Raw genomic sequence first — 264,636 nt, forward strand, 5'->3', positions numbered from 1 at the left:
CGGCCGCCTCGTAGCTTACTACGGTCACATTCTGATTCAGATCCCCACTGTTTCCGAGATGCACAAGTTTGACGGGCTGAATAAGCGGGACTGCGGTTTTCTGTGGCTTCCGAGATTGCGAAAAAAAAAAAAAAACATTGCGATTTGGGGGCACTGCAATTAGGCAACTGAATGGATTCACCGCTATGAAAATTGAGTCAGTCATATTTTAGCAGATTTAAATGTCGTTCTGCTTGTTTTATTGCGATAGCAATTATATGGACACTCAAAAGCAGATTTCTGCCGTCGGCGTCGCCGTCGCCGTGAGGTTCCGTATGACGTCAATGGAGATGAAATCGTCGCCGCGCGCCGAACGCTGTATGTGCGAGTGAAAGGGCGCGAGGGGCGCGCGCTTTCACGGGGAGTGAACGCACGGCGGAGAACAAACGCGCGTTCTGCGCCGTGCTCCTTTAAGGGCTGCAGAAGTAGGCGTCTCTTTCCTCCTTTACAATCACCAAACGCGCCTTCTTCCGACGCGCGAGAGACCGTGGGGGAGGGGGAGGGAAGGGAGGCGACGTTTAGCTGCGCCACCAAGTGCCCTATTTATATCAGAGGCTCCGGCAACAGTCACCAACGCCGCACGCATTTTGAGCGAACGCGGGCGAAACGCCGACGGCGTCGACAACAGTTCTGCGTGTTGCCGGTGCTGCTGCATGTCCAAGTTTATACAGCTGATAAGGCTACTATCATTACTCCGTATAGCTCTCTACAAATTTGCTAACGCAATTGATGCTTCGCCTTTCAGGTGAAACTGCGACAACTTTTTTAAGTGGTATAGACGTGCTTATTCGTTTTGCTGCTGTGTTCCAAGACGGCCTATTACTATATATATATATATATATATATATATATATATATATATATATATATATACACCAAAAACACCGCATATCCACGGGGTGAATGATGATGAGTGGGCGAAGCTCCGGAGGGAATCATCGGTAAACCGTGAATCTTTCGTGTAATTCGCCCAGTCTCGCCGCACTAAATCGAACGATTGACTTCCAGCAATGACACGCGCCATATGTGACGTCATTCCTATTTTATAACAGCGCCCTTCATTATAATTGCACCATCTCCCGCTTAAGGGGACGCTAGCACAAACGCGTTAGAAACGGGCAGTACTCTCTAGTAAGCGGGAGAGGCCACAGCGTCTTACGCAGCCGTTTACACATGCCGGAACGTGCACCGCGTTTGCAGACGCCATCACATGACTGCTGAGAGAGTATAACCCCCGTATTCATAAACGCTCCTCGACTTGAACTTGACTTGCCACCGCCTTCAACGCGTTTCGAACGCGCTGCCCAAGGCGGTGGCAAGTCAAGTTCATGTCGAGGAGCGTTTATGAATACGGGGGTAAGGCGGAGAGGCCACAGCGTCTTACACCAGCTTTTTACACGGGCCGTAACGCGCTAGCACAAACGCGTTAGAAACTTTCGTTAATGTTGGGTATTTATTGTCATCGTGGTGCGTGTCCATGTGCGCGTCGTGGCGTAGTGGTTAGCGTCGCGCGTTCGGAAGCGAGGGGTACCTGGTTCGATTCCGCGCTACGGACACAACCTTCGGATTTTTTTTTTTCATAAAAGTAGACGTGGCTACCTACTACGACGACTACTACTACTACTACTACATACTACAGAGGAGGGACAGACCCAGACCCTAAGGAGCTTCGCCCCTAAAAGAATGTCGTACATTCAGCAGTTTTGTCATAACTGAATCTGCCCCATCGAGTTCGTTACTTTTATTGCGATAGCAATTATATGGACACTCAAAAGCAGATTTCTGCCGTCGCCGTCGCCGTCGCCGTGAGGTTCCGTATGACGTCAATGGAGATGAAATCGTCGCCGCGCGCCGCCGAACGCTGTAAGTGCGAGTGAAAGGGCGCGAGGGACGCGCTCTCTCACGGGGAGTGAACGCACGGCGGAGAACAAACGCGCGTTCTGCGCCGTGCTTCCTTAAGGGCTGCAGAAGTAGGCGTCTCTTTCCTCCTTTACAATCACCATATATGTAGAGCAAACGCGCCTTCTTCTCACGCACGAAAGGCCGCGGGGGGGGGGGGGGAGAGGGAAGGGAGGCGACGTTTAGCTGCGGCACCAAGTGCCTATTTATATCAGAGGCTCCGGCAACAGTCACCAACGCCGCAGGCATTTTGAGCGAACGCGGGCAAAACGCCGACGGCGTCGACAACAGTTCTGCGCGTTGACAGTGCTGCTGCATGTCCAAGTTTATACAGCTGATAAAGCTAATATCATTACTCCGTATAGCTCTCTACAAATTTGCTATCGCAATTGATGCTTCGCCTTTCAGGTGAAACTGCGACAACATTTTTTCTAACCAGACAGAGTGGCTTGGGGATTGTCATCTAGAGGACCGCACAAATAGTCTGAATATTACAGATCACTCCGAGAATAAAATATTATACATAGCATAAATGAAAACCGGAACACAGATAATTTGTTGAACGTAGTCGCGCAGGATACATGAAAATTAGCAAAAGTAAAAGGTGAAGTCGGCTGGGACAGTAACTGCAAATAGCAGTTCGGTGCATAAAAAAATGTGAGTCACATGAAGTTTGTAGGACTTCGACAAGGAGTGATGCCACTGATTTATCGTGCACAAAAAAAAAAGAATTTTGATAAAGAGACGTTCATGCAACTATTGCCTTTATATTTAGTGGGTGGCCACGGTGTCGTGAAACATATGGTGGAGGGTGAAGGTAATCTGCATTGTTTATGTATAGTCGTAAAGCGGACTGCACGGCTCGGTGTTGCTTCAATTGGCTTTCTTTCTTTTAATGATCCTCATATGCGGGTCCCAAATTATGCACGATTATTCATGTATCGGTCGAATGTTGCTTTTTACAGCGAAAGCTGTATATGGCTAGGCGAAACGAAAAACCGTTCGTCCCATGTTTCTCTAAACGTCTCCATTGGCTGCGCCGTCAGTTACGTCGTTCTCTACGTCGCACCCAAGCGCGCGCGCCATTGGCAGCGCCGTTAGTGACGTCGTTCTCTGCGTCGTATACCTGCTCTGCCCGCAACGCCGGCTCCTCGGCTCGCCGTTGTCGCATGCGTTCGATATCTCGAGTTAGCTCGGCGTCGTGGTTAGCAGCATCCGCCCGCCATTGGCGCTTGCGTTCCACTTCGCGATTTCAACGTGGACGTTTCGTCGCAGCCGAAGCCAAAGTGCTGCTCGAGAAACTCCCGCCGAAAGCGGGCGTTGGCCCCGACGAACGCGTTCCCGCCATTGCCACGTTGACGCTGCTCTGCCCGCAATGCCTTCTCCTCGGCTCGCCGTTGTCGCATGCGTTCGATATCTTGAGTTAACTCGGCGTCGTGGTTAGCAGCATCCGCCCGCCATTGGTGCTTGCGTTCCACCAGAAACACAAACATGTAACCAATAATTGAGAAACGCTTCAATACAGCGTCAGGATTAACCCACTGCTAAACTCCGGGGCCGCACGTTTCAGCTTCGCTGGTTAACCATCTGTACGGAGTGCTTGGCGGTGTTTTTTTAAATGAAGATCCTTTACTGCTTGAGGGATTGTTACTGCTTGAGAGGAAATTTTATTTTATAAAAGTCAGTGCGGGGCCGGCTTTTAAAGTTATAGCGTCTATGTTAGCATTCTATGTTAGGTACGAAGAGAACGTTACTACCAAAATATGTCGCCTGGTTTTCTACCGAAATATTTTCAATATCTGGATAGTAGACGGAGATTAATGGTTAATCTCCGTCGAAAAACGAATATGTTTATATTTTGACATATTAAAGCGACAGCTTTAAGGGCCCCGTTATGCAGGAAGCACGGCGTCCTCGGCGTTGACCGTGAGCGAAAAATTATCTACCAATCACAGCGCGGCGCACGCCGCGTGTACTGCTTGGTAGCTTGCAGCACCACCAGATGGCGCTCGCCTCCACGCATCCGCAGCGGTGGCGCCGGCTGTGCGGAGGAAAGAAAAGAAAGTACCAGAAAGTTCGCCTTCGTGCATAGCGTTCGCCGCAAGCGTTTCTCGCTAAAGATTAGGGTTGCATAATCTGCAGTTACCGGGATCATGAGAAGCGGTCAAGGACCATTTAAAGCTACGGCGTTCTACTCTTAAAGGCGACGCTTAAGCGACTCCCAAGTTTTTTACACAAACAACAAGTAAACTCAATAAAAATTCGGCAGAGGCACTTCAGACTGCCTACGAGCGGGAATGCGAAAGCATTATAGTCCCTTTTGTGAAATGTTTTTTCCTTGTCTGCCCAAGCTCTTGCCTGCGTTCTAACTGCGCCTCAGTAAGGTCAAATCAAAACGCGTCAAGCGTCTCAACGAGGTTACTTGCTCGCGAGGAGTTCATTAACTCGAAGGACCTCTCAGCGGCGTTCAATTGGAAATTCATACTCTTTTTAACGCAAAAGTATTATATGTCCCATGAGGCAGGAAAGCCGGCGTTGTCCGCCGTGAGTGGCAGGAAAAATAATCATCAGCGTCTTGTATATTTGTATGTCAAGGCTAAAGTTAGAACAAGTTAGAGTAAGGTGACTTAAGGTGGAGTAAAGTCAATTGAGGTGAAGTGAAGTTAATGAAGGTGAATTATAGTGGATTAAAGTGGACTAAAGTGGATGAAGGTATATAAAAGTGAATTAAGGTGGATTAAAGTAGATTAAGGTGGTTTAAGGTAGATTAAGGTGGCTCTCGCATTCAAAGCACTTAAGGATACTTAAGTGTCTGTCAATTATTTATTTTATACTCATCTTATGCACTCATGACGTGGCGCCACTTCTTCCCTATTGGCTGTGCCGTTACGTGCCCTACTACGTACGCACTAGGCCACACGTTCAGTCAGCCTGATGGCTGCGACGTGACGTGTGCAATGACGCACGCACTAGGCACACCTTTTGACTACCAGAGCCGTGGAGCCGCTGTGCGTCGGGGAAGCGTGCTAGCCTCGCACCCGGGAGGGCCAGGGTCGATTACCACCCAGACCGAAATTTATCAAGTTTTCTTTTCAAAGGCATTGATTTACTTTGTTTGTTTGTTTGTAACCGGAACCTCCCTGAGAAATTTCACGTCAATCCGAGCATTTTTTTGACGTGTTTTTACTGTTCGCGCCGTCAGACATTTTTGGTACCAACATTCGGTCACGCCACCGACTACGACGGATTTTCGTGTAATGAGGCATGTAATGTTTTAAAATTAAATAAATTTTCTTCGCCGCGTTGCAAAAACGACGTGGGGAGTGACCGGTCAGTTTCATCCCTACTAAAAGTACATAATGCACTTATAAATCAAAATATAGACAATATTATATATTATATAATATTATATAGACCAATACAATATTAGCACTGGTTCTGCATGGAATCTACCGTTAATCTGAAGAGCGACTTCAACGATTAATAGCTAGGAGGCTGATAGTATGCTTAGGCCTTCCTCGAACAGCCTCGAGTTCCTTAGAAATTGCAGAGGCTCATCAGTGTAGCACAAAAGGCAGCCTCTAGCAATTTCACGTATTGAGAGAGAGAGAGAGAGAGAGAGAGAGAGAGAGAGAGAGAGAGAGAGAGAGAGAGAGAGGGCTTACATACGGTGATTCAGGTGCACAAAAACGTACTATGACAACTCAAATTTTGGATCTCAGATGTCTCCTACCTCCCACGGTGACTCGTCGCCCGCAAAGTGAACTTTCATTGAAAGAATTATTTGCAAAGGAGGCATATTTATGCTGGCAGCACAAGTAGCGTTCTACCAGATATGTAGTACTTTCCATACCCTGGTTATATTCAAGCGTGCGCAGATGCTTCTTGTCAAACAGATTCTCCTACAGCCGCCTTTGTTATTCCTGAATAGAACCGAGTACAGACGTTTAAGCTGCCTCACACGACCTAATCAATTGCAGCAGAGCTTTTTGCAATATTGTCTTTGCTACGATACATACATTTAGTGCAAAAGGGGAGACAATAGGTCCTCATTTGTGGCTCGCAGGCAGCTTTGCCGTCACTTCGTGGTGACATCAGATATTTTCAAAACATGGCCTTAGTTTATGAGACTCTAAAGGAAATCACAAAAGCAACTGAAGAGAATCGCACAATAACGTTCCAATGGATACCTGGCCACTGCAATATATACCGGGAATGTTGCAGCGGACGAGACAGGTGGACTAGCACAGATTCTGGACTTCCTCTAACATATGGTGGATTGCGGCACATACTAAGACAAATCGCAGACTGCATTTCTTTGTTTCTCTCTTTTAAATAGTGCAGCAGTGCACTGGGGGTTTTCTGTGCCGCTGATGGTGATAAAGGTAAATAAATAAAAGCTCGAGAAGGGGCGCTCAACAAGTGTCAGCGTGAGTGGTGGACTCATGTGCGCCGCTAGCGAACCGCCCCCTGAGTGCTCCTTTGTTTCTTTTTATTGTGATAACAATTATATGGACACTCCAAGCGGATTCCTGCCGTCGCCGTCGCCGTGACGTTCTGTATAAAGTCCAATGGCAATAAAATCGTCGCCGCGTGCCGTATGCTGTATGTGCGAGTGAAAGCGCGCGAGCGACGCGCGCTTTCACGGGGAGCGAACGCACGGCAGAGAGCAAACGCGACTTCTTCGGTCGCGCGGTAGGCCGGGGGGGGGTGGGAGGGAGGGAGGGAGGGGAGGCGACGTTTAGCTGCGGCACCAAATGCGTATTTTGCTACCGGGAGCAAGGGGAACTAGCGAATCAATGACTCAATCTCGTGCGGGAGTATGACTGTCCATCGTGAATCACAACACAGAACTTGTGAACGCGCAGTAATTAATCTCTAACGCGATGTCTTGCGCCATGCTTTCGGCTTCTGAAGATGCCACAATTGGGCTCGCGAGAGGCCGTGGGGGGATGGGAGGGAGGCAGGGGAGGTGACGTTTAGCTGCGGCACCAAATGCGTATCTTGCGACCGGGAGCAAGGGGAACTGGCGAATCAATGACTCAATCTCCCACGTGAAAGGAGGAAAGTGGGAAGGCAGCGCGGGAGGGAGGGAGCGCGGTTTTTGCTTTGCGAGCAACTGTGCACTTGTACTTTGCGCGGCGACGGCCGGTCGCGCGCACCGTATCTTGAAAGCGATCTGCAACACGGCTCCTACCTTTGTATGCGCTGTGCTTCGCCGCTCAGTTTCTGTTGAAGCGATAGACCGCATGAACCTTCGCTCGCTGCTGCTGGCGCGTTTGCTCACGCCAGCGTTTTGAGAGCGGTTGTGTGCGGTCATCGAGTGTGATATACTCATGTTTGCTTGTGCGCGCTGACACAATGCTTGTTAATTCAGTTAGTAAGCGAATGTGTCCAAGTTTATACAGCCGATAAATCTTCTATCCTTACTCCGTATAGCTCTCTACTAATTTGCTATCGCAATTGAGACTTGGCCTTTCGGCCGAAACTGCGATTTTTTAAAAGTTTTTTTTCTCTCTCCTTTTCCCTTTGATATTATTTTCCTTTTTTATCCTCCGGCCTGAGCATATTAAAATATATTAGAATACAAAGGGTATGGCCACAAATGAAGTTCAGTTGAGTGTGTGCGCATGGCATCGCCTCAGCTGCCTCTGCCACAAAATCTGTCAAACCGCGACTCCGGAGTATAGCGATACCTTGTGTTGTCTATATAGGAGATGCATCAGGGTCATTGGGGCACGCTCTCTCGCACGCGCTCCCGCCGCAGACGTTGAGGCGCGGCATCCGGCCCGTCTGCAAGTGCCACGGCGTGTCCGGTTCGTGCTCGCTCAAGACCTGCTGGCGGGAGCTGGCGCCCTTTCCCGAGGTGGCTCGACGGCTGAAGCGCAAGTACATCCGCGCCGTGCCGGCCGAGATCGAGAACAAGCCGGAGTTCGCCGCCACGGACGTCGTGGCCAAGCCGCGCAAGGTGCCGGCCGCCACGGCGGGCACCACGCAGAGGCCCAAGTGGCTGGCCGCGGTCACGGCTCGGCTGCGGAGGCTGGGCAGGGACCGGCTCGTCTACCTGGAGAAGTCGCCGTCCTTCTGCGAGCCGAACCCGCTGACCGGCAGCGGCATGACGGGCCGCCGCTGCCGCGACCCGGACCACTGTAACAAGGTGTGCTGCGGCAGCGAACACCGCAGCTTCAACGAGGTCGTCTACGAGACCTGCCAGTGCCGCATGGTGTGGTGCTGCAAGCTGGAGTGCAAGACTTGCGAGAACGTCACCACGGCGTACGCCTGCTTGTGAAACGCGTCGTGCGGGTTCCCCGTTTGTGTGTGTGTCAATTAGTCGGAGACGCGCTTGCGTCAAAATGGTCCGAGTTGCCGGACGATGCGCCAGAAACGTGATTAATCCGAGTGTTGGAAGCTATTGGAATCTTGTTGGATGCGGCAGATGTTGGCACTATATTCGCATACGTCGGATAGGATGGTTTTCACGCAGGTGTGTCTCGCGTTTCGGCCGAGCGCTCGATAAGTGGCGAGGTCGTTCTCTTATATGCTGCAATTCCGCAGCGAAACTTAGTGGGTTGCACTCACTGAAGCTTTTGAAATGCGCTTCTTTATTTCTATTTTTATTTTTAGAGCAGAGCGCGAGTATGATTGACCATCGTGAATCACAACACAGAACTTGTCACCGCGCAGTAATTAATCTGTAACGCGATGTCTTGCGGCATGCTTTCGGCTTCGGAAGAGGCCACAATTGGGACGATCGGCTGCAGAATGACGCCAGTACACATGTAGTTGCAGAAATTTCCTGGCCCACGGAAAGTTACAGGTGCGAATACGCGAAAATCGACGCGATGTTACTCTAATGCGAAATTCGCATTGACCTTGGCGCGTATTGAAGGTGTAAGATTGCGCTAAAGCATCAAGTTAAAAATTCATGGTGGGGGCCTGTATTTATTGAACCGAACACACTTATTAGAAAAAGAAAGCTTGAAGACACAAAATATGAATTCTTGGAACTAAGTGCTTCTCTAATGGCGACTTCGACAAGTGGTTCAGTGGCATATAAGGAAATATCACTGGCGATGCAGATATGGTTACGGAAGACCCCATAATATTTTAGCGTAACATTACCGCTTTACCACTAACCGCTTCCGCTTATAGACGCGTCATCCGCGCATGCGCAATGCGACACGCGCTGCGCTAAAACGTTTCACTTTCTGCACGTGTGTAAGCATTGAGTAAGGTCGCCAGTATATGAACGTATGCAGATGTACTACGTCGCGCGATACAACACAATATTGTTTTTCAAGCGAAGCTTGTATTGCCTCTCAAGTGTCGGTGCCGTTGTAGGTGTCACCGCAAAAAACCCGTCTCGTGCAAGTGAAGGAAAACGGCGGGAAAGGCTAAGAATAGACCGCTGGCGAAACACGTGAGGTGCGCACCCGTAACACGTGAGGTGCGCACCCGTAACACGTGACGGGAGCACCCAATCAGGAGTGGGCGCGCGCCGGGGTAAGGACAAGGGGGGGGGGGGGGGGGGGGAGGGCCTCGCACGCGTTGCGTCGGGTCTCTTATCAGTGCCCGCTCGGCAAACGGATGGGAAGGTTTCCCGTTGTTCGGTCGGCAGCGGAACAGGCCGCTTTCGACGAGACACGCCGTCAACGTCGCCGGGAGCAGGCTCGCGCTCGCGGTGCGGATCTTTCGTTCAAGGCAGCCCAGGCTGGGTTACAGCGGCAGGCAGCGGATCCCACGTCAAAAGTCCGTCTTATCGAAGCCCAGCGTCAAAGAAGGGCAGCGAACCCCGAGGCCAGGGAACGCGACACCGAATTTTGATGGTACGACAAGCTTTGCGTGCCCCCCTGTTCCCGGTAGGGGAAGGGCCGACGAATTTTTTTTTAGTGTTCGTAATATATTCTGGCGCTAAACTTTACTTGCGCCTTGAGTAACGTCGTAAAACTTATACCCCTGTCACATGGGCACTCGAAAGCCTTTTGAACAAAAAGACTTCTTCCAAAAAAGAGTTTCGCCCGCAGACACACGACAGGGAGCGATCCCTTTTTCAGAAATGGTCTTTTCTGGAAGAGGAGTTCACCGATCTCCTTTACGGCCGAAAATGAGTAGCCTCAAAACCAGTGGGCGCCAGCAATTATCATATATTAAAGAAAATAAGTAAATGCGTAATTTTCTGTTGCCTTGGCTCATCATACAAATAGTTTTATGTCTCGCAGAAGGTCTAGTAAACCCAGTATAATGCTGGAAACAGAAGCCCAATGTTGTCAGACAAGCATGTGCACTTCGCTAGTTCTGCAAACGCTCTTGAAACTACTACAATAAATCTTAAAATTATTGTTTCCTAATCTGGCGTTGTTAAATTTATTTGAAAAACGTGTAATACAATAAGTTTTCACTTTATATTTCGAGATACATCAGTGTATATTGGTCGATTTTGTTGCGAACGCTAATGCCACGATTTTGGTAGTGTGTCCAGAAGGAAACACTAAAATGAGATCGTCGGTGCCGTGTGTCTGCTGCGCAACACCTCTTCATTAAAAAGTCTTTCAACTTGGTCAAAGACCGCTTGCGTAAAAGAGTTTTTGCGTGCTCGTGTGACAGAGGTATAAAATGATTGCAAAATTTGCATAAACGATGCACCACACGCTCTTTGCAACCGTTCCTATAATCCTCAAAATTTGATAAAGGGGACTTATTTATGGATTCGCGTTCCAGAACGCACACATTCTCCTTCTCTAGGCAATTCGTTGTATCGAATCGTGCTCTACTAAACATCCTAATCACCATTGCTGTGCGTCATATCTTTATATATATCACTTGCGAACTGTTTTTACTTGTATACGCTTTGTGCACCCTCCAGGGCTGTGTTTGAGAATTTATGCTCACGAAGATGCACGTGACTTTGCCTTTTTGTATAGCTTTATCATTCCTGCGAGCAGCGTACTGAGCTGGACTCCGTTGCAGCTGGAATTTGTTTCGATGTTTCGGCGCATATTTTTAAATCTTAGCTACCTCTTTCCTTGAAGTACAGTGACAGCGGTCAGATTTGACGTAAGCTCTCTGGATTCGAGCTGGCAAAACTCGCAGATTGAACCCTGGCGCTAACGTTTCTTAGACTGAGCAGAACGAGGCGTCGGGGGCTTGATAATATTTGGCACGTGTGCTCCTATACGAGGGACCTGTGAACGCACGCACTGTGAAAAAAAAAAAGCATAATTATGGACTAGTCCTCTTATCTTTGAGTTTTATATGGCGAGTAATTCAAGATATTCATGCTAAAGATAAAATTTTATGCTCCTGAGTGCACTGGTTTTCTTATCTTCAGGCTACACACTGTTTTATGTTTAAAAAAATATTTGAATGAATGACTGTTAGGCCTACTATTGAGTCATAGCTTGGCATTGTTGGCATAGATACTTGCGTTCTTCGGGGAAAAATTAGAATGCCTCCCTCCCGCCTGTTGGGGCATTCACGTTATTCGTTAGCTTAGTTAGCTTGTTGATAACAGCAAACTAGCTTAGCACCTTCATAAATACGAGAACACCGCGACGCAAATTATTCGTAGCAACATAGGGATAAGAACGCCGACCTCTAAGAAAACACTTCACATATAAAGCTGAGATGGTTCAAGTGCAGATACATAAATGATTAAGTAGTCGCCGCTCATGGCACTGCAATATAAGTAAAACGGTATTTAAGTTAGAGATAATCATGTATTGTTCACCTATAGTCGTTCTCTATCGAGATTTTCTTACCTGTTCGTTTCGCGAATGTTCGTTTTTAATTACATGGCTTTAAATGCCACATTTCATTGGAATTTCGTATTGTTTGTTCAGTGGAAGAAGACGATCCCTTGACGAAGAGAAAGCCACGACTGAAGGCCCAACTTTCTTTTCACGCCAGAACATTCGCGCCACATAATGACGTCACCGATTGAAGTTTCTTTGTCAGCTTATCAGGTTGTCGAGTTTAATTTGCTTGCATTCTCTAACGCAATATATAAGTTTTTGTTGTCTTGATTTTTAATATTCATAACTTAATTAGACGTTCCCAATAGTTTTTACAATTGGTGACGTTGCACAGTGTTGCTATGAAAATTTGCGAGTCGAGTGCTCGTCCTTCGCTTTTGCGACGTATTTTCATGCAACGAGCTTGTGCGGTCGCTAAACAGTGAGTTATTCTGAACTGTAAATTACCTATCGACAGTCAGTAAATACAAGGAGAAGAAGAGAAGGGGATGCTTCTGTTTGGTATACGCATATTTTTTTTTCTAAAATGACTTGTCATTGCCCCATAATTTATGTACAGGTTTTCAGCTTCAGAGTACCACTACCTTAGCTGCCTACAGTCAGTTACAAGTCATAAATGCAACGAAAATGGCCCTCAACGGGTACACGCAGGCATTCGCCAGCGACTCACAGTGTATCGTGCCTGACTCTTCTCCTTGATATTCATGTCTCCGCATTTGCATGTCTCCGCGTGCTCCGTGGCCCCGCAGTCATACTTACGCCAGTCAGACCATATAGGGTGTCCCAGCTAACGTCAGCCAAGCTCTTCAACAACAACAACAAATTATTTAGAAAACATGGTGCAAGCTACAGTTTTAAGACCCACAGTGTTCGGTCGTCAGACTTCTTACCACCAAACACTATATTATAATCTTGTTTTTTTTTAACGCGATAGCGTTAAGAGCCCCGAGAAACCGGCGTCGGCGTGCGATGTCGGCTCGGTGGCGGAAAAAATCATCTGCAACCACTCCGACCGCGCAGGCCCTCCACGTGGTGTAAGATTTTGGTGAAAAAAAATTGAATTTCTCACAGTGAAATCCGTCAGAAAAATGGTACCGTACGACTTTACCACTCGGCGTCGGATTCGCCGTCGGATTGTTTACCAATCGGCGTCGGATTGTAATCTGAATATACGAGAAAACCCAATTCTGCTACGAGGAAACTCAAACTTCCAGCATTCCTACCAGACCTACAGCCGCGCGTTCGGGTAGTTGCGAAAATGATATCCAGATGGCGCTCGCATCCTAGGCAGATCAAATTGGGACTTCGCCTGCTAATTCGTTTTGGACAGGCGCGCGCGTCGGGGTAATAGCAAACAAGTAATAAAATAATAAAAAAGGTGCTAGGGCCTTCACATTTTAATATATGACCACTTATATTGCCCCGGGAAAAACGTCTTTCCAGCAATGCTGTTTAAGCAAAGCCGACTTTAAGGGAATCGATGTAAGCTTGGTATTTGTAAGCTGGCTTTCCCACGTTCAGTGTTGCAGTGAATGAAGCCTACTTGCCGTATTCGAATGATGCGATGCGAACGGGTCCGGATAACGCTATCGCGTTTTACTCTTAAAGGCGAAGCTTAAGCGTCCTCCAACTTTTTTTTTACAGCGGAGCTGTTTCGTCCGCAGCGTCGCCGAGCTGGAGGAGGGAGAGCTGAGAGGCAGTGAAAGCAGAGTATAAAAATAGCATCGCGCAGCATAGTGGATGCGAGGTGGAGAGGAGGAGTGAGGCAGGTGGTATAGTGGGACGCGTAGAGCTGCTGCCGATGCCGACCGCGTTTCTCCGCGTTCGTGCCGAACACGCCCGGTGTCCGTGACTGCAGCCGATGTCTCTGGCAGTTGCCCGGCAGGTTTCGACCAGAGAACTGGACACTCGTCGCTTCCGAAAGACTGAAGCGAAAGATTGCTAATCTTAACATTCTCAATCTGCACTGGCATGTCAGAAAAATTATGCGCGGCTCTGCTATCTCAAACGCCAGAGACCAGCGGAGATGGGGGAAGCCCAGCAAAAGTTAGACTAAGTGTTTGGTTTGCCACTACTTTACTAGGCTTTCTCCAGCTCCGCTGGTCTTTGGTGTTTGCGATAGCAGAGCCACGCATATTTTTTTGAACAGCTTGGCTAACGTTAGTTGGGACACACAGTATGAACGTTCTTTGGCCTTTTTCCACTCATATGGGATTGGTCTGTTTGTTTATTTGTAGTTTATTAGTACTTTATTGTAGGCCCTTTGCGTTCTAATGTACGCCCGGTGGTTTGCGCTCCAATGCTTGGGCACCCTAATATAAAACTCTCCATTAACTCGGTCTTTCGTGGTGCTTTTCTAGTGCGACTTGCGCCTTTCTGCTTGCGCTGTTGGGGGAAGGCAAGGAAGCTCTTTGGATGCCCGATGTTAGGATAATACTTCCTCGAATCCTTCCTTATTCATGTACCTCCGTGTTCCCTTAGTGATTTTATACTTAAAGACGCTGGCATTACTTTACGTTTGTTTGCGCTGTGAGCTGTCTTCTTCGTCCCGACACTCGTCGATCTTGGCTGTTTGTGGGTGCGGTGCAGTGTCGAGGCGGCTTCGTTGTTGCTCAAACAATAGGTGGTGTCAAAAAGTAAAGTCTATGACGTGTTTCCGGCTTCCGCAATCGCTTCCGCCGCATGCAGCCGTCAAAAGCATAACCTTTGAGATCTGCATCTGTTATTCAGACAGCGCTGTCGCTGGGGCGTCACTTTGGACACCACCAAATCCATGCCCCAGCGACGACTCTCTCTCTCTCTAGGTGGCAGAAGCTGATCTCGAAGGCCATGTTTTTGCTAACTGCATGCGCCAGAAATGATTGCAGAGCTGGAACAAGTCATCGACGCCATGTTTCGGACATCACCTATGTGGCGGGCGTCTCTCCTCGTGGCCGGACAATCTGTAAGAAAACTATATATTCTGGAAGCGGTGGAGGCATGGAGAGGAGGCACAACATACTTTTGTGTGGGAAGGACTTCTCCCGCATTTTTACTATGTTGCTGGTTACAGCTCTACGGCTCTACGGCTTATACTCCAAACAGCAGTTATGAATTAGGAAATAGGCTAAAGGTGTCAATTTGTTTGGTTCTTCGTTCGTTCGCGACGAGCATCATATGTGCCATCACATGGATACTTGTGACGTCAGAGGCGCACTGTACTTGAAGCCAGCTGGGGATACCTCGTGCTGTGGAGAACAATGCTCCGTAGCCGAAGGGGGGTAGTAGCTGTGGCGCGCTGGATGTGAGGCAGTGAGGGGAAGCAGGGGCGCAGGCGCTTTCTCTTGTAAAGCTATGCACAAGTTTGTGCAGTCGTATAAACTACCAAAGAGACAATTATAAGCTTGTAAGTAAGCTTAATGCTCTAAACAGAAAAAAAATTATCTGAGCTGTATAAGCAAATAACATTTGTACAAAAAAAATAATAACAGCGGGTGGCGACGTCACAATTCGAGCTCTCGCACCAGCTCGCTCTGACGTGATGCCATGGATTTTGACTGCTTGAGCCCAGTTATTGTTTTATCAGTAAACAAGAATTACATTGTATTCTAAAGGAGCCAAAGTAGGAATTTAGCAAGCTTCGGCAACTTTCACTGAGCTAGCCACAACCGGCTCAAGTACGCGAAAATAATTTATAATCCTTGAAATCACAATGCCGTATACAGCCTGAGGTATTAAGGCGAAATTAAAATAAATGAAGTTTGAGATTAATTTTCTTTCTTGATAATCAACCCATCACCACTAAATCAACGAAAATAGAGTTTTGAAATAATATTTTATCAATGTGAACTTATTTAGTGTCTCCATTTAGTGTCCCTTTAAAGCGTCCGGAGGTCTTTCTGAAAGATAGCAGGAGTTTCTCAGCGGCTTGGGGAGTTGAGGGTTTTGAAGTTCGGGCAGGCTATACGATTATAGTCTGCAAACCTATTCCAAACTTCAGACTGATGTTCTCAGTAAGTGAATTAAGTAAAGGGATCAAAGGGCCACAAAAATTGGGGGTAGAAGCACTTTTCCTACAGAGTCCCTTTGTATGGAGCCACCGTGCGGAAAGCTAAGCACGTACTTTTTTTTTTTGAGAGTCAGGCACATGCAAGAAATCGAGAAACATCAGCCACTCACTCTTGTCCAAGAATTTTTGTACTTCGCCTAGTCGTTTGTGAACTACTGAATGAATGAATGTGTTGTATATATAGGAAAAGTGTTCACCATACGTAACCACTCAAGCAGTCTTCCAGAAACTTTTGTTAGATGTTTAACTTCATTGAATTGTATATTTAGACGTATTTGATTGCTTCTTATGGGGGTTCGAATTTATGAAACTGTGTGAATTGTATTTTGGAGGAGTTGAAATAAAGTGAACTTCTATTTTGAATTTCTTTTTTATTCTTAATATGCTGGAAGCTCAAATACTGAGTGTACATTTTCTCTCCCTGTGTTATTTCTCTCCGCACACACACACACACACACACCATTTGCCACGAAAGTTTATGTAGCGAATCTCTGCACACCGAATGGATCCGTCGGAGTTATTGTACTTTTTTGTAAATGCGGCATTAATCCTCTCTGTGCCCATGGAACAAGATAAACGTGCCTTTTTGTTCACCAGAAGGTTAGCTTGTATTCTTTAGGATGTGTGATATTCAAGGGCGCCCATAAGGCCCACGGTTTTGAATATCGGATGCGCCAGAATTTTGGGGGAACCCCATGCAAAGAACGCCTCTGTGCTATATATATATATATAAAAGGTAGTAGAAGTTCATACTTCTCAGCACTGCGTTTTGCGTTCTTGGTAGTAATTGGTGGTTTCACGCTTTCACGTTGTCATGGTTTCGACAGCTTTAACAGCAGCAACAAGTAACAAGCAAGATCTGTTATAGCTTGGGCGCGTTCCTGTCGGCACATGCAGGTGCGCATGCGCGCAACGTAATTAATTATAGATATTACCCAGTGTGAGTTATTGTACATAGTTGTTACACGGAAAACATTTACAAATGATATACTGCACTTGAGAACCCCGACAAACTTCCCAAGATGTCTGCACGTAAGCAGCAGACACCTGTAAAGCTGGCTTCTCTACAAGAAGTATCTTTCTGGGGAAAAGCCCACTCTTCTCATTCCCATAGTTGCACAGGTGATAGCAAATCTATTTATTGCAGCACGCAACCCATCAGCGCGTGCAGGGGGCAATCCCTAAGCATTTACTGTAATCGCGTCTGGATAATTTAATTATAGTAACGTGAAAGGTACACGTATAGGTACACTATAAGGTGCAGCGCTCATCAGTGGTTGCCGTTATCGAGCTGGCATGCACAAATAAACCGACCTGAAACCTATTATGGTATTACGCGCATTATGGTGTGAATCACATGCAGAACCGCTCCGTTTTAATTATAAGAAAGTATGTGTATTACGACATGAAACGATGACACCCAACCTCTCAAAGCTAGTTAAGAGCTCGTAACAGCAATCACTTTCAGTGTGTACATAGTGGTATAGTTTTAGAGAATTTGGGTTCCGGCTCCACATTCTCAATTCTAACGTGCGCTCTAGAGTGAACATTCGGAAAGTTCGATATCTATTCGATATAAAATATAAAAATACATTAAATAGGCGGTAATCGGCCTTTGGCGGCAATAGCCGGTAATAAATAAATAATAATAAAAAAAAACGTTTGCATCCTTTCTTGCTTTACTCTATATATATATATATATATATATATATATATATATATATATATATATATATATCTTGTTAAGTATTTAGTTACGCCTAATAAAGCTTAGTAGTCTTACTTCGAAGAATAATTTTTTAGTTACCTTTCGTCTCGAGCCAACGATAGAACACGACCCGCAGCAAACAGTCTCAGCGTTTTCGATAACACGGTGTGTCTAGTCGTGATGACAGTATGCCTGGTCTTAGCTTGTAGTACCAAATGTGCGTAATTACGTGCTTGGGGAGGATTTCTTCCGCTTGTTTGTTAATAACTTGAAGCTATTGCCAGCAATACCAGCAACGTGGCTAACGCATGCATCATTCAAAGCATATCTCTGAGTAACCCCTGCCATCATTTTCGGGATTTATCGGGCACTTGCTCATGATCCGAAAGCGCTAATTAGCAGCGTACACATGGCAGCACCGCTGCCACGTCAGTCTTCTCCGAGCGACCAGAGAATTCATTCTGCGTGTACGACACAGCCGTCCTGCATAGGACGGATCACGTTCGGGCAAGCCCTGCTCTTACACCACGTCAAAGACGCCTCGCTCTTCGCAAAGCTTTACGTCGAAAGACGAGCCCCTTTTTCTCCCCACAGGTGAGAGAATCCATTCGCACCGCGGGGCGCGAAAGAGTGCCCCCTGCGCCCTTTCTCTCTTTTCCGGCAGAGAACGTGCGTATGCGGGCAGACAATTCACTCTTTAATGAGGGCCGCGCGCGTGTGGGGGTGACCGGGCATCCCGCGTCCGGACCGCGGCCGAGCCATTTATCTGTCTGCGAGGCGCGATCGCCGTTGGGGCCACGGGGGAGGTGAGGAGGACAAAGAGAACGTAAAGAAAGAATGGGAGAGAAAGAAGCCCCCGAGGAGGGCGTTCGTGCACTGCGACGACGCCGCGGCAAGCAGCCGGGGCGACCGACGAGACAGCTTCATAGGCGACCGCTGGCGCCGACGATGGTGCCAAGTGGGCGTTCCCGAAAGGCAAGGCCTCTGGCAGGTATAACTGATGGCTCCGTGCCCCCTTGCGGGGTGGGGTCGCCTCATAAGGGAGAGGAGGCGGACCGCCCTTGTAATCAGGCGCCCCCCCCCCTCTCCCCTTTCCTCCTCCTCGCCCACCACCCACCTTCCCGCCGCTAACGCCCTTCGCAAATTAATGACCCTCTTCCCCTCTCGCCTTGCCGCTGTCCTCTCGCTTGTTCCCTCCTCCCCTCAATTCAGGAGTGTGCAAGCGGGGAGAGGGGGATGCACTGCGGCGATTACCCCCGGCGTCGTCGTGCACGCAGAAGCACGCCGCGGAGACGAGAGAACGCGGCGGCAGCCGGCGGCGGCCGCTAATCCCGGTCTAACGCGCGCGCCGACTTGTTTCCAAGTGCCTCGGCGGACCACACACGCACGCGTGTGAGCCTTACCAAGCAGCAGGGTTCCGGGGAGGAGGCGAAGGAAGAGAGAGGAAAAAGAGCGCCAAAAGAAAGAAAGAGGGGAGGGGGAGTGGAATGAATTGGCTGATTAGGTTCTCGTTTTGTTTCATTCTTGGGTGCCGATGGCTCTTTCCCCGCCCGGCGGATCTCGCCGCTCTCCCCCGTCTTCAAATTCTGCCGCAGTTCTGCTCTACGCTCGCTGACCCCCCCTTCTTCGTGTCTGCCCCTGTCTTGTTGTTGTTGTCGTTGTCTCTATTCACACGGCGCAACACCCTCAACTGCCCCCCCCCCCCCCTCCCCACCCCCTTCTCGCTTGCGCCCCCCGCAGCCCCTGTATCCCTGCGTGTCCGACATGGCTGCGAGCAGCTGGCGTGCGAGAGGATGTTCGCAGCGATCTTTACGACCCGCTTTCGATTACGCCGGCCCAGCGAGAGGCAGCCAGGGGAAATATGGACTAACCTTCGCCTTCGAGCGCGCTGCGGGATGATTGATTGATGAGTCGGTGTCCGATGAATTCACCGGCGGAAATGAAGAAACCCTCGAGAGTTGAAAAGGAAGCGGGCTCGAATGCCGGCGGCAAGGCTATAGAGTTCACTTTTCGGGTCTGAACGATTTGGATGTGGCATGCGATCGGCGGCGGTCGTCAGCCGGTGATCGCCCACAAGCACGAGAGAAGACCAGCATAAACGCATTCTACCAGGTTTCGCGAGGCGCGTATGCCCAGCTGTATACACTCATATACATACATATACTTACCCCTGGATGGCGTGTGACTGGAAATTGCGATTTATGACCTAATGACGAATCTATCTTGGCTCTACGGTGGTGAACGTCACCGGGCCTTTATGTTCATCACTGCATTCTCACAAATGGGCCGTACTTTCCATCGTTCGAATCTATCAAAAGCTTCTAAAAACATCGGGCCGTTTTCTGGAACACACACACATCTGTAGTGATATGGCCAGATTGAAACGCGAACCCAGTTAGCTATAGCTATACGGGTGCCCTTTATGGCAACGTTGCTTAACGGTGCAGCTGTTTATCAGCTTCTACACGACTCAAGAATTTTTCGCACCGAAAGAAAAATTGTGCCGAACCATCATCAGCATGAAGCATAGTAACGCGAAGAACGATGTGTCCTTGTTCTGGTTCATACGCATGAGTGGCTCGCGTTTCATTCTGGCTTGGTGGTATATAACACAATACGCATTTACAAGGCATGCGTATAGTGTAATGGCGACCGCTTCCACTGCTACTGGCCGCCAGCTTCAGCAGCCTGTCGTCCTAGTCAGTGGAACTCACTTTCGTCGAGACTGAATTCAGTCTATAATATGGATGTCCACGAAATATGGCGGCAAACATGCAATGCGCCCCAGTGCTAAAGGGAACGCCAACTTCATATCTGAGCAGTGATAACTGCTTATGTTTGTTTGGAAGAAACGCTTGCTGACAGTTTCTTCATAATTGAATGTCTACATAACACTTCACATCATCCAATTTCCTTTTTTTTTTCCATTGAGGTTGGATAAACATTGGCGTTATGTTGACTTGAATATTACTTTGGTGTTCCCTTCAGTGTGGAGAGGCGACAGCTTTGCGACGCGACTCAGCAGGCAAAGCGTCACTGGTTTCGCGGCTGCGAAACTGAAGCAACACAGATACAATGGTAGTTTACGAAACAACATCTTTATAGTGCACGTAAGATTGAAGGCAAAAAAAAAAAAATGTTTCTGATGGCACTGAAGGCACGCTGGTGGTAAACAAATCGTCGCATGGTGCCCGTGGCGAGAGAAAAACAAAATGCTCGTGTCGCCGAATAAAATAAGTTAGGTTTTGCAAATAAGCTCAAAACAAAGAAGACGCAGCTGCCGCTGTTCTTGGAAATTAAAACTTCTTGCTCTGTTATCCCATTTGGCCGATGCAGATATCTAAACTCATGCAATGCAAAACGCGAAGAGGACGCGACATTACGACGACACCGCGGGGGTGATAGCGTATTATAGCGTATTTTGCTTTAATTTGCAAATTTTTCGTTCTATGACGTCATCAGGCGCTTCTGTCAATGAGCAGCAGCGAATAGGAGTTCGTTGCGATTGTTACGCGTGGAGCTAACCGTCTCGATAACGTAACTGCTTCTGTTTTTTGACTTCATAAATCCTTTCAGTACAATGACAATATGCTAATTAGGTTGCGACGTCATTTATATGCTAATTATATTAGTTGCAGTCTGAGCTTAGCCTTACTCCAGATATTGCAAAATGAGCAACAAAAGAAATTTAACGTTGAAAAGGAGCACGCACTTGTTTCGTCCCCCCAGAAGACAAAGTTTAGAAAATTATGCGACAAATTTAACTGAGACACTATGAAATTTCCCACACGTCCCGATGACGATTCCCACAATATTTCTCATTTCTCTTTCAATTATGTACTTACACGAACAGCGTTATAGCTCCCGAGTTTTCAGTTCGACATCGAACTAAGGTTTTTGAAGGCATTGTTTCTGTTCACTTTTGCCATGCGAAAATTGTCGTAACCACATACATTAATGCTATAAATGCTTTGTAAAACACAATAAATAAGGACGCAAACACCAGTATAGCCGCAATACGCGCTCTTTAGCTGCCACTATAAGCAGCCTCTCATAGCACAGCGTCTTGTTAACCATTACTGTAGAGTTGTAATTCATTATTAAGAGTCTATCATCCTGACTGTGCTCTGTAAAGAGCTAGTCATTTCCCGACAAGAAAAAAAAAAAGACAGAAAAGAAGCACGTCAGAAGAAGCGGCAAAGTGCACTCCCCTACTGACGTTCATTAAAACCTTCCAAATGTACGCATTCAGCTCATTACCTCGCATTATCATCTTTGGCACAACGCTTCGGTGCTTTTTTTTTCTATTTTCTTGATATGGAGATGCAGCTAACTAACTAAACTGACTGTTCACATTGACTTAACCGGGTGTTAAAATTACGCGGTCTATAGGCTGTTTTGTTCCAAAACGGCACACTGTCATGAAGTGAAAAAGTTAGCCATCAAAAAGCAGTTTACGACGAAAAATGCTTGGATGCGAACACCTACCATTCAAAGCGGTATTTACATAGCGTCGATCACTGTTGCCTAGAACGTAGTCTTTCTCAGAGGAATATTTTCATGCAGTGAAAAAGAACACGAAATACTGCTGTGAGTTGAATCGCGGTTTAAATGAGTTGAATGAGTTGCTACTGCACCCTCCCTCTCCCCGTAAAAGGAAAAAAAAAAAAAAAAGAAGGGATGCTTCGTTGCTGTTTTTGTTTTTGTTTTGTTTTTTTGTTTTTGCCAGGAAAACAACTGACGGAAAGCTCTTCGTGCTAGGCAAGCGTGATCAGCGCTGTATAACAGCCACGAGAAAGTCACCAGCGTCTCACCAAAAACATGTCGCTAACAACACTGCACCACATAATAACACGACGAGAAAAGCCGACATATAAACTGCACTGACACGAGCACGTTAGTGAAATGCCTTAAACTATGCATCAGAATGACATACATACTAACAAATTTTCACATAGCCTGCACATCTCCCATGCGTGGCCCTGGGAGCTCCACAATACTATAAACAACCATTTCATCTTTCGATCCTGACTGGAAGAAAAAAAAAAAAGCCACAGGGAGAACACAAAAGCGTGGAAACTTGACTATACCAGGTCTTAAATGCCATCAGCCGGGGGAGGCAAGGAGCAGCAAACAACTGTCCTCTTCAAATCGCCAAAAGTAGCAACAACTACGTCGAAAAAAAAAAATGCCACCGACACTTGTTTTTTTCCCGCCAGCACGCAAGTCGCGCGTTCAGTCTGCAAGATTGTCCGCATTCTAAGCGCGCGCACGCGTACAGGTGCCTGGCTTCGAAAGCCACCGGTGGATGCTATGCAATGACAACGGCACACCTTCCGAATACCGGCTTCCAGTCCACATATGTACACGCAAGCACGATAAACACACACACGCACAAACACACACAGGCCGCCGGTCGTTCGAAGCACGAGCTCACGGAGCCCACTGTTCACTATATCACAGACCTTGTCGAAAACGAAGAAGCACTCTCGTTCTTTTTGTTGTTTGTTTGTTTAAAGTCTGGCGAGCCCGCGCCACTGACGTGTCTCGGCGGAAGGCAGCCCTGTGGACCTTCTGTCTAAGCGCTGTTTCATACCATGGCTAGAAACACTTGCACACGGTGCTTCGAATCTTCGTAACCGGCGTTTTTGAATGCGCGAACGTAGGCACAAGAGAGCAACTAATAGAAGAAAAGTCACATTCTAAGTAACTATAGCGGTCGAATGAAGATGAAAGCAGTTTTCTGTCATTCGTGTGTACGACGTTTCAAAAACAACGGCGATATCCCTAACTCTTCAGGCAATCGAAGAAGGCTCGCAGTCTCACCATTCGTCTCTCTCACTAAGCCAAACATAAACGGCTCGCAGGTCCTCGCAGCGTTCGAAGAAGTAAAGCTAAGGTGCGGCGGCGGCACAACACAACGGCACACTTTCCAGAAGAGCAGTCTTTGGTCCACAAACAGCCGGCCCGGAGGACCACGCCCCTATAGACACGTGGTCTCGTGCAGAGTCTCGAGGCACGTCTGGCACGTGACGTTGCAGCAGTACTGGAAGGTGCAGTTGCACGCCACGCTCACCACCGTCTGCCGGTTGCGAACCTTGCGGCCGCAGCACAGGGTGCGGCAGTCGTCGGGACCCTGCGAGCCCAGCTTGCAGAGTCGCCCCCTCGTGCCCAGCGATCCGGTGCGCCGGTCCGGGTCGCAGTAGTCGGGCGACTCCTCGGAGAAGACGATGTCCTCGCGTCCCGGCGGTCTCGCCGACTCCGGCACGAATCCCTTGCCCGAGTTGCCGGCCGTGACGCGCACCGCGCCTTGGAAGCGCTGCTTGAGCCGCAGTCCCACTTTGCTGAAGGTGGGCAGCTTGCGCCAGCACGTCTTCAGAGAGCACGTGCCGGACATGCCGTGACAGCGGCACACGCGCTCCAGGTGCAGTCGCACGGCCTGCGTGACACGCGATGAAAGAAAACGAAATGTGACCCGACGTCGTTTGACACACGAGGCGGTATTATATACGCATAGTAATGTAAGCCTTTCTTCAGCTCGATCCTCTTCCTTTCCCTTCACCGTTCACGATCGGCATATATCCTGGTGATAAAATACAGAAGGAGAGCCTCTCGGACCACTGCACGGTGGAGCGCGAAAAGTAAGACGTTGTGACAGACAAGTTACATTATGCCTACCATAGTGTTTCGGCAATATATTAGCTAGCCTGAAAGACACACTGGATCCAACATGGAATAGGAAAGCTATGCCACGGAGCTTTGACAGGAATTGCGACTGGCGTGTGTTATACAGATACGCTTTGCGTGGGATGCACTTGCCCGTGTGAGCTGTTTGAAGCGGCGGTGAGGGTCTAAATTTGTACATTTATAGCGCCCATAAATCTTGTTGCGATAACCGACTATACTATACGTTCCCCTTATCTGCTTGCGTAAACGTGAAAGCATAGACGCAATCTTCATGAATGTGTTTACGGCCTCTTTTCTGTTCCTGAGCCGAGAAACACAGAAGTTGTAAAGGAATCGTCGTTGAAGCACTATATACGTTAAAAGATATCATCACCACTGTATACGCTTCAGGTACCATCTATGATGATATACCATGCGTGGTGATATATATCATGCTAACGGTAACGAGCAGTGCTGGAGAATTGTCCGAGGTTGCGCGGTCGGTGCATGAATGTACCCACCTGTCGCCCGGCTTCGTAGTTGTGCGATAGGATGGTGGCGCGCAGGTCACCGACTCGCTTGCGGTTCATGAAGTCTCGTGACTTGTGGTATCCGAAGTCGACGTAGTGGTCGCAGCCCGTGCGCCCCTGCAGGTGGTTGGCGGCGTTGTGCCGCCGCCTGCACTGGCAATCGAGCAGGCGGCCCTGGGCGCACGCCTCCGTCAGCGCGTACACCACTCCCGCCGCCACGATGGCGTCCACGAAGGCCGCCTCGCGAGTGTCTGCGCAAATACACACGGTGCATGGTCAGACCGAGCGGAAGATGCATGCATGCATCGCTGTTGGGTCTCGGGGCCTCGATGCTCTTATCAAGAAATCTCGTGACTGTGGTATCGAGGTCCGTCTGTAAAGTCATGCTCGACATCTGCTGTGCCAATCAATCAATCAATCAATCAATCAATCAATCAATCAATCAATCAATCAATCAATCAATCAATCAATCAATCATATATTTTTTTAAAATATGCACTATAAATATTCTCTTGGGCTAAAAGCGGCCGTAAACAGCATGACTGACCAAAGGCGTTGTACATGACAGCGCGAGAATAATTTGTGCTCTTGAAAGGCACACGACAAGGAACTAAGGACACACGAGAGAAGCATACTTAGAGCTGGTGGGATACGGACAGAACAGCCTACAGATGACGAGCGGCTAATTATGGACGATAAGTTCAACAGGCAAGTAGCTCCTTTACGAAGAAGGCCCGTGCGCATTCATTTAAATACAATATGACATGTGGCAAGTTGTGCAAAAACAACAACAACACCAACAACAACAACAACAACAACAACAACAACAACAACAACAACAACAACACAACAACAACAACACAACAACAACAACAACAACAACAACAACAACAACAACAACAACAACAACAACAACAACAACAACAACAACAACAACAACAACAACAACAACAACAACAACAACAACAACAACAACAACAACAACAACAGCTGTATAGTACACTTCTTTACGCCTTTTGTATCCTCATCTTCGCCCCTCGTAACAATCTTTCTATTTCCTTTCCTTTACAATACAACATCAGAATGGCCTCAGGTATATCTGAGGCCATTTCCTAAATAACGTTTCTCTCTCCGTTTGCTTGACATCCAACGGAGAAGGACAAGGAATAAGGCTCACTAATTTATCCCAAATCCGACGCTACTTTTTGATAAAGTGTGTTCGATCTAATGCAAAATTAACACGACAGAACATAAGTACAGAGTAAAAAAAAAAGTCTTAAGGGTAAGGTCGTCTTATATAGCTCTGCGTTCTCCTTACAACGATCTACTCTCTCGTATAATAAAAAAAAATTATTGAGTTCACTTTTAGTTTGAGCTAGGAAAACGTACCTTGCGACAAAGTACACCAGCAAACTGAAGTATGCTTTCTGTATCGGTCAGATAGTGCACAAAGGGCAGCAAACTGCCTATTGATATAGACAGGTCATTTTCGCGGGAGAACCTTGCACGTCAAACTGTCTATGCCCACCTAACGATTTCTTTAGAAAAATGCCGCCCAGACGATGAACGGTTGGAAAACTAGCGGGTCTCATGCCTCTGCACGACACAAGGGCTCGGTCTTACTGCTGCGCATAATAGTGCACGTGGCCGTATTTGCATTTGCTTGGGATTCACATCAAAGTCGGATTCGCGATCAACGCGTGCACGTCTGATGAGGTATATACAATCGAACCCGGTTATAACGAACAGGATTATAGGACAAAGAAATAGTTCGGCATATCAGGTAATTTGATATACTCAAACTAGCCTGTAAGAAAGTTTTGTGATGCATTCGTTATTATAAGGGTTTGTTATCGCTGGTGTAAAAGAGAACCAAGGAGAGAACCCATTTATTAAACCAAAACTACACTTATTTAGGCAGACATTTTTGTCTGTGCCTCGATTGGTTTCTCAGCTTCACTCTCGGAATGTCGTTCTCGATGCCGCGTCTGATATCTTTCACCAGCACTCGACGCGGCCAATACTGTTGACCTTCTTTGAAAACGAGAAGTGGATGCTCCGAGTTGGATATACCAGATGTCCAGTTTGTTACGTTATTTTTCCTCAGTATCGACCGGTAAGATTTGCGTGCATTCGTTATAGAAGATAGTTTGCTTTATCCAGGTTTCGTTATATAAGGGTTCAACTGTACGATAGGTGTGCATGCACGTTGGACGCACCTTTCATGAGCACCTTCTTCATGGACGACCGAAGCGTGGAACAATTCCATCGGTGGAAGCGGAACTGGTTCTGGCACTCGCGAATGCCCAGGTCGACGCCGCGCGCGATCTCGCGCACCACCTTGGGCTCCTTCCGACAGATGCGCGCCTTTCGGCCGCGCAGCAGCCGCTTCTTCTTGCAGACGCGCGCCGGCTCCATGATGAGCTGCCACCGCATAGCCCTGCGACGAGATAACTCCGCTCGTTATAGACTGCACGTATATGCATACAGTGCGGGCGCGGCACGCACACACGAACACGACGCATCCACGCGACGTTCTAAGAGAACACAGTATAAAAACGCACCAAACACTTCATTCATTTCCACTTAGACTCATTCATCAATGTGACGCAGGGCCACTGAGAGACGCGGTAAGTAATTACGTATCTACGCACACTCCTGCCAAGGCTTGATAGACAACCCATGTGTCTACAAACAATGGTGTGCTTACGTGTAGCTCCAAATGCATGGTAGAAAGAACAAGAAGAAGAAAAAAAAAGCAATAGTATGCGAGTTCAGTTTTCACAGCTTCTCAATGATAATTATCGGCGAAAATTTTCCGAAGTGTTGCCCCTAAGTTAAACGACATGTTGGCATGTTTACCGCGAGAAAGGCGAACTCAGATGCGTATAAACACGAAGGACAATCCGTCCTTCAGCAAATGCCTAACATTGGCCGATGAGAAATTGTTCTGTGGCCACTATGTATAAATATTGCTTTTTGACAAAGCTCAGGGTGGTGCCGTTTGTGGCGATTGTGCTATTTGCGCGCGCATGCTCATTCGCTCAAGCCACTTATTGTGGGCGGTGGTCACCGAAACTAATAGCTGCACCGCCGCATCGGCATGACGTCACGCTCTGGGGTCTCCTGTCCTGTCTGTAACATAACTCTTGAAAAGACAATATCGGTCGTTAAAAGCACAGGCCCGTCGCCCTGCGCACGGGGTCCTTTCTTTTCTGTTTCCAAGCTGCACCCGCGGGACCGTAGAAAACCTCGCTGACGTAGTCTTCCAAGTACCGGAGTTAAAACGCCGCTGGATACGGGGTCACGACATCTGTGACCGTCCTTCCGCGAGCGCAACATGGCTCGCACAGTACAAAGGGGGGAGGAGAAAATAAAAGGGGGGGGGGGGGTTGGTGGCGGCGACGAGCGGCGCAGCGTTTTTTACAGGGGCAGCTGTGTGGCGCAAGGACCGTTTACACGCGATGACGTTTGCGGCGAACACGGCGCTCTCTTCGGCGTCCTTTTTTTCTCCCTCCCTCTCCTCCCCAAGCCCTCTAGCAGCATCATTTCCCTCTTCTTTCTTTCTTTTTCAGAGGTTCAGCGGACCCCTCGGCCCTGTGCCAAGTCTGTCTGTTTACGCCGCAAGGCATAAAGGAGGCCATAACGTTCCCATCCACACGATGCCGCCGTGTACGTTGCTCGCCTGTACACACACAGACACACGCAGCCCTTGCGGGGCCCGCTGGGTTATGAGCCGACCGCGAGGCGCGTTCATGACGGCGCCGCGAAGGGAGCGGAAGTATGAGTGTTCGGGTGAAGCCTGCAGCGTGAAGCTCGGGTTGACAGCGAGAGCTCTCTGTAGAGCGCGCACGCGTAACCCTGCGCACTCATTTGTGAGACACACTGTGCTTGTGCATGTAAATTTACCGACGTCTCTTACAGTGTCACGCATAAGAGTGCTATTTGTATGTGCGCGTGTGCGAGTGCGCACGTGTTTTCGTATATGGTGCTTGTGCGTGCATGTGTTTGTCCGTCGGCGCCACCTTGGTAGTGCGTGGTTGCTACGAGCACCAGATCGGCAAACGGCCGTGCCAGCAGACGTCTGAACTGCTTCGCTGTGAGTCCTGCATATACGTATAGCTAGAAACGAGAGACGTACGCGAATGATTAGCATTCCCAACGCAATCTCATTATCGCACTATGTTTCGTTATCGCTGACGATGGGAGCCCAAACCGCTGACCTATCAGCTGGCGTACGCCAAGTCGCAGCTACAGCTATATTAGCTAGAGAGGAAAACTGATACTGCAGCCCACCGTCAAGTGCAATGCGGGGCCCGTAGACTGTACGTGCGCGTGACTTACAATCGATCACAGTCGTTAGGGTGTGGACACGCGTTCTGTCTGTATGAAATATGCACTCGCGATGTTCAAACAAAACCAGACTTCCTTCATTTACCTTAAGAAACCAGGGAATGGGCACGGGGGCATTATCATGTGGCAGTAATTTTTGTAGTATAGACTTAATTAATTTGCTACATATACATAAACTTCTTGCGTGAGTTAGGCCCCTCATTCGTGATAGTCGTTTGACAGCTATCTGCCGCGTGGTCGGGACGTTATAACCGCGGCAGATAGCTTAATTTTACTTGTGGTTTCAATATCAATGTATTACTTTTTTCTTTTCAGGTATGGGTCATAATGTAATTTCTTTCCGCATTCCTTGCAATAGCAAATGAGAAAGATTTTCTGTCGTACGTACGTAACTTCAAGCACCTGAAGTATGAGTACAACCGTCCAACGGGGTAGAACGGCCACATTTGAATACTCATTTCAATACAGGACAGTATTAAAGGTGTGGACGCAGAACGAAGTCTCGTACTTTGTGTATGTGCTTTTTCTATATATGCCCGCGGCTTTCGCGAAGTTCTGTTTTAATATTCGCGCAGCCGTACGGCCGAATACCGACTATTTAATAGGAAACAAGAACAATAATAATAGCCTGAAAGCTAAAGGAAGTACTCGTTTCAGGTGGTGTTGATTTTAGGTGGCATCCTGAAGAGATCGTGAACACTTCTCCCCCTCCTGACACACAAACGTAAACACGTATGAAAACACATCACCAAGAAATCGTCGCCGTCATGAGCACCATTACAGTGATTCCGCATTGAGTACAGCGTCGCTTATATCACCAGTACGAGAGAGATAGAGATGTGGTGGGAAAGGCAGGAAGGTTACCCCGAATAGATTCTCGTTTGCTACCCTGCACTGGGGAAAGGAGAAATGAAAGACGGAAAGAATAGCGGATAGATAAAGCAAAAGCACGGAAATAAAATAGAGGAGGTGGGGAACGGTCCGTGAGAACTGTAGTGTCTCTAATAGGCCACTCGAATGCAAAGTCTTCAAGAGTGCCTTGACCGACTTATAGTGGGACGACTGTACAGGCCGGCGTTCCAAGACTGTCTGCTCCGAAAGCAGCCGGTCGTCAAGACTGAGCAGCGCGGTCGCGAGTGACTGCTAGTGTGCGCTGTATTGGTGACAACGGGAAAGAACGCGTTCAATAGCCTCCACCAAGATGTCGCCAGGACGTATAGACCACCAGCACCGCGCGTATGTTGTCAAAAAAAAAAAATTAAAAAAAAAACGAAGACGGCATAATAAGTAACTGAAGCCAGAAAAATGTGGTCCTCGACGAAAGATGTGTTGGAGTGGATACAAGTTACCCTCTTGTCAACCGTGGAAACAATGAGAAACAGTTGGGCAGCAAACCATCGGAAGACATAGAGACAAGTAAGACGGCCAGAGGAGTAACCTATTGGTCTTATTCGCTTTTTTATTTGTTCAGAATCGACCTTGGAAATACGAATTCTGGCCTACCCTTTTCTGCAGCTGCCATTTCACCAAGTGAATGCGTGATTACAGCCCAGCTATAGCCGCAGTTATCGCTACGTTGTGTATTATAGCTAAGAAAATCGCCAGTCCCAATTCTCTGTGGGCCCTCTGTCGAGAACAGTAAAGTTTTTCCATCCATCCATCCTCTGTCGAGATATTTTAGTTTTTCTATGCAACAGGTAATTATTACGGAGCTGCTGGAGCAGCTCCTTTAGCATAAAGACAGTTTCTTTACTTTCTGCATTGCAGAATAATAAAATGAAGAAAATGTCTACAGGTTTTACGTCGTGATTTATTGTTCCATTAATGCATAACAAAGATACGCTCACTGACACTGCATTGTCGGTCGCGGACAGTGGCTTGCATATCAGGTGAGAAGCCAAAAAACGACAAACCGCACCGAACCCCGGGGAGGTTGGCAAAGAAAGGTTCACTTAAAAAAAAAAAGTTAAAGAAAGAAAAGAAGAACCTCAACAGTGTTAAGGAAAATCTTGTGTCACTTCGGCTACTCAATGGGAAGGATTACCCTACCGCAAAAACCCACATGCTTCATAATATCCAATAATCCCACGTGAACATATGGGGATCCCATTCATAATATGGGACTTGCCCCCCATACGATGTATGGGAACATAAGGGTTCTCTCCGCTTGATAAATGAGAGAGACGGAGAGAAAGAGAGGAAAGACAGGGAGGTTAACCAGATGCGAGTTTTTGGTTTGCTACCCTGCACTGCCGTGGGGGAAATAGGGGTTGGAAAGAGGGCAGAGAGAGAGGCCTGTGTGGTAAATGGGAACGTACCATTCATCATAGCGGGCTTGCCCCGTGTGATGTATGAGAACATAAGGCCTTTATAAAAGGGAACATGCGGGTTTCTATATCGGATCCCCATGTGTTCAGGTAATCATATGGGACGTGTCCCATATGATATATGGGAACATAAGAGTCTTTATGTTATCCCCGTATGTGCATATGGGATTATTAGATGCGGAGCATTTTTTTTTCGACACGCAAAACAAGACGTTTATCGGCTTCGATGTACGTTCAAATGAATACGATAGCTAGTTATTATTTTTTTTTTTGGCTGGACAGCCGCTCCGTAGCGGATAAAACTACGCCCAGCTCCTCCGAGATTCAGCCTTCGTTATACACAGGGGGGCTCGATCACCCCCCCCCCCCCCTCTCCCCTCTCCCTCGTTCTTCGGCTGCTGTCGAACGGCGTCGGCCGCCGTGAAGGACGTTGATGTAAACGGGGATATGGCTTCGGCGTCACGTCTCTTGACGGGAGCCACAGACAAATGACGTCGGGCACATCATTAACCCGCGCGTCCGTGAGCGTTCTATTATGGCGGCCGCCTGCATCCATTCACGAATCACGCGGCCTGTCCTGTAAATAACATTCCCCCGCGGTGCGTGCGTGCGTGTGTGTGTTTGTGTGCCGTGCTGCGTCGAATTAAGGGTGCGGCGTGTAGGGTTTCTTTCAAAATATTACTACTGAGAGACCTCTGGCGCTGTGGTGTCTATGTGAGCTGCAACTATGGCGCTTTTGCCAGCTTGGCGACGATGGTACAGTGTACACTTTACATCGTTGTACAAAGTACCATCGTAGTACTGTCGATGTACCGCCGTAGTTAGTGTAGTAAACTGTAACGATGGGAAATATCCGTAGATTTGCCTAAACTTCGTTCTTTATGGCTTCAAACGGCTCTGCGACTTTGCAAATTTGTCATTTTTTTGACACGTTATTTCGTGATGGATGCAACAATTCGCAATGGTTACGCGTGTGCGCGAGACTTCTTAGGTTCCTGCGTTTTTAGAGAAATATTTTTAGAAAAGAAATTTAGAAAGACAAAGCGTAATAAGCAACGTCGCAAGAACGCCTGAAACCACAAGCACGAAAATGTGAGACAAATCCTTGCACACCAAACAACATTCCCATGCCAGTTGAACGATCGCAGTGCCAGACTTTCCCATAACAATTTTTGTAGGAAACTCGTGGTGCCCGTTTTTGGGAATTGGGCAGTTAAGCTAACGAAAATTGAATATAAAAAAAAAAAACAAAAACAAAGTAATGAAAATATCTCCTTCAGGCGTCGATTAATTTTGTTCAATAAAAATTTAGTTTCATCACATTTTCTGTATCTTCAGAATCATGAAAAACGTACTGACGCAGAACGGATTAAGACTTTTCAATTCGGCATGTATTTTTCAAGTTTACAAAATGTGGACAGCCAGCACAGTCCCAGAGAACAGCACTGCCCCAATCAGAAGCGTTTCAAGTTCTACGCGACACATTTTATTTAAAATTTAAGTATCATTCTTTTCATCAGTGTTCTTGATTTTATGCGCTATTTTGGCGTACACAGTGATACGCAAAGCGCCTGAACGGGATAATGTGGACCCTTCAATTATTGTAAAAGGTGACATACTTCTGTGACAACGTTGGTTCCCATGGAAAAGCACCATGCCAAACTTTTGATTGGAACGGCACCTTTGAGTTATTCCTCGTTTACCCAACAATGTTAACTTCGTTAGATTGTGCATGATAGTCAGTATAGCTTGCAGCGTGCCCAAGCCAACTCACATGGATTCTCGGTACGCCTCCATCTTAGGGTCGATGAGCCGCCGCCTGTTGAAGTGGCTGATGCCGTTCACGCCTTCAGACACCTTCACAGTCCTGCGCCGAGGAGACGGGAAAGAAAGCAAATAGAGGCAAACTTAATAATAGTGCATTGGAACAGCGTGAAGGTGAACTCCGCAAAATCAGCTATAGCCAGCTGGAGAAAAAAACAAAAACAAAAGGCGTATCAATGAACAATTCACAAACGTATAGTTTTTGCAGAGATAATCGAAGCCACTCTTCGAGTGACGGCATCTGTCGCCGGAACGTGTTGCATGGCTTCCGCTGTACTATATTCGCGGTTGGGAAGTGACTGGGCAGTGAGCAGCATTGTCCTTTCCAACTTGTGTGGCTTTGGAGCCACGAAGGTTGCTCGGCTTCGCTTAGTGATGCTTTGGTGACTTATGTTATAGCAGCAAATGTACAATGTACTTTGTGTGTTTGTGTGTGCACGCGCATGCATGCATGCATGTATGTATGTATGTATGTATGTATGTATGTATGTATGTATGTATGTATGTATGTATGTATGTATGTATGTATGTATGTATGTATGTATGTATGTATGTATGTATGTATGTATGTATGTATGTATGTATGTATGTATGTATGTATGTATGTATGTATGTATGTATGTATGTATGTATGTATGTATGTATGTATGTATGTATGTATGTATGTATGTATGTATGTATGTATGTATGTATGTATGTACGTATGTATGTATGTACGTACGTGCGTGCGTGCGTGCTTTTCTGTGGGTGTGTGTTTCTCAACGGATTTGAATAAAGTGTCATTTGTGGCATTGTGACATTGCGACAGTCTGTATAGCCACCGGGAAGCCTTCCACTATGGCGTAGAATTGAGGATAGTCGTAGAATTCCGCACCCGCAGCAAATTACTTGAACTATTGAGCGGGCACGTGAGCTCTTTTGTTGTAAATCAGCACACACGTTCCTGACGCCCTCTTATCGCTGAAGGAGGCTCGTGAAGCATTTCAGGACCCGAAGAAAAAAAAGAATAACGGAAGAGAAATGTGGTCTGCAGTCCGTAATCTCCGGCGCGAAGTCGAGGGTCTTTGGAGGAATCTCATTAAGCGGAGCATTGTACACGGCGCTGGACGCACATAGCGACGCGCCTCCTTTGAGTGCAAGGAACACTGACGCTCGCCGGAGCTCGCGATTAGCATTACCACGCCCCGAACTGTGCGTGCCTGAAATTTATGAAGAAGCTCACTCGCTTCCGCATGCACTGCAGTGTACGGAGAGAGAGAGAGAGAAAGAAATAAGGGAGGGAGACGGTGTTAATTAGAGCTGAGAACATCAGCCTATAGAGCTGCAGGGTTAGTGGCAGATCCAGAGGAGCGAGAAGCGAAATTATACCGATGAGCGTGCAAGCGCGGACAAATGTGCTTGCACGAAGAACACACACACGCTCACAGCTGCCAGCGGTGTATAAGAGACAGACGATGGCACGCAAGTGTCGTCTAGTATATATGAAGTGGCGGGGATAAGCCGCCTCTTGTTGTCAGGGGAAGAGGGCCATCGGGTAGGGCGGGTCACGTCGATTGATTCCGGACCCGACCCCTGCGAGCACGCGAGCTGCTCGTTTATCTCGCGCATATGCGAACAGATGTGTTGACGAAAACGGTGCGCGCACGCGCGCGCGCGAGAGAGAGATATGAAGGCTGCCGCGCGACGGTTACCGTGGTGACTACATACAGCTGCAGTTTTGACAGTCACTTATTTTCTGCGCGCCTGCTTCTTTTGATCCTTGTGGGGGGGGGGGGGGGGGGGTACTTACGGGCAAACGCGACAAGTATATATATACACACATATATATACGGGGACGCCCGTGGTCGCACGCCGCGCGCTAATGCCGGCCATGCGCCGTGTTGGACCCCGTACTGCGCGGCGACCGGTCACCCCCCCGCCCCTCCGCACATTTCTCTCCTCCCCGCTAAAAGGCAAGCAGCTTCGGCGCGCGATGCTTGAAAAGGGCGCCGCCGAAGAATGCGGCCCTCGGTGTCTGCGGGCAGCCGGATGCACGGCTGTTTTATCCGACGCACGTGACGTGGGCGCCACGCAGCCTCCACCAAGTTCTTTCGCCGCGCGGCTTGAAGGTCCGCGGATTTTATGATTTTTGTTTTCTTTCCCGGCGTCGCCTCCCTGCCCTTCGGTGACTCCCCGGTGTCGACTATTCGGGATTACGTACGACCCGAGTGAAAGCGGAGTAAATGGGCGCGGTGTGACGAAGCAAAAACGAGAACGAGATGAAGAAACCCGAGAAATGAGATTTGCGTAACCTGGAGAACGCACGGACAAGTGTTGACGATCGGAACCCACCTGGACAAGACATTCAGTGTGTGTCGGCAGCGAAATGGGTTGCATCGACACTTGCCGGAAAAAAAAGAGCAAAAGGAACGCGTCCGGTGGATGTATACGCTCTCCAGCCGACTAATGAGATTGCAATACGGGCTTAGGACGTGTACGTGGATGCCTAATCGTCACTTCTCTGCTGATTGACTATATAGTAGGTGTACGGAAGCATGAAAGTGAACCAGCGGGCATGTGCGGAACTTGGCTGAGGGATCACTTGAAAGGGGCAAAAAATTACAACGTTACTAAAAGCATGGTCACAACGGGCTCTCTAGCTTACCATTGTGTACCCCTCAAATTTCGGTGTAAACCAACACTCTTTGCAGTGTGCAGCCAAATGCCCTTCCAGGCCGCGCTTTAGGTTATCCTGAGTTATCATTTGAGGGGTTCACAGTTTTAGGCAAGAGTAGCGATAGAATAACGAGGGAAATAATCGAAGTATCCAAGATGACAGCGTTGCCGCACCATATGTGTAACCGTACCCTTTATTGCTCTATCCGAGAAAGAATTGAAGTTTTTATATTTTAAACGGGGAAGTGCGATAACCTATAGCATGTTATCACATTGAATTTTAGGTGCCTTTCGTGCATATTTTGTTCGTATCGCTTTCATATTTCCTTTATAATGCGTAGTTTTCCTTTCAATTGTTACGCGTGCTTTGTATTTTTTCCTGTGAATTGCATAAAGAAACACCTGTTTCGAAAATAATAAACCAGTTGAAAGTCAGCGCCGTGTTTGTCCGTTCTCTTCTCTGGCGTCCAAGTTTTACGCTCGCTCTGTTGGTCTATTTTAAATAAAGTCTGCAGCGTTTCTTCGCAGGAGTACCGTGGAATCTCGTTGATACTATTCTGCATAATGCGTTTCTCGGGATAATACGTTTTCTTGTTATTTTCCCCAGCCAATGCCTTACAGGAGCAATGTATTTCGGATAATACGATATTCGGATGATACGTTTTATGTTCCGGTTACCGTGAAGATCGCATCAACGAGATTTCACTGTAGATAAAAGAAATCCGTCGTCAAGCCATCACCATCGACATCTTACTGCCATCGCCACACGTGCGCTCGCGTCACACACACAGCGCTGCTCGCGTTGCACAAACAGGTTGATTCTGCAGGTAACGCTTTGTGGCTTTTATTTTATTTTTTATATTATAACGCAGAGATTACATCCGGCAGCGCATGATTGCCCGTGCGGTGAAAGTGCACTGCCAGTAAACGAAACGTTCAGCAGAATACACAAACGAGATAAACAGAAATCAGCAAGCGCACCTCTTCTCTGGCAGCCTTTAAATATACAGCGACACTGGCTGGGCGAACTTTCGTGAGTAAGACGAGCGCTGTGAGTAGATATGACTGTGACGCGCCCTGTAGTTAAACGTAACTATTTATGTGCGCTGAGCTTGAAAATAAACGAGGCTCGGACAGTTGACCTCAATAAGCGTGCCATCTGTTGCTCTATCCGAGAAAGAATTGAAATTCTTGAATTTGAAGCGTGAAAGGGGTCCCAGTATACTGTAGCGGTAGCGACAAGTCTCCCTATGCTCTCTGTATTATTTTCTCTCTCTCTCTCTCTCTCTCTATATATATATATATATATATATATATATATATATATATATGAAGGAGAAGAAAGAAATTCGAGGGGACCGAATTTTATTAGACATATCATAAGAAGCCAACAAACATTGACACCAAGGACACAGGCACACCATAAGCCAGATCATCTGCAGTTCTTAACTGATCAGTTAAAGAAAAGATAAAAATCTGTCAATGATAAATGATTAAAGAATCAGATTTTTTTTTCTGACGTGTGCGCGCGCATGCGCGTTTTCTGTGGAATCGCTTAGAACTGCTTTCAAGAAGGAGCATTGCACACCTAAAGGAATCGAACAAGCAGCTCCAATGTGGCGAGATCACTACGTCCTTGCCGCGAACGGGGTCCAACCGAAAGTCAACCGAAAGCTATGGTGGCTAGAACTTCTAGCCACCATACGAAAGCCAACGCCCTAGAACAATGACCGCAGGCCATAATCCAATAATGTAACGACAGAACCGAGTCCGGCGGCGCGCAGGAAGGAAGGGAGGGGGGGGGGGGGGGGGCGGTGAAGAACAAAAATAAAGGAAACGAAATGAGCCGCGGTGCCCGGGGTTTCGGCGATTCCCGGAACCGGCGCGAGATTCTTTTCGCCTTAAAAGGCGCGAACCATTAGCAGCGCGGCGCGTCTCAAGTCTCGACCGCCGTTTCTCCGGGCGCTTCTTCTCTCTCCATCTTTCTCATCCAGCGCGTGTATAGTTTACCGCGTTCTCCTTTGGTGGCGTCCGCTCGCGCGCATTGTGTCCGCGCAGCGTATACTCGACAGTACGGACGCAGAATGGAGGCATGGAGAGACGGACGATGCGTGCGGCGTTGGTTCCGAAGTCCACTGCGGGTTCTGCGCTGCAAGCGCGCGCGGGTCGAAGAGAGGGTAGCCTAGGCAAGAGAGTGAGAAGAAGCGGCGTCTTGCCAGAAAAGTGAGCGCTCGTCTTCGTTCGGCGCGCAGGCAAGCTTCCCGAGCAAGTGCCAATGGCTCGCTCATCATTCGGCTCCTCCTCGCGCGCGCGCTCGCTCGGGGGGCGCAATTTTAGGGAAACAAAGACGCCATTTTTCACACCCCAAATTATAGCCTGCCAGGAGTCCTGGACGCAGATATTCTCCGCCGACCGTTCTTTGCCTCGACGTGCGAGCACACCTCGCGTCGTCCTCCGCGTGCGCCACGTCCAGCGAGCGCTGCTAGACACTCGCCTTCCGAATTCCTCAGTCGTTCCTCGGCTGGCTCGAAGAAGGCAGGCAGGAGGAGGACGACGAAGAAGAGGAAGAGGACGTGCGAGCGTGGCTGCCAACCGGAGTATAGGGGTTGGGGGCGCCGGGATCTTTCTCTCTCCTTCGAGATTCGATTAAGCGCGTCGCGCCACCGGAGTTGTGGCGGTTGCATATGCCGTGAAAGTTGTCCTGTCAATTGTCCTGTCACTTGGTCCCTCTCCTCCCTCTCGAGTGCCTCCCCCCTCCTTACCACCTCGCTCTGGCAATCGTCCGGCAGGCAGAGTGGGGGCTGTCGAGGGTGGTGTGCATGAGATATGACGTGATTGACTTTCTTTTTTTTTCCCTTCTTGGATATGAAGATTCTAGCGCCTTTGAGACTGGGTAGGGTCGGAAGGGGAGGTTCGAGTTTACTTCGGTATAAATACTACTATATAAACAACGTACGCTAGCAGCAGTAGCTCACCAAACGCTCAAAGACGCAGGAGTATGTCCCGTGACCGATTAAATTTCCTCTCTCTCTCTTCCTCTTTCTTAATCTTTCATCGAAAGCCTTTTGCGCAGGTATAATGCAAACCGTGGACTTAATATTGAATCATCATATTTTTATCCACAGGTGCAGCAGAACCGTATGTCTAAGTGTGTTCTTCAGTCTCCGTCGGGTTCGAGCTGGAGTGAGTTCCTGTGCTGAGCTGCACCGTTTCTAATGGTTTTCCCAATCTCGCCTGCGGCGCACCTTATTGTGCTTGGATTCCCTCCTTTGTTTATGAGCTTGTGGAGCAGATTCTGTTCGAACACTGTTTACTTCCGTTGATTCCTTGTATACTCTAATGCTATGTCCCACTAATGTGTCACTCTCACAGCAGCATGCAGGGAGCCGTGGCTTGACCATACAACTACACACTCTATACTTTCATAGACGCCATCCCCCACTTACGCCTGCGTGCAAAGAACAAGAAGGCATCCCCATTTCTGTATTCCTCGCTCTATCTCTCTCTTAATCGGAAATAAAATCTGCACCAAATGCTATCAGTGATCGGTGGCTCTTCGGACGTCTGCGCGTGCCAGAATAGCTATCTGAGACCGAACGTTCTGTTCTCTTCTGTGGTAAATAGGTCGGCGCGTGGAGGTTGGGATAAAAAATGCCTTGGATACTGCATTTTCTCTGTTTTGCAGAGAAAATACAGTGAGAAAAAAAAAAGAATAAAGATATGGCTGCCAGAACGCAGATCTCAATAGACAAGGAGGACTGAGCAAACATTTGTTTACTGTAAACAATATATTTATAGGTGGTGCTCGACAAGTGAACAATAACAAAAAGCTAAGATCCTCTTAGAATGTTTGTTAGTTGATACAGAGTATAGTTACACAAGTCTTTGTGATAATCGGAGTAGAAAAGAATGTACAATGTAGACACGTGTTCGAAACAGCATGTGCGTTTGAAGCTTTCGTCCATGTTAGTGCAAAGAGGACTCCTGCACCAAACGTCAAAGACGGCAAAGTCGTATCGGGTTTTCTTACTTGGTTCACAGCGTTGACCACTGTTGGTTATATTTCGCGATCGCTGACCGATCTCGGATGCCAAAGAGTAGGTGGCAAAGTGCAGAGCGGGTAACGTCCACTCCTTTCGGCCGTGCCTTACACGACACCACACATCTCTCGCTGGCCCATCTCTGCATGTCCTTCGGCGAGAACGGCGCGACGACTTCTGTGGTTAGCGTGTCCCCACGGGATGCCTCCTGCTCCCCCCCCCCCCCCCCCCCCTTCCCCTACGCTCTTCCCATCCATCCTCCTTGCTCTGACTGCAGGCGCCTATTTTCGCTTACCCGGCATGCCGACGGCTTGTGACTCCGGCGTAAATACGTGCGCGCCCCCGATTCCTATCTGCGCGCCCCGCCATTACAATAACCGCTGTTACGCCGTGTCGCTCGGCAGGGAGATTGATGCGGGTCCCTTCCAAATGAAGCGCTGGCAAGTGCCACACACGCACACACACGCACGCGTCCGCCAGTTTCGCTCTCTGGAACGTCCGACTCGTGCTGTCTTTAACATGCCGTCGCCGATGTCTTTCCGCCGATGCTTATCGCCATCTCTAGCTGTTGGCTATGGCGCACGGTCAGGAGGAGTGTCTGACTTTTCCTTTTTCTTTTTTTTTTTTTTCGAGAACAGAGCTGCAAACACAGGGGCAGTCAAGGATGCTGGTTTGTTTTCAGTCGGCTTGTTCAATGCACCGTGAGTGTTCTATAGGCTGAAGTCGATGTGTTATTGTACCGATCGAAGGTCGCCGGTCTGAACTTCAAACATAGCGGAGAGCTATCGTTAGGGCGAGCATTAGGAAACGTAACTTCTTTGAGTTTCTGTGCGTTATAAGCAGGCCACTTTATGTGGTCTGAATAGATTTACAAGCCTCCGCTGCTAGCTGCATATGCATTCTTTGTGAAAAATTTTTGAAGCTGCTTCTCAAGAGACAACATGTAACGCCGAGCAATGCCCCGAAGATCAGGACACTGAAATCACTACCGATCTCATTCTCTCTGGCTTCGTAGGAATGAAAGCACCTGCAGGGACCTCAGCGTACCTCGTCGACAGGTCACGTGGTGCATGCACTGTATTCGAACCTTTTGGCACGCTCTTTTGGTTGAAAGCAAACGCGCGAACAATTGCCCGTGTTTAGTGGCGTCATTGCTCTGCGCGCGCGTATTCATACAGTGTACGTATGTGTATATGCGTGATGGTTATACGTGTTTACGGCATGCGTAACGCCTCTAAATTCACCGCGCAGAATAAACGATGACGAAAGCGTGGCGTGGGTTTTTCGCTGGTTGACTCATCAAGTGTATGCATATACATCTAGTATAACAGCATGCCTTATACGTGTGCACCTTTCTGCAGAACTTGTGGGGCTGAGGAAAAAAAGAACTTGTTTGAAAAACAGAAACGTTTGGCTAGTTAGTATGCTGACCTCCTTCGACATTTGACAACGAGTCACCTTTGATAGTTTAGTGTAGTATAGGTTGTATGCGAAGCAACGTCAGCGACGCGGTGTTTTTCAACACTCCGCATGGTTACTTTTCATTTCTCAAGTCTGCGAGTCGATATTGCACAAGCTAGATTTTGGCGGCCTTCGTAAGGCATGACAGACAGGTATAACGGCACCGGCTAACCCGAAGGCTTTATCGATACACTTTCGTTTCCGGATATAACTATACACGAGTATATACACACACTATGCGACTCATCACAAAGTAGCGTAACCAGTGTATATACACGAAGGTCCTCAGTCAACACCAGTATCTCTTCACACTCCGAAGATATACAAACTATAACCCGGAACTCACCACTGTTTTCTCAGAGTTTCTATGAAACGATCACGTCGAAGGTGATGATAAGGGCCTGACGGAAGACACCTAACTCACATGTCTGTCTCGAACAACCTTTTTTTTTTTTTTGCGTCCTTCATGAAGCTTTCCTCACGTTTCCGAAACATGAAGAGTTTGCGAGCATGCGTGCGGGGGGTATACCCCCGAGGAAATGGCTCACGTATTCTTAACGCAACACTCGCCTTATTCTGTCTATATCGTCCCGTGCGTGGCTGATTTATAACCGAGGCGCGCCGCGCAGCCTATATATACTGTTTGTGTATACCTCGGGAAACGTCTCGAACATGGCAATCGCTTTATACAATCCCGTCGATTGAGCGCGAGAGTCTCTATAGCGAAGGCCGCGGCCGGCAGCACAGCCATTAAGATTCAGAACGGGCCCGTCCACGGCATGCTTACTTCTCATATCCCGTATGGCGTCTTTGTTTATCTCTCTCCACACCGGCGCGCCGTGTAGATTTTTCCTCGGGCGCTGCGTATATGAAATATCGATATATACGACGCTATATGGGTTCTTCCTCGGCCAAACGCATTACCCTGTTTCAATGTGAAAAGGCAGTCGCCGTGAGATTAAAGGGAAAACGAAAAACGATCAAAAGCGGGCGTCAACACGCGAACGTAGACGAGAAAAAGAATAAGTAGGCAACGAAGGTGGGAGAGGAGTTGAGGAGGGTATAAAAGAGCGTACCAGTGGGAACGGGGACTTGAAGTTTGTCCACGTTTTGTTAATCTCTGACCCCTCCCCACTAAAAAAGAAGAGGAAGAGCAACAAGACGAAGAGAACGGTTATCGGTGCACGCAGTGGGAAATAACAAGAGGAAGACGAAGGGAAGTGGAGGACCCGCGCGAGGAATCTGGAACGTTCGGCAGCACGCGCGCCCGTACACGACGTCTCGAAGAACGTAATATCGAACGGTTTGTTTGTTTGTTCCGCGTGTCTCTATGGAGAACACGTTTTCTCCTGACCGCGCGGAGTGTGTTACATACGAAGCGGTGACTCCGTTGCTACGTCTTATTCTCACGCCCTGACGGGGCTCGGGCAGAGAATTATAAATATATAAGAAGAGGAACAGTGACAATAAAAGAAAAACGAAACCTGAGCGAAAACGTTTGCTTCGAGAGCGTGATCTGTTACTGCTGCTGTTGCTTCTGGTAAAAGAGCAAGGCGGAGACAAGAGGAAGAAGAAGAAACACAGCGGGAAGAAAGAAGAATAGAAAGAAGAAGAAGAAGAAGAAGAAGAAGAAGAAGAGAGGGGGAAGGTTATCGAAGGCGGAACAAAAACGGGTCGCATTTTCCCGCGGTGTCTCGGCGCGCCCGTATCTCGTCGAAGCGTCGTCGCTGTATGGAATGCGGAGTGTATGATTCGCGTGTGGTCGTCATATAGTACGCGATAGGAGAGGACGTCGAGAGAGCTCGTGGGAACCGCGAAGCGGGGATATTGAGAAGGGACTTCCTGCTATTTAACTGCTAGAGAGTTTTAGCCACACTGCTACAGCTTCTACTTTTACAGCTTCTCGCCACCCACCAGCATTCAGTGATTAAGATGGTTAAGCTGTATCAGGTGCACGCGCGGTTCGGATTCGCTAACAAGCGTGAAGATGGTGGGTGTGGGGCGAACCGGTAGCTGTAATACAATTTTGAAAATTAACTGCGGATGATTTTAGAGATAGATATATAAAGTCAGCTGGAAATGTGTCTCAGAAGTTGGAAGCACGTGCCTCCTGTTACCCCAGTTCACTTACTACACGTAAGGTGCTATGAGTGATGAAAATGACTCAAACAGTACTGATTAACATAGAAAAATGCAAAATAATCAAAAGGCGGATTATGCGATTTCACACTTAAGCGCGAGATGGAAAATCACTTATTCAGATTCAAACAAGACGAATATGCAGAGGAAGATGGAAACTTGCATTGCTCAACACTGCATGGTCGGACGCGTCCCTTGTTCGACCCTTGTTGATCAGTATGTATGTAAAACGCGTTCCTTTAATTGAATGCTCAACTGTCCCCGTACTCTGCCTCGCCAGCTCCCTTGAGTGTGAGGAAAGACAGGGGTCGCGCCAGCCGACCAGCAGCGAGAACGGGCATGCGTGTTTCGGCCATTGTTCGCCGCTAATCCTCGGCACCGGTTGAATGTAAGGATAGTCGGAGGATTAGCAGCAAACAATGGAAGCGCCGTTTTTTCCCGAATGGCTGACGTGGCCCGTAGTTTTTGCTGCACTGAGCTGGTGAGAAGGCCCTGCATGCAGCGGCCATCTGCGTCCACGAACGGTTCTGTTTGCGTGGGTGTCTTGAAGAAGATATAGAAGTACATAGAACTAAACAGGATTCATCAGCGAGTGGCGTTCCTTCGTTTTAAGGACGGCCAAGGGCGGAGGATTTTCCTTCTATCATGCCCGAAGAGTATTCGACGGCAAATCGCTTGATGTGCGCTATAGTATCTTGCAATACAGTTTATCTTTCTTGTCCTCGATCGCAATAGCGAAATTGAAGGCGTTCTAAAAAAAAGAAAACGGTTTGCAATGGACCTCGATATCGAATAGTAAAAACCAGTCAAAAGACGAAGGACAGAGAAGGGACGCGTCGGACCATATGCAGTGTTGAGCAATTAAAGTTTCCATCTTCCTCTGCATCTCCGCCTTGTTTGAATCTGAATAAGTGACTTGGCACACACGACGACTGGACTAACAACTGTGCTTTATTGAAAAACCCCGTCTCCCAGGAAAACCCGGCGAGCATGCGCAGCTCAAAAGCCGACACCCCCACACAAACAAAGTTGATTGCAAAACGCCACGCAGCTAACGCCAGTGCGATAGGAAACTAAGTTCCTTCTGCATCAGTGAGAGAGAGGTAGAACTGATGCAATTATCCCTTTGCACATTGATATGGTAAGCTTCGAGTCGCTTATGACTCCTACGTGCACTGACAGTTTTCGCGTATACTACGCTTGTGACTATGACGAAACAAAACTATCCAGTGTGCCTATATTTAAATATTCCTACCACGGAGATATCTTCCGATGTATATCCGCTCCGTCTTGCCCTTGCCCCTACCAAGGATTTTAACATTGGAAAAACTTCGATATGGAAGTTACGGCCGGGAAAGGTTGAGAATAATGCCAAAGCTGATATCGAAGCGGGATTCTCCAGCGAAGACATACGGTGCTATATATATAGTTCCCGTCAACTCATATTTTATTTTTATCTGTGGTCAAGAGACCTCTTCGCTCGTAAGGTGCCTAACTATCAAATGTCGAGATGCATAGATCAAGTTCGCGGCGTATATTCAGGATGAAAGACAGCACAAAAACGTGAGCACTCAGTATAAAAAAGTTATTTATATAAAGATAATTTGGGGGAAGCTGAAGAGCAGAGGCTCTCATTGTGTTAATGCTCCGCGAGAGGTAGTTGACCTTTTCCTGTTTCTTCTTATTTATTTGCTTGAGTCGCTTATGACTCTTACGTGCACTGACAGTTTTCGCGTATACTACGCTTGTGACTATGACGAAACAAAACTATCCAGTGTGCCTATAATTAAATATTCCTACCACGGAGATATCTTCCGATGTATATAAGTGCCCAGCATCACAGCAGGGGTGATGTCGCATTTCCGACGCCGCACAAATGATGTTCATACATACTTTGTGCAAATCGGCCTAGAACGTATATACGTACCACGTGTTTCCAGAGTGTAAACGTGGTACGCGGACAGATCATCGTGCTGCGACAGCTTCAAGACATATTTACGGTCAGAAGATCTGCTTGTCGCACTCGGCACCATCATGCCCGCTGTTCTTGTGTCAGAGCGCTTAGCATTTTTACCGAGAATAAACTGGTGCAAAAAGCAACCCAGCCTCACCCCTAGGCGGTCAGCTATGGGCCACCGTAAAGCAGCAAAGGTATGATAAAAGATACGTGATACTGAAAACGGCTTGCCTTCTATGGTGGTTGAGCGAGCGGTAATTTATTGACGTAATCAAAACAAAATGCGGCTTTGGCTATCTGGCCTTACTGGGGAGCGGATTAGTATAGTGTTGCTGAAGATAGGTGAATGTGGGAACTGAAAGTTACGCCGATCGCTCTTTATCTATATATGTACGCGTCCTAGCATGCAAATCCTGCAGCCGCACTAACGCGTTCACTTTCAGCCATGGTGTATACATTTCTGTACGCCATTTGTTTTTGCCAGGAAAACAACAACAAAAAAACATGGACATTGATGTGCAGGTTAATTGAACCCTTTGCTAAACTGGAGTCATATGACTCCAGTTTACTGTTTAATGCAGAGCATTGCTATGCACAACTTTACTAAAGGTGCTACCATGTTTATGACCGGGATGTTCGACGGATATATATATATATATATATATATATATATATATATATATATATATATATATATATATATAAACTGCATGTCTGACTGCGCACTAAAAGGAAAGTTAATTACCTTTGATTACGACGACTCACTAGAAAATGCACGAGTGATGATGCTACGCTCTTTATTTCGTTTCTCTATGGTGTTGGGCTGCTGAGCACGAGGTCGCGGGATCGAATCCCAGCCACGGCGGCCGCATTTCGACGGGTGCTAAATGCGAAAACACCCGTGTACTTAGATTTAGGCATTTAAGTGCACGTTAAAGAACCCCAGGTGATCCAAATTTTCCGGAGTCCCCCACTACGGCGTGCCTCATAATCAAATCGTGGTTTTGGCACGTAAAACCCCATAATTTATTTCTTTTTAAATTTCGTTTCAGTGCATAGCCTCCTGCACGTTGCAGTAAAATTACGTAACTCTAACACATCTACTGACAGTGCAACCGAAACTGTGGGGAGGGGGTTAAATCCAACATCTATATCTCTATACTCACTTCCTACATAGACGCTCGCCGATACAGTGTTGTGCGATCATTCGGCCACGTCGAGGGGTCGCCTCGACCGCTACGAGCAAGCCAGACGGTGCGGAATTCAGGAACCAAAGGAGGCCGAGTGTAAACAAGGGGGGATGCCACCAGTCTTACTCGGATAAGGCGAAAGTCAATGGCAACAAGGGGAGGATCAGCGCTTAGGCAATCGCCGCTGATACCACGAGAAAGCAGGCAGCAGCACGCGTGCGAACAATACGGGCCCATTATTCCCTCTCCCGCGTCGCTCTCTCCGCAAACAGCGACATGTTCGGCACACGCTCGCGCCACGCGTTAAAGAACAACGAAGTTTTTTCTTTCTTTCTGTTGCCATGGGTTTCGAGGCTGTTTACGAAAGCTTGGGAAACACGTCGATGCAAGTGATGCGGAATTGAGCACATGGGCCAAGATCGGCTCGGATGGCCGCGCCTGTTCTTTAACGAAAGTTTCGAAGCCAATACGCGCTTCACATTAAAGGGACACTAAATAGAAACGCCAGATTAGTTCACACAGATAAGGTAAGATATTTATTACTGAAAGAGATAACACAGGTGCCCAGCGTCATACGTCATGTGATGTGCATACGTGTGACATACGTCATGTACATGCGCCAGTGTGACATCATGTATTTCAAAGTATGCTTTTGTATTTCGGAGGTCATGGGCGCAGTAAAAAAATTTTGAAACGTGCTAAGTTCATTCTTTGGCTCCTTTAGCATACAACGTAGCTAATTATTACAGATAAAAAAACTACCTAGTTCCGAACAGACAGGCCGTTGCAGGAGCTTAAGGGTGTCGTCGCCGTCCGGCTTTTGTTTCTGCGTCTTTTCACGATGGTTTCTCTCCACGGCAATTAAGAGGGGTATTTTTCGTATTGTACGAGGGTAAGGTAAAAGTACAGCTCGAATTATTTTACTCTTCAGTCCCGTAAACGGAGATTACCAAGCGTAAACACGGGACCCGTCGTTTGCCCACTCGTACCATATGGCCTCCGTAAAGATTTCGTTGTTTCAGAGTCGCATAAATTGAGTGGGACAGCGCTGTGTACACTCACTCCAGGCGCCCCGTCCCGCAAGAGCTGCGCAAAAGGGCCTATAGTGACAGATCGATCGCTCGGAGAGTGGCTCTTACCCGTACTGTGAAGAGAGGAACAGGGAGATAATTTCATTACGCGTTGGCCCGAGCGTTCTGAATAATTGCATGTGCGTCGGTTTCACGCGCGCCTGCAGGTAATGCAAAGCACGTGCTCCGCAGTTTCCAGCACCTGCAGTCCCGCTCGCCGTATTTCGCAGTCGGTTCGCGCGACCGATGTGGGTTGGGTAACGTCGCGTGAAAGCGATGCCATGCATGATAAATTAGGAGCGACGAGCTTGCTAGGAAAGGGGCTGAACGTGATGAATACGCGCGTTATATAATAGGGTGTCCCAGCTGATGTGGTTCAAAAAAAGAAAAGATTTAAGAAGCACGGTGCAAGTTACAAATTTAAAACCTACGGTGTTCGGTCGTGGGACCTTGTTCGGTCGTCGTACCTCTCACGGCCGAACACCGTAGGATTTATAACAAGTTTACGTTTTATAAGTAAGTATACATGCGTTTGTTTAATGAACGGGCTTGCGGCTTCAGACGTTCTTGTCCTGTTACTTTTTACGCTTTATCTTTCCAAGCTTCCAAGAAATCATGTATATCGTAAACACGGTCGCCAATAGGCAATTAAGTCTGCGCACATCCGCAATCTTTGCGAGTTCCACTTTTAACGATATAGTTTCTCGAAGGTTATCAATTTTCAAGGGCGTACAAAGTCGTTTGGAACCAGAAGGACGATTTTTAGACAAATCCGTGCATCATACTGGCCATAATTCTTCCCATGCTTGAAGAACAGCCATATTTGGAGCTCCAGTATAATGCACGCGCCCGAGTTTCTTTTAGTAATCGTTTTGTAGGAAACTTTATCACCTGCGCGGTGCTTGGCATAATCTATGTCGCGCTGTGGGCGCGCGGTTGCCTTTATTGCTAATTTATATGACATCCCCTCTCTCAAGCAGATGTACACGCTTTCGTTTGGCGCACATCACCGGCTCTATAGACGTCGGTACATGAGCGAGTCTAATCAGGTAACGCCAAAATAAACCGATAGACACTCCTCGAGCGGTCAGTAAACCTCTCTCGCGCCAGATACGTGGTACAATGAATATTAAACAGGCGTAGGGAAAAAAAAAAACATTAAACAATAAGAGGGAGACCCTCTCAATGCTCGCGACGAAACCGCTGCGCCAGCTGATCTGCGGCAGCAATCTATCTGATGAGCTGCGCGTTTCTCGTGGAGGGCAGCAGCCGATAGCAGACGTGCCATGGCTCGGACAATTAAAGCAGGGTGCGCCTCGCCACACACTCGGCAACCGTTCGAACGCCCGAGAGGTGAGGGCCGCGGAGAAGGAGGTTTGGGTGAATTGGGGGAGGGGGGTGGACGCACTCGGGTAGGCGGCTGGAAACGTGAGGGCCGTTTAGTAGCGCACGACCATAATTGTCGACTCCCTGAGGCGTCTGATAAACGCAGCGGGAAATCTGAGCTCATGAATTTTACTTTAAAGGGGCAGTGCAAGATGCCCTTCTTGTTAAGCTATATCCAAGTTAAACTATAAAACGTACACATACGATTCCCGAGCAGCTGGAGATAGGCTTATACCAAAAACACGTACGAATTATGGTCGATAAATGATTTCTTATCGACTACCCTATTTATTAAATTAATGCAATGACTTTGCCCTATAGGAGAGCGATTTTTGTGTGTTTTCGCGCGTGCAATCAACCTTAGAGAGCAAGTTGTAAGGTGCTTTTTAAAATTTTTGTTCTTTGTTGTTGCTGTAAAAATTTCCGCTTTGTAGTTATTATGCATGTTCGTATAAGCCAAGTTTTTTTGTAGGGGGCGTAGACCCTCGTCAAGCCTGTGAAAGGCTTTCTGTCTACGTCCCCATCATCATCTTAATGATGTAAATAAAAGTTTCTGTCTGTCTGTCTTAGTATAAGGAACACTATTAAAGAGACAGTAAAGACACACACACACACAAACCAAAGGAGCGAAAAAAGGTGAACACTATGCAGAAAAAGAAACACGAGCACTTAAAAGTGTTTATCATCAGGCGAGAGCACTGCAATCTATACTCGTTTCCACGCATGCGCAAAGGTATACAGTACAGCCACGTGCTATCAGTTAAGAAGCACAGGCAAGCGCACGTCACGCACACGCGTTGAAGAAAGAGGAGAAACAATCTAAAATACCCGTGGCCGAGATAGACAGCGAGCAGTTCTTACGCTGCACTTATGACACACCGCTGATTACGGCGACGTCAAAACGTCCTACGCTGTCTGGAAAAAATTAAATCAAGTGGTTTTACGTTCCAAAAAAAGGATCAGAATGTGGGGCACACCGCATGGCAGCCTGCTCCTGATTAACCTTGTCCGCCTAGGGTTATTTAATTCACTTTACAGTGAATCAAGATTTCATAAATAGAAAACTACAAGAACTCACTTGAAAATGCGCATGTGTTATTTTATTACCTTGAATTTCTTTCAATACAGTCTTCAGTGCCTTGTGCTTTATGTAAACACTGATGAAGACCGGTACGCCGGCCGAAAGTGTTTAAATTAATCACTTGTGCTGTTTAGCTATAGTAGCATCGCTCAAGTCAGACATTAGTACGTCCATGCTTTGTAACGTCAAGGGGAGAAGGTGCTCGAGTTTCAAGGCCGCGTTCTTCTTCTCTCGCTCTTCTTTTCCTTTTTGGAGCTTCTGGTAAGGGCAAAAATAACGCGTTTGTTGCTCCCGAAGTGTGATCTCATGTTATAGCTCAGCTTGATCCTCTGAGCCCCAAACTACCAGTGCAGGGCTACAATAAGTTCATTCTTCGAATATGATCTTGTCCTTAGTGAAACACATGAGAAATACCAAATCAAATGTTGCACACTAATATGGGCGAAATCTTGCATGCAAAATTGCAATTGTGATTATGTTAACCTCAGACGTTCCCACAAGACCAAGGCAGTATCTTTGATTCTAACATACATCACGCGCGACTGTTTTTCAGGCTCGATTAATATTAATATTCGCGAAAGTATCAGCAATTCTAAAAGTGTTTTCCTTAGCTGAAATTTCTAAAGAGCGCGGGGTGGTGCAAGCAAGGAAGGAAGGAAGGAAAACAAGAGGTGAAAGGCAGATAGGTTAACCAGGTTGAGTGTGCGGTTGGCTACTCTGCACAGGGGAGGAGGTACGAGCGTGTGCGAAAACCCGCCAGAGTCTTGCGCTGTTACGTACACACATGGCAACACTTGACTTCGGTGTGTTCGACGTCGTCAACGTACGCAAATAAAAGCCTCGTAGCAGTTTTGATAGCAGTTATATTTACTTCAACAGTGTTCTTACTCAAATTATATACTATATTTAAAACTATTAAGTTTTAACTCATCACCGATCAAGCTTAATTGCCACACTCGAGACTGCAGCTGAAATTTACCTCACAGACTCCGTTCTAATTACGTGCCAATAAAATTTTACGTCTATATCGAACGACTGAAGATTGTTCGATCAACGCGAGGACATCACGATTGTGTCTAACGATGCTGCGCTTACGGTACTATGGCGGGAACCCCTTGACGCCTATAGCCAGAACAATATACTGCCCGACAAGTCATGCGCGCTCTCGAGAAATTGCTGTGCTCGCGAAAAAAGAAAAAGCTTGTGAGACATCTCGCGCATTTTTATTTTTATTTTTTTATCTCTCAGTAACGCGCGCGGATAGCGAAGAGCACTCGAAAATATCGTCCGTCGCGATGTGATCAAGTCATGAGCACTAGTAGCCTAATCTGTACGGTTATTGTTTATCTTTTCGTTCTAGATGACGCAATCTGAACGAAAGGTGATGGAAATATATCGGTGGTTCTCTGCGTTAGGCGTTGCGTGTATAGACATGCGGAGTAATGCGATTTGCATTTTTTCCTTGTCTCGTCTTCGCTAGTCGAAGTTAAGTGCGCCGGCAGATTACAGGGTTTAATTTGCAGCTGTTACTACCACAGAGTTGATGCTCAACATTCTTTATGACTTGTACGGGTATTATTGGCACATGCGTGGACTCGGTGGCCGGATGAGCGCAAGAAAGTCGGAATGTTAATTCTATACTCTTATATAAAACTCGTACAAAAAGGGTACATGCAAAAGAACGCTGCAGTTCGGACAAAGTACGAAGTTAGCTACACATTTATAAAAGGCTATATATAATGAGCGTGCACCTTGCATATATAGAACCTCTTCTCAACATTTTTTTCCCGGAATGCAGTAGCATTTACTGCGAACAGTGTACTAATTATTAATCTCGTGTTCGCAAGATTTACGCGCGGCATCTGCAAGATCGTTTCCAGAACTTGCGAGAAAGGATCGATGCATCCCGATCGATACCAAATGCTGTGAAACCCGCTGTCCATTGTTGTTTTTCTCTGCGCCTGTACTACGTTATGTATGCATTTTCTTCGTCAATACGCCTGTTCATCTTGAACCGCATCGTGAACTCATGTACGTGTTCGAAACCCAGCATACGTGTAATGGTGGTGTAATGTGCGGCGCAACATGCCCTCATGTTTTGCGTGTGTATGTTCCGGTGTGTCTAAAACTTTATGTGAACTTTGTTTACTCGCATATATAACTCCGCTCCGGATGCACCGAACCTACGCCGTTTCTTCCTGTTTTGCAATATTCTTTTTTTTTTTTATTGTACGCGTATATATACTATTACGCGAACTCGAGCAGCCATCACCATTACAGGTTGACTAAATCTCCTTCTTTTATTTTCATTTCAATAATAAACTAAATATGCTATCGCATAGTGCATCCCTTGGGCCAGGAGAAACTCAAGGAGGCCCGTATACGATATTCTTTTGAGCCGTGTACGCTATACGACGAGCCCTAAACGTTCTACTGCTTTATTTATTTATTTATTTACTTATTTATGTTGAGAAGCCGCTGATGAGCCAGGCTGTAAGTAGATAAAATGTGTCTTAATTTGTAAACGTAGACGCTTAAAAACCCCAAGAGCTGTCTTGAGGAACACTTTAAACGCGCCTCACGACAAGCAATTTCACCTGCGGCACGTTCTTGTATGCCGAGGCTACGTCCTGGATCTGAACTGCACCCCACTAAAGTGCTTGTAGCATTCCTGCGGGATACGGGGCTCCAATGAGACTGTAAATAACCTTAGCGCAAGTGCTTTTTGCGCGGGTGTATGTGCTATAGTGCGCGCGCTTTGCTGTTTGTTCCTATGGCACTCCCTTTCTTTCATTTCTCGCCATCTAACCTGCATGGAGTAGCATTCCGAGCCTGCTTCTTGGCTAACCTCTCCAGGTGCCATTTTACCTACTCTCTCTCTCTCTATATATATATATATCCCAATGTTGCAAATGTAGAGAAGCATTGCATCTAGTAGATACAGATCGCTTTTCAATGCTGAAGTGTTCGTTCACAGGTAGCCAGACTGAGAGCGATAAACACGGTCAAGGACTCGCGCATCGAAGCGGTGCCTCTGGTGCCACATGTGCCGGCGTAACACAAGACCGAGCACTGCATGCGCGCATCGCCCCTCGCGCCAGCTCAGTTTTCAAGCGGTGGCGGCGGCGAAATTGACAATGGATGCAGGCAGGAGCCGGCATAACACTACACTATATATATGGCTCCGGCTTCTCTTCTTGTTGTGTTGGCTTAATCCGAGTCCACGGCGGCGTAAACGTTAGCGCTATACGGACCGATCGGTATGCGATGCAAAATTCATAGCAACAGTCCACGTGGACTGAGAGAGAAAAATAAATATGTATCTGTTGTGGTGCTTTGTCAGCATCGCCGTTCTATCTACGCATAAACTGTAACAGGTGATCACGAAGACAACGGAAACGAGCAGTAAGATAGTTCGCAAACATGAAAATTGCCGGCCAGCTGACTATAGCGTGGAATGCTATGGATGTAGCAATGTCCTCAGCATAGAGATTTGGGCGAGTTTGTCGAAGTTTGTGACGTAAAAGCATCGCAAAGCTCCGAAGTGTGAGAAGAAATAGGAGTGCGGTTGGAGGAAATAACTTTTAAGGACACGAGCCCTGCGTCACCGCTTTTGTCTGGATTTCTGTCCTCTAACCGCACGCTCATATATTCTTACCTCCCTTCGGTGCCATGCGTGGCCTTTGCATCCCGAACAATGTGTTCTAAAGTAAACTTCGCAGCTGAAGAAAAAATTCGAAAAAAGGTCTGCGAAGGTCGAACTCGGCTTTGGCGCTTTTCCGGGACCGCCGCTACGCATATGGGTGTTAACTATATACGAGTCCTGAAGGAGGGGGGGGGGGGGGGGGGGGGCAGCGTCAAGGCGTGAGTACTCGAATGAAATGAATGAATTCGGTGTAAGAGAGAGAGAGGCTCTTGAAGAGGTTTGCCTGGCGACATGCCTAGCATGCAACTCCAGATGGGTATGATGAAGAATGAAACGATATACACAGTGCCCAACACAGATACACAACTTACACAACGTACACAAAACACACCACAACACTTAACAAACTAAAGTATCTCTGAGGAAGTTTATAAGTGCCTTCGTCGCGCGAGACGCACAGGCAGCGTTAATTCGGCGTAAGCTAATTAATGCCTCGTTATGCTGGAATTCAGTCACCGCTATGACATCAGAAGGACCACAGATGAACCTTAATTGCGATGTCGTTATTGTTATTTAGTTTAACATGGATCAGTATAAGCCTTGCAGGTCATTATAGGTTTAGCAAGCGTCAGTTTGTGCGAGTTCCAAAAAATGCGGATTTTCGCTGTACCCAGCTGCGTCAACATGTAAATTAGCAATTATGCCGCTTGTTGTTTGGGTTTATACGTAAACGCGAAATTGTCGAAAAGCACAGAACCTTGACATCAAATGCCAGACAAACTACTAAGAAGAAAGAAAGAAAGAAAACAACGATCAAATAAACTAGCATTTATGATCTTTATTTATTCACACTGTATTGTTAAGATGTGGCGCCAGTGAGTGGCGTCAGTTACTCCTTATCGCAAGACATAAGCGAAGATTTGCAACATAAAAAAAAAAAATCAAGAAGCACCATGCACACAAATGCCTCTGGATTTTCCACACCAGTTGAAACAGGAGTGTTGTAAGGTACAAAAAATAAAAATATAAATGGAGCACACAACACAGCAAAATAGTAGAAATAGTCCAACGAAAAAAAAAAAGTATATCATTCAAAAGCCAGTGACATTTCAATAGATTTCCAGTATCATCTAAGTAAATGTATCAATACATGCAACACATAAATTCATAAATATACATTTGAACTTATTCACGTGTTGTAATTAGTCGTGTAATTATTTTGACGAAATTGAAAATGTCGCAACTTCTACACCAGTTGAAACAGAACTGTTGTAATATATGAAAAAAAAAGCAACGGTAGATTAGTCTGACGAAAATATATAGCGTGGTTTGTAACCTCCTTATAATCATAACTCCTTCAAACACAGCAGCATAAAACTAATGCAGTAGATATGCGGAAAAATGCACCACGGGGCGAACAAGCAATGTCATTTTTGTCGAGCAATTCACACGCCCTTGATTTTCTGCGTCGCCCACAAACCCTTCTCAGCACAATTTTTGTGTCAATTGACGACTTGTTTCTGTAACACCGCATCACGAGCGACGCCAAAGGCTAAATAACGTGCGCTATCATGGTGAAAAAAAAAATCATAAGCGCGCTAGCATCTTGAGGAAACACAGCCATAACAAACGGGCTACGCATGGCGCAGACAAAAGCAATGTGCAAATGAGTCAAAGTTGGAAGTGCTATGACCCACAACGCTCGTTAAACATTTCCTCGTTTTCCTTTATACGTTTGCTTCACCGGTCTTTGTTGTTCTCCTAATCCCGGGTCGTCGGCACGCGTTAAGACGAGGATGTTGGCCAATAATACACCGGTCGTCAAAACATTCCCGCTTTCCACGCACGTTTCGCAAAGCGAAGTACTATAGCGACGCTCTTCGAGGAAATATCGCGTATTTACAAGCACTGCCGCTTTCCTGAGCAGTCGCACGTGTATATACGTATATGTAGTAAATATAGTTCATAGAAGAGACGCGTGATGAATATATATTTGTAGATGCAGTGAAAACGATCAGTGTTAAACTATCCTTCTTTTCGGCCGAGCGCCGGTGTATTTGTGCACGTTGGCTGCGGCCGAGAATTCGTCTGGAGCACGCGATTAGATTAATGCGGCTCGCGACGCGCACGCGAGCAGGGTTTACACTATAGCGTACACGTGCGGGAGTTTTCGCGCGCCCATAGCGCTATACATCGCAAGCATGTGGCGGCTTGTTTACACGTATTCCACCAATGTAAAAGTACTTCTCTTCGTGGTGGCTTATAGAAACGCAATGGCTTATAGAAACGCAATTTCCGACCGTCGACAAAGCTATCACTTTTACGGGCATTTTTCTCCTTGTGTACGTCGATCGCATCTAATAAGAAAGAGCGCCTTAAATAATTTGGCGATGGGCGCGCGCGCGAACACATAATTTAGCCCAACGGTTTATGCACAGGTATATATTAACATGCGGTAACGTGCTCCAAACGGCAAATCGATGGACGAAAGGAAGCTGTTTTGGTACGTGTTAACGTGCTCCTTTGAGAAAAATTAGCTTGCACGCAGCCAAAGCGCGCGCTGCATGCATGCTGCAGGCATTGCAGAGTTCTTTGCTGATTGCTGTCTATATTACGCGCCCGGAAGCCGTAATAAGCACTGGGAATGTATACATACTAATTGGTGCGTGCGACGCTCGACGGCCAAATGCCTGAAGCCTGAATAACTGAAGCCGGGAACGTTTAATCTTGCAATTCAACGGACAAAAATTTTGTTTATTCTGACAGAATTGGAGCGCTATAGTTCCAACATGACAGCGCGACGCCGGCCGGCCGTTGTCCGTGAGATGTGCTGCCGCATCAACTGCATGCGACCAGGACGATGCCGAAATCGGGCACGTTGGAAGGAGATTGAGAGGAGGTCTGGAAGGGGGGAAAGGAGGGACGACCCGTGTATTAACCCCTGTAGACTTCTACCGGTGCGGAGCACAATGGCCCCCGGAATTCCTCCGCCGGCGAGATATTTGGAGGCAAAATGGAAGGAAGCACAAGAAGCCATATAGCGCAACAGGGCCCAAAAAGACGGGCCAGGGGGGAGGTTAGTCCCCGCGGGTACAAGAAGGGAGGCCATTCTCCCCTGAAAGAGCCGAAACCTGACGTTTACGGCCATATCCGTCTCGGGGAGCAGTATTTCATCTCTCCCGTTAGTCAAGGCAGAAATTGCCTCTGTTTCAAAGGGATCGTTACTACACCGCGCCAGCGCCTTCCCGAGCCGGGAGTGCTTTGACCCTCCGCGAGATTCGGTCACGAGAGGTTAGCGTGCGCATAACATCGTTATTGTTCTCGCTTTTTATTTGTCTATTCTTTATTTGTTACCAACGACAAGGAGAGCAAGAACCGGCGAACCGCCAGCGATTGCGAGGGCTTTTTGAGGTAATCGCGCTATCTGCATGCAGGGCGACGAGGGCATTGTTTTTGTATTTTGTTTGTTTGCTAGTCAACTGCTGATGGCGCGAGAATCGCTTTTAGAAATGCTGCGTCCGGACACTCCGTCGTGGAGTGCAACGTCGCTTGACACACGCACATGCATCGTGGTACTGCGGTGGAGCCGATGGGGAATTTCTCTCGAGATGAAAATTTCGCAGCTCTCGGAACAGTCCCATGTTCATCGTTCATGACGTTACCAAAATAGGTATCAACTTTTTGTTCTCTTATTACCAGTAAATAATAATGGTGTGTTAGCTGGGAACCAGTCACTTCTTGTTACACGAATTTCATTCACTTCACCCCCTTGCCGTTATTTGAACGGATCGCCGTGGCGAAGGCGCCGGCGCATTGCGGTGATTCGAGCAGTTGCGGCGGACTCTCGCTCGTACTTCGCGAACGCCGCGCACTGACATTCGATCGAACACGACGCTCGTGCGAGGCAGTGCAGTCGCGGAAAAGAAACGAATGGAGAATGTGAGGAAGGCATAGCTAGAAAAAAATTATGAAAAAAAAAAGAAAAGAAACGCAGTTGCATCAAAGAGGTAGAAGCGAAGAGACTGATTATTCCAAACATGCGCTTAGACCAAACAACTCCACTTCCCGGCGCTTAAGCTGCCCTCGTTTCCGCGAGAAATAATTCCTCGACGACCACCATCGAGCCGGTCCGTTCTGTATAGGCGGTCAGCTTTTCAAAGAGAAAGAGCGCCGCCCGACGCGGAGCCGCAATTGTAACAACAACGCGCAAGAAACGGAGGCGAACACGAGAAGACAAGGCGTTGCGTGTGCGGTGGTACTCACGTTGCCGTGCGCAGGAGCAAGGCGAGGAAGAGCACGGCCCAGGCAGCGGCGAACCAGCGCACCGCGTAATCCATGGGTCTCTCGGCGGGGCTAACTGCAACGGCGCTGCCCGCTCCGCGCGGAGGCCGGCGGCATGGCTAGTGCTCGTTCGGCGCGCCGCCGCTCTCCGCTACCGCAGCCGCGGGGACACCCTCTCTCGCGGCCTCCGCCGACGCCGCAGATGCTGCTGCTGCTGGACCCTCCGCTCCTGCTGCTTGCTGCCGGAGGGCGGAGTCGCCAGGCGCCTCCTCTCTCCTACGCTGCTGCTGCTCCCGTGGCGGAGGAGACCGGGGGGGATCTCCCTCCTTCGTCTTCTTCTTCTTCTACCTTTCGGCTACGGCACCAAAAGGCGCCGCCGACGACGATGCAGGGACAGCTATGCGACAGGACCGCGACCGAAGAAGACCGGCCGGCCGACGGAGCTGATGCTCTGCTCTCGGAGTGCTCGCCACGCGGCCCCGATTCCCTCCCGTCCCTGAGCCGCGTAAATTTCTCGCCTGTGCGCGAGGCGGTGACTCCCGGCGCCTCTGCGTGTGACGTCCAGTGGTGTTGCTTCTTCACAGGGAGGGCCCCGGGGTGGTTTCGCGAAGGAAAGTCAGTCGTGCGCCTGTCTCGCGTTCCTTGCCGGCTTAATGACATCAGCTGTGGCGCTTTAGTTGGGCTTTTGAGTGCACTGCGCAAAGAATTGGCTCACCGATGGTATCCTACGTTCAGCTTCACGTCTTGCTCCGAGCAGCGGCCAGATTACCTTCGCGTTTTTTTTTTGTTTTTTTTTTCCTCTGGTAGATTTGATTGGTAGGCTGGCGATGTTTAGCAGTGTCACGCTGTCACTCCTCGAAAACCAGTCGTGAGAATTTTGTTCATCGTAGCTCTCGAAATTAGCTAAAGTCTGGAGCTCTTCGTCGTCGTGTTTATGAGTAGGGATGCCTCAATGAATCCCACGTAGTTTAGTCAATAGAATTAGCTTATTTACTCGTATATATAAAAATAAGTTTCAGGTATCTTCTACCTGTCTCACTGTTAACTGGTGTTGGGGTCTTTAAAGGCACAATGTTCTCATTTGCCGCTGGAATTTCTCCTTGTTCTTGTTGGAAGAACGCTGGCTAGTGACTTGTGATTATGTTCTCAGTTTTGCCTAAGTGTCTCGATGTGAATAGGACGTCTTGGCGTCCCCGTGAAGCCGTCGATACATCCGCGCACGCTAGTAGCTTCGGCACTGTTCCCAAAACAGCCGACTGACACCGAAATCTGAAACAAACAGACACAAAAGGAAAGTACGTCAAAACAATGAGGACGTTATATCCAAATGTGCACTTTCGCTCCCGTAATGACATCACACAACAACAAAATATATTATAAATAAAGCGCGAGTGTGTCAGTTTGGTGCAAGGTCGACAGGAGGTTGTCTCCTACCTGCTTCTCGCAGAAGTGGTATTGTAAAAGTCTGAAAAACTACACTTAAGATTATTGCGTATTTTGGGTGTACTTAAAGAATGCGTTACCCCTAGTATACGGGGACAACCGTTGTCTCCTTCTAGCCCCCATGACACACAAGTTTAGACATTGTAACTGATTCCACCGCAGCGCACTGGAGTTGCACAGTCATGGTTATTCGGTCAACAGCTTTCGAAGCTATAGCTTCCCCGCTATTATAGGAGATTCGCCAGGGTACATTAAAACACTTGTGCGATCCCAGACGATATCTGCCACAAAGAATTCCAGATGTGCGCCCTCAGAAGGACAGTATATCAGTTTTTTATACGCCTTACCTCGGGAGAGGAGGGGAGGTGAGGGCGTGATAGATCAATAATGCTTCGACAGTCGTCGTGATAGATAAAAGGTTGCCCTTCCGGGTGCATAAATCCATCGGCCATTATGATTGCAATGTGTCAACATTATACGGGGTGCATTTTTTAGACTATATATAATTTTCAAAAATCGCCTGCGGCAGATAGCATAATTGTAGTTCTTGAGCTCGATTACTCGAAGCGGCGGACCTTACTTGCACGAGAAATCGAGATGTATACTCGACTAATTCACAAAAGGTCACTAATTAAGTTTTAACTAATTACTTTAGGCACATATTACAATTTACGAATTGTAGCCAGTGAGGTTGCAAGGCATATCCACTTAGAACAACTTCTGAGAACGGCACGGGTTTCGAGATATGTGCCATCAAACTTACGGTAAAAATGCATGTTGTTCCACCTACATTTTGAATAACACGTCACTTTATGCATTGAAAGGAAGCACGAAAGTAACTGGAACATCCACTGCATTTCGTCGCACACTTTGACACAGGAGGAGGAAAAACTTCATTTTCGTCAGATATTAGAGTCTTTGAATTACTGGGTTCCTTCTTCTGCCAGGCAGGCGTGAGGTGGCCGTATAAGCCCTTGACTTTCGGCGCACACTTTGGGAATGAATATCTCGCAAACTGGTGTCCATGCTGAAAATTCGTTCCCAGTGGATACGCCTTGCGAACTCCCCGAGTACAATTCGTAAATTTCAATATATGCCAGTAAAGTAAAAAAAATGAAAAGTTAATTACCCATCCTTGTTAATTTGTTAATTATGCATTTTGATTTCTCGCACAAGTAATGCCCGCCTTTTTGCGTAATCTAGCTCAAGGACTAGGATTGTGCTATCTGCTACAGGTGATTTAAATTCTGTATAATCTCAAAAAAAAAAAAAAAAACATAAGACACCCGGTAGTTTACTCGCCTTGTTATTGCGACTAAATCTTCGTTTCTGTGCCGAACCGCTTCAATCAAATACATTTGTGACAATAGACGGAGCATTTCGTTGATCTTTAGTTTATTGTCCCTCTCTCTTCCCTCGCAAGTGAATCAAAACAATAAGCTTACACTATCCGCGCACACGCAACAGCGGAGGTATTGTTTCTTCTGTGACAAGAGCACTTTAACGGTTCAACATGGTTGACTTACGTGGATGCACTACATGTACTATACTGTGAAGCTACCGTGAACTTTCATGAATGAATATGCCCTCGTGCTCTGTCTCCAGGTCTAACAACAGACGCTGCTAAATATCTAAATATTTCTATGCCTTTCATTTCTTTCTTCACGCATTGGATGCGTAATACTGTTAGAAACAACAGAACATCAAGTGCACCAGAAGCACCAATACCACAAACAAATCTATAGGACAACTGCAAAATGTAGTCAATGCGATTGCTAAAGTGCTCACTGAAAATATTCACTTCAATTTTCGATTCCTCCGAGGCAGAACTGCAAGTGCAAATGCATGTTGGAATAGTACTTAGCCCATGGAATTTGTTGTGTTCATACATATTACCACGAACCTTGGGCTACTCCAAGGCAACGGCGTCAAAAATTCCCAAGCACACGCTATGAAGGTGAGTTTTAAAGAGTTGAGTCACACCCTTTCAAGCACACCTGTCTTCTGGCTGTTAGTGCATGCACGTAGCAGATATTCTGATGCACATATAGCTGCAGTTCCGCCTCCTTTTCAACCAGGTACTACGTGTCACGCTAAGAACGTCAGTTTGCATCATACATCCTGTTCTTGTGCCCGACGGGTTTTCACAGCGTCATCGGGTGAGTTCCTTTATTTTTATTTCCTTCTTTTTATTGTCAGATGCCTGCCTAATGGTGCAACGCCAGTGAGTCAGCGCATTGCAGACGCCGCACGCAATATCATGCATAACGCCCTCGCGGGCCAGGAAGCAACTTTTTCCACTTGGTAGCCTGCCTAGAGATCACAATCAATCAATCAATCAATCAATCAATCAACCAATCAATCAATTTCAAGCCTCCCTAATGAGCGTAAACGGCTCTGACGGCCACATAACCTTACAATCAATAAAAAAATTTCAGGGAAATTGATTTATCTGCTAACAAATGATTGAAAAGACAGGGGTAATTAGAGATTGCAGGGAGACGCCTTCGTCCTGCAGTGGACCTAAATATAGGCTGCTGCTGCTGCTGCTGCTGATGATGATGATGAAATGATTGGTTGAAGTGTGATTCGCGCATGTAGTATTCCAAAAAGGGGCGTGATGGAGTGATCAATTGACCGATTGATTGACTGATTGATTGATTGATTGATCGTATCATTTAGCCAATCAAGTATTCCCAGCTGTGATGGGCTTCTCCGCAAGCACTCCCCGGAACAGGTTGCCCCCACCGTCTGCGCGGCCCAGCATTGTGTGTCAGTCTCAGTACCCTCTCGGCCGCGGTCCCATTGTTCTGATCTTATCGCGACCGGCTCGCATTAGCGACGCCGTGCCTCCGTGGCGCCCCCCGTCCCCTGTTATGCCTGCGGAGGGAATAAGGGCGACGGCGTGCACGTGTCTCGCACCGCTTTCTGTGCGGCCTCTCCTCCATAACAGCTCCGCTGCACAGCGTTTTACGATATGCAAAACCTTCAAGTGCGCTTCTCCACGCGCTCAATTGGACACTACTAGCCAAGACGGTGCAACTCTGGATGGAATCGTAATTAAGGTGTCAACATTAAGACTAATCACATAATTATTGCCAGCTTCCGTTAGTCTCACTGTCCAAGCTTTCAAAACAACGCGTGTCTCGATGAGCTTTAACAGTGCATGCTACTATAGCGGGGATTGCGGCAGGTTTGATCTGTGGGAAAGCTTGCTTACAGAAATTTGCATGCAGCCAGGCTGAAGTCGCGTATCGCAACACGACGTATTTGCTGCTTCGTACAAACCATCCCTTTGTAGATGTGCACACTTCTACTGAAAACTGCTGCGAATTATGCGAATAAAATTAAAGCTCTGCCGACGACCTACTTTCCCGTGGACACTTGAAAACACGTGTAAAAGAGCTCACAGGTTTTGCGCTGTATGTCAACCTACAATTGAGTGCCCTGCCATTGTATTTTCGCATATAATAAAGAAATCGAGTTTATTTATACTCGCACTCAAATTTAAGCTGGTGAACTGTGAGTGAAGTATTGCTAATGTCATCCTGGTATCAGTTCTTGTCTATATTGGGCTTTTTCGTTCTTCCCTTCATTTTGATCCCTCCTATAGTCGTATACATACAATCAGCCCTTTCCCCTGCGTCCACCGTTGAAGTTAGGCTTATGCATGATCACTAAAAGCCAACGAAACAATGTGAACAATTTTCTCACCTTATTTTCTAAGCTGTGTGTGCTTTGGGGTCACGTTACCGCTGCTAAGCGAACCCTAGATATCTGCAATGTTTGAGGAGGGAAGAGAAAGGGCCAGTTCAAAAATGATGCAACGTGATCCATGTAGCGCACGTTAACGGGAGTTCAACAACCTTGTACCGCAAACCAATTTTTGATGCGAAAACGAGTAGCATAGTCAGGTGTGTACTGGCAACTGGTGATTCTAATTTCTGTCCCACTCCTCATACCAAAGCAGCTTAGCGCCACCACATCGGACATTCCACGATGTCGGGACGTGGATGTTTCAGAACCAAAACATCGCACGCGCGTACTCACCAGCATAGCTTTTTGCACAGTTTCAGTCACAGCGAGCGTCGACGTCAGTTCCGGTTGGTCGACATGCCGTGGACCCCGTAAGGGAAGAAATTCTGTCGTAGGCACCTGACAATTTGTCTCCTCGTAGCAAGCTTCTACAAACACGGCGCTCGCTGCCACAGTGCCGTTCCCCTTGCAGCCGCAGTCCAACGTATACTGCAGAGGAACCGTAGCCGTTCACATCAATGGCGTACTCCGTTCAGCACACGGTGACACGCTGCAGTGACTGTACTTGAGTCAAAAACTTGCGATCGTCAGAAACACCACAAGAGCAACACGATGCACGCAGACTTTGCACACAGCCGGTATAGTCCAAAACCTCGATCGGGGGCGTCTTCGTGTACGGACGACGAGCGTCCGGCGTCGATGGCTCGACTAAGGGGGACAAAAGGCACCTCAAGAACGGTACTCGTAAAGAAGGAGGGGAGCAGAAACGAAAGAAAGAAAGCAAAAAGAAACAAAAGAAAGAATCCCCTCGAGGAGGCCCTCGATGGCGATCGCTGACGCGAAGAATCAGCTTTTCCTCGCCGTTCTTGAAGACGGAGCTCGGCGAGAATGCTATCATATCGCGCGTCGAGTGGCCGAACAAAAGAACGGTTCTTGGGGGCTGCCAGATAGAGTTGTCTTTTATCAAGGTAAACAGGTCGAAAGACACTGGCGCAGGTGTACAGAAAGACAATGGAAGCTTCCAGTCATTGGGGCTCCTCTCCCAACTCGGTGGGCCTCCACGGACGCGGATACACAACGTCTCGGCTGCTTGCGCGAACATGCACGCTTTTCTTGGCCCAGATTCTCCGTTCGAGACGAGCCTCTTGAAAGACATCGTGCATATACGCCCGGCAGATACGCGAGCTCCCTATGTGCGTCGCGTGCAAAGGGCGGAAGCAATGCGCTGTCGATTGACCATTGCGAAAATGGCGCATGGGAACACCGCAACGGTGAATTCGTTTATTATTACATCTGCTCTTGCGTCTTGAGGTTGCAACATGGGGTAGTTCAGACATCACTAGGTTAACGATTCGTAAGACACGCGCAATCGTATTCCCATACATATCTTCGCGTGTGCTGAAGTGAGATTGGAATGTTAGACGGTGTGACGTAAATGTGGACTTGCTCAACGCGTTCATACTCTGCGGTGTTATACACTGCGTCGCTTCACTGTGCTACATCTTTGCACATTTTGCTTCGTGTTCTCGAGTTGCAAATTTCGAGCTAAGTGCAAGTAAAGTGACTCGCTTAAAGTCCGGTCACCTCTTTTGCATTCTTGTGCGCGCAGAATGCATGCTATATTTTTTGTGTGTGCTTGTGTCAATGGGGCGCCGCTACGATTTTCTACGCACGAACGTATCTTGAGGATTCAGGCACGTCGCATGTGTTCGTAGCTATACAGCTGTTCTCCTGCTCGCCATCGTCTCTAACAACTACCAATACACTCGCTTTCTTTCTTTCTTTCTTTCTTTCTTTATTTAATTTCAAAGCAAGAACTATTTTTATTACATGGTATCAAGTACTTATTATAGCAACATTGTGGGAAAGTGCATTGACATAGATGTATTACGTCTATACACTTCATTGTCTACAAGTTAGTAATGTAAAGCTGCAAGTCAATAAACTGTACTTCTTAAGCTATACGAGTTCAGTTTGTGCTCTGCAACAACAACAACAACAACAACAACAACAACAACACAACAACAACAACAACAACAACAACAACAACAACAACAACAACAACAACAACAACAACACAACAACAACAACAACGACGACGACGACGACGACGACGACGACGACGACGACGACGACGACCGAATTACCATTTAGAGCAGCATCGCTTTAGAAATATGCATATCGTGGCTCAAGAAAGACACAGTAACAATAATATTCTAAAACGGAATCTAAAATTTGCTAAGTTTTCAGATAAAATATTCACGTATCCAGAAATAAATTTTGGTTTCTCTATATTATCGACGAAACGCCAAGTCCACTAATTTTAAGACGTGAAGAAAACTTGGGCATTATGATATCTTCACGCGCAGACGTTCGCGTACTTTAGTCTTACATCTTCTAAAAAGTTTAGATATTTTGCTATATGAGTAGTACATTCAAGCCGAGCGAACACTTGGCGAACACAACAGTTTATCTCAAAGAAACGCGGTGGCTTCCGTGTTTGCATGTGCGTGGCGTTCAGAACAATAGAGACGGAGGGATGCAGAGCACCAATTTGAATCTGAGAGGTGGTGGTGTCCTATGCATGGTGAGATAGTGCATACGCGTTGCGAGTAAGGAAGCGGCCCCTGAAATTTTACCGGCAGTTTAAAAGGATGATGTCTCGTTGTTACTGCTATGTATGTATGTATGTATGTATGTATGTATGTATGTATGTATGTATGTATGTATGTATGTATGTATGTATGTATGTATGTATGTATGTGTGTGTGTGTGTGTGTGTGTGTGTGTGTGTGTGTGTATGTATGTATGTATGTATGTATGTATGTATGTATGTATGTATGTATGTATGTATGTATGTATGTATGTATGTATGCATGCATGCATGCATGCATGCATGCATGCATGTATGTATGTATGTATGTATGTATGTATGTATGTATGTATGTATGTATGTATGTATGTATGTATGTATGTATGTAGGGCAACATTCGACTTCAGGGCAACAGTTGACCAGTGTTGCCTCTAATCAGGGCAACACTTCAATCAACCAAGAGAACAGGCTGGCTTCAGGTACAGATATTCTGATCACATCCATGTCATCAATCAGGTAATCGAGAAAGCTGCAGAGTACAATAAACCTCTCTATATGGTTTTCATAGATTATGAAAAGGCATTTGATTCAGTAGAAATACCAGCAGTCGTAGAGGCATTGCGTAATCAAGGAGCACAGGAGGCATACGTGATTACCTTGGGAAATATCTACAAAGATTCCACCGCTACATTGGGTCTCCACAAGAAAAGTAGAAAGTTACCCATCAAGAAAGGGGTCAGCCAAGGAGACACAATCTGTCAAATGCTATTCAGTGCATGCTTAGTACAAGTATTCAAGCTCTTAGACTGGGAAGGCTTAGGAGTGAGGATCAACGGCGAATCTCTCCAACCTTCGGTTTGGAGATGACATCGACCTATTCAGCAACAATGGGGACGAATTACAACAAATGATTGAGGACCTTAACTGAGAAAGTGTCAAAGCGGGGTTGAAGATTAATATGCAGAAGACAATGTTCAATAATCTAGCAAGGAAACAAGAATTCAGGATCGCCAGTCAGCCTCTAGAGTCTGTAAGGAGTACGTTTATCTAGGTCAATTACTCACAGGGGACGCTGATCATGAGAAGGAAACTTACAGAAGAATAAAATTGGGTTGGAGTGCATACGGCAGGCATTGCCAAGTACTGACTGGGAGCTTAATACTGGGGTTGAAAAGAAAAGTTTACAATCATTGCATTCTACCGGTGCTAACATATGGGGCAGAAACTTGGAGGTTAAGAATTTGCTCGAGAACAAGCTATGGACCGCACAAAGAGCGATGGAACGAAATATGTTAGGTCTAACGTTAAGAGACAGGAAGAGAGAGGTGTGGATCAGAGAACAAACGGGGATAGCCGATATTCTAGTGGACATTAAGAGGAAAAAATGGAGCTGTGCAGGCCATGTAATGCGTAGGATGGATAACCAGTTGATCATTAGAGTTACAGAATGAATACCAATGGAAGGGAAGCGCAGTCGAGGATGGCAGAAAACTAGGTGGGGTGACGAAGTTAGGAAATTTGCAGGTGCAAGTTGGAATCAGCTATAGCACAAGGCAGGGGTAGTTGGCGATCGCAGGGAGATGACATAAATATAGGCTGATGATGATTTCTGTATGTATCAATAAGTTTGTGTATGTGTGCACGTGTATTAGTCACTGTGTATGCGCGCGGGAATGTTGGTGCGTGCGTATCTCTTTGGCCATCCTTCATCAGAGTAGCATACAAGGCCTGTCGCCAGGATAACAACCCTAGTTCTCGATAAAGTCAGCGTATGTATACATTTCTATTGAAAGCGAGGCTCTACTATACATTCCAGCTGCCTGGGCCATACTGTACTATACAGGTGCTCGAGAAAATGAAATATGACATTCATTATAAAGCTTCATAAAAAAAGGGATGGCTCATAGGCCTGTTAAGAGTAATGGGGTTTGGGAATCGGGAGATGATGACAGGGCCAGCTACCGAGGAATCAAGTATAAAGCGGCGTCTCGGGCAGTTCTGGGCAGTTCAGCACGAGTCCAAAACAAAAGTCTTAATAAGTACAGCACGACGCATGTACGGTCGCAGATTTGTAGAGCATTCATGCAAATCAGCGCTTGCGTAAGTGTAGGCCCCCTTTACACATCCAGAGTTACCACAGAGCGACGATGAAAAAAATCTGCTTGTCGCATGCAGAACCGTCGTAGTTGGTCAAATCGGCCTGCGTTTCTCGACAGAATATTTCATGAGAGTATCTCAGAAACGCAAAGAATATGCAGATATAAACTACTTCCATACAGAATACACCTTTTAGCCAATTTTTGCTTACATATATGAAATCAGAAACTATAGAAAAGGCAGAATTATGTCACGTAGTTACAGAATCCTTAAATTGGTGACGCCGCGAATGCAGGTGAAAGATGTACATTACATACAGCTTCACACAAACTGAAATGCGCCCTGATGTCTCAGTATCTACCCAAATCACTACACACGCGGTGACGCCACGTTTTCGATGTTTACACTCGGTCCACAAGCTAGGATTTTTGCGTTTAGACTTCGTGTGGTTTGTGTTTCCGGCTCTCAAGGCAACCGTGTACCACTTGCCTTACCCCAACGTTCTCCTCTGCCTCCACACTCCTCACATCCTTTTTTTTTCTCTCTTCAAACACTATACCTGTCATATTGCGCCCTTTCCTCAACACTTTCATCGCCTTAAGATGCATCTTCGCCAAAGATGGCCGGTCGCGCGTGCTCGAGTTTCTTTTTTTTTTCTTCTTTTACCGTTCCTCGTCCACAAGCAAGTCCACGTTCCCAGACCATAATTCACAGCGCGAGCTCCGCGGCATGCATCCGTCCAGCAGCAGCAGTAGGCAACGCACATGTATGTATGCACGCATATATATACCTCTTCGCGAGATGTGTACGAAGCAGCGTCGGCGGCTCGCCAAAGCCGCACCGCCTCCTTTTTTACGAGCTAAAACGACAGCGCCTAACAACTGCGCCGGAGAAGCGCACGTCCCTTTCTTTGTCAAAGCGCGGGACCCGCTGCCGTCGCCGTCGTTGTCGCTGTGGTCGCCAGGCGCAAGAGCGAGCCTGCTCTGTTGACGCGAGCGCTTGTCGCCAACGCCCTTTGTTTGAGAACGCGCAGCGCAGCACAGTGTGTGCCTCTTTTTCCTCCTTTATTCCTCGTTGACCCGATGATGGTAAAGAAAGATGGACGCGTGCGCCTAAGTGTCAAAACGAGTTGGGGAGGCTGAGCGTACATCCACTAGTGGAATGCAAAAAACGCTCGTGTACCCTGCATTGGGTGCTCGTTAAATGGTCAAAATTATGCCGGAACTCCCAACCACGGCAGGTCTCATAATAAGATCGGGGTTCTGGCAATTGAATCCCCAGAATTTATTTTTAATTTTTAGAGTGCAGCTCTTAGGCGCCCGTTCCTGCGGCGAGCGTCGGCGTCGTTCCCGGGGATGAAAGACGGCGATAGGAAAGAGAGCGCGAGGGGGAAAGCGGAGGAGGAGGGTATGGCGAAAGCGTGACAAGAAAAGCGTAGTGTCGAAAAAGACGGACTCTGCGGCGCCGACGGCGACGAGATATCGCCAGAGTAGCGCGCGTCATCTGTTCACCAAAGCGCTGCATGAGCGGAGGTCTGTTTGCGGCGGCTGCTGTGAATCGCGCCCGCGCGTCACCCAAGCGCTGCCGCTCGCGATATTCCGATTAGCGAGGCAGTCTCGCCACACTTCGCTCCGTTTAGAACGTGCCGCATGAGACAGATGGTCCGCGCCAGCCAATATATCGCGAAATGAAAACATGTATAGAGCTGTACTCAAATTTCGCATTAGGGAGTATCGTAATCATCGGCGAATTTTTATTGCGATAGCAATTGTATAGACACTCAAAGCGGATTTCTGCCGTCGGCGTCGCCGTCGCCGTGAGGTTCCGTATGACGTCAAACGGCGATGAAATCATCGCCGCGCGCCGTATGCTTTATGTGCTTGTGAAAGCGCGCGAGGGACGCGTGCTATCACGGGGAGTGAACGCTCGGCGGAGAGCAAACGCGCGTTCTGCGCCGTGCTCCCTGAAAGGCTGCAGAATTCTTCTTCACGATCACCATATTTATACATATATATAGAGCAAACGCGACTTCTTCCGTCACGCGAAAGGCCGGGGGGGGGGATGGGAGGGAGGGAGGGAGGGAGGGAGGGGAAGCGCCGTTTAGCTGCGGCACCAAATGCGTATTTATATAAAAACGTTGCGAGGCGAGAAGGTGGCAAAGACTTCGGACGCTGCTCGATGAGTGTCCCGTTATGATGTCGTCGAAAACCTCCGAGCCGCCCCCACAGGCACCGGCAACAGTCACTAACGCGGACAAAACGCTGACGGCGTCGACAACAGTTCTGCGCGTTGCTGGTGCTGCTGCATGTCCAAGTTTATACAGCTGACAAAGCTACTATCCTTACTCCGCATAGCTCTCTACTAATTTGCTATCGCAAGTTGATGCTTCGCCTTTCGGGTGAAACTGCGACATTTTTTTAGTACATACACTTCAATATCTATCTATCTATCTATCTATCTATCTATCTATCTATCTATCTATCTATCTATCTATCTATCTATCTATCTATCTATCTATCTATCTATCTATCTATCTATCTATCTATCTATCTATCTATCTATCTATCTATCTATCTATCTATTTATCTATCTATCTATCTATCTATCTATCTATCTATCTATCTATCTATCTATCTATCTATCTATCTATCTATCTATCTATCTATCTATCTATCTATCTATCTATCTATCTATCTATCTATCTATCTCAACTGCCGAATTGAATGCTTGTAACAAAATACACCACTATATAGCAAAGTCAAAATGAGGTATTGCTCTCAAGTTTTGCCAGTAAGAAGTAAAAAAGATAAGTTCTATAGTGTCAATTTTGATTTATATATTAAACCCGGAAGATGCGTGTTGTTCACTTGCGCTTTCTTTGACTTCACAGCGGCTGTTCCTTTATCTCGCACTAATGTTGTTGCAAAATTAATTTGCTTTCATTCTTTTTTTCGTGGAAGCTAGAACACAAGTACGTGTTCTGACTCGGGCAGTGGTTGGACGAACTCAAGAATATTTAGTTTTGGTATTCATGCAGTATTGTGTTGATTTAATCATAAAACACTAATCACTAAATCGAAACGCACAGCTGACTCGTTCGTAAACACTGCCAACCAGTGAATGCTGCGTTCTTTGTTTAGACGTGGGTGCGTAGACGAAGCGAAGAATACTTAGTTATGACATGTCATGGCAGCAATGCCGTCAAATAATCATAAATCATTCATCACTCAAGCGAGACTCATGGCTGATTTCGTTTTAAGCGTTGGAAACGATATCACCTGAATGCCTTGTCCATGCAGGCAACTTCATAAATAGCGGCCGCAACTCGTCTATCGCGCACACCGATCCGGTCCAGCTTGCATTGAGGGAGGATCCGTATTTTCCCTCGTGAGACTCACGAATGTTTTTCTGCGCAGAACGTCAATGAAGCGAGCCGCCGTGAAGCGGCATTAAATATTGACGCACCTCTTCGTGGGCGGCTGTTGAAAGAGACGTCAGTGCCCTCCATGAGAGCAGAGTTTAAAACAAACACCCACGAAAGAAAAACATGAAAAAAATGTGGTTGATCCCTCTTATATAGGAATCGGTATAGAACACGAAAGTGAAACGTGTCTTCACAGAAGTAGTGTAATGTTTATTGCACATTGATATATAATGTCTATTGCTGTTTTGTGGCTAAAGCGCCCTTAGGCGTTGATGCACCCACGCTGACGCCTGGTGGCACGTCTCCTCCATCACGACTACCAACGTCGATGACCATGAGCAACCGTCGTGCATATGGAAGCTGCACTACGCTGCACACGCTAGCACAACGCGAAAGACGAAGCACGTAACTGACACACTAATACAACGCGCAAGACAAAGCACGTAACTGAATCGTCACCGAGTCAAATCAGCGCGTACAGCGCGTCGTAATTGCAGCCTCCGCGATCAACTTCAGAAACATTTTCAGAGCTAATTGCGGAGGCCACGCTCCGCTGTGCTGAGTACGGTGAACGCCACCTAGGTGGCGTTGGTAGTGCTTCTTGATGCCAGCGTCCCTTCGAATGCTGGCATCGAGGCGTCGTAGTGCTGAGACCACCGAAGCGTTCACTGTCGGTGCGCGTTAAGGCCGGAATACATGAGCGAATAACCGGCGTCCGAGCGAAGAACTTCGTCGGGCGGCGAACGTCCGACGGCCGGCGTCAAGAAATTTGCCGTCCGCAGCCGATCTGCCTGTCCAAACATTTTCGTCGGGTGAACGCCGCCGCCGGAAGCGTCTAGCGCGCAGCGGTGGACGACAGCCAATCAGGAGGCACTAGTTCCGGTCGCAATGCATGCTGGTGTTTCGCGCGCGCGCGCCTTTTCGCGTCGTCTGCAATCGCGTTGGTGTTGCCGTGTCTGCATGTCTCTGCACCGATTGAGTAGTTCCTAGTATGATCTCTCAGGAATCGCGTTGTATTTGTACATCCCATATCCGCTGATCTGCGAGGAAACAGACAAGCAGTGCAAGCTCTCTACAACAACCTTCAACAGAAATCTTCTGATCTCAGAGGCCACATGCTGTCGTCATGCCTATCTCCCGACTTCCCCGATAGATGGCGCTGGCATCGGATATTTCTTTCGCTAGGCTTAGACGCGTTCGAAACGAGAAGCGATCTCGAAAACTACTCAAGGTTATCCATAATACTCTGTCGTCGAAGCGGCCTGAGACTAAGCGAAAGCCGTTTACGCAGTCATTTGCTTCCAACTAAGTGAATTCTACAAGGACAACGCCAAATTCAGTTCGAAGCGGGCGGCCGGGACCGCCGCCAACACGGCGGCCAACGCGCGGCGGCGTTCGCCGCATGTATTGCAACACAGCAAACATCCTGCGTCGTGTCGCCGCGTCGTTACTTGACGCGTGAAGTTCGTCGAGAAAGTTCGCTCCATGTATCCCGGGCTTTAGTGTCATAATGCAGTACTTCTCTTTTCTGCTCGTAGGCGGCGGCACCGCCCCGAGCAAGAGCGCGGGTACACGGAGGAGTGTTAGATATATAAGGCGCGTCTGTGTAGCTCTCTGCAAATGCGTTTGTGGCGCAATCATTCTGCTTCTGGTCACCGACGCGTGCGGACGCAGGATGGAAGGCTCTCTCCGAGCTGTGACAGCGGCCGACGCCGGCCGTGGTAACTCGTGCTTCTCCGTACCCAAGGACTACCGTATTGTTCTGCCTCCTCTGCCCACCGGTGACGGACTGAAAACCACTGTCGTCCTGCACTGCGACATTGCAGGACGGCCTTACAGGATCGACGATTTTCGCAAGCCCTTAAAGGACGCCAACTTAATACAGCAGGTGAGCGGAATCGGTGCTTACCAGATGTCACATGTCTGGTTGATAAATTTCCGGACCGAAGACGCTAAGAAGACGCTACTTCGTGCAGGCCATATCACTGTTAAGGATCGTGTGTGCCTAGTGATTGATCCTGAAAAACAGGAGGTGCGCGTGAAGATTCACTGGCTGGCGTTCAACGTCACAAACGACGCTATACGCCGCGCCTTCATGGAATTCGGAGAAGTCAAGGAAGTGACCAACGACAAGTGGAAGACTGCTGATTTTGAATCCGCCGATTCGACAAGCAGGGTTGTGCGTCTTGTCCTCCGAGATGGAGTAAGCCTCGAGCGCATTCCCCATCAGATGCGAGTTGGAGGAGGAACGGTGCTGGTTGTTGTTCCGGGTCGTGCGCCCATATGCCTGAGATGCCACACCACAGGACATATTCGCCGTGACTGCAGAGTTCCACGCTGCGCGGAATGCAAGGCCTTCGGCCACGAACAAGCTGACTGCTCAAGATCCTATGCTCGCATCGCTAGTCGCAGCGCCGCTTGCGACAGCGGTGAACTTTTAATGGACGAGGAAGACGCAGAGCGGGTTGCAGCGTCTGCAGGAACGCAGGCCGGGTCTGACGGCGAAAACGCCGGAGCGTCCTCCGAAGTAGAAAGCAGCGTCCAGGAACAGTCGCTTGCTGTTGAGACCACCGTGGTGGACGAGGCCTCGCGCGGCGCGGGAGACGGTACACAGGCGAACGCTGCGGAATCCGACAAGAGCGACGCGGGAGACGCGACGCAGGCGGACACTGCGGGGTTCGACAAGAGCGGCGCGTCTCAGGACAACGGGGGAGACGCGGCGTCGACGCAAGCCGTGAAATGCAGTTCTGCGAACATGGATGTGGACGTTCCTGCTATAAAGCGTCGCCTCGAAGACAGCGTCGATCCTGTGCGCGAGCAACGACAGCGTCAACAGGCGAAGGAAGGAAACTACGTCACCGGCAAAAAGAAATGCGTCGCGAACACGCGGCGTTCGTCGTCGCTTCAGCGCGACGACAAAGCCAAGCTATAGCAACGCCGCTTTGGCGCCACTCTGCAAGACGTCGCATGGCTAAGGTAAGCACTATGCTGTCGGCCTGATCCATCAACATTATAATGGCTATCAGCAATAACATTCGAGTAGCAACGCTAAATATACGCGGGCTTTCCTCCAACAGGAAGCAGAATCAACTTTACAGATTGATAACAGAGCACGAGCTGGATGTACTTGCCGTGCAGGAAACTAAAATAGAATCACAGGATCAGACAGACAGCATGGTGCGGAGGTTTACCAGAACTTATAATGTTTGTGTAAGCCATGCAAGAGGTTTGTCGGGAGGAAGTCTCTTGCTAATACGCCGGTGTTTGGGAGGTAGTGTTGACTCTGTTACAACTGATGATGCTGGTCGCCTAATAGTTTGCGATTTTACTCTACTTGATTGCAAATTGCGGTTTCTGTGCATTTACGCCCCATCAAATTCGAATGAACGGGATTTATTTTTTCGAAGTCTTGAACAACACCTTAAAACAGATAGATTTATAATAGCACTTGGCGACTTTAACTGCGTACTGTCAGCAAGTGACAAAACCAGTCCTACACCCTACAGAGACAGCAGTACAGACATTCTTGATCAAATCATTGAAGAACACCTCTTGGAGGATGTGGGAGAGTGTTTCGGATTAAATGCATGCGTGCGATTCACGCACTTCAAGGAATTAGCCATGCGCGGCTAGACCGTGCGTATGTATCAGCAGAGTTGTTAGCTTTCTGCCGCGAGTATCGAGTAACACACGTTTCTTTTACTGACCACAGTCTAGTTAAATTCGATATTGGTAAATTGAAAGAAAGAAGCAAATTCAAATGGGAAAATTGGAAGTTTAACGACAAACTACTGCATGATGACGATTTTGCAGCGCACATCAATGAAGCTGTTCAAAAATTACTCACCATCGACGAGACTACTCTGAGGGAACAGTGGGACCTGTTCAAACAAGGGGTAAAATTAAAAGCACTCGAATCTGCGAGTAGAATACAGCACGAAAAAAGGAAACAAGAAAAATCTCTTCATGAGTGTTTGGGCATTCTAATAGCTGAAGAATGCCAACAACCAGGAATGTTTAAAGACGACATCCTAGCCGTGAAGCAAAAGCTAGAGGCAATTGACGAGGACCGTTACCGTGGAGCAATATTGAGATCAAGGGCTGAACGAATGGTGGCCGGTGAGACACCCACCAAACGATCTTTTGGCATAGAGAAAAAACGTGCCCATATAAACCACATTTCGCAAATTGAATGGCAAGAAGTAATCTGCGTAGAAAAGGGTGACATTCAACGAGCTTTTTACGATTATTATAGTAACGTCTTTGCTCATAGCTCGGGCAATATTGAAGCGTTTAAAAATGAATTTTTGCATTCAATGCCAAGCATAGATGATGACGCTAAAGAGCTATTGGAAATGCCTATCTCGATTGAAGAAGTGAAAATGGCAATTGACGAGCTCAACCCTAACAAATCACCTGGTCCCGATGGGCTGACAGCAGCGTTTTATAAATCAATCAAACATAGCGTTGCTACTGTGTTGACTTCATTATTTAATAACGCTTATGACGTAGGTCTCCTCCCGCCGTCATTCCTAACTTCACATACTGTCTTGATTCCTAAAACAAAAGATGCCAGGCTCCTGAGACAGGTTTCTTCATACAGACCAATAGCGCTTACAAATGTGGATTACAAAATTTATATGAAGGTATTGGCTAAAAGATTGCAAATGGTCATAAACGAATTGGTTGGAGAACATCAAACGTGTGGAATTAAACGTCGCACAATACTAACGAATATTCACAAGGCCAGGTGCGTGCTCGAATGTTGTGATACTACAGGCGAAGGAATCGCAATGATACAACTTGATTTAGAAAAAGCTTTTGATAGAGTGCCTCACGACGTACTCCTGTGTATTTTGCAGCATGTAAACGTTGGTTCGGTTATAAGAGACGGTGTTGCCATGGCGTACAGAGGTTGCACAACACGAATTATTGTCAATAAAACAGTGGGAGAGCGCATCAAAGTGCACCGTTCTGTACGTCAGGGATGTCCCCTCTCCTCTCTACTGTTTTGCTTGTACATTGAGCCATTTTGTCTAAGCGTTATCAATAGCACCAACATTCGAGGTTTCCGTCTTCATGCAACTGAAGTACGGCTTCTTGCATACGCTGACGATATAGCTGTATTCTGTTCGAACCAAGAAAGCGTGCTTAGAGTTGTGAACATTGCAAAACATTTTTGTAGAGTCAGCGGCAGCGCTATAAACTGGGGAAAGAGCTTGGGGTTCTGGCATGGCTATTGGCTATCAACCCCAAGTATTTTCGCAAACATGTCTTGGGTGACTACGCCAGTTAAATACTTAGGTGTACCCTTGCAGCATTATAGAGACAGTGAACACTATTGGCGTGGAGAAGTTGCCGCAATACGGGAAAGCTCCGAGCGTTTTAAAGGCTTCAACCTATCTATATTTGCACGCGCCACAATTTGCAACTTGTTCCTTATTAGCAAGCTCTGGTACGTGCTGCAAGTATTACATTGCTCACGCGTTAACATTCAGAAATTGCATCGTGTTTTTGCTGTTTTTGTCTGGGGTTCCACGTGGGAAAGAACTAAACGAACAAGTATTTTTAGACGTGTCCGCCTAGGAGGACTTGGCCTGTCACATCTGTATCTTAGACAGCTGGTGAATCGTTTTATGTTTTTTCGCAATGCTACTGACCCCTTTTTACGAACTGTGTGCCAAGTGAGGTTAGGTAAACACCTGCCAAACTTAATTGTGTGGTCAGAAAATATGCCAGGTAGCATTTCTGGGTATATGAGAGAAGTGTACCTTTCGTGTCGTATCTTACAAAATCATTTCTCCCTCGAATACCTCTATGGCGTATCGCGGAAAAAACTATACAAAGACCTATGTAATGTATTTCTTCCCGCTCCCCTGTATAGAACCCAATACAATGATGGTCCAGGTCAAGACATCTTAAAAAGGGTAAAAAACATGCCTGTAAGGGGAGGTGTCAAAACCTTCTTCTTTAAACTGCATACTAATACGCTAGAAGTAAAGACATATATGGAAGAAAAAGGAATGTTCGTACCTTGGGGCACTCACTGTTTTATATGTAGGAAACCAGAGACAATTGAACACGTTTTTCTAGATTGTTCCGGAGGTTACTTCTTTTGGGACATACTTCAAAGAACTTTAAAAAAAGACTTACCTATAGATAGCTACGGCATTAGATTTTTACCGGTCAATAACGACGAAGGCATCCCATTCGACATGATAATGCTCCTGGGCCTACATAGTATTTGGTTGTCAAGAATGGCCTATCGTCATGCAGATATTGACGCGCGGCCAATAAGGAGTTACTTTCGCGAATCTGTTAGCAGAATGGTTCAAGTGTATAAACTTCATGAACCCGAACCAGACTGGCTTCCTAGGTTAGAAGGGCTGATGTACATGCCCGAGTTTTGATTGTTCCTCTTTTCAGCCCTTGATGTGCTGATATGATTGTACACTGTATTTCTGTGTGAATTTAATAAAGGCAATAAAGAAAGAAAAAGCGTTTGTGGCGCAATGGGTTAAACGCTCGGCGATCTATCGTCGCGGACCGAGAGGTCGTGGGTTCGATTCCTAAATTTTGCATGTTTGTGGAACTTTTTCTTCTGGTTTCTTTCTTTGTATTATGTTCTATGACGTATTTCCGTGACGGAAATACGTCAGTGAAGTCTTGGTGGACCCCGGAATAAAACACTTTCGTGTTAAAAAGAGATGGAGAGAAAGATGAAAGCCGCAGGGTTACACCGAGCGGTAAAACTAAGCGGTGACGCCCGTTTCCTGCCTCTTGGCTCGTGGCAAACTTTATTCGCGTAAGTGTATGGGTGACACAGCACACGTAATTGACGTCTGCAAAGTACTGGGTTACGCCCGGTGCGAGGACGGCTTGTCGACTCATACTTCGAGCACCCGGGATCAGGTGCTAGATGGGGACGAATTGTTCCTGTAGTTTTTTTTTTTGTTTTATTTTGTCTGACAATTTCTGCCAAGATGATGATGATGATACCAGCGACAGAGGCCACGAAATCTGGAGGAGGTACCCTCAGCAACTGTAACTTCGCTATCGAAAAAAACCGGTATATCACATGTACAAAAATGTCACAGTTTCGCCCTAAGGGCGAAGCAATGAATGCGATAGCAACACAGCAATGTCATACGAAGTAAGGTGAGCGGCTTTGGTAGCAATATGAATTGTAGTAAACATGAGCTGATTAAGTAAGCAGGTGTACTGCGGCGTAAGTAGACCGACATGAAGAGAGACTCGATGACCACGAGATGGTGCGTGTGAAATGGTGGTGTTGATGAGAAGCGCTTCCCGTGGGCAGCGTGTGCGAAGGGACACACCTGTAGCGCTGCACTGCCGATCCGGGCAGCATTGCATGTGTAGCGTGCGTTGGAAAATGTGGCCAGACTAACTGAATGAACAAGCGTGGTGTGAGCGCGCACAAACAAACATGAATAGATCACACTGAATGACTGCAGACAACGACTGTCAAAACGCTGGCAGCAAGCGCATACGCCGCACCGGGCGAAGGTACGTGCGGTCTATCGCTTCAACGGAAACTGAGCGGCGAATGCACGGCGCATAAAGGTCAGAGCCGTGTGGAGATAAGAGACGGTGCGGGCGAGCGACGAGCGCGGTTGTTGGTAGAGTAGAAGTGCCCCCCCCCCCCCCCCTTCGCGCTCCCTCCGGCGCTGGCTTCCCGCTTCCTTGCTTGCGCGTGGGAGATTGAGTGCGTTCGCTCTCCGTGATAGCGCGCGTCCCCGCACGCTTCCGCTCGGGCATACGGCGCGCGGCGAAGATTTTATCTATAGGGAACCTCACGGCGACGGCAGAAATCCAGTTGAAGTGTCCATATAATTGCTGTAGCAATAATAATGACACCGTGTGGTATTTGAACACACGGCGATACAATGTTCCCGTATATTCCCGCGTATCATATATACAGCATGCTCCATATTATATATCGTAAGAGGTAGGTTCCTTATGATAGATGTGAATATACGGGTTTTCATATGAGTTCTTCATACGTTTGTAAAGTGTTTGTGGGAGTTTTCGGGCGTATGGTTCTTCTTCTTCTTTTTTCTTTGATCGGGGACCCAATATGATTGATTGAGACCTACTGGTTTATATGTGTGATTCTCCATATGTGTATATGGAATTTTTCGCTAGCGGGCGTATGTGTACTTTTGATATAGGGTGTAAAAACAAAAGTAGAGAGGCCATGCAGTTAAAGTAGCAACAACCTCGTTCAAGAGCCCCCTTGCTTTTATCTTCTGAAAAACTCAACTCAGTTGTCTTCCCCTTAGATTGAAGAAACATACTTACGTACAAGACATATTTAAGGCATCGAATGTGTCACCGTGTCAAAAATAAAAATAAAATAAAATGTTAGCGAGGAGGTACGCCTAGCAAAGTATAGCAATTGACATGCCGTTAGAACAGTGATACTGGTGGTGGTGGTGGTAAAACTTTATTTCCCAAAGAAGGGGTCCTGAAGGACACTCGGCTAGGCGCCAGGAACAGTGATACTAAAACGGCTACATTCCGACCCGGTGGAATTTCGGCACACTATGGATTTCAACAGTGACATTGAAACAATGTTTTAATGTGAAACACTATTTTAATAGCAATAATACAAGTAAGTGGAAAAATAACTTGGAATGCCGGTAAATAAAGTGCCGTCGTGTTCAGGCAAAGCACAACGTGGGACGTGAAACCGAGTGAATGGAAATTGAGAAGCCTACTGCATAAGTGGGGCAACCCCAAAAGGATCATTCCCTACGCTCTTTATCCCGCGTTCATTTAACCTGACCTTACTTTACGCAGTGATATTAAACGGGGGTTGGGGCAAAGACGGTAATCAGTGATCAATTTAATTTAAGCCGGGCGTGTTTTGACACACCTCTTGCTCACTTCCGCACTTGGCGAAGTCATACTTATAAGGTCGACGCAAGTGTTTTGGCGAGTCTGCGCAGAGCATATATAACGACACTCCACGTGGTTGCTTAGTGGCTATGGTGTTGGGCTGCTAAGTACGAGATCGCGGAATCGAATCCCGGCCACGGCGTTCGCATTTCGATTGGGGCGAAATGCGAAAACACCCGTGTGCTTAGATTCAGGTGCACGTTAAAGAACCCCAACTGGTTCATATTATTCCGGAGTCCTACGGCGTGCCTCATAATCAGGTCGTGGTTTTGGCACGCAAAATCCGATAATTAAATTTTTTATCATATAATGACGGTTGCAACGCGAAGTTCGCACAACGCGTTCTACTGCAAGCTCCGGTTCGGGCAACTTTTTTATGGAGTTATGCGAGCGACCTCGCCCACCGCACGCCTTTCGAATCTATCGTTTCCTTTCCGTATTAACCAGCGCCCAAATCATTCCCGCATGGATATCACGACCCGCCCAGTGCTGATGGGAAGAAAGGAAATGGAATCAGCCGAAGTCGATGCCCCGCGTGACCTTGACCCTGACCCCGGCGAAGTAACGCAGTGCGTTGGACGTGCTTTGGGAGCGCGTGCGACCGACATGCAGTGGCAGTTGTGTTTTCACTTTGTTTCAGGGATCATTCGTCCCGGCAGTCGAGGCCAGAATGGTTCGCCGCGCCTCGCGCTCGTTTGCTTACTTCCGAATACCAAAAAAAAAAGAAAAAGAATGGGAAAACATTTTAGAAAACACACCCATATGTGACGCTCCCTTCAGCAGCCGTGTCACGGAGCAGTGACTGCTTCTTATGCTATTTCATTTTGCTTTCTGTCGCATGCACTTTTATAGTCCATACAGTTTTTTTCTTGTTGCTTCCACGATTCACGCTTCCAGTGGCTGAGCTACACACTTGCAACTTGCAGCCGCTGCTGGCCGATCTCTCTTCTGCGGCGTATATTTGCGCAGTGCCCGTATACGGGCTGTGGCTTTACAAGCTCTTTAATTAAAACCTCCCCCTGTGAAGCAGACGGGATGGCTTAACTGGGGCGACCACTTTCAAATCAGTGGTTTTCTTATAAGCCCGAAAACAGAAAGGAAGACGCTTATACGGAGCTGCATGATGCGTTCCCTTTGGAGATAGCAATCAGTCTGAACCAATTGCCACTTCGACCTTTTCGTTAGGTCTTCATTTATCTACGTCCTCCCAGTTGTTTCTTTTGAGAATTCAGTCGTAATTAGCACGACTTCGCGTGCGGCGAATATCGAGAATACAGAACTGCAGGCACGTGACGCTCGCCCCCACGCCATACGAAACTAAATTTCACTGAAGTTTGTCCGGTGAAATTCTCTCCACACTCATTCTACGATATCAGAATTTCACTAAAGCGCTGTCGTGGATGCGCATAGTGGGCTTGACTTCTGGATCGACCGGCTCTCGTCTATGCAGTTCATGTAACGACGCTTTCGTGACTGCTCCTTGCTACAGTTAGGGGAACGAATCGTGGGATATTATTAGTCCACATCGATGTCGGCCAAGAGGATTTTAAACGCGTTGATACGCTTCCTGTGGACATTCGGATAGCGTTGCAGGCTGCAAGAGTTGTTGCCCCTTGCTTCGCCTTATGCACGCATTCTTTTCCATGTCCATTATCTCTTACCTTTCAACCCTACGCTATCCCTATCCCGCAACTCACGCTTGTTATTCGGGTCTTAAGCTGTCTAATCTCCCTACCTTTCTCTTTAACTTTTGTTTCCCTCCTGCCTTATATAGTGTTGCTTAAACCTTTTACTTATTCTGGAAGGAGTCAGGTGTCAGTTGCATCAAGCCTCTGGTCATGTCCGACACGGATGCTGCAAATAGCGGAGTGGTCAGGTTGTCTCCGTTGTTCATAGCAACCGTATGAGGGTAAAACGAAACAAAGGACTGATGCGTACGTACTACAAGGGGATTACGAGTTCCTCTAATGTAAAGACAATTTTCATTGTTGTAGGCGGTCACCTTTGCTCGGATTGATTCGTGAGGAGAAAAGAGGACGCCACAGCCCCGATTCTTTCACCTACATATATTGCCGAAGATTGTAAGATTTATGCACGTCTTATGGCGCATAACGTGGTGTTGCGGAGCCATGTAAGCACGACTTGTGATGTAAAACTTCCTTGTGTCACCCTTCTGTGAACTGAGCATACGGTTCGTAGTACGCGATAAGATTATAGAATGAGGAAGTAAAATTGTGTCGGGCGAGAGACAGAACCAGCAGGCTTATTTCAGGGTAAATAAGATAGCGGTAGTATATCGACAAGGGACGGGTATATAAAAAGGAGTCATAACAATGTCTGCAATGAACGTAAGGAACCGCGCCATGCTATTTGCGCTTGGCAGAGCTTAGCAATCTCTGCTTTGCGTACGCTTACGAAAAATGCCGTCTACTTACCTCTGATGGAACAAACGTGAAAGCCAGGCCTTGTGTGCTGCATGGAGGTGCCACGTATGTGCTTTTAGCGTGCTCTCATGTCTGTGCGTGTTCGCGTGTGCATGTGCGTGTGAGTATTATGCCAATGCATACACGTCCCGGCTAACCAGTTCACCCCCTCTCTGTGTGAAGGAGAACGTTAGGTCAGTAGACTGATAACTAATGAAGTAAGACATTGGAGTATACTATCAACGAGATAAGAAAAAATCATTGCGGCGACTGCTCGGTACTCAATGCATGCTCCTGCATTCACAATCACAAGTGCGTGAATAGTATAATAAGTTGACGTGGTGTGTGTGTGTGTGTGTGTGTGTGTGTGTGTGTGTGTGTGTGTGTGTGTGTGTGTGTGTGTGTGTGTGTGTGTGTGTGTGTGTGTGTGTGTGTGTGTGTGTGTGTGTGTGTGCGTGCGTGCGTGCGTGCGTGCGTGCGTGCGTGCGTGCGTTTATGTCTCTCTGTTTGTACCCGTGAATCACATAGTGCGCGTAACAGAATGAACACTTAAAGCGTTGAGACAAACAAATCTAGCTTTATGTGCTGTCACTTTGGAAACATGTACTCGTAAATCTGACATCCTCTGAACAATAAGAAAAACGAAAACGAAAGAAAGGAAACTGATCAGAAAAGAATAGATGACGTGAAGTTCCTCGGCGCATAATGAATTGCTCTCAATCCCTGCTGTTTTCTTTCAATTGCTTAAATTCCTTGCGTAATACTATCCTAATTATTGCCAGTAACTACCATTAGTCACCAAGGCTTGTAATCTCATGAGATTATGAACTGTGCCATTGCGAATAAGTTTCGACATTTCTCGTTCCACATGCGTCATTGATGCCTACCACGTTCAGATGTACTACAAATTGTTTATACCCTTTGAAGCCTAAAGTATTCTCATCAACTTCACAACCCCTAAGACGTCCTCTTTTCTTTCATCTGATAGGGCTCATCGACCAAAGTGCACGTTCCTCTAGCTATTGTTTTCCAGGCTAAGCCTTTTTTTTTGTGCTCGCAGAAACTGCAGGAGAAAGAAGAAACGCGCGCTGAAGTTTGGCCACCGAATGGCCGACTAGCTCGATCTCTCACACAGTTAAGCTATATTTCCGCACTATAGACTGCTTGAAGCATCTTATGCGCGTACCCGGACCCGTTCATCTCGTTGGAAACTAAAGAACCAAGAAGTCGAAGAAAAAAACACGTGGCGAGAGGTATATACGTGCGTCTCGAGAAACGAGACAAAACAAGCGGATTGCGCAACCCGTATATACTGCAGGCGGTCGTTATCGTCTCTCTATACACACAAAAATTATTCACCGCGCCGCTCATATACAACGCGTACAATCTGAGGAATCTGCGGCCTTTGACATTCCTCCCCGCGTGTAATATATATATATATATATATATATATATATATATATATATATATATATATATATATATATAATACGCGCAAATGCGAAAGCTGACGCAAACCCGGCGTGGCCGCGCCGCTCTCCGACTCCAGCCGCCCACCCAAGCGTATAGCGCGCACGAAAAAGAACACGAAGCAAGAAGCCGCGTAGATGCCTGGACGGGGGTGAGTATCGCGCACGGTCGCCGATTCATACCGACGGGAGCTCTCTCTCTCTCTCTGCCAGCTCGGTAGTCCGTGCTCCATAAGCAGATTAAAGGAGGAGATACACCCGTATATACCGGGAGCCCCTCTTACGCACCCGCAGGTCGCCCCCGGCGCCCTCTGAATGATAATGCGCTCGCCGCCACCGCAGGGTTGCTGCTGCACGAGTGCGCGTCTTGTTACGACGCGGACACTACGACGCTAAAGGACGACTTCCGTTGTGGCGAAGTCGCGCGGGACCGCGGCCACCGCGTCGGCGGTGGTGGGGCTCCCTCTCTTTGCCGGCGGCGGCGGCGAGCACGGTAGTCAGCCTGGCCTTCCTCGCGGTGGTATAGGATTATCCGGCGCGTGTGGGACGACGGGGCTTGCCGCGTCGCCGCCGACCACCGTGCGCCTGGCTTCCGTGGGCGAGTAGAGAGAGTTTTGGGAAAATAAGCGGACGCAAAAAGCAGCAGCTTGCGTATACGTGAAAGGCAAGAGAGAGACAGAAGAAAGGGGAAAGGCAGGGAGGTTAACATGAGGGGAATGTCCGGTTTGCTACCCTACGCTGGGGAGAGTGGGTAGCACTCTGTACATTAACCCTGCACATTAACCCTGTAGCATGTTAACCTTGTAATGGGCCCAAACATAGTTGCACACCAAGGAAAAATTAAAATAAAATGTTCACTTTTATTTCTGGCAGTGGAGAGTACATTTGTACGAAGAGCAAGGAAACGTCATTTAATCACTAAATTAGTACATTAATTAATCAGTAATTTGTTTTATAAGCTATCCACTACTGAAACGTCGTTCCAGAGTATCAAGAATGCCGCTATTGACAATGCGTAAAGTTTATCCATGCTTAAACCTGAATTTCGAGGTATCGAGCTCTTCGTAGCATAAATGATAATAAGTTGGGCATTACAGAGTTGAAGACTCGGAAGTACTCTCACAGATATGTTTGAAATTGTAGAGGCTCTGCCAAACATTTCTCGCACGTAATTATTGACACTTAGCAAGGTTACAAAGGTTGGGTTAAATTATTTAGGTCGCTATGACGCTTTCCAGTGTGTTTTCTAGGATTGGGAAAGGTTTGGACCTTCCTTTAACGCAGGAGCCGGAAACGTCGTGTCAGTGCTCCTTTAACCTACGTCACTTGGTCAAGGGCGACCGAGTGACGTAGTGACTATACCATGTGCGACGTGAAGCGTGCCCAAAATATACAAAGAAGCAAATCTTCCATACCTTGCAGCTCTAAAAAACGAACTGAAGCGTGTTCTCAACAGCCGAAAAACTTACGGGCGCACTCTGCCACCGGAACTATAATGACGTTCGCGAGTTTAGTTTCAACCGCAACAAATTAGCGTGTCCCATGGTACCCTGTTCTGTGGTCAACCCCCCCCCCCCCCCTCTTCCCTATAGAAAAAAAAGAAAGAAAAAAAAAGAAGAAAAAAAAGGAGGTAAGCAGACTTCAGCGAGTCATCTGACTTCGAACTTCCTTACTGCTACGGAAAGAGTGTGTGAGAGAGAGGATACCATATTGAAGAAAAGCATAGTAATATGTCGGCTCTCACTGAAGTCACACGACTTCTTCGTGATGCACAGAACGCCGCCTTCGTCCGAAGCAGTGATACCTCTTGTTGACTCCGAAAGATCAATGATGCACAGATCCCGCCACTCTCAAGCCTGCGTTGCCCGCGAAACCCCGCACAAATTTCTTATCCATCAAGGTACGTGATAGCGCTGTGGTTAACGTGTCCAGCTCCCAAATACCCATAGCTACACAGACTACAGTTCGATCTACACAGACTACAGCTACAGTTCGATCTGTAGTGGCGGTGGTGGGTATAGTTTCGTTTTTCTTCGCCATTTGGGTGAGTGATGAAGCTGAGGTGGCCTGACGATCTCAAAAATGACGACGACCACGTCCGTCGTTTCCGTTTCGAGCTTTTAACGACTTATCAAAGTAACTGCTTGTTTAGTCATCTCTTTATACTATTGTACACATCCGCCATACACCACCGCACTCCCTGAAAGCAAGTCACCCCTACTCCGGGAGGTTTAACGCCTGGCCTCAGATGCTTCACGATATATCTCAAAATCGTTCGGTCAGTGTGTGCTTGGGGGGAGGGGGGGGGGGGCATACGTAAGACTAAAAAAAAAAAAAAAACACTGTCAACCATGCTTGTTGTAAAGCTTAAGATGTCTAGAGGAATCACCATTGGCAAATGGCCCAATTCCGCCTCCTCAGAAAGATTAGATACTTGATGAGGCATACATTAAGGTAATAGCGAATCACAACGACAATACGTTTCCTATGATAAACAGTGGAACTGGTGGCTATAGTAGCAATGAAGTTGAAAGGTTTATTAATCAGCAATTATGAGACGAACACCATGTTCGAGATATCTGTCTGCAAAATGGGATACGTAACGGGCCCGCCATTAAGACGCAAAACTAAAGGCCAGCTTTCAGCAGACGACAGTCGCCAGCATAAATCTGCTACACAGAGAAAAGAAAGCGTGCGATTGGCCGCCGTGACGTTGCGCCGCCATTTTCTTCACATTAGACGCCGCGCCATGCCATCCGACACGGCCTTCGTTCCTTCGTTTTTCTTGCGAAGCGGGGATGGACTATCTGGCTATAGCTGATCTACAGGGGTACGAAACGCAAGGATTCAATCAATCTCGTCGGGGAGACGTAAGTGGCTGACATCGCCGATCGCTCACAACACGTTCCGCGGCGCTTTCTCGACTGGTCCCTTTTCGGCGGTGCAGGCCATCACGCACGAGGCACGCGCTTCGCAGGGACTCGCTCCCCTCAGCGGGGCGTAAACACGAGCCGTACAACGGGGCAGCGGACGCGCGGGCGCTTTCAATTACGCACGCGCCCACGCGCCATGCCTGCTGCTGCCTTGCGCCACTGACCGCGGCCGGAAGAGCAAGCGCATGCGTGTGTATGTGTCTGGAACGGCGCCTTCTCAGCACAGCTTTCTCCATGCGGGCGGCGGCCACCGTTTAACGAGCTGTCCTTTATCCCTCCTCCACGAAGGCCCTGAACGGGCGCCTGGTGCTGGTTCCGCTGAGTCAGCTCTTTTTTTCTGAATCCGTCCCGACGGCGCGCCACGTCGTAAACGCCGCCGGCGCAGCAGCATCGGAGCACCGGCCAGTGGCCCCCCCTTCGGGAAAAATCTCTTGCACGTCGCGGTCGTCGCCTACGAGAGCTCGGCAACTCGCGAGCTTGCTTGTAGTAGCAGCGCTCTTTCATCACAGCTTGTAAACGTCGCGTATACACCGTGTGTGCAGGGGCAATCCTTGCGTCGGCCTGGTACGTGGCGCCGAAGGTAGAGAGATGTCTGGTGGTCCTGTTTAAGACCGGGCTAAAAGGCGCCGGAGGAGCAATTACGGCGAAGAGATTTGTAAACTCTTCGCCGAGTGGAAGAGCCCGTTTGTGTGTGCGCGCGAAGTGACGTGGAATATATAGGAGAGTGCGTTTAGGCGGGGCTCTTGAGGGCTCTGACAAAGCGGGTAGCTTGTTTTGCTACAGCAAAAAAAAAAAAAAAAGGAAAGTCTTTTATGCCATGGCTTTGTTATTATTTGTTTATTAGCCGTTGAATATAGCGCCCTCACCACGTGCTTGTGGAGGAGCAGGTAAAGACTCAGGGCACCGTCGTGCGCTGGCTCCCGTAGAAGCGAGTAATCGAAGCGAGTAACTCTTTATGGAGAAGCTACGCAGACCTCATTACTTTTTATAAAGAAACGCCTTGTTGCCGAAGGACTCCGTTACTCAATTACTGCCACCTCTGACAGCCGCCCATAAATTGATTTTTGGTTCGGAGTTGTTGAACCTTTCACCGAAACATTTACCTCGGCTGTGTACTGTGTCTTTAACCCATTACTGACGTTAGGAAGGTATGTAAATGCCGGAAATATTGCACAATTCGTAGAAAAGTTTAGCTTACGTGTCATGCTTCCTTGTTAGATTACTGACACGGGGAGTAAATATGTAAATGAATATGATTAACTTTTCATGGAACGATTTACCCTTCATGTACGGCTATAGTGAAAAGGGTAAAAAAGAAAGGAAGGAAGGAAGGAAGGAAGGAAGGAAGGAAGGAAGGAAGGAAGGAAGGAAGGAAGGAAGGAAGGAAGGAAGGAAGGAAGGAAGGAAGGAAGGAAGGAAGGAAGGAAGGAAGGAAGGAAGGAAGAAGGAAGGAAAGATAGAAAGAAAGTGAGAGGAAGGGAAATGGAAAGGATAGACAGCGTGAAAGGCGCGTCTTCGCTGCCTTAATTAAACTGTAGCGGCCACAGACAAGGCGCTGTGCTTCACAGAGCTGGATAAAACGCACAACGCTGTCTATTCTAGAACGTCCTTTCGATCGAAGCTCAAGAAAGTGCATTCAAGTGACTCAAGAAAGGGCACCACAACAGCATAGCGTCTTTTCTAGAGAAATCACAATTTTGAGATCCGATACGGTTTTAGGAAATCGTGAGTTAATTGTTTTTTTTTCCTTCTCAGATTCTGATGCTTGACACTTAACACCACAGGAGGTAATTTATAGCTGTAGTTTAGTAGTTTAATAGTCGCCGGTCCGATCCTTTGAACATTGTGCCAATCCGGTCTTTTCTCAATTGTCATCAATATTCCTTTTTTGCGTGCACAGTTGACACTTGGAGTAAACTTGATAGTTCTTTGCGACGACTTCCACATGCACAGTTTGTAAAGCAAATGTCTAATTCTGTCTTTTGATGTTTCTTTTTTCTTGTTTTATATAACCACTCTTGCAATGTCTCAAACCCGAGACAGCGGTATCTGTAAATAAACAAAATATATATTAAGAACTATGTCTAGGAACAATTACAACGTATACAAGACAAAATTCTGGGCAAGTCCTACTCCTCCTTCTCCGTTATCATCATCATTATCAGCATCATATCATCAGAAACAAAACCACCACCACTACCATGCATCATCATCATTACTTGGAAACATTTTGCTAAAGGTGCAGTGTTTTTGGCAGCGATAAGGTGACCTTGCAAATAAAATGTACCGACACTGCGCTCAACGTCAATGTTCAAACGCACTCGCAAGTCGATATGGTGAAGGCATCGTTTCTGAAGCAACTCTTCCGCGTAGCAATGGCCGATGAGCGTTATTGAAAGCCTGGGTCTTCTTCACTGCCATGGGTGGGTGGCGCTGTGCTCCACTCTGAGGAGACAACGAAGAGCTTCGCGTCGAAACCATTTTGTGAATGGAGAAGTTATCTCCTTATTCATAAATGGGTCTCGACTCGATGCATTTCCTCGACTCCGCCGAGAGGAGCATGGCGCCGCCCCTCGACTTAAGGGGGCACTGGTTCTAACGACGAGGAGCGGCTGGAGAAACACAGCTTCGCTCCTGTGCGTTTGAGTAGACGCCGACAGCACCTCGTTCCGAAATGTTTGCTCGAGAATCGCCTTGGAGTGCCATCGAAGCACAGTGATCGTCTTCAGCCGAGGGGCAGCACTGCATTTCAAGAGCAAGGTGTGAGTGTCGCGTGAAGGGACGTTCTATATAACATGCGATGGTAAGTATCTCAGACAACCCTATAGCCTATAGTGCCATTTACCAAGCTTATTGACCCTTTTCGCGGAGCAGTTTGTTTTAGAGAAATGAGATGGCGCTTACGGCGGCGCGCCATACGTCTCCTCAGCGACCGCGCACGAATACGAAGCCATTACCGCTTTTACCTAGCATCTGTGCGATCAGCTGTCGGAAATGCAACTGCGTTTTCGCTAACACACTGTGCTTTAATCATGCTAGATTGAATCATGTGGGTTGAAGACGTGTGCAGTAGCTGGCTGCAAAAATAGTGACTGGCATGTCAAGGAATAGAATGAATCTGTGTGGCCAAGTTCGCGGACCGCTGCTGCAACTGTCCGAACGTGTTACCGGCACTTCGAGATGTACGGCTTTCCTCGAGGATGCAGAAATTTGCTCAACCGCCAGCATTGTATCGCTAACCTTCAAAGAAAGGGCTTCAGCAACAGAACGTCGGCAAGAGTGAGTAACACTCGTTAAAGAATAACAAAGGGAGTAGCGGCGCTTCCTGTCATAGTAAGGTTCGCGCACGTTATTTATACGCATCTATCCCAAATGGCAGGAAAACTTACGCCCACTCTATCGCCGACGTATCAAGAATTAGTGAATGGGCGCACACTTGAATATAGGCGCACTATATACGCACAATAAATGACGGACTACACCGATGGCGCACGAATGCTCGAAGCTGAATGTTTCGTGACGGTTCACAAGAGTAAGCGAGTTACTAGCGGTAATATATATTTGCTGCAAGGTATTACAATGTACAAAACAGCTTAGCTCCAAGCCTTGCGCGCAGCAAGAACAAATCTATAGGAACTGAGCAACCCGCGAGCGATTAGGCAGAAAATAATCAGGTAGTGGCTGCACCGAAGAACTTCACTGAGTCAGAAACTGACAAGCCGCTGCTTCAAAATATTAGCCAAATAAAGAACAAAGACTAATCACACACGCACACTTAATTCACTATATGTCCGTAGCAACCAAGGTATACGCACGAGGTATCTCCGGTGCTACACATGTATGTATGTAGCAGCTCATCTGCCAGGGCTAACAGGAAGTCCTCCGCGTCTCGAAATTCGATTGGAGCACGATGCTATTTTTGATTACGTTCTACCAACTATATATATATAAAGGGCGAGTGGCAAGCATCTGCTCAAAGTTCTTGTAGACCGTCGGCCTCACAGAGATTGGTCCGAGGGCCTCAAGACTTGGGTTTGGCGTGCCACCTTTCGGAACGGCCATCACTGTACGGGATGTTTACACTCATGCGGAATGATATCCTCGGCCCATACCTCATTCATCACATGCAGCGATACGACGATAGCGGCTCCTTGAAGCTTCCTGAACAGCTGATGTGGAGTATTGTCGTAACCAGAAGTCCCCTCATTTCTTCAATGTCGGCGTAAACGGACCACTGAGGTCCGACGTATTTGCTACATCGCTGGCAGGATGAGCGGTAGTAATTGGTTGTTTATTAAAAGAAATCCGACAAATAAGGGAAGGAAATTACTGCTCACAGCACTGTAACTGTCTAGCTCAGTCTGCTGACACTTCAACGATGGCCAGCAGGAGGGGGGGTGATAGAGGTAGGGGAGTAAAAGGACAGGGAGAGAAGATAGCGCAAAGAGGGGAACTATTTGCATACATGCAACAGAGAGACTATAGGTAAAACTTATTCATAGTTCGCTTGTGGAGTGACTCCTAAAGAGAGCTTGTAACCCTGTAAAACTTATTCATAGTTCGCTTGTGGAGTGACTTCCTAAAGAGAGCTTGTAACCCTGCCGCGCACACCACACTGTATAGGTTCGAAGGAGTCGGAGTCGGAGGTTGTAAGAGTTATTGGAAAGAAGTTCATAGCCGCTTGGTTTGCAGATTCCTCCAGAGTGATGTTAAGCGCATGCAGAATGCTTGCCGACAGAATCAGTTTGACGGCTTCGTCTCCCCATGGCGTCTAACCGAGGCATCATACAGTCTTGCACGCGAAGCAACGCGGTTTTGCGACTCGCGAGCGTCGTAATCTATGGATCTAAGGTGCTCGTGCAAAACAGCATGGCGATCCCGTGTCTAAAGCTTGAAAAGCGGCATATCGGGTGTCGGCTGTTATTCATTCCTGTTGTAGATATCATGCAGTATTGATACAGATATCTATACAGTATGATACAGATACAGTATCGTACAGTCGTGTAGTCAGTCTATCATGCATATATATTGTACAGTTTATACCAGGTTGCTGGAGTTTAAAGACGAAAATCGGTCATACAAGCACATCGCTTGTAACTTTGCGCAGGAACTTTATGAATTCAGTCGGGTGGTGCTTCCCGCCATGTGGGCCTGCTTTGGTTGCCCGAGAAGGGACTGCGGGACTGAGCCACCAAGTGATATCCGCGGCATGAGATTGGGTCACAGGCTGGATATAAGGACGGTGTAGCCAAGGAACGTGAAATTCGTACTGTTGAATATCTATATCAGAAACTTGTGTCAGCTATTCCAGTGTATAACGATCGTAGCTACGCGTGGTATGTGGAATGTTAAGATCGCTTCCTACCATGATTGGAGTTCCTGGGTGCGTATACTTGATGTGGTGAAGGCAGCTTGAGTCGCTTATATCGACGCCTTCTGTATACAATGAAAGCATTAGCGAGATCGTTTAGACCGGGCGCATTAAGAGCGCAACCGTGCACTTTTTTACTGTTGGTTACATCACTGATTGATGGATAATGGCGTTTGTAGCACGTTCTTCGTTCAACCACTGTTGAACAGTTCAGGCCTTCATCTTCCTGTGAACTCCTGTCTTTGTCTTAAATGACGTTTGAGACAGTCTTACTAACTATTGCCTGGCTTGACTGTTTCCGAGCCTCCCTTCCGATCCAGAATGGAATGACTGGGGTAGCTCATAAAGCGGTGGAATCGTACAAAGGCTATGCATGTTTTACTGCCGGTCTGACAAGTTCCTCAGGCTCGTCAAGAGTGTTTGGTACCGCACTAAACGGACCAGTCTGCGACTTTAAGCTATTGGGATCCTTCTAAGGTCCGATAAACCACATAGGCGTGTGACAACGCATCCCGGGTAGTTCGATGAAGCGATGACAGTGCAACAAAGGGGGATATGACGGTGGAGGGAAAGTTAGAAGAGACTAAAAAAAAGTATCTTAAAGTGGACCAAGCATAACAAGAAAAAAGAAGGGAAGGGGGTGGGAGGACATTTACGCAACGAGTCGTCCCGTTACTTTAACGCAACGGAATGAAACCAAGTAAAGTAAAAAAAAAAAGATAAAGAAAGAAAAACGAAAGAAACAAAATAAGTAAACGGGTTGTGGCTTCGCATTCACATCGGCCGAGTATGTGTAGTGAACAGGACGACAACAGAGGGGAAAAAAAAAAAGGAGTGAAGAAGAAAATAAGAAAAATGTGAGCCTGTAATCTCGGGCAATCAGAGCGACGAGAGCCATTCGTTCCCCGTCAGGAGCTCTCAGCGGGTCCTCCCACCGATCGCACCACCGCCACCACAAAGCCCAGCTCTGAAGCCACAACGCAACGCCGCTCCAACCGGCTCGCGGTCGCTTCACTTTCTATATAGGCGCGCGCCCGCCCGCCCGCCCAGCTTTTCTTGCCCATAACAGCGGCAGCGAGTGGAGATGATGTTTGGGACTCTGTCGAAACGGAATCGTTCCCGCACTGCCTCTGTGTGCGGAATGGAACTGCGAGTGAAAGGGAAGACGGTTAAAGAGAAATAACAAACGTGAATGTGGAAGCAGCGGAGAGAGAGAGAGATAGAAGCCCGCTTGGTTACATTGAATTCGGCCGAGGCGACGCCGGTATGGGAGAGTCGTCATCATCGTCGTGTTTTACTTCGCTTTTTGCCGTCGGATAAGAGCGCCTCGAGAGAGGGCGACAGAGAGCGGGGAGAAAGCCGATTACGACAAGAGGAGGCAGCAGCAACCCGAGTACCGCGAACTTGTATTCCTGTCTCAATAAATGCTTCGTGATAGCACTCGCCGCAGCAGCAGCAGCAAGCAAAAGCAGGGGGCTGCAGCGGCAGCTCCAGTCCCATTCAACGTGCTCCTGCCCGACGGAGCGTTTAGACCGAAAGCCCGTGGCGGCCGCCGAACGCCACAAAACGCGCGAGCCACGGCGCGGCTGCGTGGAGGGCACAGGCGTAGCCAGGTGTGTGTGTATGTATGTATGGGTGTATGTGCGTGTGTGCATGTACCTGCCTGTTTCCTCCTTTTCCTTCTTTCCGTTTGAAACAGTCATGTACACAAGAAGCGAGCGAGGGGGCAGAAAAGAGCGAGGAAGGAAGAAAGAACAAGCAAGTGTAGTCGGCGGCAGATCCGGAACCAAAAAACACGAGCGACGGCGTCGGCAGGAGAGCGCATCGGCTAAGCTCGCTCTTGTGCAAATCCCCCGTGGGAACCGACTCCTCTCCCGGCCAAGCTCGCTTGGCTGGCTGGCTGACTTGCCGCCGCTGGTAGAGCTGGCGGGATGCCGCCCGTAGTGCGGGGATCGGCTGCAAGATGTCGCCACACTCTCGCCTTTGATGTCTACCGCGATGAGAACCGGACGAATTCTTCTTTTGGCGGCCTTTGGCTGCCGCGCGCAATGCCCGTGCCAACCACACCACCACCTCGCGCGAGCCCTCGCTACACCTTCGCCCTCCTTCCATTGGAGTCGAGGGAGAGTGTCCTCTGGTGGTCGCGGGTGCATTCTCGCGTCGAATTCCACTCGCTACTCGCCCTTTCACTTTATTTATTCATCGCTTTGCTTGTTTCTATTCTCCATCCCGGAGTTCGAGTATTGTTCGCTGTGCCGTACATGTGTTGGGATGACCCTCAGCGGATAAGATTGGGCTTTATGTTCCCAAATTCGGCAGCGTCATTATTCGTGGAATTTGTTAGCATTGAGGGTAAGAAAGAAATTAAATGGCGCAGTCGCAACCGCAGTCATCGCATTGGCCCGCGCGAGGCTTCACCAGGAAGGAGCGGACACTCCTGCTGAGGACGCTAGTCGGATGCTGCTGAACCGCTGCCCGCAAGCACTGTCTAGACGGGACCTCCCCCCCCATGCTTGCAGAGACGGAACGCAACGAGCAAAACTCGCTGCTACCCTCCGCCAGCAGAGCCTCCGCGCCTCCACCATCACGGATCTGATTTTTTTCCCACCCGCCACCAAAGCCATGTCTTCAAGACAGCCCTAGACTTCCTGGAGGGCACTGCGCTGTCCAGCAGACTCTAGAGATCTGCTGCCACCCATTCATTGCCAGTCCCGCCATGGGATGCCACCTTCCCCTTCTAACCCTTCCCTCGTTCTTCTATCCTCTTCCCACTTCCCTCACTCCGAGACACTGAGCCTTGCTCCCATTAGGCTTCAGAAGTGTGTCTTCTTCACGTCAACCTGAAGCTCAACCCCCCCCTCTCCCCGTCCATTGGCTACGCGCAAGCTCCACAAACATATGCAAAGGTTGTACAGGTCGAGAGGAAGATTTTCTCAGGCTCACAATCCGTCTTAGTTCTTTCCGTCCCGCAAACGTCATACTCGTTCGGCAGTTATCCTATAGCGGCTTGAAAAATATGATTTATTTATTTCTTATTTATCACAATACCGACCAGCGCCCGCAGGTGCTGTCGGTAACGCGGGGGCAACGAGCAAAACGCAAATATGATTTGATTGCACGCATCAAACATTTTCCTCGCTATAAAATAAAAAAAAAGTTATGTAACCATTTGCGTTCATTCCGTATACGTCTAGTATCTGATGAGAGAGAGAAAAAAAAAGCAATATAGTTACAGTTCTTGGAACGCAATTTGTGTGAACAAGCAAGACGCAATAATATATGAGACGGGTCTTGTATTGTCACTTCGTTGATGCACCCACGCCGATGGAATGCCGGGAGTAGTGTGCGTTGCAGACGGATAGAGTTCATATATGACAACACACTATAGACCAACATTTAGCAAATGCGAAAACTGGGCTTCTTCACAAGATTTACCCCGAAATTCAGGCAACAAATGCATGTGCACTATGCAATGACTTAGCGAACTTACCTCACATGCTCTGGTGGTGTCCCGCGTTACGCGACGATGAAAGCAACACTTCTTCACGCTGGGATGCGGTTCTACGCAGCCCCAACCTCGAAGAACAGTTATGGGCTGTCCAACGGGCCCGCGACGTGGCGAAGAGGCTCGGCCTCTCTGTCCCAACGTGGGAGCGGCCCGCTGCGCGCTAGCACGCGCCCTAGAGGACCCTAATAAAGTTTTACATCCATCCATCCATCCATCCATCCATCCATCCAGTGTTTAGATGACGTTCTCGATTCCTTACGACCGTTCCAGCCACGTCTCAAATCGTCAGAGACTTGGCCACAGCGACTCGCGTGTTTTTGCGGGCAGACGTCGTTCGGAAGTCGCTTGAGTCAGCCTAATTACTTGAGCCCGCATTTGGTCGTATCAGCAGATCAAGCATATTATCATTCGCGTGGGCTCAAGGGAGCAAGCAGTTTTATCGGCCAGGCTCAAGACCGCGCACTTGGAGAAGCCTGCGCTCTTCACATTCGCTGAATTTGCCACGACAGCCGTAGTTTCGCCTCAGCCCCGTTCATACCCGTGCAGATGCATACAGTGGGAAACAGACTCCGTATTTACAGCGGGGTTTGATGATGATGATCCTTCTGCAATGTCACAAACCTACTGTGGTACAAACCCACAAACCCACTGTCGACGGAATGAATGCAAATAGTTACATAAATTTTAATTTTATAGCGGGGATACTTTTTAGTGTGTTGTCAACGTCGTCGTCGACGTCATCGTTGTTGCTGTTGCTGTCCAGCGAGCACGTGACTCATACCCATGTTGAGAGATTGACCAAGTGATGAGTATGAGGGATCAGAACATCAGTACGTGTAACCAGTCAATCTAAAAATATTAATCTAGGCAAGAGCGTCTTGACAATTATTCTGGCTAATCGCGGTGGCCTCGATAAGGGCAACTTGTGAAATGAATCAAGATAAGGCGGCGATAGTACGAAACTGAAAGGCAAGGAAGGATCACAATGGTCCCGGGTGGATTATATTTCGTACATTCTCTTAGAGTTTCCGTAAAGGCGAGAACGAGGTGCCTGACATCACGTTTATTGACAGGGGTTGTTAGTCATTATGATGATTTTGATGACACAGATCTACAGAAGGCGATGCGGAGACAAAGGCGAGCAAGAAGTACAGATAGTTCAAAGAAAGAAGAAAGCATACAGTAAGAGAAAAGAACTAGAAGAAAAGAATAAGCAGAAGAAAAGGAAGGACCATTCTTCGAGAGACGCGACCGAGAGGAAGAGAACAACTGCAGTTGCAAAAAAAAAAAAAAAAAATCATACTAGGGCGCGGTTACACGAATTGCGCTTGCGTAGCTTCCGTGTAATTACGCTACAGCTTGGGCGTCAGGAATCGGAAAGAAGGAAGACCTATCAAGGTATAAGGTGCGAGGAGCGTGCGAGGAAAAAAAATAATAAAGCGCACTCGGCAAGACACGGTCCCGCCACGCGGTGTGCGGTTGGGCGGCATGAAACACCACCGCACACACAGGCATGCATGCAACAACAGCAGTAGCGCCACCACAGCCACATAGCCACACCAGCGCTTCGAGGATCGTAGTCGTCGTCACTGCGGAGGGCCAACAGCGGCGGGAAACAGCGGGAGCTCCGGCGTTGCGGGCGCCGCAAGACAGATCATCATTTCATACGCTTTAACGACACTGCTAAATTGAGCTTAAGAGGCGCCTCCTCGGTCGCTTCGCCCCCTCCCCCTGTTCCCTTTCTCCTTGCCTCCTGTTCGTCCGTAAAGTGAAGAAGCGTCGCTTGGCTTGGCTAAAGAAAGACCGCCACTGCCGCCGAAGCCGGCTTGGGCCAGTGATCCTCTGCAGCGCAGAAGGTGCAAAAGCGGTCCCGCGTATACAACGCGTGTAGCGTGTTTTCGCAAGTATTACGAGCAGCGAAAGTGAGGGGTGTAAGTTGCTCGCGCGCGCGATGGGGGTGTATTACGAGCAAATTTTGGTGGTGGCACGTGTGTTGCGCAATGCACACAGGGGCATGACCGCGTATATGAAACACACGGTTGTGCCATTTTGACTCAGAACTGGACTGAAGACTGTGATTCAAGTATGCTGCGGTGTTGACCAGCATTCTTCGCACCGCCATTCTTGTCTTCATCATCCTCCACCCCTCTTTCGTTTCTTTTTTGTCCTTCCCCAGCGCAGAGCAGCAGGTTAGAGCACATAAGCTCATGCCGACCCCTCTGCCTTTCTGCAAATAAAATTCATCCTCCATCCTGTGTAGCTATAATGGGGGTGTATTATACCGCATGTGGACTTAAATGTAGAACGTATCCGCGAGTATTTTCGTCAAATGAATTACATAGATTACGGGTCAGATTAAAGTCACAGAGTCAGCATCGAATGTCTCGAGAGATTCGAGTCACCGATATATTAACAGAGGGGTCACACAAGGATATATAACTTGAGGTGACCTTGTGGTATAAGTAAACGAGGGAAGCGTCACGCCTTGGGCCAACTTTCGGCAAAGGACCTTTTGTCTTGCCACAATGACGAGGACAAGTCCCCTTGTCGAAGCGTTCACCCCAGGCTGTCGAAGTGTTGCTTGTTCGCCCACTGTTGGTCACGTGTATATTAAGGACGTTTAACATTGGGCCAGCCTATAACACCAATCATGACCGATAAATACGACCGATCAATATCTCTATACCAGAAAATGCGTGCGCGCGGGCCTGTGTTCGGCAAAGAAAAGGCCGATAGCGGTATATATGTATTAAGCTTGTAGATATTGGATTTCAAGGTCAGTGCCTCCGTATAAGATTCTTCTTCTTCTTCCTGGGGTTTTACGTGCCAAAACCAGTTCTGATTATGAGGCACGCTGTAGTGGAAGGCTCCGGATTAATTTTGACCACCTGGGGTTCGTTAACGTGCACTACAACGCAAGCACACGGGCGTTTTTGCATTTCGCCTCCATCGAAATGCGGCCGCCGGGGCCGGGATTCGATCCCGCGACCTCGTGCTCAGCAGCGCAACGCCTTAGCTGACTGAGCCACCCCGGCGGGTCCCGTATAAGATTGTTGGCACCAAATATTCGTGGCACATGACATATATGGCACCGCCTTTGCTTGTCGGAGGTCTGTTTGGGTATTGATGTAACTGCATCGCCCATAGCGACACACACACACACACAAATTTGGCCACTGGGTATGTGCAACCATTTGCGTAAATATTGCACTGCATGCGTCATTAGCGTACACTTGCGTAAAGTTGTATTGCATTCGCGTCATGTTACGCTTACCCTAAAACTGGCTTTAGAATTTCCCTAACCATCAGAGAAAGCATCGTTTGTCACAGATTCCCACATATGCGTGGGAACAGCCACCATTTTCTTTTCTTTTCTTTTTTGTTTCTTTGGTCAGAAGGCCCGTTACTTCCTGCGCGGTTCTTATGTAAGTGCGACTTATACGCTCGAAAGTACGGTACACGCGGGCGTAGTCGTCGGCATGTGTGTGTGTTGAAGAGAAAAAAAGTGAGGGCATGGTAGAGGACCACGTGAGCAACAAGGAGAGAAGGAGCGTGCAAACAGAGAAGACGCCCAGCCACATCACCAGCGGTGGTCGCGCATGCTTGCAGCAACGTAAGTCGGGTTACCGGCTAACCCATAGTGATATTGGAGGCAGGGTATTATAGATGGAGGGGGGGGGGGGGAGGGGGGAGCGGCAATCCCGTCAGAAGCCTCGTATACTCTCGCCGCGCCGTATTTTACGCAGATTCCAGTCTCACTGCAGAATTCGCTATCCAGCGCGGTGCGGCCCCTTTCAGGTGGGCTTTATGTAGACGTAAACGCAACACCCATTCTGGCTGCGCCACTTGCATGGTCGAAAGATCCGTGTATATGGCCTCCGCGTCCACAGCATCACCTTTTGACATGGTAACTCGTAAAAGTGAGTTTCTTAGCTCCTGTAAGTGTCACAGGCGTGATAGGGGTAATCTCGTTTTAAGCGCAAAGTCCCTAATAGGCGGTGCCAAGCTGGTTTTCGCAAAGTGTTTGTGTCAGCTATATAAACGCGCGGTTACTTTTATGAAGGTGGACATTTTCGCATATTCATGGGTAATCGGCCGGCCCTTTTTGCCATCAGTTGCGGAACTTTGTCCTAAATAATACTAATCTGATGCGCAAAGTAACGGGCCTAAGGTTGAGCTGGAGTTGAATTTGCTGGAGCCATAAATATCTAAATGTGGCGCCAAACGTCATGTTACAGCAAGTATGAAGTGACGCCTAGCGCTTAAGTGAAGCCTACATCGCCCCTGCATACTTTGCTAACATCGATGCAACATTCAGACGTAACGAAACATAATCAAAACATCCAAGCAAATGCGCTCTTGCCTTCATTTACGGTAAAGAGCACCGCTTATGCTATAAAAATGTGAAAATTCATGGCTTTATATTGTTACCTTGTTTAGAATGTATGTACAGCAAGATTGGTAGTTGGCTGACGTTCATCATGTGCACTTAAGAGGTGGTGGAATCACAATAGGAGCTCACTCGCAACTGAAAAACTTGTTTTTATGTTGCTCTAAAGAAGCACGCATGATGAATGTACATGCACTTTGGTAAATACTCTCCATAAGCCTTTTACAAAGTCTCGTAGATTTTTCTGACCTTACTCATCCGCGAGACTGGCGAGCTTATAATGCTAATTGTGCGGCGTCATCAACGGCTTCGTTTTATTTCATTTTATTTCTCTCAGGACCACTAATGCGTTACAGAGAGGAGTGGAGTAACATAAAAAGCGATAGTTTATATAAGCAGTTGCTACACAATGTGATCAATTAACGCAGACTTAAAAGTTGGGGAATCGATGCTGGAGGCGATGGCTGCAGGCACGTGGTTCCAGTCACGATTCGACAAAGGATGCGAATTAAGCGCTGGTCGGTCCTGAAGTGTGGTACTCCAACTTTTAAATGATGATAAGCATACGTGAGAACACATGGGCCGCGGGGCTGGAAATAGGATATGTTTTAAACTGTCGTTGGTGCAGTATACGCTATGAAAGATACACAAGGCCTGCAGCGATATGGCGTCTAATGGAAATATCAGGAATGCTTAGCGTTTCTTTCATGAATGAAACACTGGCTAGGCGGTAGAAGTTACAAAGCATGACACACGCGGAATCGTTATGAATCGATTCGAATGTCAGTGCAAGAAAGTCGTCGTTAGTATCCCTATCAGAAGAGGCATATTTGAGTTTTGGGCGAACAAGAGTTTTGTGCGGAAGTAGTTTTAACGATGCGCGATCGAGAGAAAAATTGTGGCGGAGAAGACTAAGCGTGCGGTTAGCATTATTAGCAACGCATTCCACATGTGCATTCCCGAATAGATTACTTGGTATATGAACACCGATATACTTATATGGGTTAACATATGCTAGCAGGGATCAATTAAGTATATAATTCTATACACTGGAGTGCTTGGTATTCCGTGTTGTTCTCACTGATTTACATTTATCGACATTACATTTATTGACATTGAGATTATTGAGACATGCGCTACACCTATACCAGCGATGTTATCGAGATCAAAGTGAAGGTCATGCCAGTCAGAAGGGTTAATTATTTCCCTGTGTATGACGCAATCGTCAGCGAAAAGCTTCCTTTGAGATTTTGTTATGTCAGGAAGATTGTTAATATAAATAAGGGAATAGAAGGGGTCCCAGGACGGATCCTTGTGGTACACCAGTGTTATTGCCGTGATGTGAATCGTGGTTGTTTGCAGTTACGTAAAGGGAGTGGTTTCTCAGGAAGCACTCTTATCAATTTTAACACATTATTGTCGATGTTATGATTACTGAGTTTACAAGAGTAATTGTACACGCGAAACAGTGTCAGAAACCTTTGCAAAATCAATAAAAACGATGGAAGAGCGACCCAATATAAAAAAAAAAACAAGACATTAGTAAGGTTATTAATTGGGTTTGACACAAGTACTTCTCCAGAAACCATGTTTCAGTGTACAAAAAACAGGCTTGACTCCAAGTAGCATATATTATGTCCTTAAGTGATTTTCAAGGAATTGAAATTAATGAAATAGGCGGTAGTTGAAAGGACTGAGAACGTCATCGGACTTGTACGCTGCCCGCCTTGCCCACCTCTCAGTTGTCAGGGAGTGTGCCAAACTGTAATGACTGCGTGAAATATAATTCAAAATGATGGACGATGGATGAGTAAGCGTCAGCGTTTTTCAAGGTCTTATGATTGACTCCACCGACAACTGCACAAGAATAAACCTTGGAAATTTCGATAAGTTTCAACATACCATCGGAATCAATGAAAATGTCATCCACCGGGAAAATTAAATCTTCTACCAATAGTGGGCAAAATATGTGCAGAAGAATTACTAAAATGTGATGCAAATGATTCATTAAGCATGGCACAGCGCTCGTCGCGTAGTACACGAACGCCGTCAATTTCCCTTTAATCTTATATCATTCACGGGCATGTCTTGATCAGCATTCCAGAATTTACTAGAGCTATACAACTCGACATGAACTCGATGCGATTAGGTCGAATCAGAAGTCGAGCTGACCCAGTACGACCCGGCTGCGTTTACCTTGCCAAGCGGGTTCGGTGAGTAAGTCCACCCGTTGCAGTCGGATTGGCCTGAACTCGCCTCGACGCTCGCTTGTCCCGAACTGCTAACGCTTATTATGAACCCGACGACTGGTTTTCAGCGCAACAAGCCGACTCGACGGGCCTTTGTTGCGTTTATGTTAACGCAGCTGATGTCTCAATTGTAGTTTGCCATCCTTCGCTATCACAAAGTTAATTTGCTAGCGTGTTTCTTGCTCACGGTCTTTGTGCCGTCACGGCACGTGTATTTCTGTACTCTTTGTTTTATTGGCATGGTGTTTCAGTGCTGCCAGTACCAGGCCCACGGGGTGTCACTTGCGCATGCGCAGCGTGCTGTGTCATCTTCCCGGAGGGATGACGGCGGCAACAGGCGCTAAGGCTTGGTTCAAACTCCATTGCAGCTGTGCAACTCTCGATGGTAAAGAGGCAGCCATTGTGAAGACTCATACATGTTCCTTTTTCATGCTATGGACATGTCCTGGCCTGTCCTCACTGCGAAGGATCTGCCTTGCTGGGCTACAGAGTTCAGTCGTCACACTAGACGGCTGGATCCTTCCGAGAGGGGCCCCTCAACACCGAAAAGCTATATATGACAGCTTGCAGATCTACCTAATAAGGAGCGAAACAATTGACCTTAATCTAGGCACCTCGCCGGAAAAACTACTGAGATTGCCTTTTAATATATGTACATATATATTTTTTGATTTAATAAACGACTTTCTCTCTCTGTCTCTCTCACATGCTGGATTTGCTGCGGTCAGCTTTAATACATAAGGTAATCTGCCTGAATTTCTTTTTTCTTGCATTGCCATGCCGATTGATGTGCGCCAACGTATTTTCCCCAACGTTTTAGTTTTGTTTGGTTTCCTGTACTGTCGTGTGTCGCCATTCAAAAGGAAGCCAGGACCTTTAGTCAAGCCACTATACGGATATTAGCCCTGGCACCTCCTGTCAAAGGAAATACAAATTCGATTTCATTTGGCACCCAATGAGAAAAAAAAAACGAGAAAATTGTGCCACGTTTTCATAACTCGTCAAGCAAGAGGGCGAACCTTGCACCTCTCCATAGCATGGCCGACGCTCTTCCTGGTTGACTATATATGATTTCTCTATGCAACTCTATGTAAAACCAGTAACGCTCTGATTACACCATTACTGAACCCGTTTGAAGGAAATGCGTTGCATGTACGAAAAATTGTAACTTCTAAAGATTACTGTATGTAGAATTTTGCTTTGTTTAAGGGCTGTAATGGCTCTGTTCTTTCGTTTTTGCGGGAAATGTTTTATTAATAGCAAACTTCAAAAAGTAAGTTGAAAAGTTAAGTACACAACCCCGTAAGTGCGCACTGAAGATGGATATCGAAATTCTGTAAACCACACCTAAATTTAGACCTAACAAATCTTTTAGTTTACATCTTACGTGAAATCGTTACATTGCATGCCTGAGCTCTGCAGAAGTTTTTGTTCACAAAGTATCAATATGTAATAGATAGTTTTATATTGGTAAATTTTGTCTAAGTTCTTATGAATTGCCTGTGGGAGATACCACAATTCTAGTCATTGAGCTAGATTACTGGAATAAGTGGACAATTGCAGTTTTGTTCGCGTACAACATTGACAGCTTCAGCTACACATGGTCTCCACCCCGTCTACATGCATACATACATACATACATACATACATACATACATACATACATACATACATACATACATACATACATACATACATACATACATACATACATACATACATACATACATACATACATACATACACACACACGCACACACACGCACACACAACACATAGACACACGCATACATTTTATTACATGAAAATACAAAGTAGTATTCGTGCCCGCAGAAGCGTAAATCGCTTGTGGGCAGGACACGGCAGTCGCTGCAGTGTCTACTCAGTGTCCACTCCTGCACAAACATTTCATTACAAAGCGCGGTGGACGTGTTTTAGATTAATACTCTAAATAAGGCACGCATAATGATGTCATAAGCAGCTCTTAGTGTGTACATATATATCAAGGCATGGCGTAGATGGCCGGTGTCGGTGGCTTCTGCCTATACGTATAATCCACCTATAGTATACAGACATCACGCATGTTTGCGTGCAACACGCGAGCGCCTTGCAGGCACGCGCCCATTGAAGAAGCTCGCATTAGGAGACTCGAACAAGCGAGGTACTTAAGCTTGCACCCACTAGAAATATAAGTCTGTAGAACTGTCGCATTGCTTTTTTTAATGTTTAATTACTAGCAAGCTCCCGAAGTATTATTTCATATGATCACTCAGCCGATTGCAAAAGTCAACACTTCGTACTTCTCTGTTCGTCTCATGATACCACTACCGGAAGTTCTCCCACTAAACAATAGGCGAGTTCTCCCTTCCCCAGATTTCACAAGTTTACAGAACAAGAATCCATGACCATGTTCATTAAGTGTATTCACCCAGAGAATAATGCACGAGTTGTATTTTTGTTTTCTATCGTGTCTAAGGGTCGCCTTCGTGCATCGCATTATCCATATGTGTATATTTTGCTTGCCATGCAACAGACATTGCCAAGCCTTTGTCGCGTCTTGTCTGCGTCCAACTTTGTGCCTCTGATACTGAAATAAACTTGAAACATGAAAACATTCCGGCTCTTTCCTCCTTATCACTTGTGATCGTTGCTAAAAAAAAAAAAATCGGGTTGAACACTAGACAGCAGATGCACGGGAGTCATGCTTCGTTTCGTGCGAGAGCCAACTACTCAAGGATAAGAGCTCTTCCTTTTAGACCTCCCAGCCCAGGCTTCTGCGGATAATAGAGACCCCTCGTCACAGAGTTAGGGCGAGCTTATCTCGTACACAGGAGGCGTTTGGGGAGGGCTTAAAAACTAACTACCTACTCGAGGATAAGAGCTACTCCTCCGGATACCAGGCTTCGCGCGGGTCATAATAGAGACCCCGCGTCACGGAGTTAGGTGTCCATCTCAATCGTTCAGATGAGGGCGGCGCGCGGGCTGGGAACAGCTCGGACGTGTAACACCGACACGGGACAAGTGGCGAGGAGCAAGGGTGAACACGCGGCGGAGGCTCGCCACGCACGCCGTGTGTGGGCATCGCGGGGAACACGCGAGAGAAAGGGTGCGAGCAGCAGAGAAAGAAAAGGCGGAGAGCGCGCGCATGCAGAGAAGCAAAGCGCGTCGCCCAGGCGTGTTCGTTCGCGCCTCACCCTCCCCCTTCCCATTTTTGCATTGAGACGTCACGGCGCGCCGAGCGAGGTTTCCCGCTGGGCGCCCGCCACGGGAACCAAGTGCGCCTCGCTCTGTTGCCAAACTCCTCACAACAACACCTATGCAGGCAGCGCGGGACACGCTGGACGCTGCCCCCGTACACGGCCGCTGCCAAGCGGCTTCACAGAAGTGGACAAGCGGCAGGAGGAAAAAAAAAAAAAAAAGGATAAAGAAGAGCGCGAGGCAATGGATTCCGACCTCACACCGATCCATGGCCCCGCTGAGGCGGACAAGAAAAGAAGAGTGCGCATGCTTGCGCAGCACAGCTTGCTTTGCTCCCGCCCGTCTGCTGCTGGTGCCCTCTCTCTGGCCAGCAGCCGCTCCGGACACTGCGCGTATAATGACCGCGATGATCGTCCGTGGACAACGCGTCCCCTGCGGCGCCGCGACGAGCTGCTTGCTGCAGCGAGACCTTCGGTGGTCGCACCGTGTGGGACTGGCGGGGCGCTCTGTATACCTGGCAACCACGCTCTCCTCCGCAGCCGCAGAGGAAGAACAGATTTCTTCCTCCCTGTTCTTCGGCTGTGGGTATACAGTTAGGCCCTCGTGGCGCGGTTCCGTTGTGAGCCGCTGGGCATCCTTATTATTATTACCGCCCTTTCTTCGGCCGTTTTGTCCGCGCGGCGCTTTCTGCGGGCGACACGTATCTTTTTTTGTTGTTGTTGTCGTCGACGTCGTTGTTAGGAGTCGGTTTAGTTGTCCTTCTCCCTGGTCCGCTCGCGCACAGAGCGAGAAAGAGCTCTTTACCCCCTTTGTACACCTCGCCGTTTGTCGTGTTACCCAAGAAAAAAAAAAGTCCGGAATGTGTGGCCGTGCGGTTTTTGAAAGCGAAACCCCCTCGTCGGTTCTCTAATGGGCTTTTCTTCGCGCATTCCGGGCTTCGTGGCGGCGTTCCCGAAACGGTCCGCTAGGTGCGTGGTCGCCAGGCTAAACTCGTCGTGGCGTTGACAACTGCTTACATACACTTTTCGGCGTTTGTGCGCGTGACCGATAGATTTTTTCTGTCAATCACCGTCGCGGGGAGCAGTTGTCAGATCCTTAGGTGATAAGGAACCGACTGAACACGTGTGATGAAAGGCGTTGAGTACTGCGCGATGTAGATTTGCACAAATTGACTCATAGCGCGAGACGCGAGCATCGTTTCCACCTGACACTTGGCAAAATTTTTAACACTCGTGCTTATTCGAATGTCCATCTTCGTTGATAAATAGCAGCGGCATTTCCACTGCACAGAACATCAGGTTGCTGGTTCGATTCCTGACCTCGGCGGCGGCGGCATAGCCATGAATGCATAAACACTCGTGTACATACAATTTCAATCGCACCTTGCGACCAAACGTAATCCGGAGCGCTCCATTGCGACGTGTCTCATACGTCGGAGGCTTTGCTTTGGAACGTGATGCTTATTTAGCCTGCCTTCCCTTTAAGATAGATTAAGATTTTACGATCTCGCCAAACGCCTTCTCCGAAATACGTAGAAGACCTTTCAAGTCCTCCACTCGAACTTATCGTAAAATGCCGTTCGTATACATTTCAATACACTTTCCTTTTGCCGCGAATAACTGACCACTCGAATCACTTACCTATATGGCGCAACTGGTTTCTTTTGTGTTGATGGCTTCCTTTCCACGTTCGCGGCCCATCTCTCCCGCACGGATTTTTTGTTAAAGCGAAACTTCATTTGTCCCCAAGCTGGGCCGATCCAAGAGATAACGTAATAAGGAACTGAGCCGATCCCGGAGATGGTGTCATCAAAACTGGGTCGGTTCCAGAGAGTGCCTAATCAGAGGTTGTTGCTTGGTGGACCGATCATTACACGAGCCCAGTATAGTGTGTGTCTTTACTAGAGCTTTAACACGGTTTGTATCATGATAATGCTAGCGCATTACAGTCGCTCTGGTGTAGCTTGTGCACCTAGCTTCTTTGCTTTTTTTTTTTTTTCCTCCGGGTTTGACGTTCAGTTTCCCGCTGGTTAAATGTAGCGGGTGGGTCTCCCACGTAGCTCTGGTGCGGACAGGGAAAGCACAAAGAACATTTACAGGGCAAAGGACTTCTCACCGGATAAACTCAGCGGGATGTCTCCGCGGTCCCACGATGTTTGATCGATCGCATGTTCGTCGGAGGTGTTGAAGCGTTAAATATACATCGCTATGTTTTATACTTCGGCGTACGTACTCACAACGCTTCGTTCACCGCTCTCAATCTCAAAGCATCGCTTAACGCGTGGGGGTTGGATCTGCCGTAATTTTTCTTCATTATTAGTGAATTTCATTCTGTTTCATTGAAGTAGTTCATATATTGTTACGTTTATAAGTTGCGATGTTTAACTGGAAATGAAGTGGCCATTTACTAAAACTCGCCACAGTGCATTCGACACGCTCCAGCAAGGTGGTTGGTGCCGGGCCTATACCGATGCCAGTGAGTAATCAAAATGCATGGCGTCCAGACGACGGTGAGCAATGGGAATTCCTCGAATCATCCGTGGGAAGGGCAGCCCCACCGTTTCCAGCCAAAAGAGTTACTCACGCCTACCCCACAAATCAAAAGCTCATCTGCCTTCGTTTCTTCGCTCCCTGAAAGGGCATGCTGGATTATAAGATGATTCGAGGAGACTGCTCTCTCTCTCTCGGTGATGACTACTCCCCACCACCAAAGTGCATTCCCGCTGAACCTCTCACACCCTTAGCTGACACGAAGGCCTCGCCATGCTCGTGCTGCTCAGTGCCACGCCTCGGGCCTACGATACGAAATCCGTAAGGACGCGACACACCTTTCTTATTTCTTTTGCGGTTGTGAAACGCACATACTACACGGGAACGAGCTGAGAGCTCAGCGGCGGAATCCGACGACGTAATCGACTGGCTCCGTCCCGGCTCATTAGTTGCCAAGCCCACACGATGGTGCACGCGTATACGCGGCAACGTGGGAGAGCCTTCCGATAATCGTGATTCTGATTAGCAGCTCTCGGTAATTGACTGCTATATGCCGAAAGGAAGGACATCCGCAGAGCTGGGAACGGTGTTGCGTGCACGCTGCTGCCAATTTCTTTCGAGTGCAACGGCGTTGCCCTTCTTAATTAGGCCTTTAGCAGCACCAGACAAATCACACGAAGGAAAGAAATAAGGGCAACGAAGCCGACGGGACGAGTGCTTCCTAAAATATATAGATACATGTGGTGATGCTACGGCGCGAGCAGTGTAATTTGGGGCAATCATGGTGTTATACAAAGCGTCTTGACGAACAATTTTATCGCGATAGGAATTGTACGGGCATTCGCATTCGTCGCCACTGGCACCGACGTGCTGTCAAATTATTGACGCGCGTGCGTGGCCTGGGCGTAGAAGGTTAGAAGGTCTCTCCAGAGACGCGTGAGACGCGCACTGCGTTTTGGCTGTGAAAACGAGGAAGCACAGTGAACGCAGCATCCGCTCAATCGACTCTGCAGAGGTACAGTGTACTAGAATTGCTGTAGCAGAGGAGCCGATGCAGCGTTCTGCATGCCTCCCACTGCTGGTGTGAGCGTTGTGCGTGCAAACACTATAGCGTTCCAGCTGAACAGCTGTAAACCACACCGTGGTGCATAACAGTGGTCCGAGTGGAACGGACAGTACCAATTCGAGCTAAAAACGCTGACTGGTACGTTCCTCATCGTGCCAGAGTTGTGAGGTACCTGTAATAGCGGCCAGGGCGCTGTTTCTTCCGGCGCATCAGCAGTTGTCTCGCGTGCTGTATCGCGCGTCATATCGCTATCGCACATCCTCATAACACCGTCTAAGGAGCTTCGGCGCAACGCTATAAAAAAGCCTTGCTATCACTCTCAATGCTTCGGGTGAAACTGCCCAATGTTTTTCGGCAAGAACTGAAATTTCGGCGAGTTTGTAATATCTCGATAAGTCTGGCATAGCTCGATAAGGCGTTCTTCGCCCAAAATCCTCAATGTTATCAGTGCCCACATGATAAAGGCCGGAGCAGTGGCGCACCGACCCGGGGGGGGGGGGGGGGGGCTAAGTTCGAGGTTCCTACCCCTCCTCTGAAACCGAGTTAATCCCCCCCCCCCCCCACCCCACCCCCTTACTCGGCCAGCCCCCCAGTCCAACGTGTACCTTCAGTGCTCTAGCTGTCCACATTGTCATTACAATTCAGGAGGTGGCTTGATGTCGAATTTTCCCGATTAATAAGAACAATCTATAATTGTCTTGTATTTATTCATTGGCTCTTAACTTACTTTTAAAACGCTGAAGACGTAAACATCGTCACCATCCCTGGTGTCATTATTATTATAATTATTAGGCATTTTATTTGCTGTCGGATTCCTCTGGCTAAAGCAAGGAGATTGCGTATTATGTAAAGTGCTTGCTCCCCCCCCCCCCCTCCCCCCCTCTTGGCAGAGATCCTGGCTGCGCTACTGAGCCGGAGTCAAAGCTTGTTTCTATAAGTCTTACGCTTTCGGAGCTGTTTTCTTTCTTTTTTTAATGAGCATAACCGTATCACGATGAACTTTTACAACTTTCTTAAACGTTTTGGGGGTTTTGACGCGCGCTTGCGCAATGACGTATTTTGCTTTTGATTTGTGTCGACTGATAAAAAGGCGTGTTTTTCCGAGAATTCGCTTTAGTTTCAAGTAGCGCTCGTCCTGTCTTGTCTTCCTTCTTGTGTACTCGTTTCTTGCGCTTCAAGTCAGCTACGAATCTTTTACAGCGAAGCTGTATAGCTCTACCTCCCAATGGGTCTGTCGTCTCCGTAGGCAAACACTCAGGAGGCGTGCGCCACTGGGTTCCTTGCAGCACCAGCAGATGGCGCTCGCCTCCGCGCATCCGCTTACGCATGCGCGGCAGCGGTGTCGCCGGCCGTGCGGGGGAAAGAAATCGAAAGAACCAGAAAGCCCACCTTCGCGCATAGCGTTCGCCGCACGCGTTTCCCGGTAAATGTTACGGTTGCATACGCTGCAGTTGATAACAAGTGGCAACTGTAGCATACGAAGCAGGGAGCGACTTATGTAAAAGAAGAACTCGCCTAACAACTGATTTGTGTTTTGACAGTGCTATGGGAAGGCCACGTGTACAGTGAAGACTTCTGAAGAGCAGCGTGCATACGAGGCGTGGCGAAAGTGTGGTTAAGTGCATTTCTCATATCTTTGGTCCCCTTCTTGTAGGTGCACGAAGTATAGCAGCGCAAGCCCAGTCGCAGGCCGTTGAAACGTCTTAGGCTAATAATTAGGTAAAGTGCATGTGAATGTTGTCATGCGAATAATTTCAGTATACGTTCTCTCTTTCCTTCTTTTCCTCCTTTTGTTTATTTTCCTTTTTTTTTGACACGGGCTCAGCTAGACCGACTTTCCTCTGCCTAGATGTTGACTAGGCAGCTTCCAGAATCGTTTACACGTTTAGGTGGATATTGTGAGAGGCAGTAATTTGCCGGGTCTTGCACTAACCAGTCGTTGTAACGCCACGATGAGTGCGACGTGAATAGTAAACAAACAAAAAAAAGAGAGAGAGAAATACGAGCATGTTTAAGACGCACGCTATAGATGTGCGCCAGGCGCCACACATTTCGATGTCTACCGCGAAAGCTCTTTTTCGCACGTAGAACTGAAACTTTAGGTACTTTGCCCCGTGAAGATCGTGCACTAACTGGCACTTTCTCGTTTAAGGAGCAAAATTTACGGGACAGCTTCGCTTTCACTGCAGGCAAACGTTAGAGAAGCTATACTGGCATGGAATACGACCTCTCACAGCACTTCAAAGGCAAACTGATTGATTGAAAACGCATTGCTGCATAAGATAGACACCTATACAATTTCAGCATTATACTTACGTATGATACTTAACGCGCAGCCTAGTGCAAATTCTGAAGTGCATTAGTGGTTGTAGCTGTTCATGTATTGTTCTGTTCATGTATTGTTCATATGTACTGTTATGCTCACTTGTTTGCGAGCATAACTTGCTAAATTGTTTACGCGTTATTAGACATTATGTTTTTGAACTCCGTGTGTACCTGTTCCGGCCATTTTTATTACGTTATATAAGTGGTAATTGCTACTACTGGGGCGCTTACGTGGTGGTAGTTGATATTGCTACAGTATTATATAACTGTTTTGATATGTGTATCATTCGGGCTTTCATTCTATAGGATTAATACTTTTTTTTTTACTGCAGTAAGATCAGCTCTACATTTCACTTTGTGTCTTTTCACTTCTGTATTTTCTGTGTCGTGTTATTTCCAATGTATAGCTCACCCCTGCCTAAAGTCTGGCATTCAGACTGGCAGTATTTTCTTAAATAAATAAAAAAATAAGCGTCAGATGCGTCGTACTCGGGCAGCTGCTCTCGTAATATTCTTCGCAAAGTGTTTCGATGGCGAAAACCTTGTTCTTATGCACTTACCTGCACACCGGCGTATACACAGTTATAACGTCGGTGTTCTATAAAGCAACTCGCACTTGGTTCTCTGGTGGCTTTCCTCGCTTCACGGCGTGAGTACGAGTCTATCGCGTTCCACGAGGCTTAATATTTCGGCTGCTCTGATCCATTTTTTACGATGTATTACCCCTTAGCACAAGAAAGCGTGCCCTCTAGAAGCCCTCTCGAAGGGGGTTAAGTAATCGCACCTGCTGCCTTTCTTTGTCGGCAGACGGCATGGCTCACATTTCGTGTCCACGCTTTTCGTCTACACGAGGTCACTTACTCGAGTCGAGGGTCCCCTGCAGCAGATAAGAAGAAGCGCTTGTTTAGCGCAGTCTCCAATTCGACAAATTGGACAGCTATAAAGGCGAGCAGAAACACTCCTCACTGTGAGTGATTCGCCTGCACTACCTATTTTCCAATCAAGTTCGTCGAGCTCTCCTCGTCGTGGTACATACAGAACAAAGTGACCCCCCCCCCTCCCCCTCCTTTCTTGCGTGTGCGTGCCGTTCACGGCTTCGCCTTCGTGCGCGACGAGCGCGGGAACCGAGCACAGTGACGAAAACACAGCGGTAAACAGGCGGAGGGAGAGCGGGGGAGGGGGGGGGGGCACAGACGGCAAAGACGACAACGCGTAGAACAGCTACAGCGCGGCGAGAAGTCAACGGGCGCTGAAGGTCGACAAGAGGAGCTCGAGCGAAAGAAAGAAAGAGGGGGGAGAGAAAAGAAAGGAAATGTCGATGAAAGCCGACCACTTTGGAAGGCGCTCATTCCTGCGTTAGGGAATCCAAAGAAGAACCTGTGCTCAACCGGCGGTCATCGCTGGATGACACAAAACCCCCTCGGGCGAGGGAGGCCCGCAAGCAACATCGACCCCCTCATCGGTTTCTTTCTCTTTCAGCTGCACTGCTACCACACGGCGGCGGCTATAGCATGAGGGGGGCCGAAGGCGCCACAAAGAAAAAAACAACAAGTCAACTAGAAAACGAAGGCAGGCAGGTATAGGTATATATAGTGGGAGGGGGGGGGGGGGGCGTCTAGCAATTGGGGGGAGATAAACAGCACTTCTTCTCGCGTCGGCCGGCGTTATCGGTAATTTCCGACGCCTTCAACGGGGGTCCGACACCTCGCGCGGCGGGCAAGCCGGTTCACGCGCGCCTCATGCCGCCCTGTGTGGCCCGCCGGAGGCCTCCCCCCCTCCCCATCCCCGCTCTCTGCGGCGGTCACGCCTCTCGCGAGGCAATCGCCTCCGCTTCTTCTACCTGGGCACAGTCGTCGTCCGTGTGCGCGAGCGCGCGCGCAGTTCCTGTTGTGTTGGCCGCCGCCGCCGCCGTCGGTGGTGGTAGTGGTGGTGCCCGGACACCACTCGAAGTGGTAGGAGGGGGGGGGGGGGGAGAGACTAATAAATTTTCCCGCCCGCTCTCGGCCCCCGGGCAAGGGCGGTTATTAGGCAGCGGGCTTCCCTAAGCGCCCTCCGAAATGGACGGGGCGGGCGGCGTCGTGTGCAGAGAAGACGAAGAAGCGCGCCTGCGTGTCGTGTGTGTGTGTGCGTTGCGCTTCTGTTGCTGCTGCTGCAGCCGCTGCGTGTGCGGACGTTGTAGGGGCGCATGCATTGCTCGCCGCGTTGCGCCTGCCTGCCTGCCTTGCTGGCTGGCTGGCTGCCTGCCCCGGGCTCGAAAATCGCTGATGTGTCAATTCTGCGGCTGACAGGAGCGAGACCCGGCTGGCCGGCCAGATCGGAATGCCGTCTTGCCTGCGAGGTCGCCTCTCTTCCTCCCTTCTCACACTGTGCGCTTCCCTGCAGTGCTGTCCAAGTGAGGCGGCGGAGAGAGCGAGAGGCGATGCTCAAAAGCGCAACTTGTCGTCGTCGCTTGTTATTATGTGCCCTTCGCATGTGTATGTATATGGAGAGACGGGCTGGCGGAGAAGCCGATCTATGGCGAGGCCTGACGTCTGCGCAACGACTTCGTACCATTTCAAGTTGCGCAGGTGTCACGGCGATATCGCGCTGAACATGGCGCCGAGGCCGGACCTTCAAGTCAGTCACGCGACACGACGCTCTGGTTGTGTCCCCGAGAGAGAGAGAGAGAGAGAGAGTAAAACTTTATTGGGTAAAGGCAAAAAAATAAAGAAGGAAAATTTGTGTGTCTCCGAAGGTGTCCCAAATTTTCGCTGACTTTCAGGCTCAATCTTCAGCAGCCCATACGTGTCTGACACTGAAGAGCGTGCTCGTCAGGTTTGTTTATCATGAAGATTCTCGAGCCGAGATTCTCGGCCAGGCACCGCCTGACCATCATCCCTCCGTGAAATTTATTGTCACTTTAGCAAAGTTGTTTCTCTCTCTCTCTCTCTCGAACTTCATGTTTGGGCGCGTATCGCAATGCGTCAAAAGCACGAGTGCTGCCAAATTTATGGATCTCCTAAGTTGCACGAAAAAAAAAATTAAATCCGGAGATTGAACAAACTGGATAGATAAGAACCCAGCGTTCCGTTTCTTTAACTGAACGTGCTGTACAGCCGCTAGAGTAGAGAAAGTATGGAATGAGGGACAGTGAAGCCTTATGTGAAATGATATAGCGGCAGTATCATTCAAGTACTTCGAATTCAAAATGCATCAGTAGTGCTTTTTTAGCTATTTTATTGTCCATAAAAATCCACGCTTTCAGGATATTCGCTTTCGTAGAAGACGTCTCGCGTCCAGCAGGCTCAATCTGTAAAAAATGCAATTCAAAGTAAAATAATCTATAGTTTATGCAGTACAGGATATATATATATATATATATATATATATATATATATATATATATATATATATATATATATAAAGAAAATGCAGCTAGGTTAACCAAGAAACTTAACCAGAATCAGTAATTTCAACGCAGTATCAGCCCTGATTTATGAAACCTTGCACCCGATACAAAGCAGTGTTGTATTTCGGAGGCAGAAGCCAGGCTGCCTGGCAGCCTAGCCCCGGGCACCAACAGCCATAACCGTTGGAAAAATAAAGTTTATTCCTATCCTAACCTAAGCCAGGTGGAAACCGAATTGCCGTTAGATGCCGCTTACATGCATTCGGATATTGCTGCCGACCCTTCATGAACAACAGACCACATTCAAGCAGCCCATCCCGCTTTCTATTATTGGTCATACCTGTGTCTGTATTGGGCAAACGTTAAGGAGAGGCCAATGTTAAGGGAGAGTGAGAGAGAGAGGTCAAAAATCGAAGAAGTGAACGGAATCTTAGTGAGGAAGAATGTCATTGCCCAATGTCATATTCGGGTGGTCGTTTCAATCGAGCGCTCTGGCAGTGCTGCAAAGTTCATGTAAAACAGCAACTATAGACGTTACCGCTAGCATAAGTGGGTTACACTGATAATTCCCTAATTAACTGAGACGAATAAAGCCCTCATTCATGTTCATGTTCACAAGGAAGTAGTATCATCACCTCCATACTCGGCTATTCTTGCAATCCAGCTTTAAAGATGTTTTTCCCCACCTTCATATATATATATGTAGCACGGCCGGAGCGCTCTCAAACGGCCGCATGAACATGCCTTAAGTGCTTGACTCAGTCTTAACGTCTCAAAGTAACATACGAACTATGAGAGACGTTGAAGCGGAAGCCTCTGCAGGAATTTTGACCACCTGGGAGTCCTTAACAAGCACGTAGGTACAAGTACACGATCGCCTCTCCATTGCCCTTTCGTGATGAGGACGCTCTGGATCTCCATTGTGCAGAAAGAAATTAACTGCTTTGGCCAAATTACTGGATCTAAAATTCGCCTCTGTGGTAGGAAGAAGAAGCTAACCCGATAAGGATCACATTGTGGTATACAAGAGAATGTTTCAGCATAGCATATATAGCAGACAAACTGGCCTAAATGTAGAGCTGCAGCGCAAAAAGAGTAGCACAAGGGGCCGATGACCGGAGCAGAGAAATTGCGGTACGCGGCGCTCTTGTTCCCGTGCACACTGGTATCTAAAGTGCTACATGATTCACGTTTCAAAGAGGGGGGGTGCCTGGCACACTCGTTTTCGGCGTGATAGGGCATGACAGCGTCGCGTGCCGCAATTTATCTGATCGGGTGATCGGTCACTTGTGCTAACGTTTTTACGCTGCAGCTGTACACCAGCTCCAAATGACGGCATCGTGTGACAGTGTGTTTAGCCATATACTGCTTTGAAAATATTTTTGTCCCTTGCCGCAATTCGACAAGGAGCCCCAAAAATGTATTTGATATGTCACTGCCGAGACTATGCACCAGTATATATATATATATATATATATATATATATATATATATATATATATATATATATATATATATATAGGTTAGTAGAACATAATAGTTCAGTGCCAGTAACATTTCTGCGCGCTCTAGTTGAAACCAACGCGTTATGACGGAGCAACCAAGCTGTTGTTAGCATATGCATTATCCAGTTTTCAAATACGCGTGTACTTACGCGTGATTTGTCTAAATAGTGCTCAAACACAGCGTCGACTTATCCTACACCTACAGCGTCGACTTATCCTTCTTATTTTTTCTGTCTTTTTTTTTAATATATGCGTGTCTACGAGAGGTTGGAATAAGGGGTGGTGCCCGCTACACCTCTGCTTTTAGTCAAGCAGTAAAGAGAGAGAGAGAGAGACAAAGTAGAGAGAGTGGTTGTAAAGATATCAAAGATAGGCCGGCTTCAAAAAAAAAAAAGATTACAGAAAATGGAGACAGCAGATAACAAAGAGAAGCCTTATTGCACTTTCCTCTTCGGTGTATATTCTTCGCTGAGCAGGCACTAGCCATAACGGGTTATTCCTCCGGACAGCTTTCCATACCGGCGTTTTATGTTATTTGATAATTAGTTATTCAATTCATTTTTTAATTTATTGACTGATTAATTGATTGATAGACTCATTGATTGGTTTAGTGATATTGAAAGCAACAAGTATATGCCGATGTCTGGATGCAGGTCAATAGGCAGGACCTGGAAGAAGGGTGCGTAGCCACATATACAAGCGTTTAAAAAATAGCTCGCGGGCGTTCATTCTTGCACGTAAACTTTTTGGTGCTCGATATAGTACTGTGTGTTTATTGAACTGCAGATTTTATCTACAGTATGTGTGGTGCCAGCATGATTCCATATTTATATTGGACGGCACATTATAGGAAAGGGGGGGAGGGGTCTTCCTAAGTATCATTATCTTGGGCCTCCTGCCAGGTTATTTTTACCTTTGTGCTATATTTTTTTTTCTTGGAAACGTGCTGTAATTTTACGTGCTTAATTTAGATTCAGGACTCATAATTTTCAGCAGCAAAAGTTTATTCTATTAGAGCTAGAAAGTAAAATTGTGCGTGGCCCTCGGTGTCGACGGACATATTAAGAAGGCTTTCGATAATAACCAACAATCGCCGTTGCTTCAAAAATTGGAATGTTTGGAACTCGTGGTCTTTTCCTAGAGAGAATTGGTTTTTATCACTGTAAGCAATTTGTGCAAATAGTTGTAGGACCGCTAAAATTTTAATAACCCTGTCTCTAAAGCAGTTCCCCAGTACAGTATTCTGGGAACCCTTCTGTTTAACTCTCTAACATAACAACCATGGATAAGCACAGGTTATAGCCATTAACATGGTCTAAAGCCTGTGCTTATCCTAATGCGAAATACGTTGTGGACTTGTTGACGTAAGCAAATGCCGTCTTGACCCTGGATAGCTCAATAATACAGGATATAAATTTAACATAATCCTGTTGAAGCTAAGAGAACGGTCACTTCTTATTATACATTGTAAAGCAAAGACTTTACTATTTCGGTTTACAAATAGTAAAGACTTTTGCTTGACACAGTGAAAGTCAAGACTGAGCACGTATGGAGGAAGCAAAACATGAGATGCGAAAATCCACAGCACGGAGCCACTGCAGAGCGCCTAACACCATTCCCCCCCCCCCCCCCCCCCCCAATTTGCAAGGGCGCTTCTCTGCATTGCACACTTTCCCACCTAATGATGACATCGGTGGTTTTAAGGAAGACGCCGTTCTAGCTGAAAATGCTGGGGCTTGTTTTGTGCATGGTTTCACCATGAAACTCACGTGTTCGTTTTTTATGTCATAGGACAAGCTAACTGCATTCGTATGCGCAGAGTGTAAAAATAACTACGCCGTAATTGGCTTGGCAAACTGCTTCGCGGGAAAAACAGCTTTACAATTACGAAAAGAGTCCAATTGCTCTGGAATGGTGCTACTACATTGCTGCCCAGTTAACTTTCAGCAAACTTATCTGCCTTCAAATACATTCATTCGTGAATTGAACAGCGGAATAAAGAACAGGTGTAACGAACAGTTCTAGGATAATTTATTTCAAAGTGGGTGCAAGGGCTGTAAAGAAAAAAAAATAATAAAAACAAACAAACATGAGGCAAGTTTCACTATATAGACAATGCTGACAGTGATTCACCAATCAGTTACATCTTCGTATTCGGCTTTTTAGAAGAACAAGCAGAACAGGGTGCCGTCTAAAAATATATACATATACAGGGTGGTTCAGCGAACCCTTTCACAATTTTTTTTTAAGTTGCCTGTGGCAAATAGCACAGTTATAGTCCATGAGCTGGTATTCTCGAAGAGGCAGTCATTACTTGCGCAAAAAGTTGAAATGCATAATAGTCTAATTAAAAAAATCTGTAGTTAACTTTTAAGCTAATTAGCTTATGGTACATATTGCAATTTACCAATTTTAGCCGGGGAGTTCCCAAGGCGGATCCACTTGGTACGAATTCTCAGGATGAACACTAGCTTTGAGATATTCATTCCTGAATTGTACGGAGAAATGCATTGGCGTTCCAGTTACTTTTATGCTTCAATGCATAAAACGACGTTTTGTTAAGAAAGTAAGTGGAATGACAGTGAATTTTTACCGCATGTTTCGTAAATGGTGTTATCCATGCAATTTTTTTCAAGTGGATATGCCTTGCAGTCTCACCCACTAGAATTTGTAAATTGAAATATGTGCCATAAGGTAATTAGTTAAAAACGTTATTAGTAAATTTTTGGTAATTAGTCGATCACGCATTTCAATTTTTTTTTGCAAATAATGTCCGCCTTTTCGAGTAGAGAAGCTCATGGACTAGAATGGTGCTGCCTGCCACAGGCAATTTTTAAAAATATCTGAAAGTGTTCGCTGAAACACCATGTATATACTGATGCCTGCATCACCTTATGACATAAAAGTTGATAAGGCGGACGTCGTTTTGATAAGAGGAACATTGTGCACGCAGAAATATTTGGTAGTGCACGTAATTCGCCTGAGAAAAGCGCGTGAAGTTAGACAGAGTAGCTTTGTCTGTCTGAAGAAACATTCAGCAAGACATACAGTGCAAGAGAAGAACAATCAACGATCGAATGCTAGGTGATACATTCACATGTCACTGATGGCACGTTTCGGGTTTGCGACACGATTCACAAAACAAGAATAAGTTAGGTGAACTGGTGACCACGCAGGGCCCCGTTTCCATAGCAAAGGGGCTACAATGAATGCAATTTGATATACACTACGACTGCTCGGCGTAAACAGACATATATAGCAGCTTTGGTTTTCAGCAGCTGGCGTAGCTGCATTCACGCATTACATGACCCAAACATTAACTGGCCTTCGCGTACATCTCCTAAAACTCCCCAAACACTTTTGTTCATTCACCAGGCGTCGCTTATTGCACGGGCGAAAAACGCATTGTTCAAAACAAATAAATCTGTCGCAACAGAAGAAATTGATTGAATGTAACTGATTGATTGATTCATCCTTTCGCCGATCGATTGAATGAGTGAAGTATGCGTCTCTGAAGGACATATTCCTAACAATAAGAAAGAAAGAAAAAAAAGAGAGAGAGAAGAAGGAACGCACAGCGTGCTGACTATGTTGAACAGAATCAATTTTCTGCAGTGACAAAGTAACACGTAATTTTGTCACACGTTCGCTGCTGATGGAACACTTATAGATAACCAGGCCTCTCGCGTGGCGCTTTTATGGCGTACCTGACGTCGCCTCTTATGCGGAATTCGTATCATTCGGTACTGTATCTAGCTTCGCCTCTATTGTTATCGCCTAAACTAAGGATGAAGTATCACCTCAACTTAAACTTGTCACATTGTCACTTGATCAGCGCATCATCAGAACTGACCCTTGATGTGTTCGTGACTTATCAATGCCAGTCTTAAAGGTTATTATGGGTCGATCCTGCATGGGCATGGTAACTGAACACTATTACGCTCCCTAGTATGAGGCAAACAGTACTTGCTTCAGACATTTGAGGAGTGTACTGTTATCATAACCCAATACTCTGCGCCCTCTTCTTTATCGGGAAAAGTGTAGGCGAGCACACAATTATGAAGTCCATGCTGATAAAAAAAAAAAGATGAGTGAGGACGACTACATAGCGTTCTGAAAGCATGTAAAGAAAAAAAAAAGAGAGAGAGAGAGAGCTGAATGACCATATTGAGTATGTACATAGTATATTCATAATAATAATAATAATAAGTTAACGCGCATGCATCCGAGTAATGATATACTGCACCGCTTGAATGGGTCTGTCGAACTGCACCAGTCAGTTCGCGCCCATCAGCCCGTCTTTAAACATTTTCCACATCGTGCGATAACCGCTATAGCTGATAGCTGCGGTTTAATCTAAACAGAAAATAGCAACGAGCCATCGAACAGCTCAGACGTAGACGATTTGATTCCATCGCGCGAACAGTGTGTGCTACGCAGCGAAGTTTCTGGTAAAGCACGCTTCGCTGGTGAGCACGCTCAAATAGGAAAGACACTTCACAGGAAGGTTAGGGGGTGGCGCGCTTCTCAGGGATGCACGCAGGAAATGCTCACAACAATAAATCACCACTGACCAACCTACTAGCACCTCGTTAGAGCTCGTCGTACGCTGTTTTTCGTGTTCAATATTTTGTTTCTTTGTATACGTAGAGCACTAAGACGTCATTTGCCAACGTCGCCGATAAATATCTCTAAGAGGATGAAAAAAAAAAAAAAAGAGTACGGGCCCAGATAACGTGAAACATTGTCACGGGGAGGTCGGTACAAATCCACGCACGCACGATAATATCTGTCTACAAGTGTGCTATATCCTGAGATGTTGCATGTGGGTCGCTCAATTAGGTGCTCGAAAAGAGAAAAAGAGAGAGGGAGAGAGAGAAAAAAATCAACTTCTCTTTCAGTGTTTTGGTTTGCGCAAGCTCTGGTACGGCATGCTTTAAACACGCACTCAAGAGGAACATTTAAAGCAGTTCACATGGACAGAGTAACCTTTCAGAACACTTAATTTTTGTTTCTTTGGCGGGGAAAGGTTGTTTACTAGGGCACAAAATGACTTTCTTTTTTTAAAACTTCGCGTTTAAATTGCGGTGCCGGTGACGTTAGCCTAACGTCACAAACAGCAGTTCCACGAATTTTGGCCTTATTTGTGCAGAAAAAGTTTCCAAAGGTTAGCACGTATATTATATGTTTACTGTTGGATGCAGTCTACGCTTTATTTTTTATTCGCTAGACAGGCGGCCGCCAAATTCATGTCGGCTTTTGTACGTAAATGTTGTTTGCTATTGGCCGGCCACCTCCGACAATAATGTTTACGATATCCCGATTAGCCGGCATTTACTCATAGGAACAGTCCTAGCATAAATACTTCTTTAATGAATACTGCTCAATTTTCTATCCGGCAGCAACTGCAATCGAAATTCGCGACATCATTCGGTGCTGGTGCATAAATATCAAGGAGGCGTTGCCATACGTCTGTCCTTTTTTGTTGTTTTTTGTGTGTTCTTTCCGGCATTGTCCAGATCCTGTTCCCGATGAGGTTGACCGATTTGCTGTGCCTGAAACTTTATCTGCCAATATATCGAAACTCATCCTCAGTGCCCCTGTAAGCAGTTTTCTTTCCCAGTTTCGTGTACATTGAAAGTGGTTCGATGAAGTACCACGAGTCACGTCGCGCGCGTTCTGAACATTCCAACTGGCTGTGTGCTCGCAAAACAAGTTATCTTTCAGTGGAAGTAGGTCCTCCTATATAGGTGTAAACGAATGGCACATTATCCCTCGCTTCACAATTTGTTACACGAGTGCTTACGCGTGTCGAGCAGGAAGGAAGAAGAAAGCACTTTCCAAACTCTTACCAAGTGCCCCTATATAGGAAGCACCTTATTCACAATTTACCTCACTCGGTCCATTATAAACACAGGCTGTCACCGAATGCTCGTCTCGCACTTTCGATCGGGACAGCCACATTTCACCACAGCTCACCGGCAAGGTCCGTCGACAAACGCTGCGCGAGGACGCGTGTTCACTCGTCGTACAATTGGCGAGCCCTATTGACGAGAAGAGTCTGAGAGCGCTCGAAACTTCAAGCGCCTGTGCATGTAAGCGAAGGAGCGAAGGGGTGCCTCCCACTTTCCAGCAGTTCCCGGCGCACTACGAGACCGTCACCTCCAGCGATAGAGATCCACCAAGTTCAGAACACATCGCCGCAAAGTCACACGGGGTCATTTCGTTCGTCGATGTACGATGCACTGTAGTTTCCCGTGCGAAGGTCCACGGATGCACGCGGGAGGACGCGGTGACACGCAGACCAGAAGATCGAGGTGAGAAGTCTGTCACGTGCGTGTCTGTTTTGCAACGTGCTGTCTCGACGCGGCCTTCAAACGTAGAAACCAGCCAAGGTAAGCCTTGTACCCTGCAGTTCATGTACCGACCAGTCCGCACGAACTCAGTAGAGTGATTTAGAAAACAGCTACAGGCTCAGCTTCACTGCCACCAGTTCGGTCATCTATCAGCTTTGCACAGGCTAGCTAAGCCCCACCGAACGTGCTCCTGGCGGGGCTCAGCTTGCACGTGTAAAGTGCCCCGGACAGTAGCGCTAACTGTAGAGCGGTAACGTTACGCCAAATCACTCCGATGACTCAGCAAGTCAGTCGCGCACGCTTGTGTCCGGTGTTCCGGCAGCGGCGGGTCGTTCACAGGCACGTGTGGACGGTTCGACGAACCTTGCACACCTTGCACTTGACCTGGCAGCACCAGTGGAACGTGCAGGCGCAACGCTCCAGGTCCTCGCGGACCTCGGTGCGGTGGCCGCGACCGCAGCACATGAGCTCGCAGCCGTCCACCCCTGCCGACGACTCATTGCAGTGGCGGCCGCGGGTGCCGTGCACGCCGAGCCGCGCGTTGGGCACGCAGAAGTCGGGCGAGTTCTCAAAGTACACGAGGTCCTTGCGCGACGGCGGCCTGTGGTCCGGGTAGAATGGCTTCAGGTGGAACGAGCGCGGCTGCCCCTTGCGCCGGCGGCCCCGGAAGCCCCGGATGTTGCCCTGGTTGCTGAGCAGCACCCGAGAGGCGCCGTCGAAGCGCTCCTTGAGCTGGTTGCCCACGTCGCGGAACGAAGGAAGCCGCATCCAGCACGTCTTCACCGTGCAGCTGCCGGACATGCCGTGACACTTGCACTCGCGCCGCGTCTCGGTCGTCACCTGCTGCAAAGGGAGAGAAGACAGATCGACAGTCAGCCCCTTTTTCGAATGAGCACAAGTGTGCCTTCCGAGCCTCTTTACGCTATGTGCACGATGCAGGCCTCGCTACAGTTATACAGCGCATGATTTCACAGGGACCAGGTACAGTAAGTTTCCTGTAACTCACATCAAGCATGAAACTCACATTGCATCATACGCAGTCCCATTCAGACCGCACTATATTGTGTTCGTGGGCAGAAGCAGCTGACCATATAGTTTAAGCCACATCAAGAATGATGCGGTGGAATGCTCAGCATGACCACGCCGTCCACATGTATACGAGAGCTGGACAGGTCGCAGTGGGTCAACACCACCTGGACATGTTTTCTCTTGGTGGTGTTGAGTTGGCCCGGAGGCAGCATGTTTGAGAACCCTGATGCACAGTAACATGCAGTCCTAACGCATAACCTTCGAGATTGACCAACGCGCGCGCCGTCCTATCTTGGAGGCCATGTCTCATGGTAAGAGCTTGTGCGACAGTGACATGGCACTCCCATGTATTTGTCACCGTTAAAGCTATGTTACAGTGTCGTATTTAAATATTATTTTTTTCTCCTTTACGTTAACCCGTTCCAGCTGTTTCAGCCACTGGAAGTCAAAGCCAAATACGCTTCCCTCAGCGCACTGATAAAAATAAAATTTTGTCGTTTACCGTTTCATAGTAATTATGGGGTCATTGTATTTGCTTAACCATCCATCAAAGTCATACCGTGCCTTTCAACCTCAAAGCAATCTTTTTTTTTTTTTGCATTGAGCAACCTCACCGTGTCCTAAGTAGGCAAGGTAACCTTAATACCGATGGACAAGGTTAATTAAGTCATTGATTACTTTAAATGTCAAGTAACTATCCTAGTTCTTTCTTTCTCTTTTCTTAGGAAAGGGCTGGGGCTGGGTACCTTGTCATCATCCGGCTGAAAATCTGGAAATAAACAGGCTTAATGAAATACACGTGTCTCAATTCGTAACATTTCTTCATGTTAAGAAAGAGGAACAACCCCACTGCATGCTTAATTAAACAAGTCATTCGCGTCCTCCGTAGATGCCCCGGAGGATGCCCACCTTGTGCCTTTCTCCAAACATTCTACACGCTTCGACATGCGCGGAATGCCAAACCGGCAGCGCATATATATGCTCCTATTGCGATAAGGTAAAAGAGACGATGTTCGCTGCAGGCGGCAGCCTTGTCTTCCCCATCAAACATAGAACACCACAACGCGTCCGGACTACGAACAGTCGAGGAGAGCCATTCTCAAAGCGCGTTACGACGCAATCCGGTGCACCTGACGCAGACCGAGGCATAAAAAAAAAGCGAAGATAGAGAGAAAAATAGCGCATAGGCGTCGCGTGCATCCGTTTCTCGTGCATCGCATCAATCACGACAGGGACGGGAGGAGGGCCACCCCATGGCCGGTGCTACGCCACTATCAGTCATACGGCCGGCCATTAACGAAGCTCAGGTCGCGAGGTAACGCTTCGCCGATAAAAGAAAACGCGAATGGGACAAACGCTGACACAGGCTCGACACAACCGAAGAGCTGTTTTGTCAAGTTAGCCGTATAAGGGGGTCTCGGAGACCCATAAGGTCCCCCACGAAGACCACAGCTCCGCCACTTAGTTATCTGCAGGTCTCCTTCCAGAGTCCCTCTACCGTGAGCCCGCCGCTCCGAAAGATTCCAAGGTTCGAAATGAAGCTAAAGAAAAAAAAAAGAAAAGTACGAAAAACGATAGGCTAGAAACAGAGGGGAGAACGGAAAGCAAAGGAGGGGAAAAAACCCAGCGACAACACGTCGCAGCGGAGGAAGACGCATTACTCCCACCCACACAACCACTTACGCAACGCTTGTCATCGACTACAAGATGACCACAGAGAGGTAGTGGGATGGAGGGATACGGCTACAAGTGCTCGGGACAAGGAAAGGTCAGCGACAGCTCCTCCCCGGAATGGAAGATAAAAGAAAGAGCAAAGGTGGCGGCGAGGAGAAGACAAAAATGAAAGTCTCCGTATCGCATTCCTTTCGCTTGCCTCCCCCCTGCTACACCCCCGTCGCCCTTCGCATCCTGTGCACTCCGCCCCGAAGCGTTCCTCGCGCGTCTTACCGTCCATCGCGAAAGCAGGAAAGGTGGCCTCCTCTGCCTCGGTCCAAGGTGCGCGCTCTCTCTCCCTCTCTCTCGCGATGGCGTAGCGATGTGCGCCCGCATATGCACGCCAAAATACAGCGCCGAGAACCCAATACCGCAGAGTCCAGCAGCCGCCCCGTTCTCTTCTTCTCTGCGTTCCCTTCCACCTCCTCCAGTCCATTTCTATAGCCTGCACTGTCTCCCTTCTTCCTCACCACATCGCGGCCAGCCGCCGCGTCGATAGAGTCTCTTCAATTTAGCGACTCCGTGTCGTGCGAGGGAGAGTAGCAACCTGGTGAACGACGACGAAGGACCGAGCCCGGGGAGTCAGCAAAACAAGACCGAGTGTTTCTTCCCGCTGCGTCTTCGTTCAGAAAGAAAAAAAGAAAAGAGGAAGAAAGCTGTCATGGACGTATAAGAGAACTAGAAAGACGCAATATTAAAGAGCGCACAAAGTCTTGAGTGAAGAGAAAGAAGAAGAAGTGAGCACGTGGGGGAGAGAGTCCGAAGACGGCCGCGCCGCGAGTGGGCAAGAGCCACCCGGGAGCAGGATTTCGGTGACACATTGAGTTATGGCCGCCGCTGGCCCTCGGCGGTCGGCAAGTCCGCGGGGGGTTCGCCAGTCTGCGCTTTTCGACGGGGCCTCGCTTCCGAAACCCAATCCGCGATTCTTCATGGCCTCGTGGCGCGAGAGGGGGGCGCCTAAAGAGCCCCCATTTGGAGTCACCCTGCCGCGCAGCCGCCACCGCGGTCGGGACGTGCGTTGCGTTGTACTGCCCCGGCCGCGCGCTCACGGCGAGTGTGAAGAAGGCACACCGGGGCACGGAAACCTGTCCACTGGTTGCGCATAACGCAGTCGCTGCGCAGGGCGAGCGCTGCCGACGACGGCGCCCAGCGTGGCAGCGCGCAGGCCTGGCCCGATTCCGGAGGAGTTTCGCCGTCACAACGGCGCTAATGAAGATTGGATAGCGTCGTTAGAAGGGCTGCCCTGGGACACATTTCGTCGAAGTTTGGTGACTGTCGGAGCGGAACTATATCCTTCTCTGACTCTCTCGCTGTGCACCGCAGGTGCAGTGGACGGTATCGCAGGGACGTACGTGATATGCCTTCGGGGTCTAGCCTGCTCTGTCCCATTTCTTTTTTCACCGATGTATTCAGGAATGCGCCCTATTTACCCCACACGCGAAAGCCGGTTGATGATGGCACGTGGTCTTTAGTGTGGCAACTTCGGCCACCTGTATCTCCCGCTTCTTACCCCGATCAGTCATTCGCTCCTTCGTGAGCTTTTTGCCGTTGCTCAATATTGCCCTCCGGGTTATTTTGAGGATGGCATCATTTTCCTTGCCCAATAAACACAATCTCCATTGCCTTCAGTCCAATTTAGTTTTTTTTAATATTTTCTCATCGTGTAGACAAACCATCTGTCTTATCTCTCAAGCATTTCCAGTAATGTCCCCGACTCCGCGAACATGCCCGTTCGATATTGCAGTCATACTGAGCACCACCTCTCCTTGTCATTGCGCGAATTCTTTTCGCCACGCTTACTTCGGCAAATTTCATCGCATGAACGTTATGATTTTTTCATAGAGCAAGTTCGATTTCGCAAATCATTGCTGTCTTTATCATCGTTTTGTCAACCTGTCTTCTTGAATGGTCCGGGATCTGACTGAAAGTTGCAAGACATAATTTTTGGGACATCCTTCCAAGTCCTTCATGCTACCTATACTCCGCTGCTCACTCCTATTTCTATATATATATGTATCATACTCACCAGTCGCGTTTTGCGTACGAAGGCAATATGGTGGACGCTAATCTCTCTTCATATTTCCTTCACCTCGTGATCTCACCGATACTTCTTCCGTCACTTCCTGTTTTCTCTGCTGCTCGTTCTGTGAGCAGCTGATTGGCAGGCGCGAAGCCCATAGAATCTCGTTAACGGGCTTCATTTCAACCGTAATTGGCGAGTCGATATCGCAGTGGCCATGCATGACATGTTCTCATTAAACACGTGCCTTAAGAACCTCTGATGCTCGTATAAGTTTTGTGAACACCACACAGTTACCGAAAGAGACGAACCTTTTGGACGGTTACTCACGTAGGTTAATAATCTGGACGCAATCTATATACTTCTGTGCGCGGTCTATACGCAGTGCATAGTATATTGGCACAAAACCGTTCATATATCCGTGTGTCCCAGCTAACGTTAACCGACCTGTTAAAGCAAACAATTAAGAAAAAAATACGATGTAAGCGACAATTATAAAACCAACACTGTTCATTCGTTAAACGTCAGACGACCGAACACTATAGGTTTTATAACTGTATCTCGCGCTGTCTTTTTTTTTTCTTTCTTATAACAGCTTGGCTAACATCAGCCGGGACACCCACCCTATATATATTTGCTTTGTGACACAGAAGACGTTTTTCTCGCAAAACCACCGATGACGTGTGCTACGCGCCCGCTGTGTCTGTCACTTCGCCATGTTTAGTACCGCTTCTGTCCTGAAAGCTAGTACTCTGTAAATATTCATTATTTCAACCTCCAGCACAAACCGTACATGGATGCTTATTGGAACCACGGCGGGCTTGACACAGAGCCCTGACAATACTTGTACTGCAATTTCGCGTGTGCGCCCAGGCCGCCGCATAGACTCTTTTATCTTTATTATTTCCCTTCTCTGACACATATGTCCTCAAACCTTCAGCGAGAACTTTCTCACATTTAGCGAGTCGAACGCCAAATTCTCATTGCTGCTGTAGCAGTAACTGCGCGCACAATGCGAATGTCAAGTTTCTAAAGAAGTCTTTGTGACTAGCAGTGCTTCCGCTATCATTCCTCACCAAAAGCGACTGCGGCTCGTGGAATGCATGCAATATGGAAGGTCACTTGTGGTGATTTCTCAGCCGTGTAAGTTCGCGTCTTTTGAAGTTACACGCAATGCCATTTAGGAACTTATAGAGCGACACCGCGCACGGAGGCATTACTATGTTGCCGCTCCTGATGATAGTCTTCCCTGCAAGGCAAGCGTGCCGCAGCGAAGAGCAGCTGGTCTTTGAATCAGAAGAACTAATATTCAACGCCGCAATTTCGTACACATTGTATATATGCATGCAGTAAATACAAAAAAAAGACATACTTACACGATACTGAAACTCAGTAAACTTTGCCTGTCCTTAGTGGGCAAATGTGCATATATGCAAACGCCGATAAAGTAAAACTGTAGACGCAGTTCGACCACATTCCTTTGCAGAAATTTAATGCCTGAACGCTTCACGGCCATTCTCTCGCGCTTTCTGTGAACCGCGATGAAAGCAAAACCTAGAGTTTAATTAGAGGTGTACACTGGATCAGACACGTGAAGTCCCAACCTGCTTAAGCTTTATTTGTTAATTTTAGGCTTAGGAAACGCAAAACTGCAATCTGCATTTTTTTTTCTGGCGGAACTTTCTATTGGTAGGAGTTAAAGATGGGGGTAGACTAAATGTGCGGATCCTGCACTATCGTGTTCGATTTAATCATTCAATATTGAAAACTAATAAAGCTTGGTTTACGCAGACGAGTTTACGCCGGGTCGAAATCTACCCAGGAGAATCAAGGGACAAAATATCATATCGTCTCGAGAGGTCGAGAGGTATACATTGTACCAAAATTAACTGAATTGTACCAAATTGACATGCTCGCCTTTCATATGACTACAGCTTTTTCAGCTTGTTTTTATGAGTGATGTTACCAGAACAAATGATGTCCTTGTTTGTACAATATATATAAATATATAGTCCACCTCATATCGATTAGCTCTTACAAGCTATTGCAAGGGTAACCATTTTGTCCGAACGATTGTGTCTGTAACCGGTACAATAATAGCTTTAGACTAAAACCCCAAGCTTAATTGCTGCCTATTCGCTGAGTATACTCGTTCAATTCCCGGCATTCAGACAGATATAAGACCGGGTTAGTTGCTGCTCAATCTTGTTACGCAGCGCGGAACCAGACAAAGCACGCAAAAGAGAGACGAAGACGAGCGCTGATTTCAAACTTTCAGAAGGGGGTGGAATGCAGAACACCCTTGTACTGAAATTTCAGTGCAGGCTGACGCAATTTATAATTGGTCAAAATTGACTATTCTAAGACACCGGGACATTTATCGATTGGTATGGCCAGCTACTAATCTTGAGCAGCTTTTGTGGAACAGTTATACATCAAGCAAATCTCAAAAAGAGACACTTAGGCTTAGCAGTAGGCTTAACTAAGCCTAACTGTCAAGATTCACTAACTTTTAGCGCCAAGTATTCTTTTACGCAACTTGAAATAGCTTACATTTCTGTTAGATACATGATAGGCGCTAAGTTAGGTCGGTCAGTCGAGCGGCACTCTCCAGCATGCGACTAATTCGCGCGGTCACCGAAGCTTAGTTCTAGTATAACCGTGCTTCAATATACTATATATAAAACAACTACCCCAAAATATCAATGGAAAAGTTCGTCCGCTGAGATTTATCTCAACATTGCATCGCCTGTATATATAGCTTTATTCCAGCATATTTACTTCAGTTGAAGCAACGAATTTGAGGGCATCACGGACTTTGTCACGTACAATATGGTAAATGTTGCACGGGCGACAAACCCGCCGTGGTTGCTCAGTGGCTATGGTGTTGGGCTGCTGAGCACGAGGTCGCGCGATCGAATCCCGGCCACGGCAGCCGCATTTCGATGGGGGCGAAATGCGAAAACACCCGTGTACTTAGATTTAGGTGCACGTTAAAGAACCCCAGGTGGTCCAAATTTCCGGAGTCTACGGCATGCCTCATAATCAGATCATGGTTTCGGCACGTGAACCCCCCCCCCCCCCTTTTTTTTTTTTTGCACGGGCGATAAAATCACTACATCATCGGCGCCAGGTCAGGTTTTACCTTTGCCCCTCGGTCGGCCCTCACGACCTGACCTTTAATGACAAGGGTCTTACATTTTTGAATAATTGAACATCAAAGATGACTGCAAACGTAGCTTTGCTACTGTGGCATCACTTGGGAAAAAAAACGAAAAAAAAAAAGAGGACACGACATGCGTTCTGCACAATCGATGCCTGCATGCATGGTCACGCGGCAGTGAAACGTACCAGCCTCCCGGCCTCGTTGTTATGCAGGTTGATGACGAATCGCAGGTCCCGTCCCCTCTCGGCGGCGTCGACGAAGGCTCGCGCGAACTTGTAGCCGAAATGGACGTTGTCCGAGCAGCCGCCCCACTGCCAGTCGAGACCCGAGGGGGGACCCCGCTGTCGGTAGTCGCAGGTGCAGGTGTCGATGGCGCCTTCGCTGCAGGCCCGCGATACAGCGTGCGCCACGCCCGCGCTCGTCACGGCGTACACGAACGCCGTCTCGCGGCAGCCTGAACGAAGACAAAAGAGATCATTGGTCTCCCCACATAACAGTTGTGAACACTTCGCAGCTGCAAACATAGAGTACTGCATAATAATCATCATCGTCATGCTATCGTAGCTGTACACTAGCTGTTCTACTATTGCATTCTGTGTTTCACTTCGTGTCGCGGTTTCGTTTAACTTCACTGACCATTGGTGCATGCTTTGTCCCGTACACAACAGGTACAAGGTCGCTGCTGTGTCTTGGTGCGCTGCTTCTATATAGCGACCTTGTTTTACCTATACGACACAAGGGAATCTGTGTACTTGAAGTGGTACTGTCGATAACGTACAAGCTATTATAGTTATGTCATAACAGAGAATAAATAAAAAAAATAACAGGATGTCCTGGTGGTGCATCTCGTTGGGGAGAGAGAGAGAGAGAGAGAGAGAGAGAGAGAGAGAGAGAAAGCACTTTATTTGCACCCGTCAGAGAGTATGGGTGATCGGGGTGAGACTCAGCTCCCCCTTTCACCGTCTACCTCCCCCCTAGACGTCGGCCGGAATCAGTTGGCTTCCGGCGGCGGCCTGGGCTTGACAGATGGCTTGTTTTTGGTCATGTTCTTCCTGGCTATGAAGGGAGGATTCCCATAACTCTTTGTTCCCATGTAGACCGTTTAGCGCTGGGCAAGCCCAGAGCATGTGATTTAGGGTCGCTATGCCTTCACAGTTTTTGCATTTCGAAGAGTGCACCTCAGGATGCCATTTGTGTAGGATATATGGGGAGACAGATTTCAGAACGCTGTGCTCCCCGTTGTAACGGCTGAATCGCCTTCCTTTGTGTAATTTTTTTATACATTTGTGGTCAACGATGATCAACGACGACTGGCGATGATCATTGCCGAGGTGCTATTATATACGGCACCATGACAGTTGTACCACGAATGCAGTTCGAAAGTCCCTATATCAGCAGCCGCTGCGTACAAATATACCTACAGCATTAATTCCGCTTGGTCTGTTCAAGCTTAGGGTCCAATACTGGGCTTACGTGAAGCTCTTCTTCCTTTATTTTTTCATCCCCCCCCCCCCCCCCCCTGTCTTTGGACCATTTCCCTGGCTTTTGATCAATGACGCTCTTTGGCCACATCTGGCCCTTGCGCCAATAAACTCAAATCATCATCATCATCATTTCAGATGTTCTGCCAGGGGCAGAAATAGACATCTGGGCCGCATCAGCTACCCACAGCATTCATAAATGACGCCACACCGTAACACCATCGATGTTGCTCGTCGCGAACTGCGGAGTAAAACCAACACGTCTGGCACAAATACATAAATGGTAACCTGGAGCGCCAAGGCTATAGCTCGCATGCACACCCGCTGCGCAAGACCACGATTCACATCCTGCTCGCCGGCGAAAAACGAAATAAAACGGGGAACAGAGTAAACGCTCAAGAACGCGGAGGCACGACCTGCGAGCGTGAGTAAACGTGTGTACACGTATAGCACGTGCAGGCACACAGCCTCACGCAACTGTCCTCGGAAAGCGCACAAGTGAGCTCAGACAAAAGAGGAATCGAGAGGGGGGAGGAGTGCGCGCTAACGGGCAGAAGCCGATGTGCGCCCACCGTCGCCGCCTCGACCAGGCTTTCGGCACGAACGGGATCTCGCAAAAAAGCAAAAACACAAGAAAGAAAAAGGAGAGGGTCCGTGTCTGGCAAGCGAGCAAGACCCACGGTGTGCGCGCAGGAAGCGGCGAGTTTGCGCTGTGGGCGGGGTGACCCCCCCGTGCGCGCACTGGTGTGTGTGTGCTTTTGGGGCGGACCGTGCGAGTGCGGTGTGCTTCGCGACTGGTGGGCTGTCCGTACTTCCAACACCCCCCCCCCCCCCCCCCCCTCCCCGAACTTCGTCTAACCACCCTTCGGAGGCACAAACACCGTGCGTAGTACGGCCGAGCAGCGCCATGCTCTGACGCCGACTCGAGGACGGAAAAAGCGCGCTCCGGTGCACGGGCCTGCCTGTACTCTCGCGACACGCCGCAGTCATCCGGTCGAGGCGCCGCCGCTGTTAAAGCCTGGGGGCAATAAAATGCCCGTGTTGTCACCCGGGGGCACCTCTGTGCGCGCACACAGTGGGCAAGCTCTTCACTCTCCCCCACACACGGTCCGCGCATGCGTGGGAGAGGGGCATGTACGGTAGCCTGTGCAACGTACGCGTTATGCCAGGTCTGGTCGTATATATACCTGTACGCGAGCGGATAGGAAAAGTCTGCTGCCATATTTCCAGCGGGCATATGAAAGAGCTACACAAGGAATAAGGAATAATGCAACATAGGTACCTAATTTCTGGCTGCTTCTTGTAGAACGCACCCCCTTCTTTATTTCTTGTTCCACCTCTTCCATCTTAATGTATTGATGGACATAAAATTGTATTGTATTGTATTGTATTGTATTGTATTGTATTGTATTGTATTGTATTGTATTGTAAGTGCTGTCCTACTAACCTTGCGACGCGAGTGGTAGTTCTTGTTGATGAGGTCAACAGCTCGAGATCTTGTAACGCTGTTGGCAGACTTGCCTCTGTTGATGTATTTGCTAGTTTGTTTAGTGATTTTAAGTTATCATTGAAATAATCACTCTGGTGCTGTTTATGGAAACAAATAAGAATAAACTATTTTATCGTATTCATGATATTGTAATACAGCGTTGTGGCTAGAATAAGGGACACATATTCACATAATAATAATAACAACCGATAGCGACAAGCGGCACAGCACACACGAACTTCGCCAGACGTCCTAGATAAGAGCGCACCCGTGGCAATCGTCGGAGCGGTCGTGATTGCATGAGTGCTTTGCATAAATGTGTGTTTATCTACGCCACATCTTCCAATATAGTATTGATTGCTCCTATGTGTGCTTGTATACAACATTAAACTTTTCCTAGAAAGGACAATAAAGAAAAAGAATAAATCAGTCTAAAAATGCAACACATTCCCTAAAAACTATATTTTCGTTGATTTCGCGCCATAATATGGATTATTATGGAATAGAAAGTGAAGGTCAGAATTTTTACAGCGTAAGCTGTTATGGGTTCATTCTAATAGCCGTTTCGGTTCGCGTTGTTGTACGCCGCCGCCGCGTAACCGCTATCGCTTGAAATGCGAAAAAAGAACCCAGGCTCCGCCGGGATCGAACCCGGCCTAGGCCCGCTGCGTGGCAGCCGGATACTTTACCACTGAGCCACGCAAGCGCTTGCTGTCTGCGTCAGAAAAAGACCCTATAAACGCGCCCTAGGCAGGCGCGCAGGCGCAGACGACCCGAGTCTCCGGCAGTATGGTGGCGCCATCTAATTAAGGCACCTGCAAAAGCCGCGTGCACAGGCGCAGACGACGAGATGCAATTCAGACGAGGTTCGCAATAAACGCGATCTCGATGTGAGATGTGCGACACGTATTCTCGGTAAGTCTTCGGTACACGTTATGGCGTCTCCTCGCAAGGTACGAACCGCTGCTGAAGAAGCGGATCGTAGAGCTACGTGCGCGGCTACATCCAAGCATCATCGGGTTCAGCAGACTGCTGTGCAGAGAGCATTACAAACTGCAGCTCGCCGTCGACGCCGGGCGGACAGTTGAGATCGCTCTCGTCAAATCGAGGCGAAAAGACTTTGCCGCGAAGACCCTGTTGTGCGTGGTGCCGAAATTGCTACTCTTAAGCAGCTCCACCAGCTTACGCTGTGACTGTGCTGCATGTGCCGCGCAGGCCTGTGACTTTTTTTATTCTTTCTTTTTTATATTTTGCGCAGGAACGTCAGCGCCGGTACGTCGGTGTTACGTCACGGATTTCAAAGTATTTTTTTTGTATTTGGGCCGCGTTTGCCCAGTTAAGGGTTCCCAAAACTTGCCATGCTTAACATCTGAATCTTTTAGAACACAATGTATACAGTCTATTTTTCTGTCAATAAACAATTAACCATAGGCCCTAGAAGACGCCCTCAAAATCCATGACGTCACTGCGCACTAGTGCGGAAACTTCAAGGTGGCGTCGCCACCGGTCTCTCGTTATTGCGTATTTTCTGGCGTATACCAAGCCTGTTGTCAGGGCAAGAGTGGCTTTTTTTGGTATTGTGGCAGGGTATATGTTAACACAGCCCAAATAATTTCTTTCTTTAGTTTCCCCTTTACCGTAACACGAAAAAAAAAAAAGCTGGTGTACAGAACGAGTGCAGTAAAACTGCTATCACTGTTGCTGCGCCACCAAGAGTTCGCCCATACATGCTACCACGTTTGCAAGGCACAATTTGTGCAAATGTGCCCTTCGGACACCCATGAACAATTTAAGTGTTCAGCGTGTTTTTGTCGTAGATAGGCCTATTGGAAGAAAAAAAAATAGAAAAAAATACCGCCAATGTTAGGGGTGTGTCAAGTGAGTTTTCGACATAATTTCTATCCTTAATAGAGCATTTTTTTACAATGTATATTCTCGCCATGATTACTACTTGATTTTCAAGGTGTACTCTTAAATTTATCTTCGGGCAGCCACCGTATACGTACCAACCCTGGCTACGCCTCTGTATTAAAAAAAAAAAAACGGCACCGATTGCAGGGCTTTCTTGTCGCCCCGTTCTCTAAGCGTCAGCAGCAGAAGAGGAGGAGAAGAAGCAGAAGAAGAAACTAAACGTTACGAGGGTAGTGCGCACGGTCTTTACCAAAATTACACTGCCCATTCAGCGTGTGATCAAGCCGACCGCGAGCAGCCTTACATGCATGCTACTGCATCACTGATATTCCGAAACTCTGCAGATTGATGATAACTTTCGTCCTCTGCACGTACAGCTTCGTTCGGACTGATGGATATGCAATAGGAGACCCATTATACGCACCTGAGCTACCTTTAACCGCACGGTTTAGTTTGTCTCATACTTTCGTTATAGCGTGCACAGGAGAGCCATAAATACTTAAGTACCAGTACACCGCGCCTACGAGCGCGGAAATTTATGGCACTCCAGCTCTTCCACGCAGCAGTTTCGTAACAGAAGGTCATCATCATCATCATCAGCATCGCCTCCGTAATTATCTTCTTCATCACCGTCGTCCGCGCCGGCTCGTTAGAGCGTCTCACGCGCAGTTTAACGTCCGAGGTGAGGTGAGATACCACGAGAAAGGCTGAACGAACGTGCGCAGCGTATATCGCCACGTGCTGTTAGTTCACGGTATACCGCCACGTGGTGTCGTCGTCCCGGAAACACCTCTACACGAAGCGCCCTCTGGCGGAGAGTTCGTGCGTAACATTAACGAGGCCCGGCCAGCGGCAGTGCCACCACGCTTGCTCGCGTGAGGATGAAGAGGCGCGAGAGCAAAAGAAGAGAGTGGTGCCCGCGCTGGTCTAAACAGACTGCCCCCCCCCCCCTTCTCCTCCCCCCCTCCCCCCTCCCGTACACCCGCGCCCACTTCTCAGCACACAAGTCTGACCGCTTAATTACACAGCGCATCGGTGCCTGCGATGCGTGCGAGGAACGCGCGCGCCGGGAGCGCCGTATATTATCCGCATCGTGCGCGAGAAGTGAGCCCGCCCCGAAGTGGCGCCCTCTCCGAGGTGTCGTCCCCGAACACCACTCCGTCCACCTGGGGGGCCGCTCGGCAATTAAGCTGTAGCGGCGGCGATCGGCCGCTCTTTAAACCGGTCCACGTCCGAGCAGCGCCACCTGGGAGAAGAGCGCCGTTTCCGAGCGCTTTTAGGCCTAAACTCGCGCAGCCGCCGCAACACCGCGCTATTTGTGTCCGAGTGGCGGGAAGGGTCGTCACGCTCTCCTGCCTTCTTCCCTATTCATTCATATCGTCTGTGCGCAACAGGGGAAAAGAGAGGGCATGCAGTGTCCAAAGGTGCGTACAAATTGTACAACGCGGAAAGCGTAGATGTGCAGGAAAAGCACAGTCACGTGCCGCTTAGTGAGGATGCTTGAAAGATCTCTCCTCTTGCACATAACTCGAAGACATTGATTCGTTCGAAGTTGTGTACAGCAAGCGGGATACTGTACAGCAAGCGGGATCTCAGCTTGGAGAGAGAGATGTGGAGATGTATGCCACGTACAATAAAGGCAAAGGTGCCTACTGCAGGGAAAGCGAGAAGTTACTCGAAGGGAAGAGATGGGAAATTAAATCACACACACACACACACACACACACACACACACACACACACACACACACACACACACACACACACACACACACACACACACACACACACACACACACACACACACACACACACACACACACACACACACACACACACACACACACACACACACACACACACACACACCCACACACACACACACACACACACACACACACACACACACACACACACACACACACCACACACACACACACACACACACACACACACACACACACACACACGCACGCACGCACGCACGCACGCACACACACACACACACACACACACACACACACACACACACACACGCGCGCGCGCGCGCGCATGCACGCACTGCTTGTCTACTGATTACCCCACAAGTATGTGTTTCATACTGTGTTGCCTTGCATTCAGAAGGAGATTAGTGTGTTAGGTTTGTACAAAGCCGAAGCATGAGAAATTCTTGGGCTTTAATTCCAGAGTTGATGTTCTCAGTGATATTGCCCTATTGGATAAGACCATTCTATTTTGGGTTCATGGGCGCCACCATCTTGGGCTGTTACACGCAGAGTTTCTCAATGTTGTACCCAGTGACGTCAAATTAACATGGCCGTGAAGCATTGCACGCGTTGGTACAACCATTTTCATGCATACGAATCGACCACATAGATAGCACCCCGAAAAAGTTACCTTTAGAAAACGACAGCGTTTACAGACAGAGAGGACGGCTCTCAAATTCTTCCGCAAGGTAGTGTATAATTGGGAAGGCATTGCGTGCCGCAGGTCCATTGTAGCATACGGGCAACGGAGGCAAGTCAATTTACCTTGGTGGCTCTGCACGTGCTCGCATGGGAAAGCTTGGGGATAAAGTCGTGCGCCAGTACAGCGAATAGTGAGCATACTAATAGACATACATACATTGAAGGACGTATTGCCTCTTATGACGCTGTTGCGCATTCAATGCCACGTGTTGTTTCCTTTGATGAGCACTGCTGAGTTTTGCATATAATTAGGTGATCACTCCTGTCGTTGTCGAACTCTACGTTCTGGGAGCACGAGTTCGTTATAACGAGTACAATGCAGTTGTACTGTTTTAGTCCTGCCTCTAATTTCCTCCATCAATATGTATTTGAGAACAGAGAAAAAAGCGTTTTTTATGCCTGCTTGCTATGTTTGAAGGCATTGCTTTAAAGAATATAATGGGTTTTGGAGCATCTGCACAGCTTTTGCACTGTCCGACCAGGCCATATTGTTGTCGACTCCTGCAAAATGACTCGTCCAAAAAGGCCGGCGTACTAAATGTTGGGTAGCATGAGCATTTCTTTAAGGCGAGAGGGTGAAGGTATCGCCACCAGTTATCGGTCCGCAACACGGGCTCAGACACTGAGCAATATAACGACAGAAACACCGCAAGAAAAACGCGAAATACAGCTGGTAAATGCTTCGCCGAAGTGCGAGGCGTCATCCTCTCATTCCGATGAGGCTGCGTTGAAGGAAACAATGCATCAGGAAGCAACAAGCCAGCTCTATTGACGGCAGCTGACATCCCACGGCGCTTCAGAGAGTGAATAGGCCCTCTGTTTTCTACGGGACAGAGGCAGCTGTCTCCCTAAACAGTACTGAAAGTCGACTTGCAAGGTACTCTACGCCTCTTCCTCTTTTTTTCGGCCGTAACCTAAAGGGCTTCGCAATCAACGCGCACTAGCTGACAAGCAGCCTATAGAACGCTGGGGAAACTGCGTACGTGCCAGACCAACAATGAATGCCGTGGCGAAAAGCCCGCAACCCTCCTGTACACTAGCGTATATGGAGGTAGGTGTATATTGACAGGAAGGGTTCCTCATTCCTGAGGCACCGACCTTCCTCACCGTACCGGTCATAGACCATCGCTCGTCTGCATGCAGAGTTCATAGAACCCCGCGGACCGACTATGCGAGATATGTGTCGACTGTACGCACGTGCTGGCGCTAGTTGCGCAAAAGTGGAGCGAGATTCGAACCCTCGGAGTTAACTCCAGCGCTTGTGGTGAAATCATTAATCAGGAGGCCCACAGAAGACCGGAGATCATACAAAAAAAGTCTCAGCACACGAATCTGCACACAGCACACGGAAAGCCTCAGGTTTTGTTTTTATTTTCTCTCCGTCTCTTCACGATCCAGAAGAAAGAAAAGAAAGGACCGGACAGGCCACAGAAGAGAGAAAAAGCGAAAACACCAGGCCCCGTCTCGCGGACTCTCTTCCAACCTTGGCGCGCGGCGCAGTCAACAACGGCCACAGTCGTGGTCCACCCGCCCGCAGTGCGTCGCGTTAGCGCTCGGCAGGGAAGAGGCTCCTCTCTCTCGAGCGCGCGCGCTGACGGCCGTATGGGCCCCCCCTCAGAGCGGTCCAGGTGCCTTTTTAATGGCCCTAATAATGACAACTCCCCCCTAGTTTTACGATCAGCCGCAAACTTCTCTGTTCTTTCGTCTTCTCGCCCCCGCGCTCGAAGAAGAAGCTTCTATCCTCGCTTCTTGGTGTTGTATCCGGCCTGCGGAACATTCGCGTGTGCCCGAGCTCTCCGGAGGAGCGCCACCCCGCTGACCGGGAACCGCGTGGGCGCTGTGTGTGTGTGTTGGTTCCGCGGAGCAACGGGGTCGTTCCGTTTGGAGGGGCGCGCGTGTGCGTACGAAGTCCTTTTGCGTGGTCAGCGCGTGGCTGGCTGTGGTTGTTTGGACGCGGAACTGCTGCTTTCTCACCTCCGGCAGCCAACGAGCGCGCGGTGGCCTCGGGACCTCCGGACGGGACATAAACCAAACTTTTACTCACCGCAACTTCTAGTACTTCTTCTTCTTCTTCTTTTTTTGCGCTAGTTTACGTTCCCTGGATGTTTCTTCATTGCTTTTTCTTTAATGCAAGAAGGTCACCTGCTGGTATAACTTAACTTTTGAGCAGTAAAATGAGACGACTTGGTAAACTCGATAACCATTGTCTTAGAATACGTCAAATTCGGACGTATCATATCAGCTGATGTGCTCAGCTAGCCTGTTTCACGTACCTAATTACACCATCGGTCAATTCAGCGGCGAATTATCGAATGACTTCTTGTGATGCATGGCAGCTATATTTCAACACCCGCAATTTTCTCAGGTAGATAACTAAGGGAAGAACACAAATATTTTGATGGGCCCCATGCGCGAGTCGTACTGCATAATGACCCGTGTATGCTTTGTGCGCATAATATATTTACTTACGTTTGATCGACAGTGGCCTTTGATACATTTTGATGTGAGGAGCACTGCCCGATTGTTCTTCTAAGAATTTCCCCCATTACGTCCTCACAAATAGAAAACTCTCGCTTCCGTTTAGCTACGTTTTTTTTAAAACTAGATTTAGTATGTTCTGCAATGTCTGTCCAAACCAGCCTGCATGTGGCAAACAGTTTACAAGGTCTTCTTTCTGCGCGCTTATGCTATCCGGCCAAGAAAAGCATTATGCCAAACACTCCGATGAGTCATTGCATCACTGCCATCGATGTTGCGACTTGTTCGTGTGTTGACCTGTGGGTTTTGTAAGACATTAATGAGAGGCCCAATTCTGCTAAATCACTAACTACTTCTCCTGTATAGTGTCTAGCATACTCTCATCTCCCGCTCGCACACGTCTATTACTTTTCTTGTGTGTTTTTTCTTCTCACTCTTGTGTTCGAGAGTTGGTATGCAGCCTTCAAACGGAGTCCCCTTTCGACGACCCTAAATTGCTTTTTCCCCACCGCTTGTTGATTGCTTCACCACACTACACAAATGCCTGCTGATGAAGCTCGCTGTAAAGAGAAGACGAACCTCTACTCATTACGTGCATTACTGACGCCACACTAAAGTACACTTTCAAGTGGCTATGATACATCGGAGAGATAAAAATAAAGAAACACGGCTTTCAGGGCTGTGATACGAAAAAAAAAAGTCGGCAGATCCCACACCCTGTGGGAATCGATGTTATGCGAAGCAGTATGCGAAGCAGTATGCGAGGAGCCTACCAAGTTAACGAAATGACTATAAGAGCACCAAGACTTTGGCGGTTGTTTCATGATCGACATGACACGCATGTCATGAGTCCTGAGAAGTCCCTTTAGCTAGACCTAAGAGACCTTAAGGCGAAATTCTTACTCATGCTCATGACTATGACTTCGACCATCAATGTTTAGCCTTTTCCTTCACTTAGTACCACATCCGAACCCATTACATTGGTTTTTGAGTGTTAATCTTCTTCCGCTGAGTCAGTCATTTTTGCTGAGTCATGGTCATGACTATGGCTTCTAACACCATCCTTTAGTGTTTCCCTCACTTAGTAGCCACGTGCGAACCCATTTAAGTGGTTTTTGAGTGTTAATCTTTTTTCGCTGAGTCATTGACAATTTTTCCTCAGTCATGGTCATGACTATGACATCTACCATTATTCTTTAGTGTTTCCCTCACTTAGTACCCACATCAGAGCTCATTTGAGTGGTTTTTGAGTGTTAATCTTTTTTCGCTGAGTCATTGACAATTTTTCCTCAGTCATGGTCATGACTATGACATCTACCATTATTCTTTAGTGTTTCCCTCACTTAGTACCCACATCAGAGCTCATTTGAGTGGTTTTTGAGTGTTAATCTTTTTTTCGCTGGGTCATTGTCATTTAAGCGGCTGTTTTATGACCTACATGACACGCATGTCATGACATTCATGTCATGACCTATTATTTATTTTTGTCATACACTGTTGTCATAGTATGCCAATTTTGGTAAATACCAAGTTAACGATACGACCATGAGAGCACCAAGACGTAGGCGGCTACATAGATAGATTGATAGATAGATAGATAGATGGTTAGATAGATAGATAGATAGATAGATAGATAGATAGATAGATAGATAGATAGATAGATAGATAGATAGATAGATAGATAGACAGATACTGTCAAAGTGGCAAATGTTCGCCAAGAAATGCTTCGCATTTAATTACGTGGATCTTACGTACTGTGAGAATCAATGTCATACGATGAATTTTGCAGGTAGATGACTATGTAGCATCATTCGGGCTTCCGCAAAGCGTTACCAGGTGGGCAGACGTGTTTTTGTAAGGTGAGCTGTTTTTCTGGTGTCACGAGCCTAATGCGTGACGCCGGCAGCAAGATGACGACGAAGGTGACAACGATAGTTTGACTGCGACGCCGGGATTTGAGCTCTGACCGTTCTACGCGAGTTTACGACATGCCGACTGTTGGATTCTGCACAGGTACTGGACGGGGGCACAAGCAAAAGAAACACGGATTGTGACGTAATCTGCGACCAAGTGTTATGAAATCGTACGTACCTATGTCTATGTCATGTGATCTAACCTACCTAATTATTTACCGCAAAGTGCCAGGAATGAGCGAAATATTGCTTGCGCAATAAAAGTGAAGAAAATCAGCGCGCTGCGTGTGATTAATAGGTTCTGAAGTGCTGTCAGAGGCAAATCGTACTAAACAGCAAATGTTCGTCTATATTTTCTTAACTCGTTCGTTTTATATGAGCCTGTTCTATATAAAGCGCATACATTCATTTAGGCCGTTGGACATAAGAGTATAAATCCCCCTCGTCCTCACCAACACCCCCCTCTCTCTTTTACTTCCCTCTCCCTTGCCCAATGCTGAGTCATGGTCATGACTATGGCTTCTACCACCATCCTTTAGTCAGCACTTTTATTTAGGCCGACCTTTCAGCTTTTCTACAATAAATCTCTCTCTCTCTCTCTCTCTCTCATTGCGTCAAGCCAAATGACACAAAAAGAAGACACCAATGCGACGACACCTACACTCGTCTGATTGTGCAAACGTGTTCTGTTAATACGACCGTGCGAGGCCTAGTTAAGCGCGCGTTGGTCCGCGCAGCGTGGCGCTGCCAGCGTCACCGCAGTTTCGCCCCTCTCCTTCGTCGCCGAGGGTGGAAGACGTTTTAGGCAGCGATTTGACCTCTCGTGGTTGCGACGACTGTGCGCATGCATATTTCAACGCACAACGCTGCGGCAAGAAACCCGTGGGGGCGGGGGGAGGGGGGGGGTTTGCAGTGAAAAGCTGTTCGTTAATGGCCGTGGGTTCACGATGCCCCGGTGTGCCCAGCCCCGCACTCACGATATGCAGGGGTATAGTAGTCAATGCTCAAAACGACGGGGAGGTTAGAAGCGGGGGGGATTTAATGTCGGGCGTAGACCAGGCGTGTAGAACCATTTCCCTGCGCACTGTTTTCTTTCTTTTTCCGAACGCTCCCCCTCTCGTCTACTCTCCTCCTTCTTCACCCAACGTTTCGGCCGTTCAGCGATGCTTTAGTGACCTCCCATCTGGGCACGTACTGCAGTCGTCGGTTGTGGCCCAACACAAAGGTTGCCCCCTTGTGCGGCGCGCGATGACCGTTGGCGAGTCGCCCCTCGGCCGAGTGGACGGATAGGCGTTTGGGAGCGAAGTCCCACTTGATGATGGCTGGAGCGGAGCCGACGTTTGACCTCTGACCTCTTTTGCCGCCTCTTTCCATCTTTCACTTAAAGATTTCGCACTGTCGTCCTTCGACTTTTATTGTGCCGGATATTTCAGTTTTATTTTGCTCTGATCAGTGGGCTACTTCGCCGGCGCTGTAGGAAAGGAAAAAAAAATTGTTGGGACGAATTTTTTTACAACTTAGTCACGGAACAAAGTGTCGTGATTCCAGGAACGCTTCACGACGATCCGACCGCAGTCGTCTCCACTCCCTTCTAATCCTTTCTGAGTGGTTCAAGATGATTTCTCCTTATTATTTATGCTCTGCAAGTGATGCAATGAACTACAGTGTTTCGTCAACACCTAACAACTTGATAAAAGCGTTGCATTCATATCATGGTATTTTAGCCTTTGACTTTGCTTTTGCTGCGATCTAGTTTCATTCATTTTTGTTTTTGTTCACATTTGGATCCACCCAAGATAATACTGTTGGTAAATTGAAAAAAAAAATGATCCGCAAGCCTTTCTTTCGAACAAAACTACGCTGTAATTATTGTGCTCCACACCCCCTGTTTTTCTTCATTTGTTCCTCGTTTTCTTGTTTTTTTTTCTTACTTGAAATATAGCGTTCAACTGCGCAGCTTACTGATATAAAGATTGACTGCTACCGCGGTAAATATCAGCCCCTCAAGATCACCCTCTTATGTTCACAGCAGCTGCGGTGCATGTAACTGCTGTCTTAAAGAAATGAATAAACAGTATAGGAAATTTGCGACCATGTATGCGTTTATACGTATGTGCTTTTATTCGAAAAGAATTCTGAGTTTTTATGTGCCAAAACCGCGATATAATTATGCATATATGAGCCTTTATACTTTGTCCTCTTCTTTGTTCCACGCCGTTTACGCATGTATTAGAGCAATGAACCAATTATCTCAGAGAACATTTCATGCATACATTAAACACTTGATAGCTGTACAGTATGCTCGAGAAGCAAACCTACACAACGAAACCTCGAAGAATTAATAACGGAAGACTGAATGTGCGCTTTGAACAACGCGTGGTAGCGAAGTTAAAGAAAGCTTTATGTACATGACCCCGATTCGTCCTGCATGGTCGAACGACTGCAGGGTCGGACAGGGTTCTGTTAGCATGAGCACTGCTGAGCACAAGGTCGCGACATCGAATCCCGGCCGCGGGGGCCGCATTTCGATGGAGGCGAAATGCAAAAACGCCAGTGTGCTTGCGTTATAGTGCACATTAAAGAATCCCAGGTGGTCAACATTAATCCGGAGCCCTACGGCGTGCCTCATAATCAGAACTGGTTTTGGAACGTAAAACCCCAGAAAGAATAAGTACAGCATGAAACTCTGTGCACGCAAAGTGCAGCGCGAGAGCTGTGACATTTGGCCTCGAAATTCTGCGCACTCTAAGAGGGGGCGAGAGGTAGAGAGAGAAAACGAGAAAGCGCGAGAAGTGAGAAATCTTTCTTCCACTCTCCTGGATGACATTTATGAAGAATTAAACGAGTAGTCTTGCCGCCGGTTTCCGTGGGAGCGCGCTCGTGTCGTTCTCACTGTTTTGAAGAAGTTTGCTTTCGATTCGGGTCCGTCAGCTATGCCATTTCGAAAGCGTGACGTTTTTGTGAGAACTCGCGTCGTCTTCTCTGTTCGCACTTTAACGCGGGAAGCTTATGTGGACGCTAAGATGCCGCGACGATGTTCGTCCACAACCTCTGACCGCGACCTCTGGAGTTCCGTAGCGGGGGCTGTTATTTTCGCATGATCGTATGCGAAGAGAGAGAGAGAAGGAGAGAGAGAGTGCTAATGCTGGTTTTTATTGTCCCGAGGAGATCGCGCGCACTTCCCAGAATCGTGAGCGGCCTGTATTCCCTTATACACCTCTTGAACATGAAAAAAAGAATTATATATATAGAAGAAGAAGCACAAGAAAAAAAAAAAACTAGAAAATATAGGAGGAGCTAGTATCACGACTCTCACTTCGCGAATGTTTGTGTGGAAATTACGTGCGCGTTGTACTCTTTTTCCGTTTGTTTTCAAGACTCCCCGGAATGCACGAGAAAGGAGGCACTGGAGGAAGCGTCTCCACGCTCAACTGCACTATACGCTAGGTTCTGAAGATTTTCGGGACGGCAGTGAATTAAATTTTGAACACGTTTGAAGTAAACTTGCACACAGCGATGCCTGGACATAAAGAACTTGCATAGTAATTTGATTACCTTACCTCTTCAAGCACCCTGAAGTTTTCTGTACTTATTTCGCTCTGTTGCTTTCGGAATCACACATGGCAGTCTGGAAGTACCGTCAGACCGGCCCCGTGTACGAAGCAGCAGAACGTCCACAGAAGAAATTAACATCTTATTTAGAAAAAAATAGAAAAAGTCAAGGCTGAAGAAGATGCGGTTGCACATGAAGTGACTTCCGTGGTCAGTTTAGTCGAGGACACTGTATACACTGTCTGAAGTCCGTTTTCAGATTTTGTATAAGTTTAGTCTGACTGTCGCACAGCCAGACTGTGACCGAGAAGTTATACCGCGCAACTGAAATATCTAATTAGTCTCAGACCTCCTGGTTTGGTGTAATAGGCGTCTTTGAAAACGCTGACGTTAACGGGCCAACATGTGTAAGTGTATAACCTGCGGATAGCCTGTCCAGTCGCTTGTTAAGGAACACGCGAGAACGTCGTTTAACGGAACCCCACGCCACATCTGCTGCACCGTCCGAACAAGCCGTGCACGGGGGCAGGCTGGACTTTCTCCACGGGAGCGCGAGGAAACGGGAGCGCGAGGCGTGCTGCGGGGAAGACCACGCGCAGTGCGCCGCCGCGGAAGCGAGAGAGGCGCAGGGCGGCTTGGCGCGTGCGCTCTGCGATCGGTCATTAAGATAGACGGCGGCCGTATCGGGAGCCGTCGCAGCCGACAGAGGAGAGGGCCTGTTTCCTCCTGAAGGGCTGCTGTTGTTACTGGCGGCTGTTGCGACTACCTGATTTACACCGTGTCCCTAAGAGCTTTCTTCCCGCGCCGCCATGCGCGCACGGCGCGTGCGAGCATGCACGCACGAGCGCCTCTTGCTGTCGCTGCCCTGTCTGCGTCGTCTCTCATATACGCGAGGAGTGCTGCAGGCGCTGCTCCCATTTCGACGGCATCGACCTTTCTTTTTTTATTCTGTGTGTGTGTGTGAGCGCGCGTTCGTTCGTGTGTGCGCACGTGCGTGTGAGCGTGCGGGTGTGCATGTATGGGTACGCATCACGTGAGCTTTCTTCGTTTTGCTGGTCCCATCCTTCTCTTCAATATATGCCACTTACTGACACTCATTGTTTCCGTTTCGGTATCGCAATTATACCATGTTAACATACCTATTAGAAAACGGCGATAATTCGTCCAGTGCTTAAATTGCGACTTGGGGGCGAAATGCGAAAACACTCGTGAACGCCGATTTGGTGCACATTGAAGAAGTCCATGTGCGTGCGGCGTAGCCAAGGGGTGAGTAACCGGGCACGTTTCTGTGCCCTCTTGAAGTTTCAGTGTTAGTATGCGGCCTTCTTTCTTTTCGTTTTGTTTTGCACACCTTACATTTTGCGTTCAGCTTTCAGTGCCTATAATTATGCAGACTATATTGTACGCACACTTATTTGAGTGCACATGGCGCGTGCGTTGAACTGTCATATTTCATATTACTTATATGAAGTTACCATTGTGTTTTTTAATCTTTCTTTTATCGTTTGTCAGTGGTGTCGACCATATAGTGAGCAATGTTGCAAATAATCCTGAGCACACGTCGTGTCGAGAAATTCTTCGAGCGTTACCTGAACTTCATGAGCAAACTCTTGTCGCCCTTATATACAAGTTGATCATTTTTACGTTTTCCGAAATTTTTAAAAATCGCCTGTGGCACATAGTATAATTCTTGTAAATGAGCTGGATTATTCGAAGAGGCGGACATTACTAGCATGGGAAATCGGAACACATAATCAACTAATTAACAAAAATTCACGAATCAACTTCCTAATTAATTTTCTTACGACACATATTGCAGTTTACGAATTGTAGTCGGTGAGGTTGCAAGACGTATCCACTTGAAATGAATCTCCAGGATGACACCAGTTTCGAGATACTGTTTCCGAAAGTGTGGGGCAAAATGCATGGGCGTTCCAGTAATTTTTATGCTTCAATGCATAAAAGAGCGTTTTGTTAAAAAAGTAAATGGAACACTTTACAGCGAGTTCAGTTTTACAGCGAGTTTGATGGCGCATATCTCCAAACTGGTGTCATTTTGCAAATTCATTTAAGTGTTGCACTATGTGCCGTAAAGTAGGCAATTACGAAGTTAATTAGTGAATGTTTTACTTAGTGGAATATGTGCTTCAATTTCTCGTGCAAGTAATGTCCGCCTCTCTAAATAATCCAGCTCAAGGACTAGAATTAAGTTATCTGCAACAGACGATCTTTAAAAATTCTGGTAAAATTAAAAATGATCACCCCAATTGTGGCATCCATATGTTGCTCAGGAGCAACATATTTTATATTGTACTCATTTCCGCCCGAGGAATGAGTGTTTTTTTTCGTCCGGCCAAAAGGACGTTTACTCATTTTAGTCAACAAGCCCACACTGAAACCCTGGTGTGTAGGCACCGTCGCTTGAGAACAAAAGAAGGCGTATGCAGTACTCACCCCTCTGGACGATCTTTCCGAAGAGCGACTTGCCACGCATGTACTCGGGCGTGGGGCAGTTCCAGCGCCGATTTCTGAACTGGTGCTTGCACTCGGCGATGGCCAGGCGCATGCCGCGCGCGATGGCCTGCAGGGAACCGGGGTTGGCTCGCACCAGTCCGCGCTGCTTCCGTCGCAGCGGCACGCTCAGCTGGAGCTGCGTGCCGCTCATCACGGCGCTGCCCAGCGCCGTCGCCACCACCGCGTTGTTGGGCTCCTCGGGGCCTCCCGACGCCAGGCCCCTGCGCACGGAGCGCGTGGCAACACGGCAAGTCGTTACGTAGGCTTGGCACGCCGTCACCGCCTATAGCATCTGGGACGGGCACTAGACATTTTCGTTCTTTATCTGACAACCCTATAGAAAAAGTCATAAGCCCCATCTCCAATAATACTTTATGAACATATGGGGTTCCCATGTAAAACCCCGTATGTTCTCATATATCCCACGGGGCGACACCTCCATATGATATATGGTAACGTACGGGATATTACATGGTATCCCCACGTCAAATCAAATCTACTGTGTCAGCAAGTGCTGTTATGTTATCAGATGGAACGTGACAGACTCGAGAGCGTATCCGCGCTTGATAAGTGGCGCTCAGGCGGAGCAATTGCCGGCAGCTTTTGCAAGGCTAGGTTCGCCTGCAGCTAGCACCACTCCTCCTCCTCCTCCTACCTACTCCTTGTCATTCGTTCCTTTAATCATACAGAACGTTCCCCGTACGACATATGGGGACATGTTTTTTTATATAGGAGCCCCATATGTTGATATAGGATTTTTGGATATGGCCCATATGTTTTATTTTGCTTTCCTTAAAGAGACAAGTCACGTTTACATGAATGCGAAAGTTGCTCATCGCATCGCATTTCTATCGCATCGCATCCATATAAATAGTGGTAAGGTGCTAGGAAGGTGAATCGCATTAATGCGCCAGGAGAGAGAGGGTAGATTAAGACGGGGAAGTCTTCTCACGCCATGCGCACAAACACTGGCATGTTGCATTGAGTGAGAGATGAAACGTGAGGCGAATGCTGAAGAGTGTGCTATCCTCCACTCACTAGCGAAGCGCACTCAGCGGAAACTTGTTCCGGATTGTTTCGAACGAAAGGGATATGCTCCATGTGTAAACGCTATTGCATTGCATTACCGTGGTGCGCTAAGAAACGCGATACGCTACTGTCGCATTCGTGTGAACGTAGCTTATGTGCATCATTCGAAACCGAGAGAAGTGCCATGGAATCAGCCCAAAACACATGATTACCATGACGCACTGTTCACGGATTCAGATACATAGCTTTCATTTGCGAAATATGGGAGTCAAAGTATCCCCATCACTGACTTCACACACACATACACACACACAAAAATGAGAAAATTAAAGGCTTGTACACGACTTTGCACATGTACTCTCACGTACGTGTGCGTGAAAAGAAAAATTCAGTGGCAATTTAGCTGGTAAATTAGACAGAAATGCGTTTAGCATTACGTAGCACATCGTTGAGGTACCGGATCCATGATTAAACCGCGTTCACCACATTGCTAAGTGTTGCTCAGGAGCTCACTATATATACCTCTGCTACGTGACCGGCTTCCCACAATTCACAAACATACACACTTTTTTCACTTCGGCACTCCTAATACTAACGCATTAAAATAAAATAAAAGGAAGAGCTCGAGTCAAAGCTTCAATCGCCTCCGTGAATGCTTGGCACGTCCTTCGAGAACAGGAAACAGAGCAGAGAAAATGCAAACGGCGTTCCGTTCCTTGTCTCACCCCTCAGCGGGACGCTTTACTCGGAGACCTTGTCCGCGGGGCCCAGCGACACGTGTTTTCGCGAAGGGTTCCGTGCACTCAGCATACATGCGAGCCCTCCGGGTCACGGGAAAGGCGCGCCCCGAGCGAAGTAAGCGCGTGAACTCGGTTCGCTCAACGAAGGGCAGCGGGCGCGCAAGACAACGCTCGTGTCGGAGATGTTATCGGCACCTCGGCTTGTCACTACCGGACAAGCGTCATCGAACGCCTCCATCCCCGCGGGAAACACTCGGAGCAGGCATCTCCGTACACGGCAAGTTTGCGCTAAACTCACGTCAAGCCGTCACATAGTTGCGAGCCTATACAGGCTGGCCGGCCGCGCGTTGAAGTGACTTCCGAATCCCCGAGACCTTGGTGCTTTTACTCGCCTGCCTATCCGCTCCTTGCATATCTTCGTGCTTCCTATATACGAAATGCCTTTAGTCTGTTTGAGTGGCCATTACGGGAGAAGAGACGCATGCTTCGATCGGCAGCCCACAGCTCCACCTCTTCCATCAACGACGTGCAACTGCCTCGCTTCCTGTCGACCCCCCCCCCCCCCCCCCCCCCCCCCCCCCCCCCCCCCGCCTCTCCCGGCCCTCGTCCAGCCTCTCGCTTTGTCTAAGGAGAAGTCTAGTTCTTCACATACGCGCGTCTACCCTCTGCAGCGTTCCCGTCCGAGGCGACTCGAAGAGCGATCACAGAGCTAACGTTACGGAAAACTTCAAGCACCATCGTCCATAGGTTCACCGCGTGAGCGAGAAACAAAAGCAAACTGGTCGATGAGAAGAAGTAGCCGCCGCGTAAACCCCGAAGAACGGGAGACAGGTTATATAAGGTGTCCCCGCTGCTGAACTCAGTGCGCCATGCACCGAGGGCCTTCGCTTCCCTGATGGACGGTTCTTCCCTCCTCGGAACCGCGCGAGTCTGAGAGTTTTCTCTGCGGCCAGCGCTTATCGTGAACGCGCATCGGAGAGGCTCGCGTCTGGTGGCTCTGCATGCCTGCGCAAACACGGGGCGCGATGTCGCGCTTTGGTTTCGTTGTCTTTTGGAGGATTGCGAAGCCCGACGGCTCCCAGCTTGCGTGGCGGCTTCATCCGGCCGAGATGCGCGCGCTTCAGCCGCTCACTCTCTGCGTCCGCAGCCGTGCACTTGCCCCATACAGAGCGAGCGCGCTAGTTCCTGCGTATACCTATGTCTCTCTCTCGTGACTTGGGATGCGCGGCCCGGGCAACGCTGTGCTGTCTGATTTTATCGCACGCAGTCCAAAGAGCTTTCGAAGTTGTATACCAGTGCGAGCACATTCCGGTGATCACAATCCAAATAACGAACGAGGAAGTAAAAAGAGAAAGGAACCAACAAAAAAATCTTGAGTGTAATGCCGCTGGTGGGTCTTCCTCTCGAATGTGCTTGTGTGTTGTACATACGGATGAAGTGACGTTTGGATAGGCGCGATTTCTATCGCGCCCGTATAACAAATTAGCAGCCTTTTAATTCCACCTCGATGCGAACTGATGCTCCCATAACGAGCAAGCGGATGCTGTAGACCGCGATAGTGATCCTGGCTTTCCGTCGTATCTAGATCCTCGCTGGCTGCTGTGCCTTTCCGAGCGATCTGCGTGCTCTTTCTCAATCTCCAACGACAGTCCAAAGCAAGTGCAATCCACTTGAGCACGGCAGCGATCCGTCTTGTTGAACGAGATAAGGGTCGGTCGTGTCTGCTATACCATTCTGCGTCATTTTAAATTAGGTAGGAGAGAAGGCTTTCCCACAATCGAATGATCGAATCTAAAAGAGCTCCGAGTTAAGCTTGAAATGCTCCCTCTGTCGCCGGGCTGACTGATAATCGCGCACAGTGCACCTCGTGAATATGTTGTATATACGCAGCCTTGATCAATGTTGAGCGGTGGAAAGAAGCACATACCGCACACAACCGCTTCCACGTCCAACAGCCGAAGAGTAAAGAAACAGTAATTACTTATCAAGAAAACTCGAACAGCTGGTTCGAAAAGTGATAGAGAGAGGAATGCAAACTATATAAGGACCTCGTGGAATACACGAGGAATGCGTAGAAGATCAGTATAGAGTTTCCTAATTATCTTTCACACTGACGAAGATATGCAGTCCTCGCCGAAATTCCGGTGTCACAGCATGAGCATGAGCACGAGAACGAAACTATCGTGGGGCTATACGTGCTTCGTCCCCCTGTGGTAATTTTGGTGTTTGAAGACTTCAGAGAGCGAAAAGCATTTGTTAACCTCGGAGAACCAGAAATGGTAAAAGAGCCAGACATGCTGCACGCGGGACAGAGGTAGCTTCGCGTTCGTTAAGTGAGTACGCCCTTCACCCCTGCCCCCTCCTCGCCCATCCCCTCCCCCCTCCCCCCCAAAAAAAAAGAAATAAAAGAATAGCGTAGTATAAGCACTGGTTATTCCAAACGTCATCAAAAAGTAAACGGCGAAGAACAAAGATGATAGGAAAAAAAAAGAGGCTGATTAAAAAAAAGGGGGCCAATAGAATTTAAATACCAGGGAGTTCATGCCCAGCATGTCATCTCAGGTTAAAAGTGGGTAACACAGGTTTTACAGGCCGTCGGAACGCACGGTACAACTTCTGTGTACAAATTTCAAACCACGTGGAAAACACAGAATACAGTACAGTATAGTAGTATAGTACAGCATACGACCAGACGCATTTCTGGTTAACATCCCTGCCTTCTCTTTCTCTCCTCCTGCTCCTCCTCCTTTGTACTATAGTACAGTACAGAGGACACACAGTATTCTGTGTTGAAGTACGGCACACTGTAGTACAGCCAAGTAAGGGCAAGTCAGCATCAGTACAGGAGTGGAAAAAGAAAATTATAGCAGAACTCATCTTGCAATGACTGTCGACGGTAATGGCGAATAGCAATCGAGCAATGTAGCGACAGACCATATCCCCCCCTGACGTCCCGTTTATTTAACACAAGTAGTGGTAATTCTGATAATTTCGTTGCTTCGGCTATATGCCACGTACTCCGATATTGTCCCACCTTGCCATGGCGCTCGCTTGCCAAGTTCGCCCATGAGCGTGAAGGCATGGCGACGGCTGCATTCGTGACACCAACTCACTGAAGATAGAATGAGGAAGAAGGAACGATATCGATGGAACGACACAGGCGTATACAACGACGAACCGTATGGCGACTATGGCTTGCAAGACGATGACACGCGAGAGTCGGATGACGTAGCTGGAGTGACAATGGTGGCAGGACCACGCGTAGGCATCGCGACGGTCTGGCAATGGAGGCATGATAGCGACAGACGATGGCGGCATGACCAGGGCGCCATAATCACGATTGAATGACGACGATGGGATGACGGTGTATATTGAAGGTTTTGTGGTGTAGCGCGAAGCCGCACGAGGGACACAGAGAAACGAGGACAAGCGCTATACTAGATAGATAGATAGATAGATAGATAGATAGATAGATAGATAGATAGATAGATAGATAGATAGATAGATAGATAGATAGATAGATAGATAGATAGATAGATAGATAGATAGATAGATAGATAGATAGATAGATAGATAGATAGATAGATAGATAGATAGAAGGGCAGGCTCAAAACGGCTGAAGTAGGCAAATATCGTAAAATCCCGAGAGATAGCCACATAAAATCGAGAGAAAATCGAGTAACTTTCAGTGTGCAGTAAAAGGTGTACAGTAAAAAGGTGCGCAGTGAAAGGTCAGCAGGTGGGTTATCTTTCGGGGGGCTCTGGATTTTACGGTAATGCTATTCGAATTAAAAGAACACGAATTGGGCCAGTTAGTATGAAATACATGTAGGCATCCATGATACTCGAACACCACTCAGAAAAGAAATATTAGTGACGATAGCTTCCATCACTCATTTTCCTCAAGGGAATAATAGATGCTTGGAAACGTGACAAAAACTTAATATTATAATTATTAGTGCTGCTTCAATCTGTCTGATCGAACTCGGTAAATTTAGCGGCAGTCTTAGCTAATGTACGGGGTGATAATTTTTTAGCTTTCCGTAATTTTAAAACATCGCCTGTGGCAGATAGCATAATTCTTGTTCTTGAGCTGGATTGTTCGAAGAGGCGGACATTACTATATAGGGCGAGGAATCGAAGCACATATTAAACTAATTCTAAAAAAGCACCAATTGACTTCGTAATTAGTTACTTTACTATGGCACATATTGTAATTAACGAAATGTAGCCGGGGAGTTTTCAAGATGTGTCCACTTTCAATGAACCACACGCACGCACGCACGCACGCACGCACGCACGCACGCACGCACGCACGCACGCACACACACACACACACACACACACACACACACACACACACACACGCACACGCACACGCACACACCACCGTCAATGCCACCGTCATTGCCGTCATGCTGTATACACGCATACAGTATGCGTATAAGTGATGCACTGCCATTGTGAGATAACACTGTGAGGTAATGTGTTGATCGTTCTGACAGATAACACTCAAATTTACATTCAAGAGGCAATAACTGCTCCTAACCTGCGCCCAAAATAATGTGGCCTCTCGTATAAGACGAAATACGCACGAGTCAACTTTCGAGTAGTTGCTTGAAAACGAACTCCGTGTTCTTTCTTATAATGCTCACGCTTGTGCTTATCATGAGCTATATTAGTTGTATATATACGATGTCTGGACACGGGGCTTCCGTTCCGCCGCACGCAGGACGGGGGGAAGCCGCAAGCCCGACTTTGCATGACCGCACGACATGGCGCGTGACGCATTCGTTCTCAGACTTACTCCAGCTCAGACGTGCGTCACGGGGCCAGCGCTCTTCCTCTGTCTCACTCTCACCGTACACGCAGCCATATAGGTGTACACACACGAAAACTTTATGACCGGTGCGCGAGACACCGTGAAAGGTATATACGCGGATGCGGCGCCTGAATTTCTATAGCCGCATTTTGGGGACGAACGGGGTTGGACTGCTGCGCGCGGCACGCTCTACCGAGCGTCTGATGTACTGGACGGTTATAGAGGGTCGACCGAAAAAGGAGCAAAGGCTGCGGAGTGTATAGGAAAGACGGACGCGCAACGGGCGTTCCATGTCACAAGCTGTTTGCATAGATGCTTAGCGGCTCAAGTACACACAGTCTTTTGGTTGAGCCTGCGTATGTATGTATGTGTGCACAGATGCGGGTCTTTGTTTCTCGGAAGTGGGAGACACCAGAATGCGCTCTTTTTTCCCACGGTGCACGGACCGTGGCGCCCCCTGGAGGGTATAGGCCATTGGTGCGAGACACTCGAGTCACGTTTCGCGAGAGACTGCATGCGTGCGATCATCGAAGATATAGTCTGCTCTACAGAGTTGGACAAACGACTTCTTTTCGTGTTTTTTTTTTTTTTTTTTTGCTTGTGTGTACAAGCGGCGTCGTATAGTTCACCCCAGGAGAATACGAATTCAATTTTTATTACAGGTTTCTGGAAATTTGCTCTGAGGGTGGCGGAAAGTTGATGTACCTCTTGCGACGTGTTCAACTGGATGGTGCCCTTTTCATTTCAAGCAACTCGAAGTGAAACGAAGCTACCGTGAAGATTAGCTCCAGTACGGATATGTCCCCGTCACTTTTCGTGTGATCATTTCTCAGAGGGAAATTGAAAACGCCTTATATGCCTTGCTTTGTGGTCTCACAAATATCATGTGTATGTGTGTGTGTGTGTGTGTGTGTTTCGTCTATGCTCTGTGCCCAATTCCAAGTGCACTGACATAGAACCTTGTACTTTCGTTTAGCGTTTCTTATGTGAATTTCGTTTCATTTTCTGTAGCCTCTTGCCCAACGCCTTTGGTGTAATTGCATTTTTAGTATGAATTAATTCTATGTAAAAAGTCAACTATGTATGACAGTCAACGCCATGACAAAGGCGCTGACATCTCCTGAACAACGTGTGTAAAAAAAGTGTAAAAAAAAATAAATAAAAAAAAGAAGTTGCATGCACAGTTGGCAAGTTGGTGAATAATGTTTGCAGAGAGTTCTCTCTCTCTCTCTCTCTCTTTTTTTTATCTTGGCGATATAAAATAGGTCAATCCACGAGTTCCTTCTCTGAAAAGTTCGACGCGGTCGGAATTCTAGAAGATACTGCGCACGGTAAACATAAAAATTTCTGTAGAACGCGATTGCATAAACGATTTATTGCGCGTGTTACATTCTGCGTAAATGCTCAAAAATCCCCTTCTTTCTTTTTTTCCTTGTTTCTGTCATTACATTTCTATCATCCCCGACATAAGTATCAAATCCTGCAAATAGTCTTCAAATTTTCAATTTCCATCGCGGTGTATCTTTTGGCAGTCTTGCTGAAGCATCTTACTATGTGCAGAGTATGGTAAGAGGTTTCAGCAAGATACACGAAAATACTTCTTACGAAGTGTCTACGCCTCTCTCGTAGCTTTTGCACAGAAATAAGGAGTTTGCGCTCATTCCGCGCACACCCGTGTCTATAGCATTTAGTTAACTGTGCCGGGCCTTACATTAACGTCCATCCCGTGCATTTTTTCCAGCTTCATGCATCTTTAAGCCATATCTTTAAACGAGGACCACTCGAACGAGAGATAATTCGATAAAGCTGCCAAGATCAGGCAGACAGTTGCACGCGTTTGCTCATGTACGACAAGTTCGCTAAGTCACAACTGCAATTTCTGCATGAGGAGGGCCTATACGCACTTTTGTTTAAAAACGCCTATCTGCCATATAGGGCAAGCCACTCTAAACAAACCTAAAGAAAACAAAAGTAACGCGTGATGATGTTGTCTTAGCACCTACAAGTACCGCCGCATTTCAGTTATTGTAGCACGTTTTCCCGCCTTACATTCTTCAAAACCCACTTAACTAAATCGACATTTATCCGCTGCCGCGTGATAGAGACGCAAGAAAAAGAAAAAAGTCCCGCGAAAGCTTTCCGACACGCCGATAAGCGCGGGTCGGCTTCTTAAAATTGGAAGTCATTTACACTTGCTTATCAGCTACCGCCTCTTCATCCCTCACTCTCAGAGTTGTTAAAAATGCGTTCTACATTTCTCTCCTCCAGCCGCGCCATCTTCCTTACTTTTCTCTTCTTTTTTTTTTTTTCGTTTCAGGGGCAAACAAGAACCAGTTTTCTTCCTCCGAGGCTCAGGCTTGCTCGCGGCTCAGTTTGTCACGGCCAATGCGCGCCGTAAATCATTCACGAGTGGCGGGGCGCAGATAACGGGCGCATAAATTGATACATACACGCCACCGGAGGGAAGGCGCGTATAATCTGTCTCTATCGCTCGCCGCGACAGCGACTCGCCATGCCGTACAGTGCACGAGTCTTCGAGCTTTGCGGGGAAGTCCATGTGGAAACTCGCCGTGGCTTGTACGACACGCGCATAAACAAGGCCCCGGCGATACCGGGCGGATAATCCGTCTCGTCCTGCAGTGTCCGGCAGCGGACTGGGTGACCGTGGAAACGCGCACCGAGTTATTACAGGAATGCGCCCTACATCTTCGTCATCAGTGACGCACAGATTAGCGGAGGGGAAATAGAACGGCTGCATAAGAATGCGGCCCTCCTTTTGACGAATATATATGCGATCGCCCAATTACGTGAGCTCCCCTTTTTTCTGTATTGAAAATAGAATCTAAATCTTTACAACGTTGTCCACGTCAATGCAGCGGGAAAACTTCTTGAGTGCCGAGTCGCTGCTTACTTGGAGGGGACTTAAAGAGGAACCTTAATATGAGCAGTATTAGTGGACTGTACGCTTCTGTACTGTACTGTACGTGAGAGTGCAGACGTGCATATAAGCCAGAAAATATGCAACAACAGACGACACACGACACTGCCCTGAAGTTGTCGGACCAGATCAGCGTGACGTCATGCGCACTGAAAGCGTCCAGTTGAGTTTGCTTAAAATTTTATCGAGAGAGGAAAAAAAAAAGGACCACATGTACATTGCGTTCTAAATGAACCTCAGACTCAACCTATCAAGTTCTGACGAACTTCTAGCTTGATGAAACGGTCGGAACTCGAGAAACACATTTTTTTGAGTGAAAAGTAATTTAGTGATGTCACAGTTTACACACATACACACACGCACACACTCACACACACTCACACACACTCACACACGCACGCACACACGCACACAGACACACACAAACACACACAAACACACACAAACACACACACACACACACACACACACACACACACACACACACACACACACACACACACACACACACACACGCACACACTCACACACACTCACACACGCACGCACACACGCACACAGACACACACAAACACACACAAACACACACACACACACACACACACACACACACACACACACACACGCACACACACACACGCACGCACGCACGCACGCACGCAGGCAGGCACGCACGCGTACACACAAATCAAATCACATCAAATCAAATGGTATTGTGCCGCGTCTAATAATTCTTGGAGCCTTCGCGGTTTCTCTTTTCTTTAGCAGATAGTTATATAGCGGCCAAACGTCGTAACCAATTCAAAATTATGGGGACAGGACGGGCAAGTGAAGGTGCGCGTCTACCACTCGCGATATCTGTGACTGAAAACTGTTCTTGGGGTATAAGGAGGTCAGCGAAGCAGTGTGTGCATACAGTATTAAGTAAACGAGGGTTAGGGAAACTTGAGCCACTGGTTGTATGTTCAAACTGGTTCTCTCAGTCTCCTGTTTCATTGTTATGTCTGTCCGCTTCTCCCACATCATAACTGTTTTCCATTGCGTCTTTATCGTTTCGGTTTCTTTCTGCAAGCAGCGCACGTAATAAATCTGCGCAAGTCTGTAAACTAAGCCATTCAACGTGCAATTTGTAAAGCTAAAGGTCCTTCATCGCCATCTTTATTATTATTATTATTATTATTATTATTATTATTATTATTATTATTATTATTATTATTATTATTATTATTATTTTGCGCGTTGGACGTAACTTCTTGTTGACCCATGTTAATACAAATGGCGCATCGCACGTTTATTTTCATGTATTTGTTACTAATGCACGATCACTTCGAAACCTTCGATTTAAAACACAGACGAATATTCTAAAGACTCTGATACCGGGTATACTGTACGGAAAACCGACGATCTTGCTGGTTCTGAAATGTGTAAAATGAAGTAACAAAAAAAAAAAAAGCATGCAGGAGTGACGTGCATGCCAAGAATTTTCGCGTTCGGCTGTTGTCGACCGCCGGATATGAAGTGATTTGCCTTTCTTTTCTTTCTCTCTTCATTTACCCCCTCTCACACCCAGGCCATAATACCATCTGTTTCAATGAATAGACTCAATCAATCAATCTTTCACAGCATGCGACACTCACTGCAAGTGTAGGCAGATGAAATGCGCTGAAGTTTAACGCTAAACCGGACAATGATGATATTTAGGGTGTCGCTAAATGAAGAATAATTAAGCGTGACGGAACTGAAATAACAATTATGAGATACTGTAAAACAATGAGTACTAGTGCGCATGGGCTGCATTCTCCTATACCACGTCCTACCCCGTACGTAATAGGTATGTTTTCAGGTCAACGCAAGCTATCGTTCAAAAAAGTCATGCGAATCCCACGTGCTGGGGGAAACGGTTAAAACGAAGCTTTCTTTGGCCATCAAGGTGTTTGTTTTGGTGAGTCGGCACTGCACTTTTTAATGAATATTAGCACGGAACAGAACTGGACGCGACCATAGGCGGTGTACTTCCAGCTGACTTCTAGTGCACGTTTAAGTGATTTTTTAATCCATACATTAAAAATCCCTAAAGTAACGCTGTTATTGTTTAGCGCCCGTTTGCGAGTATATATAGACCTCACGACGAAGTTGGGCACGTTTATTTTTACCGGAAGAGAAAGCGTCACTTTAAAGAGGAATTGATGATATTGACTGTTTATTGATTGTTACTGGACCTGCTCCAGAAACCAATCAACTTTCGTTATACTACAACAACTATACTACTGCTGAAAGCTGGGTGAGTTGGTTAGTGCGGTCAGTGAGTTTCACATCGCCTCCAAAGGCAGCTTTTATTTCGAAAAAGGGTTGCAGGAATAGCTAGACACCGAGTTCGCGGGTGCTAGAAACAGCGCCACCGGACGGCCGCGTTTGCAAGCGGTGGTCGGCCTATAGCTATAGCACGCCAGCACATACACCCGACAGTAAATGGATTTTCGGAAAAGAAATAAAAATGAGGAACATCCGTGAAGCCGTTGCCTTATTGTGTGTCAGACATTATTAAACAACACATAAATACGAATTTAAGCAGGTGTTCTTTTTTTATTGTCGTATTTTAGGAGAAAATAATACGTTATGCTGTGTCTGCTATACAACACTTACATTCCAGGAACACTCCGCACAATAGTCAGTGTGACGATTCTTGTTAAATTTTTACACAAATATCCATAACATTGCGTAAACATGAACCTGACGATTGTCGAATAGTGTACAATTTTTCTAGTCGCCTTTTTAATGTCAAATGAAACTACAAGACATTTATTCCATGTGTTGAACTGGCTGTGGTGATTGACTGGTCATGGCGTTCTGCTTCTGAGCACGATGTCGGGGGTTCGTCTCCCGGAGCAGCCGCAATACGACGGGGTCGGAATGCATGAGCATTCGTGTACCGCGTGCTTTGTGCCCATATGCACGTTGTAAACAACTCCAGGGAGTCAAAGTTAATCCGAAGCCTCCCGTATGGAGTCACTCATAGATCACTGTGCCGCTTAGCGGCGTTAAACAGCATATTTTAATTTTAACATAGTTATCTGTATTTAAAAAAATCATAGCTTTTAATCCGTCACTGTGCCGTCAGTGCACCATCGGTTGCACTTCCGGAGACGGAGCTGAGAATTTGTATCGTTATTCGTATTGTACAAGCGTCTTATTTTGCGTTTTACTGGTTCTTGGTTTGTTCTTTTCCAGTTTCCATGTTTGTTTTCCTCACGGTAGGTTGTCATTTTTTGTTCGTCTGCCTGTTTGCATATAACAGCTGGGCCTCTTACAAATAGTTAAATCTTTCGTTGGAAATGAGCGCTGTGTTCGTCTCGTCTCTGTCCTTTGTCTCACGTTCCTCTGTGCTATGCGTGAGATGGACACAGAGAACTATAGCATACATGTTGACTATGAGAATATCAGTTTTGATATGCTTGACGTTGGGAAAAAAAGGAACGGAACTTAGAAGAGAAATGAGAAATGAAGATGACACCATCGTGTGCGTACATGTGCATCGTATATAACGTGCCCCATACTGCATTAACGCGGATTCTTAGAAGCCCTAAATACCGAAACGGTGCCAACAATTTTTTGGCCTCGTGATTTGAGTTTACGCTGACTCACTTATTTATAAAGTGACAACAACAACAACAACAACAACAACAACAACAACAACAACAACAACAACAACAACAACAACAACAACAACAACAACAACAACAACAACAACAACAACAACAACAACAACAACAACAACAACAACAACAACAACAACAACAACAACAACAACAACAACAACAACAGCAGCAGCAGCAGCAGCGTATTTGTAAAATGTGAGAGGGAGGATCCTGTAAAGAACTTATTGGTGATCGACGCTTCACGCAGAGTCTGTAGCTTCATAATGCCGTCACAGCGCATACTAAATTGTATAAAAGGCACAATAGACGGCACACAAACATTTCGCACGCCATCCTAATACCCTGCTCATCTCCTAAACGCACATGCACCGTGCGAGAGATACATGCCTAATCACGAATTGAGCGCGCCGCGGGGCCCCAGCGGTGTACCTTCGCGCCACCCATATTGCGCTCGCTTCCTCGTGTAGGTTTAAGAGATTTATTGGGCGGACCTTGCGGGCGCACACTCGCACACAAATACAAACACGCGGCCGGCGCGCCTCGAAAGCGGGGCAGCAGCCGCCTTCTCTATAACGGGTCCCTTCTCAGAGAGCGGAAATTGGCTAAGATTGACTGCAAGCCGCCGCTCGCGGTGTACACACACGCGCCGCCGCTTCCTAGATCACGCCCGCACACGCACGGCAGCGTGATCTCGCGCGAAAAGAAAAGGGCGCGGTTATTCAACAGCGCCTGAACTTGAATTGCGTCGTCGGCAAGGGCGCGAGCGTAATAAGCTACGGGGAGGAACAGGCGGGGGTTCGAAGTCATGATCGCGGGGCATGCGCGGAGGGAGGTGGTAGATGCTATATGTAGTATATATATATATATACATAGTCGTGTGTGTAGGATGAAATCGCCGGTCATGAGGGAAACAGCTACGCTGCCACCGCAGCCTCCACGCAACGCAGCACTCGTATGCGTGCAAGGCCTGCAGCAGCGGCAAGAGAACCCCTGTGGGATTCGACGAGAAGGGCATATGAGCGCGTGGGCGCGCGCACCTGCGTCCAGCTCCGCCACTTCCGCGCTCGACCCCTACAGTCGCCGCCGTGCGTTCGACGCGGTCGCTAAGCCCATGCGGCTTTCCAGCGACGGCGGCAGGCAGCATCCCCACACCCTCCTCCCGAGGCAGCTGCAGTACTACACACCGCTTCTCGATCCCTTCCGCAAAAAAAGCAAACCGCTATTATCCCCCCGCTGGTTCGAGTCACTTCTCTCTCGCGAACCTCGAGCATCGACGGAAGGACAGCCGGGTTCGTGCGCTGAAAGCACGACATGCATGCAGTCAGCTGAGCCCCCCGCGTTTCCGATCATGAGCTGTGAGGATACCGGATAGCTTGCTTGCTTGCTTTGTTCAAACAGTCGACTGCTTGTGCTTGACGGTAAGTATATGCCGTCGCGAGCAGTGACTTAGATCGCTCAATGCGGCGTGTAAACCCTTTGAGCTCGCTTCTCTGACACAGAGGTCGTGGAGTGAGTTACCTGTTTCCCTGGGGGACGTTGTGGGGACGGAGAAAGCGAAAGGTGGAAAGTAGTAGTCAAGTGTTTAGGTGCGGGAGGTCTGGCAAATAAGAAAGAGGCTCGTCAGCTCGGTTCCCCCTGGAAATTCGCTCTCGGGTGGAGATGGAATGCACGAAAACGAAGAGCGAGTAAAATGAGGCTGTGAAAGAAAGAAGAAAAGAGACGGACGTAAGCTGCTGTAAAGTTTTCTTTTCTGGCACGCTTCTGGACTGCACTGACCTTTGAAGAGCTCAGCTGCGCATCTTCGTGTTTTCGACACAGAAAATATTGACTTCCCGAGACACGAAGATCCTTACTATACGGGAAGTATTCTTAGTGGAAAGAGATCGAAGTACACGCAGAAGAATATTTCTTCTTTAAAATATAAAACACACCGTGATTGAAAAGCCTCTCTCTTTTTCTTCCAATCTACGTGCGGACCTTTTTGTCATCAAGAGCCTATACAATGGCGTTTCTGCAGGTTTCTGCAGCCTTATGTGTGCCTTCCAATTGGTTTATGTCATTCACGAGGACGCCACGTAGTTTTATTATATAGTTCCGGAGTGTACCGCTTAAAACTATTGCACTTTTGATTTTTTACTTTGTATACCAGCCTTCACCACAAATTGGTGGCACATGCACATAATGTGCTACGTACATCAGCATTTTTAGATTGAAAATACATCATATTATTGCTGGTTTACAAGAGATCCGCGTTATAATTGTCGTTTCGTGTGTCTAGTAACTGTAAATTAACAAACGCGAAACGTTTCGGCGCGAAATAATAAGTACAACGCCAAAGTAAACATTTCTTAGAAAGGAAATGCTTCGGTGTGCGTATATCTTGTAAACTTTATATATGTCGAAGATTGTGGTCAGTTTGTTTATCTGTTTCAAATGAAAAATTACTTTTTTTTCAAATGAATCAGCATTTCCGCCCTATAATACGGAATATATCGAAGAATGAATTGTTAAATACATTTTATTACTGTGCAAGCACAGGCTTTGACAACCCAATGCTATAGACGGTAGGCGAAATGCTTCAATTTAATTTGTTGATTTAGAATGCACTGGTGCATCGATCCTCCCACAAATTTTGAATGGCGATTAAAATGTGGACCAGCCAGCAATGAACCATAAAGGACCTTTCTGTGAGAGTTGCTGACGGGTGATGGTGATTGCACATGACTAGCTTATTTTATATCTGAAATAAAATTTTAAAAATGTGCCGACGTTATCGGCGACAAATTCAGGTTTTTCAGTCAGTCTCAACGCAGTCTTTCGCAATGCGGTTTATTTCTACACATCTGAAGAACTGTCTACCCGCAATTTCTTTCTTTCTTTCTTTCTTTCTTTCTTTCTTTCTTTCTTTCTTTCTTTCTTTCTTTCTTTCTTTCTTTCTTTCTTTCTTTCTTTCTTTCTTTCTTTCTTTCTTTCTTTTCAGGTTCATCAGAAATCATAATGGAAAATATTGTAAATTAAGGAAGATATCCTGTACAAAATATTATTACTGCTGGCCCGTATGTTAGTATATGACATTGCGCCTCGTTAGCTGAACAAATGTGCGTGCGATAAATATCCAACAAAAACTTCTAGAGCGCATATGTTGGAGACGGCCATGAATCTAGTCGACCAGAGTGATGTTGATGGCGCTTTACTTTTGCTTTAAAAATGCGACTAGCAACTACGACGCTATTTGGGGCGCTCCCTGCGTGAGCCTTTACTGGAATAGCATAGTTGAACCGCCTAAAGAACGAACTAGACAAGAAGACGCGTATAGTGACGAAGGAATATTTGTTACGTCATGAATGTCAGAGTAGGTCGTGAGTGGTGCCTTATACACACGCGTAACTTGTGAATAGGGATTACCATAATGGCACAGCTGAAATAGTGTGCCATTTTAAAATCGTCGTATCTCTTTGCGACAAGCTTCTTGGTATAACCGCCACCACGACAGAACCAATATCGTATCGCCCATCTCGAAAAAATCGCGTAGCATTTGAGACCAATGCTGGCACACGACATCATTTTTTGTGCCGTGGAACCAATTCCTGATTACATTATCTCATTTTAGCTCTCTTTTTCAGCTCTCTCTAAATCTCTGAATCACTCTTTTCTTTTTTTGTAGAAAAAATGTAAAATTTAGTTTTTAGCTTAACATCCCTAATTACAACTCACGAATATTCTAAACTAGGGGTGCACGAATATTCTAAACTTTAGAATAACGAATCTAGTGGTCAATATTCGTAAATGCGAATATTTTTAGAATACGTTCGTATATTTCAAAACGTCAACTACACCCAAATAAACATAAAATTGGAGCCAAGGTACGGTAAGTTTTCAACCCCGTAGGAATATAGTATAAACATAAACATGAGAACTTGCGTAGTGAGCAGGCTACGTCACTTAGGTAGCCATACTTTACAGACTGTACAGCGATCATTCGCACTCTCTGAGGAGCCTTGTGCATGCTAAAAAATACTTGTTTTCTACTAATGTTCAATTTGTGCTTTTAATAAACAACGCTTCATAGACAGACACTTGCTAACTTTAAGAATATTGGGTTGCGAATATTGTTTTATATTAATTGTCATAACGGCTGTTCGTTATTAGAAAACTGTTCGAAAGGTATTTGATATTCTATTCGATTAGTTGCTGGCACTATTCGATTCGTATTCCATTCGGTCTCAACATTCACTATTCGGACACCCCTACCATTTACAGTAATATAGAAAACGTGGAAGCTAGTTCTTTCTTCTCTATTTCATTGCAAACACTTCCTAAATCTCCGTGAACGTGCTTTTAACATCTTGAGCCGTATACGGATGCAGTTGTTGTAAGTGGCACACTTTCAAGTTGACGATAAATTATTATGCTGCAAGCACTTGTTTAAAACATTCATACGGCACCGAAACTGATCACCTTCACTAATAGACCGGCGTCCCACAGAGTTGCAACCATGACGCCAGATGAATGAATGAATGAATGAATGAATGAATGAATGAATTTTCTGACACATTAGCATACACACAAAGAGTGCATGTCATCGTTTGAAGAACCGCGTAGCTGAGTGCACGGGCGCTTCATATATTTACTTGCCGTCACGTGGCGTCCCATTTCCGCTGAGTGTTCTTGTCATAATTAGGTATAATCGGGTCACATTTCTAACGCCTTTTTGCGCACTGTGCTCGTATGCAGATAGTAATAACGAGTAAGACGCAGACACGCCAAGTTTTATTATTACATGAAGTCACGCGTTTATGCTCGAACTGATAAACAGAACGTTAAAAAAAAAGAGAGAATAAAAGCGCTTTTTCTGGTAAGCCGAGGTAACAACGTATTAGAGGCCCGATAGAGGGGAATTGCTCGTTTTGTATCAGAGAACTTACGTGACAGACTAGAGAGTAGCGAACAAGATGATCACTCTAACCAGACCAGAAAAAAAAAAAAAAAACGATTTGTTCGCGTCCGCGAAAATCCTTTAATGGGCACATGGTAAAGGCCAGCCCGATATGAAACTTTCCTTACACGTGCGGAGAACTTTCATTCAGCCGTCTCCGCCCTCGGGGTTTGATCTCAGCGATTTCAGGTTTCGGCAATCGCCTCTCTCTTTTACCCTTAGCGCGCCGTGGTTATGTGAGGCACGCCGTGGTTATTCTCCTCCAATTCCCACGTCCATTCACAATGTTGTCATCTATCACGGCGCGCTTACAAATCGTCACCAGCAAAGAATGCGCGCACTTGCTGTTCTGACAGAACGCGTCGTCTCTCCCCTGGGAGGTATATACGTATATGTATATACACGCTCGCGCCCTGCACTTATCCACAGTCCGAGGTGCTCCATCACCATCAGAGCTGACAAGTGGGCCCCGCCACAGCACCCGCGGCCTGATTTTTCTTTTTCTTTTTCACTTCTTTTGTCTCCCTCTATCTGTACAGCTGATGATAGCCGCCTGAATAGGCAGCTTTTCACCTTACGTGGCAGATAGGGTCTCTTTCATTCGGGGCAGTTAAGCATTCTTCCTGCGTTTAAGAACACGTGGCAGGGAATAGGTTTTTTTTTTTTTTTTTTTTGCCGGAAAGTAAGAAATTATCTAGTCTGAAGTTAGAACACTTTGCCTCCTTGTGTCTTCGACAGCCATGAACGAGAAAGAAAGAAAGACAGACAGATCGACCTGAAGTGTTCGGCTGTGACCTCCTTTATAGCAGCCTATTTGTAGCTTTCTTGGAAAGCATCAGAACTATCCTGATTAATTCAACTGAGCCGGATATGTGTCTTTTCTAAATGGTCCCAAGGGAAAAACTTAAAATAAAGATGAAATAATTCTTGTATTGAGCAACTCTATTCAGCCTCTTCATTTTAACGTTTCGGTGGAACCTCATGACTTACAAGGCAGTAGACAAGTGTGCTCATGATCGTGGAACCCAAATCACTTGTACAGCTTGGTATACAAGCACTGAAAGATAGGCGGTTACAAACAACAAACTATCGCGCTGAATTACAGCCTTTGATACCTTGCAGTGGAGCACTTCCAGAATGTGCGAATGACAGACTGTATACTGTGCTTTCGCTGCTGGTGCCAGAGACAGTCTTTGTGTGCTTGTGACGTGCTAGTATGTATATAGTACTTGTTGATATTTTCTTCTTGGTTTTTCTTTTTATTGTTGCTTTAGTAACGAATTCTGAAATTAACGTGGTCATTAATGTTTCTGTATACGTGGAGCATGTTATTTCAACCAGCAATTTTTGCACCATCATGAACTGTGCTTGCTAAAGTCAGGTCTTTTTCAATGTACTTTTCAAGTTCTGGCGGGAACAATCGTTTAGCAAGATGACAAAAATACAAAAAAAAAATAAGTCGTACGTACTCTTCTTGTCTAGCATCGACATATACAACTATTGAACAAGGGTACAGGATCGCTAGAGTTCTGAGCGCCTAACGCCAAAATATGTGTAATATTTCCACCCTCTTTCAGCTATTAAGGTCCAATACATAGATATACAACTAAGCCCATCGATATAGAGCTAGAACTGCCGATACAGGGAGAGAGAAAGAGCAAGATACTTGGTCATCCAAAAAATCAGTCTTGAGTCCACCGCAGAATGTTCTGCACTCTACAGTGCAGCACATTCTGCACTCAAGTGTGGCACATTCCTGGTGCTGCACCAAGTGCTGCATTTGGTGCAGCACTTCACTCCTCGAGCATTCAGTATACTCGAGGAGTGAAATACCTAAGCTATCTCGCAGTTTCCACATTCCGAAAACTTTTGTGGGCAGATTTATGACATCTCCACATTACATCCCCACATTTCGTATATATATATATATAATTCAAGAAATGATACATTAATGAAAATGAAAATGGATGAAAAAAACAACTGTCCGCAGGTGGGGAACAAACTCACGTCTTCGCATTACGCGTGCGATGCTCTCACCATTGAGCTACCGCGGAACCGTTTTCCCAGCCACTTTCTGGGGCATTTATGTTTTACAACTAGAACTAACCCTGGGAGTGTTAGCCAGTGCCACCACTCACAAACCATAGGGCGGATGTGGAACATCCTTTCTGCCGCAGGCGTCACGAGCACGTGATGAAAAAACAGTTGTTTTTTCATCCATCTTCATTGTCATTAATTTATTATTTCTTGAATTCAATTATTAAGTACAAGTAATTTTCCCCTATGTTGTACTTGGTGTTAATGTTTGTTGGCTCATTATGATATATATATATATATATATTTGTCAATACAACTATAGCTCAAAAGAGGTTGATACCCCTGCGTTATGCACTTCAAATTGTTGCTGTATCTTGAAACAGCTCTGTCGTTTTGTGTGGCTTCCTCTCTGCGGGTTCTATCGCCGGTAATACGTAGGCACCCATTAGATAATGGTGGATGGATAGTGCGCATGCTTTGAGAAATGTGCAGTGCTCATAAATTGTAACGCGAACAGATTTAGGGGCACGCCAATGACCCCCACGTGGTAAAAATTAATCCGGAGTCCCCCACTACGGCGCGCCTCAATATGAGATCATGGTTATGGCACGTAAAACCCCATAATTAAGTTAATGTGAAACGGGAACAGCAACTCACACCTTTTACGCGTTTTGCGATGCGCAATCGCTCGGTGTGGCCGGTTGATAAGTGTGGACTAATCTTAAGTGTCTACATTTTGGAGTCTGAATTCCATCCAAATGCAGGTGAAACTAGACGCGAAATAATACTTTGAAGTAGTTTCAAAATTTTTCGCGTTCTAATTTATGAGCACCGTCCGTGAACGTTATTCAATGACTACTTTTTGCTTCGGCTAATATATTTTCATGTTATTAAACCTACTTTTACCTGCCGAGGGAAATGTTGAAATTTCAAGGGCCTAGAAGAAAAGCATTCCCACAATACTGGAACCCACGATCAGTCGTTTCAGTCTCCTGCAGTCTCACGCATAGTATGGGCTGTTTTCAAGTTGTGCTCAAACGAATTTGATAGAAGTAGTTTGAGTTTTTATTGTTTAATAATATGGTAGCGTGGTCAATGATGGTTATCCTACTTCATCGCTCCCACACGTCTCCTTGTCACTTTCACACCCATCTTTAAAAATATTTAAAAAATATAATTTTGAAGCACTATTATGTGATGAATGGGCCACTAGTTTTGGCTAGCGAACACACAAAAATTGAACACTCGCATGTAAATAGGAATATTCTAATAGCTTTCCCGTTCATCATGCTTCAGTTTAAAGAACTTTCAACTATGATAAAGTAATCAAACGTAATAAACTATCTGCTTTTGCTAACATACGGATGTTGCGAGAGGATGCGCTTAGGCTAAACAATGGCGGTATACCAGCTATAGGCGCGAGATCAAACAAAACTCTACCATGCGCCTCGTGAGAAACTGAGTCAGCTATTACTTCAAAGATGCTGCATCTCTTCAAAAATGATGCGGTGTTGACCTCGCGTTGCATTTCTCATATGCGTTTGAAGAAATAATAATCATAACATAAAACCCGCTACACCGGCTAACCAAGAATTCATTCTTGTGGACGTTTCCAGCCTGCGATTCATTTCGGGGACATGACAAGGTGCTCGTGAGCGTTCTGTCAATCACCTCGTGGTGATCATTAAAATTTAGGGTGATGTTTCGACGCCCAGACACAAAGATTGGCCCCGCCATCCGGTGAACCAGCTTCAACTTTCTCAACGTTCACGCAAGCCTGACGCACTTTAGGTTAGAAAAAAGTAACGAAAACAACGAAGGCGCCGACAACAATGCACGTGTTGGAGATCACAACTAAAAACGTGAGCCTCTTGACGGACACCACACCTGAAGAAAGGCACTGAGCTGCGTGTAACCTTGAGGAGGCGGTGCGAAGAAACGGCACAAGTTCCAGCTGAAACGTCGTTTTCCTGCTGCTTTTTTTTTTTTTTTTTTCACTGCGTCTAGAACGTATACATACTGTGGCCACTCCGGCCGGAAACTGAGACTGCGCGCGGTTATGTGGTCACCAGCAAAATGCTACTTGAAACCATTATGTGCCGCTGCGAAGAAAACTCTCTGCACACATTGCGTGCGCGCTTGCGAGCGAATTCCCACTGCGCACGCGTCAAACGTCTTCACTGATGCGTGTTTGTGTATATGCGTATAGCGCATACGCACGGATCCTGCACGCGTGCGTATAGGGCACGCAGCTCGATGCCAAAATGGCAGGTTCCGTTCGAAAGCAGGGGCGGCGGCAGCGACGGGCCGAGTCGCTTCGCGAAGCGGGTGTCTTTCGTGGAATCCGTGTGGGCACCTATTATCCGAGGCGACGGTGCGAAACATTAGTTCGTGTACATTCGCGCCTCCATGGCTACGTATACGTGCGTCTGTGAGTGGCGTTACACGTGTCTCACAATGTATGTGTGCGGTCCGCCCGTTCAAGCTGGAGGGGGCGAAAGACCAGCTTTTTCTGACGCTTTGTCCCTGCGCCGACGCGTCATTGCCAGGTGGGTTTCGACTGGACGCGACCATTGCATTTTGCAGGCTTCGCTCCATACATATAGGTGTCTGCGCGCGAGATGTGTGGCAAATAATTTTCTTTCAGCGTCGTTATATACGGGATATTTAAAGGACTACTCATTTTAATTAAACTTTAAAAAGGCCGCATATCATTCCTTGTCGCTGCACCAAAGAAAGAAATAGCAATCTCCAGTTGAACCTATACACAAGGTCACCTTGCCTGTACAGCCGCAGCAGAAAAAGATTAGCACAAGTGACCGATGACCGGAGCAGGGAAATTGCGGTACGCGGCGCTCTTGTTCCCGTGCACACTGGTATCTAAAGTGCCACATGATTCATGTTTCAAAGAGGGAGTGTCTGGCACTCTCGTTTTAGGTGTGCTACGGAACAACAGAGTCGCGTACCGCAATTTATATGCTCAGGTGATCGGCACTTGTGCTAATATTTTTCCACTGCAGCTGTACATATTAAGGTATGTGTGCACACCAAATGTTTTCATCTTTTTTGGTTGAGATTCCTTTCCATGGGAAGGGACTAGAAGAAACGCGGTGCACTGGATAGGCGTCATGCCAGGTGATATTATATGTTCGATGGAGAAACGTGTTTAACGCAATGTACCAGGTGGGACATTTTCTCAAGGCCACGTCGTGTTGTTCTTGGCGTCGAAAAGCGGCGACTGCTTTAAGGCCGCGAAGTTTCGTGGAACACGCTTACATTGTATAGCTATTAACAGAACCAGAGGAAGCCCTAGCTGTGACCACATACGGCACCGCGCGATACAAGGCTTCCGAAAGTGAGTGTCCCTGCGACGTCTTCGTTCCTTGGCGCGCTCGAGCAGGTTTGTTTGCTTGCCTGACAAAATATTACCCCACTTGGATTATGAACTGTTTCGAAGGACGGGGAACCTATATATAAGAAAGACAAACTTGGAACGCGTTCAAGTGAAAAGGCGGGTGACCCGCGAGTTCATTGAATCTGGTGTTAGCTCTCGTATTATTGGCGCGCTGCCATCGATCGTCCCAGCCGATAAGGCGTCGGAGGCCGACGCCACGGAGCTGATTTACAATGCAAAGCTGAAGGAGTATGTTTCCTCCGTCCGCGAACTGGTGGGGGAATATCATTCCGCGGGAGAGAAACGCCGGAGAAGGATGAACGGACGCCGGCGCGGCGGCATCGGAGTGCACGATACCGATCAGAGGAGCATAATTAGGCGGTCCGGATTATGCAGAGTCGTGACCTGAGAAGGGAGGACTTCGGAAGAAGAAACTACGCAACAACCCGTTAGCGAGGGAAAGAGACATTGACGACGACGCCCTTGTCCGCGGCGCTGAGCGCGCGCGCATTTGGTTTCTCAATGGCTAAAAAGCGCTCGCGCAAAAGCGGTGATCCCGAGTGGAACGGTCACTCACCACCATCTAGATCCTCGGCCTCGGCCCGGTTTGCGTTTGGCCACGTTGTCGGAGCCCACTGCCTCTGATCCCGGAGGCAGACAGCAGAAGCACAAGAGGATGAAGACCATCACGAGCACGACGGTAGACCACCAAGTTGACGACGACGTTGTTGCCCAGCGTTGTCGGTGCGGCGGCGCGGTGGAAGACCGTCGCGGCGCCATGGCGGAGCCGCTCAGCGTCGTACCCTGGCCCGAACCACACCTCGACGCGCGGCTGTCGTCCGGGGCGAGCGCATGTCGGCCGTACCTGTCCTGGACCCTTCTGGATCCGGGCCGTCTCCACGTTCGCGCGGATGCCCTTTTTTTTTTCTCTCCCTCGCGCCCTCTCTCCGCGCCGTGTCGTCTTTCTCTTGTTCTTCCTCTGCCTCTCTTGGCTTCACCCCCCCCCCCCCCCCCCTCCCAGCCCCCGCAACACCCCCCACCTGGTCTCTGGCTTTTCTCTTTTTTTCTTTCTTTTCTCTTGCGCCTCCGATCGCGCGCCGCCGCTGCTGCCGACGGCGACGACGACGAGACGGCGAACTCGAAAAAGATTCATCGATTCCCCCTCCCTCCCTCCCTTACACCCCCCACCTCCGGAGTGCTTCGGCCAATAGGAAGCGAGGCGCACCGCCGTAGCCTGCTTATGGGTGGCCCGACGAGGACCCCCCAGGATACCGGCCCCTTCACTGTTCCCTCCAATGAGAGCTGAGGTGGAACAGCCGACAACAAAAAGCCAGCGCCGTATACGCTTAACCTTTCCTCATACCGTTACCTTCCCCTTTGCTCGCGAACGTGTGTGTGTGTGCGTGTGTCCCGGGCAACTGCTGCTGCCGCTGCCAGCGAGGCGCTGCCCAGGGTTGTCCTGCACGTGATGCGGCGCGCATGATACTATAAGCAGCAGCGGGGCCTTCAATTATGGAAACTGCTCGAGGAGGGGGGACACACAGCACCACTCGTTCCTCCAAGACAATCGCTTCCCTCCGTCCCCCCTCCCCCCGCAACCGACGCGGAATGCGCGACAAAAAGATGGGGGAGGGACACGCTCGCCAGCCCGCGATTTGGCGGGCGAGGGTAAAAAATCGCGAAAGCCATTCGCAGACGTCGAAAGACGACGTCGTTGAGCGGCGGCGGCGTCGACCGGCGGTGGAGAAGGCTTCGGGACTTCCGACCGACAGCACCGGGGAAGGGAGCCCACTCACTTGATTCACTTATTCATCGCGGACCGCGCGTTTCCGGTCCTTCGGCTGCCGCCCGAGTGAGCGCCGTATGTACGCCTGCTCGGCGGATAAATCTGGTGTGAGAAAGAAGAAGAGGATGAAACGAGCACTTGTGTGGATACGCAGTATCCTCTCGGCCACTGATGCGGGGCTTGCGTCACCGGCGTTGGTCAACGCATGGCGCCGCTCAGACAGCGGAGTCACAAGCCAGAAATGTTGATTGTAAAAGGTTCGCGGAAACCTAGACGGAGCATGCGCAGACACGCGCCCGCGTGTGTCTCTCTTTCACACACACATTGAGCGGAACCATCCTGCATATGGCGCCTTTTTTGTCCAAGCAGTGGAGGTTCAACAACCGCCGTTTTAATTACGGGTTTTTTTCCCCGCTTTGGTTCCTGACTACTTGTGAAAACTTTCCCGGCAGTCAGTAAGAAACGGGAGTTCACGACCATGGTTTGTCCGAACTGTGGGCTTCCTTCTTCTCATTACTATAGGCATCGTTGTCTTCAGCGTGAAACTGCCGAGTTCGATACAGCTTCCTGTCGGGGACATGAATGGCCAGTAAATTGATATTTAGTATCAAGAGCTGTAGCTGCACGAAGTCACTCTGCGAATCATGAAGCACTATAATATTTCTCTAACTGATGATTGTTAGTCATATTTTCACGAATAACTGCCAGTTTGTTCCACATATATAAGTGAAAGTACATAAACATCAAATGCTTCTCGATTTAACCGGGGGCAGCACGGTTTCATATTCACATCGCCTTCCCTACTGGCGCGCATCACGTAAGGCTTCACGTCAACGAACTCAAAAGGACCCGAAGAAATAAAAAGTGTATCTTCATGCAAGTGAATTCAACCGAGACACGAACATGTATATGGGCTGTGTATATCGACGTGAGGATTTTGAAGTTGCATCTTAAACTGCAAGGTTTGTTCAATAAGTGGTATTCGATATGGTTGCACACACGTCCAAAACTATGGTCATTGCATCCATCACAAGCCCTCGTCGATAATAAGGTGACAATGTCTCAGTTCCGTGCGCTGTTTTATCAACGTAACAGCTCGGTCTTGGAAACAGAACGCATCTGCTATATAAATATTCATGCTTCCAAGTCGATTGCAGTGCTGTGCACTCGGTTGCTACAGATTAAAAAAAAAAAAAAAGAAGAAGAACAGCGTATAATTATCCCGAGATGGCGACGGTCAAATGCTTCTGCAAGATAGTCTATATGCACTGCCAGGTCTTACCGCTGACCTTGTATTTGTAACGAACCACAGCTCTGACTGTTGCCCGCCTCGACTTCACGGCTGGGCGCATTTTATTTATTTATTTATTTATTTATTTATTTATTTATTTATTTATTTATTTATTTATTTATTTATTTATTTATTTATTTATTTATTTATTTATTATTTATTTATTTATTTATTTATTTATTTATTTTTGCCTCAAAGGCCCCGGTGTGCGGTATTACATGAGGGAATTGCTATTGAATACCTTATAATTCTAAAATTTTACTGCATTATTTTATTATTTCACTTTTTTACCTTGACCTGGGTGGAGCCACCGGATCGATTGGCGGGGCCTCCGGCCCCGCTTTAATTCTTTCTCCTCAGGACCTCAATAAAGTTCGTACTCACTCACTCACTTACCTTGATCATCAAGGTGAAAGTCAGGTATGTACTTCGCCAGGCTAGCAACTCCAGTTCTCATAAAATCTTTTCTCGATCTCATGCTAAACATTGTCACCGGTATGCTGTCTTCATCTTGATTCAGACAAAAATACGCACTGTATATATGCTACAACTTACCTTAAATCCTGGCTGTAACCTCAAAAAAAGAAGGGAGAAAAAAAGAGGGATGGTAAAAAATAATAAAAAGTGAGAACGCTCCCCAAATGTACGCCAAACGGTAAACAAATGCAAAGAAAAGCAAACTTTTCAGTCTCTCCTTTCTGTGCACTTTAATAAGTTACACCTTTAAAAGTGAATAAAAGTGCAAATTGATCTATAACTCACGCCCGTACACCCTTTTTGGGTGTACGGTTGTGAGTTATAGATTGATTTACACTCGTATATTCACTTTCAAGGGTGTAAATTATTTTACAGTTTACACTCTATAGTCTAGATTTTCGCACAGTTTCGTGGTGCATCGAGCACTCATGTGTCAACGTCAAGTGTCAGAGTCTCATGTGGCAACGGCACGTACGCACTCTAGGGGGAGGATTGGACCAGAATTCGGTAGCCCAAAAATTCAGCAAAACCTCGCAATAAAGAAGTTGAAGGGGAAGAGGGCGCACTTGCTTCGTTATATCCATTACTTCGTTATAATGATCGTCCGCCTTCACGGGCGACATTAGCCTCCAGGAGATGCGGGGGAGTGCTGTTAGTACTGCAGGGTAAGCCGACGCAAAGACTCGCTGCGCATCGCTGAAGGGTCGCGAAAGATTGTTTTCTGCCGATCGCTTCGGTAAGTGCATGAGATGAAGGCCTAACTCTAACGCCGCTATGAACGCCAGTCCATCTTCGCTGTTGTCGTGCGTGCTCAAGCAGCGGCCTAACAGGTAGCGGTGTTTCGTACACGTATACGGCCAAGTGCTGCAAGCCTCCAGTTTTCTACAGCGCTCGTCAGAGTACGCGACCAGACGCTTATAAACAACAAAAGTATCTCTTTACGTCGGCAGTTCCAGCCACGGTCGTTTCACTGACACGGATGCTCGGCAGCCCGCATGTCCAAAAAACGCTGATAAGCTGAAATATCGCTGTAGACACGAGCATGCAGTCGTAATTTGTAACATTTTAACTAATTTACTATTCTTTATCCGTCGTCACGCGGAGTCCCCAATCCCGATGACAACGGCGGCCCGGCTTTGTCACTAAGCCGATGACGAAGGTCGAAAAGAATGGGACATTAAGTGTATTCTTACAAAACATGATCTCTTTGCTACGCATGCCGCGTATAATCACTGCCGAAGTTAAAAGGTGCAGCATGCACCGCATCTATATATACCTTAAATATATTAAATGCTGCGGTTTTACATTCCAACACTCTATATCGGATTACGAAGCACGCCGTATAGATGGGGGACTCTGGATTTATTTAGACCACCCAGGGTTCTTTAACGCGCACCCAATGCCCGATGGGGCTATTTCGACGGAAGCATTTCGTCCCCATGTAAATGCGGTCACCACGGCCGGGTTCGAACCCGCGACCTCGAGCTCAACAGCGAGGCGCTACCGCAGCGGGCACGCACACACACACACACACACACACACACACACACACACACACACACACACACACACACACACACACACACACACACACACACACACACACACACACACATATATATATATATATATATATATATATATATATATATATATATATATATATATGAAAGAAATCCCGTGAAATTTAGAATCCCGCGAATACCCGCAAAGTGCCTCGACCGGCCAGTCGCGCGGCAATTCTGCGTGTATTTGCGGGCTTCTTTCACACTCGGAAAAACACATTTATATAGCACAAATTGAGCAACAGAAAGCTGTATAGGGAGTTTTTCATTTTGTCTACAAGTTTCTCATTGACACTTTGATAATTAGGACAGTACTTCTCGAGTTAGATAATTAATTAAAATTAATTATTTAAATATCAGTATCGAAAAAATTACTGGCGGCTACTACACTACTGGAAACAATACGCACTAGGTTTGCTTCACGTAACGCCGTTGCTCTCTTTTTAAAATCCTGCTGCGTGACAGCTGGGACACCCTGTATATATACAGGGTGTCCCAGCTGCAGGGGAGCTGGAATTACTTAGTGATTTCCATTGTTTTCTTTACAACTCCGTTTCATTATAACAAGTTTTGACTAATAGAATGGAATATATAAAATACAAAACTAGTGAGCCACTAGTTGATAATATGAAAGTTAGTTAAAAAAAAAAGCAAGAATGAAAGCCATTCACAAAGCACTTCGTTTGTAAGTGTTTTGTGCCATTGGCTGATCGCTCTCGCTAATTACATTTCGATCACCGCGATTGGCTAAAACGAACAGCTCTTGCGCAAACACGTTTTCCTTTTCTTTAATTTTTAATACGGGTTCAGAACTTGGCGAGTATATATGAATAAAATGAAAGAGAAAAATCAGAACATAAATAAATATGTACCACAAATCCTAACCAAATTTGAGGAAAAAAACAATACATATACTAACTTCATCCGCCTCTTCATCAACTTCTTTTTTTTTTTTCATCATGCCATTTTACCGCGCACCAGCTCTTTCGAGAACATTTGAGATGCGTTACTTTGCGCACTTATAGCGATGCTCGGTTGATGCTATCTGTCGGTGTTTAAGGGGATTAGCCCTGCCTTAGTCAGTCAGCTGGGGTATATATAGTGTCACCATATGCAGCCTGTTCTTTACAGATAACTGTTAATGGCGACGGCCTCCCGAATCTTTCATTTTCAGGCGCAAGTCCTACACATATTATATTGAGAAAGGAGGGATCATGGCGGATGCGTATATATATCATATATATGATATATATCATGTATATGATATATATATATATATATATATATATATGTTATATATATATATATATATATATATATATATATATATATATATATGACGCTTATACGCGCGCCGAGTCCTATATAGTACCAGTAAAGGAGTTCATATAACCCCTGTATGTTGACCGACCAAGCAGTGTGAATAACCGCACCGTCTGTTAAGCAAAAAGAAAAAAAAATATCCTACATAAAGCCTTAAACATATAATGTTTGCTCATATAGGTATCTCCAAAGCACTCTGACTTCCAAATGGAATCGCGTATTATATTCAACGGATTATTTGATCAGCCATTCGGTATATATGCCGCTGGGTCATGCGTGTGCAATTCTTGCCCAATCCTTCATAATGGGTATATGCCACTGTGGCACAGTATGTAGAGAATCCTTAAATGTCGCTAGATATGTGTCGTACTGCTTTGTGCGTACATGCCAAGCGGTAATACGCTATAGGAATTGAACGCATCGCTGACGCCTGTTTGCATTGCGAATAACTATGACGTCGAAATAACGTTTATTCAACTATTTTACGTACAAGAAAGGGTGGTCGGTTCGACTATACTTGACCCGCTGCGGTGGCCTAGCGGCTATGGTGTTGGGCTGCTAAGCACGAGGTCACGGGATCGAATCCCGGCCGCGGCGGCCACATTTCGATGGGGGCAAAATGCAAAAACGCCCTTGTCCCGTGCATTGGTGGCACGTTAAAGATACCCTGGTGATGAAAATTAATCAGGAGACCCCACTACGGCGTGCCTCGTAATAAAATCGTGGTTTTAACACGTAAAACACCAGAATTCATTCGTTACTTCGGCTAGTTGGTTTTCGATTAAGTTTGTTTCAAGAACGTATGCCGGGAACAATTGATTAACAATATTTTGTTAATTAATATTTTTTCAGATTAGCTTAAGCAGCGGCAAAGTATTTACGCTTCGCCGTAGAACTCGTATGCCGAGATGACAGGTGTCTCACGGTCATAGCATTTTTAAAATAAAATATATGTATTGTCTAAAAGTAAAAGTAAAACGCCCTGTATCTAGGATACTCATATCGATATCAGAAGGGGAAAAAATCTCCAGCCCTTCCCCTGTCGACAAAATGGGGGTAAGTGAAGCTTGTCGTGTGTGTACCTGACCTACTACTTTCCCGTAGTTACGAGGCGTGCACCACCGTTGTCGAGTTCCTGGAGGGCAAGACGACGCTGTCACAGGCGTTCCGCTTCGTTTGCCCTAAACTCAGGGTCAACGGCTCTTCGCTGACGCTTGGCCTAAACATCGTGCAGGTAACAAGGCTAGCTTTTGTGGGATTCCCTGTACACATTATTGGCGGAGCGGTTGAAAACGTAATTAAGACAGTAAAGGGTGTACAACCCACAGATTCAAGGAATAGGCATAGCACGAAGAGGAAGCGCCTTGCGGTTGAGCCGCGAACCCCGCAACTCGGGGTCCGCGGCTCTTCGCTGACGTTTCGCCTGGGCTTCGCTCGGGAGCCTTCACTCTAGAATCGGCGCATCGACGACGAGCCTTTTTCCCGAGCGAGTTCGCGGTGCCGTTGCTCAAACGCAGCCTGCTCCTCGGCGGAACGCATCACGCGGGGCTTTCCCATCCGGTCGCCGAAACTGATCTGAGCAGAGGGAAGCCCAGCGAGCACGCGACAATCCCCTTTCCTTCCCTTTCCCTCCCCGCGACACACCAAACGACCCTTCGCGCTCGTCACGTGACCCGGCGCCGGCACAGCGTTCCCCGCACCTGCTCTACTCTGGGAGCAGCCGGGTTTTTTAGCGTGACACCACCACCACCACCACCACCGCCGGCACTTGTACGGCAATACAAGCTTCGCTTGAAAAGTGAGGTTGGATACACTATGCATATAGTAGTCGTATAGGCGATGTAATTATGTAAGCATTAGTGTTTTACGCATATAATAGTCGTATAGGCGATGTAATTATGTAAGCATTAGTGTTTTACGCATATAATAGTCGTATAGGCGATGTAATTATGTAAGCACTAGTGTTTTACGCAGTCAATAAGAATTTGCGAAGGTATACAGGTGCTGCGTATACTGTACATAGTATGTGTGCAAGTGCTGCGAAGACGCTTAAAATTTTCGCCACTTTGGTGCGCAATCATATGAACTGCAGCATATCTGATAGTTGGGCGAGTTGGTACGAATTCATAGTGAAATATTTGGCGCGCACGATAGACAAGGACACTGTGAAGGTGGATACACGAGCGCTTACTCACAACTGTTTCTTTTTTGGAAAGAGACAGAACATAAATGCACCAGCTATCTGCACAGAGCATGTGCAAAAGAGTCATTGGTATATACATAAACAGATTACAAAGGTTCAACCGGTATTCAAGAAGGCAAATTGATAGGGATGAGCATGGCTGCAATGTGGTTAACGTACTAAAAGTGTTTCGTGAATGTGGCCTATATAGGCCTTAAGTTTAGCCATGAGATTGCCAAAGAAAACGAGCTACAGTTTCTAGATATGTCTTTGCCATTGCTACCCGACCACATATGCTGGTCTAGATCAGAAAAGCCCATATTACAGTACAAATCGGGACATTCAAAGATTGAGAAAAGCGGAATTGCAGTGTCCTGCCTTCGGGCGGCTTTGGTTAAATCTTGTTGCCACCGAATAAAAGAAAGCTTTGCCAATCAGGTAACAAGGCTAGCTTTAGTGGGATTCGCGGTACACATTATTGGCAGAGCGGTTGAAAAGTAATTAAGATAGTAAAGGGTGTACAACCCACAGATTCAAGGAACAGGAATAGCAAGAAGAGGAAGCGCCTTGCGGTTTTGCCTTACGTCCATTATTTTTCTCATGGGCTAACAAATGTTACCAGCCGGTATGGCGTTGGAGTGGTTTTCAGCGCTCCTAACAAGGTGCAAAAACTGTGCCAAGCTATTTCAAAAAAGTTTGACAATAGGGTAAGAAAATGCAGCTAACCCGCCGTGGTTGCTTAGTGGACATATGGTGTTGGGCTGCTAAGCACGAGGTCGCGGGATCGAATCCCGGCCACGGCGGCCGAATTTCGATGGGGGCGAAATGCGAAAACACCCGTGCACTTAGATTTAGGTGCACGTTAAAGAACCCCAGGTGGTAGAAATTTTCCGGAGTCCCCAACTACGGCGTGCCTAATAATAAAACCGTGGTTTTGGCGCGTAAAACCCCATAATTTAAGAAAATGCAGCTGCGGTCTAAAAGAAGATAAAAAATTCACAAAATGCAGAATACGTGTCGTGTACCGGCTTCCGTTAACCGGTCGGTGCATAAACACCCGCCTAAAAGAACATCAGTATTCTCTCGATAAAGAAAATCATTCGCACTTGTCTAACCACTGCAATCTATGTATTTGTGAAACGGTATTCTTTGACACTGATATTTTGTTTTCAGATAAAAAAAACTAACACGTGGAATAACAGAAGCGTTTTATATCAAAAGGCGTGCTGAAAATGCATCAGTCAACCATCGGTTGAAATCACTGACAAAGAATTTGCATTCTTGAATACCGGTTGAACCTTTGTAATCTGTTTCTGTATATACCAATGACTCTTTTTGGACTTGCTCAGTGCAGATAGCTGGTGCATTTATGTTCTGTCTCTTTCCAAAAAAGTAAACAGTTGTGAATAAGCGCTCGTGTGTCCGCCTTCCCTGTGTCCTTGTCTATTGTGCGCGCTAAATATTTCACTATGAATTCACAATCATATGCTGGCATGGGCTGGGAGGGCTTACAGGCGAAAATTCAGGACATGTTGGTCAATTTCATGTTGCGTGTTCACATCGCGACCATTTTTTTTCTCTTGGCAACCATGATGCACATGACTTTTCCTGACTGCGCGTGGCTTAATTTAAGATCAGCGTCACAGCTTAGGACACACATAATTTAACGGATCTTTAACAATCTGTGTCTACGATTGCACATTATAGCATGCATTTTGTTCCCCCAAAATAATGGTTTTGTAGCGAAGGATACGAACGCCATAGTGGGTCATGCTCTCCAGCCCTTTATGGAGGGTCGATCCCTCCTGCGCTCTTCTCGAGAAACGCCGCTCGTGCTCGGGCCTTGAACTAACGGTCGGTCCAAAAGGCTGGTGCCTAATAAACGCCTTTACAAGTGGTGGAGAGTGCTTCTGCCTTCAGCGTGTATCCTGGAGCTTCGATCCCGTACCCTTCGCTCAACCATGCCAGAAGACGCGTCCCAGCAAGTTTTTTTTAATTTACCAACGGGAATGCCTGCGCACAATTACTTACGCGCACGTGTATACGCACTTGTGGCCTGAGCACCTTGATGGTTGATGCCTTTTTTTTTGTTTTTTTCTCGTATGGGCATAATGTAGAAATGAAATGAGATACGAACATATAAGCCCGTTTCATGCAGACATTGTAAGCACCTTGCGAAATGCGTTATTCGTTAGCCCTCGCTCGCATATCGGTCAATTCTTAACAACGCTTATGCGAATGACTAGTGGAATGTCTCAAATGCCGTCCTTGATCTTGGGCTGCCAGTCATCACCGTCGTACGAGGAATATACCAGCGCCGGCGCAAGCGGGACAGGCGCATATTTCGATCGCCGCTCTTGAATGGCAATCGCTAACCTGCAATGTGGGCACCCGTGTTGCCGAGTCCCCGGGAATATCGTTGCATATATAAACGTATTGCCGGTGCACACTGTTGCCAACCTCTTAAATGCATTGTTTTTCTTGGGTTTCAAATATTGTACGTAGCAAGTACCACAGTTCCTTTTGTAGGCATGGCACATTCCCATTCTGGATTATTTGGCCATGGACTCGGGTAGCAAGTATAAGAAAATACGGTATATTCAAACGGAACACAGGTGAGAGATCCGCCGTTAATCAGTTCAAGCGGCGTGGCATCTTCTTTAACATCGCCGCATGGTAACGGATTCATCAATGATAAAAAAATAGATCAGTATTGAAAAATACAGACTGAAAGAACAACCAAACATAAGAGATAAGATAATTGCGTCAATCGTAATCTTTCTGGTTATTTTCGTCGGACTTCCTCTTCTTTCACGAAGTGGCTGCCTTACACACACGCGCCACGCGCACGGTGCCCCGGCGTGCTTTCCGTAGAACGCCAGCGCGTGGTTAGCGCAGTGATCAAAATTTTTACATCGCCCTCTCTTTGGCACTGAACCCGAACCGAAGCGGCGCTCGAAGCCGTCGCGAGAGCCGTACAGAAGACCGAGGTTAACTCGATCAGCAGGAAGCGTTTTTTCAACATGGCGGAGATGGGCGACCCTCGGGCCGCTGTGTGCACCGAGTTCTTGCAGCGCCTCGCGGCCCTTGAACCGACGCGAGACGCGCCCACGCTGGACGAGAATGACCGGTACGTGCCTAGCCCTCGCGAAGCCGAGCTGACAACGAGAGTCGTTGCCGAAGACTGCGTGGTAGCCCTCGGGCCACCGGAGCTGAGGCGACAGCTGTGCCTGACCGTAATACGAGAAAAGATGTCCTCAGTCGCCGTCATTGTAGGCCAGCGAATCGCCGAGGACGACTACTTCCTGGACTACCTGCGCATACTGCTTGCAGCCGACGTCCGCGTCGTGTCTTCCGCATCGTCTTGGCCTCGTGAAGCCGATAAGTGCGTGTGTCTGCTGGAGCCCGACGTGCTGTGGTCCCTCGTGGCGAATAGCGTCGTCAGCGCGGCCGAGATCAGCGTTCTAGTCCTGCGCGACTTCGAGCACTACTTGGATCCCGGCCACGCTTACCGCAAGATCGTGCCATGCTTCCAGACAGTTTCTGGACGTAACAGGAATTCCTCCGCTTCAACGTGGCTGTTAGCGCTCGCCGACGAGCTGCAGGTCTGCAGTCTAGATGGCCTGGAAAGTGACCTCGAACGTCTGAGGACACCGCTGAAGCTGACATGTTGCCTGGCGACGCCCGTGAGGCCGCACTCAAAGGAGGCTACCCTCGAAGTCTGCTTTCTCGACATGGACTGGTCGGCTCAAGTCGGCAGCATTGTATCCAGCTCTGACGACCCGGAAGTGCAGGAAGTGGGCACGACGCTACGTGAGCGTGGCATCGTGGCTGCTTGCTGCTTAGCCAAGAAGATGGACGTGGCCAATCCTCGGGCGGAGCTGCAAGAATTTTTGGCACAGTGCCAGAAACTCATGACAAAGCTGAAGGGCGACGCTCTTCTGGACAACGCTCAGGGCAAGACCCTGGCCCTCACGTCCACCATGGCTTCTCAACGGGATCTGAGGCGGTGGCTCCTAAGCCGGCAATCGGTGGAGGTTGCCCAAGAGCTCGAAGACGTGGAGACCATGCCAATGTTTGTCTTCGTGGCGACAACGGCAGACATACCGACGTTGCGACACTACAACTGGGACGTCGTAGTTTTTTGCGACCTGCCTTTCGGAGTCTACTGCGATGGCTTGCTGGAAAAAGCAAACCGTACGGTCGCCTTGGCTACAGAGCCCCACTGGAAGAAATGGAAGGAAGCCTTGGACTTGCACGACGACTTGGACAGGCTTGTTCTGCGCGTGAACCAGTCATAAAGTAAGCGGTTCTCAAGAAAAAAGAAGTTCACATTGTCTAAGCTGTGTGTCGCATCTTTAATTTTATTTTATTTAGTTATTTTTTTAAATGCGCTTGCCACCATGCCATCTGTTCACCCAGCCGATGAATATTCAGTCCTTCGCCATTTGCTTTTATTATTCATCTCGCAGTGCACTGTGACACGCATATTTAGGCAGAAGCCAAGATATCTGAATTTGGACTTTGAAAAAAGATGTTTGAGATAATATCGGTCTACTCTTGATTCACGAAGGCAGGATACCATTTATTTGAAATATAACAATTGGATCGTGTAATTTTCCGGACACGAGAAAATAAACGAATTGGGTATCTCAAAAGCAGCCCGTGCCGTATTGTTGCAGTGGACAAAGGTCGCAACAACTGCATCACTTATTTCCGAGTACCCTGTACATTCAGTTGTCATCACATGATTGATCACACTCGGAGAGAACCGAAGCTGCTCCCTCCCTCTTCGAGCCACGCTTAACATAGAGCTGCAAAGCGCTTTAGTATCGTGACGAGGTGGCCGAGAGGTTAAGGCGATGGACTGCTAATCCATTGGGCTCTGCCCGCGTGGGTTCGAATCCCATCCTCGTCGTAATTTTTTTTCCTCCGTGTGTCGCCATTTTTTTTTTTTTTTTTGCTAGCACTTGCAGAGGTCAGAACGGAAGTTGTATGCGACAACGAATTGGTCATTGGTATTTTTTTTTTTGGAAGGTTGGGTGAACATTCGAAGTTTCCAATGCGAATAGAGTACCACGCGCAAATTTACGCATTCGTCCACGAAAAGGTATTATTCGGTATTTTCGAATATTCGAAACTAACAAAATAATTCGCAGCAACTAAATCCTACACTGGTTACTGTTCTCCCTCTGCTAAACAAGTATGCAAAATAATCAGAATTGGGACAATGACAAAAATTTTTCGAAGCAATGCAGGAACAAAATTAGTAATGCAAGCTTTAATGCGCTTGTCCCGCGTCTACCCTTTTCTTTCATGCCGCGTCTTTTTCTCTTGTCTTCTTTTTTCTTCTTTTTTTTTGTTGAGATTTTTCATCATATTCTTTTACGGCGCAGAAGTCCCTCAGAAGCATTTTTTTTTTCTCTTCAGCAACTTTCGACCTTTTTTGGCAACCATTTATTTATCGTTTTCGGAACGCTAGTCATACAGCAGCCATGTGAAGGTTGTTTGCAAGCAAGCAAGGTGAGAGGCTATTCATGCAGCTTTTAATGCGAAAGCATTATATGCCCCATGAAGCGGAAAATCCGGCGTCCGGCGGTACCAAAACCGATGGTACCGATGGTACCAATGGTACCAAAACCCACGTGACCAAGTGATGATGTCACGCTTCCCATGTCGATGAAAATCGACCTGGCCCACACCCAAAAATTGACTTTGCCCAATTCGAAAATTCAGTTGACCCACGTTAAAAACCGACCTTGCCCACTCTCAAAATTGACTTAGCCCAGCCCCAAAATTTGGGCAGCCCACCCCAAAATTGACTTTGCCCAATTCGAAAATTGAGTTGACCCACGTTCAAAACGGACCTGGCCCACTCTCAAAATTGACTCGGCCCACCCCCAAATTTGACTTTGCCCCATTCTAAAATTGAGTTGGCCCAACCCAAAATTTAGGTGGCCCACTCCCAAAATTGACTTCGAACAATTAAAAAATTGAGTTGACCCACGTTCAAAACCGACCTGACCCACTACCAAAATTGACTTGGGCCACCACCGTCCCCCAAAATTGACTTCGCCCAATTCGCAAATTAAGTTGACCCACGATCAAAACGGACCTGGCCCACTTTCAAAATTGACTCGGCCCATCCCCAAATTTGACTTTGCCCCATTCGAAAAGTGAGTTGACCCACCCCCAAAATTTGGATGGCCCACCCCCAAAATTGACTTTGCGCAATTCGAAAATTGAGTTGACCCACGTTCAAAACTGACCTGACCCACTTACACAATTGATTTGGCCCACCACCAAAGTTTGGGTGGCCCACCCTGAAAATTGACTGCCAAATTCGAGCACATGACCAAGTGATCACGTCATATGACATAGTCACGTGACCAAGTGATGACGTCATGTGACAATGTCACGTGACATTGACGTCGACATAGTATGAACGTCGATTCAGTAAACCAAAAGAACAGGCTGGCTTCATGAAGGGATATTCTACGATGGATCATATCCATTTCATCAATCAGGTAATCGAGAAATCTGCAGCGTACAATCAACCTCTCTATATGGCTTTCATTGATTATGAAAAGGCATTTGATTCAGTAGAAATACCAGCAGTCATACAGGATTTGCGTAATCAGGGAGTACAGAAGGCATACGTGAATATCTTGGTAAATGTCTACAAAGATTACACAGTTACCTTGGTTCTCCACAAGAAAAGTAGAAAGTTACCTATCAAGAAAGGGGTCAGGCAAAGAGACACAATCTCTCCAATGCTATTCACTGCATGCTTAGAAGAAGTATTCAATCTCTTAGACTGGGAAGGCTTAGGAGTGAGGTTCAACGGCGAATATCTCAGCAACATTCGGTTTGCAGATGATATTGTCCTATTCAGCAACAATAGGGACGAATTACAACAAATTATTGAGGACCTTAACCGAGAAATTGTAAGAGTGGGATTGAAGTCTGAATATGCAGAAGGCAAAGATTATGTTCAATAGCCTGGCAAGGGAACAAAAATTCAGAATCTGAATAGAATTCAATACAAGAATACAGCCTCTAGAGCTTGTAAAAGAGTGCGCTTATCTAGGTCAATTACTCAAAGGGGACCCTGATCATGAGAAGGAAATTAACAGAAGAATAAAATTAGGTTGGAGTGCATACGGCAGGCATTACCAAATCCTGACTGGGAGCTTACCACTGTCGTTGAAAAGAAAAGTGCACAATCATTGCATTCTACCGGTGCTAACATATGGGGCAGAAACTTGGAGGTCAACAAAGAAGCTCGAGAACAAGGACCGCAGAAAGAGCGATGGAACGAACAATGCTAGGCCTAACGTTAAGAGACAGGAAGAGAGCGGTGTGGATCAGAGAGCAAACGGGGATAGCCGATATTCTAGTTGACATTAAGCGGAAGAAATGGAGCTGGGCAGGCCATGTAATGCGCAGGATGAATAACCAGTGCACCATTAGAGTTAGAGAATGAAATCCAATAGAAGGGAAGCGCACTCGAGGACGGCAAAAAAACTAGGTGGGGTGAAGTTAGCAAATTTGCAGGCGCAAGTTGGAATCAGGTAGAGCAAGACAGGTGTAATTGGAGATGGCAGGGAGAGGCGTTCGTCCTGCAGTAGACATAAATATAGGCTGATGATGACGACTGATGATGATGTTCGACATGCCCAGAATGCTTTCGCATTCAATGCATATAAGGAGACATAACTGCTTCTGTAACTTTTTTTAATAACAATTCGTGATCTTGTGTTTAAAAACAATCATTTGTCCCTGATGGTTAGCTTTCTGATTTGTACTAGTCAGTACAGGCGTGATAATTAATTATACAGAAATAAATATTTCTGCTGTAAATATATACGTCTACATGCGACTATTTGATATTCCATACGTGTAAGAAAAACCTGATATTCGCCCACTCCTATTCGAAACCACTTGCCAGATGCCAGCACTGGGTATAAATAACGTAAACTGTTAATCATATCTTAAATACGAATGAAGATACGGTCAAAAAATGTCCTGCAGATGCAGGTAGAAGATACAAGCGCATTAACTGCCTCCGATGCAATTACGCCTTGCTGTCTTCTGGGTACTTCGATACATTCTTTCAAATCCCATTGTATAGTTATACTGTTGACAAGTCAGTACTTTTAAGGGCAGCACTTAGAACCTGCTTGCAAATTTGTTTACTACTTAACTTCGTACTCCATTGCGTTTGACTTTTCTTCTGTGTTTCCTCCACGTTACGCTTGGGTTATTTAATCTGGCAATATATTTGATTGTTACAAATATAAACGAAAACATCGCAATTCTCCAGCAAATCATAGGCAGCGCAAGTTTCTTATGCTTTGCTTGGATAAAATGTACGGCTGGCTGCTTCGGTAGTGTATTTTCCGGTAAAAGTATTCAGTAACTTCGGATCCAGGGTACAAAAGATGCGGTTGCCGATAAACATCTGACGTGTCCACTTCAACTCAGACAGAGGGTAGCAGAAAATTAACTTGATAATCATCTCAAATGAGCGAGCCTACGATACTGTTCCAGCTTTGCCAGGAGCTGGTGTGTTGAAGTGCACGGCATCAGACATTCTCATTATTTTTTTCGTTTCGATTCCTTTTCGTGTTCTATTCTGGCCCGTGTCATTATTTAAAATTTTTATGACCTGCACATGGCGTATCGTATAGGCACTATTATCCTGTCTGTCTAAACATACTTTGGTGCTGAACGTAGTCACAGTGTGGTTTTAACGCGATAGGCGTAAAGGGCCCCGTGTCGCAGAAAGTCCAGCGTCGGCGTCGGCGTCGGTGTCGGTATCGGCGTCTGGCGGAAATAATCATGCCGAACCCCACCACCCCGAACCACCCCGACCACACAGACCCTTCGCGTAGCGCAAGGCGTGAGTTGAACAAAAACTGAATTTCTCAAAGTAAAATCCATCAGAAAAATCGTAAAGTACGACTTAAACACAACCTACAGACGCAATAGCATCGGATTGTAATTTGAATATACGAGAACAAAAAAGCCTGATAAGCAGCCAGGGATCTTTGAATGCTACCGCGTTCAACTCTTAAAGGCGAAGCTTAAGCGTCCTCCAGTTCTGATGGTGTTTCGCTGTACTTTGGTTCTAGGCAACATTGAGGGGAATGTTGAAAACCGAGCCTTTCTAAATTTTGATCGGGCCCCATGTCGCAGAAAATACGGTGTCGGCGTCGGCGTCAACGGCGTCCAATAACGCTATCGCATTCCACTCTTACAAACGAAGCTTAAGCGTACTCCAAGTTTTTCTTCTCCAGTTTCTCCAACCCACCTGCAGCATCTCTAGGAAGTTTTATCTGCACCTGACTACGTCCTGGAGACTCTTGAAATTATCTGAGCAATAACATCTCCACTGGTTCAGATGCCTCTCGTAATGGCCACATTGCAAAGCGAGTCCAATGAAAGAAGTACGTTTTATGGCTAAAGTTGAGAAACTGCCTCTGTGAATATCAAGTGTAAGGGAGTCATTTTGATAATTACTGACCGTTATGCGCTTTCAATAGAACGTTAGTGTACTCGCAGGTTCCTCGATGGACTGCACACGACCCCTTCAGGTCTTACGACAGTCTTCTGATCACTCAAGCACATTCATCAGTTCGCCGAAGAAAAGAGGTTGGCCTATAGTTGGAAGGTCATGCTGACTGTTCGGTGCGTTGTTTGGTTCTCTTCTCGATAGATACTTGAAAAACAATGCATTTAACTGCGCACTGCACAGTGCACTAAGCTGGGAAAAAAATAAACTCATAGTGATCATTGTTTCGGATTACTCTCCGAGTTGAGTGCAGAACGTTTAATATAAGTGTATATATAGCGTGAAAAGAGTTATGAGACCATCATAGCTTTTGCAGCAGCGGTCGCACATGTAATTGAGTTATTGCACTTCTATAGCTGCGTCTCGGGGGTTTTCATGTGCTCTTGATATTATGATACTAAGCTTCCAGATTCCTATTCGCCCTCAGCGGAGCTTTAGGGGTCGGGAAAATGTTGGACGAGGGGTTGTCGTCCTTGGCCAGTGAAATTAGACCATGCATCAAAGACTCTAGGAGCTTGATTAGTAAAATGGCACTGGCCTGATAATTTGCAATATTTGCAGTCTACCCGAGCAACTAAAGAGCGCAGAAGAGTATATTGTACAGCAGTAAGGAAATTGTCTGTGCCTCTGGTTTCGACATCTGACATCGAAGCTGAGGGATCGCGGGCTTGTTGATCAGTATATCTAGAAAGCTGTAGTAGCTAAAGCTTTTCGAGGGTACAACAAGCACAAAGAGCTCCAGCGAGATAGCGGGTGGCCGATAGCGGTCACATTCTTAAATAGCGTTGTAAGCATATAAACTACCACAAAGTATTAAAGCGTTGCAACACATCTGGCAAATTACTTTATAGGAAAAGAAACATTTGTTGATGTTTAATTGCTCAAGGAGAGGGGAACTGGTTCACGGTCAATGCATTAAAAAATTGAAGTTCGCCTACAGTCACACGGCTCCTGAAATGTAGCTTTCTTACCATGGGTTGTTATTCTTCGGGGCCATCCCGAAGAGAGGGCATCAACCAAGGGCCCACAGACGTCTTCGTATGTAAAGACGCAAAAATAGACAGAAGTAAAGAGATACTGTATTTAAGTGATTCGAGTAATCACCAATAAGAAAGGTTTCCGGCGGCTTCACCCTTTCTGTACCATGTAGCAGAATGATTTAATATGAGCAAACAGCCGTCCTAATAACTTGGTGCGACGTGCCGCAGCGCTGCCTTGTTGTCATTTTATTATTTATTAAAAGCGGCGCTGAGAGGAGGTATTGATAACTCCCTCACTTGCGTGAAACATAAATTAAGGCAAAAACACAAAAGTGGGCTTCTTCTCACAAGGACCCACGATGCGGAGAAGCAGGCCTTCCAACATGTCCACTATATACGTGCAGACACCGTTTCTTAATGCCCGCGTTACAGGACGAAGCCTGTAAATAAAATAAAGAACTATGGTGAAAGGCTTAAGATATATCGAAAATTTGGAAACAGAATGAATCAAAATACGTCGAGCGTTTTAGAACATCAAATACCGTACTCATTGTTTTTCTTTTCTTCTGCCAACAACCGCGCTCGTCGCTCGCCGCACCGTCTCTTATCTCCACACGGCTCTGACCTTTATGAGCCGTGCATTCGCGGCTCAGTTCCTGTTGAAGCGATAGACCGCACGTACCTTCGCCCGCAGCGGCGTATGCTTGCTGCCAGCGTTTTGACAGTCGTTGTCTGCAGTCATTCAGTGTGATCTCTTCATGTTTGTTTGTGCGCGCTCACACCACGCTTGTTCATTCAGTTAGTAATAGTCGGGTCACATTTTCCAACGCACGCTACACATGTAATGCTGCCCGGATCGGCAGTGCAGCGCTACAGGTGTGTCCCTTCGCACGCGCGCTGCCCACGGGAAGCGCTTCTCATCAACACCACCGTTTCACACGCGCCTTCTCGTGGTCATCGAGTCTCTCTTCATGTCGGTCTACTTACGCCGCAGCACACCTGCTTACTTAATCAGCTGATGTGTACTACAATTCATATTGTTACCAAAGCCGCTCACCTTACTTCGTATGACATTGCTGTGTTGCTATCGCATTCATTGCTTCGCCCTTAGGGCGAAACTGTGACATTTTTTGTTGTTTGTCGTCGTCGTCGTCGTTGTTATTTTCGTGCTTTCGTACAAAATCGTCACGAAGGGCGAGTGTACTACGTGTTTCTCGAAGCAAATGTTTTCGTCTATTTCGTCTGCAGCGAGACGAAATAGTAAGCTATTCTCAAATTTACTCATGCCACTTAGCTTTGCTTCCAGCAAGAAATTACCAGGCGTCATTCGCCAGTGTTATATAACAGCTACCATTCATTCCGTTTAAACACTTTAAGGCTGTAGCACAATGATCGTTACCTTTGTGGTGACATTGGCAACCAAAAGTGCGCCAACCTGCTCTTTCTAGAAACTCTAGAGGCTGACTCCATTTCATTTCATTTTCATTTCATTTCCCATCTTACAGTACAGATGGAGGGGTTGTAGAAAAAAGCTGCGCCAGGACAGCTTGACGCGTCTACAAACTTAATGTTCAGCAGGGGGGCAGTACTGGAACTTGTACAATTTTAAAACATAAATAAGTACACCAAGGAATCACCAAAGAATACACAAAATAGCAATATGTACACGCGAACCTAAGCTATCTTATTTAAATACATACTATGAAGTTCCTTCGCACGAACAGAAAAACAAATCAAAATTAATGACAGCATAGCCATTGAGAAGAGACGGAAGAGCATAGTGAAGGCGTTCTTTTACAAGATTAAGTCGAGGTGTCGGTACTATCCATTCCTCGCCATTCCTTTTTGGATAGCCTAATACCTTTTTCCTTAGTTCTGCTAATTTCCTGAGGTTGGTTATATTAGTTCTAATTTCCGATTTAAAGATGACACTAAGGCGATATTTATAAAGGTTATGTACTTTAATCACTCTAGAGTGACTAAATAAAGCTGCGCTCGAATGTCTGTATGACGAATTATACACATGTGGAAGATACCTTTTTTGGATTAAGTGAATACGCTCAAGGTTAGTAAACGTTCTGCAAGTATTTCTACATAATCCCACACGAATTAACGAATGCTTGGTCCGACCAGTTGCACCAGTAAATTGTTATTACGTAAACAAGCAGACAACACGTCCAGCTTCGTGCTTGTAAGCAAACAGGCATAGTATACAGGCTAATTTAGCGGGCGACTTTGTTACACTGCTCCTCTTCGCAGTTTGCCGCTTTGAACAATATTATTTGCCAAGTACACAAGAAAAGCAGAAAATTACCTATCAAGAAAGGGGGCACGGAAGGAGATACTATCTCTCCATTGCTATTCACTGCATGCTTAGAAGAAGTATTCAAAGGTATTAGACTGGGAAGGCTGAGGTGTGAGAATCAACTGCGAATATCTCAACAACCTTCGGTTTGCAGATGACATTGTCCTGTTCAGCAACGCTGGAGATGAATTGCAACAAATGATTGAGGACCTTAACTGAGGAAGTGTAAGAGTGGGGTTGAAGATTAATATGCAGAAGACAAACGTAATGTTCAACAGCCTGGCAAGAGAACAAGAATATAGGATCGCCAATCAGCCTCTGGAGTCCGTACAAGAGTGCGTTTATCTAGGTCAGTTACTCACAGGGGACCCTGATCATGCGAATGAAATTTACAGAAGAATAAAAATGGGTTTGAGTGCATACGGCAGGCATTACCAAATCCTTACTGGGAGCTTACCACTGCCGTTGAAAAGAAAAGTGTACAATCATTGTATTCTACCGGTGCTAACGTATGGGGCAGAAACTTCGAGGTTAACAAAGAGGGAGGAGGAGGAGAAGAGGAAGAGAAGGCAGGGATGTTAACCAGAAATGCGTCTGGTTGGCTACCCTACTCTGGGGGACGGGAAAGAGGGAATAGAAAGATGAGGTAGAGAGAGGAGGGGGGGGAGGAAGCAGCTCGAGAACAAGTTAAGGACCTCACAAAGAGCGATGGAACGAAAAAAAAATGTTAGGCGTAACGTTAAGAGACAGGGAGATAGCGCTGTGGATCAGAGAACAAACGAGGATAGCTGATATTCTAATTTACATTAAGAGGGAAAAATGGAGCTGGGCAGGCCATGTAATGCGTAGGGTCGATAACCGGTGGACCATTAGGGCTACAGAATGGATACCAAGAGAAGGGAAGAGCAGTCGAGGACGGCAGAAAACCAGGTGGGATGATGAAATGAGTTAATTTGGAAGCTCAAGTTGGGAATCAGCTAGCGCAAGACACGGGTAATTGGAGATCACTGGGAGAGGCCCTCGTCCTGCAGTGGACATAAAAATATGACGATGATGATGATGGTGGTGGTGATGATTATTTGCCAAGCAACTTTTGTAATCTCGGTCATGCGTGGTAATCTCGCCTTTGTAGGTAATGTATGCCATTAGAATCACTTTTTTTCTGTCTCTCTCTCTTTCTCTTTTTACTGCATTTATTCTTACTACAGCGTCTCCGCATCATCATGATTACATGCCCTGCAGCTTGTCTATATAATGTAAGTTCATCATCATCATCATCATCATCATCATCATCATCATCATCATCATCATATTTGTACCATCATCACCAGCCTTACTGTAACTTAGGGGGACCTAAAATGAATCTTATAATGCATATATATGCTTCCCAGGTACCACGAACGACTCGTGTTCGAGAAAGAAGAATCACACTCGTGTCACGTGATTTACAAATGACAATGAATGTTTTAGCATGCTAGATTACCTGCTATTCCCGCGTGCACGTGCTCTCGTTCCTGTCTTCTTCTTGTGCTTTGCTTCCCTTTACTCCCCATCAATCTAAAGCAAGTAAACTGGTTCAGTCCTGGTTAGCTTTTTTTTTTCCTTTTCTTTCCCATATCTCACTCTTGTATATCTTGTCTATAGCATGAAAATATCTGTTGGACAAGGGCAACTTCGCTTGAGCTTTAACGCTGACAAAGTCGTACTTACGCCAACCGCGCGTATTCTGCAAGGTATACTGAAGTCTGCGGAAGCTTATTCATTCCTTACAGCTGCTTGACTGAGAGAGCAGCGCACAACTCATTTGATTGTGACAAAATTATGAACAAAACCTTCACCGCCGAGCTCACGTGTGCGAATGTCGTAAGACAACTGCTGAGCTTCTTCAAAAGCAAACTGAACTTGCGACAGATTCTAAGCGCGCATACAGAAGTTATTTGCATGTGCCAAGCGCATTCACTGTGATCCTCACTCCCTCTTATATTTCTTCCCCTTACCCACCATAGAGTAATCAACCAGGCGTGAACCTGGTTAACCCCTCTGCGTTTTTTTTTTTTTTGTAGTATATGTGTAGCTGTAGTTTTGGGTATCGTAAAAATTGCTTCGGCACCGGCGCACTTCGGCAAGTCTATATATGTACAAGGAACGTCCTATATAGTTTGCTACCCGAGACAAGCCTCAGCCGTCGTAAAAAAAGAAACAAAGGAGGCGAAGGATGAGTTAACTGACGACGGCGCTGATATAGGTCCGAGATGAATTCGCGCAGTCAAAGTTCTATTGGTTCCCTCGGACGGCCGCTAGGCCCTTCGCGTCGATGTCGAACGACGCTTTCCTGCATGCGAGATCGCGAGTTCGCATACACAAGAGGGCGCCATTCGCAGACGCCCACGACTCAATCTAATTAAGGGGCGCCCGGTGCGTGAAAAATCTGTAGCGACGCGCCGCGACGAAGACATGCTCGCGGAGCGAGGCACACAGGAACGAGCCGCCGAGCACGCATTCCGTCTCTGACATGCACGTCATAGGACGATCTGTTGTTTCTTTATATGCGTTAACAGAGGCCTGCTTGCGTGCGACGTGTTTGCAGAAAGGAGGGGGAGGAGAGAGGGGAAGGAGGGAATACATAGGTTGCAGCATCAGCTTTTGAATTTGCAGAGGCCTCTCGCGCATTTGCAGTCTAAACACAAACGTCTCCGCTGACAAGATGTCAAAGACTTGCGACTTTGCACTGGCACTGATGCTTTGTGGAGCTTCCTCTTTTCTTTTTTTTTATTTCGTCTTTAAAGTGTGTTGTACGACCTGTTGAGACGTCACAACTGCTTTTCTGACCCCCAAGCTCCTACCTTTAAAACAAACTCCCATCTTCTGACGCCACTGAACATAGAAGAGTCTCGCGCCCTGTGCAGCATGAACGTAAACGTTTTGAATAGCTCTTGTCGTGGCGTATATGTAGCCAAGTGTCTCCGAGGTGTACAACCATGAAGTTCCGTCGCCTGTCTGTTTACTCTTACACAACGACGCCTTGCGCCCTGTTGGGCGGTGTGTTAGTGAGGAGCGCATCTATCATTCATCCCATCGGCAAGTACAAAGCCTACAGCCGCAAGCTCAAGGACGAAGTAAAATTACCGTAAAATAAGGCACGCATACACGGTTTACTATAGTACGAGGCAATACGAGAACTTCATTCATCCTTCCGACGTCGTTGCTATACGGTGGAACAAAGTGAGCCGTTGTAAGGTAAACTTCAATGGCTCGGTGGTGTAATAACAACTCTTGTACGCCGAACACACTGGGTCTGATGTTTCCGTCCGCCTCTCCTTTCTGTTTCGCTGTCCTCAAGCAAACCCGCTCATCTCCAGCTTCACGATCACCGTTAGGAAAAGGAAAATGGCTGATCCAACTTACATCTCGTAGCTGAAACATCGCGAAAGAACGGGACAAGGCAAGAAGTCAGACGGCGTTTGTACTTCTTCCAACGTGCTTGTTGGAATCTACGTTAAACGAAGCTTTGTTGAAGCGTTTTAATGAAATGCTATGCAAAGAAGCACATGACTCGTGCAAAGTCTTTTTTTCAACTACGAACAAGGAGCTGTTCACGTTCTTCTTCCATAGCATACGTTACAAGCCGAACGCGTGAACCACACAACTATCGTGGATCATTTGCGCTTTGTAATTTCGCGAGTTTTGTGCGACACACAGACTCTGACAGTTGTGGCGTCTGCGTACATAGTTTGGAGAGAGAGAGAGAGAAAACATTATTTCGATGGGGCATGGAGAGGCGTGGATCCCCGTTGAGGGTGGAGCCTTCAGTGCATGGCCCTAGCGGCGGTCATATTTTGGACGCTTGGACAAGGAGTATACGTTGTGAGCATCGCAAGGAAGAAGTTGTTCTTGAAAAGACGGTATTGTCTGCTTTGACATCCTACTGCAGTCACAGTAAATAATTTAGGAGCCAGAGAAATGGCTGAAATTTGGTGATTCTTTTTCTTTTTTTACTACGAAGGAATGTCAAGGAAAGATTTTGCTTTGCACGTAAGTTGGATTCCGCCGTTTCAGGTGAATTATTTGTATTGGCGTCCGTTATTCGCACATCAAATAATCTAATCTAATTAGTAGAGTAACCACCTTTTTAGTTAATTACTTTGGAGAAATGTTGTTACAGTGCAGTAGTCACAGAACAATGAAGTCGTCCCCATTGACCAGTAATACCAAGACCAGCTGTAGTTTCCACTTTCAAGAAAACCCTTCCTTAAGCTGTGATACATCGCATCTTTTGATCGAGGGAACTGCGTGTAACTTTTTCTGTTTGCCCTTCAATTAATTCTGATGGTCCAGCCCCGAAACGCCTCAACATTCCGCTTATGCAATCACATGGCTCACGTCCCATTGCTTCCTTAACTATATCACCTTCAGCAGCCTGAATACTGTTTGTCTCAAAACAACATTCTATAATAAATAAATATAATTTTAGGCTGTCAATCTGGTCGCTTTCGCACCTTTTCTTTCTTCTCACATTGTTTTCAACTTCTTCCTTTCTTTTTTCTCAAAATGCTGATCAACACCAGCATGTTACCTTCACTGCATACATTGTCATACTGCAGTGAAGCCGACAAAATGTATCCAGGGCACTCCGCGCAGTATACAGGAAGGGAAGGGCACAATACAATACTGCACGTTTGTTTAACACGAACAAAAGAGCAAATTTACGATTATGCTCTTCTCGCGTGTATAAACGAGTTAATTTATTATGTAACGGATTTGTCTTTACAAAACATTTTCTCACTTCTTCCGCCGTCGCCGCTAGAGAAGAAATCTCGATTGCACTGCTTCGAGAACAACGCAAGCAATAAATGGGAAGGTATAACACACCTTGACGCCGGTCACAGTATGGTATGCAGCAGGAGTGAGGCGTTATTACGCATGCGCATGAGCACGAGAGCTGGAGTCAAGTGAACGCACGTGCCTACGCACCGTTTTAGTGACGGTCAATATTGTGAGTCACGTTACGGTTTTCTTCAGGAAAATGTGACGCACTCCGATGATGTTAGCAACCTGCAAAGTTTCTTCTGTTCAAGACAGTTCTTTTCTAGTGTATAAGCAAGACGCAAAAGGTGGGAGCGAAAGTACGCAACAGGTAGGGTGGGAGCACACTATAGTTACCACAGGTAATGACAGGGTTGTGATTGTCGCAGAAGAACACGACTGAGCTCAAACTCCAAGTGTGGTATAACAGAACTCCTTTTTCTTTGAGCTTGTTTGACACATATCTTTATATATTTTGTTCCCGTCGTTTGTGCCACACTGACGGATTCAGCACGTCAGGTGTCTCTGTTCGTCTCTGTACCTGTAGGTGTCTCTGTACCTGACCGTTCGTCTCTGTACTACCTGGAGAACATTACACATGAGAACGCCTTAACACTCTTGAGGCAGCAGTGAGACAGAGGCTCGATGTCGTCTTGTCAGACAAGAGCTACCAGAGATGGCGAATGACAGCTCTGTCGTGCATATTTCTCCAGCTTATCTAAAATCCAGTCGGGTTGCGCTCTAACTTCGTAGGTTGGTTGGCAACATTAACGCGGCTCTCGCACTCTTGCGTAAGATGAGTTGCGTTTGTCCTCACTCTCTGCTTGTGTCCTTAAAAGCCTATGGTTTGCTCTTGAGTGTCGTTTGTCGTCGCCCACTGCATAACAGTGTAAATAGGTGTACCTGCGCTGCAGTCTGTACTATATAGTTGGAAAACATTTTTATGATAGCTCAATCGCGCCCGGTTCACATGAAAAACAGCCCTAGCGATTAACATCGTGAAAGCGATGCTCGGAAGTGGCACTACTTTTGCGCTGGGGTTATCTCATGGCTTGACCTGGCCCCCGCGCCTGCCGTACATCTCATGCAGCCACGATGGCGGGGCCTGCGATAATGGTCCCCGCCATAATGCGGCACGGTCTCCGCACCCATTCAGTGAGGATTCACAGCTTCCAAAACTAGGACTACGGTAGCATGCCCCCCCCCCCCCCCCCAAAAAAAAAAAAAAAAAAAAAAAAAACACCCTGAGACACCCTCTGCAGGCTTGCGCGACGCATACTGCACGCTTAAGCACACCGAAATTCCTGCTCTACATATGAGCGACCGCGTTATGCTCATAACAGCAGAAAGACGGCGCTGCGCCGCGCCTATGAACTTTGAAACACAGCCTATATGGAAAGTATAAGCACTGTGACCGCAAGGGCGCAGCCAACTCCTCTGAGAACAAACAACGCCTTGCTCGTTAGAGACCGCCGCCTCCGTAGAAGCGATTAGGGCGCGCTCCGCGCTCATATGGCACGCGCGGGTTCGGCTGCCTACGTGGTCTGAGGTAAGCACGTATACGTTCATGCGAACGTGCAATAGATTCAGCCGGGGAGCGAGGGCGAGCGGACGCGCAATTTCAGCTGAGACGACGGCGAGTCGAGGGTGTATATACTACACGTGTATACTATATGTGTGCACGCTTGGCCGGCGCCAAAGCGTGACTGCACCGCGGCGCCAATTGTCAGCGAGCGGCGCATCTCTCAGCGGCGGGCTATTTCCGACGCGAGAAAGAAGGGCTACGCGCGCGCCTAATTTGTGCCACCGAGGTGTGAGAAAACATGCCGGCGTAGGCGGACGGACGACGCCCCTTTAGCTCGCCTTGGTCCGCTCCATCGTTGGTTGTACACGCGCCGACGCACGGGCGTGTGTACACGCACATACATACACACAAACACGCCGAGCGCCACCGCCAGCGATGCATGCTCTGTTTGACGAGGCCGGGAAGTCCGATTTTCGGAGCCCGCTGCTGACTCAACGCTCTCTGCTGTGAAACTATGGCGGGCGAGCGACCTACCACGCAACTCAATGGCCGGCCCAACAGTATACGCAATCCATGCAGCCAGTCATCGCGCCGCGGCCTGCGCGGCGCCAAACGCCACACAACTGAGCTGAAAATGCCCGAAAGTCGGCGGCCGCCGACGAGAATGAAGACCTTGAGCGGAACGCTGTCGCTTGTTCTTGGTGTATCTCCCTCTCCGCCTGTCGATCCAAGCTCTCTTTCGCTGTATTCTCTTCCCCGTGTCCTTTCACTTTGGTTGGCGCGTATATATATATAAACATGCTACTAATATACACGCAGTCTCCGTCATGGGCAATCCTGTACGATTTGTTCGCGACCGAGGTGGTCCTGACTGAGCAATTCTCTCTCTTCCTTGGGTGGGAGTTCGCGTTTATGCAGGCGCTTTACGTCGAGCCTGCGAGACCAACGTAAAAGAAAGGTAATATAAGAAACTACGATGACGTGGAGAATGCGACGGCAGCGGGAACGAAGAACGCGCCTATGCGCAACGGCTTCGTTTTTAATAGCCCTCCCAACAAGCTACGCGAGTTTCGGGGCGGGACGAAAGCGCGAAAAAGAAATATGGATGAGTAACTGTCAAAAAATAAATAAATAAGTAAGTGATGTGAGTTGTGGACGCGAGATGAGGGTGGGACAAAAGGAAAACAAGCGCGACTCGCGCACTTCGCCGCCGACGACGGCGTCGCAATATCTTCACACGTTATTCGAACAGAGATAGCACCGACAGGGACATATATACCATGCGTGGTCGGCACAAGTTGGATTGGAGTCACGGTTTAACAAAGAGGGTGGTGCTACGCAATGCGGTTCATTAATCGTCTCATGAAGACACCGTTAGACGGGGACGCATTGTGAAGTGTCTCGCGCATAATCGCGGCGATGTCTGATGGCTCTCGGTCGGTGAAGATCGTTAAAAAGGAACCGACAGAGCGTGAAGGCTGGAAAAAAAAGTGCGCGTCTGTAATTAAGAGATGGCGAACATTCTTTTGTCGCCTCTTCCATGTGGCCGGTTTTGAAAGCCTGCCTCGGCAGAACAGTGACGAATTAATCTTAGCCAGAGAAACGTGACATAAATATGAGTGCACCATATTATCGTTGCAGTGAATGTCGGTAAAGCTAATGAGTTAGCGAGAAATTATTTATGATAGAGACCAAGCAATTTAAAAATGCAAAATGCAAGAAAACTGAACATTCTGAATATTCGGATGATCCTTCTTTCGTTACGCGCAGCGCTCACAAAAACGAGGACTAAGAGAAGAAATGCACAGGACATGCGAGACAATTACCGGACAGCTCATTTTGCGGTTCTAATGTTTTACCACCAGTAAGCAAGCCCTCTGTTGAATGTCAAAATATAAATAAGAAAAGCTCACCAGGAACGAACATACGCTCTTCATGAAGAAATTAACTCAAATGAACTACAGAATCTCCCCTGTAACTTTTTTTTACTTACCACACTTCTATTATTTATTAATTAACTTAGTTGCCCTAGATATGTAATAAAGTGGATTTCTACTAATCAGGATTCCCCCAAGCTCCTCGTGCATACGAGTTTATGAATGCAGGCCATATTACAACGTTACGTGTATAATCGTTTGCTTCATAACCAATTTCAGCGTAATGATATGAACATGGAACACCCTTGGCTTGCCAATGTTCCACACCAGTGTCTGTTACCTCACAGTGAAGCCCGAAAGCTGCCGTTATAAATTTATTACAACGTTGCAAAGATTGGCGACTACGAGGAGGGACGCCAACGCAGTATGTGCTCAGTTCAGAAAATTGATCGAGGCGTAGCAGGATAAATAAAAGAAGGAAAGAAGGAAAAAAGCAAGCAAGAAAGAAAGTTACACTAATGATCAAGGCGTGGAGAAAGGAATAATTTTGTTTTCGAGGAAAATAAATACTGGTTACCGCCTTTCTAAGACATGAATGTCTGCAATGAGACATTAAAGACGAAGTTCAATGACGGTATAGCTAATTATTTGAATGCATACTAATGCATTAGACCAGTTGCCACATATGTGAGGTGGGTATCCGTAAAAAAAAAAGAAAGAAAGAAAGAATGAGAAAAAGAAAGCAACTAAAGCGCATTATGACATCGTAATGCTCGCACAGCTTCTAGCTATACGGTGAGTAGGCGAAGAAACGGATTGAGGCGGTTTTGCAGAGAGGAGCGATAGAAAGATGCTCGAGCTCAACATAACGCCGCTACGCGCGCGCGTACTCCTCGCAAATGAAGCCGCGCGCACGCATGTTCCCTTCGTGCGGACCATCGATGGCGCCAATCGCCTTTTCACACGCACGCGCGGGTCGGCCAGTCGACGGGCTGAATCCTCGAAGGAAGGCACCATCGAGCCCGCCGCCGTCCGCTCACTCCTCGTTGTCCCTGGGTGGAAAACAAGACATCAGCGTGTATACACTTCCCGACGTCCTCCCGAAAAGAGAAGAAAGAACAAAGAGAAAAGGCGGTGCATACGTAAGAAAGTGGGAGAAGCCGAGTCACGCACACGACGGTCACTAAGACCTCGAGTTTGTCGGCACCACGCGTATGCTCTCTCTCTCAGCAGCAGCGATCGGTGAGAGCGGCTCGCGCGACCCCTGCATTGCCGACGACGAGTTGTTTTTGTCCCCCGGCGCGTCCGCTATTGTAGCGCGAGACGGAAACATGTGTTCGCATCAAGCCGCGGCCCATTGTCGCGCCGCGGCCGCTGACTGAGGGTTCCTTTCCCCCGCCGACGAGGAAAAAAAACATAGAAGCAGGGCCGAAAGCGAGTCGAATCGGTGCGGGGATCGCGAGGAAAGGGGGAGGCCCCCATTGTGGGGCCCCGAGGTGGCGATGGGACCACCGGCGCACTGCGAGATGAAGAGAGGCGCTGGCGTGTGGGGGCAGGGCTCGGCCGTCGCCCATGATCACCGGCTCGTCGTCACACAACGCGCACGCCACACCACTACTGACCGCCGCCACCATTTTTCAGCTCACGCTCTCGATGACAATAGCGAATTGTCCGCTGATGCATCGGCCCTCGCGCGCGGAGGGGGGTGTTCGGCGGTGGTTGTGGAAAAGGCGCGGGAGGCCTCGGCTGCCACGAGAGCGGCGCGTATGTACGCTGGCCTGTGTACGTGCCAGCCCGGAACCCGACCACACGCGTGCTCGATAGCGCCTGTTCCTGTTGTGGGCATCGGACACCGTTTGCGGTGGGCCTGCGGTGGTGTATAGTATACAAATGGGGCATGTGTGTACGTGTGTGTGTTTGGCCGTGCTCTGGTATTCCACTCTCTCCGCAGGAGCGATCCGTCTGTGCGCTCCGTAAATTTGCTGCCTTGGCTTTCACCCTACGGGGCACCGCGCTTTCTCGAGAGGGGTATGCACGTAGCGAGAGGGGAGGTGGGGGGGGGGGGGGGGTACGCTGGACAACCGCTGTTGACAGTTCTCGACCATGCATCAACCGCTGCTTCTGTTCCCGGCGTCGGCGTCCGAAGTGGCCGCGGTCTTGCGCCAGTTCATTAGAACACGACCATACGTATGGTTACGGTGACCGCGAGCTATACACTGAGAACGTTTCAGAACGTGCATCGTCTGAAAGAAGCTCCCGTGAACAGCGGTGATCACGGTACTCTTTAGTACAATGAACTGCTGCGCGTTCACGACAGCTGGAAAACGGTCCGTCTGTTCCCAACCATGCGTTTCTATCGTGCCAAATCGAATGCCCTTCACGCGAGACTTAAATGACGCCGTCTTTCGCGGAGCTGTGAGCTGTCCACAGCAGCGATTTCTCGCATTTGAGACTCAAATTTATCTTTGCTCTTCACCTGGTGTCCTACAAGACTCAATTCAGCACGATCCATTCGAGGCAACAGAGAAGCTTCATCCGAGCGCGCGCTACCTTGGGCGGCTCGGCGACCTCGGTGTATCGGAAGATTGAGTGCTATTGGCGTAGCGCATATAGGACCGGCGAAGAGGCACAGAAACACACATACACAGCGCTAACTTTCAATTCTCAACTACTTTCAACATTGTTGAAAGTTAACGCTGTGTGTGAGCGCAATGTGTGTGTTTCTGTGCCTCTTCGCCTGGTCCTATATGCGCTACGCCAATGACATTTAATATGACGCACCAAAAAGCCCAATGTGCAACCTGTATCGGAAGAGTCGAATTTTTATGTGATCTCCATTCACGCTGTACGAGAGGAGTAGGAATACACTCCACCTTCAATTGGAATACGAGTGACAGTGCGGAATACACTCCACCATCGATCGAAAGCCCTGACACCGCACGAACAAGCAGTGGTGTCGCAGCTTAGCCAGACAGCCTCTGCCCATTCGGTCCATAAACTTTGCAATAATGCCGGCACACTTGTTAATAGTCAGCCCAATACTGCGATCATCTTTTAGGCTGCGTGGTTCTGTACGCTGTGTGAGTGGATGCGGCGTACGTTTTCTATTAGTATTGTTTCGTCAGTATAGTATCGTCATCACTTTATATGGAGTAACAGGTAAGCGAAGGGACCAGGCAAACCACCTGCAACTCCCGTAAAAGTATCTCTCGGGCTTGTTCATCCACAATCTTTGTTATTCTTTTGACTTTTCCCTTAAGGCGATATGAGGGTTAAAAGATAAGTTTTTTCTGTTAAAAAATATATTTTTAGTTTACGATTGAAATATTACGGTTCAACATTCTATGTTCATCTGTAAATAAATCAGGGCGTTTCTACAACCAAATAACTGCGAAAATGATTTTAATCGAAGCCGAAGACTATTCTTCCTACATAGCAGAGACTGACCAGCGAAAAGCTGCTGTTTCGCTGTATATTCAGGGCAAACCCCAAAATGCGCCCCAGTCTCTCAACAGCAAGATTCCGTTGCTGTGCCCAGAAACGAGATTTTCTTCGAGCACAGTTATGGAGATGGCCACTTCTATAGCTATATTGTGGTCCAAAAAAAGGCCACAAAGGCTTTGAGGAGGCTCAACGGGAGTTCGGCGTCCTTGCAACTCGGGAGTTGATTGTACTGAGCAACTCGAGAGAACAGAGAAGGATCAAACGAAGCTATGCAACACAATTAGCTGAATATAAATCTATGGTCATTGCAGTGCATAGAAAAGAAAGCCTGTCTGGAGGAGAAATTTATTTATTTATTTAGAGAGTCCCGCAGCGCCGGTGACGCATTATTGCGGGGACAAGTGTCCATAAAACTTGCGAACATTCTTGCAGTATACACCAATTCCGACGACAAATTATTGCGCTCTTCGATTGTTCGGGTAAGATATATGAATACTTAAACAGGTCTGTCCTGGAGTTATACCTCATAACCTTACAACCATGACCTTTGCGTGATAATGCCGGGAGTAAAGATACGTTCTGGGAGAAATTTCCAATTGATTGTTGTTTATTGAACGAAAGAGCGTAAGGCGCAGATTCTTACAACGCTGCGCTAGAGAAAAACAGCCGTTATCTCCCTTCATTGTCGTGACTCTTGAATACCGATCGTATTTCTCTGTACGCATCAGGATGACTCTGAAGTTTTACGTCATGCGAATTGATCATTTGCAATAGTAATAATTAGCATGTTTTCACACTTCCAACTTCGTTTCTCTTATTTTTTCAATTTTCAGTTGTTTTCACTAGTGCAAAAAATGTTTGTGCTTAATGGGACTCAACCTCAGCTAAATGTTTCATTCATGCACATGCGCAAGGATGTGTACAATACAAGTATTTATTCTTTATTGCAACTTTTAGCAATCTTGGTCTCGTGCATTTTTGGTAAAACCAGTCATCAGTGCTCTCAATAACTGTATATATATATATAGTCGAGATAAATTTTCCTTTAGGTAATACAGATAAAAGAGAATAGTTTTTCGTTGCAATTATTTGTTTCTAAGAAGCAATATAGGCTATATTATAGCACTCTCATAGGCCTGGTCTGAAGCTACATTGGCCAAGAGAGCCTAATTTTCCTACTCTCAGGTGGCATAAACAATATCCAGATAAGGTACTGAGAAACTGAAGTTATATTAAAGAATATGAGAACAATCTTTACATTGTGGATGGATGGATGGATGTAAAACTTTAATGAAAGTCCTGAGGTACGCCGACTCAGCGCGCAGCGGGCCGCTCCCACGTTGGGACAGTCGGGCCATGCCCGACCGCCGCATCGTGGGCCCTCTGGACAGCCCATAGTTGCGCCCCGGTCTTGAGAGCGGAGAGCCACTTGTCCTCATTGATTTGTTCCGTGCCTCGCAACGAGGGGCAACGCCAGAGCATATGGTCTAGGCTAGCGAAGTCATTGCAGTGCCTGCAAGAACATTGTGGATGGATTCCATCTAATTAGCCTGAATATTAACTAAAATGAATCTCTGAGGCGCACATCTTCCCCTGAAGAGAATGGGACACAGGGCTAACCCGCGCAATTTTCAGTCCATACTCTATATACGTATATACTTCCCCCTTTCTCTGTTTTCTTTTAAGAATTATGAGATGCAGGTGCGTTTCCTGACCGTCGGGTGATGAAGTTCGCACGCCGGTGACACTAAACACGTGTCACGCCGTCCAGGCACCTCGCGTCTCTTCTCGACAGCATAAAAGCCGCGGAGTCGTCGCTAGGGGCGGTTCCGGCTACGTCTGGTCCGCGGTGGCTGCCGGCTGATTTAGTGGCCGACGCCGGCACTTCCTCTTCCTGCGTGGACCCAACCACGGGAGCTCACCCCACCTCAGCGCCACTGTATATAGGTGACAAGAAAATCTAACAGCTGTGAAAAAGAGACGCAGCCATTTGTAGATACGGTGAAGGCGTGCACTTGCGTGATCCGGAAACGCGGCAAACTTGTTAACATTTTATATAGAGGGACGTACAACGAGATCGTATGAAATCGATGAAACGAGACAGTTTTATCGACGTGGCTTTCCTCTCACGGGAGAAAGGCGTTTTGTTGGTTGTGGTGTCACTGCTGACAGAAGCGCAGACTCCGGGAAACTTACGTGTCACATATAGTCAACGTCATAAGCGTGAGACAGAGGAGAATTTCAAGGAACATCAGCAATAAAAGGACACGGGACGCAAGCGTGACTTAACCACTAAGGTTTATCATATCAAGTGGTCCGTGCACACCGCAGAAACAAACGGCAACGTAAGCTAAAGAAAGTACAAACGTGCAGTAGTATAGCGTTTGATGTATACATAAAGCACGCATATACGACGAACGAACTGCATCAGCTATAGCTCAGTCGTTGTCATAACGGCGCGGATACATTAGAAATGCGTTTCTTTTCTCTTACGTATTTCTATAGACTCTGGGTAGTCATCGAGCGGCTTTTGAGAGGTATATATTAATGACGCAAATATTGTTATACAAGGAAGTGTTTCTCATGGCAGTTTTTATGTACACGGCACATCAGCGCCACACAGAAATATCGATTAGCGTCCTCTGCAACGTGCATGAGGTGCCCTGAGTGTCCATTTATTTCTAAGAGGTGTCTTATGTTTGCATTAACATAGGCCAGCGAAAAACTTGATTGTCTTAAGAAACTCGAAACTTGGCGAAAGACTCGTTTACCTTCGACTCCCGGTTGAGGTTTGCGCGCTGTTTACATGCAATGATGCCCGAGTCATTTACTTTCAAACTGTCTCAAAATGTTCTTCCATCTTTCTTTTTTTTCTCTCTTTTTTTAGCACACGGGTTGCTAGCTGGTATAATGTACTTAAATAAAAAGCGCGCAGGCCTTCTCCATGCAGAGACTGCAGAATTGTCTTGTGGGGTGACTGTTCATGATTGACAGGACAAAGTCTTCAGATCAGTCTGAAGTCAGACCTCTAAGTACCCACTATCAGAATCAGAATCAGGATTTATCATTGAAGGTTGGGACATATTACAAGTATTTAGTATACAGAAGGAGGTCCCATAGTCAAAGACTGTATCGGTACCTCCTCCTCATCCTCCTCCTGTACAAGAGCAATTATGATAGTTAACATTTTAAAGCAACAGTAGCACACAGTAAGGTAGTACACAAGCAAAATGAAAAGAGCGTTAACAGAACAAAATACTCAGTAGATTGTAAAGAATAACAAGGTTTAGCATATCTCATGGTGACAAGAACAATTGTATGAAAAAAAATAATGATAATGACCATTTATTCGCTTTATTCCAAGAATAAAAAAATATATCTCTCATGTCGCAGTTGGTTTGTTGGTTGGTTGAGTTTTCCAAGAAAAATAAAGTCGCTTGTTGCATTCTAGTCCTTGAGCTAGATTATTCAGAGATGCGGACATTACTTGCACGAGAAATCGAAACACATATTCAACTAGTAAAAATATTCACTAATTAACTCCTTAATTAATTTTCAATGTACATATTGCAATTTACAAATTGTAGCCGATGCGTTTGCAAGGTATATCCACTTGGAATTAATTTTCAGAATGACACCAGTATGAAATACGCGCCATGAAACTCGCCGTAAGAATGCACTGTTGTTCCATTTGCCTTTTTAACAAAACACTCTGTTATGCATTGAAGCCCAAAAGTAACAGGAACGCCCATCTATTTCGTCCAACACATTGGGAAATATTATATCAATACTGGTGTCATACTGGAGATTCATTCTAAGAGGATGCATCGTCTTGCAATCTCACCGGCTGCAATCGTAAATTACAATACGTGCCACAAAGTGATTCATTAAGAAGTAATTAGTGAATGTTTTTTATTTAGTTGAATATATGTTTCAATTTCTCGCTATATAGTAATGAACGCCTCTGCGAATAATCCAGCTCGAGGACAAAGATTACGCTATCTGCTGCAGGCGATATTTAAAAATTCCAGAAACTGAAAAATTATCCCCCCCCCCCCCCCCCCGTATGTCGTAGTTATCATAGAGATCTGATAATGATGATGTTTCTTTTTTTTTTTCAACAATGACACAAACCCACTGTAGTGAATAGGCCACGAACCGAGTGGTACTTTGATAAAAAGTATTAGAAATGAACCATAAGAATAGACCAATAATAAGTAAAATAAAATGATGTGTAATAGACTTGTTAACCCAGTTTTTTTTCTTTTTTTTCTTACACGCCACGGTGGCTTAGTCAGCTAAGGCGTTGCGCTGCTGAGCACGAGATCGCGGGATCGAATCCCGGCCGTGGTGGCCGCATTTAGATGGAGGCGAAATGCAAAAACGCCCGTGTGCTTGCACTACGCAAGCACACGAGCGTTTTTGCGCGTTAAAGAACCCCTGGTGGTCAAAATTATCCGGAGCCCTCCACTACGGCGTGCATCATAATCAGAACTGGTTTTGGCACGTAAAACCCCAGAAAAAATTGTTTCTTTTTTTTACTTTTCTTCTTTAAAGCGATATATTTTCTTGTCTGCTTCCCCCGGTCTATGTCGTTGGGGTACCTCGCCTCTGAGTGACGCGCAAGCTCGTCGAGCGGGCCGGCTCATCGAGAGCGTGCGAACTGACATCGTATCGAGTGGCGCTCACTCGGTGCGCACGAGGATCATAAGTGAACCGAAAGCGAAGCAGCATGGGAACGCAGGCATGAACAAATTAGATAAGCTAAGAAACAATGTCAGGCCGTTGTCGTCGTCCCTGTCCTTATCGATAGCCGTAACGCAATCGTCGTAATGCCGTTGTCATATATAGTTACATTGTCGTCATTTCTGATCGTCATTCCGTCGTTGTCATTACATTGTCGACGCCGATCGTCACACACACGCTCGCATTATACACAGATTTGAATATCTCAGCAGGTTTGGACGGCGAAGCTATATCGCTTGAGTTATAGGCAATCATCTCTCGATGGTTGCATGCTCATTTTTTTTAATGCCATTTCTTAACACCTAACTTGTGGCTGAATTTAGGTTACTGCTGGAGGAAGTACAAACAGCCTGTGGCGCGCGAGGCCTGGTCCAACCTGTAATGCGCGCGCCCTGAGCGCCCAACTGGCCAGTGGTAGAATATACACTCTTTGCGGAAGAGGTATATTACATACTATATTGTGGCTTTTTCTGGATGATCTCAGCGCCATTATTCTTGAGGGATACACCTTTCTCCGCGAAACCACGTCTTCGCAATGTTTATTAAAGAAAAAAAAACAAAAAACAATTCTTCGAGAGCGACAGCGAGGCAATAAACTTGGAAGTATACGCAGTTTACGCGTTTAAGTCGGTTGATCAACCAGACGGCCGCTGCTGTTTTACTGAACGCTGTTTCCGCGACATAATGCGCCAAATCAAAGCAAGACATAGATGTCTGTCCTTTCACGGATTTGCAAGGTATTTTTTATAATGACCAACTGTGAGAAACGTTTTATTTCACACCGCTTCGTGAAAAGAGAGAGAGAGAGAACGGTACGAAAGGTCGCGCGTCCCCAGTGTGCTGTAAGGCACGCACGAGAACAAGCTGTACGGTACATAGACGTTGTTGGCTGCGGTGTCTTATCCGGTATCGTATGGGCATCATCCATAACGTTGTCTTTGTGAACGCCTCTTCAGCCGTCGAGAGGCGACGAGACAACGGCGTCGCTTATTCGCTCCCGGCAATGGCCATTCTTGGCCATAACAATGCGCGCAGCTCAGCGGCGCCCGTCGCTGGTCGACGATGCACGCGATCGCGGCGTCGAGGTCCGAAGCGCCACACGGACCCCCGGTATCCTGCTTCGGAAGAGGCAGAATACTATACGCAAGACGCTTGGGAAGAGGGGAGGGAGGGAATGGAGGCGACTTCACTACTTCGGTTTGGGTCCGTATCGATTGCAGCAGTACGAGAACGCGTGCTATAGCCGAACGCGACCGAAAAGCGCGTACAAGCATGCGAGACGGAAAGTGTCAGAAAGCTGTCGAAAAAAGAAGAAGAGGAAGGGAAGGCGTGCTGTACGGGGATGGGCGTGGTAAGAAAGCGCTGCGGTTTGGAAGTGGCGTATATGCAAGCGAAGACGACGACGACGTCGTCGTCGTAGTTTCCGCCTGAAAAGAGGGATTACACGTCACGGGACTTGCCAAGAGAGAGACTGCCGAGAATGCGAGCTGCTGCTGCTGCTGCTGCTGCTGCTGCTGCTGCTGCTGCTGAGCCTCGTCGATCGGTGGACAGTAGCCTCGCTCGCGTAATGGAGCCGGAGAGATTTACGAGACGCGCTGGGGAAGAAGGAGCGGCGCTGCAGCCCTCGCCCTGAGCCCCGCGAGCGACACGTCTCGCACGGCGGCTGTGGTGAAGACTATATGCACGGAGGAGCAGAGGACGAGGAGGCGCGTCTTCAAAACGCGAGAAGAACCCACGGTTTTGCCGCGAGGTCAACGACGGACAGCGGAGCGAGTTATGGTTACGCGCCCCGGCGTCTGCGGCGCGGTCTCGGACAATGATGCGTCGTCGAGCGAAGGGGAGAAAAAGCGGAAATGTCACGCGCCCCGCTCTACGTGTGTACGTGTGCGTGTACGAAGTGTCGGTATATACCGCCGCTAGCTGCTGCTGCTGGAATTCTCACGCGCGTTTCCTGGCGCGCGCTAGCCGCGCGGAGCCGTTTCGAAGGGTGTCCTTGACCCGGGCATAAGTTAAAGGGTATTAGTGCCGCCTTCCTGATTAATGGCGACAGAGAGCGCGAATAACATGCCGCTCTCTCTCTCTCTATGCGATCACCCCCGCAGCCGTTCACGCTATCGGTGCGCTGGCTGACTCGGCGGGGAGCGTCGTGACGTCAGTGAGCGTTTCTTCTTACGCCTCGTCGAGGTTGGGGGAGAGTATCCTACACGAGCTTCGTAATGCGAACACAACCACTCAGGTGGTGGCGAAGGCAGGGGTCAAGGGTCATTTTGCTTTGTGGTCGCGCGACTTTCCTTGGACTAGAAGCCTTCGAGGGACGAGAGACTATAACGGAAACATTACTCGTACTTTTGAATTAGTAATATATATTGAAAAAGAGCAAGAGAGAGCAAAGGTGGCACTTTTATACAAGGACGCAGATTTTATGGTACCCTCTCGTTTTACTGCGAATCCAATAAGAGCACGAAACGGGGCTTCTCCGTGTTCGTCCATCTGTCTATTCCGTTACGCCACGCTGGGCCACCACGCTGGGCCACCGTCGTCGTGTCGTTGTGATCGTGCCGTCGTCGTCAGGCCACCACCCTCTTCGCCTCAACACCTCCTCAGCTTCACCCTCCCAAATTTCGCCCCCCCCCCCGCCCCCACCCCAACCCTTCTACTGGAAATCAAACTCATGCGAACGATGGCACTGTGCATTTGGGATCAAGCGCTAACCACTTAGATATTGCGCAACATTGTGCGTTACACAGACTCTAAAAGTGGCAGCGCATAATTATAGTGCAGTTGTTCCGTATAGGCCAATGCAGGCAGTATTGTCGTAGAGAAACAGACGTTGTGCGCACGGCGAAGATGTTCTCAAGATGACGGCAATGTCCTCCGTCATTTGCGGAAGGCGTTCCACATTAAATCTCCGTGATTCCATCGAATCGGCCTCGTGGCAGTACGTCATACGGTATTGTAGTAGACTAGTATTGCCGTAGACGAAACAGATGTTGTACGCCTAGCGAAGGTATTCTTAAGACGATGAGTAGACCAGTATTGCAGTATAGACGAAACAGACGTTGTGCTCAGCGCACAATGCCTGGCTAGGAGGGCTTTCCGCATTAAAGCTCCCTGATGGCTTCGATGCGTCCTGGTTGCAATACGTTCATGTAGCGTATAGTTGGTACGCGATGTAACAATCATTATCAGCGTTCCTCTTGCAAAAGCGGCTCTTGATTTCTTGAATATCAGGCAAATGGTCGCCGTCGTTGCCATTGATGTGGTGTCGTCATAACTTTACGTTTACAGTTAGGAAACTTTTCACAGCTAGGAATGCTGTTTTGCGCAAAGTTGGGAACGTTGATGGTAACAGGGGGAACGAGTTCGGAGCCGCAGAAATCACTGGTCTGCGATTTTTTCTTTCTTTCTTTTCCTTATTCCCTTTCTTTCCATTTCCGTTATTTCTTTCGCTGTTTCTTTTTTTTTTCTTTCTTTCAAGGCAGACAGACTATCCAATTCACCCTTTAGATAACTTATGGATCGATGTTTTGTGAAATGTAGCCTCTTGATTGCAGTGCAGCTACTTTGTTTGCATCAGCTGGCAGGATACTTTCCATACGTCCTATTATACACGAAAGAGTAATCTGCATGTTTTATCTGGGAACAGTAACACAATTCCTCTACGCCAACGCATACACAGTTCACTTCATCATCTTCAACACTGTTACCACAACCCTCCTAATTCGCTGCTGCTCTATAGTATCTTATTCATAGTTTTTTTATTATTATCCCCCATATAATCACACTACTTACGCCATATGCCCATTTAGGAGGCTTTAACTGCCTGTAAATACGGGTTTATGTCACTTCGGTGGTGGATTCTATCGCGATGAAGAGATCAAACCCTCCAGATAAGCGTTCTTTCAGAAAGTAAGGACAACTGCTTAGCGTAAAACGCTGCTCTTCAACCCTGAGGCCTATCAACTGTCACTGTTTGCAGACAGCTCACTTCTGTCAGCGGCTTAGGGAAGAATAATTCTGTTAGCGATGCCGTAAAAGTAACGAAAAGCGCGCAGCCAGGGCGGCATTTTTGCCGTGCATACCTGTACGGCGGTGAAGCATCCATCCAACAAAAGAGGTACATGTGAAATGAGAGCCGTTACAAAAGATCAATTCTGCGTTGCTGATGCGAGTGTTCGCAAGCCATTGGGAATCTTCACCACTCTGGTTGTAATGGCGGTGTCTGGGGCGCCGTGCTCCACTAGAATAGATGGTTGTGCTCTACCGGTTGAATACGAAGCCGGCGCTCTCCACCTTTCAAGAAGCGGCGAAAGTAAGTGATATGCGACGTTGCGAAGCACAAAGGGACAACCAGGCATCGTAAATCTTTTCGACCGTCGTGCTCAGGACCGCGTCTCATCTTATAGAAGTCCGGAGGCACTGCATCACGCGCGCGCTTACGTTTTCCTTGCCCTGCATTCGGCGTCTCTTCGCAGTGGAAGTAGCGAAACTTGGTGCGCTGTCTTTCTTTTGCCCCAAAAATCCGATCCAGTTCAACACATGCATTTCTTCACCGCAAACGTCCATTGTTCGCGCCGGGCGTCTTGGCGTCGGTCCGGAAACGGGAGTAGAGTCTACGCGAGTCCGAGATGCTCTTTGGAGCAGAAAAATACCGAGGGGACACAAGACACGGAACAAGGGCTCCTTTTTTTCTGCACCACAGGGCGGAATATGGAAGGAGTACCGCGCGTCAAGCGTCCCCGCGCGCTCTTTTTACGCACTGTTGTGGTGTGCTCGCTGCTGCTGCTTTGGCGGCGGCTGCCCCGACGGGGGGTTAATCCGGGACCCAATCATCCTCTCAATTTGTGCCGCCTTTTGCAAGTCATCCGAGCAGCTGTAAAAGTGTCCGGGCGGCGCGCGGGCCCTCTCGAGAACGGGGCGTCGCTGCCGCCGCCGCCGCGTCAGCGCATTCCGTAGAGCGCATGGTAATGGCCGGCGCGGCGGCCCGTCGATGGCTGCCTAATCCCTGTCCTGGCTTGTAAAGCGATACTGTCCCCCCCCCCCCCCCCCCCTTCCTCTTCAATCCTACACAGCTTCGCGTTCCTGCCGAGGAACGAGGAAGGGGGGGGGGGGGGGGAAGGGTAGCGAGCACCACCACCACGACTGTTGGCAGCAAGCGGCGGCATGCGGCCCCGTGGTTCGCACTGCGCGCCGTGAATGATAGACGTCCCCGAGAGCCGGATCTCTCTCTCGCTTGGAAAAAGGTTTTTTCTGCCGCTCCGACAGAATCTATTGAGGAGTCCGTGGCGCGTACAGAAGACGCATAATGGGACCCGCCCCGTTGTTTGGCGTACGTGTCCGTGCTCGCCTGCCCGGGTGAGGACTGCGGCGGCGGCCCGCTTTTGGGGGGAGGCCTTCTTCGCCCGCGCTATAGCCGCGGTGTCGGCGGCGGCGTCTGACCCGTGGACGACGACACATTCGGCAGCGGCGCCGCGTCGGATGCCCTCGCGGCAGCGGTCGTAGCACCGCTGTCGTCGTCGTCACTTTAAGTCGAGTGCTTGGGAGCCGGTTCGATGCACTTGCGGGGCGGAAGGAGGGAGGGGGGGGGGGGGGGAGCGGCAGCTTTCAGCGCTTCGTGAACTTCTTCACGGCCTCCTGTATATGAGAAGGGCTGTGAAGATGTTCCTCCGCTTGTTGGTGATCAGGGAAGCGGAAGGTGAGAGAGGGATGAAGTAGGCATGTCTGCCAACCCCCTCCCTCCCTCCACCCCCCCCCCCACCCCCCCAGCCCCCATCCCGTAAGTTCACCCCCTTGTCAACCACTCAACGACACGGACACACACACACTCCGGCTCGGACTGCGGCGACGACAGGGAGCTTTGTTGTCGGGATATCGTAAACGCCCGTCGAGCCCTCCAGAGGAAAGCTTATTTATACCTGAGGCAGAACAAGAAAAAGAAAACTCTCCCGTCGTTTAGGCCCCGGAGGCAAAGCGCTGCGGCCACGGCAAAAGAGAGAAAGAGAGAGAAGCTGGAACGCGCGACCATTGCTAGACCAGTGTTATGGCGTGCGCACTTATCCTAATCCGAGTGGTCAGGTAATCTTTTGGCAGATATATATTGCTTGTTTGTCGGCGAGAATAGGCTCAAAAGGGAGGCCTCGCGAGAGGCGCTTGGTGTGATTGATATCTTGTGCGAGGGAGTGGCTGGGGGTCAACCAAACCGTGAACTTCACCGTTGTCCATATATAATGCCCGTACACAGAGTCCTGACTCAAAAGAAGGATTATGTTACTAATTGTGTGTGCAATCTACTCGTGCTATACTAACTGCGCGAAATGAACGTTTCGACACGCAAGCACGCTTGGAACCTAATGCAACCAGCGTGCTTTGTGATGCCCAACCCATCCTATAAAATCCTGCCATTTAAAAATCAATTCAGATTACAGGCCTCAAATAGACTGCTATGCCTCCTTATAGAGTCATTATAAAATGCAGAAAGTAAGAAGTACACACGGCGTCTTGAATTTCACTTCACGCTCCGGCACGGCGATTGTAACATTAGAAGTAAATGGCAAAAAAAAAAAGAAAAGAAAAAGAAAGTGTTGACTCGCCATCCCGGTCCTGCGAATGTGGATGTCCAACGAAGCTGTTGCAAAACCACTACTACAACTGCTGATGGGAGTATGCAATGCTTTATTGATGGTTCGGATGCTTGTTTTGAGTTTGTTCTTTGTTGAAACGTATGCTGTACTGTGTGTTGTATGGGTGCTTTCAATGAATGCATGCACTTTTCGCTTCACTTCGCTGTGTGCGCTTGGTGTGATTTTTATGTAGCCTCAGCCTTATGGGGGTATGAGCCACTGCATTTTTTGCTTGCTCACGGAGGTCCGAGCTGATGATGATAGATGCTTGTTTTAAGCTTGTTCTTTATTGAAACGTTATGTGCATGATTCCAATGAACGTATGCATTGTTCCCTTCACTTTGTTCAGTGCTTGCAGCTTATGCGTTACGAGGGGGACGAGCCATTGCATTCTTGCTTGCTTAGTGGGGTATTAGCCATTGCTGATAGTGATAACTTCCGCTCACGGACGGACACAAAAAATACCGACCACCGAGAGGCTAATAGCTTCGCTGTAATAATAATAATAATAATAATAATAATAATAATAATAATAATAATAATAATAATAATAATAATAATAATAATAATAATAATAATAATAATAATAATATGAAGAAGAAGAAGAAGAGATATCAGCACACAACACTTTTAATTGCTATGTGTAATCTTGTTAGAAATGAAATAGATTGCGGCGCAACCTCACCAACTTCTAAACTCACAAAATAGAACGGCTGAAGCAGGCAAAAAAGGCTATTCGCATTAAAATAAAGACGCATACAGTGTTTTGTAATCTATACGAACAAATTGCATCGGAATAGAATAGTTGACTTCAAGGACTCTTTTGGAAAGAGAGGACGATTTTAAGAGATACACATCTATAATATACACTTCTGTGAGGCTACAAATCTATCGACTATACTTACCGTCGCGCCTACGTAGTCCTCCCGATGTCTGCTCGGGCAGACGTTACCCGCTGCAGCGAACACGATGATTTCCTGGACGACATAAAATAAAGCAGGCAAACTACTTCCTTGCTCACAATTTACAAATAACCTCCATGTTTTTACAATATCCGACCGACATACGAATAATTAAAGACCGCCTCGTCACGTTGCAGTGAAGCAGAAAACACTGCCAGAACTGCGAGTTCGAATCGAAGTTTATTGGGCGAAGTTGGGCCCAGAAAGACAAACAATTATATAGCGGCGAGCCCAGTCCTCAAATCGAATCTCGCATGTAAAGTTCATCCACTCATAACTGTACATTCCAAGACAATCACTAGTGCTATATCGTACATCTGAGAATGTGTAACGGTATACTTGCGTCGCGTGCTTAATATCATGTTAAGTGTATAATGTGTGGGAAAGCTTTCAAGGTCCTGATTTAATTAGAAAAGTCGCAAAAAATTACTCAGCCAAAGTTCTTTTTTTCTCAATTTTTATCGGTTATTTACGGGGTTCGCATAAAATTAGTAGGTTTCCCCGGTGTCCTCGGTGAACTAAACAATGCACTTTGTTTATATGCGTTTAACATCAGGGGCAGGTTATGGGTAATGAGTAGGAGAAGATCAATGTATTAAAGCGATCGGGAGTATTACGGGTGTGTTTTACAAACGCAGAATATAGCCTGCTACCCTGGCAGAACTACGAAAGGCCACCGAGATCAAATTTAACGAGAAAAGGGGGAGCATTCCGGTCAATGTTCTAGCGAAGTAAAATTTGTGCGAATGAATTACTGTCTTTGTGAAAAAAAGAAATCCTAAACAAGGGCTCGATAATGTTATATGCGGGCAAGGTTTATAACGGGCTACTCATATGCGAACAACATTTTAAAGTATGTGGCTCAATTGCAGGCAACTGAAATTCTTGCTTCAACTGCTCGAAAAAAAAAAAAAAAGACGTCGTTGGAAATTGCGTTGTGTTTCGGCAAGGTTGCACAAGTCTGCGGCTTTTTGCTCTGTCGGTTGTTGCTCGGTCCACATAGTTTTGTTCATATAGGTAAGCACAGGCAGAATCTATTGCTTATATACTTTTCGTCTCGACAATGCACGATGAGCTCCCATTTACAACTTCGCAGTGCCCATACTTGGCTCATCTAACGCACTTTCATTCTCCTGAAAATTTCCTTCTCGTGATCTAGGTCTCCTGTAAGTGATTGCCCTATAGACAAGCGCACTCATTCACTGCTTCAAGAAGCCATCTACATCAATTACAAAACCTCGTTTTGCCACCAGGCTACTGAACAGAACTTTACTTTCCCACCTGTTATTCTTCCACTTACACAATTACAAGTACGCGCCCAAAAATGATCACATAGAATGATCAGATCCAGAAATTCGTGGGTGCTAGTCGGGCTGTGTGGGGCGCCGTGAAGAAACTGTAACTTCATTGACCCTGAGGGACGACTTTGTCCTGCTCTTATGATGATCACGACCCAATTCCATAGCAAACCTATATTTTCAGTCTTCAATTATCCTAAATACAGCCTGTTTTCAGGACGCTATTGCCACTTGCACTGCATGTTCAGAGAAAGACTTTGGCTGAATTGCCATTTGCTTTGCTGAGAAAATACTTTTGTAGATGCACGATTCCTCCGAAGTCGAAAAAAAAAAAACACTTCCACTTTTACTTTTTTACGGAATAAAAAAAGTCATGCTCAAGGTGGGTGGTATACGATAGGCAAACATGCCGTGAGTTTGCCTTCCACGGGAAAGACATTTCCTCGCTTTGGGATAGGCGCGAGAGCCTACGCCGCAGTGTTCCAGACGAAAGCCAACAGCCCCGCCGCACACGCTAACCCGACGACATCGTTCGTCGAAGCAATATATTCTCATCTCGGGGCACACTCTTCAAAGAGAACCGCGCCATCAGCCGCATAACCCGAGGTGTTTTCCGGGACAGTTAAGGTGAATACGATCCGCGCGTCAGCTCTGCCGTTTCCGCTCCTTTCATCGCTTCACCCTCACCGCAGCAAGCGACTACCACACGCCGGAGCTGTTTTGCGCGACGAACGAGGCGTTGTACGGAAACACCCTCCGCCGTACTTTTGAAGAGTCCCGGCGGCGCGCATTGAGGCTTTGTTTCGAGCTCGTTGCTCGTGCCTGCGGTAGGCTCGAGTGAACGGTATAATACGCGGGGTTTCTTGACACTTCTAGATTGCCCGCGAGCAGTCGCGGCACCTTAGCTCGCGTCGTGCCATAAGCGGACATCCATCTCGCCGCCGCTTGCTCATTGTGTGCGCTCGCTGTGCCCGAAGCGGTGGTGGCGGAGCTGCACGGTGGTCGTACACACGCACACAACAGCCGCCAGCCGCCGCCTTGCCTGCCAAAGGTAAACGATGCGCGGACCTCCGGAAAGTGCCGTTCCCTGGGGCCACCGAGGCGACGCGTAGAACGACCGGATAGGGCGTCATATAGGAAGCGACAGGTATAGACACACACGCGGCGGAGAAAAAACAAACAGGGGATTGTTTGGGAGACGGCGACAACGTCCTGTGGGAGACCGACCGCGCATGAACATGACATGGGGGACGGAGAAAGAAAAGCGCCTTCCGCCGCTGCTGCTGCACCGTCGTGGAGAAAGAGAACAAGGCGCGCGCTCTTCGGCGTCCTCCCGTACTCTGGAACGAGAAGAGGACGGTGACGCCGCCGAGGACGTGTAAAACAAGACGCGTGAGCGAGCGAGCGTAATTGCGCATCCATCGTAAAACGGACCGCGCCGCTGGCGCGCGCTGCGCTCGTGTGTGTTCCTTTTCCTCGCCGCGAGACTCTGCCGGCGGCTTGCTTCTACCTCGCTTTTCCTTTCTTCTTTTGACCCTTCTCTCTGTGTTTTTTTTTTCTTTTTTTGTTAACGGCCGAGGCATAGCGCGGTGTGGTCCCCGGTGAGCAGCCAGAGGGCATACGGATCCCCGCACACACCACACACGCACACACGGGAAGCGAGATCCGAGCCTCCGGAGGCGCCGTTTGGCAGCAACAGCAGCAGCAGCAGCAACAACAACGGCCGCTGAACGGCAGCGGCTGTGCCGCGAAGAAGCGCAGCCCAGATTGGCACGTTGAATTAGCCTATTTAGATGGATGGTGGGCGAGGAGGTGGGAGAGGAGATCGCTACTTGGCGGCATCCGTTGCCCGTGGGCTTCCGCGGCGGTGGCGGCCCCGAGGAGGGGAGTGGAGGGGCAATTCGCCGTCACGACAGAGACGCGCGGCTTCTCAGAGGAGGTGTGAACACGGCCGTCCCAAACGGACCACTTTGGGCGATCGAAGAGCTGCGCAGACCGACGGGGTGGCAGAAAGAGGACGGCAGACGACGCCGAGGCGGTAGCGCCCCCCCCCCCCCCCCTCCCTCTCGTGTGTGTAATTAAAGCTCCGCCGACGTGTGAGGCCTACCTCCGGTTTGACCCCCGAGGCGCGCCTGCGTGTGTGTGCGTGTGTCGTGCACGGTGCTCTCTCTCTCTCTCTCTCCCACGTCTCCGCAATTGCACGCACGACGAACGATGCCTGTGCGCACGCCCTTAAGAATGAACAATGAGGCGCCGAGGAATGAAAAATTGAAACGACTCGTTCGGGCCCGCCGGAGGACCGCGTGGCAGCGAGAGAAGCACGCCCGGAATTCCTTCCCGTTTCCCCGGCAGCTGATTTCTACCTCGCACCGTCACTTTTTTGTTGTTTTGTTTTTCTCCCTATGTCTGTCCTATTACGAGGTGAAGGCGGCTGGCGCGGTGGCCAGGTGGCGATGAAATATTGAAAGCTGTGTATAACCGTCCGCGCACACCGTCATGAGTGCGTCGGGTCTAATTTTCGCTATAGTTGTACTATACACGTGCTACGCATTGTATGGACACCAGAGAAAATTCCCTTTTTTTTTTTTTTTTTTTTTGTAACACTTTGTCTCTCAGCGCTCCGCGTCTCTTCAGAAAGCTGCTAAACACAATTCCGCGCGGGCGTGAAAGGCGTTGAACAGACACGCGCGTAACAGTTTTTGTCACATATATACTTTCTGACAATCAGTCGACAATGAGTCAACGTACGTCCACACAAACGTTGGCAGTACGGCCCTAGCTCCCTGAAGTTGCAACGCACATCACAGCTTTCGACCTATGCTCACCGAAGAATGTCATTACACATTTGTCTTATTAGGAGACGAACACCTCTTCGAAGCAGGGCCACACATGTCCACCTTGAACAACACTTCTCTCCCTCACCGACATTCTTGATCATTCATTCCGTTTCCCGGTGCAAAATGGCAGGCTAATGCGTAGAGCATCAGGCCGACCTCACTGCCCTCTAGTGGATATTTCTCTCTCTCTCTCTCTGCGCACACACGCACGCATGCAGTCGCTGCGTGCAACAATCGGCCGACAAACGAATGTATATACATAAACAGATTCGCTCAAGAATGCCCCTCCCCTACCGTCTCCCTTTCCCCATCATCCTTTTTTTCACCTGCACATCCTATAACCGACTCCATCCTCCACCGGCTCTTGATGTCTTCATAGGCTTCAAACCTTGCGCAGTGTTAAAAAATGCCAGCAAAGGTCGTGATCGGCAGATGGCTGCTATCTACGGAGAGCGGGCAAAGAGCCGACGGCGCGCCTCGCATTCCATCTACGCTCGCACGAGGCGCCGAGAGAACGGGGGCGAAACCGCGAGTCTAATTATCATAATTGCTGATGACCGATGAACGCGGCGATGCCGCGGGAGCCCCATCGAAAGCGCCGGCAAACAAAAGTACAGCGCGCTCCGCGCGCAGTGCCCATAGAAGGGTCGCGCACCCTCCCAGCACTGCATATGTATACCCTCCCGCTCACTCGGCCCACCATCCTTCTCTCCTGGTCTTCTAGAACGTGCTTATCAGAGAATACTGTAGGTTGGAGCAGGTTGCGGTATGTGATCCGGCTCCCGCAGTTTAAGCGGAAACTTCCTGCTGCAGTGAAGGGAAAGTTACGGAGGCGAAGCACGTGCCCGTGACAGTGCTCTTCAAAATAGTCCCTGATCATTCGCGTTTATTTAAGCTAGAGAACAAATAACACACTCGTCCTATACATTACAAACAAACAAACAAACAAACAAACAAACAAACAAACAAACAAACAAACAAACAAACAAACAAACAAGCAAATAAACAAACAAAGAGCACTTATAGTAAAATAGAACATAAAATGCACCGTTCTGTGTTCAGTTTGAATATCAGTTTCTCTATTTCCTCTTTCGCATTTTCGCAAATAAGAAACTGATATTCAAACTAATTAATACTGATATTAAACTAATAAGTGTCAAGCAACATTATTTCACTGACACGTTCTGCCAAATTACTTGGCGCAATAATAATACATGAGCAGAAGCTCAGCCCCTGTAGCGATAGAGTTTCTTAAGTTTACCTGATAAAACTAGCAATGCTGTGTTGTATGAATTGCCGGAAAACGCATAGCTCCTGATTGTACTCTTTCTCGGAAAGCTAAGACACCGTGATGACGCGTCTGATCAGCAGTGTTTCGTTTGTCCCAATGGTAAATTGTTTACTAAAATCAGTCTGTAAAATGCCGATTTTTTTTCTTTTTAGTATGCGTAAAATAATTTTGTTTTAATGAATCATGAGAACTCGCGCTGGATTTCTCACTTCTATCAAACGTGAACAGATACCGGCACCCGCTAAAGTTGGAAGAAGGACTATAAGGTCTTCGCCCACTCTTCTTACCTTTCAATGGAGTGTTTGTGTTTTCTTCACTTGTTTGCTGTATTAAATACGAGTAAACAAATAACGAAACATATACATTCAATTGAACACTTCATTTGATTGTATACCATGCCAATAAAGTATTATTTGTGAAGTAAGTCACTATGCTTTAAGCCAAGCCAGGTTCGAAAGAAGCCGTACACGCCTCACCTCCGACATCCCCATGGAGGCACATCAGGGAAGCGATTTGTTGCAGGACGTTCCATTCTATTAATTCCTTCTATCACGCCGAGCGCAAATCGAGTTTGCGCTTCCAGCACACCAAAGGGGCTACTGACGTATACTAAATACCGAAAGGTTGTCTACTTGCACTGAAAACTCGATTTGCGCTCGGCGTGAAAAAATGAATTAGGAGAATGGAACGTCCTGCAACAAATCGCTTCCCTGATGTGCCTCCATGGTGGATGTCGGGGGTGAGGCGTGTAAGGCTTCTTTCGAACCTGGAGACCCTGCGCCGCCAGCTTTATTATAATCTCAGGTGCTGTCCTGAGGCCTCCGTTCGCCGGCACTATTTTCATCTTCGCATGGTAAATGCATGATCTCATTAGGGCAAATCACACCGTAAACGTAAATTTCTTCCCGCAGAAAGAAGCACGAAAGAAAGAAGAGGCTTACTCTTCCGAGTGACTTGTTGCTGCCGCCGCCAGCTGGAACGTCCTGCGAGGAACCTCTCTCAGCACAACAGCAGTTAGGAACCTCGCATAGACAGTGGCATCAAACTTTCTTCTTGGTAATATCGTAAGAAACACTGCGCCTGCAGCTTCACCGCCACAGAAAAGTACTCGAACAGCAACTCTGCCTAGCAGGCGCGTTTAAAGCGTCCTTTCGCAAGAATATGTTTAAAATATGTAGAGAGGGTACTGACGTATTTTTTCTGCGAGAGACTAGTGGTATACCCCTGTGGACTATAGTGGCCCTGGACTTTTGACCAATGCTAATAGACATTCGGAAAACAAGCCATTCCAAAGTATATATGCACCGAATTATTGTAGCAAGCTATTGTAGCAGTGTATTGTAGCCATGTATTGTGGAAAAAAGATTGTGGTAAAGGATCGTAGCAAGAGGGCCACGTTTGTTCTCGTTTATACTTCTTCTTGTCCTTATGTTTCCGCGCCGTAAACTTGCACCATGGACCAAATAAACTTCAGGAATGTGAAAAGTTGGGCGAGTGGGTGACTATAATCATCATACCGTGTGGGCAAAGCAGAAGTAGAGCACCGAACAGGACAAAGTGGAGAGAACACAAAGAAACACGACGCTCGCAAATGAACTTACTCGTTAACAATTTTTGTTTGCAGACTGTATATAGACTTGGAAAGAAGTGTCCCGATTAACTAAGTAAAGTCTATATGCAGTCTAGAGATAAAATGCGTTGGTTCAGTGGCTATTACGTTCTGCTGCTGAACACAAGCACGCGGGTTCAACTGCCGGCCGCGGCAACCGCATTCCGATGGGGACGGAGTACCAAAATGCGCGCTTGCCGTGCCTTTGGTGAACATTAGAGAACCCCAGGTGTTTAATGTTAATCCGCAGCCCTTCACTAAGGGCGTCCCTCATAACCCACTGTGCAGTTTTGCTACGTTATATCGCTCAATTTTTATGAAAGAGAAGAATGGTCTACAAGAACTCTATAAGCCATCCGTAGACTACTTGGATTTGTTTTTATAAGGAGACGGTCTCTCCCTCTAAAGTCGACAGAAGAGAACGTGGTCACGGCAGCTTTTCAAGGGATTTGCGCAGACGACTGTGATACTTCGGCGTGATTTATTCCTCCCACCTTCTCCCCGTCCTTCTGTCTCTTCTTGCCTGTCCCCTCTGTGTATAGGGTACCATGGTGCCTGCATCTCATTGTGTGGAATTGTTACCATTGTATTTTTCTGTTACATGTGTTGTATGGGTGGCGATGTCTCACACAAAGTAAAAAAAAAAAAAAGAAAATGTGTCGCGGCATACAAACAACAACTCAGCTGCGCTGAAGCGTCAGAAGCCGACTTAGGAACGCCAAAGACCGGAAACTCCAATATCGCAACTTCTTGCGCCATCTGTAGGAGTACTTGGAAACTGTTTCGAGCCCCCTGAGTACTCTTTGTCTACAGGTTATGTACAATGTAAAAATGTATGTATATGATTGCTCCTTTTCACCAATTCAACATAGGACCGAAAATGTGCAAAGCGGAAATATATGAAAGATTGATTGTCTGATGAATTGATTGATTATTTGATTGATTGATTAGCAGTTTAATGTCCCAAATCAACACATGTGTTATGAGAAACGATGCAGTGGAGAGCTCTGGAATAATTTTGGTCATATGTGATTCTTAACCGGGCACCGAAAGCACGGTACCGGAGCGTTTTTGCGTTCCTCCTCCATCAGATTTCAGTCCCTGGGGCCTGGACTTGAAACCGCGACCTTGTGCTCGGAGGCAATGCCATAGCTCTTGAGCCACCACTATGTGCTGAGTGAAGGACTTAGTGAGTCAACATCAAACAACTGTATCCTTTTGTGTGAATGCAGCGGCACTGCCAACAAAATATTTTGTGTGCTGGAATCGATACTGCCGCCTGTATAAGTTGCAAGAGGTAAATCATGTATGGACTTGAGTGCCGTGTTTATTCGTTGAAGTTGAACACATACTACTCTGCGCTAGAGCCCGAAGGTGGAAAGGGCGGGGATGAACGAGAAGGTTAATGATTTGACTATGACGACGCCTATTGGGAGCTCCCGTAGAGACATATCTATAAGCCAGCAGAAATATGTTTGAATTGCGCCTTTCTGTTAGGGCTTACATTAGAGAAAGGGAAGGAGAATCGAACCTACTGCCATCAGTAGGTGTACGTATCGTCGCGTGTGATCTTCTTCCGCACTATATGCCGCCGAGCCTTATTTTTCACTGGGGTAACGAATACTGAAAGCTGTAGCCACAATAAGCGCTAGGCTGCGTCGCACACGCAGCCCACTCTACAGCGGAGCGTTCCACCATTTTGAGCATAGACCTACCCGGTATCTGGTGCTGTCGATGGTTCAATCGGCAAGCGCCATCTCGGAATCGCAGGTATCCAACTTCAGTCCCAGTTCAGCACAAGACATTATTCTAATATTCACGCTGTCTTCCTTAAACAAGCGCAATGAGTGAAGCGGGCTTCTCCTCATAGGGCCTCTCAGTGTGGAGAAGCCACCTATGACGAACGCAATTCAGAGACATGAGCGCGCAGGGACAGCTATTGAAGCTCGCGGCAAGCCCCGTAAGAAGCAGTCGCCTGTCAAGTGGGTAAAATTAAGCACAACAACGACAAACAAATACCGAAGCAGAATTCATGGCTGATGTCTTCATCGCCGAATGCTTCTAGGAGACGATGAATCCTCGTTTGGAGTGGTCCTTGCTAATTATTAAATAAAGATTGCAATGAAGTGAGTAGTATGCACATTAATGTCTTATGCCGCGCATAACAACCCTATACTTCAGGCTCCACTATTGCCTATCGCCTATTGACGTTATAAACTTCAAGGCCGTTTGTTAGTTAGTTTGTTAATTTTGCTTGTTTGTTTGTTGGTTCGTATGTTTGTTTGTTTAAATACACTACCTGATACGGATGCACTGTGCTAGTGTTCTAAATTGCTCTAGCAGATAAGGATTAAATTTCTGATGACGTCGTAAGCGGTGTTTCAATTATGAAACAAAAATGGCGGACAAAAATCAAGCACTTCCCAAATTGGTAATTCAGAATGTGTTGCAAGTAAAGATCTCAATCAGCCTCAAAATATTCCAGAAGATGTGCACAACACAATGTTTCCGCAAGGTTGTCTGCATTGTTAGCCTGACAAGTTTGCGGACCAAAGAACACAGGGTTGATGAAGCAGCTGAAAGGTATTTCGGACGCTCAGTTCAATTCACAGTGTTAACAGCGAAGCTGTTTAATCTGGGCGTTTGTCGTCAGGTGTAATGCCGAAATGTAGGGCCGATCCTGTAGGTGGTGCAGAAAGGGTCCAAGCGCAATGGCACATACCCCTGTGAACATGCGAATCTGCTTAAACTCGAGGATAGTCCGTTGAGTGTACGCCACAAAACCTCTGCCTGGCGATGACGTCACCATGCGTAGCCTAGCAACGCTTCGTCCCAGCTGCGCCGACCACGCCGAGCCTCGCCACAGCTGCGTGAACCATGACGTGAACCATCGCTTCGCCTTAGCTTTGCCGAGCCATGACGTCACCGCGCCGTGCGGAGTGGTTGCCGCGGCTGCGCAGAGGCGGAGATAATCAGTGGTGTACCACGCCATCACGCCACCGCCGCGCTATCGCCGCCGCCACAGCTGGTATGACGTCATGCTCCCTCGCACCGTCGCGCTACGGCCGCGCACCTTTCCAGTACTACCGCAGCCTTTCCAGTACTACCGCAGCCTTTCCAGTACTAGCACAGATGACGTACATGAGTATAGGCCTAGCTACAACCAAGTTTAAACCTCGACATAGCCAAGTTCAATCTAGCTACAACCAAGAGACGCAATCAATCGGCCAGCTTCACTGTGTCTTGAGCTTTGCGCGGCCTAGTGCAAGCTTTCGCCTTTTTTTTTTTTTTTTTTTTTTTTTTTTGCTCCTGGCTCAGCGCGCCGCGGAAAGAAAAGAGGCGGGGGTCGAGAAGGGAGGGAGCTGGCGAGGAGGAGACCACGTGCGCATGCGCCGCGCCGCCCTCCTGATTGCCATGGCTACTGCGCAGCAGTTACTTGATACGAACTACACATTATGGCTGGCTTAAACAGCTTCGCTGTTAAAATATTCCGATGAAATGTGCACCTGGAGGCAGAGGGGACGGAATAGGAAAATCGGGTGTGGAGGGAAGCTGCTATTTCGGATGTACTCCTACAGTCCTTCGCTTAATACGAAGTTGACATCACTTCGGGAAGGCGGGGAAGGGGGGTGGGCGGGGGTTGGCCGAGGCCAGAAAATTTGGGAACCCCTGGTCTAAAGATATTGGGAAGTCGGGGGCTCGCGAGTACCGTCCTATAGCCTTATAGAACGACAGAAAGTTGGGCAACTTGGAAGGGATTCATGTTACTGAAAGGCAGGCGTGCGCAGTTTTGTTTCTCCCTTCTTTCTCGCCACTATTCGATCTTCCGATCGATTGTCGGCGTTTGTGTTGTCCTACTCGTTGTGTACGTGTGTCTGTGTTAGCACGCCTGCGTTTCAGTAACATGAACTGTCATAGGCATCCTGAAGTGCACTGCCACACTACGCGGTCACCTGGATTTGGTGTACTATATAAAGACGAAACAGGTAATTGCGATGCTATATTTGAAAGCTGCGTAGCTGCATGTTATGTGCCTATATAGCCAACCACTAGTTATAACAAAGCCCACAAGATACTTGCGATTTTACCGTATCTACGTTAGGAACAATACCGTTGCCTGTTTTTCTACTCTTAATTCCTTTTCGGAGATGCAAATATCTTGACGTGTTACCCCGCGATTATGCCAAAAGCGGTGATAATCTGTTTAGTAAAAAATGAAATCAATAGTATGTACGAAGCGAGGGTGCTAATGGTGTTAAAAGTGACGGCGAACTCCTGCTCATGGTAAAAAAAAATGATGTCTGTCGCATACTGCTATAAGCCACTTCTGACTTTGTGTTCGGAGTCATGTGTATGTTTGTTTTCTTTCTGTTTTTGTTTTAATTGTAAGTAGCTACACTTTCGACAAGGTGTGACGCCTTGATGACCGCAGTCCGGGACAACTTCACAAGAGGTTCGGTAGATCTACGAGGGCAGCTGGTTGAGGGAAAAGGAGAAGAGTCGCGCCAAAAATTGGCCGACAGTCCGGAAGAGCCCATAGACAGGTAGCCGCTAATGTCAATGCAGCACCCACGCAGATCGTTCTTCACGGTGGGAGAGACCGCGTACGAGGTCTGAGCCAGCCGGAGTTATCAGTGCGCGTGTGGAACGACGAAGGATTTCCTTTTTTGATAACCACGTGAGTGCTGGGTGTTGCGGGGAGAGCGGTAGTGAATATACAGCATGAAGTTTGCGACTGGCTGCGTCTGTCTGACGGCGTCCAGTTGACGACAAGGTGGGGTTATCGATCCAGACAACTGGTACTGTTGACGGGAACGTAGACATTTCTGCGCGCACTCTGTCTGCGAAAGACGATCCGTTCAACACATCGTGGAGGTACTTCACCACTTGGGCAGGATCTGTACAAAGAACTCTGCATATAGACGAGGGCGCAGGGATAACGTTATCGTGACATTTTTTAGATGGGCCTTTGCTCTATCTTGCATTTATTTACCCGTATACGTTTACACGATTACTTTATTGCGTGGCGGCAAATACACGCCAAGTCAGTAGAATGAAACTTTTAAAAAATCTTGTATTGCCATTATTCATCAGATTTATTAATGTATCGAGCAGTTAGCAGGCAAGGCAAGTATACAGCGCTCAGCGATTGAAAAGCGTTGCTCGGACCGCGTGGCTGCCTGCGCTCTTCGCGCCACCGGTGAGCGCTGGGTGGTCGCTGGGCGACCAAGTTCAGTCACAATGCGTCACAAAGGCTCTCGCTTTAGTCGCATACCACAATTCATCAGCTCGGTGTCCCTAGTGCCCACCGGTGGCATAGTCTCGTGGTTGTGACGTAGAGACCACAGAACGCTGGTCGTGATGTGAAGGGGAGAGAGAAAGCAAAGATAACAAAGCTAGGAGTATCAGTTCCAAATGAACGTCTGGATTACTGAACTACACTGTGACGAAAAGGGTAAAACTAGGAAGAAGCGAAGATAGGTAACAATGCACTTCACGCACGAGTATGCACAGCATAATTACAGAAGCTCATTTCAAAAAATGTAGTAGTGATTGATGCAGCCACACTACCAGGGATGAAACCGACCTGCTGGCGGAGAGTGCTTTCTGAGTATATATGTACATAAAATATTGTGAGACGTTATCAATAGCGAAATGCTCGAAGTTTATCTACCAACACCTGCAAAAACTCACCAGTAAGCTAGAAAGCAGAACTTATGGAAAAACTGAGCTTCCTACGCTATCGTGTTTTTTTTTTTAATTTCATGTTGTTATGGGGCTGCAAGAAAAAAATATTGTGTCAGAACCCATCTCACAATGACTGTCGACGGTATTACTTAGCATTGAATCAATATAGCGACTCATTTGACCAAATTGGCGAAATGTTCGGAGCGGCACATACACAGTGCATTCATGACGCGGCTCGCTAAATCGTTGGCGTGAAAGGCGTTCATTGAAAGCGGCACACGACCAGTGCATTTGTGGCGCAGCCTGCTAATGTGTCGGGTTACCGACGCACGGACTACCCAGTGAGCCAAGTAGGTGGGAAAGCGGTTAGATAGATAGATAGATAGATAGATAGATAGATAGATAGATAGATAGATAGATAGATAGATAGATAGATAGATAGATAGATAGATAGATAGATAGATAGATAGATAGATAGATAGATAGATAGATAGATAGATAGATAGATAGATAGATAGATAGATAGATAGCCCCCGGAAAGTGCGTGAAATATCCTAAGAATGCTGACGCATTATTAACAAGACATAACGCCAGTAGGGCAGCAATTTATTCGAACAACTATCAATGCAGCTAAGCTCCTCTGTGTGTCCCATAAGCAGCAGTTACCAAAGGCCCAACAAAAGCCACCGGCTCAATGAGCACGTGTATGTATAGCAGAAGGGTTGAGGCAAGAATTTTTGTGTTCTCGGAAGACCTCTATCCGAAGAGCCTAAGAAGACAGAGCTGTGCATATGCCAATGGATGGCTCGACGTAAAGGACAGACCCTCCCCTGGATGACGCGTGTGAGGAGCGGCGTACATTCTCCGCGCGCTTCCAGATGGCCCGGGCAAGAACATGCATGCGAACACCCGGGCCCCGGCGCGCGCATGCACAGGCACAGAAACACGGGTGGTGGGCAGGGTCCTAACTCACCCGGCCACGCCTGAGAAGTGGCATCGAAACGGCATCGCTTGGCGCTCCGCACCGACCGACCGGCACCGGCGCTATATTTACGATCGCCATCGTGAGCAGTGCGCCCTCGCCACATCGCGCGCAGGCAGTAGCTGCGAACCGGGCTGCTGCGTAAGAGGGCTTAGGCCTAACTCCCGTGTTCTCGCCGTTGGCCCCCTCCCCTGCGGCACGGCCCTGATCACCCAAGAGAAGAACGAGGATGGGGAAGAGACCACGGGGCACCCAGCGCTCACGGTGGAGATATACGACCTTTTACGAATCCGCTAAAGTGACATTCCTGCGTTCCCTCCGCCTGTGGCATGCCACCTCTAAGCCTGAACACGTGAGTCCACGGCAGCCCCTCGAGTGAGCTCCATGGCTCTATGCCGCTTGTACTGCCCCCGCGGTATCGTCCGTGGGAAACCTTAGTCGAGTCGGGGCTGGCCCGGCGCCTTTAAAAGAAAGGACCCCCCCCCCCCCCCCCACACACACACACACACACTTTTTTTTTTCATTCATGTCTCGCGGAAACCAAGTCTGGACGGCCCATGGTCTAAGATAAGGTAGAAAAGAGTACCTGAGCGCCGTAGAGCCATCCGTGCTTCTGTCTTATGCCGAGCGTGTGTGAGCTGTCACCTAATTTACGTCGTCGGTAGTGCACATGTACGTCATGAGGGGAAGAAGGGTGAGTCGCGCGCCAGACGTTCACGTGTGACGTCATATATAGATGTTCACTGTGAGAAAAACGCGCTTGTAACTCTCTCTGCGTCTGCTCGTTCATGTGTATGCTGTTCTTGTCCTCCGAATTATATCGGTGATTCGCTGTCGGTGACGCTGCAGAAATTTGAATGCATGAGCACCATCGTCCTGCCATCGATACTTTTTTGTCCGACCATGATCGATTGCGAATGATTTGTGCGAGTGTCCGTCATATAGAGCCATAGGTATGGCTCACGTTCTTCGAATTTGACATGGCTTACGAGCCTAACTGAAGGACATCCGTTTACAGATGTCTCACATCAATACCTTCAGAGATACGCCGTTTTCTTTATTTTATTCCTCCTGGTATGCATCACCACAAGTTGTCTGATCAAAAAAATAATAAAAATCAGAACCCTTCTACTACTGTGAACATGGAAGCCAGCGAAGCTGCGACCATGGTGGGTCCGCTATAGTGAATATTGCTATAGTGAATTTATATATTATCATTATTGACTATATGGAGCGTCTGCGGCATGTTCGTCAAAGAGCAAGGACACCGGCGTCTTGTTTTCGCCTGGCGCGATGGCCAAAGTATAGTGCGTTTGCAGCGCCAAGTCCGCCCCATCGTCATAGACTAGCGTATGAGCCACAACGTTCATAGCCGCGGCACACTGCACGGCATCATCAGGATCCCGACCTCAGGATCCTGGAAGATGTGGTTAAACGAGCGTCCGGGCCATAGCGAATCCAAAGGACAACTGCTGATAACAGCGGTAGCGCGATCTCTACGTCACGAGACAAAGGGGCACAACGATTGGTGGGATGTGCCGCCGCCGAGTATCGCGACACTTGTGAAAGAGGCATCGGTGGTGGCAAGGGGGATAACAATGGGCCATCCATTATCCGTTTTGACATTTTGCTAAAGCACAACTGGCGGGAAACCGCCACGCACATGGAGCCGAAATTGTTGTACGCGCCGGTCGGTCTACGGACGCGATCTCCTGGAACCTAACCCTTAACAGCCTCACTGTAAAAAAATCATTTGTATAGAGGTTGTTCATCATACTAAATTTGCTGCTTGTTGGATGCCGCACGTAGCATTGGGTCATCTCCTTAGTCACTCGTAACAAAGATGTTGTTTGCACTGTAGTAATTAGAATATTTCCATTCGTTTTCCCATTCAACAACTGTGTCCCATTTTAAGGCACTGTCGGTGTTCTTGATTAGGATTTTTGACGTTGGCTTAATATTTAACGAATTCTTCTCTGGTCCCCCCAACCAACAAGCGCCTTGCGAATGCAGTCTGAACAACGTTCGTCTTAACTGTCATTGAACGCTATTACTGTTTAACATCTCGATGGCCGTACGCTCGATAGCTGTTGCGAGTCCGCTGGTATGTGGCCGTTCGTATGATAAACAGAAAGCCTTTATAGCAAGCGCTGTGAGGCAGATACATCGGCCTGAAGTCATTGCTCTGGCAAGCGACATTGCGCAGGGGATAGAGCCAAAAGGGGGAGAAAAATGCAGGTACGATACGTACATTACGACGATGACAGAAAACGTTACAAAAAATAATGCAGAAACTCCACCTGGAGTTGTCTAAGAATGCGCAAGCATATCCCTCAATTTCAGGTGGCCCACACCCAAATGTCAAGTTGGCCCACCCCCAAATTTAAGTTGGCCCGCTTCCAAATTTCAAGTTGGCCCATCCCCAAACTTCAGTTGGCCCACGTCCGTATTTCAAGTTGGCTCACCCCTACTATGCGCTTCCCCGTGCGTTTTCTATGGAGCCCTATGTATCCCTATGGGTATTCTCTGTGATACTTTTTTGTTTTATTTACGTTGTTCCTTGTCGCTTATAAAGCTACGAATCTTCTACATTTACACTATTATAACGATTAACTGTCTTAACTTTGCAAATTACGCATTTACAGGCATTACAGTTTTCGCGTGGCGGGGCTGGGATACTCGCCAAAGAATGCTTACGCATTTATAATGCACTAATAGCATTTTTCTTGCCAATTTAATGCGACTATTCGTGGAGGAACTGACTGCGAATGTCGAAATGAATTGTGAGCACTTCTTTTTTTCCACTTCTGAAAAGTTGAAGCACTTAAAATCATATAGTGGAAAGCGGATATTGGTTTATGGTAAGAGTTTTGCCACGAAGCAATGAGGCCTTTTCGTCAAGGCAAACGCACGGAACTCGATAACTTCAGTGGTTACAGTGCTTTGACGTGTAGAGTTAGTTAGTTATGAGGATATTTATTGTGAATGACAGCTGTGGTTATGATACAATAAAGACAGAAAAAGGCACCTTTGCTAAAACTTAAAATTTTATGAATATTTCGAGAGAGCCACGTCAGTTTCTAAGCTTGTGCAAAAACCTAAAAGCATGATTTCGTCAACCAAGGCATTCTCCCCTAGAATTGTGGTGAGCTGAAATGGCGTCCTTTGAGCATATATATTTTTATAAAATAGGTTTTTCTGTGTGTTTCTAGGGCGGGACATTTAGAGCATGATTTAGCGTCCATGGTTAATTACAATTATTGTAATTCGGCTGTTCTTGCTTTTTAACGCTATAGCGTTAAGGGCCCCATGTCGCAGAAAATCCGGCGTTGGCATGGATGTCGGCGTCCGTGGCGGAGAAAATCATTCCGAACCGTCCCGACCGCGCAGGCCCTCCGCGTGGCGCAAGGTGTTAGTGCTGAAAAGAATCATCCCGAACCACCCCGACCGCGCAGGCCTCTCTGCGTGGCGCAAGGTTTTAGTGAACAAAAATTGAATTTGTCACAGTGAAATCCGTCAGAAAAAGGGTAAAGTACGACTTAACCACAACCTACAGACATGGTGGTGTCGGACTGTAATTTGAATGTACGAGAAACATAATTCTGTTAAGGAGGAAACTCAAACACAAGCCCCTTTTCGAGCATTTCTACCTTGCCAACAGCGACGCGCTCGGGTAGGCTACTTGGTAAAATCTTATCCAGATGGCGCTCGCATCCTCGGCAGGTCAAATTGGGACTTGGCCTGCCTAATGCGTTTTGGACACGCGCGCGCGTAGGGGCAATAGCGAACAATTATTAAATAATAAAAAAGGTCCTAGGGCCTTCACATCTTAATATAAGACGACTTATATTGCCCACTGAAAAACGTCTTCCCAGCAATGCATTTCTGTTTAAAAGTGAAGCCGACTTTAAGGGATCGGTGTAAGCTTGGTCTTTGTAAGCTGGCTATCCCACGTTCTGTGTTGCAGTGAAGCCTACTCAAAGAAAAATGCGTTGCGAACGGGGCCCGATAACGCTATCGCGTTCCACTCTTAAAGGCGAAGCTTAAACCTCCTGCATTTTTTAAGAAGGAAGCTATGGGTGATATGTGTGTGTCTTATGAGTAGCCGGCACGCGATGACTTTGGTGAAGCGTTCCTGATGGCGACAGATCTTCCGTTAGCCGAGTGCAGGTTTAATAAGGCGAAGCTTGTTATCCATTGTGAGATCCCACTCACTCTGCCTCTTAGGTAAAAGCATTGCGAATAGCTCTTAGGCTGTCCTTCAATGTTTTTTTTTGTGCGTGTTTGAGTGATTGATTGCACTGGAGCAGTATTCTGTAGATTTTCTACTACAAACAAATTCCTACATGGTTTGGCACCCAGCAAAGGCGGACAACTTTTCCTTGGTTTGTGATGCCATCTAACATGTTTAAAATGTCTCCTGCGACAGGAGCCTACCTCCGATTTTGTCTGCACTGCGCTAACTGCACTTAGCGAGTCTGTGTTAACAACAAATGTTTTTATAATTTCCGTTGCCTATTTGCTGCATAGGCTGTCGACAGCGCACACATCTAGGCTGTGAAAATTGACGTTATCTACGGTTAATCTCACTCATTTTCCCCACTGTTCTGATACAGCTCCACATCCCACGTGTTCTTGTGTCATTGAACCATCTGTATAAATCTCAATCAAGCTCTCATATATTTGTGTTGTATTGCGAAGAATTCTTGTAATATATGTTCGCGTGGTGCATCCGTTTTCTTTAGGCGTGTTAGACTAAAATCTCTGAACTCTGCAAAATCACACCACTGAGCTATTCTACACGGCTTGTCGGCCACGCAGAGGGCTTCGCTCGGGATGTTGAATTCATTAAGTATTTCTTCGAAACGAAGTATTAGCGGCCTTATAGCTTTTGGTTTAATTATGTAGTATAGTCTTGTATCACATTTATTAAGAAGATACATGGTTTGGCGAAGGTCTAATTATAAGCACATATAAAAGTGTGACAAATGCTCTCCTGTACTGTAATCAGGGTGCATCACAGTAAGCGTACAAGCTGGTGATGGGGGAAGGGCTAGAATCACCGATTGCCAGGCGCAATCTATGAGAGAAGAGAAGAGAGAAGGGAGGGAACGAAAGGCAGGGAGGTTAACGACACTTTGTCCAGTTTGCTACCCTACACGTGGGGACGCAATCTATGATTGTGTATAGGGTCAAGGGTCAAGGCGCTCAAGATATGCATGTCTGACTGAGCCGTACACCACACATCCGCAGTCTAATATGCTACGCACCAGAGATCAGTATGTACGCGTATGTGTAAGAGACACATGTGTCGGGAACCCCAGTACTTCCGCTATTACACTTAAAGCATGTTGGGTGCTTTATTCGCTTTTGTTTTTACCAAATCTATGAGAGTTAGAAAATTAAGTTTGTTGTCAAATAGTACGCCTAAAAATTTCTGTGCTTGTTTGACCAGCAATGTAACTTTGTTTAACTTTAGAACAGCGTCTGACTGCAAGCCCCGCTTTTGTGAGATTAAGACCTGCAGCTACAGCTTCTTGTAAGAATGTTACAGTTTCCTTTGTGGAGAATCGGAAACCGTTTCTATATGCCCAGTCGGTTAGCTGTGATTTGAATTTGCCTCTCACATGTTGGTATGCTTGAGGTATGGCGTGCTATTTTTAAGTCATCAACATATATCGAGTGGATAACTGAATATGGTATGACTGTGTTCATTGAATTCATTTTTATGTTTTGTGCTTAAATTGCAGCCCTGAGGTACGCTCTTTTTCTGAACAAAGGTGCGGCAAAGCAGTGTCATCAATCGTACTTGAAAAGTTCTGTTTCACGTATAATCTCCTCTACAGTTCAGCATACTGCCACGAGTTCCGAGGTCGGCCAAATCCTTTAGTATTCCGAAGCGCCAAGTAGTGTCGTACGCCTTTTATAAGTAAAAGCATACTGCAAGGCAGTGCTGTTTGTGCAAAAATGATCTGCGTACTTCAAGGTGAATAAGATGATCGGCTGTTGAGCAGCCCTTTTTTGTAGTCGCACCGATGGGTGTATAATGAATTTTTCCTTTCAAGAATGAAAGTCAGTCTTATAGCGACAATGCTCTCATATGCGCTTGTTGGACAACCAGTGAGCGCAATGGGTCTGTATCTACTAGGGGAGGTTGGATGTCTGCCTGTTTTTTAGAAAAGAAACAATAATAGCCTTTTTTTTTCACGCTTTGGGTATCACACAAGCTAAGTTTAAAATTCGAGCAGTGCTTGTTGAAGCGACTTCGGAAAGATGTGCAAGCATTACACAGTGTATCCTTCCCTCTCAAAACTCAAATATCGTCTATTTGACGGGAAATGATTATAGGCGGAGACGACGAAGCTTGCCTGATTAAATTTCGTGCCTGAACAACGTGTACGATGACGTCACTGTGAGATCACAGATTCGCAAGCTTTCATTGTATTTGAACCGTCTATTTGCACTAAACGTTTCGAGAAGTTATCAAGCTGATTCTTCGCCTGTAAAAAAAAAAAAAAAAAAAAAAAAAAAAGAAAGACATGCAGCCACTATTTGTGCAAAAAAAAAATTAACTAACCGTGAGAAGACGCTTTTAAAGGAAATGATGTCAGAGGTATATCTAGTACAGTAAGATCGCCGTGACGTCGCTACCTGACTTTTCTTTTTGCGTCCCTTTTAGCTATACAAGCCTCAATTCATGGCAAATGTTGCTTATTTGGTGTTTTGAAGGTACAATCTTCAAATCTGGCACATATTTATACGTCGCTTTAATGTCCCTTTACAGACCCACGGAACACCTCCAAACAGGCCAGCCAGCGCTTGAGTAACGTTGAAAGTACTTAAAGGCGTGTACCGTGGGAACGACAGCATCCCTATCGCGTAAGTGCTTTCCGCGCAAACCCGGTGGGGATAATCAGTGCGGGTCATCGCGACCTCTAAAAGTCTTCTCCATTCATTTTACTATGGCCCCACGGCTCGCGCGCATTCCAGTAACCGCGGCCGATGCTATCAACACTTTCGCTACAGTATGCTGTGAGCTTCCGTGAACGCGCATTCACTACATTCGAGGAGACGGCTCGCAATTATGGGCGGTCGAGTACGTATACGTTATCCTTGCATCGTTAACAATATGCTTCAGTTCTCCGCTTAAGGCGCCCCCTTTATATCACGAAAGCTCGCATACCAGGGATTCATTCGCCATATCTTCCCTTCGATATATGGACGGCGTGAACACTAAAGACCTTGTTGCGAGCCTTTCTGAAGCGAGCGTATTGCACAGCACGCGCTCTTATTTTGTCAGGCCCACCCGTACACATTACTTCGCCTTCACATGCATCTTCCTTCCTCGTTACTGGCTTCAGATCCCGCATCGGATGGGCAAACGAAACACACTTAATCTTAAATAGAGCAGTATTAAACTGAACACTCAGAAATAGCGCTGCGAACGTTTCGTGTAAACGAGTTTTGTGGGTGCGCGTTGCGCAGCCGCGGATTTCACAAACTGTATTTTATCTCTCCTTCACCGATGACCCATGCTCGCCTGAATACAAAGCATGCACTCTCTGACGTCACAAAAACTACCGCCTTCCATTGGCGGCGTCGTTTCTACGCCATTGGCGAACGAAGGGGGAACGCAGGGCCGTATACGATGACAAGTGCGCGGTGCAGTAAGCTATTATAGGTACAGGAAAGACGAGGCAGCTGTCGTGAAAGAGGTGAAGGTCGTGAGTGTTTGCAGTGTAGTAACAGGTAGGGATGGTGCATCGATATTTCTCTTGCATCGGGAGCCTGCAAGCCCTGAGGATCGCCACAATCACGCCTGCACAAGTTTTCCTTTCACGTTCGCTATTTCATTGCAGTGTGAAACGCCTCAAAATGTTGCCGCATTTCCAGGCTTTTACAGAGCCAGGAGCAAATGTCTGGATGCCGCTAGAGCGGCAACTGAACTACACAGTGTCGCGGCGCACTGAATATATACGGTGGGTGTTTGTCATAATTTGGCGCTCGAACAGTGTGGTCATGTTTAAAATGCTTAGAAACATCGAGCGTTTTAATGCTATTAGCATTCTTTCGGAATTTCACCCAGTTTGCGGTATGTATTTAACCTCCTCCACCATATCCAGCGACACCCAAGTTACCTTCTAGCATGGGCAATTAGGTAAGAGCTGGCTGCTGTCTTGCCGAGCAGACAACACGGGCCGCTGGGTATCTGACCAAACAGACAACTTGCTACTGATTTCTGTCTGGCCTATATAGGAGACAACTTGGGTCACTGCGTGTGTGCCACAGGTTATGTGCCCGAACAGGCAACTTCGGCACTACGTATGTGATTCGGCACTACGTATATTGGCATGTGCACAATATTCGTCAATCCCCTTGCATGGATGTGCCAAGGTGACACAAGGGGTATGTAGCCTTTACTACAATAAAGCGTTACAGCGCTCCCGTCCACAACAAATGCCTCCGCGTCAAGCGCGGCTGTTTGATGGAGAGCCATTGCAATGAAGTTGCAGCCGGCATACTAAGGATGATGCTACGGAGTTCCAACTGAGTTGAAGTGATTACAAAAAAGGTGTACTGTGTCCTGGTATGTCACGTGGCATTGTTGTTGGCAGCGAGAGTGCCATTTCTCGTGTCTGAGGTGGTAGTACGGGGTGTCGGTATACCTTGCTTTAATGCTAATCGCATTAACAGTCACATTCATCGTGAGATGTGTTCTGTCGGTTTTTCTTGATGTAAGGGATTGTCTCTGCTCTATAGTGGCATCTAGACTTCTGCCTCTAACAGTAAGTTAGCCTACCTGTACGTATTATACACGAGTTCACGGATTCCTAAGTGGACTTCTTTATGAAAGATTGATATTTATATTAAAAAAAACTGCTCCATAATCGCATTCATCCTGCTTATCTTCCTCATTATTAGTGTTCAAATTTTCCTGGGCCCGTTTTTGTTGTGTACATTTTCCCAGTCATTATTCAAATGAGTGACCCTGTGCACTCACATTAATATTGTCGTGCCGCGATCATTCATCTTCCTTACGATCCCATTTTATGCACGCTCTCGTACGTCCTGCCTCGTGAGTCAAGGAGGGAACCTGTTTCCGTTTCTTAACTTGTTATCGCAATTTTCCCTCTAAGCATATATTAAGAGTAACAGTACACGGGGGAAAAAATTTATAATTAACTTTTGCTTTTTTCGTTCTTCTCTTCACTTTTTAAATTGATTAATTTCTTTTCTATTTTAGGGAAACGTGTGTGTGTGTGTGTGTGTGTTTGTGAAAGGGGGGGGGGGGGCTTTACAACCTCGGTCATTACCTTCTTTGTTCACTTAGCAGCAGCACGCTAATTAGTGCCAACTATGTCGGTTGTTGGCCTGCTTATTTGAAGCTTCAGCAAGCAAACGCGATCTCACGAATTTTAGCTACAATGTATATTAGAGCAGCTACGTGTCCTGTGCTTGTAAGGACGAGTAATTAAAAACCAAAATTTGCAGAAAGTACTGTCGTTTGGTTAGGCTTTCTCGAATATTGCAAGTTTGTCTGCGCTTGACTTTCTTTTCTTGCTTAGCATAACGTTTGGTAGAGCAGGAAGGCACACCGGTGGTGCTTTAATGACCATTTTTTTTTTGCATGCGTTCTTCTTGCTTTTAGGTGCGCACTGCACATATTTCTTTGCAACAACACTGCAGGCTGCAGCGACCCAGCGTACTTGCGGCATGCCCTAGACCATATGGTATTTGGCAGCTCAAGCAGACTGACAAAAATGCATGTGCGAGGAATGGAGTCTTCTATGGAACATTTAAGCGTCAAAGACTGGTTGATTGTTTCGAATGATGTTCACTACTGCGCACGGTTGCTGTTGAGGAGATCTTCTACAGCCTTCGTGGTGTTTGCAGCTCTTATCATCATTATGCTGTCATGGCAGAAGTTGGAGGCCGCAGCGGTGCGAGACATACGTATTGGAATGTTAGTTATGGGTATTCTGACCATCTAGGAATTATATTTACCATACCGTAACTTAGATTGTTTCAAAGTCATTTAGAGCCACTTTCAACAAACGTTTCCTTTGCGACTGATGCGTTGCAGTGCGGAGATAAAGTCTTGCGTTGAACGTTTTTTGTCCTGCATGTTATGGGTCCTTTTTGTTTTCGGTTGAGCCAGATTTCGCGCCTGTTTTCTTGGCGGAGTTTAATACAGTAGTTCTCGCCCTGTGTAATTTAAATCCTACAACAACAATACGTGTTACTGTTACAGATAGCTTTTCTTTGCGCTCATTCCTACCAGCGTTTAGTGACTCTTCTACATTATGGAAACCTAATTTTTAGTCAGTGTTCATTTGCAGACTGTTCGGGTAATTTGGGTGCGTGGTGACAAGGTTTTTTTCTTTAACACAACGGTTCATTCGACACACAACCTGCGCTCGAAAGTAAGCCTCCCTTGTATACTTTTGGGTGAGGCTAGAGGTGGTGATGGAAGAAAGGCAGTTACGCCTCCGGGTTTGCAGGTTCCCCTGCCCATCATAAGCGTCGCCCCGGCATATTTACTCCAGTAAAAGTGCCCTTCACCGCAAAGCCTCTGAGCATGCGGAAGAGACGTCTTGCTGTAGGACAAAAATACTATATGTGTGAAAACCCCTGACAAATCTGTCAAGTACCCGGAACTACAGCCGTGATAAAAAAGCGACAGGAAAGCCGTAATTAAACAGGACATCTCGTGCAAACGCACGAGAGGCCCCGGCAGTGGTCCCGCTTTCTCGATGGTGGCCTGTTTATTTCTCGTTTCCATGCCGGTAGTCAGGTCTGACTCCGCAACGCAAAATTTTACTGAAAAGCAGAAGATACCGCAGGTTTAATGTACCAATACGTCAAACAGCCCGCATAGCAGAAAATAGGTGCACCAAATGTCTGTGCTCTGAAGAGACCGTATCGAATATACCGATAGATCGAAACACTTATTACACCGAAACGTCCTTACACCGGAATGTCCGAGGCACCAGTAATACAGACCTGCAGCTAGATTTCACAAGAAAATTTCCATTGGCAATGAATGGCTGCAGCGGATACTGGCTAGGTTAATTGCCATCAAAATGCGCGCGCAAGAGTGGTCAAAGTTGACGTGCAAGGACGTAGAAATTTGGCGCCAACCTATCAACTGGATGGCGACTGACAGGCGCTGATCGCCCAGTAGGTCACCGAACGTGCGACTTGAGACGGCAGAGCGCTAAGCAGTGCTGTCCCGCGTCAACAGAAGGAAATAGATGCGATGGTTGTACTACGTGCGCGTGCGAAAGCAGTTCATTCCCAAAAGCAATACATTCCTCGAGCCGCAGATAACTAGCTTCCAGACTTCGCATCTGGCTCTCTGAATTCCTGTGCAAGGATAAAATACAGCTAATCAGGTCAACGCTATGGCAAAACTTGCCGCCACAATACTCCTGTCACTGAAAAAAAAAAGGGGTGCTGCGCGAGTTGGTATACCATACGGGCGGAAACGCAGTGCGACGCACAAGGGAGATGGAAAAAGGGCACACGATTGTGTGCACCATTTAGTGTTTCCATGCAGAAGGCCACAATGTCGTTCTAAAAGGAACCTCAAGCCTTCTACCTAGGCTTCTTCGTTGTCAGTGAAGTTTCAGATGCGTGGTGACTTAACTTTATGTCCTTGAAAGAGACACTAGGCGAACCAATTGCTGCCCCCCACCCCACCCCCCCACCCCTTCACCTCTTGACAACCAAGCTTTAAACCCGCATGTTTTTTCTTCACCTCGGTGCAGGAAATCGATGATGGAGAATGGAATGATGAACAGATGATATCTCATAGTGAACGAGGGCAGTATACGGAAACTAGGCCAGCGCCTTTTCTTCGTTCATTATGTGCCGCACTGCATTCCGTCAGCATGCCTCTAAAATCACCGATTGCTTCGCTCCTTCTCCTTGTCACAAAAGCCTGCTAGGTTCCTAATGAAATTCGGCTGCGCAAAATCAATTCGCCCAACTTGCTGTATTACGTTTTTTTTTTTTTTTTTTTTTTTTTTGTGCGTGTGTACGCGCACGGGTTCCCGTACTTGTTTCAGGCGTACTCCGTCGTACGGGAAACGGTCTTCCTTAATTCTGAGACGAATTAGACGCACACCACCTCAAACAATTAGCATCTCAAAAGCCGAAGGCAGCCTCCCCCACCTCCATCCCCACCCTCTACCCCATGCCATACGGTTTCACTGCCCTCACAGCAGCAGTCATTCACCTCACGTTTCGCAGTCAAAAGAGCGAAAGTGATCGCCGAAGGCTCACAAGCTCGCAGTGTGTCGGGCGTATCTTCGTCGTACAAAGCGGTTGCAGTTCCAAAATGACAACTGCGTGCTGGACACAATTAACGGTCGCGTCTACAGCGACATCGGGTTCCCCCACGCAAGCCAATATGACCAAAGTATAGTGACGAGCGAGGAGTCGTCATTGTGTGATGCGACGAGCCTCATCATATGGGACGCATCGCACCGAGGGAAGCACGCATGCGCTGTACAAAATATGACAAAAGAAAGAAACGGAGCTTCTCTCATGACAGCTCGATGAGGGCGTAAGCTGCCGGCTTTCGAACTTAGAAGAAGGGGAGGTATACATGGCAGTGGGGCCGGCGCTTTATGGACTCGCGACGGGTAGGCACCTTGCTCGCGGCAGGCAGCGTAACCCCCGACAGGGGCGAGACCACAGGTGGCAATTAGGCCCCGAAAAGACCGTGGGCCAAAAGGGCTGACTGCTCCTGCCAGTAATAAATGATACGCGCGACAGGTCGGGGGGTACGGGGGTCGAGAAGGAGGGGGAGGATGATACCCGGGAGTGTAAGGATCGCGACGTGAAAGGAGCAGCAGGATTGGAAGAGGAGGAGACACGGAGAGAGGGCCCGAAAAGAAAAGAACGCCTTTAGGTTGGAATGCGGCGTCGTTGTGCGGGGGCTCGCCGCGGCGGCGTCGCTTGGCGCGCGGTAACGCCCCAAACACACAACTTCATTACAAGCGCTCCTCGTGTGGGGCCAGCGGCGACCTTGCGTTGACCCCCGTGCAACTAGGAGCAAGATGGGGAGGAGGAAAGAGGGAGGGAAGGGGGAGTGAAAGACGCGGTTGTGAGCGGGATCTTTAACCCCACCCGACCCGTCAATGCATGAGGAGAAGTTAGAGGGGACACAAAAAAAAAAAAAAGAAAACAAATAAAAGCAAGGGAAAGATTACTAAAGAAAGTCATCGCTGGGTTCCCGTAGGTATATTCTCTTCCCGTTGGCGTGCACTGTGGTGTTGCTGCGAATGACCCGAGCCGTGACCTCCAGCCGTGACCCCCTTTATGCGGACGCCGTGCGTTGTTGCGTCGTGTCGATTTTAACAGCTCTCAGTGTTACTGGGCGTAGCTGTAAAATATGAGCCGGCGCCCGTTTTTCCTTTTATGATGGCGATTCTGTTTCCCTCCTCGCTTCGAACGCACCGGGCAGCGTGAGATGTGTGTTCCGCTCGCAATAACTACACCGGCCACCATGAGAGTTAAAAACACGGATACTGCGCGCCTTTTCTTCTTCTCTTCTTACTTCGCCGTTACAATAAGCGTTGCAGTACTGCGTATCTATAGGGCTATGGGCTGGTAGACTAACCGTATAACGTGTGCGAGGTTACGACGTAAACAACGAGGCCTAGGGGGAATAAGGAAAAAGGGAAGTATATGGGAGGGTGACGGGGGTTGGGGAAGGTTACGGGAAACAGGTGCATGGCTTTCACCAAGTTGCGAATATTGCGACGTTATACTTCCTCATAGAAAGAAGTCAACAATAGAATTTACACGTGCAAGACCCGCGTCTAGGAAACTACCTAACGCAGGTGAACACACTTTGGGAAGGAGCCAGCGGTATTTCGGTATTTCGAGAGCAAGGCCAAGCCTTGCTCTCCGCAACGGGCGGCGAAATGTCAGCGCGCACGAACGTTCTCCCGTCAAGAGGCAGTAACTCACGTCGTAAATAGAATTCAAAACTCCGGGAGTCCTCAGCTCTAGTCATCCAATGTATCCTTGAGATGGGCCCAGCAATCAAAGCGTAAGCTGGGACGGGATAGCTGAGCAGCTGTGACGAAATAAAAGAGAGAGAAATGAGATGCAAAATGCAATGAGGATAAACATCCCGTTCTCTACCCTAAATTGGGGAAAGGGCAAGATGAGAGGCAAAGATGGAATGGAAAGGCAGAGAAGGAAAGCATAACAATAACGACCTAAAAAATAATATAGCACGCACGAACACACGCACGCACGCACGCGCATGCACATACAAAATGCAAGACCAACCAGTACAAGAGAGATGTAGAAAAAAAGGTAAAGGAAAGACAGGGAGGTTAACCAGAGTCCGGTTGGCTACCCTGTACCGGGGTAGGGGTAAAGGGATGCGACAGGAGGAGAGAGAAAAAAATAAGTAAAAGTAAAGAAATAAAAACGAAGGAAAGAAAGAAGAAGAAAGAACTTGGCGCTGCTGCGCTTGTTCTGCTGGACATGTCGAACGCATCTTAAACATTACGCGACTGACATGCCAAGCATTCGCCCGCGCGCGACCATGCTTGCACACGAGCTCATCCTTGACATGTGTTTCTGCACTCGGAGAGATGTTTCCCCTCCTTGACGTACAACCAAAGATAGTAATGTGACAAAGAGAAACATTGCTGGCCAGTGAAGCGCGCGAATGGGCATTATACCGAGATCGGCCATCTAAAGACGCGCAGACAGCGCGGTTAGAAGCCATTCGTACAGCGCATCTCGCAAGACGAAAAAAAAAAAAACTGGTCCTGCACACACAAAACCACAGCAGCCTCTTCGGGACAACTTTCCGAGCGGAGACTGCTCGTCTTATCGGGGTCGCTCAATTTCCGAGGCGCGCCGCGCGCGGTTTTTAACGTAAATGATTTTAAATGGGATCGTGTATCGCGCGCGCACGGTATTCAGAATGAAGAATTAACCACGCAGCCATTAGCTGGGGGTCTAACAAGGACCAGAGGCAGAGAGACTCGTATCGCATTTCGAGCACGTCCGCGCGTTCCGCGCGCATAAGCGCGACGGCTGCACCAACAACAATGCACGCGCGCCCGGGCGCCTCTTATCGGAGGGAGGCTCATTAATAAGACCGAGCGTACATACGGTGGAGCCCGAAGGCTCCACCGACGTATATACGCTTATCGCGGCGCGTAATCGCACGCCCCGTACAGCTAGAGCAGCCCGGCATCCGCCGTGAGTGCACCTCGTATGTACGCAAGCACCATATACACTCGACGCGGAGACAGCGGGAGCGGATACGGCGACGGGCCAAATGCATGCCACGTCACTTTCACCTCCCGGATCGACGATAGGCTGCAGGGTAGAAGGCGAGGCGCGTACGAGTCCTCGAGAGACCAGTGTCCCCGCACTGGAAGGCAAAAAAAAAAAAAAAAAAAAACACGAACGAGGCCAGACGAAATTCTGAATCACGTCATGCGCGCGGCGATGCCATAGTCTCTCTTTTCATTCTCTCTCTCTCCCTGTCTCGTCCGCCTCATCCGTATGGCTCCTCGGAGATGCGATCGCGATTTCGACGCTTCCCGACGACGACGAGCAAGTGTGCGCTCAGTATATACGCGCAAGTCCGGTCCCTACGTGTGTTTACGGACGAAGACTCGCAGCACATCGCCTTCGCTCGGTCGCGCACACGATGAGACTCCGGGAGCGTGTACGGTGTATACCTGGTGGTGCAGGTATAAGTCTGCCGTGGTTGCTGCGCGCACGCACGCACGCAGGCACGCACGCAGGAACACGACAGGCGACGACGCTACGGGCGAAGAAGTCCTCCACGAATGCGAGCCAGGAAGTCAGGGCGATGTTCCACACCCCTGGCGATCGGCTAGCTCTCGGCTCGCTATAGCGAGCACATCACCGTGGTATAGACCGGAGGGAAAGAGAGGCGAGGGAGGCAGGCGCTGATAACCGTCGTCGATCGGGGGAAAATGAAGGACGATACATCCTCACTGGACCAGAAGAAACCGATAAGAACGGTGAAGAATGGCGCGGTCAGAGCAGCGTCTCTCGTTTCTAATCCGCGCAATCTCCGCGCCGGTACAGATGCTTACTCGCTCCGGGACGTGTGTCTGATGAAGCGAGCGCTTTTGGCGAGCACGTCTCGCTGCCTCCTCCGCTGTTTCGGGGGCATGCGCAGCATCGGAACGGCGGATCGGAATGCATCGCATCGCGACGCGGGTCCGCAGTGTCGCGGGCGTTGGCTCGCGTCCCGTCCCGATCGGTCGCCTTGGGGCGCAAGACGTGTGTTCCTCCAGCATCGCTGCAAGTATGCGCACGTGTATGTGTACACGTGCGAGCTCTTCCGTTTCGCAGTGTGTCACTTCGCGGTTGTGAGCGATTTTAAGCTCCGCTGAATTGGATGTCGTATATTGAAATGTTTGCACTGACTTGTGCGCTGTCGCGTTCTGTGTTTATGTTTCTCCATTATACGTTACTGCTTAAACTGAAATTTCTTATTTCTGTATTCCTGCTTTTCTTTTGTGTTATATTTGATGTGTAGCGTGATAATTTGACGATAACCTTTGTTGTTCCATTTTTTTTCCTCTCTCTCTCTCTCTTGTAAGCGTAACCAATTTTTTTTTTTTTTTTTTTGTTCTGCGCTTATGTTCCTGTCCGCTTGTGCCAAGTTAAAGGAACAGTGAGCCTCGTCAAGTGGTCGTTTAGTAGCTTTTATTTCATATACCTAAACATACGTACTCTTCGGAATGTGATAGACTCATTTGAATTGTCTTGACTTGGTTCGGGCGGAAACTCTCCGTACTGAGCGGAGACAATCAAACACTGTTGGGAAACGCGGAAGACGAGAAAGTGTGTTGGCTTGCACTGGCACTCAGGCGAGGCTGGAGAGCTATGCCGTTTTTAGTGCTTACATACGTGCTCCAAAGGCATAAAAACGAATAAACAGGACTGGCATCAGCCACCCCGAGGTCATCTTATAAGCCGTTGCCATCCCGTGAGAGTACAGCACATTTTCCAAAGACAATCGATATGTTCGAATATCACTGGTGTGCTTCGGTTAACAGTGTGGCACTCCCCATTTGAACAGCACTAATGATACAAAAGTAAAAAGGGGTGCCCGCCCTCCCTACCTCTGAGACATGCGGCATTTCGTTTGACTCACGGATTGGCCATGCATGGTATATATCATATACAGTAGTGGGCAAAACGATATGTCATTTTGAATTTTGGGCCTTCTGAGCCAAATTGCTATGCAATTTGGGGTATGCGTTATACGTCAGACCACTAGCATAGGGAAATAGCCCCTTGAACACTAACTGGCTTGTTATGTTATTTTAGTGTCACTTGGTCTGGGACTACAGAATAGAACCTCTGGCAGCTATTAGTAATGCAAAAAAGAATTTTGAGGATAATTGAGAATGTGCCAATTCTGCATCCTACTGCCCAGTTTTCTTTTTTTTTTTAAGTAGAGTAATTAGAGCACAAGACACACATGAGTACAGATTGTCGTGTGATTATCAGCATATTTAAGAATGTCTTAATTCTTTATGTGGTTAGTAAATCTCCGTCGGAAATAACTGCCATATAACACAAGAACAACCTAAATATAGAATGTTCCGTATCGTCGGACTGATTATGGTCAGCAGATGCTTTAAAACAAACTTCCGCCTTTACTAAATGACTATAATAAAAAAGAAATTGACATCCGCAAAGTAAGATTATCTGACATGTACGCGCTGTTTCTAACATAAGGCTGACCCCTATAGAGTGGTCTTTGATGTGTATTTAATTATATTATTAAATGCCACTATTACAATGCGGACGTTGCAAAGAGGACTTGTGCTAATGTTGGGATGCTGATGTATGCTGAGGCATGACGCTCTGTGTAGGGCAGTAAAGTTTGATGTCTTTAATTTTATGGTTTCGTCAAAGTGTATGACAATTTTGTCTTGATTGTATACTGTTGTCAAACTGTGCGACAACGTAAAGAAAATGGTTGTGCTTCTGCTGCTGTCTTTGCCAGTATGGGGTCGAAAGGACTTACTCAAGCCAATTTGAAATGCATTTCCCTTCCCCTTCCATCCCATGTATTGCGATAATCAATCAATCAATCAATCAATCAATCAATGTTATTCGCACCGCACAGCCCACCCATCGCGCAAACAACTTGCGTATTCTAAGAGTGCATCACAAGGAAACCGTATATATAAACCGGTACGTGAAAATACGTGCGCGCTGGGGAAATAAATGCTAATGATAACCGGTGAGGTTATCCGAGTAAAAAGCATGGCATGCTGCAGCAGGTTTAATATATGACGGGAAATCACAGACAGAGAGAAAAAAGAAGACAAATCGCACTAACATCTACTCACACAAACTCGAAAATGTAGGCAACAGTCAGCAATATGCAATGAACAAAGTGGGAAGCGGAGCTTTGCGGCACCGTCAACGAACAAAATGTTATCCATCACCGCCACTTCGACTGCAGCAGTGCATACCCTGTTTGACATTATCGAAAACGACAACAGCTATTATTAGCTGAGAAATATGGGCAATGAATTTTTCACAGGAGACAATAATATCATATCTTTTTGTTCACTACTGTACCCAGCCCAGAAATTGCGTCGCTGACAAAATTTAGCATGCAGCAGGGCATGTAACATACACATACACCAGTGTTTTTTTTTTTTTTTTTTAGCTGCGCCAATTTTTTTAACAGCACAATTCTAACCATTGAACTAAATTACTCGATGAGGCGGCCTACTACTTCTACAAGCAATCAAATTGCTCAATTGCATAATTAACAAAGTTACACTAATTATTTTTCTAATTGCTTACTTTATAGCACATATTTCAATTTACGAATTGTAACCGGTGTATCTCGATAACACGCCAGTATCGAGATATTAATTTTCAGTGTCCTACGAAATGCATTGGCGTTCCAAGTAGATGTACCTTGGAAACTCACTAGCTACAATTCGTAGATCGAAATATGTGCCGCATTGTAATTAATTGGGAATGTTAATTAGCGCAATTACGTTAATTATTCAATTAAGCATTTTGATTTCTCTTAGAAGTAATGGCCATCTCATAGAATAATTTAGATCAAGGGTTAGAATTGTGCTATCTGACGCAGGCAATTTTTTTTTTTTTTGCGCAGCTAAAAAAAGAAAAAAAAAACACTCTATATGGTGAAAACACAGCTGAGCATCGTGAACAGCAGTGTCTCTGTCTTTCCCCCTCCGTTTTCTATTTGTTTTGTTCACGAAAACAAAGCTCGCAAAAACAAGTTTGTTGGTTTTGCTGAGCGTGTCGTGCCGTACTTATGTAGCCGGGCCTATATGGGCCAACAGGCGGACGCGTGAACGATTGCCTCAAGATGCATGACAACAACGTCTACAAAAAAGTATGACGGCCTTCTTGGTCTTCAACTGCGCAGTGTGCGGTTGTCGATCAAATTTTGATTAAAGCGAGTATCGTCGGGGGAAGCTGTAACCAGCTCATCAGAGGGATCATTGAAATGGAAATGATAGCTAGGATTGATTACCTTTGTGTGCCTAAACCATCAATCGCGTTATCATGAAAAAAAATTTTTTTGAGAGCTTGACATGTAAATGTGTTGAACATGGGCTGGCGACACTATAGTATAATGGTGCAATGCTCTAATCAATAAATAAACATATGAAAGCTAGCGCTGCGTGTGTCTAAGTCTCCTACCTTTTCCCTATTTTTTTTTTTCGTGCCCTACCGTATACGCCTGATCAAGCAGTACAGCAACTCGCCCAAACCGCTACGCTTGTGTTTCAATTGGTGCATAGCCCATATAATTGCAAATGCATGCATTGCACGACCAAATCTCTCGTTACGCCTCGTAAGAGAAATTAGAGCTGGTGTTAATGAAAACTTGAAGTAGAGTTCGACACATTCCGCGTTGCTCGCAAAAAAGTCGCGGTTTCGCCCGAAAGGCGAAGCATCGATTGCGATAGCAAATTAGTGGACAGCTATAAAAAGCAAGGACAGTAGTTTTATCGGTCATATAAACTTGCAAACATATGCATACTAACTAAATTAACATGCATGGTGTCACGCGCGCACAAGCAAACATGAACATGTCTCACTCGATAACCGCGGAAACTCGCTGTCAAAACGCTGGAGTGAGTCAGCGCGCTATTATCAGCGATCGAATTGACCTCCGTGCTGCGTCTCTATCAATGCGAACTAAGCAGCGAAAACGCAGCGCACGACGGACTCTGGCCCCGTCGCAGACGGCCTTCAAGATACAGCGGCCCAGGTGGGCGGGCGCGGCCGTCCGGGCCGCCCGGAGTAGAGCGCTCCCCCCGCCCTCTCGACCCTCCCCCCGGAGTGCGCGCGACGGAAGACGGCGCGCTTCCTCCCTGCTTACCTCCTCTGCGTGCGCGAGATTGAGCCGCGATCGCCGGCTCACCCACACACACTTTCACTCGCACATACAGAATACGGCGCGCGGCAACAATTTTATCACCCTTGAACTTTAAAGGGAACCCCACGGCGACGCCGACGGCAAAAATGCGCCTGGGGTGTCCATATAATTGATATCGAATAAAAAGAAAAAAATATGCGCGTCCACCTAACTTCACTTCTTAACAGAATCTTGTGCACGAAACGCTTGTATAGCATACATGCTGCGTTCAAGGACCTACACCCGAAGTTCTGATAGATACGCAATCAGCACGATGGCTCGACGTCCGAGCCCGCAGGTGTGATAAACACAAACAGCGGAATTGAAGACGGGGCAGCCTCATAGCAACGCCGACTCCACTCATCTGATTGTCGTTGGCCGAGCATTATAGGTCAAATATTTGTCAACACCATATAGCTTACGCAACAAAATCGCACCGTTAGCCTAACCGTGGGAAATTTCGTTCCCCCGGCGTTCCAGTTCGCCTCCGTCGACAAGAAACTGTGGAGCCTTATACGAGGTCGCAAGAAAATAAACCGCGAGCGTCAGCGAATGTATAAGGAAGGCCGGAGCTAGGCAGGAATCATAATGCCTCCGATGGAGAAGAAGGCCACATGCTTATACGCGCGGGAGGCTGCCAAGCGGAGATGGCTGGCTTTTATTTCATTCCTATCTCGGGAGCTGCAGCAGTCGCGCACGGGGCGCCTTATCTGATGACAAAACTGCGCGGGCAATAACTTAGCGCTCAGCGAGAAGAGAGCCTGATAAATATGTATTCCGCTCTCCATGCAGCAGGCCATGGTAGAGAGAGGGGGTCCATAGGGAAGGGGAGGGGGGGTGGAGTGCTAGCTCACCGCAGAGACAAAAGACGCGCGGGCAAGTTCCGCACGTACGTACAAAGCGACGATCGCGGTGCTCCAGGAAGAAGAAAGAAGCAGGGCCCAAAGCAAAAGAACAATCCGCCACGGCGGGAAGAAGAATGGCCCGCTTCCTCCGAGACGGCTGCCTGCCCTTCGCATATTGCCGTTCGCGCTCAGCGAACCTCGGAACGCGCACATGTACTATACGTGCAGTATAGCAAAAGCATGCACCGCCACGCTTGTGTTGGGAGATCCGTGGCGCCAGCGTGTCGAGTTTTACGGAAAAGCCCGGTCACTCTCACCGTGCCCGCTTGTCTCACATACAAGCATGCTACTAAGAAAGAAACCAAAGGGCAGGTAATAAGCGCGCACACCGGTCCGAATAAAAACACGACGACGTGAACACGCAGAAAGAAACGCACATAAACGCAAGCACTCACACACACGCTCCTACACAACGCACAGACACACGCGCAAGACAGAAGCCCATAGCGTCGAGGAGGTCGACTCGGAGGCTCGCTTCCAGAGGCGCCAGTCGATCAGCGAGCCAGCCAGTCTGTGAGGCTTTGCTCGCGGTGCGACGGCCGTGGTGTCCCGGATTATGACGTAACGCGGCGGCGCTGTTGGGGCTACTGCGGCAAGTAGAAGGGGCAGCGGGCCCCTTGGCCGTCGCTGCAGCGATGAGCAGCTTTGTTTATGAAGGCGGCTTCGACCGTATACAATCCGAGCGCGCGCCGACGCGGTGTACGCGACGGGACGGCCCGCCACGCGGAATCCGACGGAGCGTGCTGCGCCGACGACACACGTCTTTCGCCGCCAGACGCCACGCTCTCTCACCGATGTCGCTCTCTTGTGTGTGTTCGTGTTTCGGACGAGTGCTCCCGTGTACCTCGCTGCTTTCTCCACCTCCCACCCCCTTCTCCTCTCCCACCTCCCATACTTTCTGTCCTCCATCAATTTGCGGAGCACTGACGTGCATATAGCGTCTTATAAACCCTTTGGCTCGCCGTCTGCAACGTGCCGTATCTGTCCGCGGCCGTGTCCTTGACGTCCACTGTGGCAAGCAAAGACCCACCGCATTCAAGTCGCCGCTGCGGCGCGACTGTACACGACTTGAGCCGGTGACGTTGGTACAGTCTGGCGCCACGCTAATGCGTCGGCTGTGTGGATCGCACCGCTAACCATATATACTCAGACAGCCAGACGCGGGCATTGCTACGATTCGTCAACTCGACTGGCCTCAGGTACCGATTGTAAAGCGTTGGATGACCGCACGCGTAGGGTAGCAAACCGGACGTGCGTCTGGTTGACCTCCCTGCCTTTCCTTCCCTCTTTTCATCCTCCTCCTCTTCCACTTCTATCTTGTGGATGCGCTTCTTACGTACGCTTGTTCTCACCATTCGCGCACGTTATCCAGCCCGTAAATTTGCGCCGATTGTCTTACGAACTCATGTACGAATGGAAGCAGGTTCTGTGTTACACAGACTCACACATGCACACACAGGCACGCACGCACAGACGGCAGTTCTGTTTCATGGACATGCTGTGCGCACTTGGGCTTCTATTCCTCAACACTTACACTTCTTCTGCCGTTCCTTGCAGAGGAGCAAGCAAGCGAATACTTTTACACAGGCGAACCTCTCGTACCTGCTTAAAAATAAAAAGTTATTGTTATATTTCAACTCCTCAACAGAACGTGTGCCCTAAAAATTAATCATAAGATCGACAGTAAAATTTAGTATTCGCCAGATAATCAGTGATTGTCGCACAACAGAAAAAAAATAAAAGAGAAAAACAATAAACAGCCATTTTGCTTTGGTAAAACATCCACATAAAACACCAGCCTCAAACGCCCGCATATGGAGACAGCATAAAGGCGCGCGCACGTTTCGCCATGCGGACTCCGGCAGGTGATCAAGTGTCTCGAGTCTCGACATATATCCGCGCGCACATTGGCGCGCAGTCCGCAATAATACAGGCGGCTGGGTATCGGTTTCGACGGGCGTCTTCGAAGCTCGTCATGCGCGCGCGCGCGCGCGCGCGCGGCGTCTTGAGATGCTGGCCAGCGATCTCGCGTATGCAACGACCGAGGAATGCTTGCGAAAGCAGCAACAAGCGTACGCGATCCGAGAGAAGGATGCGATACAGACGCGATAAGAAGCAGGCATGGGAAAGCGCAGCACAACCGGTGGCGACAGCAAATGGATGAGCACCCGTCAACGGGCCATAAACACGCTGCCGTTGTACACGCGCCTATAGTTCAGCACAGCGCGCCTCCTGTGGCGCTGTCTCTGCCTGACGGGACTCCGTTCCTTCTTCGTCTCATCGCGTCGCCTGTGTACGATGGTTATACTTGCGCGAAATCGCTTCTATAACGCGGCCGAGGCCGCGCTCTTTCTCTGCAGCTCGTATTGCGTTATCGGCCAATATCGATCGTGGCGCGCGAGAGAAGAGCCGCGCTTTTTTTTTTATTATTATACTACGTAGTACGAGCTGTTAATCGCCGGTCAACACGAACGGCGGCAATTGTACGGGCACTGTATGCGTAGCGAATCAAAATCGTTTCGTGTTTCGATGCGAGAAAAGTGCAATGCAGGTATTTTCCCCGCAAGCTCGCTTCTGCTGGTGGTTAAAATTGAATTTTGGGGTTTCACGTGCCAATATTTGCTTTATCCAAAGGGTGCACAAACCTAAACGTGCAGTTGTTAAATATGTTACGCGGGAAATTACTGATGAAACGTTGATGAACTTTGAATACCTCGTTCAGAATATAAATTGACATAGAATATATGACATAGGTGACATAAATGAGGCGTATTCAGAGTTTATTAGCAAGTTTTTAGACGCTTATAACAATGCTTTCCCCCTAATCCAACGAAAATTAAACAGAAAGAAATTCAGGAAGCCCTGGATAGGCATAGAGTTGCACGAAAAAATCCACACAAAGAACAAGATGTACCACTCTTTTGTCGATAGTCGGGACCCTATTGTGTTCAAGGAATATAAAAAGTACAGAAATAAACTGAATAAACAATTAAAAGCTGCAAAAACTAACTACTTTATCGAGCGCTTTACACGAATCCAAAATGACAGTAGTAAAGTATGGCGGGAAGTTACAAATCTAACCAAACGAAAAGATAATAACACCGTGAACGAGATCGATACGCCAGATGGAAAGTTTTCAGGTTTTAAACTTGCCTGTGCTTTTAATAAATACTTCGTCAGTGTTGGTAAACCACTCAGTGATGTACATGAAGCCGACACTGCATTTAATAACCTTATCACTTCTCTATCAAAGTCTGTGTTTTTATCGCCGACATCCGCTCAAGAAATAGCCATTTTAATCAACAACTTAAAAAATGATGTGTCTGCAGGACGTGATGACATCAGATCTGTTCCCATCAAACATGCTGCAGCTTATATATCTGAAGTTTTGTCTTACCTTGCTAACCTGATGTTTACAACTGGCGTGTTTCCCGATGACTTAAATATAGCCAGAGTATGTCCAACATACAAAGGTGGTAATCGAAAAGAAATGCCAAACTACTGACCAATTTCCGTGTTGCCAATATTTTCTAAAGTGTTCGAGGGTGTCATTAATTGCAGGCTTGAATGTTTCTTCACTAAAAACAACCTCATATCTGCTTGCCAGTTTGGCTTCCTGAAGAAAAAATCTACAGAGCAAGCGCTACTTGTTATTAAGGATCATCAAATTATTCAAAACATCGAAGACAAGCAATACACTCTTGGATTATTTTTAGATTTTCGGAAGGCGTTCGACTGCGCACAGCATGACACTCTCTTACACAAGTTAAATAATTATGGCATACGTGGGGTTACACTAAACTTACTACAGAATTATTTATGTAATAGGATGCAATATGTGCGGGTGAATGATGTCTCTTCTAACCGACTGCCAATCACTTCTGGAGTTCCTCAGGGATCCATATTGGGACCGATATTGTTTTTAATGTACATTAATGACATTACCAATCTACCCGGTGCTCATGACATGATTATGTATGCTGATGATACAAACATATTTTTTTTACTGCCAAATCTCTAAAGCAAGGAGAGGGTATGGTAAATAGGTACTTACATAACTTACAATCCTGGCTACAACGCAATAAGTTTTCCTTAAATTTATCTAAAACATGTTACATTATTTTTAGACCAATTAATACTGCTAATTTATATAAAATCAGCATTCAGTTCGGTAACGTAACAATAAATGAGGTTGACTGTATTAAATTTCTTGGCATGTGGTTCCACCAAAACCTTTCCTGGAACACACATATATCCAAATTGACGTCTGAAATAAGGAAAAGTGTTGGCTGTCTCTACAAAGTAGCTAATCTGGTACCTGTGTGGCTAAGACTGTAGATGTATTATGCACTTATATACTCTAAGTTAACCTACTGCGTTCTAGTATGGGGAACCACTACTTCTACTAACTATCAGAAACTACTAATACTTCAGAAGAGAGCCCTGCGGTACATCCATGGTTACTATGGCAGACCAAAAGATTTGTCCACGTTGCCGTTATTTTGCAGGTATGATCTGCTTAAAGCGAATCAGGTCTACCCTTTTCGTCTGCTGCAATATATCAAAAATAGTAAATTACACATACAAAATTATCCTATGTCTAGTGACGCATACTATTTTCGTACACAAATCCACCAGGTTCCTAAAACACGTACTAACTATGGCAAGCAAAAATTAAATTTTCGGGTAATTTCAACTCTTAATAAGGTGTCAACAAATGTTAATTTTGGTGTTTCTTTGAGCGTATTTAAAAAACAAACCAAACAATATTTAATTGATTCTGACTTGTGTTTTGTATAGCGCCACTTTATTGATGTCTGCTTGTTATTTGCTTCTTTGTAATAACTGTGTGTTCTTCTGAGAAACATTTTCAGTTATGCGTTATATGATGTCAAACTGCACAGGGGAGCCGAGGCCTTCGTCAGGCCTTCCATCCTTTAGCCCCGGCTTCCTCCTTTGTAAGAAGGAAAAAAATAAACTTCACTTCACAATATCAGGATCCGATCACGAAGTTCACGCCGCAGCGGAGGACTCCGAATTAATTTTCACCACCTGCCGTTCTTTAAGAAAGAGAGAGATATAATTTATTTGAAAGAAGGCAGAGAGGTTGCCCTGAGATAGCGCGTTCTTGCCTGCTACGCTGCACATGGGCAGGGAACACAAAGGTGTGATGAGGGATGGCGATGACGTAGAAAGAGGGATGCACAATGTTGAAAGCAAGTTCAACATTTAACGCGCACGTAAATCTATAAATGTACACGAACGACATTGCATTTCGCCCCCCGTCGAAATGCTGCCGCCGCGGCCGGGATCGTATTCGCGGCTTTGAGCTCGGGTGGTTAAATACAACGTTTTTAAAATTTGAAAACGTTGGTTAAAGATGCCTAGGTGGTTAAAATTAATCCGGAGCCTTCCACTGTTACAGCCCGTGTGTTGCATCAGGACCTCAAGCCTCGTAAGTCGACGAATCAGTCAGCGATGTCCTGCCTCGAATACAGGCTTGGTAATCCAGCTAGAGAAGGCGCAAGAACGATAGACGTGTGACGGCGCCACCTTGAGGCAAAGCCACCTATATGTAGACTGGCCTTGAAGTCCCTGCGCCTCCCGTTACGTCATAGGGTAGACAGTGTCTATTCGAAGATCATTGTTTATCGATAAACAAGAATTGCATTAGAATCTAGAAGTGGGTGAGTTGGTACATATCGTGAATTTTACAGAGTATAGCAGCGCACAAGAAAAAAAAAAAAACTGGTGGAAGACAACGCGGGCGCTGTATTGCATTTTTAATTAGGAATCTAAATACTGGAGCAGAAAGTTTCAAACACTCTTGTTGCGCAAGAAACCGTTCGAACGCGCGAAAATACTTTGACATCCATGAAGCCACATTGACGTCTGACATGCACCTTTGTTTGGGCGTCAGGTTCGAGAAAGAAAACGTTGACTTTCGTTTTCTCCGCTGTAGTAATCGAGCTTTTACGCCAGATAAATGTACTCTAAGAGCACGTTGGCCTGGGTAATCGATTTGCATGGCGCGCCTGCACAAGAGTATACTAAACCTTGCATGTCGTGAAACAATGTAGAGGCTCATTATTGAATAAAATTTTTATTTTACACCGTGTCAATGTTTTACATTTCGTCTTTTCCGGATGCCTCAATATCGTTTGTACACGATCCAACATAGATAAATTCACCGTCGCTCAAACTTGTCGGCTGCTGATATGCTGACGTAGGAGGAAACGAACACATAGTGAAAGGCGTAGAAAATTCATTCGGTGTTGTAAATATCGCAATAGTAAGTTGTGCGAGAGTATTACACGAGTGTTTAATGGAAGATGGATAAAATTCAGAGTAAATAATAAATACAAGTGCTTAAATAGGTTCACTCCACGAAAAGTATATTGTTGATCTCAGTGGCATTTTGCTATAGGACCGTTAGCAGCACACTCAGATTTCATTAGCCTGTACTGCAAGGACAGCAAGGTAAATATCTTTAAAGGACCTCTCACGAAATTTCCTCGTCGGAAATTTCGGTTATACGCTAGAAGTCGTAAATCCAAATCCAGGAAGCATTCTAGCGCGAGAATTTTTGTAGGTGGTTTCGTAGTAGCTGAAATTAAAATTTTGCGAGGCGATGGTGCTAGGAGGTGAGCTATACAGTTCCCGCAGCAGAGACACTCCCCCATACTGTAGGGAGCCTATGCAGGCAATGGGAAACAGCGCTTGCATGTACAGGGTGTCTCAGCAAACAGTTTCAATTTTTTTTGAAGATTTCCTGTGGCAGAAAGCACAATTCTAGATCATGAGCTGGTCTTCTCGAAGAGTCGGACACTACTTGCACAAAAAATTGAAATTCATAATAGACTAATTAACGAAAATTCACTAATTACGTTTCTAACTAATTACCCTAAGGCACATATTGCAATGTACAAATTCTAGCGGATGAGAGTGCAAGGCATATCCACTTGAAAATAATTTTGTGAATGACACCATTTACGAGATATGCACCCTCAAACTAGCTGTAAAAATGCACTGTATAGTTCCACTTACTTTCTTAACAAAACGTCGTTTTATGCTTGGATTGTCAGCTGTTCTGGCGGCGTACATTTGCGGAGTACTTTGCACACGCGATCGTCACCGCGTTATCTACGCCGCGCGCTCGTTTGTTTGGAACACAAAAACCTGGTGCGGGGCCCATTAAATAGCACGAACCAGACATGGTGAGCTTTAGCTCGCCATTACAGCCGTACCGCTCCTGGAGAGCTCAACCTGCCAACGCAAGCAATCTTCAAATGCTTGGCGAAGTGATAACGCGCTAGGCCAAAACGTCAGATTTAAGCACTCACCAAACGAAATTTCCTGGAACTTGCGCATGAAAAGGCGTCTAGAACTCTCAGCTGGCAATCCAATGGCAGATGCGTGTACGGCAATATCGAGATATCTGGGGTCCACTCTCTGCCTGCTCTAAAGTCGCCGGTGAACGCCTCCACTATGCATTCTCGCCCCATCATCCTCCTATAGGTATACACTGCAGCGCAATCCGATGCACACCCATGGCCAACACTCTAATTGACTTCTACGGGTTTCCACCCTTTTTGTGCTCCCCAAATGAAATGTTTCGCCATGCGCAGATGCGCTGTCAGCTTCTTTATAGCTGACTCATCCCCCATGCGCCTCACGTCGAACGGAACCGCCGATCCATCATCACGCCTTTCAGCGCTCCCGAATTGCGTGGCAAGGCAGTCACGAGAAACGGCGCAATTACGCTGATTTGAATCTCCGGATCTGGGAAAGTAGACAAAGAACATGTTTCGCTTCTGGGAGGAGTACACATTCTAGTTCACGCTACAGGAACGGAGAAAGGGGCAGACAATGAATGAACCTCGACCTGTACGGGGCCGTAACATTTATCTTTTTTTGGTCCCATTTGCATCGATGCTTGAGAAGCATGCAGTCAAAGGAGTCAAAAAAAGGCTGGGAAACAGGGGCAGTACACTACGTGAAAGTCCTCCGGAAGTAATCTGTGCGTAACGGTTCTCGCGCGTCCGTCGGCATGCTTTTGTAGAACGAACGGTGAGACCACCCCACAAACCATGACCCCTCCTCTTTTAGAGGGTATAATTTGGAGCACCGCGCAGTACAGACGCAGAAGGGGCTCTCTGTCTTTCTCGCATATTGGTAGTTGGGGGAGGCTTTTTTTTTTTTTTTTTTTTTTTCGTGAAAGCGTACACGGTATATAGGGAAACGAGCAAGCGGGCCCATCAGGCAGACAAAAGGCCGAGCAAAAAGAAGGGCCGGCTGTAGGAAATGAGCGAATGACTCGACGTATAGGTGTACAAGCACTGCACAGACCGCCCCCGCACTTTTTAGGCCACAAAAGAACTATAGCCTCCTCCATTTTGGGAGCAATAGCAAGCGCCGCGTGAGGAACACCGAACTCCTCCGTCACCGCCCTCTTCGACACCAAGCGGCGCGAGATTAGAGGGGGCCATCGAGGAAAAAGAAAAGTTTTGAAAAGAAAAGATTGGGTGCAAGGGGCATGTATGTAGCGTAAAAGCGGGGCAGCGTGCGACAACCACGGGCGCAGTTTTCAATCGCATTGCTGGGCCCGCGGAGGCGCCAAAAGGCCATCGATGCCGCGTGCCTCTTTGCGGTCCAGCCCACCACCGTCGTGTGTGTACGAATAGCGCGTGGACCACCCGGCTGGATCCACGGTCTGGTCGGTGTCGGTGGGTACTTCGTGCGCGCGGCGATGCTGGCCCGTAATGAAGACGTTCTGCGGCCGTTCCGTTTTTTCGCGGAACGACCGCGGGGGAGCGACGATCGAGGCGCGACTGCGGAGCGCGATCGTGACTTCCGCCGACGACGACGTACGCTGCTTGCTCCTTGCTCGGCCACTAATTGAGTGCTCGTGTTCTCGCCCAGTGCGGCCGCATACGGCACGCGGTGTATACGGAGTCCCGAGATGTCGGACCGCCCTGTCCTGTCCCGGACACCGTGTACGCGCCGGCGCTCGCACGTTGCATGTGTGCGTGCGCGCGCGGCATTATACTTGCCTAAAGCCGCTCTACGTTTGCCCTCTGCAGTGCGCCTCCGCGGCCCCCAACCACTACCAGGTCCTCATCCTCCTCCTCCCCCACGGGAAAGAAGCCAGGTGTTGGCGACAAGTTGCGCAGCTGTGTTATAGACCAGCGTTTCTCAAAATGTGGTCACGGGAGCCCCATGCAGGTTTCTCGGGAGATGCTAGAGGGAATCTGCACAGAGAGAACGCGTATGGAGATATGTCCCTGACGAGCACAGCGTATACGGTAGGGTGCTTCGATCGAGGCACCCTAGCGTACGGGAAAGCACAACGACACCTGGCGGTGCATTTGTCACCACCGAGTCTCGCCGCGTTCTCTGTCGATTCAGATCAAAGCGAAGGCTACAAACGGGGCTTTATGCTTAAACTTTTGACAGTATTTGAAGTCAGCCAATTCGTTTCAGCAATATAACGTAAGTTTCTTTTCTAAACGATTTTTGGCTTCGAGTTGCATCTAAAATCGCACTTGTAGATGAAAATATAACACGTTCTTAAACGTTGTAGACCCACAAGTTTCCTGGTTTCTGTGCATAATTCTTAAATATAAGGACATTTTATGACATTGACTAACGGTGTCCGTTCAAGCTGTAGGTGACAACTATATAGAAGCTCGAGATGGAGGCGCTAGGATAGTCTTTTGCTGTATGCGAGTCCCTGTACATTACTTTCCCGTTATACGTTTGTGGCACGAGACGGGGGGGTGTCTTCATCCTTCATTCAAGCACACAGTATACTGCTGTTCATGCTATACTGCTGCCGCTGAAATCTACCGTGGTCTCAGAATGATCCGAAAATTAATGCTGCGTTGGTTAGATACATTGTAGAAGGAGATTCGAGCAAATATTTTAAAGCTGAAAAATTGATCGAAGAACTGCCGTGAGGCCCTGACGTTTTAATCGAGAAAGATTTAACAGTAATATCTTGGCAGTCACTTGTGCCAAATCTAAAAGCGCCTACAGAGATACCTGTTGTAATTGCAGTTATTGTGTATAGTTACACTGATTCGCTGGCAGCAGGGTCAGACAACGCATGACGGGAACCTCGAGCGTGGGAATGGTAATGCCACACTGCTGAGGTGCCTAATAGAGGCATGGTTACTTATACATTTAATATGTAAATAAGCGCAACCTATTAGTGGCTTCAATGCATGTGGCTAATCTTGTTCGACAAAAGAATTTTACAGAAACCATCGACGATGATTGTCAAATGAATGCGAATAGCCCGAACGAACGAGCGATCGACTGTTTTGTTTGCCGAGTGCGACCTAACAGGCTTATTGATGAGGCATATGCGGGCAGACTCCACAGCTCTCCTTCGACGTGTGCCGCGAAGGGCAGATGTGCGAGATACTACGTGGCAGACCACGAATGCTATAGGCTCAATTAAGTCCTTGTTAAAGAACTTGTGTGAGGCGCGATTCGATGGCGCTAAGCTGCCTCATGCTCGTCATCGGAAGTCGGCCCATTTCCAGCTTGCGCTGCTTTCCGCCATGCGGAGCGCTGAATGTTATCATTCAGCTCGTAGCCCACGGTACGTGGTACATATGCGCAAAAATTTTGCAATATGCACAGCGACACGCACAATGGACACATGGCCACGTGCATTACAAGCAAGGCCAAAGTTAAATGAAAGGAGGATGCGTAACCACTCGAAATTTACGAAGCTTTTGAAATTATACAATCCTAACGTGCTCGGTTCACTCGGGACGCTTGATATCGTCATGCGCGGGAAGTAAGAGGCATGCGGCCCAGGGACACCGTGGCGCAGTTTGACACAATAATAAAAGAAGTATAGGCACGAACAGTGTATAAATGTTTTTATCGATGATAACTGCGCAAGAAGAATGCGTGCGTCAGGTAACCATGCTCGGGCGGTAACTTTATATACATATGACACACGCTAAAGCACCTAGTATCGCCTGTAGAAGGGGCGATCATTAGAATGAACAGAGAGTGCACTACGGCGTTATGTTCGCAAGATGTAGCTTTCAGAAGAGCACCGACAGGGGCCACTGGAAGCAGTCTTGTATCGGCGCACACACGGGGCAACCCGGCGCCGGATCGTAGCAGTCCGTTGGGCAAGGCAGACAAGGTGGACAGACGCAGACTTCGCATCCTGCAGTGTCGTAACCGGCGACGCAGTTGCCGTCGCAGTAGTCCACAGGAATGCACAGGCCTGCGAACAATAAACATTATGGCAACGAAGTAAAGTTTCGCACGGGCTATCCTGACGGCATAGTTGGTTACGATACTTCTAGCGAGAAGGAGACGAGAGAGTAGACGATGCGACTGATGCAGGCCAGTGCAACAGTTCAGTTGGCAGTCAGGGGCCTTTAACGCTCGTAACATTATGGTTAAGCCAAGTTGTTCCATGTTAAAGTGACGTACAGGCAGCGACGTGGTCTAACTGAAGTTGTCGGCGAAGACGCTCTTATACGTCTCTGAATTAAGCACGAAGGGCTTGATGCTGTGCGTGCGGCAACACTGATCAATGTTTAAAGTGGACGCGTTCCCCACTTCGCCTTCATTTGAACCAAGACCACGCCCGTCTAAGAAGCAGAAGATCGAGTGCCTAGCAGAGAATCAAGCCATGACCTCAGATGGGCGGGCGCGTCGTGTGCGATCAAAGTATACCAATTTGGGAACTGCGGAAGTGACAGTCAAGTGTAGAAGAGTACCCGGAAGAGACACCGCATGCTGCGACAATTTCAATATATATATATATATATATATATATATATATATATATATAGTGAATCGACAAACGTGGTAAGGCGGCACACG

General features: G+C 47.4%; 4 protein-coding genes, 1 long non-coding RNA gene and 1 other non-coding gene across 6 annotated transcripts in view; 4 read left to right on the plus strand and 2 right to left on the minus strand.

The window, feature by feature from the left end:
- Window positions 1-8,642, plus strand: part of LOC119440685 (protein Wnt-9a) — a 17,271-nt gene extending 8,629 nt beyond the window's left edge. Inside the window, exon 3 of the mRNA XM_037705574.2 lies at window positions 7,706-8,642. Coding sequence (XP_037561502.2) covers window positions 7,706-8,227 — 522 coding nt within the window. The 3' untranslated portion in view covers window positions 8,228-8,642. The remainder of the gene's footprint in view (window positions 1-7,705) is intronic.
- An 11,886-nt stretch (window positions 8,643-20,528) lies between these two features.
- Window positions 20,529-64,008, minus strand: LOC119442520 (protein Wnt-6-like). Its single transcript, XM_037707427.2, has 6 exons — window positions 63,546-64,008; window positions 58,035-59,321; window positions 33,097-33,189; window positions 26,862-27,082; window positions 24,634-24,893; window positions 20,529-23,885 (listed from the first exon to the last, which is right to left on the minus strand). The coding sequence occupies exons 2-6, from the start codon at window positions 58,106-58,108 to the stop codon at window positions 23,430-23,432; spliced, it is 1,104 nt and encodes a 367-aa protein (XP_037563355.1). The 5' UTR covers window positions 58,109-59,321; window positions 63,546-64,008; the 3' UTR covers window positions 20,529-23,429.
- Window positions 57,315-158,091, plus strand: LOC125943290 (uncharacterized). Its single transcript, XR_007465719.1, has 3 exons — window positions 57,315-57,441; window positions 61,574-61,654; window positions 157,600-158,091. It is a non-coding gene; the product is annotated as an uncharacterized LOC125943290 (long non-coding RNA).
- Window positions 73,010-74,932, plus strand: LOC125943288 (uncharacterized). The gene has a single exon (XM_049662215.1). It carries the CDS (start codon window positions 73,041-73,043, stop codon window positions 74,295-74,297), a length of 1,257 nt encoding a protein of 418 aa, XP_049518172.1. The 5' UTR covers window positions 73,010-73,040; the 3' UTR covers window positions 74,298-74,932.
- LOC119442521 (protein Wnt-1-like) lies at window positions 118,626-173,107 on the minus strand. Its single transcript, XM_037707428.2, has 4 exons — window positions 172,821-173,107; window positions 148,632-148,912; window positions 131,071-131,339; window positions 118,626-123,800 (listed from the first exon to the last, which is right to left on the minus strand). Exons 1-4 carry the CDS (start codon window positions 173,021-173,023, stop codon window positions 123,291-123,293), a joined length of 1,263 nt encoding a protein of 420 aa, XP_037563356.1. The 5' UTR covers window positions 173,024-173,107; the 3' UTR covers window positions 118,626-123,290.
- Window positions 173,108-185,703: 12,596 nt separating this feature from the next.
- On the plus strand, window positions 185,704-185,785 carry Trnas-gcu (transfer RNA serine (anticodon GCU)). The gene has a single exon. It is a non-coding gene; the product is annotated as a tRNA-Ser (tRNA).
- Window positions 185,786-264,636: the final 78,851 nt, after the last annotated feature.

The sequence above is a fragment of the Dermacentor silvarum genome, chromosome 2, assembly GCF_013339745.2.
Source record: "Dermacentor silvarum isolate Dsil-2018 chromosome 2, BIME_Dsil_1.4, whole genome shotgun sequence".
Classification (NCBI taxonomy): Eukaryota; Metazoa; Arthropoda; class Arachnida; order Ixodida; family Ixodidae; genus Dermacentor; species Dermacentor silvarum.

Coding starts and splice junctions, on each gene's coding strand:
- LOC119442520 (XM_037707427.2), bottom strand. CDS start 58,108: ATGGATTACGCGGTGCGCTGGTTCGCCGCTGCCTGGGCCGTGCTCTTC. Junction 24,894..26,861: donor GAAGAAGGTGCTCATGAAAG/GTGCGTCCAACG, acceptor GTATTTGCGCAG/ACACTCGCGAGGCGGCCTTC. Junction 23,886..24,633: donor ACTACGAAGCCGGGCGACAG/GTGGGTACATTC, acceptor CGTGTCACGCAG/GCCGTGCGACTGCACCTGGA.
- LOC119442521 (XM_037707428.2), bottom strand. CDS start 173,023: ATGGCGCCGCGACGGTCTTCCACCGCGCCGCCGCACCGACAACGCTGG. Junction 148,913..172,820: donor GGCCGAGGATCTAGATGGTG/GTGAGTGACCGT, acceptor CTCCGTGCGCAG/GGGCCTGGCGTCGGGAGGCC. Junction 123,801..131,070: donor ACAACGAGGCCGGGAGGCTG/GTACGTTTCACT, acceptor CTCCCTTTGCAG/CAGGTGACGACCGAGACGCG.
- LOC125943288 (XM_049662215.1), top strand. CDS start 73,041: ATGGAAGGCTCTCTCCGAGCTGTGACAGCGGCCGACGCCGGCCGTGGT.